Genomic DNA, 261,855 nt, shown 5'->3' with positions numbered 1-261,855 from the left:
AAGGATTTGCAAGGCATGGTCTCACAGGAAGTCAATGACTTAGCCAAAGATTTTTGCACTGAAATTCACAAAAAATTGAATATTATGAAAAACAGGTAAAGCATGAAGTACTTTATGAAGTAACACTAACATTACAAAGTTAAAACAGAAGATAGAGTCTTTTAATGACAATGATGATCGAGCAGAGCAACAGATAAGGAAAATCATAGACACAAACAAAAACACTGGAGGCACACAAAACCAGATGGTTTTGCCAGTAAAAAAGGTAACCAGCATCATTAACAAAATAAACAGAAACTATGATGGTGTACCTCTAACTGTAGAAGAGCTTAATTAAAGGATAGCAACATTAGAAGTTGACTCAGCATGTGCTAAGAAGGGGCGAGAGAGAGAGAAGATCAATGAAAATCTGAGTAATGTTATTAGTCAAGCTGAAGCATGTATTAAATAAGGGTAATACCATTGCAGAGAAGTTAGTAACTGATTGCAAGTTATACACAGATGTAGTAGAAAAGGCTATTCAGAAAATGTATTAAATAAGGGTAATACCATTGCAGAGAAGTTAGCAACTGATTGGAAGTTATACACAGATGTAGTAGAAAAGGCTATTCAGAAAAAAGAAGATGAAATAGTGAACAAGGTAAACATTAATCTACAAGCCACGGTAAATAGGATCTGCAAAATAGGATCCACAATGTTTTAAAGAAAATATTACCAGATCTCAAAATATGCATGTAAATAATACACCGGCCACAGTGAACAAACCACAACATGTTGGTATTCATCCACAAATTGTCATGAGTTCCATAGCAGGTACCCATGACAGTTGTAGAGTGCAAAATGTAAACATACCCACAACTCCAATACCTGAGCAATTACCAACCAGAATTAAAGGTAACTACAGTAACCACATAAATGCGACAGAAAATGTGCCTATCTATTATTTTTGCAGATAAAGGTTTGCTGGGACATCAATAGTTTCCTACATTCACTACTGAAGGTAAAAGAATGAATCCCATAGTATTTATCAGTGCTTTTCGTCATGTATTTCCACACAACTGGATGGAAGCACAGAAAATAAGATTTGTCATGGGATATATGCAAGGTGACGTTCCTTTATGGGCAACTGAAGTGGCCAAACTTGGCAGCACTTATATCCAATTTGAATGAACTTTCCTCGACAAGCACTGGTCTGGCAGTGCAAGAAAGACTCAGACATTAGGTTTTTAACCCCGCACTACTCAATAGCAAATGCGGTAACCTATGTGGATACTTTGAAAAATACCTGAACAAGACACACTACTGGACAAACCCAATATCACAGGTAGACGTGTTAAAGATTTTGAAAAGTTGTTTACCATCGCACATTAGAGAAAAATTAGTCACAATACCAGAGCATGGCACACAGTGCTTGATTCTATCGACTTAATCTATGAGGAAAGACCTGTACCCAATACAGCAACAGAAAGAACAACATAGTTATTTAAATCAGGCAGTGAAATGTGATCTAAACACACTGCAAGGATGGTACACAAAACAGCAAAGTTACATATCCAGAGGTAATGAGTACAGTAATGGCAACAAAAAAGCATACAATATAAAAGAAATTTTCAAAACAATAGGGGTGATTTCAATGCACAAGCGAATTACAATTCACCAACACAAGGCTCTATGCTGAACATGAATAGAAACAGTTAGCCGCAGCAGTGGCCGACGCACAGCAACAATGCCAGACCTTATGCTGTACTGCAGCTAATCTTTGGGCAGCAAAATAACTGAACAGTAGCTAACAACACAAATCGGTGAAGTACACACACAGTACAACTAACGGAAATTACTCCAAGTGAGGAATTAAGTCACACTACGCCGTCGGAAAATACCAACCAGTCATAGTTAAGCCTCAGACTATTGACCTCACAGGGAGTGGGAGCAAAACAAAACTACAAACATGTTTCGTAAATAGACGGGGCGTGAGTCTTGCTTGGGTAGCTCAGTCGGTAGAGCACTTGCCCGCGAAAGGCAGAGGTCCCGAGTTCGAGTCTTGGTCCGGCACACAGTTTTAATCTGCCAGGAAGTTTCATATCAGCACACACTCCGCTGTAGAGTGAAAATTTCATTCTAGAAACATCCCCGAGGCTGTGGCTAAGCCATGTCTCTGCAATATCCTTTCTTTCAGGAGTGCTAGTTCTGCAAGCTTCGCAGGAGAGCTTCTGTAAAGTTTGGAAGGTAGGAGACGAGGTACTGGCAGAAGTAAAGCTGTGAGGACAGGGCGTGAGTCGTGCTTGGGTAGCTCAGTTGGTAGAGCACTTGCCTGCGAAAGGCAAAGATCCCGAGTTCGAGTCTCGGTGCGGCACACAGTTTTAATCTGCCAGGAAGTTTCATATCAGCGCACACTCCGCTGCAGAGTGAAAATCTCATTCTGGAAACATCCCCCAGGCTGTGGATAAGCCATGTCTCCGTAATATCCATTCTTTCAGGAGTGCTAGTTCTGCAAGCTTCGCAGGAGAGCTTCTGTAAAGTTTGGAAGGTAGGAGACAAGGTACTGGCAGAAGTAAAGCTGTGAGGATGGGGAGTGAGTCATGCTTCGGTAGCTCAGTCGGTAGAGCACTTGCCCGTGAAAGGCAAAGGTCCCGAGTTCAAGTCTCGGTGTGGCACACAGTTTTAATCTGCCAGGAAGTTTCATGTTTCGTACGGTTTGACAAACAAGGTGACATCAGGGGTGATTTGTATCAGCATAAGTTAGATCTAGTAGATAAAGTTGAGGAAAAACGAATACAAGCAATCGTTAAGGTGAAAAGATTTAATATTGACACACAGTTAATTTTAGATACAGGTTCAACTACTAACCTAATGTCAAATGCTTCTTTTGTGAATTGAAGAAGAGAGTGAAATTCCCAACATTTCCTGTACAAAATTGCAAGGTGCAAACTGCTACAGGCAGCAAAACTAAGTTGGTTAAGCATCAAGCACTTATTACATTACAAACTGAACATTTTACAGTGAAGTGCAATTTTCTTATAATAGACAAACTTATAGTTAATTGTCTTATTGGTATGGACACGTTTAGAACATACAAAACACAGATTGACATAGATAATTGCAAATGCCACTTTTATGTAAAGAATCTGATTTTTTTCTATCAGTTTAGTCAAAATACATGATGATGAGGGGAAAAAAAAAATCCAGAGCCAAAAGTAATAGTACAATATTCCTTTCCAGCTGTTTATTTCACAAACAAATCTGATACTGAACAAGAGGCAAACTCTGAGGTAGTTATGAAATGGTAGAGCAAACAAAGTGAATCACAGATACTAAATGATATGCAAAGACAAGAACTTTCTAACTTGTTATTTAAGTATGGAAATGTTTTCAGTAAGGAGCCAGGAATAATCAAACACAATGAATATATATCTGAAGTCCATCCACACGAGGCATTTTGTGTAATGTCAGATCCTGTTCCATGGGCAAAACGAGAAGCAGTAAGGGAAGAGATCAATCATATGATTAAATGGGGAATTATACAACCTTCATTTCCACCCTATTGTAGTCCAATATTACCAGTAAGTAAACCAGATGGTTCTATAAGATTAGTTCTCAATGCTAGAGGTATTAATAAGATTACAGTGCCAGTACGCATAAGATCACTCAACTTGGACAAACAGCTTTTAAAGATTTACAAAACAAAATGTTTCAGTATTCTCAACCTCAAGATGTCCTGCTGGCAAATAAAGCTCCATGAAGAAAGTCGAAAATATACAGCAATTGTTTGTGGTGGTAGAAGTTCTAGATTCCGTGCTCTACCTTTCGGACTAAACATTAGCGAAGAAGTGTTTATATCTGCATTGAACAAGGTTTTGGGACAAGAATTGCTTTGCAAAGTCACTGTTTATGTAGATGGTATACTAATAGCCACGCCCACTTGGTTAGAACATATCAGACTCATTGCACAGGTGCTTCAATGATTTACAGATTATGGAGTAACAGCCAATTTAAAAAAGTATAGTTTTGGAAAGCATCAAGTCAAATTTTTATGACATGCTGTGACAGAACAAGGTATATTACTTGATCTGAAAAAACTTGATGTGATTCGCAATTGTTCAGCTCCAAGGAATAAAAAACAACTAAAAGCTTTTTAGGACTAGCATCCTTTTTTTGTAAATTTGTACCACAGCAACTGATGAATAGTGATGCATTGCTCAGCTTGTTACGAAAAAATATACTTTGGTTATGGGATGATATATGTCAATAGGACTTTAATAACATTAAGCAGGCATTATTCAATGCAAACATTCTTAGCCATGCTGACATGTGCAAGGATTTTTGTCTATGCAGAGATGCCTCATCTCAAGGGCTGGGGCATGGTTGTTTCAGATGAAAGAGGAAGAAGGTAAGGAAGTACCCAAGATCATCAGTTTTGCTAGTCATACATTGTCAGAAGCAGAAAGATCTTACTCTGTGTCAGAATTGGAAAGTTTAGTGGTTATATGGGTATTTAAGAAGTTTGAATACTTTTTGTGGGGCAAGAATACGAAAGTTTGCTGTGAGCATCAGTCACTGTCATTTCTTTAACATGTAAACTATTGTACAGTAGATTAGCTAGGTGGTGTCTACAGTTACAAGAATTCAATTTCGAAAGCATTTATGTTGAAGGAAGTCAAAATGTTATTGCAGATGCCTTGTCTAGGTTACCACAAGGTTTAGAGGAATTTGGTGAATTAACAAAGCAAGATTCAGAAATAAAAATGTTATTAATGCAAGGTATAACACAACAGTCTGATTACTATAAGTTTTGTACGCAAATGAAAATTATACAACAGCGAGATCGCAGATGCAGGAAAGTCATGCAATACCTTAGGCAGGATGAAGATGGAAAGATAAGTAAATGGTATCAGGAGTACAAGAGCATTTTGTTTCATAGGAAACATGAAAAATCTGATCTATGGTGTGTGTGCATTCCTGAAGATTATATCGCTTAATCTATAAGACAAGCACATGATGTATGGGGACATTATGGAGTACGCAAACATACTGCAAAAATTGCAACACTTTGTTACTTTCCAAATTTGAGAAGATGAGTCCTACAGGCATTAAAAAAGTGTGCAATATGTCAAAAGCCATAACAGTCCAATGTGTCAAAATATACTGAGCTACACCCAATATTCACAAAATACCCTCTAGATATAGTATCCCTGGACATAGCTGGTCCATATCCAATAAGTAAAGGAGGAGTAAAATACGTAGTAGCACTATATGATATTTTCTAGAAGCATATCAAAATGTATGCCATTAAAAATGCAACAGACAGAAATATCAGAAAAAGAATTGAGGGAGACTATTGGAGAAGAGTAGGTAAACCAAAGGTACTATTAACTGATAATGCTTCGTATTTCGTAGGGCAAAACTGGAAACAATTTATGATCTCACAGGGCATAAAGCATATACTGTTGTTGTTGTTATTGTTATTGTTGTGCTCTTCAGTCCGGAGACTGGTTTGATGCAGCTCTCCATGCTACTCTATCCTGTGCAAGTTTCTTCATCTCCCAGTACCTACTGCAACCTACATACTTCTTAATCTGCTTAGTGTATTCATCTCTTGGTCTCCCTCTACGATTTTTACCCTCCACGCTGCCCTCCAATACTAAATTGGTGATCCTTTGATGCCTCAGAATATGTCCTACCAACCGATCCCTTCTTATAGTAAAGTAGTGCCACAAATTTCTTTTCTCCCCAATTCTATTCTGTACCTCCTCATTAGTTGTGTGACCTATCCATCTAATCTTCAGCATTCTTCAGTTTCACGACATTTCAAAAACATCTATTCTCTTCTTCTCTAAGATATTTATCATCCATGTTTCACTTCCATACATGGCTACAATCCATACGAATACTTTCAGAAACGACTTCCTGACACTTAAATCTATACTCGATTTTAACAAATTTCTCTTCTTCAGAAATGCTTTCCTTGCCATTGCCACTCTACATTTTATATCCTTGCTACTTTGACCATCATCAGTTATTTTGCTCCCCAAATAGCAAAACTCATTTACTACTTTAAGTGTCTCATTTCCTAATCTAATTCCCTCAGCATCACCCGATTTAATTCGACTGCATTCCATTATCCTTATTTTGCTTTTGTTGATCTTTATCTTATATCCTCTTTACAAGACACTGTCTATTCTGTTCAACTGTTCTTCCAGGCCCTTTGCTGTCTCTGACAGAATTACAATGTCATCGGTGAACCTCGAAGTTTTTATTTCTTCTCCATGTATTTTAATTCCTAATCCAAAATTTTCTTTTGTTTCCTTTACTGCTTGCTCAATATACAGATTGAATAACATTGGGGATAGGCTACAACCGTGTCTCACTCCCTTCACAACCACTGCTTCCCTTTCATGCCCCTCAACTCTTATAACTGCCATCTGGTTTCTGTAAACATTGTAAATAGCCTTTTTCTGCCTATGTTCTATCCCTGCCACCTTCAGAATTTGAAAGAGAGTATTCCAGGCAACATTGTCAAAAGCTTTCTCTAAGTCTACAAATGCTAGAAATGTAGGTTTGCCTTTCCTGAATCTATCTTCTAAGATAAGTTGTAGGGTTAGTATTGCCTCAGGTGTTCCAACATTTCTACAGAATCCAAACTGATCTTCCCCAAGGTTGGCATCTACCAGTTTTTCCATTCATCTGTAAAGAATTTTTTTAGTATTTTGCAGCCGTGACTAATTAAACTGATAGTTCGGTAATTTTCACATCTGTCAACACCTGCTTTCTTTGGGATTGGAATTATTATATTCTTCTTGATGTTTGAGGGTATTTCGCCTGTCTCATACATCTTGCTCACCAGATGGTAGAGATTTGTCAGGAGTGGCTCTCCCAAGGCTATAAGTAGTTCTAATGGAATGCTGCCTACTCCCGGGGCCTTGTTTCAACTTGGGTCTTTCAGTACTGTCAAACTCTTCATGCAGTATCATGTCTCCCATTTCATCTACACCTACGTCCTCTTCCATTTCCATAATATTGTCCTCAAGTACATCACCCTTGTATAGACCCTCTACATCCTCCTTCCACCTTTCTGCTTTTCCTTCTTTGCTTAGAACTGGGTTTCCATCTCAACTCTTGATATTCATACAAGTGGTTCTCTTTTCCCCAAAGGTCTCTTTAATTTTCCTGTAGACAGTATCTATCTTACCCCTAGTGATATATGCCTCTACAGCCTTACATTTGTCCTCTAGCCATCCCTGCTTAGCCATTTTGCACTTCCTGTCGATCTCATTTTTGAGACGTTTGTATTCCTTTTTGCCTGCTTCATTTACTGCGTTTTTATATTTTCTCCTTCCATCCGTTAAATTCAATATATCTTCTGTTACCAAAGGATTTCTACTAGTCCTTGTCTTTTTACCTATTTGATCCTCTGCTGCCTTCACAATTTCATCTCTCAAAGCTACCCATTCTTCTTCTACTGTATTTATTTTCCTCTTTCTTGTCAATCATTCCCTAATGCTCTCCCTGAAACTCTCTAAAACCTCTGGTTCTGTCAATTTATCCATGCCCCATCTCCTTAAATTCCCATCTTTTTGCATTTTCTTCAGTTTTAACCTACAGTTCATAACCAATAGATTGTGGTCAGAGTCCACATCTGCCCCTGGAAATGTCTTACAATTTAAAACCTGGTCCCGAAATCTCTGTCTTACCATCATGTTGTTTGTTTTTGGTCATCAGTCCATTGACTGGTTTGATGCTGCCCACCACTAATTCCTTTCCTGTGCTAACCTCTTCATCTCAGAGTAGCACTTGCAACCTACGTCCTCAATTATTTGCTTGACATATTCCAATCTCTGTCTTCCTCTACAGTTTTTGCCCTCTACAGCTCCCTCTAGTACCATGGAAGTCATTCCCTCATGTCTTAGCAGATGTCCTATCATCCTGTCCCTTCTCCTTATCAGTGTTTTCCACATATTCCTTTCCTCTCCGATTCTGCGTAGAACCTCCTCATTCCTTACCTTATCAATCCACCTAATTTTCAACATTCGTCTATAGCACCACATCTCAAATGCTTCGATTCTCTTCTGTTCCGGTTTTCCCACAGTCCATGTTTCACTACCATACAATGCTGTACTCCAGACGTACATCCTCAGAAATTTCTTCCTCAAATTAAGGCCGGTATTTGATATTAGTAGACTTCTCTTGGCCAGAAATGCCTTTTTTGCCATAGTGAGTCTGCTTTTGATGTCCTCCTTGCTCCGTCCGTCATTGGTTATTTTACTGCCTAGGTAGCTGAATTCCTTAACTTTATTGACTTCGAGACCATCAATCATGATGTTAAGTTTCTCGCTGTTCTCATTTCTACTACTTCTCATTACCTTCGTCTTTCTCCGATTTACTCTCAAACCAAACTGTGTAGTCATTAGACTGTTCATTCCATTCAGCAGATCATTTAATTCTTCTTCACTTTCACTCAGGATAGCAATGTCATCAGCGAATCGTATCATTGATATCCTTTCACCTCGTATTTTAATTCCACTCCTGAACCTTTCTTTTATTTCCATCATTGCTTCCTCGATGTACAGATTGAAGAGTAGTGGCGAAAGGCTACAGCCTTGTCTTACACCCTTCTTAATATGAGCACTTCGTTCTTGGTTGTCCACTCTTATTATTCCCTCATGGTTGTTGTACATATTGTATATGACCCGTTTCTCCCTACAGCTTACCCCTACTTTTTTCAGAATATCGAACAGCTTGCACCATTTTATATTGTCAAACGCTTTTTCCAGGTCGACAAATCCTATGAAAGTGTCTTGATTTTTCTTTAGCCTTGCTTCCATTATTAGCCATAACGTCAGAATTACCTCGCTCGTCCCTTTAATTTTGCTAAAGCCAAACTGATCATCACCTAGCGCATTCTCAATCTTCTTTTCCATTCTTCTGTATATTATTCTTGTAAGCAGCTTCGATGCATGAGCTGTTAAGCTGATTGTGCGATAATTCTCGCACTTGTCAGCTCTTGCCATCTTCCGAATTGTGTGGATGATGCTTTTCCGAAAGTCAGATGGTATATTTCCAGACTCATATATTCTACACACCAACGTGAATAGTCGTTTTGTTGCCACTTCCCCCAATGATTTTAGAAATTCTGATGGAATGTTATCTGTCCCTTCTGCCTTATTTGACCGTAAGTCCTCCAAAGCTCTTTTAAATTCCGATTCTAATACTGAATCCCCTCTCTCTTCTAAATCAACTCTTGTTTCTTCTTCTATCATATCAGACAAATCTTCACCCTCATAGAGGCTTTCAATGTATTCTTTCCACCTATCTGCTCTCTCCTCTGCATTTAACAGTGGAATTCCCGTTGCACTCTTAATGTTACCTTTGTTGCTTTTAATGTCACCAAAGGTTGTTTTGACTTTCCTGTATGCTGAGTCTGTCCTTCCGACAATCATATCTTTTTCGATGTCTTCACATTTTTCCTGCAGCCATTTTGTCTTAGCTTCCCTGCACTTCCTATTTATTTAATTTTCCCGGAACATGTTTGTACTTCCTCCTTTCATCAATCAACTGAAGTATTTCTTCTGTTACCCATGGTTTCTTTGCAGCTACCTTCTTTGTACCGATGTTTTCCTTCCCAACTTCTGCGATGGCCCTTTTTAGAGATGTCCATTCCTCTTCAACTGTACTGCCTACTGCGCTATTCCTTATTGCTGTATCTATAGCGTTAGAGAACTTCAAACGTATCTCGTCATTCCTTAGTACTTCCGTATCCCACTTCTTTGCGTATTGATTCTTCCTGACTAATGTCTTGAACTTCAGCCTACTCTTCATCACTACTATATTGTGATCTGAGTCTATATCTGCTCCTGGGTACGCCTTACAATCCAGTATCTGATTTCGGAATCTCTGTCTGACCATGATGTAATCTAATTGAAATCTTCCCGTATCTCCCGGCCTTTTCCAAGTATACCTCCTCCTCTTGTGATTCTTGAACAGGGTATTCGCTATTACTAGCTGAAACTTGTTACAGAACTCAATTAGTCTTTCTCCTCTTTCATTCCTTGTCCCAAGCCCATATTCTCCTGTAACCTTTTCTTCTACTCCTTCCCCTACAACTGCATTCCAGTCGCCCATGACTATTAGATTTTCATCCCCCTTTACATACTGCATTACCCTTTCAATATCCTCATACACTTTCTCTATCTGTTCATCTTCAGCTTGCGACGTTGGCATGTATACCTGAACTATCATTGTCGGTGTTGGTCTGCTGTCAATTCTGATTAGAACAACCCGGTCACTGAACTGTTCACAGTAACACACCCTCTGCCCTACCTTCCTATTCATAATGAATCCTACACCCGTTATACTATTTTCTGCTGCTGTTGATATTACCCGATACTCATCTGACCAGAAATCCTTGTCTTCCTTCCACTTCACTTCACTGACCCCTACTATATCTAGATTGAGCCTTTGCATTTCCCTTTTCAGATTTTCTAGTTTCCCTATCACGTTCAAGCTTCTGACATTCCACGCCCCAACTCGTAGAATGTTATCCTTTCGTTGATTATTCAATCTTTTTCACATGGTAACCTCCCCCTTGGCAGTCCCCTGCCAGAGATCTGAATGGGGGACTATTCCGGAATCTTTTGCCAATGGAGAGATCATCATGACACTTCTTCAATTACAGGCCACATGTCCTGTGGATACACGTTACGTGTCTTTAATGCAGTGGTTTCCATTGCCTTCTGCATCCTCATGTCGTTGATCATTGCTGACTCTTCCACCTTTAGGGGCAATTTCCCACCCCTAGGACAAGAGAGTGCCCTGAACCTCTATCCACTCCTCTGCACTCTTTGACAAGGCCGTTGGCAGAATGAGGCTGACTTCTTATTCCGGAAGTCTTTGGCCGCCAATGCTGATTATTTATCAAAATTTAGGCAGTGGTGGGGATCGAACCCGGGACCGAAGACATTTTTGATTATGAATCAAAGACGCTACCCCTAGACCACGGGTCACCATTATGTAATCTATCTGAAACCTTCCAGTATCTCCAGGCCTCTTCCATGTATACAACCTTCTTTCGCGATTCTTGAAGCAAGTGTTAGCTATGATTTAGTTATGCTCTGTGCAAAATTCTACCACAGGCTTCCTCTTTCATTCGTTACCCCATTCCATATTCATCTACCCTTTTGCTTCTCTTCCTTTTCCTGTTATCGAATTCCAGTCCCTCATGACTATTAAATTTTCGTCTCTCTTCAGGATCTGAATAATTTCTTTTATCCCATCACACATTTCATCAGTCCCTTTGTCATCTGCGGACCTAGTTGGCATAAAACTTGTACTACTGTGGTAGGCATGGGCTTCATGTCTATCTAGGCCACAATAATGCATTCACTATGCTGTTTGTAGTAGCTTACCTGCACTCCTATTTTTTCATTCATTATTAAACCTACTCCTGCATTAGCCCTATTTGGTTTTGTATTTATAACCCTGTATTCACCGGACCAGAAACCTTGTTACTCCTGCCACTGAACTTCACTAATTCCCACTGTATCTAACTTTAACCTATCCATTTCCTTTTTTAAAGTTTCTAACCTACCTGCGCGATTAAGGGATCTGACATTCCACGCTCCAATCCGTAGAACGCCAGTTTTCTTTCTCCTGACAATGACATCCTACTGAGTAGTCCACGCTTGGAGATCCGAATGGGGGACTATTTTACCTCCGGAATATTTTACCCAAGACGACACCATCATCATATAACAATACAGTAAAGCTGCATGCCCTCGGGAAAAATTACAGCTATAGTTTCCCCTTGCTTTAAGCCGTTTGCAGTACCAGCACAGCAAGGCCGATTTGGTTATACTTCCCGACAGCGTTGATGGCCTCTCGGCTGATGATACGCAGTAGACAGCTGCGCAGCTGGGCAATGAGTGCTCATTCGGTTTTCGCGCCTCGTGCTGTCTGAAGCTCAATCATATTTCAGAGTTCTACCATGTTTTATGTGCGGAAAATAAGCTGTAAGAGATGAAATAATGGATTCGTTGATCACCAGCCTAGCTCTCACATCCAGCAACTCCAGTTCCGAAGGCAGCGACAATGAAAGCTCCGAGTAAAAAGGTATGTGAATGTAATGTAAACTTACTCTCTAATTATCATGAACATTTACTTTCTTCTCAAGCTGTCTGTGCCATAGAAAGTAGTTCAGTGGAATATCTATTCTGTAATGACAATTTCATTTTACTTCGTTTTTTCTTTAAATTAAACACTTTTTCATGCTGCAATCTGTTTTATTAATCCAGACACGTTTAGAATTTTATTTTAAGGTATCAGCGTTGGATATCATCTGATGTAGTACAATGTAGCTATTATATGCTGACATGTAGATTTGAAAACAGTTTACACCCTTATCTTTGCATAAGTAAATTATTACTTATGATTATATGCAAAAATAAGGGCATGAACTGTTCTTAAATCTACAATGACAGCATATAGCCACAGTGTACTATTTCAGATGATATCCACCGATAATGCCTTAAAATAAAATGTGGAACGCATCTGGATTAATAAAACAGATTGCAGCTAGAAAAGGCATTTACTTCAAAAAACGATTATTTATATACTTGCTGTTCGCCATGGGGACTGGGGTGGGTATTTTAGATTTGATTCTTTCATCTTTTTATTTATAAAGCAAGAGGAACAGAAGGTGTAATCTTTCTGTAATGTGCAATTTATTATAGAAGCCATTCTGCAGTGAGAGAGTATGTATCACTATTTCGTAATGTAGTTATGACTGGGAAAAGTTGAATAGACACTCCATTCTGTTATGTATATGTCGCAGTTATTAGGTACATTTAATAAATTTATCACGGAATGGGGAGTAGAACACCATGAATCTGACCGTAGCGAGACAGGTGAAACATCAGCTAAAGCAGCTGTCCGTAGCATAGCTGCCGTCAATTCGCCCAGTGCCCAGTTGACAATGCAGCACTCCACTCCTTGGAAGCTGCACGGCGCGACGACAGGCCATTAATGCTGTCGTGGACTATAGTGTTACAAGGCCAGATCTGTCAATCATCTAGACTTTTTCCCCTGCAACTACTGAAGAGGCTGCTGCCCCTCTTCAGGAACAACATATTTGTCTCGTCTCTCAACAGATACCCCTCCATTGTCATTACAGCTATGGTACGGCTATGTGTATTTCTGAGGCACGCTTGCCACCCCACCAATGGCAAGGGCCATGGTTCATGGGGGGAGAAAATATTAGTAAGCCTTTTTCGCCCAGAAGCAAGCCCAGTTGAATGAGTCTTTAAAGAATTTAACTGGTTTATTACGACGTACACCCCTCACAAACACGCACGATGGGTAGGGTACCTAACTCTCTTCATGCAACTTGTCAATATAATTCCACATTCTTCAACAGGTTTCACACCTAATGAAGTGATGTCCCAGGCAAAACAAATGAATGAGTGGGAGTCACCAATACCAAAGGTACCCACTACAGAAATGACACTACAAGACAAAATGAAACAAGCCATGCTTAGGGTAGAAAACAGGACTGAGTATAGGCAGAAACTTTATAATAAGAAACTTAAACATGTTACACAATTTTTTGAAGGGCAACGACTCCTCTTATGGACACACCCTAAATCCACAAAAATTGGCAAACTGAATAAGAAGTGGCAATTACTCTATTCAGGATCATATGTAATTTCCAAAATACCATACCCTGGGACGTACAGGTTAGTTTATGAGAAAATAGGAAGAGACAAGGGTCTCCACCCCCACAAAGACATAAAAGCTTTAATAGAATGATGAAGCTAGGTAGCATTTTTTCTTTCTGTCACTAGATAATTGTACATGGTGTACATAACTCTAAGTCTAATTTTTCTTCTGGAGAGTATTTTAAGATAAAGTAATGTGTACAGGCATATATAATTCTTCTGATTTGTACATGTAGGCATAAAATTAACAGCAATGAGAAGTAACACACCATGAAAGTATAAATGAAATTAGCTTATGGCTCATCTGTATGTGCTCAACAATACGCGCTGACATCAGTAGTACGAGAGGGGGCATTGACCTGAGTGCATGCGCGACAGGCTGACAGAAGGCGCAACCAAATAGGAATGTGATATATACAAGTATCTACTTTAAATACAAAGCAAACGGAAATACTATGCAATTACATATACTACCTAAGAACTAAGGAACCTATTGGTATATGTACACAGAGATTTAATTAAATACTAAGATATATACAGCATATTCACAGGCAAAAGGAAGCATTATGAAAAACTATGCGAGAACATGTAAGCTGAGGACTAAAGACAAAATACTGTGAGAAATGTCAAATAATTTTCTTTGCAGTGTAAATGACCATAACGGGTAACAGAATAGATGAATGTCTATGAATTTACACAAGGTATGGAAATATCTGCAGATGTATGCAATGAACTACCGTATCAGTGGCCACCAAGCTACAAATGCAATTAGTTTTAAGTTTTTTTTCTTTCAGTTGCCTGTGCATTATCATGGTGCAGAAGAAGAGTAGCGGGTACCAAATGAAGAAATGAGCCACACCTCGAGTAAATAATTTAGTTGTAAGGATATTTACACAAAGGTCTTAAGGCAAATGAAAAATGAAATACGCATCATCACAGTGTATCTCCTTGACAAATATCAGTATCACTGCAGAGTACACACAAAAATTGAAGAGTGCAATTTTACAAAAACCAATTAATTTTATCATGTCACATGGAAGCAAGATAATGACATTTCTAGGTATTCGAGAAAATACATCTACGATGGTTGAAATGTCATGTTTTGCACTAAGCTACACATGAATTGAAGTATACAGCACTAGCCTTGAAGAAACAACATGATACTACCTGAGTGATTAGTCAGTACACATTATTTCAATGAAACAAAAGTTCCTTGGCAACTAGTCTATCATTGTATGAGTAACATTTCCTCACAAATCCTTGAACCAGTAGATGAATATTTCCTTTCTTCCCCCCCCCCCCCCCCCCTCCCGAAACAATGAGGCAGTGCCAAGCATAGTTAGGACAGCAATGCATGATGTTTTGGTCCAATTTCAAAGGTTTTTCTCCCTCCTCAACCTAAATAAGAAATGATCTCCAATAAGTGATCAAAGCCTATCTTTAAAATGAAGCATATCTGTATCATATGCTTGTATTGTGTCATAATAATGTAATATGTAATTAATTTGTACATGTGATGTGAACGAAGAGAAGTTGAAACTAACAAACAAACTGTAGTAACAGAACGCAGTTAATGAAAATTTCATGACGTTTTAAAACTTAAAAATTTAAGTTCTTAGTATAAGTGATGGATGGAATGTTAGCCATAGGTATAAGCTATCATGTTATGTATATTGTTGTACCTCAATACTTGTATGAATTTTCATTGGAAACCAAACTCCATATTAAAAAACAAATTAACTTTAAGGACAAGCAATTTCTACTATGTTTTGGATGGCTATATGTGTCTTTCAACAAGTGGGTGGTTGAGTGTGGTGACAATAACACGTGTGTGCAAAATAATTTCTGAGTATTGTGGCTCACAATGCTCGACACTTTTACAAGTGAACTACAGTTGTTTGAGCAGGTACTCACCTCATCGACGTATGCTGTTGGTCAGGGTCCTCTCTGTAAATCAAGGCATTTTTCCAGAGATGTGAAGTGAAGTACACACAGCATAGGGAAATTTCTTATTCAAATCTTGGCATTAGTTACTTTCCAACTGCATTGTACTTATGCAGCATATATTCTAAGAAGAATTGGGATTGTTGCCATGAAAGTATTTTCTTGTTTGAAGTCAGTTTCTTTGTTGATAAATTACGCTTAAATACCTGACATTTTGGGGAAAACTATGTGATGAGACTGATCGATGTTTTCGTTTATTGAAAACAGCCCATGTTAAAAGCTGGCATATCTAATACCCAACATACTCTCTGACAAGTGCTTTAATGTGTTTCTAAATGAACAAGCTAGCAGATAGAGAACTCTTAATAATGGCCTACCTCAGAGATCGGTTCTGTCCCCAATCTCTTTAACCTGTATATCCATGACATGCCAGCCATGGACTCCACAAAAATCCAGTATGCATGTGCTCAAGGATTAGTTTTGCAGGGTAAAGATCTTATGCAATGTGAGAACATGCTGGCAAGTGATCTAACAAAATTGAGTGATTACTTCCACAAATGGAGATTTCAGCCTAATCCAAATAAAACTGAGGTAACTGCATTACAAGTGAATAAAGAAGAAACTCAAAGGAAGTTACAAGTGACGCTTGATGGAATCAAAATAACTCATAACTATAATACAGTATATCTAGGAATCACTTTGGATCAGTCCTTGACTTTCAAATGGCAGTGCTTCAGAATATCTCAGAAACTTGGATCAAGAGTGAATCTGCCAGAATCAGTTTTGGTGCAGAAGTGAGTACTCTATATGCTGTTGCACTCACTTTTGTGCATCCTGGAGAACATTGCTCTCCTTTCTGGGGAAAACAATACAAACACAACAAAACTGATGCACAGCTTAATGAAGTCTTGAGAGTTATCACCGGTACTATTAGATGTGCTCCCATTCACTTGCTACCTGCCCTAGTCAATATTGCTCCACAGTTTCTAAGGAGGAGTGCAACTATGCTGGTGCTCACCTGCTTTATTTAGTTCTTCATTTCTTGTCCTCGGTGTTGACGTACAGTCTGAAAAATGGGTTGTGGATGTGCAGTACTGCCTACTGTAAATGATGCAGCTGACAGAGGCACAGTTGCATGTTGCATTTCACAGTCTTTCACTTTCACTTTTCACAACGTCCCCCCCCCCCCCCCCTTCCCACCATATACACGTTTATACATGGCCAGTGCACTATTGTTTACCCTTTGGTAAGCCTCATTAATAGTTTGCAGTCGAACATACAATAGTTTACTGTTGTACACCTACTAGCAGTAAAAATCTAACCACAAAGTTCACAGTTATTGAAGAATAATTAGGTACATATGGTTTACCACATGGCCTACTAGTGTAACACTTATTTCACTGTTAATGCATTGTTGTCGTTCTAACCAACACAAGTTCCTCGTTGAAACTCGGCCATGGACTGACTGTCTTGGGACCAAAAACAGGGCCTTTATATATCCCCCACAATAATAGGTACTGAAACTTCACACTGTTCGATGTTTAATGTACAGAAATTACAATTAAAACTTAGCTCATTAAATTAACTGAATTCAAAGAAAAATTGGTTCTCTTTAACAGTTTCTTCTACTACAAGAGTTAGGCTGAATTATTTGTTTAAATCATGAAAGTAACAAATATAAGTATGCAAACAATACTTTTGACAAAACTGTTAATTACTTTGGAATTAATGAAGGGCTGGTTTTGCTAACATGTGTCTGAATAGAGCCAAATAGATACTTTAAGATTACTAGTATTTCGTCTTCCAAATGTTTATAATTAGTACAGAATTTATATTTGTTTATATGTCAACAATAGAATTCAAGTTACAAAACAATTACTGATTTCACCCTATAATGAAAGATACTAACTAGCAGTAGTCAAAATAAATTAGAAAATCAGTTACATGCATAAAATTAAGCACAAAATTAGATCTGGTGTTAAATTCTTTAAAACTGAGGGCCAACCTTTCTCTTACATGAAAATGATTATACTCATGGATGCTAATGGTAAATAATTAAAAGTAACAAAACAAATTTAAGGGGGCAGATGGCTAAACAAGAGGGGAAGTAAAATTATCCCAGCTTGCTTCGCCACACAACTAAGGTAACCTTGCTCAAGAAGATCACTTCTTATACAAAATCTCCATTGTAACTGAGTGGGGTAGCGCAGTGGATAACACACTGGACTTGCATTCAGGAGAATGACATTTCAAACCCATGCCTGGCCATCCTGATTTAGGTTTTCCATGATTTCCCTAAACTGCTTAAGGCAAATGCCTGTATGGTTCCTTCAAAAGGGCACAGCTGATTTCTTTCTCCATCCTTCCCTATTCCAAGCTTGTGCTCCATCCCTAATGACCTCATTGTTGACGGGACTTTAAATACCAATCTCCTCCCTTTCCTCCTTCTCCTCCTCTCCATTGTATCATACCCTACAAGGACTACCAACAACTCACCTGAATTCAGGCAAATTGCCCTGGGTTGATCCAGAATGTATCAGTTCTTTCAACTTGATGTCAAAGTAGTGACAATGCTAGAGCAAACATCCTCTCAACAATGCTCATTTGGTTCAGGATCAACTATGAATACATATTTATTTATTTGTTGTTAGGCAACAAATGTTAAAACAGATGATTTTATGTTTCAAGTTCAACACGACATTAAATATTTTCCTAACTTATTGCAAAAATGTTGATTTATAACTTTCAAATTGATGTGGTGCACTTGGAATTGGTAAGTAACACTATACACACTCTATGTCAAACAAATCTGAAGTTTTTGTGTACACTTTAACAGTTTGAGGAAAACACACTATTGAATTTTTATTTCCTTCTTAGCTTAATTTTTACAGTAAGTGGTGGGTCTGAACACTACCTGAGGATAAGGAAATTTACTATGTATATTCAAATGCTGTAACACTATAAACACTCTTATCAACCAACAATTTAAGAAGGTGATTCTTGAAAGTATCATTAGGTAAGTCTCTAATTGATGGTGGTAGCTTGTTATACAGCTTCATTCCTGTGTGTAAAAAGTATTTTGGATCTTGCACAGTATTGTAAATTCTACATATGGGTTATTTCTATCTCTAGTTTCATGGGAATGGATAGTTATTTGGCAAGGTAATGTTTTTTTTCATTTTTTTGTAGAAAGAAAACAAGTATTAATATGAAAAGAAGGTACAGTCAAAATGTTTGTACCTTTAAAGCACTTTTGACATGAATCTCAGCCTGTAATTCCTCTAACTGCCCTTATAATTTTATTCTGCCACATGAACACTGGTTGAACACTAGGAGAATTTCCCCATAGTTTTTTGCATATTGCTGTGCCATCTGCAACCCATGAGTCCACCAGGAGGAGGAAATTGAGTAACTAAAGCAATGATTTTTTATGGACAAGCATGAAAAAAAATCTGTCCTCCCAAAAAACTAGTAATCTCACATCAAAATATTCAGTCATTATGAAATAAATTGTTAAGTGTAGAGGTATTATTAAGCACTGGGCACAAATATCTCTTTTCAATCTGGAAGACTATACAGTAGTTTCACATTTTAGTAAAACAATCCATAAAAATGAAAGAACCTCCATCTATGTGCAAAATGGGCTACTGGGCATCGAAATTGTACTTGCTGATCTACGATATGTAATCATTAATGTCTATAGATTGCCTGTCAGTAAACTGATAATATTTCTCAATAGCTTAGATAAAGTATTAAACAAGGATATTAAAACAAAATGCAAATTATTGCTCTGTGGGGACTTCAGTGTTGATTACTTCAAGGATTGTGCAGAAAAACAACAACTTCAAGCAATATTCATCTCTTTCAATGTGTGCAATACAATCACAGTCCCTACAAGAGTTTCCGTAAACAGTGCCACTGCCATTGATTATATGTCACAAATATTCAGTCAGAGAATTATACAGTAAAAATGGCTGAAATCAATTTATCTGACCATACAGAACAAATAATTACTGTAAACCAAAACCTAAAGGACAGAAAGTTAATATTAAGTACCAACCACTACACAAAGAAAACATAAATAAGTTTGCTAACAATCTTGCTAAGGAAAGATGGATCAAACTACCAGATAAAAGCAATGGAAAAACTTCTAGTATCTTTATAACTAAGTACTGTGAATACATCAATGAGGCTTTCCCCTGCAAAAACAAATGTGCATCTACTAAAACAAATAAAAATAACTAGATAAGTACGGGCATTATGATATCCAGTAGTAAACTCAAACAGCTGATAGATTAGTTAAGTACAGAACAGAGTGCTGGAAGACATATTATACTAGGTATAAGAAAATATATCACAAAGTCATAAAATGTGCTGAGAAAAAGGCTACCGAGAAGGCTATGAACCTTTCAGGAAACAAGGCATGGACAGCACGGCAAATCGTAAATGAAGACACAGGTCATAAAAGGAATAAAAAGGACTGTCGCAAAGAAATTAGAAGGAATAACACCTCAATAAAAAGACCTTCAACATCCACTTTATTAATATCTGCAAACATATGACAGACAATATCACTGATGCTTTAAATGGTTTACAGCTGAAGAAACAACCATTAAGTAATTCAATTTACTTGTTTCCTACTAGTGAAGGAGAAGTAATTAGAGTTATAAACAATGTGGAAAACACTAAGACCAAAAACGCTAAGACACAGGATGTTCATGGGATATCAAATATGCTGTCTTCTGCCTTTATAGCTAAGGCACTGGGCAAAGTATTTAATGAGTCATTGGCAGAGGGAGTGGTTCCAGAAAGCCTAAAAATTACAGGATTAATATCTTTATTCAAAAAAAGGGTTATGCAAGAGAACCGGAAAATTACAGCCCTTTGAGTATTTTACCAACAATAGGAAAAATCTCTGGACATGTTCTGTACAACAGGTTGATAAAGTTTTTCACAACACACAAAATATTATCCAGAAGTCAACATGATTACCAGAAAAATAAGTCCACCACTACTGCTGCACAAGATCTAACTCAGTATGTGCTAGATGCTTCTTCCAAGGAAGGGCTACTTTGCAACCTATAAAAAGCATTTGACTTCATAAATCATGAATTACTTTTTAAAAATTAGAATTCTATGGGTTCAGAGGTACTGTGCTTGACTTGTTGACATCCTATTTGACAAACAGGTATCAGAAAGTGGAAATATTAGATGAAAAATGAAATAAATTTTATTCAGATGCAAAGAAAATTATACGTGATGTACCACAAGGAAACGTGCTTGGCCCATTACTCTACTTGATTTATGTAAATGATCTTCCCAATTGCATCCAAAATAAGACCATCCTTTATGCTGATGATACCAATATTGTGACAAAGGGTGCAAAGTTGGAGAATGTGCTCTAAATACTGAAGGGGTTCTTTGTTACCTTGATAAATGATTTTGCAATAATAGATTAGTACCAAATTACTAGAAAACCAATTTTTTCTGTTTTCAAAATAGCAAGACCAATGTAAAAAGCTCAACCTGTTTTTTTTTGTGTGTGTGTGTGAATAGTGGCATGTGGGGGGGGGCAGGGGAGGGGTAAATAATGGAAACTGTGTAATAACTGCTGCTTGAATAATTGACAAAAAACTGACTGGAAAGAATAGTTGAAAGAAATTGGAAGGTAATTTATAAATCTGTACACATATCCTGGGTGGACTTTAACTAGTATCAATATCAACAGACCTTCTGTGTCAATATATTTAAATCAATATTCATAATTTGAGTTATGTACTGCTTCACATTAATTCCATTGTGAGTAGTCCTGATTATAAGAATTCCAATGCACGATTGCTCTTCTGTTGCTCGCGCAAATTCCTCTTGTCTGCTCTGTACCTCCTGGTGCAGGATATCGATGCGGGCAAAATGATGAACAGACAGGTGTTGTTGTTTTGAATGTAGAAATAAATTTTGGTTTCCTAATAACTTTTTATAACACTTTTTAATGTATGGATGAAATATACATTTACAAACAATACTGATACGATGGATATAATCATACGTCCGCCCGCTACCACTTATAGAAACAAACAGTTGAAGATACAGGAATTAACCAATTGAAGAACATATTTCTTCTTCCTTTTTTTCATGCAGATGTATCAAAACATTATCCTTCCCACAAAACAACTCATTAATTTATCTGTGTCTGTATGTCATTCCATTTAGATATAGCTTACATGAAACAAAGAAAAGGAGGAAAAAAAGAAAAAAAATAATATGATTCAACATAATTGCCCCCCCCCCCCCCTCCCACTGTGCATTGACATCATATGGAGGTGCACAGTGTTTGAGTTTATCTCCCTTTTTGAGGGTTGATAATTCTGCTTGGTATGGGCATAGCCTTTATTTTTTGTCATTGGAGCTATCCTGAATGGTTATCAATTTATATGGGCATGTCAGCTTCTTTTAACACATACATACATAAGTTTTCTTTCCTACCAGAGTGCTTGCTGTGACTGCATGGTCCCATTGTAGTCAGTCAGCATCTGCACAGTGTTTAGCTTGCGAAGCACGTGCGCACAGCGCATCATCCGTTATCGTCCCAGTTCGTGTTCACATGTTTAGTACAAGGCCACAGTGTCTGTGTACTGCGTTTACATTAGCTTCCATTGAACGAATTCCTGAAGCCTGTGTTCAGTGGCGTGATCCTTTGTGAACTATTCCTGCAGTGACAACTGGTTTCCATATCAGCGACCCGAGGAACTTATTTCACTTCATTGCTCTCGCTTATTAGTGGAGACACCAGCTGTACATCTGACATGAATCGACAAGGTAAGTTCCTTGCCTCGTTTATGGCATTGTCGAGCACAGAAAATTCATGTTACACAAAGTATTGTCATGTTTAGTTTATCATGCACACGCCAACATGTATCACATGCACACTCAACACTTTGCAGACAGGTTTCATACGTTTTTGTGCTTTGTTTTTGAGCGTCTTTCATACAGTTGCATTACATGAAGTTTCTGTAATGTCCTTTCCACATACTATTCATTTGCCGACATGCCATTATCATCACTTATATACATTATAGTCTGTAACATATTCTCTACCCTTTTATATATATTTTCATTGTTTGTCATTTTGTTTTAGCACATTTTGTTAAATTACAATTTTGTTACATTATTCGGTTCCAATTATATGAGTACACTTTGTATGTTTATACATTCGTTATATAACATTCATACAATAATAGATTCTGTTTTCACTTAAGGCATAAATTGATATACATTTCATTTCAGTTTACAGTGACTTCTTGTTGAAGTCTATCTATCAATTCCAAAGAATTAAAGAAGTAACCACAGGTGCTTAAATAGATACTACGCGCCACTTAGATAACTATGCATGGCCTCTCCCCTCTAGCATTCTCTAGAAAGGATCTACACCCTAAAGGGTGCTCAGTTAATAGACTTAACTGTTATCTCAAGAACAAAATAGTTTGTTGTTTATAAACACAACTTAATTCTGACAATACCAATTGTATCAAAAATTTATTCAGTGTTTAAAAGTACAGCTCAATATTTATTTGTTATGTTCATTGCATAAAGGATAACCATTTCATGTGCTGAGGTATACAGAGTTGTATCACCAATGCAATATGTTATGTAATATGCATAAAACAATGTTTACATACATAACAAACATGCACAAAAATGCCAATGTAAACCAGGTGTTTGACGCTTTCATGGGTAATCAACACTCACAGTTGTTACGTTTCAACCCCTTGATTATTTGGTAGTATTCAGCCTTAGTTCAGCATCATGATATGTGATGTACTGCAACTGTTTTCTTCTTCACATACTTTCACACTATAACTGTCATAAGTATCATAAACTTATAACTACATTTATCTTGCGGTGGGGTCCTTTCTTATGTTTATATGGTACCTAGCACTCTACAAGCATTTATCGTTCTTCACTTTAGGACATGTTGATGCATCGTTCCCTGGTAGAAAAAAAAACTTAATACGAACTTAAAACTAAATCTTCTTAGGTAAGTGTATAGTGGCTCGATGGCCATGATGGCCTCTTTCATATATTCCACCTTGTATTCATTCACTTCAGTGTGAAGTCATGCTATCACAAAACTTATTTAATATTATGTGTGCATCTCTACTTACTTTATCTGTCTGAAAGATAATGTGTATTAAAGACATAGTGCAACCTCTTATTTAGGTTCATTATTGTACTCGCATGGTTACCTGCAGCAAGACTTTTCTGGTCCATCAAGTATAATTAGTACATGGACTTTCAATACTTAAATTTGTAAATATTGTACATGTATAGATATATGTACATAGTAGCACAGCTTAATTAAATATCTCATAGTTTAGCATCCCTTTCCTGTGCATATAATCCCTCAGCTTATCTTTGTATGTGTATACAGTGTGTAAAGAGTCTTAGTTGTAATATAGTCTCTCCCTTAATTTTTTATGTCCTTGTTTAGTCAATAGCCTTTACAAATGCTGGTGCACGCTGCAGCTCATCAGGTTCATTTGTTTTGGGCCCTCCAACACTCCCAGCTGTGCCTGTCTGGCATGCATGTGCTTGCAATTTGTTGACTAGCTTGCTCCTCAATGCGCACGCACTGCATCACTCTGATGCCTCTTACACCACAGCGAGTTGTGTATTGCATTGCATGCTACAATGTGTTTCACAAGTTCATTAATTTGTTTACAACTGGGCTATGTGCCAGGTGTAGCATTGTATTTCGAGTATCATCGTCTCTAGACACATAAAAGTAAAATTTTTCCTTGTTACAACCACTCATCGTTTACACATTTTACTTATAGGAAAAAAAATTCCTCATCAATTAACAACATAAATTCTGGAATGTGACTTTCCAGCATCCTAAATCTAACATTCTTATACACTTATACAACTTAGAGGGTATACAGCCCTTCTTCAATATATAAACATTCTCAAGTCTTTGTGTGGGAAAAGGACCTTGTCTTTACCCATGTTCGTGTGTACCAATCTGTATGCTCCGGGTAGGGGATTTTAGTAATTATGTATGGTCCGGTACATAGTAATTGCCACTTATGGCTCAGTTTTCCAATTTTTGTGGATTTGGGATGTGTTCTAAGTAACACCTTTTGTCCTATATAAAATTGTGTTATATGTTTCAGCATTCTGTCACAAATTCATTTCCTGTATTTAGTCCAGGTTTCAAGGTTGATTACTGCCTGTCATATTTTATCATCCAGTGATAATTCTGGTATTGGTATCTTGGGCAAAGGTTTCTCCCACTTGTCTACTTGTTTGCAATTGAAGATCAGCTCATTTGGTGTAAATCCAGTTGATATATGGGGAAGATTGTTAACAACTTGTAAGAAGGAAATGATAATCTTGAAATTCAAAGTTCCTGCCTTCACATACATGCTGCGCTGTCAGTGAAAGGTGTGTTTGTGTCCACATGTGGCATAGCGCATGGCAACTGCACTTGCTCGACAGATACAGCTGCCAGCAAATGTTGCTGCATTCTGCAACCTTCGCTATTTTCCTTTGATGGGCTAGCCATGTATTGTGGGTAACCAGTGAAAGTATCTAACTTCTCTAAAAGCCTGGGTTGGTTTTCTATCAAATGTTGTTTTGGAATATCAGTAGTTTTAGCAGTACTGCATTGTAACCTTTCATCTGCTTCCTTTAAACTTGAATCTATTTTAATTAGAAACTGACTTTCTTTCTCTTTTAGAGCTTCTTCTACTGTATCTACTGACACTACCTTTTCAGCAAGGGTGTTGCCCTTATCCAGCATCCCAGCTTCAGCTTTTTCAGTTATTTCCTTTAGATCTGCACATATCTTATTTCTATGTTTTTTGGCAAATTTTGACTCTTAACTCAACTGGTTTGCTCTTAGACTTAACATTTGTACTTCTGTAGATATGTTTTTGCACACATCTTGCAGCTCGCTGACTGCATCTGTCACAATTTTTGCCAATGCACTCACTTTGGATTGTCTCTCCTGAATATGAGAATATGCTTCACTAAGGTTTTGCAACTCACCTCAAAGTTGTTCCTACTTCTCGACTACAGATGATACTTTTTCCATTAATATATTTATATTGTGGGACATATTGGTAATTACTTAATGTTTTAGTTGTTTACCTAGCTTTGTCAACTTCCTGGATAGTTCATCAGATAATTCAGTGCATATGGCTTTGCTCACCTCACTGAACTGTTGACTAATACTATTCTTGAAGTCGTTAAATGCCTAATTTTGCTGTCTAAACTGTTGTCCTACATTATACTGATGTTTTGTGAACTGCTGTGTCATACCTTTAAATTGCTGTGTTACACATTCCTGAAATTCCTGTTGTTTTGTAAACTGTTTTATTATTTGTTGCAAGAGTTGTATCAAACTGTGTGTCTCACTTGTATTTACATTGTTTTTACAAATTGTTTCCTGTTATTGTATTTGGAACATCATGAGCAAGTAATGAAAGGACTTTTCACTGTAGCGCCCTTCAGTTTCACTATTTGAAAAAATGTTTCTCAGTGAGAACTGGGAAATTGTCTCCCTTAGTGTCATAAAAGTGACATCATGATTAGTTATATTACCAGTGTTGTCATTTTTTGGTAGTGGGATGTCAACCTCATTGTTTTGGTCGCCATTGGCCGGTTCACAAGTTGGCACATTACCTTCAACTGTTGCCAAGCTTGGATTTCTGACATCTTGAATTTTCTACAATCGCCTTTTCCTTTGACTCCACTGTGAATAGTTTTTAACAAAATTATGAATTTTTTTTTTTTCAAAATGATATTTTGTCTGTATTAGTATTTTTCAATTGAAGTAGATTTAGCTGCGTATTCACTAATGAACCTGATTTTTATCTGACACCACCTTATAGAATTTGAATGACTTTAATGATGACTATGTACAAATTTTTGTCTTTTCTGTAAAAGTGCACTTTCTGCAAAAGATATTAATTGGAAGGTAAAGAGAGATGTCACAAAGCACAGCCATATAAGCATATAGGATAGTAGCTTCCTAACTTTACCACTGAAATCAGCATTCCCGGCACATTTATTTATTTATTTATTTTTATTTATTTATTTTCTGTCCATATAACAAAAAGTTTTAGGATATTGTCAGGAAAATTTAGATTACATTACATACATACAGTAAAATATTTACATTCTTTCATAACAAAATATGGATCAGACACGTCTATGCACATTATTTTTCAAAAGGGCACTGCAAGAAGATTCATCTATAGTGTAACACAATTTAGTTTATATTTACAATAGTACTGTACACATAATACAGTGTATAATTACATGGTTTTATACCACTGATAGATCAGAGACATTGTCTATATACACTGTTTTCCAAGATGGCACTACAACTTAAAGTCCTCTATAGAGTAACAGGACTTCTCTATTAGTAATTGCTTCAGTCTACTCTTTAGCATATTTAGATTTACTTTCTTGAGTTCACAGGGTAGTGCATTGTAGAAAATTGCTCCCACTCTGTGTGGGCTATGGTCCATTGCCTTTTTATTGGTCACAATTCTATGGCAATTTTCCCTTCCCTGTGTATCATAGTTGTGTAAATTACTGTTTCTCATATTAAATTCAGGATTTTGTTTCACGAACATGACTGTCTGCAGTATATACATGGAGTACACCATAAGAATTTTATATTTTCTAAAGATGTCTCTACAAGGCTCTCTCTTCTTTACCTTGGCTACTATTCCTACTGCCTTTTTTTGTAATCTAAAAAGTCTATCTACATGAACTGCTGATGCCCCACGCCATATTTTAATACCATACTGAAGGTAGGCAAAATATAATTTTAATTTGCTTCTTCAATGTTTTTCTTATTACCAATCTCATGGACATGTAACAATTACATCAAAAGTTTCATTAGTTTCTTGTAACCATAAAATGAATCATTTGTCTCAAATTTTTTTTATCTCAATAATTGAAAGGTCGGTTCATATTTCGCTCACCGCTGAAAAAGAGTTGATAGGAAAGAATAATTGAAACAAATTGGAAGGTAATTTATAAATCTGATTTTAACTGGTATCAGTATCAACAGACCTTCAATGTCAATACATTCAAGATCAATATTCATAATTTGAGTTATGTACTGCATCACATCAATTCCATTGTGTGTAGTCCCAATTATAAAAATGCCCATGTAGGATTGCTCTTCCACTGCTTGCGGAAATTCCTCTTGTCTGCTCCGTACCTTCTGGTGCAGGATCTCGGTGCGGTGAAATGGTGTGGTCAACATGAATGTACGAATAATCTTTGTTTTCCTAATAACTTTTTATAACACTTTTTAATGTATGGTTGAAATACACATTTTTAAACATTACCGGTATGACAGATCTAATCAATGTCTGCCCACTACCACTTATAGAAACAAAGAGGTGAAGATAAAGGAATTAATCAATTTAAGAGCGTATTTCTTCTTCCTTTTTTTATGCAGATATATCAAAACATTATCCTTACTACAAAACAACTAGTTAATTTACCTTTGTTGTGCTCTATATGTAATTAATTTTACATATAGCTTACATGAATAAAAAGAAAAGACCGAAAAAAATAATATGATTCAAAATATTTGCTATCAAGAAGTTAAGTGAAATTGTCAACATGGAAATCCTGATAAAATATTACTATGCACAATTTTATTCCATTATGTCCTATGGGATTGAACCCTGGGGGAGTTCATTAAATAATAATAAGATTATCATTATACAGAAAAAGGCCACCCACACAATGACAAGGCCAAAGAAGTGTACCACTTGTAGACCAAAATTCAAGGAACTGAACATCCTAACAGCAGTAAATGTCTACATCTACAGAATCCTAACAAAAAAAACCACCCACAGTAATCTTTACCAAAAAAATTAACAGGTGCACCAATACGAAACAAGGGATTGCTGGAAACTAAGGGCATTTCAGCATCAAACCAACCGATATGAGAAAGGGATTACATACATAAAAATGGGCCACTATAACTGTCTTCCAAATGTCATTATGCAAATAGAGAACATAAATGAATTTTAAAAAAGTATTAGACAAATATTGACAGAAAATTCATTTTATTTATTAAAGGAATTTATGAAGAAATGAATTGATCATTGTAAACTTTTACGATCATAGACTAATGTGATTGTAAACCTGGGTGATTTTAGCATGTATGATTCTTAATCTGTATAAGAGTAGTATAAGAGTATTAATTCGTAACTATATATTAATTTTTAACTATATATGCTGCAAACTTTAATGTACTCTCAACTTTACTGTATACGACCTGACAATGCCTATATGTACAGATACAGCATGTATCAACTGTATCTGTATTATTAATCTGTGGTGATTTTTGTTAACTTCCTAAGCAATTCCAATAGGAAAAGTGAACGAGAAGTGTTATTAATGACATGCAACTTAGAATCAGTGATCAATTTCCCTACAGATATGGCTCAAGACAGTAGCACTCTAATAAATAATGTATTTGTACAGCAAGAGGATGTGAAACTAACTCATGCTTTCCCTGTAAGAAACGGATTGTCTGACCATGATACACCACAGTTGATTAACATACAATACCTAGCAGGGTGTACAGTTAAGAAACCATTAAGTAAAAGTGTACTTTTGCTCAACCTGGTATCTATAGAGAACTTCAGAGAAAGTTTAAGAAATGTTAACTGGGGAGATGTATATAATGAGCCAAATGCTAATGATAAAGGAAGAAAAGAGTTTTTTTTTAATATGGTTTAACTGATTTATGGAAGTTTCCCACTTCATCTAACTGGGGCGAAATTACATTAGGTGTTCCACAGGGTTCAATCATGGGTCCCTTTCTGTTTTTGATATATGTGAGTGACCTCCCTTCTTATCTGAAACAGGAAGCTAAACTGACACTGTTTGCTGACGATACAAGCACTATCATTAATCCAGGAAAAGAAACTCCAATAGAAATTGATACAAATAACATCTTTGGAAAAGTCATTGATTGGTTATCTGTGAATGGGCTTGCTTTGAGTTTTCAAAAACACAGTACATTTAATTTTCTACTGCAAGGAGTACAGTTCCTTCAATAAATATAACACATCAACAGATGTCCACAGCCACGGTACAGCATACTAAGTTTTTGGGTGTACATATAGATGAGAATCTTAATTGGAAAGTTCATACTTTGGATCTCCTAAAGCGACTAGTTTCAGCAGCTTTTGCAATCAGAATAATTGCCAATTTTGAAGATATAGAAATTAGTAAGCTAATATACTTTTCATACTTTCACTCTCTGGTGTCATATGGAATAATTTTTTGGGGTAACTCAACACTTAGGCAAATAGTATTCACTGCTCAAAAGAAAGTGATTAAGGTAATGTGTGGGACTCATAGTTGCATATCTCGTACGCATCTGTTTAAAAAAGTTAGAAATTCTTACAACAGCCTCACAGCACATTTACTTAGCAATGAAATTTGTTCTCAACAACATGGACCAGTTTAAAATAACTGTGAAATTCATGATTATAATAGCAGAAGAAAGAAGGACTTACACTATCTTCCACTTAAATAATCTTTGGTGTAGGAGAGTAAAATATGCTGCTGTTAAAATTTTTGATAAATTGCCAGATGAAATAAAATGTCTGACAGACAGCAGTAATAGTTTCAGAAATAAACTGAAATTATATCTCCTTGACAATTCTTGAATATGTATTAATAAATCTATAGGTATAATACATGCAAATTTACACCAAAAAGGCTGCTGAATAAATAACAATAATTAATGGTTATTAACCATAACAATCTGAGTTCTGTTAGTAAAGCATGATCTAAGTACTGCCAGCTCATTATCCCATATTATACCACAGCACTCTAGTTTATTTATGAGTATTTCGTGTTACACAGTGTCAAAAGCTTTGCTCAGATCTAGTAGTAAGACATGAGTGTAGGAATTTTTCTCAAAACAATCAAGAATATCAGTAACAAGATTTTCTGTTTCAATTAATTCAGACAAATCCAGCCTAAAATGAAACTGCAAAGAGGAAATCAGATTGTGATCCTCAAAATAGCTGCAAAGATGTAATTTAAGACAACATTATGTTGTCTTGGATTTTGTAGGTGTGAGGTATACTGGACATGACTTTCAGGTCTGTTTTTAGCCCATTTCTTATAAATTGGGATAACAATAATAGTGTTCAGGACCTTGGGAAATATTCCAGTCTTAAAACTATTGTTTGTTTGTTGTGGTCTTCAGTCCTGAGACTTGTTTGATGCAGCTCTCCATGCTACTCTATCCTGTGCAAGCTTCTTCATCTCCCAGTAACTACTGCAACCTACATCCTTCTGAATCTGCTTAGTGTATTCATCTCTTGGTCTCCCTCTACGATTTTTACCCTCCACGCTGCCCTCCAATACTAAGTTGGTGATCCCTTGATGCCTCAGAACTTGTCCTACCAAACGATCTCTTCTTCTAGTCAAGTTGTGCCACAAACTCCTCTTCTCCCCAATCCTATTAAGTACCTCCTCATTAGTTATGTCTTAAAACTATTATTGATCTACATCTACAGAATCCTAACAAAAAAAACATTACTGAAAATTGTTGTTCCAGGGTGGTGTCTGAGGTTCCATAGAGGTCTTCACTGTAAGAGTTACATAGGTCTGTCACAATTTTGTATACTGTCTGACAGGTAACATATTTCCATTTCAAAGATAAATTATTAGGTAGGTCAAGTACATTATGGAAAGTACTTCCAGAAGTAGTATCATCTTTTGTGGAGGTAGAAGGACTTCACAGCTAGTGCTGTTAACAAAGAATTCATTTAATATTTCTGGCAATATTGGAGTTTCTTGTCTATTTTTGTATTTCCCTGCTGCTGTGTCTACTATCTTCCAGATAGCTTTATATTTGTTGCTCTAATTTTGAATGAAAGCATTACTGGCCCTCTGCTTTTCTGTCTGTATTTCAGTTCTGGCTTCTTTGTAGCTATGCTTGGATTCTAGGTTACCAGTTTTAGCCATTCTATTTAGGGCAATAACAGTGTTTCTCAGGTTATGCAGTCATAATGTGAACCAGTTGTTTGGTGCACTACCCATTTTCACCTTTTTCATTACTAGTGGGCTATGGCTTGGGACTAAGCTCATTGGCATTTTAATAAATAAATGTCGGATTCAGACTCACTATTAGTCATTGACCACATTTAGTGAAATGGCCTTTATGGTAATGTACAATAGCAATCACTATACTAATTACTGTTCAAATTGCATGTTCAAATAACTTATCCTACATTTACCAATTGTACAGTTGTACCTTATATGCCATTTAAAGTGGATTCACACTTTTTAGAATATGTCCAGCATATGTAAACAGTTGTGCTATTGCCTACCATGGTCATATAATGCAATGAGCAACAGTGAGCAATATGTATATTGATGTAGTCTGTTGCACAAGTTGCTTTATGTTTTTTAAAATATTTTAGTGATGGCAAACCTATTATAATGTGCTATTTTTATCCACTTGACATCCTGTGTGTGAGGTCAGCATAAAATGAACAAGTTTTACAACAAGAGATTTTAAGACCTGAAGATGACAGCATAGTTTGTTGAAATTGGTTGTCTTAAATAAAAAAATATTTTATGCAGTTTTAGTTGTTGAATGGTTTTTAACAATTAAACAGATTGCTCTTCAGTTCTCTCAAAATGAGAAAATTCAAGATACACCAGCTATTTTCTAATTAGTTAGTTGCTTAGTCATCCACAGATATTTACAAAATGATATAATGTAATATGATATTCTAATAGAAAAACTTCACCACAGTGAATGAGACAATGTAAACAAAAAATGGAAAAAGGTTAGAATGTCCATCACAGATCCTGAGCATAGCATTTTACTGTAAGAAGTAGCAGTCTAACGTAAATGACAGTTGGCTATTGTTAAATAATGTTCATTTTTTATTGTATCTAAATAATCCTTGACTTTGTAATATGAATTATTTAAAATGTATGCTTTAATTGGTTGTTTTTTTATGTCCTTGGGCAATTTATTGAACAATGTTATTCCCTTGTACAAAATGCTGTTTTGTGTTTGTTTACTTTTGGTAATTATAATTTTAGTATGGCTCTTGTTCCATGACCATGTACGCTGCTGTTTGTGAGATAACTGCTGATGTTCTTCTTTATGTGCAAAACACATTGGTATACATACTTACTTGGTACAGTTAAGAGCTCCCGGCTGTTTGAACAGATTGTTCATGCGAAACCAGAGCTACAGCTGTGATGTGAGTTGAGTGACTGTGTGGTGACATATGAATGGCATCTCCACCAAGTTTATCACCTGCACAGAGACAAACACATAATGGTCATAATAGTGAATGGAAAACAGGCCACCATGTCTCTTAGCAGAGTGAAGGCCACTTACATTTTCCATTTTCGAGGAGGTATCACCCCCCCCCCCCCTTTCCCCTATCCACCAACCCAACAGTCAAGAGCTGCCACCAAAACAAGTTGATGCACACCACCTGCTCTGGACGACACGTCCACTTCCCAGCCTGGTTCAGAGAATGCATTCCATGTTCCACTTTCACCAACCAAGAGGGCTCCTGTAGCAACTGCTACACATGTTGACTACTGTGACTGTGTGTTTTAGCTCTATTTGTGTCATCCAAAGAAGCATTTGTGGTGCAAGTTGAGTGACTGTGCAGTGACAAATGAATGGTATCAACCACGAAGTTTGTATGTGCAGCTTGGCATGCTGTGTTAATGTCTATTACTTACTCCTTGGAGGAGTAACACTTTTGCTTTATAATGAAATAATGAAATAAATCTCAGGTGAACAACCTGGTATGAGTGTGCATAGGACACAATATTTCGGCAATCGTCCACATTGCCATCACCAGGGGGGGGGACAGCATTTTCTATAAGGGAATAACATTATACGGTAAATTATCCAAAAAGAGACTACTACAATCCAAATATGTGCACCTCCTGATAAATGCACATTTAGTTTGTATGTTGTTCCATGATCATGAATGCTACTGTTTCATAATTTATATAAATGATTTGTCCAACATGATGCCATGTAAGTCCATACTGGATGCTACCTTCGTTACAGTGATAGTGACTTGGACACACTCAAGCACAGAATTGCAGAACAATTCGGAATATCCAGTACATGGTTCAGAGTAAATGAATTGCAAATTAATCACTCTACAACTGTAAATATTCTTTTCAGCCCACATCACAACAAGGACTGTGGTGCCTCAGTTAATCATCTTGGCATTCATCTTGATACTAAATTAACTTGGGAAACTAACACTAACTATTTATGCATAAAGTTAGCCTGAGTCACCTACCTACTAACTAAACTTAAGATTTGTGCGATGAACAAGCAACTACTGAACTCCTATTATGTCATTTTTCACAGCCACCTGACATATGCAATGATGTTGTGGGGCAGCTCCTCTGGAGCAAAATGAATTTTTATTTGGCAGAAAAAGACCATTAGGTAAGTTGCTGGAGCAAGAAATAAGAAATCATGCAGAATACTTTACAAAGATCAAAATACTGACAGTCGCATCACTGCTTATTCTCAGTTGCTTGGTGCATATCAAGGAGAACTAAGACAGCCATAAACTATGAAAATTTTTATATAACCATAACACACCTCAAAGGCAAATGATGGACATCCAAGTTACTAGACTTAAAAAATAATAGTTAAACCTAGATAGAGATACAATTATTTAATATGTTACCACCTACAGCACACAATGTATCACTGAATGTCTTCAGAAATATTACAAAAAGGTGGCTTGAACAAAAATCCTTCTATATGATAGAAGGATTTAAGATACATAATAAAAATGATCTAACCTACTAAAGATGCTGCATGATATGACCACTTTATTTCTTGAGCTCTTCTGAAAATGATTCTGTATCACACTGTTGTGTTTTATTTTCATAATACATTTACACTTAATGATTAATATTAATAAGCATGTCCCATTTACATTTGTTAAAATATTTTTCTCAGCATGTGTATTGTGTTACACTTACTGTTTCTCCTTTTGTCATTCTGCACAACACATTTATATTTAATGATAACTGAATGTTTCCAATATAAACCATATATATTCCTTCAACTTTTTAAAAATGTATGGTTTATTATGTAGCTATACAATATATGCAAAATGACAATATCAATTGCATAGAAAATGCTTAAAGATCGATGAGTAAATCAAACCAAATCAATATTCATGATGTGCACATACATATAGGTATATATACTCATATGGGGTAGTTAGAATCCCCAGCTGCTTAAAGAGATCTCTGTACGGAGCTTGGTTATTATTTTTAGTTATTATTCAAAAGGCTCTTTTCTGTTGTATGAAGACTGTGTCCCTGTTGTGCATATGGGACCTCCAAACATTATACCTGCTAGTCTGTTTGTGTGTTTATTCCAATTCAGCTGACAATCAATTTTAAACTCCTGAAAATTTGGTGTTTGATACACAGTCAATGAAATTTGTATCCGCACTGAATTTTACAGATTTATTTTCTCTTTAAAAAGAAATTAATGCTATTTGTTTTTTTTTAGGAACAGTGCAAGTTTACTGCATTATGATCAAATATGAATATTCATGATGGTTTCATTTTCTTTCTCAAATATGAGTTTTAGTGTTTTATCTGTCATTAGTGTTACTGTCATCAGCAAAAAGAATTTTTCCCTATGATTAACATTGTCTGCAAGATCACTGATGAATGCTGAAAATAATATTGGTACTAAGATCCATGCACTCCTACAGTAATATTCTTGGGACATGATGACAGATTCACTAAAAATTTTGCTTCATTTGACATCTGTGATACCTCTACTGTTTTATTCTGTTTTTAAGATGTAATCAGAGCCAGTCATTGGCAATTTCTCTTATTCCCAACTACATTAGCTTTTTTAGTAGAGTTTTAGAGTTGACAGTGTCAAGAGCCCTGTTATAGATATAAAATATACATGGTACGCATTTATCCTTGTCTAGTGCATCACATGATTGATTCTGCACTTCTGTTACTCCACAAACTTAACTTTGTTTCACTGAGGAGATTATACGAGGGTTGGAACTTTAATAGTAGCAACTATTAATTTACAGCTCAAACAAAATAGATACTTGTTTCAAAGTTTTACAGACCTTCAAAGTAGTCACCAGCATTGTGTATAACCCATTGCCACTGATGTGGAAGTCTTAGGATACTCTTAGCAGTGCCAGTTGGGTTGACAGTTCGAATGGCGTGGTCATTTGCCTGACGAATTTGTAGCAGTTCTGAAGCAAATGCCACGAAGTGTTTCCTTCAGTTTAAAAATCGAGTTGACCTCACGAGGGCTTACGTCAGGGCAGTGCAGTAGGTGGTATAGCACTTAGCAGCCCCATCAGTCAAGCAAATCAGTAACAGCTTGCACTGTATGTGCTTGAGCACTGTCCTGCAAAATGATGGTCAGGTCCTGCAGAAAGTTTCATCACTTCTGTCTCTAAGCTGGTCATAGGTTATGTTTCAAAAATGAACAGCTTCGAGACAGAAGTGATGACACTTCCTGCAGGACCTGACCACCATTTTGCAGGACAATTTTCAAGCACGTACAGTGCAAGCTGTTACTGATTTGTTTGACTGATGGGGCTGCTAAGTGCTATACCACCTATTGCACCCCCCTGACCTAAGCCCTCGAAAGTTCAACTCAGTTTTTTGAAACACAATCTATGACTCTGTTTAAACTGTGATTTATCTGTAACCAAGTTTTTAATAGTTGCTGGCAGTTTATTGAAAATGTGTGTTCCTGAAAACTGGACTCCTTTTTTTGATCAAGGTAAGTGATTTTAGAACTTTATGTAGATTGTTCTTATTCCTAGTATTGAAACTATGTAGTGAGCTATTGGTTGGAAATAAAGATATCTTACTTGGAACAAATTTCATTAAGGAATAAATATACTGAGAAGCAGTGGTTAGAATACAAAGTTCCTTGAACAGGTTTCTACATGATGTTCTTCAATTTACACCACAAATGATTCTTATAACACTCTTTTGCATGCTACAAACTTTTGCTCGGTTTGATGAGTTACCCCAGAATATTATCCCTTATGACATAATAGAATGAAAGTAAGCAAATTATCCAAGGTCTTTTTTATGCCTCCTGACATGTGACATCATTCTCTCTGCAAATAGAGACTTGTTTATGTGCTTAAGCAATTATGTGGTGTGACTCTTCCAACTTAAGTTATTATCGAGTTGTAATCCCATAAATTTAACACTGTCAACCTCTTTGATCTGCATGTTTTCATATGTTATACAAATGCTGGAAGGAAATCTCTTACAGGTTCTGAACTGCATATAATGGGTCTTTTCAAAGTTTAATGACAGTGAATTAGACTTAAACCATTTATTAATGTCAGTGAAAATTTGATTAGCAGGTATTTCTAAATCTGTACTTGACTTGTTACTTATTGGAATGTTTGTATCATCTGCAAATAAAACAAACTTAGCATCTGGCAATGTAACAGACAAGAGGTCATTAATGTGCACAAGAAAAAGCAATTGACCAAGATGGAACCTTGAGAAACACCACATGTAATTAATTGTCAATCAGATGAAGACTGACTGCTTACTGCACAGGTACTTCACAGTGATACCCTTTGTTTTCTGTTTGTTAGATAAGACTCAAACCATTTCGCAGCACTGCTGGTGACACCCTAATATTCTAATTTACTTAAGAGAATCTTGTGTGGATCAGTCTTCATAGTGCTTGTGGGAGTTTGGCTGTCCAATCATTCACATTCCTGTTCTTATATTGGTTATGAAGGATTAGGTATCTACCACTACAATGCTAGGTAACAGATTTATACGTTCCTCTTATTTAAGATTTCAAAGGGAGTGTGAGTTAAATGGTTTTTCAAGGCAAGAAACTCTGCACCTGTCTGGCTGCCTCAATCCAAGGTTTTCAGGATGTCATGCAAGAAACGTTCAAGTTGAGTATCATATGGTCAATTTTTCTGGAAACCATGATGCAACGGCAATCATTCAGTTCGGGATACCTCATATGTTTGAGCTTGAAATATGTTCTAAGATTCTACAAAAAATTGATGTAAAGGATATTGGTTGGTAACTTAGTGGATAGCTTCTGCTGCCCCTATTATAGAAATATGTGACGTGTGCTTTCTTCCAATCACTTGGCATGGTTTTTTGTTTGAGGAATTTATTTGTACTGTGGTTAAAAAAAAGGCTAATTCTTCCACAAATTCAGTATAATATCTGATAGGGATTCCATCAACATATGGAGCTTTGTTGACTTTTAGTGATTTCAGTTGTTTCTATATGCCACTGACATTAATATCTGTTTGAATTGTTTCTACAGTGGTGCAAGAATTAAACTGGGGCAATACTGCTGGATTTTCTTTGAGAATGGACAGCAGAATTTCTGCTTTGCTGCCCACAGTTTTTGTTCCTGATTGGTCTATGAGTGTCTGGATACTAACTTTGGTTACCACTAAACAGCCTTTACACACAATCATAATTCCATTGCGTTTTGCAAGAAATATTTTGGCTGTGGTAGTCACTGAAGGCTTCACACATTGCCCTCTTGACAACCAAACGTATTTCATTCATTGTAAGTAAGGACCCAGTATCACTGCTTGAAACAATTATTGATTATTACAATAGCTGTTTTGGAAGATTTCCATTTTCAAGAACGTCTACATTGTCCTGACGTACATATAGCGAGCGCCTGGTGTGACTGTATCTGGTGACTGTTCTCATTATATTTCACGTGAAATTTTAAAATACTGATTTCATGCCAATTTTGCGCTGTTTCATACAGGTGGCATAAGGTTTTGATATAGTGTTGTAGATATCTCCTGTAATTTTCGACAGTTCACATCATAGATGCTTTATATTTACATTCACGATTATGTAAATATAAAACATCTATGGTGTTTTACAACTATGTAAAGTAAAACATCTATGGTGTGAACTGTCAAAAAATTGCAGGAAATATTTACAATATTATATCAAAATATTATAAAACAGTACAAAATTGACATGAAATCAATATTTCAGAATTTCACATGAAATATAATGAGAACAGTCACCAGATACAGACACACTAAATGTTATATATATGTCAGGACAATGTAGATGTATTTGAAAATGGAAATCTTCCAAAACAGCTGTTGTAATAATCAATAAATGTTTTAAGAAGTAATACTGGGCCCTTACTTACAATGGCCTTTTGAGACATATGGCTCACTGCAGGCCCCATCATAAAGAAAAAAAATATTTGATTCACCTTCTCTCTGTTTATAGCCATATGCTTCATTTTACACCTATTATGCAGTAGTCTCTGGTTATTAGAAATTTCTTTACAGTGACTGTATGCCATGGAGGTCCCTCCTTCATGAGTTGCTCTACTAGATACAATATATCCAAAAAAAATTTAAAACTTGAGCCACAGGTCTCCTACATGCTTCTATCCCAAGCTAAATGTTTCAAGTTCCTCATTGAGATATGACACTATTGCCACTTTATTTAGTTTGCTGAACTTTGTTTTGGTTGCCCTTTGTACTTTATTAATCCTTATTGTTACAACCGCCTCATTATCACTGATACCAACTTCAGTGTGGACCACCACAAAAATAGGTAAGTTCCATTTGTTCCCATAAAATCAACATATTTCCATCATTAATGGGCTTTTGAACTATCTGTTGCTGGTAGTTTTCAGAGAAGGCATCATGCTAGACATCTTGACACATCCATCACTAACACTGTAATTAAAAATATTTATTGTTGGATGCTTAAAGTATCCTCCAACAATTATAGTATCATTGAGGTACTTGCATTCTAGACAGACATTGAGATGGATGCAGATGAGCTAGTGTCTTTGTCATGGAGGGTACATGTTAAGATAGGTATGGGCAGAGACACAGATCCCATGTTTACTTGCTGGTGGCAATAGGCCTGCCCTGGCAGTTCTTACACAGACATCACGTACCTTGGACCTGGCCTTTGCCTTACTCTGTGCTGTTTTCTCTGTTCTTACTTAATTGCTCGCCACACTGTGTTTTCCACCATGCTTGTCCATACACAGTGTCTGGATTCTTGCGCTGCTGTAGATTGAATTCCATGTCCTGTGTTCAGTGCCCCAGTTCAATGTCAAACAACTGTCACCTACTCCAGTTAGATTTTCTGCCGAAAGTTACAGTTTTGTGGCACTGTCATCCATTCGCAGACACAAAAATTGTGATGTAGGGTGTTCTTAAGTATGAGATGGTATTTTTTATAGTGTTAAATTGCACCCAACATGGCCCTGGAAATTTTACAATGTCAGGAGGAGCAGCTGCACCTGGAGGAGCAGCAACAAAAGCTGCAGCAGGAGCAGATGAAAGAACTGCTCAAACAGAATCCAGCATTGCTCTCTAATCATGCTATGCTGGTGGTGACCAGACACCCACAGAGAAGCCTTCTCCCATGACGCTGGCTTCAATGAGTCTGCACGAAGGTGGGAGAATTACCGGGACTGGTTCTTGCTACACTGCGAGATGAGGCATATCGTTGATCCACTAAATGAGACTGCCTTGTTTTTGTCCTGCAACATGGGATTGCATGAAATTGTGCAGAATTTGCATCCCTCTACCAAGACTGAGATACTTAACTCTGAGGAACTTTGTCAGTTGCTCAATTAGTATTTTGTCATCAAACCCATTTGGTGGCAACATGGTTACAGTTTAACCAGCACTCCAAGCAGTCATATGCAGTGTGGACCTCCAACCTGTAAGGTCTCCCACACAAATGTAGATTTGAGTGTCCCCCAAAGTGCTATATGATATGCAGAGCCACTAATTATCCAGTTAACAGCTGACCTAGATGTCCAAACTAGGGTATTGGATTTGTACGACTCCTCTTTAGCCAAAGTTGTTAAGACTGTTGAGTTGCATGAACTTATAGCAGTGGCAAAGCACATCCCATCTGACAGTTGGGAGCTAGTGAAGTTAGATGTGCATGGTAACCAGCCCTTGGTGCCCTTTGGCATCAGCCAAGCAGCTTTACCTTCCATTGAGCCACTGTGTGTTGACACCATTGACAACTTGTGTGCAGTGGCATGGTGGTGCTTCCTGTCTTCACCCACATTGGGCTCAGTGGATATGAGTCAGTTGAGTATCATAATCCTCGCTTGCATCATTTTTTGTGTTCTCCACATTGCTACCCTTCTGCACTTGTCTCCACTCAATGGGCAAGCTGGCAGTCCTGCCCCAGTTGTCTTTCGGTGTATAACTGACAGGACTATCTGCACATGGATGCCTCGTACAGGTCATGTCACAAAGTAGGCCATTTGGCAACAGGTTGTGAAAGTTGGGGATCATGGGACAGTCATTAGAGACCCCACTGTATTCTCTGGACCTGGAGGCTGTCTCAGATGACCCACAAGCATAACCCCAGCATATTCTGTTAGCATTGGTACTGGGTGAGTGAATGATTGAATTTCAGGTAGACATGGCAGAAACTGTCGGCCTAATTAACTTAGAAACATACAGGCTCATGGGCTGCCCTGTGTTGCAATGGCACTACATCAAGTTTTGTCTTTTAATAAAGAGTGTATTCCTTTGAGGAACTAATTTCCATTTCTGCAGATTATAAGAATGTGGAATTATAAATTAGGTTGTCATTGGTTAATTCCCTGTTGGTGGAAAATATTTTTGGGTTATATTGCTTTCCTGTTTATGGTTTCCACACAGTTGACAAAGTACATTCAGTGTCTCAGTTGGTCCCCTCTCAAGATTTGGACTCTACTGTAGTCATATGACCAGTGTTTGAGAATACTTTGTGTCAGGCAGAAACTTGTGATGCACATGGCTCCCTTAAACCATTAGCGACACCAAAATTTTGACGCCCCCACCCCATTCTCTTTGTGGTGCATGTCAAGGCCAAGTTGCATCATTGGTAGCACCTCGGCAGTAATTCAGAAGCCAGGAAGCAACTATAAAGAGGTGGTCAATGCACAAGTGTCGTGGACTTGTATCCAACTCTTCAGCTGGAGGCATTGTTGGCGAAATTTTCAGAGGAGTCAATACTTTTCATGGACTGACTTGCTCAAAGCAATGCTACAGTTGCCATTGGACACCACTTCTCATAGTTTCTTAGTTGCCAACACCCTGTTTCCTCCTCACCAGTTTTATTATTTGCCTTTGGGAATTTTGTCTGCGGCAGAAATTTATCAATGATATTTAGAATAGTTGATTTAGCACATTACCTGTTGCATCAGCTCCCTCTAAGAGAGCTAGGTCACAGAATTCATGTGAGAGGAGCCTTTTCCAAATCTGCGTGCAGTTTTTCTACACATTCTAGGGAACAGCTTCATTGGAAACTGGAAAAATGTAACTTTTTCCCCCAAAGGTGCATTTTTTGGGACATGTCCTTCATTCTTAAGGATGAACACACCAAAGCCACCATAAATCTGTGAAAGGCCTAGAACTTGAAGGAGCTCCAGTCCTTTTTGGGCAAGATTTCTTATTATGCTAAGTTCATTTCTCAGGCCCTGCACAATGCCATTCTCTTAACCTTCAGCAACAGAGCATCAAATTTGTGTAGTCTGTCAATGGACTTTTCAGTCCCTCAAGCAATGTTGATGTTCTGCTCAATGTTTGGGTTTCTTTACGGAGGGTAAACTATTAACTCTGGTCACTGATGTGTACCAGTATGGGATTATTGCAGTCCTGTCACACTGAAACTCGGATGATGCTGAACAGTCCACCACTTATGCATCAAAGACACTTACTGTGGCGCAATGTAACTACCAGCATGTGGAAAAGTTACATGTTTGTTGTGTGAAGTTCCTATTTATTACTAACCACAAGTCCATAATTTCTTATTCTGCCCTCAGTCTAAGCTACCAGGTAGAACTGCTCATCAATGGGCGCTCTTTCCAATGAGTACTGGTATGAGATTCATTAATGGCACACTGTCAAGCATGCATGATTGTGGTTGCCAGTAGGAACCAAACCCGAGTTGAATTGACAGGAGGCTTCATTTTCGCAGTGGACAATACCTCGCATCAGATGTAGCTGGATTTTCCTTTGACAGTGTGGGAGGTCACAGCCACCATGGGCACCGACTATCTTTTCCAGAAAATTGTTTCAGCAATCCAGAAGAAGTGCCCTCCTTTGGAGCAGTTTCAGTGTGGTGTGTATCTTTTTCTGCTGCAGAATCAGCTCAAAGTTGTTCACGAGATCTTCATGCTTGACACGGTGGAGGAAAGCTGTTCAGTGGTTGGCTCTCCAAGTTGCATCCTCGTGTACACACACGTGCATTGCACTGGGGTATGACTCAAATGAAGACTTTGGCTTGATGGCCAGCAATCGATCACAATACTGAACATCTCATGCGAGCTTGCATTGTCTGTGCACAGAACCAGGCTGCACCACCATGTCAAGCGTCCTCTTCGCCAGTTCTGGAGCATGCTTGGGACAGAATGCATATAGACTTTGTAGGTCAATTTTTGGAAACACTTGATTGTGGTGGTTCATATGTTGTCAGATTTCCTGTATGCTGCCTGACTATCATCCATGATGCAGACAGCAACTATTTGTATGTTGTCAGTTATTTTTGTTATTGAGTGCACTCCCCAGTAATGGTCAACCAGATTGTGTCATGAGAGTTTGCACATATTTGCATTCACAGTGGTATCCACCATCTGTTTTCTTGCCATTCATCAGACAACATCAGTTAACGGGTGTAGTCTGGTGGAATGATTGCCATGGGTGCCAACCCAAGTCACATGCCCCAGACTGTTGCAGCCCACAGTGTCGAGGTGTCACATACCACTTCAATAAATGATGTGTTGCACAATGTTTATAACACTGATGTATGATGACCAGCAAACATGCAATTAATTTCCATTAGTTGGACACATGAATTGTGTGGAGATTTCAGATAATCTGTGCATGACACTAAATGCAGATAGACACAGCATTTCTGCAAGATGGCATGACACTGGCAGTATCGTCACACTCTGCAGACTCTGCTAACCACGTCAACTCATCTCAGTCCATCTCAGCATCCGATGTTAGGGATACTAAATCCCTCCTCCCTGAAAAGGTCACCTAGGGCTGAAAATGGTCTGGCTTCTGCCACGGCCTCACTCGCAGAACCGAACCCCAGCACCAGATTGTCCACTGAAGGAGACAATGCTGATGCAGCTGGCTCTGCAGGAGGGTAGAAAATTGCAGAGGCCAGAGTAACGATTGGTCCACCAGCATCACTTGGGACAAGAACTCGTCCACTGGCAAGTGGGGAAAGGAGAACTCCAGTGGAATTGGCAGCAAGTGGATGTGCTGTCTCATTTGGGGGCCTTCCACTGAAACAAATCCATGAATGACCCTGTCATCCGGATGGCTTGGAGGCAGTGGCATTGAGGGTCCAAAAGGTTGTGATGCATCTGATTGGAATGACGATTCACCAGCTACTGACCGATATCCACCACAAACAAATGCAGGTGTTTGCGGCTTACCACTATGCCCAGCAGCCCCTCCCCCTTCAACTGGTCAGTGGAATAGCACCTAATGCTGTCCTGGAGGTCACTTGCAGAGTACTGTATGACCCGAGCCATTGACACAGGTGTTTACATGCCAGCAGCAACAGGCATGTCCCAGCAGTTCATATGCAGATATCAATTACATTGGACCTGGCCTTTGCCTCATGTTGAGCTCTGTTATCCATGTGTTTAGTTTATTCAGTCACCCTTACTAGTCATATTGCCGTTTTGCTCTTTGCTCATCTATACATGGTGTATGTGCTCTGTTCCTCCTTCATAGACTGACTCACACGTCAAGTTTCATTCCCTCTTCCTGGGGTTTGTTTGTTGCCAAGCCATCATTGCCTAGTGTAGTCATATTTTGTGCTGACAGTGATGGTTTCACCATGGTGCCACACTTGTGCAGATACAAGACTAGTGAAATGAAGTTTTTTCTAAAGTTTTTGGTTACATATGGGGGTGAACTTGTGGTCCATAGAAAGAACCAATTTAAGTTTATGACCAACCAGATACTGAGTCCTGAAAAAACAATGTTAGATGCAGCTTCAAGTTACATCTCAATGGATTTGAGTTTCTTGTCTGCTGTGACAGATATATCACCTCCATAACCCATCAGCCTATCCTTTCCACATACAGTTAAATTTCCCAGAACCTCATCACTAAATTAATTTTGAGCCTTAATCAGCTTTCCATACTGTGTATTAAGTGAGCTCCACTGCCTTTTCTTTAGTTGCAATTCAAACTCAGGCGCTTTGTTGTGAGTATTTTGACAGTGAATCACTGGCATTTTACACCATTCAGCTCTAAATTATATTTGCTTGGTTCTTATACTGAGACAACTGGTTGTCTTACAGCTATCATCATTTCAACTGGCTGGAGAGTTGCCTAATCTAAGAAACACTTCTCTGCACCCTGCAAACAGCCAGCTAACCAGGTAACAGCCTCTGATATGTAGTGCACACCTGACCCATTTAGGATCAGAAACCTTTCTTTTGTTGACAAAAATGAGAGATGCTTTTAATAGCAGACACTTGTAACAGTCATTTCTTAGAAGAAGTAACTCAAAAGATTCACGCAATCACTTCACGAGATAAGCCAATTTAGAATGTAAATAAATCAGTGCCTTATCTTCACAACCAAAACACAGTTTATACGGTCTATTATTATTTCAACTTTTGCCAACATTCTCAAAAATTTTAGAAAAAGTAATGTACAGGCAGCTTCTCAACCATCTGACCACAAATAACATATTATCAAGAACACAGTTTGGATTTCTGAATGTTTCTGATATCGAGAAGGCTATTTACACCTACAGTGAAAATGTACTTAATTCATTAAATAACAAATTACAAGCAGCAGGTATTTTCTGTGATTTGTCAAAGGCATTTGACTGCGTGAACCACAACATCCTTTTAAATAAATTAGAATTCTATGGTGTTACGGGCAGTGCTGCAAAATGGTTCAAGTCATACCTTGCTAAAAGGAAACAAAGGGTGTCAGTGCATGGGACTAGTTAATTAAGTCATCAGTCATCATCAGAATTGGAAGAAATTACATGTGGTGTCCCACAAGGATCCATCTCAGGGCCATTGCTTTTTCTTGTGTACATAATGATCTCTCATCAGTTACACTGCCAGAAGCAGAGTTCGTTTTGTTTTCAGATGACACAAGTATTGCAATAAATAGTATGTCGAGTGTAGTTTTAGAAAGATCTGCTAATGATATTTTCATGGATATTAATAAATGGTTTAAAGCCAACTCGCTGACATTAAACTTCGAAAAGACTCCCTATATGCAATTCAGAACCTCTAAGAGGTTTCCACCCAGCATATGCATAAAGTATGAAGAAGAGCAGATAGAAGAGGTTGACAATCTTAAATTCCTGGGATTACAACTTGATAATAAATTCAGTTGGGAGGAGCACACCACAGAACTGCAGAAACACCTTGACAAATCTGTATTTGCAATTCGAGTGTTAGCTGACACAGGCGACATAAAAATGAAAAAGCTTGCATACTTTGCCTACTTTCATTCCATAATGTCATGTGGTATAATATTTTGGGGTAACTCTTCAAGTCAAACAAACGTTTTCAGAGTCCAGAAGCATGTAACATGTATTATTTGTGGAGTAAATTCATGGACGTCCTGTAGAAACCTCTTCAAAGAACTGGGTATACTAACTACTGTTTCTCAGTATATTTACTCCTTAATGAAATTTGTCCTAAATAATATATCTCTTTTTCCAACAAACAGCTCAGTTCATACATACAATACCAGGAACAGAAATGATCTGCACAAGGATTTAAAAGCACTTACTTTAGATCAAAAAGGGGTCCCCTACTCAGGAACAATCATCTTCAATAATTTGCCAGCAAACACAAAAAATTTAGTTACAAATAAAGATCAGTTTAAAAGGAGCCTGAAAGACTTCTACTCCAGTGACGAATTTTTTAATAGAAACAAATGATGTATTGTATATATTCATACTATTAGTATTGTTATTTCAGCTTTTTTTTTTTTTTTTTTTTTTTTTTTTTTTAAAAAAAAAAGGACATGTTCCACATCCATGAAGATCTCCTCAGCACGGACCTATGGAATGAAAAACCATTCTAATCTATCTAATCTCTAATCATTAAATATTAAATTGGAATGAAACTCACAGGCTCCTAGGGGAATATAAAAATTTAGTTGCACAGATTATACTTAAACAAACTGTCACTCACTGTCATTTAATGCCTCAGTACACCCAGTTTCAGCCTTATCATGAAACACTGTCGTGTCTTAGGCCACAGATTTAAGACCTCACTCAATAAATTGTACCATTTTCTTTCCCTTTTACCTATGAAAGAAAATCTACTGACAGACTTATTGTAGTGTAGCACATTTATTTTATGGGAATGGTCTTGCATCTGGCTTCTCCTCCATTCCTTCATATTCACATTTTTTAATGCTACTTCCTGTAAGGTAACTCACAACAGCCTATACATGTTGACTAATTAGTGAATTTTTCTCCAGATTTCCAATCAATTCCACTTCAGTTCCTTTATCATGACAGTGATACTACCGAACTGTTAAATATTTTCCTGGACAAATTCTTTTGTGCCTTCCAGGCCTAATATCAGAAATGATTGGTGTGGGTTCCATATGGAACTGAATCAATGCAGATGGGGCCTTACCAAGTAGTAGTTTGGCTCTTGCTTCCCCATCCTGGAACAGCCCTTAAGATTCTCATTACTTACAGGAGCATTCTGTTTACCTTGTGAAGTACCCCTCTCACATGAAGAGCCCAATGCAACTTGCAGCCGAATGTCACTCCTCGATACATAAAATTAATTGATACAGAGAGTATATCTCCTCCCAGCTTACCCCATCTGTCCAAAAAGTTCTGAGACTAGATTAATAAAAAAATAGAGGCAAGTTAAGAACACAGTTTTTAATGTTTCAGGTGTTCTACATACACACTCCCCAATCAAGTAAAATGCACAGAATATTCGTACAAACATATGCAACTGTCAGGCAAGTCCTTCTGTGAGATGTTGTTCAACTTGTGTAACACAATGGCCAGAGACAGTAGTCATGTTTGTACGAGTTGTGCTTGCATGAATGTGCGTGTTTTTTATTTCAAAAGGCTTTTTACCAAAAGCTTAAATGTATAGCAGTGTTGTTGCGCCTTTCTTCAACTCAGCATCACCTCTATATGGTGAGTAGCAATTTATCCTTTTCATTATCCCATCCTGGATGTTCCATTGTTTGACATTGGCTTGAATGTCAGTTATGTCATCAAAGCATTGAGCATTAATGTGAACGTCTGTGCGCTGTCATTTCGAGGTAAATTTTTATAGATAACACCAAGTCTCATCACCTGTGGTCATTTTTTTCCAGAAAAGAATTGTCCCTCTTTTGCATTTTAGTCAAGTTGCAGTAGGCATCCACATGTCATCATTTTTGTTTGGGAGTTGTGTCATGCTGGACAAACTTTGCGCATCCTTATCCCTTCTTCAAAACATTCTGGAGAATTTCTTGAACACTTCATTTAGAGATCGATTTGTGACACAACAATGTTTACACATTATGGATGCATGTCCACTAATTAACACTGCCTGATCACAACTGACTTGATGAATGTACATCTGTTGTTTATAGTTGGTAGTTCAAGTTTCCCCCATAATTACTGGGCTGATTTTGCTTATAAACCAAAAATAAAATCAGTCTTGGAACTTTTTTTTATGGACAGTGTATACTCTAATGTTGACCTTGATTTTCTGTAGCGGAGACTGACCAACTTGCTGTTGCTTACTACATTGACACTCATCCCATTTGTGTTTGCCCATCTCTATTGTTGCAAGATCATCCTGCAAAATCTCACAATCTCATAAATGCCTAATTCTCTAACATATTATCAGGTCATCTTGTAAAAAACTCTTTAGACAAAAGCTTGACATACTGACAGTGGCTTTATAGTACATTTATTTCTTCCTTAAGCTTGTGATCACCACTTCTGAGTTCAAAAACAAAAGTACTTTTTAGTAATAATGCACAAAATGTATCAGAAATAACAAATGATGCTAATTATCCTTTACTCAAATTTAACATGGCGAGTAAAGGAACAAAGCATGCATATGTAAATATTTTGGTCCATTTACCCACTAAATATATTTTTTCTGGAATTAAATTCATTTATCAGGTCCTCAGGAATAGGATTCTAAAGGAAAGCTATGTATATGGCCAGCATGTAGCTATAGATGCACTTGGAAAATGTAATGTATATGATTTATTGGTTAAGTAATCTTCATCACACACTGAGATAGTCCACAGAGTCTACATAATAATGAACTGTCATGCACATGATCCATGGAATGAACAACAAACCAAACTAATCTACCAACTTGGGATGTGACAATGTCTTGAATACTTGCAGAGTTAAGCATTTCTATGTCTTGATCTAATGCAACAAACTGAGTATGTTATCTGCAACTTCCATTTTCTCATGTGAAAGAAATGTAACTCATCTGTCAGACTATCCTTTACAATGAATGTCTGTTATTTTGTGGCAGTTACCTATGTAAAAGCAGCTGTCGAAAACCCAGTAACACTTTCAATTGCTTTGGCTTCCTCTGCACTTGTCATTGGTTTATAAGAGAAAAACTCCATACTGAAGGTTGCTGTCCCAGAAGTAATCGTTCTGAGATCTGTTGCATAGCCAAGCAGTTCGGAAAGTGGTACACAGCTAACCACAACCTTAAAATAAAAATACAAAATTACATAAAGCAGTTGTATTCTATTAAAACCCTTAAAATACCTTATTATTTTCCGAGTATGACTTATGACTTCAAACTTGCATGACTCCACACACGCGTGCTCACGCACACGTGCGCTCTCTCTCTCTCTCTCTCACACACACACACACACACACACACACACACACACACACACAGCTAACAGTATGCACATGTTGCACTTGGGGATACAGGACAGGTGTATTTTTGGGAGTGGGAGAGGGATAGAGGGACAATGAAATGATTGGAATGATTGTATGGCATTGCTGGCCATACAACCATTTCATTTTCACTTTGTCCATCTCCCACTCCCAGAAATACACCAACTGCTGATAACAGTGTGGAATGAGGTCCAATTAAATACACAGAAAGATGAAGCATGAGGAAAACACTGGGAAAATGGCAAAGATTGGTCTTAAAGATTGCACTGTTTACAGAATGGGAGTATTGTCTTATCTACATACGAAAGTGGACTTTATCAAAATTATTGTGAACAAGTGAAAGCAGCACATATGCCATTGAAAAATGTTTGCAATTGAATTCATTTCCTTGGTTTCATAGTGACAACCAACATCAGTGTGAGGAAAGAATAACTCTAGAAGACACCTAACTTGATGTTGACCAATCCATAACTATAGTTATCAACAAACAGTTTGTCTTCCAGTGGTCCATTATATTCTTTGTGAAATTCCTGTCTTTTTGCTGACACTGATGTCTTCCCAGACACTCTGAGACACAAGTGTGGGGCAGTGAAGGAATGGCATTTTTTGTAGTTGAGTCATGTCACATGTAGTTTGGTTTCTCAGCTTTCACAAGTCTCCAGACTTATTTTGTCAATCAGAAGCTGGTCCTTCATTCACCTCCATGTATTTTTGAATTCTGTCAACAATTATATTTAAGCGAGCTTGGCTTTTGAATGATTTCTACAACAGAGTGATCGCTCCACTACGCACTATGTGTTCACTGCAATTATACTTCCCCACAACTTGAACATAGTATTGCCCATTTTGCTGTTTTGCTGCATCTTGTATTGGGACTTAAGTTGGTTTACCTATATGGGTATATGTTTTATTTTTCTCTGTTTATTTTTATCCATTACTCGCTTTTGTAATTTACAGCAAAGATTAAAAAGCAATATACACACAGCAATTAAGCCTGTGTAGATAGCAAGAAAAATGAAGAGCATTAATTTTCTTATGTTTTGTAAAAGCTCTCATCGGATATTCCATTGATCTTGTACTGTCTGTCTTTATCTGTCTATGATAGCGAGATGGCGTGGATTTCTGTTCAGTTCACTAATAGTGTGAAATATTTTAATTGTTATAGTTCAAAGTCAATGTCACTTATTGGTTCCTTATTTCACCTGATCTGTCTAAATCTGTCACTGGTACCTGTAAAACTTCAGGGAAGCAATAAATTTAAGCAGAGCAAACTGGGCACCATAATATTGTCTTTTAAGAAGTGGAGGAGGTAAATGACTTCAAGGCTTGCACAACAATCAACTAATAATACAATATTATATGTCACAGATTTTACATGTATACGAAAAATCATGAGCCTGACTGTCTGGAGTGTGTGTTGCTGTGTGTAAATTAGCTGAGACACTCACTCCCAAGTGGACTCACTATTGTTGTACCACTTGTGCGACGCCAGAAAGTTTCCATCGTAATTACTGTTTCTAAAATTATTAATTAGTCAGAGAACTAGTGACCATTCCCTGGTCAGTCCAGATAGATTAAACAGGTGCAACAATTAAGTGATGTAAAACATATTGCGTAACATTCTATTGCCTTTTTATTTACTTTGTTTCATGATTGGAATAACAATGTGAAGAGGAAACCAAGGGAAAACACCACACGATATGCATAAGTTACAACTGATTAGCCAGAGGAATTGTACCAGCAACATTTAAGAAGATTGTCCATCAGGTAGGAAAGAACTCCAACTTATAGCTTGCATGGCTGCACTAGGTAAAGCCTCGATCAAAAGTAATACGAGTTCCTTAACCTACCCAATCAAATTTCTGAAGCATTTTTTAAAAAAAGCATTAGAGATTTGAGTTAAAATTATTCTGATTTTTGGAATGTTGATACATAAACTGTAATCAGCATCAATTAGCTGCAATAATGGTGTAGAGTACCTCATGTACTGATCAGGAAAATTCTCACAATCAGTTTTAAGATTAAAATTCAGTTCCATTTCACATTTATTATTTTAAAAAAAGATTTGCAAAATGGAACCAGTTAAAAAGGTTGTGCCAACTATGAAAATAGTGTAGAGATTCAAAATGTCACCACAGTTGGTGCGACGACAAATGATAGTGGCACCAAAAATATCAATCATATTGATGAGATCCGAGAATATTACTCAAATTCAATTTATGCTGCTGATAATAATGTCTTACCTTATGATGCTACCAGGCTCACTATAGACAAGACTAATCCCCAAATCTCACAAAGAACCATTTTGTTGTACAAAGCCTGCGAAAGACACACTAGTGCAGAATCAATAAATTTCAATTTCTCCATGTCACGAAAATTTGTTTCAAATTTGATGAAACAAGACACAATAGGTACACAAGGTGCTAATGTGTCATCAAGGCTTTCAATGCAGGACATATATAAAGGCCTCACTGACCTGATGAAGAATGTATTTAACAATTTTTCTACATAACAAACTAAAAAACTTGACAAAAAATTTTGTGATTTTAAAAATGAACAAAAGCAAACATTTATGGTTTTCCTAACATAGAGGTTCAATAATTCAGGTCAAAATCCACACAATGGCCTTTCTAATGATTCAACAAGCAAACTTGCAGATATGGGGAAGAAATCAAAGGTGGAATTATTCATTGATTTGTCTAAGGAGATAAACAACATAGATCAAAAAGTGTCATCTATAGATGAGGTGCAAGAGAAAATGGCATGTAAACTAAAGATTGTGAGTGATGTGCAGACTCAGATGCAACAGGCTCAGTAAGAAATTTGCTAAACTTTAGAGTTAGGTTAATGAGTTGCAATCTTTATATAAAGATTTATTGCAAGAAGTACAGGAGCTGTCAGTAAAATAGAGCAGTTTAGATTAAGGCACTATGTTCATAAAGAAAGCACATGAAAAAATCGAAAAGGAGGTAAAGAATTTAAAGGACAGAGTCAAAGTGCAAATGCCTAGATAAGGGTACAAACCTTGCACAGAAGGCCATACAACAGCATAAGATTTATGTTGAAGCAGTTGAAGAGGCAGTCAAGAAAACAGAAAACAAATTGTCTGCTAGGACTGAGCTAACCTTAAAGGCAGCAAAAGAGAAGTTGCAGAGCAGTCTAACTAATGTTGCAAATGTCACAAGACAGATTCCAATAGCAGGCACTCAGGTGCAGTTGGACAGGACAGATAGTAGTAATACTTATCAACCATTTGTTACCAACACTTTAAATGGAGAAGAAAGGAATTATAAAATGTAACAGGCATCACCAATGTCAATATCGGTTGCACAAATATATCCAAGAGTCTAATCAGAGGTATTTGAGCAGTGCCACACAGGCAACATGACAATACTGCACGTTTGTCTACTTTATTAGCAGACGAGGGTCTGCTCCGTCGTTGTCAATTTCCGATTTTTTCAACAGGGAGTAAGAGAATGAACCCCACAATGTTTATCAGAGCTTTTTGCAATGCGTTACGCTGGAACTGGAAAGAAGCACAGAAGATCTAGTTTGTTGTGGGGTATACACATGGTGATGTTTTATTGTGAGCAAAAGATATGGCTGGGAGAAGCCATACCTATGAGCAATTTGAACCAGCTTTCTTGGGCAAATATTGGTCCACAGCCAACCAATAGAGGCTGCATCGAGACGTTTTCAGCCCATCACCATTCAGTAGTAAACATGAGGGACTGAGGGAGTATTTTTAAAAATACTTGTACAAAACCAGGTATTGGACAAACCCAGTTTTCCATGTGGACATACTGAAAATACTGAAAAGTCACCTGTCCCTGCCAATATCAGGGATAAGCTGATCACTATATTTGAAAATGATAGCGAGTATTTCTTATCTGTACTTGACTTGATCGAACTAATATATGACAAGGAGCTGTCGCAACCACAAAACATTAATAAGCAGTGTGTGCCTCTGAAAAATATTCAACAGGAAACTGGCAACAGTGACAACATGCAGCATGGTTGGCACTTATATGTCCCATACAACAACAATAATATGGTAGCAGAGGAAACAAAAAGTCCAAATGAGGTTTCAAAGGAAATCACAAACAGAATTACAACAGACTGGTTTATACTAAACAGAGGGGCTGCTGATGCCAGCCAGAGACTGCAGTAATATTTGTGAGAGGTGTGTGTGTGTGTGTGTGTGTGTGTGTGTGTGTGTGTGTGTGTTTTCGATCTTTGATGATGGCCTTGTTGGCTGAAAGCTCATTTCCCGACAGTTTTTTCTTGTTGTGCCTACCTGTGAATCAGTATCTCTGCTATAGGGTGCGTAGCAACTATACTTTTCGTAATATTCCATCCTGGATTTTCAATTGTTTAAAAGGAGAGAAGTTGACAAATGGGAAAAACCATTGCCCTAGATACCTACAGCAGAGAAAAAAAAGTAAACCAGCCTTTGATTAATCTGGAGGAAAAGGCTGAATAGAGGAAAAAGTCATATAAGAAAAGATTAGGCACACTGTACAGTTTCAAGTAGGATAAGATGTATTACTACAGACGCACCCTACATCTACAAAATATGGGAAGCTCAATCGTAAATGGCAGCTTTTGAACACTGGGCCATTTGTAGTTACTGAAATTTCACATCCAGTTGCATACAGATCACCCTGCCCTAATAGTGGAAAGGACAAGGGATTTTATCCACACAAAGATTGAAGAGAATTTGTACACTAAAAGGATTGGACAAAGATCAAACCTCACTTGAAGCACTGTACAACAACAACTGAAATATTTCAATATAATAGGTATATAACAATTGTTTGCTTAGTTTTAAGAGAAAATTTTCATTTTATTTGTTTGTATGTTCTAATGGAAGCTAGGTAAGTGAAAGTAATTCAAGATTCTGTTTAATGTTGAAAGGCTATAAGAAGTCTGAAAATCAAGCACAATCGCAATGGTGCCAATTCATTCCACAATACGTACATTTTCCAAAGACAACATGACAATGCACTAGAGATGTAAATGTGTGAAGTAACATTACGAGAGAGAGAGAATGCACAGGTGTAGTAGGAGCTAACACATAGGTCAACAACCTCAGTGCATATGCAGAAATAGTTCAGTCCAATACACCATTTAGCATGCCGAATGCAATGCAAACTTGGCATCAAATAAACTATATTCTGGAGGTTTTAATATAAGTTAATTACTATAAAAATGAATGAGTCTACACTATAAGGATCAAACTAATACAGTAAGCAGGTTTAAAATAAAAGAAAATTTACAGAGGAAGAAAGAATGACTTACTACAGAAAGCAATTTACACACTGCACTGCTATTTACGGTGTACACAAATTTACATGGTAGTTATATACACAATGAATAAAATATTATAAGGAAAGTATCTATAAACAATGAAAGAAAGAATAATTGAAGGACTATGGTCACATTACGAACAAAGTAAGAAAGATAATGACGTTGTGTCCATCTACAACACCACTTATTAATTGCAGGTGTAATCATAGAATGAATATGGAAGGACTGGAAAAGATAAGTGGAAATGACAGGAACACACTGAATATCTCTTTTATAAAAGGAGGATTGGTTTTGAGAATTAAAAAGCTGTTGATGAATTTACACATACATGTACATAAACTAAAATGATATGTGTAAGAGGAGAAAAATGATACATTAGTTAGCCACAGAGCAACTACGTTCTTAGCTTATAAGTTATTATTAAGATGTGTGTATGAATGTGACAATGGCAATGAGTGATTACACTACATAGAATGTTGTTAAATGAAATTTAGGTCTAGCACTACCATGGCAAAAAGGCATCAGGTCACAGATTATAAAGCACAAGCTATTGAGATGAATGCCAAATATGACTATTTATGATGTAGTTACATGGGATCATGACTTGACTGAACATTCTTCTACAACATTTTCTTGACACAAACTTCATAGTGACATATTTAAGTATATTATATGCACAAGGGTGCTATCCTGAAGATATTGAATTACACTCAGTACAGATACTTTCAAACAAGTAATACTGATAACTTATATGACACTTCAGTGTCAGAATTCTGCAATTAGTTCAGCAAACACTAAGTAAGTTTCACAAAGATACGAAGAAGTGTGCACAAAGAGTCTACTCAATTATTCTACGGAGTGTAGATGATGGATTTTGGCAGCAGAGAAAAAAAATGCTTCTTTCAATTCCCTGTCACTTTCCCTTTTAGATCAGTAGAGGCTTCTCTAGTAGACTTGAGAGAGGCAAGGCTAAGCTTAGTTATGTTTGCTTGTGTTGGTTAATGTGTAATGAAGATTTCTTCTCTTTTGTTAGCAATCTCGGTTTACGGGAGCGTGAGTCAGACAAAATGTGAGGACAGTGGTTTATGCATATCATAAAACTGTAAAAATGTATATTGTCCTTTCAACCTTAAACTGGGGGGGGGGGATTTTAATTGTTATTTTATGTAAGTTAATACTATTCACTGAACTCAAAAATTATGCTCATGACGCACCTGTAAGAGACAAACAGCCTTTGAATGGGCAAAGAAAATATCAAGTATTGTGTATTTAAAGTGTCATAAGATGTTGTTATATGGGTCCTAATGGTGAAAGTAAAATCTTAAAGGACATATGGTGGTACTGCAATGTTGTTCCTGCACAAGTTATAAATATTTAATGAGCCTAGATGTGAATACGCATAAATTGTACCATATAGGTACTCGATATGATAGTAACATGTAGATATATGCGTATGTATGCCTAGATTAAATCATATCATATTAAACTGGAATGCATATTTTGAATATGTTATGTGAAACCATTTATGTATTGACAAATCAGACATCAAGAGTTACTTTTCATTTATCAAATGCTTGGCACATGCCATAAAAAAAGGTTACATTTATATATGTTTGCAATAGTGAGTGAAGGTGCAGCTGCTTACAATAACCCAAACACTTTCAGTTCATTTCTATCAGCAAGGGATGCTAGACTTTGCTATGAGGGACCATATAAGGTGACAAAATTTATGGACTTCTCTCAAGTTTGATGAGATCTTTGACGTGATGCTGAATGTATGGGTTCACCTTGGACATTGACATATGTGATGCACAATGTGGTTCCAGTACCATAGGTTGGAAATGATGAGCCTTTCTCTTGCAGCACTGGAAACTCTCAGTCATGCACACACCTACGCATACTATCCTATGGAGCAGCTCTATGGACAGCTTGATGGCATGAAATTCATCATTATCTAAAAACTGTGAAAACAAACTGTACTGTCCAGCCATGTTACACCAATGAGGTATGCATGAAATAAACATTGCTTAACGTATGTGAATTTAGACCTGCAAGAGGCATGTAGTGGTTACTCCACAATACTAGAGCCACAGAGTCTAACTTTAAACATGCCCTTTGTCATGGTATGGACTTGGAAAATTAAACTTTCAGAATATGTAAATAAAACTGTCAAATAAGGGCATACATTAAAATAAGTTTGTCCATCAATAAAGGTATTTTAAATCCCTGTCATGCCACAGATACAATATAAGTTATAACTGAAAATAAATTTTAATATGTTATGATTGTACGTAGAAAGGGCACCACTACTGCATAATGTTGTCTGGCAATCATAGACCATGCCAGTATAGAGCAGGGGGACAGTTATATTCAGACTTATGCTGGTCTACCTATATGGGTATATGTTTTATTTTTCTCTGTTTATTGTTATCCATTAATCAGCCTATGTAGGTTATGGCAAAGATTACAATGCAGTATGCCCACAGCAATCAAGCCTATGGAGATAGCAAGAAAAATGAAGAACATTAATTTTCTTATGTTTTGTAAAAACTCCTATCGGTTGTTTCATTAATGTTGTACTGTCTGTCTTTACCCGTCCATGATAGAGGATGTGGATATCTGTTTAGTTCACTAATAGAGTGAAATATATTAATTCATATGGTACACAGTCAATGTCACTTGTTAGTTCCTTATTTCACCTGACCTATCTATCTGTGTCACCGGTACCCGTAATCCTTTGGAGAAGTAGGAAATTTAAGCAGAGCAAGCTGGACACTGTAAAATTGCCTTTAAAGGAGAAGAGGAGGTGAATGACTTCAAGGTTCACACAACTTCCAATAAATAATACGTTATTATATGTTACAAATTTTTAATGTATACAAAAAAATCATAAGCCTGACTGCCTTGAGTGTGCATCACTATGCTAAACTAGTTGAGACGCACACTCCCAAGTGATTTCACTATTGCTGCATCTTTTATGCAACACCAGAACATATTTATTATAATTATTATTTTTAAAATTGTTAATTAATTAGTGGAACCCACCTGTATTAATAAAGTTCTCACAGTTGCTGTTTATTACACATCAATGATGAGCAGCCTAGCTAGAATATCAATAAAAAATCTACTCACCAAGCGGCAACAGAATACACACATAAAAGGAGATTATAATTAGGCAAGCTTTCAGAGTCAGTGGCTCCATTTTCAGGCAGAAAGAGAAGGAAGAGGGGTGAAGTTAAATACTGGAGAGGTCTAGGGAAAGGGGTAGATTTTGGGAAAGTCTCCCAGAACTGTGGGTCAGGGGAGACTTTCTGCACAGGATGAGAAGGAAAGACTCTGTGTCTAGGAGTCTTTCCCGAAATCTACCCCTTTTTGTAGGCCTCTCCAGTCCTTTCCTTTCACCCTTATTCCTTCTCAATAACCCTTCTGCCTGGAGTCTTGCCTAATTATAACCTCCTGTTTGTGAATTGCCTTTATTCCTCACTGTTGATGACTCAGACAGCTTATACTTTGTGCATATACTCCACTCTGTGAGAATTTTGGGTAAACAGTACTTGTACGTATGTGTGAGAGCCCAAATAAAATGTAGTTCTGTGCAAACACATCATCATTTTCTAGCAAATCATTGATGTTTCCTGTTTACAGTTTACTGAACAGATTTGCCATTTCCACTTGAGGCTGGTCAGGTATTTGAGCATAATCCATTCTGTTGATCACTGCCAGGAGATATCCAATCCTTAACTTTTTTGTAATCAGTTCAGGTGTTACCTTCAGCTGTTAATTTCATTCTTACAAAATTTCTTCTCCAAATTTTTACTCAATCTATCAGATTTGTTATAAACCTTTTCATTTTTCCAGATATCTCTCCAGAATTTGGTTGCTGTCTTTTTTCTGGTTTTCCAACTTTCGTGTTTATTTGCTGCTTCAAGTTATTACACTACATCTACACCCTGATGTCTTGCAGCATCTGCTAATGGTGTTGATTGAACATCTCCATGATGCTCTCATCTACACCTACCTCTATACTCTGCCGATGACAATGAGGTGCATGGCAGAGGGTACATCCCATTGTACCAGTTATTAGTGTTTCTTCCTGTTCCATTCACTTATGGAGCATGAGAGGAATGATTGTTTGAATGTCTCTGTGCATGCAGTAATTATTCTAATCTTATCCTCACAATCTTTGTGTGAACAATAGGTAGGAGGTTGTAGTATATCCCTAGAGTTATCATTAAAAGCCGATTCTTGAAACTTTGTTAATAGACTTTCTTGGGATAGTTTACATCTGTTTTCAAGAGTCTGCCATTTCAGTATTCCTGTGACACTTTACTACAGATCAGACAAGCCTGTGACTATTCATGAAGCCCTTCTCTGTATAGTTCAATATCCCTATCTGGTACAGGTCCCACACACTTGAGCAACATTCTAGGATGTGTCTCACAAGTGATCTGTAAGCAATCTCTTTAGTAGACTGATTGCACTTCCCCAGTATTCTACCAATAAACTGAAGTTTATCTCCTGCTTTACCCACAACTGAATCTATGTGATCATTCCATTTCTAATCCTCACAATGTGTTACACCCAGGTATTTGTAAGAGTTGGCCTATTCCACCAGTGACTCACTGAAATTATAGACATAAGATACTATATTTTTTTCATTTTGTGAACAACAACAACAACTACTACTACTACTACTACTACTACTACTACAACTATTAGGAAATAGTTAACTCACAAAGCTATATAATCATGACAAATTTGCACATGTGACAACTACATCACTAATTGCAATATTTATGTACTACAGTTCCTCATAGAACTTTACATGAAATAAATGTCTTGTTATGGAAATCTTCAAGCTGCTGATATCATAATTGCATCCTGTATTTGTCTATTGGTGCTGTTCAAAGAAGGAGAAAGAGTGAACAAAAGGAGTAGGAGCAGACAAAGGAGCAGCACTATGAACAACAGAAACAGATGGTATTGTTTAAAGAAACACAAATTTTGAGTAATTTTAACAAAATTAATATAACTAACGTACACATCAGACAACCGAAGTGAGTTTAACGTGAAATCAGCACCTCAACTTAACTAAAAGAAGGGACCAGTTGACAGAATATGTTTTGAGGCATCAGTGAGATGTCAGTGTGTGCGTGTGTGTGTGTGTGTGTTTTTGAGGGAGGGAGGGAGGCAGGGTGGGGGGGGGGGGAGGGAGGGAGAGAGAGAGAGAGAGAGAGAGAGAGAGAGAGAGAGAGAGAGAGAGATTTATTGCTGAGAAAGTGAACTCTAGTATGATCGTAACAGCAGGAGAGAAGTTTGAGCACCCAGTCATCAGATGAAACCTACCAATTCATAATCATAAGCTGGCAGTGAAGATAAAACAGATGTGGCAATTCCTTAACAACAACTCAGCAGGATTTTTAAGATCCAAGAAGATATTAACAATACAAATTTAATAAAATCATCTCATAATAAAGTATTTGCATCTGTTCAAAACACTCATTTAATTTCTGAAAAGAACATTACCAAATTCAAAGGTTTACCAAGTCACATATATTAAGTCACTGTCCATGGTTTCATCTGATATGTTACTGAAACATTTCTCTCCTGCAGCTGAACTGTCCTATTATCGATTCTGTAATTACTCTATTCAAACCCCTGTCTTCAATTTCTTGCGTTAATGGCCTCCTCCGTGAAAGATCAGCTAGAATTACTGACATAAATTCATTTGTTGTTACAACTTCCACCTTCATAACAGGTTCAAGTAAAATAGTAACAGATTCTGTCAACATCTGAAACACAAGAAAAAGAAACAAAATAATGAACAGAAAATGTGATATAAATATTTCGTCAATATAACATATAAATTTTGTGTGCATTAGGATGGAATAAATTCTTCTAACCTTTTTGATGCACTGAGTCATGGCTGCAGACACAAAAGTTTCAGATGTTCCTTTTCCAATTTCAATCCAGTGCAATATGATATGGATATTGATGACCTAAATAAAAATTGCAGAATGTATTAAACTATAGCAGAACAATGGGAAAGTAAACATATAAGCTTGGATAAACATATAAGCTTGGATACACATTTCAGCTTTCATGACACAAACTCTAACACACACACACACACACACACACACACACACACAAACCAAAGTGTTTAAAAAACTAAAAACAGTGAAGATAAGAGATGAATTAGTTGTTGATTTATAGCAACAGGAAGTGTGGCTAGAAGAAAAAATATAAGGGTTATTTGCAATTAGTTCCTCAATAATATCTCCACTGAGATACAATCAACTATCAGAGTTCTTGAACTTGCATCTTATTTTTGGATTAAGATGTCTGTGTTAGACTATTTTTATTGTTTATTCAGACAGATGATCGAGTGTGGGAGCTGACACAGTATTGTTACTAGACTATGCTAGCAGACAGAGCATAAACACTTAGTGTTTATAAAACCAAGGAATTCATCATCTGATGCAGAATATGCCATCAGCTGCCAGATAAGATCTCACAGACAAAGACGAAACCAGAATTAAAATAGCTGGGATACATATAAATAAACTTAGACAAGCAGATGATACCTTACTGATGGCAGAAGGTGAAGAAGAGTTAGAGATCCTCTTACAGATGATGAAAGAAGGAAGTGTAAAGGCTGGTATAATGTTGAATGCCAAGAAATTGAAAAATATGGCAACTACACCTATCACCTCGTGGAAAAAAGGAGGAGCAAAAATGGAGGTAATTTCTGTGTTCAATTTCTTGGCTCTTAGAGTTCTGCTGATGGTAACTGTAGCTGCAAAATCAAGAGCTGCTTGTTACTTGGTAGAAAGGCAATGTCCAACTTTGACAATGTTTTTAAGAGTAGAAGCACAACAACAAAGAGCTGTATAATAAGGGTCATGGTACACAGATGAGACCTGCACCATAAGAAAGGCTGAATGGGTAGAATAGACAACTTCAAACTGTCTTATTGGAGGGAACTCTTTGGAGTTCCATGGACCACAAAGAGAATGAATAGGTTGGTACTGCAGCAAATAGAACCTGATTATCCTTGGAAGGTCTCATACTAAAACAAAAACTGACCTCCTTTAGATGCATTATGAGAAGATATGATTCACTGGAAAAGACATCAATGCTGGGGAAGATCAAAGGCATGAGGAGGAGAGGGCAGCAAAGGTTGAGATGGATCAACAGTGTCACAGAAGTGATGGATTCCAACCTGGAAAGCTTGCGAGAACAGGACACAATAAATTGGCGCGCTTTAGTTCATGGCATCATGGAGAGTCAGAATCAACTAAATGAACACACACACACACACACACACACACACACACACACACACACAAACAGAGAGAGAGAGAGAGAGAGAGAGAGAGAGAGAGAATGTTTTTTCTATTCACTTTCCCACATTTTAAAAGTTCTAGCTATATGCTGCATTTTTTGTAATATCATAATATCATGCATGTACATTTCTTTAGATTGGTGTTTCAATCTTTTCTTATTAATTGGAATCTAATTCCTTAATTCATCTACCAGCCATTTACCTGTTTACATGTCCCACACACACCCCTTTCATTTTCATGACCATTAGAATTATGTCTATAACTGCAGTCTTGTTTCATGCTCCATTTATTTGTTTTCCCATCTCTCCTAGTTATTCCCAACATTCATCTCTCAATTGCATCCTGATCAATCTTCAGTTTTTGAATAAGTTTTTGCTTTTAAAATCCATGTCTCACTGCCATAAGCCAAAACTGGTAATACATATTGCTTATAAACTTTCCTTTCTGAGCAAGTGATAAGTGTACTTTAGAAAACACTAATTAATTTACAATAAGCACTCCAGGACAATGATATTGTTCTTGAATACTCAGTATAAGATGTGGCAATCATTACACTCAATAGGAGTTACCCCTTTATTATAAGAGTGAAGTCACTTGAAGAATCACTTGTACAACACACAGTATTAGAAAATTTTAAAAGAAATTCTGTTGTGAGACATGATACAGAAGTAAGTAAACAAAGTCCATATGAATAGAAGGGCATACAATATTACGTGAAACCAAAGCTGCTTATTATGAGAAAGATCACTGTATCATGCTTTTATATAAGTTTAGAACACTCTTTAGCATCAATAACTAGGTTGATACTGTTAGCCTGGTCATGACAAGACAGCTGGTTGGCCCATCCTACAGCAAGATAAAATTAAGCATACTACCATGTATGTGAGGCAATGCAAGCAGAAGTGAATATATGTAGTAGGTAATATGTATTAATGATACTGATCTCATCCAATACACTACATAAAGAATATTGTCATATTTGCAACTTGCAAATGCAGGCAAGAGGCATGCTGGACTATGTGAGAGCTGTCATTACATCTGCAGTTCTCAGAAAAAATTATCCACCACAGCCTGAACCAACGGGAACTTCATTTGCTTACAGTTTCATACCGCCATTCATCGGATCAAGAAGTTATATCATACATGCATGTAGGAGAGTGATGCAGTGTTTTTCTTTTTGCTGAGAAACACTTCACCTCAAATTTAAATGATGGTCAGAGAGCAGAGGATAGTACATTGATCATCAATTTTTGAATGTGTATACGCTGTATGTATCAAGTGCCAAGTGTTATTGGTGTGGTTTTCAGTCTCAAGACGGTTTTATGCAGCCCTTCAGGCTAGTCTACCATGCACAAGCTTCTTCATCTCCAAATAAATAATACAACCTACACCCAGTTGAACGTCTGTACTGTATTCAAACCTTGGTCTCCCAGCATTTTTTTTGCCTCCCGCACTTCGCTCTAACACTAAACTGACAATTCGTTGATGCCTCAGAATGTGTCCTGTTAACCCAGCCCTTCTGTTAGTGAAGTTGTGCCATAAATTTCCTTTCTTGCAAATTTAATTGAGTACTTCCCCATATTTTACCTGATCTATCAATCTAACCTTTAACATACTTCTTTAGCATCACTTTTCAAAAAATTCTATTCTCTTCTTGTCTGAACTGCTTATCATCCTTGTTTCTGTACTCCAGAACATCTGAAAAAACCTCATAACATTTAAATTTATATATGATGTTAACAAATTCCTCTTTTTCAGAAATGCTTTCCTTGCTATAGCCAGTCTGCACTGTATGCCCTTCCTACGTCAGCCATCATCAGCTACTTTGCTGCCCAAATAGCAAAACTTATCTATCACTTTTAGTGTCTCATTTCCTAATGTCATTCCCTCAGTATTGCCTGACTTACTGCAAATACATTCTATTACCCTAGTTTTACTTCTATTGATTTGCATCTTATAATCTCTTTTCAAGACATTTTCCATTCCTTTCGCCTGCTCATCCAAGTCCTTAGAGATCTGTGACAGACTTACACCATCAGCTAACAACAAAGTTTTTATTTCTTCTTCCCAAACTCCAGTCCCTTTTCCAAATTTCTCCTTTGACTCCTTCACAGCCTGCTTAGTGTATAGACAGAATGACTCCAAAGTAGACTGCAACCCTAGCTCTCTCCGTTTTCAACTACTGCTTGCCTTTCATGTTCTTTGACTCTTAGAAGTGCAGTCTGGTTTCTGTACAAGCTGTATATAACTTTTTGTTCCCTGAATTTTATCCTTGTTATTTTCAGAGTTTCCTCAAGTACATCCCAGTCAACATTGTGAAACGTTTTGTCTAAATCTACAAATGCTATAAATGTATGTTTGACTTTCTTTTTCTAAGATAAATCACAGAGTCTGTGTTCTTGTGTTCCTGAATTTCTCCTGCACCCAAAATGATCTTCCCTGCTGTTGGCTTCCACAAGCTTTTCAATATTTCTGTAAATAATTTGTGTCAGTATATTGCATCATGGTTTATTAAGCTCATCTTAACATGGTGATATTCACACCTGTCAGCATCTGACTTCTTTGGAAAGGAAACTACTACACTCTTCCTAAAGCCTGATAGTATTTTTTCTGTCTCGTATCTTGCACAACAGGTCAAATGGTTTTGTCATAGCTGGCTCTCCCAAGAATCTCAATAATTCTGAGGGAATACTGTCTACTTCAGAGGCCTTGTTTAAACTTAGACTTTTCAGTGCTCTGTCAAATTATTACAGCTCCTGTCTTGTCTTCAACTATGTGGTATGTCCGGAAAGTAAGTACTATTTTGAAAAAAAAACTCAAAACATTTTTTCAAACCAAAATTTATTTTTATAAGAAAGAGTATCTAACTATTTTTCCACATGGTTGCCACCATTCTTCAAACAATTATCAATGCAAGAAACCAACTTTTCTATGCCCTCTTCACAGAAAGACGCTGCCAGTGAAGACAGCCACTTCTGAACACCATTTTTTGCATTGTTTTCTGCTTGTTGAGTTTCTTGCCCGAGGTGAAACCATCAATGCAGTAACTTTGGTGCATGGCGTGTAGTGCTCAGTCAGGGCATTGTGGTGCTTCATGACAAGTGCAAATCCCCATTCTGCTGGTGTCACTCAAAAGCTTATTTAACAATTCCAATTAGTTGGGGCAGACTGATTTCCCAACATAAGGCCCCAACATTGCGCTAATAATCTCTGGTTATTTCAATTTACCTGGATCCCATCACATTAACTTCCAACCATTTCACAATTTCTTAAACTTTAATATACAATTCATAACTAACAAATCAAATAATGGAAAATCCAGGATGGAATGTAACAATTATGAGAAAGAAAGTTGCTACTCATCATATAGTGGAGGTGCTGGGCCGCAGATACGCACAACAAAAAGACTGTCACAAATGAAGTGTGGTTTCAGTTGCCCCAGTCTGCAGTCGTGTGTGTGTGTGTGTGTGTGTGTGTGTGTGTGTGTGTGTGTGTGTGTGTGTGTGTCTATTGTTGATGAAGGCCACTGGCCAAAAGCTTTAATTGTGAGAGTCTTTTCGTTCTACCTATCTGCGATTCAGCATCTCTATTATATGGTGAGTAGCAACTTTCCTTCTCATTATTCATAACTAACAAATTGGCATCAGAGTCCACAGTTGCCCCTAGAAATGACTTTCAGCTTAAAATCTGGTTTTGTAATTGCTGCCTTGCCGTTCTCCTGTTCATGTTCTCCCACTGGTTTCACTTCTTGTCTTTCTCCTACAGCCAAATCCCAGTCACCCAATGCAATTAAGCCCAATGCAAATAAGTTTTCCACTCTGTTAATTATCTGAATAATTTCCTTTACTGCATCATACATTCTTTCAGTTTTTTCATCATTTGTGGAGCTGGTTGGCAAATAAACTTGTACTATTGTGGTGGATGTTGGCTTCATGTATCTTGGCTGCAATAATGCATTCGCTTTACTCTTCATAACAGCTTAGCCATATTTCTACTTTCTCATTCATTATTACATCTCCTCCTGTATTACCCTTATTTGACTTTTAATTTATCACCCTTTACTCAGCTGATTAGAAGTCCTGGTTTTCTCACACTGAACTTCACTAATTCTCACTACATCTAACTTCAACCAAATCATTTCTCTTTTTAAATCCTCTACCTCCTTACCAAATTAAGGGATCTAACATTCGCCACTCCATCCTGTAGAATGTCAGTATTGGCTTTGGTTGGTTGATTCATGGGAGGGGGCCAAAAACCAAGGTTATCGGTTCCATTGGCTTAGGGAAGGATGGGGAAAGAACCGGCCATGCCCTTTCAAAGGAACCATCTTGGCATTTGTCTGAAGCAATTTAGGAAAATCATGCAAAAACCTAAATCATGATGGCTGGATGGGGGTTTGAACTGTCATCCTCCTGAATGTGAGTCCAGTGTGTTAACTACATCACCATCTCACTTGGGAGTTTTGGTTTTCCTTATGGCTTTGTTCAAATGAGTAGTTCCTGCTTGGAGATCCCAATAGGGGACTATTTTATCTCCAAAATATTTTACCCGTGAGGATACCATCAATATTTAACATACAGAAGAGTTGCACACCCTCTGGAGAAATGATGACCATAGTTTCCCCTTCCTTTCAGCTGTTCACAGTAATAAGCTCAGCAAGACCATGTTGGCTAATGTTACAAGACCAGATCAGTCAGTCATCCAGACTGTTGCCCCTGCAGCTAATAAAAAGGCTGCTGCTCCCTCTTCAGGAACCACATGTTTGTCTCATCACAGATACCCCTCCATTGTGGTTGCACCTGTAGCATGGTTATCTGTATTGTCAGGCCACTCAAGACCTAATGTGCAAGGCCAATGATTCATGGAGGTGTCAAGTGCTATAAAGCTAAAATCATATGTTATGAGCAAGTAAAGTAAAACACTGGTAAGACAATTGACTCACATTCAGGAGGAAGTAAGTTCAGACTCCCCTCTGGCCATACAGATTTACATTTTTTGTGGTTTCTCTAAATAATTTATGGCATAAATATAATAGAGGGAAACAATCCACGTGGGAAAAATTTATCAAAAAACAAAGATGATGTGACTTACCAAACGAAAGCACTGGTAGGTCGAAAGACACACAAACAAACACAAACATACACACAATTCAAGCTTTCGCAACAAACTGTTGCCTCATCCCTCTCCTTCCCTCTTTCCTGATGAGGCAACAGTTTGTTGCGAAAGCTTGAATTTTGGGTGTATGTTTGTGTTTGTTTGTGTGTCTTTCGACCTGCCAGCGCTTTCGTTTGGTAAGTCACATCATCTTTGTTTTTTGATTAATTTATGGCATATTATGAAAGGGATACATCTGCATTCCATCCCCATCCTTTCCAAAACCAAATTGCCTGTAATGACTTTATTTCATCAACAAGGTGTTGAAGCTTCTTTTGTTTCCTTTACATATATTATGATACCCAAGGTTACTAAATAAGAAGGTTGGGCAGTAAGCGCTCTGCTCTGCCATTGGCTGGCCTAGTGAGGTCAGCGTGGAAGCAAGCGCTCACAAGCAGATGACACGGCATGTGCGTTTACGTCAAGTTTTTGGCGGAAGATTTTGTTTATACCAGAAATGAGATGTCTAAACTGCTTTTCTGCTGCTAAAATATTACAGTTAAAACTGATGAGTTATATTCTTTCGCAGCTTATGCCTCACACATCGGTAAAATGTCAGATCACAACCACACTGACACACACTTGAAATTCGAAACCTCGGCTCAAATAAATCAGAAACTATTCATTTAATTGCATTGAAATAAATTTACTTAAGAGCTCGAAGTTGCACACACTTGTTTGTAAGAACAGCATTCCTTCTTTCTAAAGCCGCTATAGTATTCATCAAAGTAACTTTATCTGTGTCTCACAAAAAAAAACTGTCATCTGTACATGTGCTCTTATTATGACGTTTCTTATTTGGTGACAGCTTTTCCAGAGTTTCCAGAGATTTCTTATGTAGTCCTCGTTTCTTATACCATTTGGTTCTGTCTTCTGTTGCGGGTGACACATTAACAGTCGCACTACTGCACGGCACATTGCGCGAAGGAACTGCATCTGGCTTGAGCATTCTTTTTCGGGGCAAATTAAGCAATTCAGACTGTAAATCCCTTAAGTAATCTGTTTCTGCGAAATGGCGAGAACATATTCGTGCATGCGCCACATTTACACTGTCTTTCCTACAACATTTCGATAACCATAGTTTTTGTAATGTTTCATTACGCGGGAAACTGTGATACATTACGTCAGTTCCCTTTGTGCTCCGGTTGTAAGAAAAACAGCCTGTAACAGCACAGCCTGGCATTGTAAATATTAATTTTCTCACTCACTTGTAGATTCTCCAATAAGAATTTCACAGGACGAACCATAAACTATAGAGCTGGCGAACACAATGTTGATCCCGCTGTTCACTATCGCTAACTATTTCAGTTCCGAATCAAATATCAATTACAGCAAAAACCGTTAACACTCCCGAATTCTGACTGTTTCCGCTGTTGACTGAGTACATCAGAAGAAAGAACTCAATCAAAATACTCCTTCAAACACAAAACAACACAAGAAAAACAATCACACACAATTCGAACTGTGTACTGTTTGGCACAGCTGCTTCCACCGTGACGTCATGCGCACAACTGAGAAAACACGTTGCTTTCTGCGCCCCCCTGATGATACCCAGGCACTTTCAGTGTCAATTCAAAACACACAAATATGCTACACACACACACACACACACACACACACACACAGAGAGAGAGAGAGAGAGAGAGAGAGAGAGAGAGAGAGAGAGAGAGTACACAGATAATCAGTTATCTTCAACTATCCGAATCTCCCTACACTCCGCAGAGGATGAGATGGCCTCATGAAACGTAGAAGCATATATGAACTCCTTTTAGCCTGGAAGGCTACTGTCTACTTTGGTTATAGTATTTTTGGTAATGCTAAGATTGGACAACTTGGGTTCTGCATGTTCAGTCATTGGTAATTGTCTTTTACAGGTTGACTTAATGTTCTTTCACTGACCTTTCTGGAGGTATCATATTTTTTTACTGAAATACATGGAAAGCATTTCATGATGACAAATGTATTTTCTCTAATTGCCCTTCCCAATGCATGTGACCAACAGCTCTGACAACTGACATCATTGTTTACCAAATTCTGAGGGGTCACACTGATCATGATGACAAAAAACTCACTACAAATGATCTAAGTATTAGTAAGCACCTGACTGAGTCTCACTGGAAAGTATTTTGGACAGTAAATAAGACAACTACTGAGGAGTTTAAATATAAATATGTCCAAGAAGTAGATTGGAGATCTGTGTTTGATGAAGGCAATGCAAATTCCAAGTTCCAAGTATAATTTGTTCACTAGTGAAGTGGGATAAATAACTGAAAGTACTTTTCCAAAATTATTTTCCAGGGCTACAAGTAAGGAAGCCACTATTAAGCCACAAATAACCATTGGTGTAAATACTTCCTGCAAATGAAGGCAAGTATTATGTATCAGATCAAAAATTCCAACCCAGCCCAGCTAAATCAGTACAAAAATATTGCAAAATATTAAGTACAGTTATTAAGAAATCTTAAATTTTACATTCCAGCTCCAAAAGACTAACTCTAGTAAAAAAGCCAAAATTGTTTGGGGTAATAAGCAATGAGACTGTTGTTGCCCTTTCAGGTAGGACCCAAGGCAGTTTTATAAACACTGAAAACAACAATACACAGTATGTAATAAAAATACGGAGGCAGAAATCTTTAATGAGCATTTTTCAATTTTTGCTGAGAAAATAGGGTAAAATAAAAGGTCACTAAAATACTGAAAAAAAAAAAAACCAAAATATTTCTCTGATCCATTAGAACAGATAAGTACAATTCTCACAACAGTGTATTACAAGTTTGTTTGTTTGGGCATTTACAAAACAAATATAACAGTGTATGAAATAAGAAAGACAAAAACAAAATATCAATATATGTACACAATTAGTCAAGTACCCAGTTAAAAGTGTTCTGTAATCAGTTAACGAAAATTCTTGTTCATGTCTCCCTGAATTAAGCTCTCTCCCTCACTGATTGAAATTTGCAATCATGAAGCTCGTTTACAAAGGCAATGCTGCAGATGTTTCAAATTATTATCCTGCCTCCCTTCTGACAGCAATGTCTGAAGTACTTGAAAAAGTAACATATGGCAGGAATGTGAAGCATCTTGACAGCTTCACATTATGAGTAAAAACTAATTTGTATTTCGAAATGAAATCATATTTTCAATCACAAATGACACATAGGAACACCTAGACAAAAGACATTGCTGGTTTGTGTATCCTGTCATCTTTTGAAACCTTTCAACTGTGTCAATCACATGATACCTCTGGAGAAAGCAGGAGACAACTGAGTGACTGGCTATAATCTTCTCTACAGGACAGCCAGCCAAACATACTTATAAATGTAAACAACAAATGGGTAGAAGGAGTAGAGAGCGACTGGGAAAGGTATGATATGGGGTCTCAAAAGGATCTGTCCTCAGTCCCCAACTATTTCTCATATATACTAATGAGCTACCTTTGTACTACAACAAGGCAATGTTTGCTGACAATATGGGCAATGTGACTAAAACTAAATATCCACCTCTCTGTAGATTAATGCCAGCCAGTTGCAAGCAGATACTCAAAACTGAATCACAGTTAATGCAAAAGCAATAAACCCCATAAAAATTATTTCCATTTCCATCCTGACCACTAACACTCACAGTAGAATGTTATTGCACACAAAAGTTGGCAGATACCGAGAGCATACTACTCAAAATTCTTAAATGTTCAAATGGATAGCGGGCTTAGCTGGGAACATAATATCCTCCAAATCTCAAAAAGACTGTGCTGGTAACCTTAAAGTCTGACTATTTTAGTTATTTGTGGACTCCTTTCTTGGTCAATTCTACAGCATAAAAAAGCATTTACCCAAGATAAAAACATCGTCTGAATTGGGCGTGAAGTGCCTCTAAGAACATCTTGCCATAGTATATTTTGGACAATTGTTTATACCGATGTCCACCTCACAAAGCATGTATTCAATTATGACAGTCATAACTGACAATCCTCCTCACTACGAAGGACACAATACATACCACAGTCATAACACAAGAAGGAAATTCCACATGAAGAATTTGTTTGTACTTCAGACAGGTGCGAAATACTATTTCAACACAAAATTTAACTTGCTTCCAAATGATTTTAAGTCCCTATGAGGTCATAAATTATAAAAAATATGTTAAAACAATTTTTTCCAACTGCAATGTACATCCACGTACAAGCCCTACCACAGCGACCCCTTTCCAGAAATCTAGCAGGATCTCCAGACCCTATTTTGGCAAGTTACAGTGTTCCCACAGAGAAGGTCCCTGCTCTTGTGAATGAACACCTTCAGCCTATTACTCAAACCTACCCAACTATATACAAGACATCAGCCATTTCCTTCACTGACTCTCCATAGTTTCTGTTTCTTTACCATGCAGTGCTCTTCTCGTCACTGCTGGTGCCAGCCCCTCTACACTAACATACTAACATCCCCAGTGCCCATGGCCATGAGCTATTGAATACTATCTTTCCCAACACCTGACTGACTCCAAACTTACAACCTCCTTCCTGGTCACTATGATCAACTATATCCTCACCTACAATTACTTCTCCTTTGAAGATATCACCTACAAACAAATCTGTGGTACAGCAATGGGCACCTGCATGGCACCAGCATATGTTAACCTATTTATAGATCATCTAGAAGTATCTTTCATAAATATCCAGAATCTCAAACATTTCACTTGAAAATTGGAAATTTGTGGTAAGTCCTATGGGACCAAAGTGCTGAGGTCATTGGTTCCTAAGTTTACACACTACTTACTTCAACATACGCTAAAGACAACATGCCCGAGGGAGGACTCGAACCTTCGATGGGGGCAGCCGCATGAACCGTGACAAGATGTCTCAGACGGCATGGCTACCCCATGGACATTTCACTTGGTTCAGTTTCATTGCAGACCTCGTCATGACCTGGACTGACAGTGAGAACTCCCTATACACGTTCCTCCAGAACCTCAAATCATTCTCACCCCTTTGTCATCTAGATCAATGTCGCCCTCCACCTCAAGGTCTACTACATCAGAAACTCCATCCAAAATCAAACGTACCAACCACCAACAATATCTCTACTTCAAAGGCTGCCACCCATTCCACACCAAAAAGTCTCTGCCATAAAGCCTAGTTACTCACAGCTGTTGCATCTGTAATTATGAGGAGTCCCTTTCCAACTATGCCAACGGCCTCACTGAGGCCTTCACAGACTGAAATTACCTTTCCAGTCTTGTCCAGAACCAGATCTCCCATGCCTTGCCTCCCCAGTCACCTACTATGGTGTACAGGGTTATTACAAATGATTGAAGCGATTTCACAGCTCTACAATAACTTTATTATTTGAGATATTTTCACAATGCTTTTCACACACATACAAAAACTCAAAAAGTTTTTTTAGGCATTCATAAATGTTCGATATGTGCCCCTTTAGTGATTTGGCAGACATCAAGCCGATAATCAAGTTCTTCCCGCACTCGGCGCAACATGTCCCCATCAATGAGTTCGAAAGCATCGTTGATGCGGGCTCGCAGTTCTGGCACATTTCTTGGTAGAGGAGGTTTAAACACTGAATCTTTCACATAACCCCACAGAAAGAAATCGCATGGGGTTAAGTCGGGAGAGTGTGGAGGTCATGACATGAATTGCTGATCATGATCTCCACCACGACCGATCCATCGGTTTTCCAATCTCCTGTTTAAGAAATGACAAACATCATGATAAAAGTGCGGTGGAGCACCATCCTGTTGAAAGATGAAGTCGGCACTGTCGGTCTCCAGTTGTGGCATGAGCCAATTTTCCAGCATGTCCAGATACACGTGTCCTGTAACGTTTTTTTCGCAGAAGAAAAAGGGGCCGTAAACTTTAAACCGTGAGATTGCACAAAACACGTTAACTTTTGGTGAATTGCGAATTTGGTGCACGAATGCATGAGGATTCTCTACCGCCCAGATTCGCACATTGTGTCTGTTCACTTCACCATTAAGAAAAAATGTTGCTTCATCACTGAAAACAAGTTTCGCACTGAACGCATCCTCTTCCATGAGCTGTTGCAACCGCGCCGAAAATTCAAAGCATTTGACTTTGTCATCGGGTGTCAGGGCTTGTAGCAATTGTAAACGGTAAGGCTTCTGCTTTAGCCTTTTCCGTAAGATTTTCCAAACCGTTGGCTGTGGTACGTTTAGCTCCCTGCTTGCTTTATTCGTCGACTTCCGCGGGCTACGCGTGAAACTTGCCCGCACGCGTTCAACCGTTTCTTCGCTCACTGCAGGCCGACCCGTTGATTTCCCCTTACAGAGGCATCCAGAAGCTTTAAACTGCGCATACCATCGCCGAATGGAGTTAGCAGTTGGTGGATCTTTGTTGAACTTCGTCCTGAAGTGTCGTTGCACTGTTACGATTGACTGATGTGAGTGCATTTCAAGCACGACATACGCTTTCTCGGCTCCTGTCGCCATTTTGTCTCACTGCGCTCTTGAGTGCTCTGGCGGCAGAAACCTGAAGTGCAGCTTCAGCCGAACAAAACTTTATGAGTTTTTCTACGTATCTGTAGTGTGTCGTGACCATATCTCAATGAATGGAGCTACAGTGAATTTATGAAATCGCTTCAAGTCCTTGCAACGAACTGCGCCTGCCTTGGCTGCTGCAACTCCCACTGCCCACTGAATTGTTGTGCCATCTTCAGTGTGTGTCATATCTGCCACTACACTTTCAATAGCCACTCATGAGGCATCACTTCATCACAGTAGCCACTGGCTGCCTATGAGCTCCTTGTCTCATAGGATCATTCTGAACTTTCTTCCCTGCTCCTCAAAATACTGTTCAAGATAGACAGTTTGTTATCAAGTTGTGAAGATATTCTCCCTCAGAAGTGTACTTTGCTTAGTTACTGTAATAAACTGTTGTGTTGTAAAAGTGTGTTTTGTCACACCTCAGTAGGGGATAGAACACCCATCAGCCCCATAGCCGATACCTGTGCCGCCACAAAGGACACTCCTCTCATAAGAAGGTAAAGTTGGGCACATGACCTACTCTTGAAGTGCACCACAGCACAAATGTCCCCATTTGACACAGAGATAATAATCAACAATATTGCAAGCACTCATTTCATGAGACACTACACTGAGGTTTGTAATTTAATCCATAACATTGGCACAAAGAGTGGTGATCATGGACTTTATGCACCCACACTCTTGTCCCCTCTGGCATAAAGGCAAAGAGAAAATTACCAACAGTGCATGGTGTATTAGGACAGTCATTCATCGAAGTACCAGCCATTCCCAATGCCATATCCTTCTCCAAACATACTCCACCTCTGCTCTCATATCCTTGAAATAGATCTAGATGCAAGACCTATCTCATACATCCTCTCTCTATCACTTATTCCAGTCGTGCCACAGACATCTAATATAGGCAAAGCCACAAGTGAAAGCAGCAGTGAGATTTAAAAACTTCACTGCAACCACCTGGACCTGACTACTAACAAACTGTCTGTCTGTACGAATGGACACTGCCTAACTGTAGTCAAGGGACATATTGATTACCCAGTTGCTGAGCATTTTGCCCAACATGGTGTGTTTCACAGTAATGACTGCATCACAGCCTGTGCTATATGAATTCTTCCCACCAATACCAGTTTTTCAGAATTACACATGTGGAAACTCTCCCTATAACATAGCTTTTGTTACTGTAACCCTCCCCCCCGGAATCCACTTTTGATAGTCCTTGTGCTCCAACTGCATATTCCCTTCTCTGCTCCCATTCCAGTACTACACACATCTCCTGTCCTGCCAGTACTTAGTTCTTTCCCCTTCTCTACTTCACTCCTCCCCTCCTCTCCCTACATACAAAGAGCACAGCCTGATGCTGCATGTAGCAGCCCAGTCCTGTCCCCACATTGTCCCTGCATACTCCCAAAGCAGCACTGGCATCTTGCCCCAGCCATATCCTGCTATACCTCCACCTACCCACCCCACACCTCTTTAGTACTGCCACTACCCACCCCAGATAAATTGCTGCTCACTTCAGATGCAGTTGCAGTTGGGCCTTACTGCCCGGAAATGACAGTGGCCATGTATGTTAATTGTGCTTGTGTGAATGCGTGTGTTTTCCACTTCTTATGAAGGCCACAGCTTGAAAAAAATTCTGTGTGTGTGTGTGTGTGTGTGTGTGTGTGTGGAAAATGGAAATTTGTGGTAAGGACTATGGGGCCAAACTACTGAGGTTGTCAGTTCCTAGGTTTACACACTAATTAAACTAACTTATGCTAAGGGCAACACACACACCTATGCCCGAGGGAGGTCTCGAACCTGCGATGGGGGGAGTCGTATGAACTGTGACAAGATGCCTCAGACTGCACGGCTAACCTGTGTGTGTGTGTGTGTGTGTGTGTGTGTGTGTGTGTGTGTGTGTGTGTGTGTGAGTGCGCGCGTGCGTCTCAGTACGTCCCCTGTGTGATGAGTAGCTTTTTTAAAATCGTATATGAGTTTGTTCTCTAACTTTTTAAGTCAAGTTTGTGATGAAGCCTCTGTTGGCAAATAATTTAAATTTATTTATTTATGCATTTATTTTACCTGGCAAGATTACGGCCTTCAGGCCCACTCTTACACCTAAGCAGGCATACTCAGATTGAACGAATTTCAGTTTCTACAGAACATTAAGGACATATAACGTGTTATACAGTATTAATGTTAAAGAAAAAAAAGAGATTATAACAGTAGTACAATGATAATTATAACAATCAAAAAATAATTATAACAATCAAGAATAATAATAATAATAATAATAATAATAATAATAGTAATGACATATTTTTCTTTTATGAATGTCAGTCCTATTGCTAGTCGGGAATTTTCTCGTTATGTTCTTGCAGCTTGTGAGTTATCCTCATTGAGCAGAGACATAAGACGAGAGAATGGGGGTGAAAGAGATATAGAAGAGGTAGAAAGGTTAGAGGAAGAGAAATTGAATGGTAAAATTCGAAGCTATGATGGAGAGGAGAAAGAAAGAGATGAGAGGGGAGGGGCACAACAATGGAGGCTATACCGTCCCTAATATGTAAAATATGAGAGGGGCACATATGAGAGGGGCACAACAATGGTGGCTATACCATCCCTAATATGTAAGTTTTGAGTTCCGTCTTGAATGTTGAGTGGTTCTGGATAAGATGCAGATCACAGGGGAGCGCGTTCCATAGTCGTATGGCTGAGATGGAGAATGACATGGAGAAAGATTTTGTGTTATGTAAAGGTACAGCCAAGATTCTAGACGTATCCAATCTGGTATTGCGGTTGTGGAATGATGATAGGTGTTTAATGTGAGAAGATAAGTATTGGGGGCACCAGTGGCTAAGAAATCGATGAAGTTAGCACATCGTGTGGAGATCGCGTGCCTTATGTGAGCGTACCCAACCTAGCTGGGAGTATGAAGGACTGATATGATCATACAACTGTATATTGCATACGTATCTAACGCAAGCATTCATCACTAGCTCGAGACATCTCGAATTTTCACTATTTGTGCCGTGTTGAACTACATCACAGTAGTAAAAATTAGGCAAGACTAGTGTTTGGACTAATTTTTGTTTAACATGGGTTAGAAATATTTTTCAAAATTTTTTAATTGCACGTAGGGAGGAGAGTGATTTCCGGCAAGCTGTGACTGTTTGTTCTTCCCAGTTTAGGTGTTCATCCAAGATTATTCCAAGGTCTTTTACTGTTTTTTGGTATGGTAGTTGGGTACCATTGAGGAGTATTTGAGGGACTGTTTCGCGAAAGTACTGGCTGATTAACTTTGGATGAGATATAAGTATGACCTGAGATTTCTTAGGGTTTGGTTTCAGACCTAGGTTCTGTGCCCATCAAGAAACAGAGCAAAGATCTGCGTTCATACTCGCTACTGCATCAGTAATGTTCTTGGGGCTTGCACTTATGTACAGTTGGATGTCATTGGCATATAGATGGTAGTTGCAGGAGTGAGTCACTGAAGAAGTATCATTAATGTACAGTGAGAAGAGTAATGAACCAAGGACAGAGCCTTGGGGAACTCCAGAGTGCACGTTTTTCCATGATGACTTTTCCGACCCACAAATGACTTGTTGACTTCTGTTTTTGAGGTAGCTGTCGAACCAGTGTATTGTGCTGTTTGAGAAATTGAGCTGTTTCTTTTTAATTAGTAATATATCAAAGTAAACTGTATCAAAAGCCTTGCTAAAGTCAAGCAGTGTTAGTCTGTCCATAGCATGTTTAATGTCATCAGTTACTTTGATTAATGCAGTTGCTGTACTAAGGTGCTTTCGAAAGCCTGACTGATATTTGTCATGGATGTTATGAGTTTTCAGGTAATCCGTCAGCTGTTCATGGACGATGTATTCTAGGGCTTTAGATATTGCAGGTAGTATGCTGATCGGCCTGTAGTCACCTGGCGACTTAGGGTTGTCAGTCTTGGGTATAGGTTGAATTAAACTTTGCTTCCACTCAGTAGGATATGTACTACTGACAAGAGACTGGTTGAAGATGTCTGTGATAACTGGAATAATAGTGTCTACGAAGTCCTTAATCATGCCAATGCTCACTCCATCATCTCCTACTGCCTCGGAAGAGATTCTCATAATCGCCTTGTGTACTGTGCCGGTAGTGACATGTTTTAGGAAAACCTTGTCTCTCGAGAGATTGATATCTTGGGGCTGGTAATTTGTCGCTGTGTGGCAGTTTACAGCTGTTGAGAAGAAATCGTTTAATTCTTCTGCAGACGCTTGATAAACAGTGTCAGATCTTCGCTTCCCTATACCGAGACTGCGCAGCTTTTTCCACAGTGCAGCAGGTTTTGATATGCCACATACGACAGAGCGGGCATGTCTGATTTTGGCATTCCTCACACTTTGCTTGGTTCTGTTTCGGAGTTTCCTATAAGCTTCATACGCCTCGGGAGTTGGGTTACACTTGAAGGCCCTATGTGCAGCATCACATTTATTTGTTAACTGGTGTAATGCAGTGGTGAGCCACGGAGTGGGAGCTCTCTTTACCTTGACAGTGCATTGAGGAGCATGTTTGTCATACAGTGCAATAATTTTGCGGCATAATTCCTGATTTTTTTTTACTCACCTGTGCTCCACATATAATCAAGTTGTCTCTATGGAATTACTCAACATAATTTTTTTTGTGAGCAATCCTACACTTAACTTATACATGGACAGCTGTTCAATCTAAAATATTCAGTAAAAATATGTGAAAATCAATAAAATAAAATCTGAATTGACAGTTTGAAGTCTCACATGCTGTAGCATATCAGTCAGTCCACAAGAATGTGTTGTATTACTCAGATAAATATAAGCGATAAACTTACCTACAACAACCAAACAAATCTATGACAGAAAGTCACCATCACTTGCAGTATATCTCAACATAGAGGATTTCATCATTTCTTTATGATTTGGTCATTATTTCAAATGAGTACATTTTTTTAGAAGTAGCAGATAAGAGAAAAGAAGTAAATAAATTTCTAAAGAGAGTTACAGGTTCCCCTTAGTCCTGCATGTCACTGATTTGGTAAAATTTCCAGAGAGCTATAACAGCTAGGGAAACTCTCCCTACACTGGAAATATTACTGTGATAAAGACCATGACAAGGATCAACATCAGTTTTAAGTCTGTAACATTCACGTCTGTGGATGAAATTTACACATAAAGTGTATATCTTGCAGATGCTACTGAGAATGGCAGGCAACTTGGCTGCAGAAATATTGGTTGGTTGTGGATTACATCACAACCTGGTTACATTCCAGTGCTCTTTGTAACCTTATCATGTACCAGGAAAAGCTATGTTTGTATAGTAACTCTTATGTTGTTACATTTTATAGTTTATTTGATGCTCTTCTCATTAGTTTCCTCCCTTCCAATCTGCTTTTAAATTAATATTTCTGGTTTATTTTCCATTTATTAATTTTTTTCCTTTGATTTGGCAACTGCCTGAAGCTCAGTAACACTTCAGGATCTGAATTTCATCAGTCACAATTCACTGTTATTTTCAGTTCCTTTGTTATGCCTTCTACATCTCTTGTGATTTAACATTCTGAGTCACTTTGGCTTCTCAATGCCATTTTTATATCTTTCCTTAGCTCATCCCATCAAGAAAGTGAATGACAGCTTTGTGATAGGATAATTATAGGAACAAAATGCCAGATGGGAACTTTCTCTACAATATCTGCCTGTTCTCAATTTAAGGTAATTTTTGTCTTCTATTTCATTCTTCTTTCGCCAAAGCTTTTCCTTGTCTTTTCTGTTGATTTCCCTAATTTTTGTCCCTATTATCCAATTCCTCTAATATCTAGCTTTGTTCTCTTCTTTTATCTCATTTGATTCATATTAACATTCATATTGAGCTTGGCTACTACCCTCTTTGCCATTTCAGTACTCAGGTTTTCAAATTTCATCCATTGTCAATAATCCATTTTTGTTCTTGTGCAGCCTGGTAACTCTTCCTTGGAACAAAGTCCTGAGTGATGTTGTATTCTGTAACTCTTCCTGTATTTTTAAGCCTTACCAACCTATTTTCCTATAATCTTTACCTGCTGGAAGAAAGAGCTATAGGTTCTAAAAGACAGTAATTTTATGTCTTTATATGTGTTTGTCTTGTAGTTAGGTAGACGTTGGGAAATTTTACAGACATGCATTCAATTATTTTCCAAACATTAGAAAACAGGTAGAGAGACAAAGGAAGGACTTACTGGACAGTTTAACCTGGGTCCATGTGCCAATCCAGAAACTGCTCCTTGTTTGAGTGGCTGTATATATTTCGAAGGAATTGAATCTATATTTGCTGCACTATCAGGACTCCGGTCAAAAATCAATAAATCTTGGCTGTTTCCTTTTCTCTCAGCATCAGGGGTCAATGACAATGTAATTGTGACATTCTGCAGTTTGTTTCCTGAAATTATTAATTTTATGTAATTAGAAAATATAAATATGAACACATAACAAAATTTCCAGTTTCAAACAATGGAATATCCAGGATGGAAAGTAACAATATTATGAGATGGGAAGTTGTAACTCGCCATATAGGGGAGATGCTGAATCACAGATAGGCACAACAAAAAGACTCTCACAATTAAAGTTTTCAGTCATTGACCTTCGTCAACAATAGACACACATACACACACTCAGTGTGGTTTCAGCTGCCTGAGACTGCCGTCATGTGTGTGAGCTGCGTTTGTGTGTGTGTGTGTGTGTGTGTGTGTGTGTGTGTGTCTTTATTGTTGACAAAGGCCAATGGCCAAAAGCTTTAATCATGAGAGTCTTTTTGTTGTGCCTACCTGCGCGACTCAGCATCTCCACTATATGGTGAATAGCAACTTTCCTTCTTATAAAAACTCCAGTTTGGAATATAAAACCTAGTATGAGAAAAGTGAATCAGTTACTGTGTAGGGGAAGCAGTGAGCATTAGACAGAATTATAAACAAACATTATAGCTCAGATTTTAAACATGTATTGTCTTTGAGAGAACATACAAGCACATGAACACATGATTGCACACACAAATTAAGTTTTGCTGGGTAAGTGCTGCCAGCTGCTGTCTTTCTTTCACAAGATTGTAATTCAGCACAGTACCTGAAGGCAGTGTGAAGGTACTTAGTGAACTGGTCTGTTTGTATTTTTGTTGAGTGAGATGCAAAAGCTGCAGGGCAAAACCCAGTGTTAAATAGAGAACTCATTAATTGTATGGTGTTGCTAATAACCCCCCATCACGAAAAATTAATTAACCCCTTCACCCCATATCCTTACAACAGCCTCTTGTTCACAAACAGATCTCCCTTATTGTATCCTGTCATGATAATAATAATTCAACCAGACCTCACTGAACTGCCACAAAGGAACACTCTCTCACTTCAAATCATCATTCCTGATTAGAGCAACTTCATTGCATCCTTCACCATGATTCTGACTATCTCTTCTTGTGTACTGAAATGAGGAATAGGTTCCCAAAAATGAAACTTCCTGGCAGATTAAAATTGTGTGCCGGACCGAGACTCGAACTCGGGACCTTTGCCTTTTGCGGGCAAGTGCTCTACCATCTGAGCTACCCAAGCATCACTCACACTCCGTCCTCACAGCTTTACTTCTGCCAGTACCTCGTCTCCTAGTTTCCAAACTTTACAGAAGCCCTCCTGCGAACCTTGCAGAACTAGCAGTTCTGAAAGAAAGGATATTGCAGAGACATGGCTTAGCCACAGACTGGGGGATGTTTCCAGAATGAGATTTTCACTCTGCAGCGGAGTGTGCGCTGATATGAAAAGAAGACAAAGGTCCGGAGTTCGAGTCTCAGTCCGGCACACAGTTTTAATCTGCCAGGAAGTTTCATATCAGCGCAGACTCCGCTGCACAGTGAAAATCTCATTCAGGTTCCCAAAACTCCTCTTCCTAAAAGGTAGTCTACCTCCCAATCAACTTACAAAATATCTTAGTTTATTCTTATATATCTCTCGGGGTCAGACTGTCACTATACGGGTTATATTTTTGTTTACAACCCCCATTTTATTTATTTATTTGTATTTCTTTTTGATGTAGTTATCAAATTACGGGTTTTACAAATGTCATACTGTGACAAAGGTATATAGTACACATCATATTTGTGTACAAAGGTTTAATACATAACATACAGTGTATTCCCAATTATTTGTGTGTGGATTATCCTGTTTGAAGTTTATTTGGGAGTGGGGGAGATGTGCAATATTTTTCTCTACCAAACAATAAAAAACAACCCATCATATAACAATAAGGGCCATCTCTGTTGCTTAAACAACTGTCGCATGACAACAGCGTACCATTTATATTGTTACTGGCCAGCATATTCCATGTACAATGAAAACAAACTCAGTTTTCTGATGTTAATTGGCATTTAAGAGTCAAGAAAGCAAGTTAAAAGAAATTTGTAAAACATATGATGGAGAGCAAAAGAAACATGTGTTGACATTAAAACAGAAATTACTATAATCTGAAAGATTTGAGAAGGGGAAAATTGTTGCAAAAACTAAGTGCTGATTTGTGGTACTGGAATGCAGACTATTTGAGAAATCAGAAAGAATCTGCAGAAAATACAGTATTTTGTCAGGGAATTCAATTCTTGTTCTGGACCATCTGCATGATAAAGCATAATAAAGAATTAGATGCTGCTCTCTTACAATGGTTTAGCCAAAAATGATCAGAAGGTGTCATTGTTTCAGCCATGATGTGTGCCCAAAAAAAGTCAAGTTTTTCATGAAGCTCTATGGTTACAGGGAGATTTAATGGATGGCTAACCAATTTCAAACATCATGGGATTTATGAACTTACACTGCAAGGAGAGTGGCTTAATTCAAATCTTGTGACAACTAATTACTTCCAGGAAGAGTACCAGAAATTTGAGGAAGAAGACAATTTCACAACAGACAAAATTTACAATGCAGACAAAAATGGTCCATATAGGAAATATCTACCAACCAGAACCCTTGCTTTTAAGAGCAAAGTTCATGTTCCTAGATACAAGTGGTCTAAAGGATGCATTACAAATTTGTGAACCACTAATTCTTCTGGAAACAACAAAGTGAAACTATTTGAGACTAGAAAATCAACAAGCCCTCAGAGTTCAAGGACGTCACACCTACAGATCTCACTGTACATTATTACAGTCAAAAAGAAGTATGGATGGATAGTGAAAGTTACAAAAACTTGTTTCACACACATTTTATACCAGAGGTTTGACAGTTTCTAAAGGGAGGTGAAAGGATTGCCACAGAAAACTGTTCTATTGCTTGTTAACATCACAATGAAAGGATTCTATTATATGATGATGGTCTCATCATAACTACGTTTTTACCTCCTAACATGACTGCCATCATACAGCCAATGGATCAAAGCATAATTGCAACAATTAAACTGGGCTGATCGACTGTGAATGCTAATAGATGATGATTTGGTGGTATTATACAAGAAGCTGACAATTCCAGATTCCATACATGGGATTTCTGATGCCTGGTAGGAAGTCAAGCCACATACACTAGTTTGATCATGGAGGAAAATTCTTCTGGATATAGAAGAAAGTGATTTTCATGGTTTCAGTAATGAAGAAATATCAACTGCACAAATAATGAGCTGTTGACTGGTTTAAATGGTTTTGAGGATGTCGATGAAGAAAACTTGAATGACTGGCTGAGGACTGACACATCTAACTCTGGCTTCCAGCACACGTGTGTCACCAAAATTGTAACTGCTGTTTCACAACAAAACAAAGAAGGGGACAGTGAATATAAAAATGGTGATGAAGAGAAAGGCCCTGTCAGTCATTGTACCCCACTGTAATGTGTTAATACCTTTCTAGATTATATGGGGCAGACGGGGTTTCAGTATAATGACATTATTGCTACAAAAAAAATTGAAATTACATGCAAAAAAATGTCACCTACTCTCAGAAGCAAAGCAATATCATAGACTATTTTAAGAAATAAACAGGCCAACAGTATCTATGCACAGAACTTGGAGAAACTTTCAAACACAGAATACATGTTCGAAAATATCTCTATTACTATTGTTCTTTAATTATTTGTGCACCTTCCCCCCGGCATTGAGCCCAAATAATTGGGAGTCTACTGTATTACCTACAGAGGTTAATATGTAATATATACAGAATAGAATTATTTCAGTGAATAAAGACATTTATTTACAAGAAAAGTATTTAATTTTATTTTAAATGGGTTGCCTACATACACTATTATTTATTCTGTCAATTTGTTGCATCACATTGAGCCACTGATATATAAATTCTGGTATGGTATTTTTAATTTTTTCTTTTGTCTATGATAACCATGCTTATTTCTTATATTGTGATTATGTTCATCATAACATATGGGTATGTTGCCCCTATAGCTTACAAAAAATGTTATAAGTCAATATATAGACAATAATTATACAGTGATCTATTTATTTTTGATAAGGGCATCACAATAGGATTTCCTGTATCCCAGACCATGTATCAGCCTAACAGCTCTTTTTTCTAGTACCAGTATTCTGTTCAGCAGCACATACCCACAGTTCTATTCCATAATTTATAAATGGGAAAATTATCCCAAAGTAAACTATTTTTAGTGTTTTATTATATACAAGTGCAATGCACTGCTTATTTTCCTGCATATCTAGTTAACATGGTTTTCCCATGGAAGATTGCCATATGAGACCAGACCAAGGACTTTAGAATCTGTTGATTTCTCTTGCCCCATTTTGATAATTTATTTTTTTGCACTGTTAAGGTTTTTTAGGTAAACAGATAAGATTTTCCTCACCCCATGAACCATAGACCTTGCCATTGGTAGGGAGGCTTGCATGCCACAGCGATACAGATAGCCATACCAATGGTGCAAGCCCAATGGAGGGGCATCTGTTGATAGGTCAGACAAACTCATGGTTCCTGAAGAAGGGCAGCAACCTTTTCAGTAGTTGCAGGGGCAACAGTCTGGATTATTGACTGATCTGGCCAAGTAACATTAACCAATATGGCCTTGCTGTGCAGATACTGTGAAAGGCTGAAAGCAAGGGGAAACTACAGCCGTAATTTTTCCTGAGGGCATACAGCTTTGCTGTATGGTTAAATGATGATGGTGTCCTCTTGGGTAAAATATTCTGGAGGTAAAAGAGTCCCCCATTTAGATCTCCAGGCGGAGACTACTCAGGAAGATGTCATTATCAGGAGAAAGAAAACTGGCATTCTATGGATCAGAGCATGGAATGTCAGTTCCTTAATCAGGCAAGTAGGTCAGAAAATTTAAAGGGAAGTGGTTATGTTAAAGTTAGATACAGTGGGAATTAGTGAAGTTCGGTGGCAGGAGAAACAAAACTTCTGGTCAGGTGAATACAGGGTTATACATGCAAAATTAAATAGGGGTAATGCAGGAGTAGCTTTAATAATGAATAAAAAAAATAAGAGCATGGGTCAGCTACTACAAACATCATAGTGAACACATTATTGTAGCCAAGATTAACAAGCGGCCCACGCCTACCACAGTAGAACAAGTTTATATGCCAACTCGCACCACAGATGAAGAAGAGACTGATGAAATGTATCATGGGATAAAAGGAATAAAGATGGTCTTAAGTGAATATGGAATGGGGTAATGAATGAAAGAGGAAGCCCTTGGTAGAATTTTGCACAGAGCATAACTTAATCATAGCAAACACTTGGTTTAGGAATTATAAAAGAAGGTTGTATGCATGGAAGAGGCCTGGAGACATTAGAAGGTTTCTGATAGATTATATAATGGTAAAACAGAGATTTAGGAACCAGGTTTTAAATTCTACGACATTTCTAGGTGCAGACGTGGATTCTGGCCACAGTATATTGGTAATGAACTGTAGATTAAAACTGAAGAAACTGCAAAAAGGTTGGAATTTAAGGAGATGGGACCTGGATAAACTGAAAGAACCAGAGGTTGTAGAGAGTTTCAGAGACAGCATTAGGGAATGACTGACAGGAACAGGAAAAAGAAACACAGTAGAAGAAGAATGGGTAGCTTTGAGAGATGAAATAGTGAAGGCAGCAGAGGATCAAGTACGTAAAAAGACAAGGACTAGTAGAAACCCTTGGGTAACAGAATAGATATTGAATTTAAATGATGAAGGGAGAAAATACAAAAATGCAGTAAATGAAGCAGGCAGAAAGGAATACAAATGGATCAAAAATGAGATCAACAGGAAGTGCAAAATGGATAAGCAGGGATGGCTATAGGACAAATGTAAGGATGCAGAAGCATGTATCACTAGGGGTTAGATAGATACTGTCTACAGGAAAATTAAAGAGACTTTTGGAGAAAAGAGAATATCAAGAGCTCAGATGGAAACCCAGTTCTAAGCAAAGAAGGGGTATATAGAGCGTCTATACAAGGGTGGTGTACTTGGTTCAAATGGCTCTGAGCACTATGGGACTCAACTGCTGAGGTCATAAGTCCCCTAGAACTTAGAACTACTTAAACCGAACTAACCTAAGGACATCACACACGTCCATGGCCAAGGCAGGACTCGAACCTGCGACCGTAGTGGCTGTGCGGTTCCAGACTGTAGCACCTAGAACCGCTCGGCCACTCCGGCCGGCGGTGGTGTACTTGATGACAATATTATGGAAATGGAAGAGGATGTAGATGAAGATGAAATGGGAGATATGATAATGCGTGAAGAATTTGACAGAGCACTGAAAGACCTAAGTTGGAAAAATTCCCCAGGAGTAGACAACATTCCATTAGAACTATTGATAGCCTTGGGAGAGCCAGCCCTGACAAAACTCTACCGTCTGGTGAGCAAGATGCATGAGACAGGCAAAATACCCCCAGACTTCAAGAAGAATATAATAACTCCAATCCCAAAGAAAGCAGGTGTTGACAGATGTGAAAATTACTGAACTATCAGATTAATAAGTCACGGTTGCAAAATACTGACACGAATTCTTTACAGACGAAGGGAAAAACTGGTAGAAGCCAACCTCGGGGAAGATCAGTTTGGATCCCGTAAAAATGTTGAAACACCTGAGGCAATACTGACCCTACAACGTATCTTAGAAGATAGATTAAGGAAAGGCAAACCTATGTTTCTAGCATTTGAAGACTTAGTGAAAGCTTTGACAATGTTGACTGGAATACTTTCTTTCCAATTCTGAAGGTGACTGGTGTAAAATAAAGGGAGTGAAAGGCTCTCTACAATTTGTACAGAAACCAGATGGCAGTTATGAGAGTTGAGGGGCATGAAATGGAAGCAGTGGTTGGAAATGGAGTAAGACAGGGTTGTAGTCTATCCCCAAGGTTATTCAATCTGTATATTGAGCAAGCAGTAAAGGAAACAGAAGAAAAATTTGGAGTAGGAATTAAAATCCATGGAGAAGAAGTAAAAACTTTGAAGTTTGACGATGACAATGTAATTCTGTCAGAGACAGCAAAGGACCTGGAAGAGCAGTTGAATACAATGGACAGTGTCTTGAAAGGAGGATATAAGATGAGCATTAGCAAAAGCGAAGGATACTGGAATGCAGTCTAATTAAATCAGATAGTGCTGAGGGAATTAGATTAGGAAAAGAGCCACTTAAAGTAGTAGATGAGTTTTGCTATTTGGAGAGCAAAATAACTGATGATGGTTGAAGTAGAGAGGATATAAAATGTAGACTGGCAATGGCAAGAGAAGCATTTCTAAAGAGGAGAAATTTGTTGAAATCGAGTATAGATTTTAGTGTCAGGAAGTCTTATCTAAAAGTATTTGTATGGAGTGTAGCCATGCATGGGTATGAAACATGGACAATAAATAGTATAGAAAAGAAGGGAATAGAAGCTTTCAGAATGTGGTGCTACAGAAGAATGCTGAAGACTAGATGGGTAGATCACATAACTAATGAGGAGGTACTGGAAAGAATTGGGGAGAAGAGGAATTTGTGGCACAACTTGACTCGAAGAAACAATCAGTCAGTAGGACACATTCTGAGGCATCAAGGGATTACCCAATTTAGTATTGGAGGGCAATGTGGAGGGTAAAATCTTAGAGGGAGACCAAGAGGCGAATACACTAAGCACATTCAGAAGGATGTAGGTTGCAGTACTTACTTGGAGATGAAGAAGCTTGCACAGGATAGAGTAGGATGGAGAGCTGCATCAAACCAGTCTCTGGATTGAAAACCACAACATCAGGTAAGAATTTAACAAATATGTGCATGATATTGCATGCCCTCAGTTTCTGCAAGAGAACTGCATGCTTCACCAGGTCAAAGACCTTTTGAGAGAAAAAAATATGCCTACAGTATGCTTTCTTTCATCCAGATAGCTATAAATTTAATGCAGAAATCCTGTGACAGCTGTTACTGTGTTGCGATCTTTTGAAATTCATGTTGGTTTTCTGTGAGGAGACAATTTTTAGTGAAAAAGGCACTATGCTGTGCCAGCATCATTGATTCAAAAATCTTACTAAATGTAGGAATCAGTGATACTGATTTGTAGTTTGAGGCTTCATCCTCTGTTCCTTTTTTTATGTATTGCTCTGACAATGCTCCTTTTCAGGACCTTAGGACACATGCCTTCTTTCATGCTACAAGGGATGAGACATGTAACTGGTTTAACTAAAATATTTGTGAATTTTTAATTTCTGAGCTGGAGAGACTGTACCAATCACTTGTATGTGTGTTTTTAGCTGCAGAGTTATTTTACAACTTCTTGTTCTTTTACTTCCTCAAATTCAAAGCCCTTATTGTTGTGTAGCAGAGTATTGGGATGTTAAGTGGATATGTGTCTGGAATTATGGTGCCAGTTAGGAAGATAAAATATTTGTTAACGATATTATAAACAGTTTTTTAGTCTTGTATCAGTTGACCCACAAATCTGATATTTATTGCTTTCCAGGTGTGTTTCTAAATGTTTTACAGTCTTTGTTCATGAGATTCCAGGACAATGGCTTACATTTGCTACTGATTCACTGTGGACTTGTTACCCGAGATTTGGGAGTTCTGATTTGAAACTTTACTTAGCACTGATACATTTTTCATTGAAAATGAACAGCCCATATGATTTGCACATCGTACAGAGGTCGTGGATAGTCTCTCTAAGCACGACTAATCTAGCTGGTTGTTTTAATTTAACTTCTTTATCTCACTGATTGAGAAATGTTTTTGTTTTAACTGGACAAAAAGAGTTAAAATGACTCTCATTCCATTTATTATTATATCTTTCTAACTGACAGGCACTGTCACAACTGTCTCTAGCTAGTGTATTTTTGAATCTGATTATGTTGCAATATTCCAACACATGTATCAATTACCACCTCAGTTCCGAATGCTTCAACCGCCATTACTTCTAACATTCTGTGTTGTAATTAAATAAAAGTATATAAATATCACTAAATATTATTAAATATGAAAACACTTTTTAAAGTGATATAACATGATTGCATTATAAAATATGTTCTCTGCTTACATGAATTTTTAGGCTATCAGACTTCATTTCTACTTCTTCAATTGTAACTGCAGGAAGCGGCCTTCAAGTACACCAGCACTTGTCAGACTTAAGAAAATCCTCCTTACTTGGTTTCATGTCACTTGAATAATAAATACTTAATACTGGTATCAAATTTCTTTCTTATTTCAAACATGTGATACAAAATACTCGTAGCCCATCATCCTCCGCACAGCACTACTTAATAAAAATTTTAATTTTAGGTTATCCTACGGGTCTTTAACCATGTACTTATACAATTGCCCCCACACTGAACATTGACATGTTATGGAGATGTACAGTGTTTTTTTTAATTATATATTTACATTTGCTGATAGGGTCGATGCCCTTTATTTGTCGGCTTCCCTTTAATTTAATGGAATGGATATGTCAGCTTATCCTACGTATGTAAAATTTCTGCTAGAAATTAAAAGGTTATATACATAATATGACCGTCCATTACATATTTGAATTCAGTGCACTAACAATAATGTTCAGTTTGCTTCATTCTCGCTGCCGGGTTTCATGCTGGCACACTGGCCAATTTGGCGTCTTAAGAGCTAGACGCTAACAGTCAACATGCTAGATGCTACTGTTGCACATGCGTGCACTCGGTTTCTTAGTGTTGATTTCACATTGAGTGTCACACTTTCCCCTGAGTGTCACATATCAAAGAATTGCCGTGGCATTTGTCTTCACGTTCTGGGTGCAGTGGGTTTGCGCTTATTGTTCAAAAACTGATGCTGTGACAGAAGATCTCAATTTTTATGGCCCAGGCATCATTATTACCCATCGTACTCACATTTTCAGCGGAGAGAACCCTGACCAACAGCATCTGGCAATGAGGTAAGTACCTGCTCGAACAACTCTAGTTCACTTGTTGAAGTGTCAAGCATTGTGAGCCACAATACTCGTAAATTATTCCGTTGCCCACACATGGTAATGTCACCACACTTGACCATCCATTTGTTGAAAGACACATAAGCTGTCCAAAACGTAGTATAAATTGTTTGTCCTTAAAGTTCATTTCCTCATATGGAGTTTGGTTTCCAATGAAAATTCATACAAGTATTGAGTTACAACAGAATATAACTTGATAGATTATACCTATGGCTGACATTCCATCCATTGCTTATACTACAAACATGAATTTTTCAAGTTTTAAAATGTCACAAATTTTTCATTAACTGGGTTCTGTTACTATAGTTTGTTTGTTAGTTTCAATTTCTCTTCATTTACATCACATGTACAAATTAATTACATATCACATTATTATGACACAATACAAGCATATGATACATTTATGCTTCATTTTATATATAGGCTTTGATCACTTATGGGAGGTAGAGGAGGGAGAAAATCCTTTGAAATAGGACCAAAACATCGCACATTGCTGGCCTAACTACACTTGGCGCTGCCTCTTTGTTTGGGAGGGAATAAAGGAAATACTCATCTACTGGTTCAAGGATTTATGGGGAAATGTTACTCATACAATGATAGACTAGTTGCCAAGGAACTTTTGTTTCATTGAAATAATGTGTACTGACTAATCATTCATGTAGTATCAAGTTGTTTCTTCATGTGTTAGTGCTGTTTACTTCACTTCATGTGTAGCTTAGTGCAAAACATGATGTTTTAACCACTGAAGACTTATTTTTCTTGAATACCTAGAAATGTTATTCAAGCTTTCATGTGACATGATAAGATTAACTGGTTTTTGTAAAATCACACTCTTCAATGTTTGTGTGTACTCTGCAGTGATACTGATAACTGTCATGGAGATACACTGCGATGATGTATATTTCATTTTTCATTTGCCTTAAGACCTTTGTATAATTATCCTTATAACTAAATTGTTTGCTCAAGGTGTAACCCATTTCTTCATTTGGTACATGCTACTCTCGACATAATTCTCTTCTTCTGCGTCGTGACAATGCACTGGTCGCTGAAAAAGAAAAACTTAAAACGAACATGAAACTAATTGCATTTCATAGCTCAGTGGCCACTGATACATTTGGTCACTGTATACGTCCACAGATATTTCCATACTTTGTTTAAATTCATAGACATTCGTTTATTCTGCTACCCATTATGATCATTTATGCTACAAAGAAAATTATTTGACACTGCTCACAGTATTTTGCCATCAGTCCTTAGCTTACACATCTCATATAGTTTTTCATAATGCTTCCTTTTGCCTGTGAATATGTTGTATATAGTTTAGTATTTAATTAAATCTCAGTGTACATATATCAACAGGTTCCTTAGTTCTTAGATAGAAGCTGTAATTGTGCAGTATTTCCATTTACTTTGTGTTTAAGTTAAGTACTCGTATATATCACATTCCTATTTGGTTGTGCCTTCTGTCAGCTGTCACACACATGCACAGGTCAATGACTCCTCTCCTACTACTGATGTCAGTGCATATTGTTGAGCATAGACAGCTGAGCCATAAGCTAACTTCGTTTATACTTTCACTTCACATGAAGTGGAGTGTTACTTCTCATTGCTGTTAATTTTATGCCTACGTGTACACATCAGAAGAATTACTTAGGCCAATACAAATTACTTTAGCTTAAAATACTCTCCAGAAGAAATATTTGACTTAGAGTTATGTACACTATGTGCAATTATCTAGTGATAGAAAGGAAAAATACTACCTAGCTTCATCATTCTATTAAAGCTTTTATGTCTTTGTGGGGGTAGAGACCCTTGTCTCTTCCTATTTTCTCATAAACTAACCTGTACGTCCTGGGTATGGTATTTTGGAAATTACATATGGTCCTGAATAGAGTAACTGCCACTTCTTATTCAGTTTGCCAATTTTTGTGGATTTAGGGTGTACCCGTAAGAGGACTCACTGTCTTCAAAAAATCGTGTAACATGTTTCAGTTTCTTGTTATAAATTTTCTTTCTATACTTGGCCCTGTTTTCTAGTGTGACAATGGCTTGCTTCATTTTGTCTTTAAGAGTCATTTCTGTAGAGGGTATCTTTGGTATTGGTAACTCCCAATCATTCGTTTGTTTTGTCTGGAACATCAATTCATTTCACAAAACCTGTTGAAAAATGTGGAACATTATTGACAACTTGCATGAAGGAAGTTATGTACTCTACCCGTCGGGTGTGTTTGTAAGGGATGTACATCCTAATAAACCAGTTACATTCTTTATAAAGACTCATTCAATTGGGCTTGCTTCTGGGTGAAAAAGGCATACTAATATATGCTTTATGCGCTGTGGGATCATATCCTCCATCTGCGATCTTGCTGTTGTATAATTTTCTTTTGCTTACAAAACTTACAGTAATCAGGCTGTTGTGTTATACCTTGCATTAATAACATTTTGATTTCTGCATCTCGCTCTGTTAATTCATAATAGTTTACATGTTAAAAGAAATGGCAGTGACTGATGGTCACAGTAAACTTTGGTATTTGTGCCCCACAAAAAATAATGCCCGTATCACAGCTAAACTCTCCAATTCTGACATGCAGTAAGATCTTTCTGCTTCTGATAATGTATGACTAGCAAAACTGGTGATCCTGGGTACTTCTTTATCTTCTTCTTCTCGCATATGGAATAAGCATGCCCGCCCCTGAGATGAGGCTCCTGTGCACAGACAAAAATCCTTGGACATATCAGGGTGACTAAGAATGATTGCATTGACTAATAGCTGCTTAGTATTATTAAAGTCCTCTTGACACTTATCATCCCATAACCAAAGCCTATTTTTTCATAACAAGTTGAACAATGCATCACTGTTCATCACTTGCTGTGGTACAAATTTACGGCAAAAGGGTGCTAGTCCTAAAAAAGCTTTTAGTTGTTTTTTATTCCTTGGAGCTAGACAAGTTCACAAGGCATCAACTTTTTTCAGATCAGGTAATATACTTTGTTCTGATACAACATGTCCTAAAAATTTGACTTGCTCCTTTCCAAAAATAGATTTTTCTTAAACTGGCTGTAACTCCATAATCTGAAACTGTTGAAGCACCTGTGCAATGAGTCTGATATGTTCGAACCAAGTGGGTGTGGCTATTAGCATGTTGTCTACATAAACAGTGACTTTACTAAGCAATTCTGGTCCCAAAACCTTGTCCGATGCAGATATAAACACTCCAGCACTAATGTTCAGTCCAAAAGGTAGAACACGGAATTTGTAACTTCTGCCTTCACCATCAAATGCTGTTTATTTTTGGCATTCTTTGTGGAGCTTTATTTGCCAGTAGGATATCTTGAAATCGAGTATACTGAAATATTTTCTACTGCAAAACTTTAGAAGCTGTTCGACCAAGTTGTCTGGTCTTATGCATACTGGTACTATAATCTAGCATCGAGAACTGATCTTATGGAACCATCTGGTTTACCTACTGGTAATATAGGACTACAATTGGGTGGAAATGAAGGTTGTATAATTCCCCATTTAATCATGTGATTGATCTCTTCCCTTACTGCCTCTCGTTTTGCCCATGGAACAGGACATGTCTTACACAAAATATTTCATGTGGATAGACTTCACATTTATATTCATAGTCTTTGATTACTCCTGGCTCCTTACTGAAAACATCTGCATACTTAAATAACACGTTAGAAAGTTCTTGTTGTTGCATGTCATTTAGTACTTGTGATTCACTTAGTTTCTGCTCTACCATTTGGTAACTAACCTCAGTATTTGCTTCTTGTTCAGTATCAGATTTCTTTGTGAAATATACAGCTGGAAAGGAATATTATTCTACTACATTTGACTCTGGTTTGTTTTTGTTACTTTCATTAGGGGTTTTGACTAAATCAATAGAAAAAATCTGATTCTTTACATAAAAGTGGCATTTACCATTACCTCTGTCAATCTGTGTTTTGTATGTTCTAAATGTATTCATGCTAATAAGACAATTAACTATAAGTTTGTAAATTATAAGAAAGTTGCACTTCACTGTAAGTTGTTCAATTTGTAATGGAATAAATGACTGATTCTTAACCAATTTAGTCTTACTGCCTGTAGTACTTTGCACCTTGCAATTTTGTACAGAGAATGTTGCAATTTGCGTCCCTTCTTCAATTCACAAAGAATTGACATTAGATTCGTAGTTGAATCTGTATCTAAAATTAACTTTGTGTCAATATTAAATATTTTCACCTTAATGATTGCTTATATTTTTTGTTCTTGGATTCTACTGTATCTAACTCATACTGATACAAACCATCCTTGATGTCACCTTGTTTGTCAAACCTTATGAAACATGTTTGTAGTTTTGCTTTGCCCCCATTCCCTGAGAGGTCAATAGCCTGGGGCTTAACTATGACCGGTTGGTCTTTTCCAATGGCATAGTGTGACTTAATTCATTACTTGGAGTAATTTCAGTTAGTTGCATTGTGTATGTACTGTGCCAATTTGCGTCATTAGCTGCTGTGCAGTTATTTTGCTACCCAAAGGTTGGCTGCAGTACAGCGTAACACATGGAGGCATTGTTGCCGTGCATCAGCCACTGCAGTGGCTGACTGTTCCTGCTTATGTTCGGCATAGGACCATGTGATGATGAATTGTAATTTGCTTGTGTGTTGAAATTACCCCTGTTGTTCTGAAAATTTCTTTTAAATAATTTGTTTTTTCCGTTCCTGTTACCGTACTCATTACCTCTGGGTATGTGATTTCGCTCTTGTGTGTACCATCCTAGCTGTGTGTTTAGATCACGTTTTACTTACTGATTCACGTAACTATATTGTTGTTGTGCCTGATTTTCTGTTGCTCTAATGCATACAGGTCTTTCCTCATAGAAGTTGATAAAATCAAGCACTGACAGAAAATATTCAGTGTTATGCTCTGTCATTGTGACTAATTTTATCTAATGTGCAATGGTAAACAACTTTTCAAAATTTTTAACACATCTACCTGTGATATTGGGTTTGGCAGTAGTGTGTCTTGTTCAGGTATTTTTCAAAGAATCCACGTAGGCTACTATATTTGCCATTAAATGGTGTGGGCTTGAAAACCTTGTGTCCGAGTCTTTCTTGAACCACTTCAGACCAATATTTAAAAGCTTCTTCAAATTCGATATAAGTGCTGCAATGTTCAGCCACTTCAATTGTCCATAAAAGAATGTTACCTTGCATATATCCCATGATAAATCTGATTTCTTTGCTTCTGTCCAGTTGCATGGAAATACATGATGAAAATCACTGATAAATACTACGGGATTCATTTTTTTACCTTCGGTAGTGAATGTAGGAAAATGTCAATGTGCCAACAAACCTTTGTCTGGCATTTTTGGTCATATTTATGTGGTTATTGTAGTTACCAGTAATTCCATTTGGTAATTGCTCAGGTATTGGAGTAGTGGGTATGTTTACATTTTGCACTCTACAACTGTCACTAGCACCTGCTGTGGGACTCATGATGATTTGTGGATAAATAACAACAGGTTGTGCTTTGTTCACTGTAGCCTGTGTATTATTTATGTGCATATTTTGAGATCCGGTAACATCTTCTAAAAGATTGCGGGTCCTATTTTCCACAGCTTGTAGATTAAGGTTTACCTTGTTCACTATTTCATCTTTTTTCTGAATAGCCTTTCCCATCATATCTGTGTATATCGTGCAATCGGTTACTAACTTCACTGCAATGGTATTACCCTTATCTAACATACCTGCTTCAGGCTGACTAATGTCACTCAGGTTTTCATTGATCTTCTCTCTCTCCTTTTTAGCACATACTGAGTCAACTTCTAATGTTGCTACCCTTAAAGCAAGCTCTTCTAGAGTTAGAGGTACACCTTCATAGTCTCGATATAGTCTGGTAACGACAGTGGTTAGCTTTTTTACTGTTGAAACCAACTGGTTTTAAGTGGTTTCAATGTTTGTGTGTGTGTCTGTGATTTTCTTTATCTGTTGCTGTATTTGATTATGATGTCCATTAAAAGAATCTACTTTCTGTTTCAACTCTGTAATGTTAATGTTAACTCCAGAAAGTACTTCATGATTTACCCGTTTTTCATCTCATTCAATTTTTCGTCGATTTCAGTGCGAAAATTTATGGCTAAGTTATCGAATTTCTGTGAGACCATGTCTTGCAAATCCTTGAATACTTAGTTTTGTTCTTGCTTCACTGTATTTAGATCTTGTGTAACAGTGTTTTGATGCTGTTTTACTGTGTTTATATATTGTGTGACTGTTTTCAGATTCTGTGTCAAACTATCAATTTTGGTACTTATATCTTGTTTCATATCACTGAAATTGGTGTTCATATTGTGTTTCATATTATCAAATTTCATGTTTATATTATCAGATTTCAAGTTTATGTAAGATAATAGCTGCCACAGTAGTGCTTCAGTTGTTCTATTATGATTGCCATCAGCTGTACTTCCCAAGTTAATGTTTGTGTTGTGAACAAGTGGTTTTTGTAACGTGTTGTCAAAATTCATATTGGAATCACTCATCTATGAGTGGTACGTCGCTCTGGGAGATGCATGGCATTGTCTCATCAATTGTAAACATTGTATCATCAAGGTTATTCTGCTGTGGAGAGTCGCTATCATTTGTCACACCTGTGACACTCATCTCTGATGTACTTAAACTTTCTGCAGTAGGCATGGATGGCACCTGAACTTCAATTGTTCAATCATGCACTTCTACGCCATCTTGGCTGACTGCATTTTCGCTATCGCTATCCACAATGGGCATATAAAAGGCCATGTTACATGAATATGTGAAAAATAAAATTTTCACAAAAATGTTAAAATTTCATACGCTAATTATTACACTTGATAAATGTAATTTGTGTAATGTCAAAGCCTTTTTAATGTCTATTATGATGTGCAAACTATTGTATTGCTATTCTTTATGTTTTTTTCTGACAATATGTATCACACTGAAAAGTTCCTGTAGAAATTCCTGTAAATTTCTCGCAAATAAAATTCAAGGAAGGGAGTAATGAGGAAAAAGTTTCTGTCTACATCAGAAGAGGTGCTGCCAAGCGTAACCATGCAAGCAACTTGTGTAGCCTCCTACCTTTGCTGCATTGCACAAAATAGCTTACTATGGAAAATTTTACGTGACCTGGCTCCAATTCTTATTCTTTTCAAAAAATTTCTCAATTTTGCCTTTTTGCATTACTTGCTCTCCATTGTGATTCATGCAACAGAAATTACAGACAATTAGTTTTTATGACCAATAACAATATCACAGAAATTTCTTACTATAACAATAATTAACAAAGCCTGCTCACAACCGGTACCCTTAAGTCCTGGCACATAGGTTGACAGTTGTAATAAAAAAAATAATAAATATTACTAAGTATTATTAAACATACATATGAAAACACTTTTTAATTGATATAACATGATTGTGTTATTAAGTATTCTGTGCTTATATGAATTTTTAGGCGCTCGGACTTCGTTTCTTACTTCGTCAATCGTAGCTGCAGGCAGAGGACTCTCAGTACACTGGCATTTGTTTGGTTAAGAAAATCCTACTTACTTGGTTTCACTTCACTTGAATAACAAATACTTAATACTAGTATCAAATTTCTTTCTTATTTCAAACATGTGTGATACAAAATACTCGTAGCCATTCATTCTCCACACGGCACTACTTAAGAGAACTTCTACATACAAGAGAGTGTGTAAAAACAAAATCATGTACAAAAAATTGAATGAATGTTTTGTTTCATTTGTCTGCGCCTTACTGTGCATTCCTGATTAATGTCTTTGCCAATGCTTGCGATTGATCAGTGTTTCATTTTGTGGTTTTTAATAAATCTTAATTTTACGATATCCTGGGGGACTTTCACAATGTACTTAAACAATTCACTGAACATCTGTATGTGAGAGGTGTGTAGGACATTGCGGAGTGTTGTCGTACACATCTATATCGACATCTACATCTACACTACATACTCTGCAAATCACTGTGTGGCAGAGGGTACCCTGTGTCATTACTAGTCATTTCCTTTCCTATTCCACTCACAGATAAGGGTGAGGGAAAAACAACTGTCTGTATACCCCCTTATGTCCCCTAATTTCTTGTATCTTATCTCTGTGGTCCTTAAGCAAAATGTATGCAGGCAGCACTAGGATTGTTCTGCAGTCAATTTCAAGTGCCAGTTCCTCAAAAAGAATATCACCTTCCCTCCAGTGCTTCCCATTTGAGTTCCCGAAGCATTTCCATAACACTTGCGTGTTGTTCAAACTACTGGTAACAAACTAGCAGCCCACCTCTGTATTGCTCTGACATCTTCCTTCAATATGATATGGTGCAGATCCCATACAACTGAGCAATATTCAAGAACAAATAGCACTACCATTCCCAAAACATATATATTTCCAAAATTCTTACAATAAACTGAAGTTGACCATTCACCTACCCTATCGCAGTCCTCACTTGCTCGTTCCATTTCATATTGCTTTGCAACATTATGCCCATATATTTAAAAGATGTGACTGTGTCATGCAGGACATTACTAACGCTGCATCCAAACATTTTCCTACTCATCTGCATTAACTTACATTTTCTACATTTAATGCCAGCTGCCATTCATCACACCAACTAGAAATTTTGTCTAAATCGTCTTGTATCATCCTAGAGCCAATCATCTTTGACACCTTAATACACCACACAGTATCATCAGCAAACAACTGCAGACTGCTGGCCACCCTTTCTGTCAGTTCTTTTATGCATATATAAAATAATATCACACTTCCCTGCCACTCCTGATGATATCTTTGTCTCTGATGAACTCTTGCCATTAAGGACAACATGATGGATCCTATAACTTGAGAAGTCTTTGATTCATCATATACAGGTATCTGGGAACCTATTCTGTATGTTTATACCTTCTTTAACTGTCTGCAGTGGGGTAAGATGTCAAACGCTTTTTGGAAATCTAGAAATATGGAATCTAGCTTGTTCCCCTTCACCCATAGTTCACAGTATATCATACGAAGAAAGGGCAAGCTGAGTTTGACATTAGCAATGCTTTTTAAACCCATGCTGAATCATGACATAAGATTTTTAGTCTGTGTGAAATTTATTATATTCAAATTCAAAACATGTTCTACAATTCTGCAGCAAACTAATATTACAAATATTGGTCTGTAATTTTGGGGACCTGTTCTTTTACCCTTCTTATATACAAGAGTCACCTGCATTTTTTTCCAGTCACTTGGGACTTTGTGCTGGGTAAGAGATTTGCCATAAATGCAAACTAAATAAGGGGACAATACCGTAAAGTACTCTTTGTAAAACCAAATTGGGATTCCATCCGGACCTGGTGACTTATTTATTTTCAACTCTTTTAGTTGTTTCTCTACACCAATGATGCTTCTATAACATTCCTGCATTAATGATTGCTTAAATGCAGAATTTAAAATGTTGGCTTTCATTTTGCAATCTTAAAATGCCACAGCAGACTGGTCAAGGAGTGACTGGATGGAAGCCTTAGACCTGCGTTCACAGTTTTAGATAGGATCAGAATTTTCTTGGGTTCTTGGTCATATCATTGGCTAATAGTTTGATAATAGTTTCAGTTTACTGTGTACTAAGGCATTCACCAAGGTCCTAGGCACCTTTCACTTGAGGCTGTTCAATGAATGTGCCTCATAAATTAAGCACTTCTTAACAGTGGCTGATGTGGTATTCTACACATACCTTAAAACATCAGCCAGATCTCAACTGCCTTAAAAATTCACCACTGAACTGTGGTCAAGGCCAAGTTTGACCACCCAATGGTCAAAGTATGCTGTACTGTGCAACATGGTTGATTCTAAGGAATAATTTCCATGTTAATAGCCTTATTCATAAAAAGTGATGGTGAAAGGAAAAGCTTAATCCACTGAGATTCTACTCAGGAATTTCCATTGTTACATTGTTGTTTACAATTCATATGATGATATTGGTAACTGCCAATTATCTAAGTACTCCAAGAACAGGTGGCTGTTTACAACAAACATTCTTACTTGTGTTCGAGCTAACAGGCGTTACTAATAATTTTTATAGTTTTTTACTTTCTTACTAATGTTTGTCTGAAGAACTTATTTTGCACCAGAGTCACAACCTACACTTTAAACCCTAGAAAAGAACAGAAAATCTCATGGAAGTTATATCTGTTTATTTTATTTTGCTTGCGAATCCAGTTATTTTCTCCATACCTGCACATTTTAATCTCTGTCCTACAGATCAGATAATTTAAGTATCAAACCTGTAAGTCCATGTAACTATGATGCATTAGCATATTTAGGTAACTATATTTCAACATTCAGCATATATGTAAAGAAAATCTTTCGCACATTTATTCTGGAAAGATCCAAGTTCAGAAACAATTTCATTATTTAAACATTTTATTTGGCTCTGTGTCCTTCAGGATGGAAAAAATGACATTACACTTAACATAACATTAATTAATCGAGAAGAAAAGCTCTTACTAATATTAGGATAATAAAACCCAATAAATGAAGCAAAATCCGAATACTGTACCAAGTTTGTGCTGTATTGTGTGAGAATCTTGAATTCTGTTTGTTATTGTTTCTTTATAAGCAATTTGTAGTGGACCAAGTTCAACTGGTATTCTATAGTGGGTAATTATGCGATTTTTTATTACATCAAGATGAAGCTCTCCCATTCCTGAAACCAAAGTGCAGGTTATAATAACAATAACAATACAGTAGTAAAAAGAAATCATAGAAGTTATCAGTGAAGTTCATCAATCTGATAGCTGAAACATGTTTTGCTTCTATCACTATCTCCAAGTCCTTTCCATATTGTTCACCTGACTTTGAATCATGAAGTTATAATAAGTCATAATTACTATCCAGATGTGAAAGTGACATCAAGGCCTTTGGAAAAATACGAGGGTTGAATCTTTAATAACAGCAACTATTTATTTACAGCTTGTACAAAATAGATACGTGTTTCAAAGTTTTACTGACTTTCAAAGTAGTCACCAGCATTGTGAATAACATGTTGCCACTGATGTGGAAGTTGTTGGGTACTCTTAGCAGTGCCACTTGTGTTGACAATGTGAGTGGTGCGGTCTATTGCCAGACAAATTTGTAGCACTTCTGAAGCGAATGCTGTGAAGCGTTTCCTTCAGTTTAGAAATCGAGTTGAACTCACGAGGACTTAAGTCAAGGCAGTGCAGTAGGTGGTACAATACTTAGCAGCCCCATCAGTCAAACAAATCAGTAACAGCTTGCACTGTACATGCTTGAGCATCGTCCTGCAAAATGATGGTCAGGTCCTGCAGAAAGTGTCATCACTTCTGTCTCTAAGCTGGTCATAGGTTGTGTTCCAAAAATGAACAGCATAGAGACAGAAGTGATGACATTTTCTGCAGGTGATGACCATCATTTTGCAGGACAGTTCTCAAGCACGTACAGTGCAAGCTGTTACTGATTTGTTTGACTGATGGGGCTGCTAAGTGCTATACCACCTATTGCACCCCCCTGACATAAGCCCTCGTAAGTTCAACTCAGTTTCTAAACTGAAGGAAACACATCATGGCATCTGCTTCAGAGTTGCTACAGATTCATCGGGCAATAGCCCACGCTGCTTGAACTGTCAACACAACTTGCACTAATAAGATTATCCTACGACTTCCACATCACTGACAATGGGTTATACACAATGCTGGTGACTACTTTGAAGGTCAGTAAAACTTTGAAACACCTATCTATTTTGTACGAGCTGTAAATAAATAATTGCCACTATTAAAGTTCCAACCCTCATAATACATTGCAACAGCAGAGATAAGGTTGCAAATGATGAACACAAAAGAAATTCACGGCCAATTTTCTGAAAATTCTTAGAATATATGCATGTTCTTTCTAACAAAAGGCACACTGGTTTAATGAATGGAACAGTCAGAAACCAATATGCTTTATCATCTCCTCCTGAGCATTACTTTGAATTTTAAGCTTATAAGCAACTTTTTTTATGAATTTACTACATCTAGATTTCTTTGTATCATAAGAACCTGCTAATACTGTTTGCCCAGTTTCTTCATTGACTGAAACCCTTAAGCTGGGATCTTCTTTTTGCAGTTCCACAAGTGCAGTTTCAAGTTGCTGCTGGTAGGCCTATTTGTATTAAAAAGAAAGTAACAATTAACATATTAAAATGTAATAAATAAACTGTCAATGAATAAAAAGACATGCAGATATATAAAATACATATTCACAGATTTTGTTTAAACTCTGTGTGGTTGTGCAGGACTGACATGATCGTGAAAAGATGAAGTTGGTCATATATGATTTCAGAACAGTAGAGTACTTTGTTTCAATTTAAAAGTAAAGCTAAGAGTATTTTTTGCAAGAAAGTAAAAACAAAAACCAGCCATTTTTAATAATATTAAGATCAAATAGTGTCTTTATTGGTTTAAAACTGACAGGTTCATAGTCACATAGCTGCTTACATTTAAAACTAGATTTAGATTATGTATGTTTCAGAAATATGTGATAATTCACTCCAAGTTAAAATTATGGCTAAAAGTATTTCTTACAAGAAAGTAAGAAAGTAAACCAGCCACTAATAACAAAGCTATTTATTAAGATCAGATAGTGTCTTTACTGCTTTCAAACTGACAGGTCCATAATCAGATGGCTGTTCAAATTTAATATTACATTTGTCTTAGGCTGTACATGTGGTGTTGGCTGTTTTTCACTGTGGCAAAAGTTCCATGCGGCCATGGTGCCCTACAGCAAACACCATAAATGGACTTTCCAATGAACTAATTTTGTAAGATAAGGGCTATCCTGGCAGAAGCACAAAGCACTACTTCTATATCTACATCCATATTCTACTAATACTGCTAAGTGCATGGTGGAGTTTACTTCCAATAATGCCATGTATCAGGGCTTTTTTCCATTCCATTCAGAGTAGAATTGAGGGAAGAATAACTGTTAAAATGACTCTGTGTGTAATGTAATTAGTCTAATATTGTATTTGTGCCCTCTATGGCAGTTCCATACAGCTTGCTGAAGTATATTCATGGATACCTCACTTTATCTTAGTACTTAAAATTTTTAAGTAGGCTTTCATGAGATAATTGGTGCTTACCTTCAAGCTTCAGCCAGTTAAGGTTTTTCAGCAATTCTACTACATTCTCATATGGGCAAACATACCTGTGGCTATTCATGCTGCCCTTATTGGTATATATTCAATATTTTCTGTTGATTGTACTTAGTATAGATCCCGCCCACTTGAGCAGTATTCTAGGAAGGGTCAGGTGACCTTTTCAGTCTCCTCTGTAGACTGATAGTACTTTCTCTGTAGCATACTTATGAAGCAAAGTCTCTGCCACCAACTTTACTTATGACTGAACATATGTGATCATTAAACAACAGAAATGCTAGGTTGGAATATCAGCAACATTAAGAAACATTATTACAGACAGCAGCTTTCCTCAAAGCCTTCTTCAGCACATAAAACACAAACACATTTACACAGGCAAGCACACCTCACGCTCATATGACTGCTACCATTGGCAGCTCCAATCAGAATTCGATTGTTACATGAATAGCAATCAGGAGTAGAGCACAGAAGGGTGAAGGATAGCAGGGTATTGGGGGAGGGGTGGAGAAGTGCAGTTTCTGGCAGGGTATGCAGGGACTAGAGACTGCCAGGTGCAGCAACAGGAGGTGGGGCATGGGAGGAGTGGTGGGTCGGGTGGGGAGGAGGGGGGGGGGATGGGGAGTGGAAAAAGAGAGGAACAGGAAAGGAAAGGAGAGGAAAAGGAAAGGAGCAAAGAAGGAAAGGAGCTAAAAAGCATAGGAGCAGGGAAATGGAAAGGCCAGGTGCATTGGCAGAGGGCAGTGCACAAAGAGGGTGATAGATTGTGAAAAGAGATGAGATGATAGGATGAGGGAGCTGAAACAGTTGAGTATAAGGTGTGTGGGCAATGGGTGATCATACTTTAAGGCCAAGATTATTTTTGGGAGAGGAGAATGTGTAGTAAGGATAACTCCCATATGCACAGTTTAGAAAAGCTGGTGGTGAAGGGGAGGATCCAGATGGCCTGGGTTCTGAAGCAGCCAGTGAAATCAAGTATGTAGTGTTCAGCATCACGTTGTGCAGCAGGGTGCTCTACTTTGCTCTTGGCAACAGTTTAGTGGTGGCCATTCATCCTGGTGGACAGCTGGTTGGTAGTCATACCAATATTAAAGCTGTGCAACAGCTGCTGCAGAGCTTTTATACTTGAACAACATGGCTGCTCTCACATGTGGCATTAACTCTGATGGAGTAAGATAAGCTTGTGACAGAACTGGAATAGAAAGTGCTGGGTGGGTGGATTGGGCAGGTCTTGCACCTGTGTCTTCCGCAGGGATACGATACCTTGGCAAAGGATTGGGATTGGTAGTGGCATAGGGATGGACTAGGATCATGTAGACATTAGGTGGGTGGAAAAACCATCACTTTAGGAAGAGTGGGTAGGATCTTGGATAGGATATCCATCATTTCAGGGCACAATGATAGGTAATCAAAGCCCTGATGAAAGATGTGGTTCAGTTGTTCCAATCTGGAGTGGTATAGGGTGATTTGGGGGGGGGGGGGGGATTTTGTAGCTTGTACTTGGGGTTGGTGGGAGGCTAGAGGATGTGTGGGGAATGGCACGGGAAATCTGTTTGCAGACCAGGTCTGAGGGATAGTGCCTGTTCATGAAGGCCTTGGTAAGACCTGCATACTGAGAAAGGGGGGGTCCTTGTCACAGTAGTTATGATGTCCCTGGGTAGCAAGACTGTATGGCAGGAATTGTTTGATGTGGAAGGGATGGCAGTAGTCAAAATGTTTGTACTGTTCGTGGTTGGAGGGTTTGATATGGGCAGAGGAGTAGATGGAGCCTACCCTCTCCCCTCCCCTCTGCTTTCCCCCTCACCCCACCACACACACACACCACACCTCCTCTAGTCCCTGCATGCCCTGCCAAACAGTGCTCTTCTCTCCCCTCATCCATACCTTGCTATCCTGCCCCACTCTAAATTACTATTCACATGACAGTCGCATTCTCGCCAGAGCTACTGATAGTGAGGACGATTTTAGGTGAGGGTGCTGTAATGTAACGGACTACTGAAACTACCAATACCACCAGCTGGTGAGGTGTGCGGTGCCATCAATCAACTTGAAGGAGCAAGTGAACTTTAACTACGTAAAGATAAACATATTATTATTTTGTTACAAAACAGTTAATATGAGGACAATCATGAGGTATATTGCCACAGAACTATATTATAAACACTTTTCATTTTTCATACTATGTTTTTCATATATGTAAACATGCGATGTGTAAAATATCGATATACAACCAAGGTTGGCAGTACTGCACAGTTTGTAAGCTCTGTGAACAGGAGCCGGTGGTTGGAGGGTGTAGAGACAATGGGCAGTTGGTGTTGAGACATATTGTAATACGTTTGGCTTTGAGAAGGCCAAGGATAGAGGGAACAAAATGATGTATTGGAAGAGCTGTTACATTGAAAATTATTGAATATCATCACGATCAGCATTTATAAAATAAAAGTTGGAAGTTTAAATATGTGTCAGTTCTTACGCAGCAGAATACGCACCCTGGACCTCAAATTGATTTCACAAACAGCTGATGGTGAGATTCATCACTGGACCACGAGCGTGCAACTATGACCAATAAAGGTAAGAAAGTTATATTACTCTAAATTCAAATTGTGATGATACCTTTCTTTCTCCATGTCTTCAACCCTGTATGTACTCTGTTGTTAGAGTGAACAGCATGACAGGGACTTGTGGTCGACTAGGCACACCAGGGAGACCACACAGGTTTAAAATGATAATTTGTTGCTTAATATACTACTACTGATAATAATTAATATTTGTTCCCTGGAGAAAGAGGTGCATTACAGTGCTCAACATCATGGTCATCAGTGGCTAGCTGCCGATAGTAACAGTCATGCGTGCAAGAAGTGTACTTGCTTGTGTGTGTGTGTGTGTGTGTGTGTGTGTGTGTGTGTGTGTGTGTGTGTGTTTTCTTTGCTGAAGGAGGCTTTGACTGAAAGGTATAATGTGTGCCGTCTTTTCATGATGTCTGCCTGCAACTCAACAGGTCATCTTTAGAGTGAGTAACAATCTATCCTTCTCCTTATTAATCATAAGTGACATCTCATCTCATATCCCCCACCAGATACTACACCTAGATAGTTGAACATCTTGACTAATTCCAATGGAAGGCATTGCTGCAATAACCAGGTTAAGTCACATTTACGTATTTTCAAGTAAAACATAAGAAACTGGGCACAACTTGTAAAAATATTTTTATCAGTCTTGTCTTTGCCCAATGGGTCACCAGTACACTGTAATAGTTTATTACATAACTAAACCAAGCTTTGTTATCATATTTATTCACTTGGACTTGTCATTCTCTTTGCATTAAACAACCCTGTTCTGTGAAAATTATTTCAAATAAACAAGTAAATGAGGAAATAACTACTAGCACTTTACTAGTTACTGAATATTATGAGGAGTCTACAGAATTGCAATAAAATGGTTGCTCTGATATAAGTCATAGCTTTGGAAAATGAATAAGAAGTTCATTGTGTTTCTCCTTCTAATGTACTGGCTGTAGCATCCACAACAGTTCTGTCAAAGACCACCCTATTATAAAATTCCATGTCTGAGGCTGGTACATACATCTTGGCAAGCTTCATGACATCTTAATATTTTTCAGGAATAGCTGGTAAAGGTTTATAAAGTTTATTCTCAGAAAAAGTCAATGTAGTTTACGCTTTCTGAATGACAAAATCATGATAGATAAGTTGTCATAATTATGAATTACAGTGAACTATGTGCTTGTGTTCAGTGAAGTATTCAAAGAAACTCTACTATGAAAAAGTAAATTTCTCATTATCAGCAGTCTTAATGTTGGACCAAGACAGCTTTTTTAGGTGGAATGAGAAATGTGTATATTACATACAAGAGATACCACTGCAGATATATTTTGCACAAAGTTTTATTTCTTTTATATTCCAGAATATGACTACTGTTTGGTGCAATGACAAGTGTGATGCCCAAAGGACAGAAAACCCCAATTAACAAACTTTGTGAAAACTTAAAGTAGGGCATAGCATACAAAAAGGAGAGATAAAAGGAAAGGATTTTTATAGATTCTTTATCAAACATCTACAGAATAAATTCAAAATCATATGAATGAAGGTTAAATCCAAGAAAGTAGTTCAGTCAAAGATAACATTTACCATGGAAGAGAGTTTTAGCCACATCGGAAAGGAAATTCAATGCGCCTACAACGCAACACGGATATGTAAATGTTCAGTTAATTAGTTGCTCTTGAGTGACTCTAGAGCACTTTTGCAATAGTTGTCTGGACGCAAACACTATTAGATTGTTTCAGTTTTGGAAGTTTGATAATTCGTGAGGTAGAGACTGAAGTATTGCTCAGTCATTCAATTGATGAAAGTTAATCTTTACTGTTCTCAACACGACGATATAGTAAGACGAGTGTTAGACTTCAATTGAGTGATATTGGTTTATCGGACTTAGCCTTCATACTGATGAACAGTTACAAACCTTGAGAGCAATGGATCAATGACAGAAAAACAATACATAGTCTTGAGGAGGACACAATAAAACGAAGACACGAAGAAATAAAAGTCTGCCGATTAGTCAAAAGTTGTCATCAGTGTCACGATTACTGAACTGAGCGTAAGTTAATCTTGAATGATATATCGGTGTGCATGTGTTGTAGGGACAAACAATTAATTACAGAAAGAACAATAGAATCTGTGTCAAAAGATAAATCTTCTGTGTTGCCTAACTCATTAAACGGACAATACAATGTGTATTAATGCAAGCTGATTGACTCTTTAAGCATTTTAAGTGACTAAGTGAGTACATGAATAATGGACAGTGAAAAGTGATTAGTTTAAACCAGTATTATGGTGTATTAAAAAAACATTTACTCCAACATAAGTTATCTCTGGAGTTACATCAGACCATTGTTAATAACTTGACATAGCAACGGCATAGCAACGGAATAGTAGACAGCAAAATTTCATTCTCACTATGTATGATGTGAAAAATGACCGTAATGATGAAATCAAGAATCAAGATTTTATATCATCACGGATCTAACCAGGCATAAAAATAAACAATTGCACTTTACCAGTTTGCACAAGTTGAGAAGACCATTGTGGTCAGACAACAGAATATTTCTAAACCACGCAAGGAGTTGTGTTCTTACGAGAGTTACAGGTGCTGTTCCACGTCATACCGATGAAGATGAACATCGTTATGAGTCCCGTCTCCTCCCAGTGAGTGAAGAAGCAGGGAAGGTATGTCACACAAGGCAACTCAAGAGAATGTACAATTCTTACCAGAAGCAGCCAACATCAACAATTCCTCCGCTGGTGTTATTCTGAATTGGCCCCATGGACAAGTTTCATTCTTCCTCCATACGTTGAGTGATTTTCAAACTATTCAATAACTGTAAGATTAATTTTCAACCAAAAGTGGACATATCCAGTTACTGCAACACTGCCTTCAATTGTGACTCACTGATGTTGTCACCAGAAGATACTACGTTTTTCCATTTTATAGAGTTCACAATTTCACATTTCTGAACAATGAAAGCAAGTTGCTATTATTTGCAACTTTTTGAAATTCTATCAAGGTCTGACTGTTTATTTGCATAGCCTTTTTTGGACAGTGCTTCATCACAGATAACAGCATCATCTGCAAGAAGTCTGAGGTTACTATTAATGTTGTCTGCCTGATTATTAATACACAGCCAGAAAAAAATTAGTACAATCTTTTAGAGGTTTGACATTACCCTGTTGGAACAAAACATCAGCTTCCTGTTGTAATAATGGCAAAAGAATGTGACTAACAACATTCTACACATACTGAGTGCTGGTTACCATCCCTTCCAGAAACACCAAATGAGAGTTGTAGCTGATCGAACCCCACACTATAAGGCCTGGGATGGGGCTAGTGTGTCTTGGGTGAATGCACTCTATAAGATAGTGCTCACCAGGTCTACATCATATGCACAAACATCCATCACTTGCATGCTGGCAGAATCTGCTTTCATCACTGAAGACCACAGCACACCGTTCCACCTTCCAAGTGATCCTCTGATGGCACCAGTTGAGCAATAAATATTGATGTTGTGGCACGAGTGGAAGACAAGCTAGTGGTGTGTGTGCCCCTAGTCCCACTGCTAATAACCAGTTTTCAACAGTTCGTATTGCCATGTCTGAGCTCACAAGCCCTTTTATCTGTTCTGTAGTAGCTGTACGATCTGCCACTGTTGCCCTTACGATACGACAATCCTAGTGGTATTGCATAACTGACACAGCACTCGCAACTTCTGTGGCAATTCTCCAGAAGGACCATCCACCACTCACAAGGTTACAATTTAACCCTTTCATACTTGCTCAGCTGGCCACAGGAAGCACGAGTGCATCTCCATGGCATGGTGTCTGCTTGCTTCACAGGTTTACACCACCCTAAACCTTCTGTCTGTGAGCATTCCCTATTAAAGGGTGGATGCAGAAGGTGCCCTGGTAGCTATGCCTAGTGGTGTGAAATGCCTGGGCTTTTAAAATAGGTGCAAATGACCAGGTAAATGCCTGAACAAATGCAAAAAATTCATAAATGTCTGGGAATTTATGCATTTTAGAGATTAAGTGATAAGCGGCACTTATAAAAAAATTGAATCTAGTATTTTGTAGTGGAAAAGATGTTTTGCAGCACTGTTTCTGTACTGCTTGGGTAACCATGTTGAATGCTGGAATGTAGCTGTTTGTACTCCAAGATCCAGTTAGATTCTTTTTTCTTAACCATCTCGCAATTGTTCAAGAGCCTATTGTCTATAACACTTTAAATAACATAAAGATGAGGTTGTGTTGCTTCTCACTCAACCACATAAACTTGAATGGCTGTTAGACACTCAGACCACTGTTGCCAATTCCATTTAACTAAATAACCCACAGAATTGCAAGAATCACCTGAAATTATCGGCCACTCATGCAAAATTTCATCTACTATTTGCAATAATGGCACAGCATTAATATTTACTTAGAGTAACTGGAATTAGAGTAAAAACAATTATCCATAATGATTTTAATTGGCAGTGTTGCATGTGCCCAATTCCAATTCCATGATTCTGAGAATCGCTGAGGCTCTAGGAATCAAACAATTCCACTGTCTTGGGAATCAATTCTTTGTTATTAAATCTTTTTATGTTAGTTTTCTCATTTTATCACAACAATGAAGTCATACCAAAGTAAATAAAAAAATAGAGTGGAATAGAATTTTTTCCACTGAAAATAGTTTAACATTTAACATTTATCATAAAGAAATACATGCAAGCTGTTTAAACATTCAGTAATAATTTTATTATTAATAACCATTCTTCAATAATACTCAGAGATCTGATATGGATTATAAAGTGCACTACAGTACAAAGATCAATGGTGTGTGTGTGTGTGTGTGTGTGTGTGTGTGTGTGTGTGTGAGAGAGAGAGAGAGAGAGAGAGAGAGAGAGAGAGAGAGAGAGAGAGAGAGAGAGAGACCAACACTGGCAAAAAAAAAAAAAAAAAAAAAAAAAAAAAAAAAAAAAAAAAAAAAAAAAAAAAAAGCAGCAGCTATCAGCAACATGTGCCATTGCTTTGTACAGCAAGTTGGAATGCTAATTAAAAAAAAGAAGGAAGAATTATATACATAGGTTTAAGTGTAAGCATTTATTAACTTTTAGTATCGGGAGTATCATCCCATCCCTTATTTTAATTGCTAAATTATACATTCTAGCAGTAAATACTTTAAAAATTCCTTTTCTCCTCCATAAATACCCAGAGTGTGGGCACTTAAAACTGCTTTGGGCAAATTCCCAGGGAAACGTTCATTTATAAATGTTCTGCGCACTCGGCATTTTCCCGACCTAAATCACTAGCTATACCACTATGATATCTCAAAGTCTTTTGCAGTGGCATGACTGAATAAAATCATCTTGGATGTTGTGTACTTTTTTGAGGCTGCCATTACAAGAGGTGCTGGGTCTTTTGGCCCAACAGTTCCCACCTGGAACTGTCAAGTTGTTCTGCATGTAATGATGACAATATATATTGTATATTAATGACCTTGCAGACCACATTAATAGTAATAAATATTTAGTCAGATATTGATAAGATTTCAACATGGTGTAGATATCAGCAACTTAGTAATAAATATTCAGTCAGATATTGATAAGATTTCAACATTGTGCAGATATTGCCAACTTGGTCTAAATGTTCAGAAATGTAAAATTGTGCACTTCACAAAATGAAAAAACATAGTATCCTATGACTATAACATTAATCAGTCACTGCTATATGAAATGGAATGACCACACAGCACATAGGTTTAGTTGTGGGTAGAGCAGGTGGTAGACTTTGGTTTATTGGTGGAATACTGGGGAAGTGCAATTAATCTACAAAGGAGATTTCATAAAGATCACTCATGCGACTTGTTCTAGAATATTGCTCTAGTATGTGTGGGACTGTACCAGATAGGACTAACAACAGAAATTGAATCTATATGGAGAAGGAAAGAACAAATGGTCACCAGTTTGTTTAATCCATGGGAGAGTGCCACAGAGATACTGAGCGAACTGAACTGCAACACACTTGAGATAGACAGAAACTATCCCAAGAAATATCTATAAACAAATTTCAAGACCCAGCTTTAAATGATTGCTCTTTGAATATACTACAGCTCCCTGTGTATTGCTAACATACGGACTGTGAAGATAATATTAGAATAATTACTGCATGCACAGAGGCAGTCAAGCAATCATTCTTCCCACACTCCGTATGTGAATGGAACAAGAACAAACTCTAATAACTGTTACAATGGAATGTATCCTCCCCCATGCACCTCATGGTGGTTTGCAGAGAATAGATGTAGATGTAGATACTTCTTGTACTGCAATGAATATTATGAGATGATGGATGGCATAGTGATTGAGTCACCACTGTCACTAGCAGTTGAGAATTTCTTCATAGAGCACTTTGAGGAGCAGGCACTGAACTCTGCAACATTGTGTCCATCTTGCTTCCTATGGTACTTCAATGACACATTCCTGGTATCGCCTCACACTGAAAATGCAGTGCAGTAGTTTGTCAATCGCATGAATGGTGTCCATTGCAACATTAGTTTCACTACTGAAAAGGAAAAAGATCGCACGCCACCATTCTTACACTTTTTTGGTTGAGCGGAAACCAAGAGACTGGCTTGGTCATTCAGTGTACAGGATACCAATGCACACTATTTGATATTTCAATAGTTTTCACCACCATGTGCACCACAAAGTGATCCTGAATATTTTAGTACACAGAGCGAAGATTATTTCTTATGATGGCGGACAATGTTGAAACCATTAGCAGCACATCTACCCCAACTAGCACATGCAGTTATCAAATCAAAATCAACATTGACTTTCTAGGTGCACTAATTTTTTTTTCCAGTAATATATAAATCATGAACCACGGAACTTGCAGTTGGTGGGGAGGCTTGTGTGCCTCAGCGATACATATAGCCACACCGTAGGTGCAAGCACAACGGTGTTGAGAGGACAGACAAATGTGTGGTTCCTGAAGAGGGGCAGCAGCCTTTTCAGTAGTTGCAGGGGCAACAGTCTGGATGATTGACTGATCTGGCCATGTAACACTAACCGTAACACTAGCCGTAATTTTCCCTGAGGGCATGCAGCTTTACTGTATGGTTAAATGATGATGGAATCCTCTTGGGTAAAATATTCCGGAGGTAAAATAGTCCCCCATTTGAATCTCTGGGCAGGGACTACTCAGGAGGACGTCAGTTCTCCACGGACCTGTCTCGCTAAGTGGCGTCTTCAGTGATGTCTTGATTGTCTTTACTCCTGGAGCTTCAACAATGGCTATCACTTTTCCACTTACAAAACCGTCTGTGTGAATTTCTGGCTGGACAAATGGTTTCTCCCACCATCTTCACATCTTGGGCCTGTTGCCCTTGCATTCATTGAAACTACAAAATTCATGGAGCTCATGCTTGATAGGAAACTCTCTTGGTCCTCCCTATCTCTTACCTGGCAGCCCGCTGTACTCGGTTCCTCAGTGTCCCACGTGTCCTCAACAGTACTTCCTGGGGTGCTGATCAAACCACCCTCCTCCTTTTTTGTTCGAAACTTGACTATGGGTACTTTATTTATGCATCTGCATGTTCATCCCTCTTACGTTGTCTCAACACCATCGTGGCATCCGTTTGACCACAGGCACATTTTACACTAGCCCAGTTGAGAGTCGGTATGCTGTAGCTGCTGAACACCATCACTGTCCTACCACCGTGACTTTCTCCTCAGCAGGTATTCATGCCGTTTATCTGGCATGTGTTGTCACCCATCCTATGCCTCCTTCTTCGATAATACCTTTGATCGCCAGTATGGGTCGTGTCTCTCTTCTTTGTTACCTCCTGGAGACCACTTTCGGCTCCTGCTACGGCGGCTTAACTTCTTATTACCTGCAACTTTCCCAGTGGGTGTGAACCCTTCACCATCTTGGCCTTGTGAAGTGGCCCTTGTTAACATTGGCCTTCACTCTCTTCCTAAGAACACTACTCCAACCTCGGTGTATCACCTTCAGTTCCATGACCTTTGCATGGAGCTTTGCAACAGTACCTTTGTATGCACTGATGGCTCTTGGACTGAACGTGGGGTCGCATGTGCCTTCATCATTGGCACACGTGTCTTTTGATATTGGCTTCTGGCAAAGTGCTCAGTATTTACAGCCAAGCTGTTCGGCCTGTGTCAGGCCACAGAGTACATCTGGCAACACAGCCTTTTCAGTTGTGTCCTCTGCTCAGACTCACTCAGTGCCCTTCAAAGTCTATGTGCGCTGTACACCTCCCATCCCTTAGTGCAGCGGGTCCAGGAAAACTGTCACTTGTTCACTCTTGGTGGAGCCAGTGTGATGCCTCTATGGGTTCCTGGTCGTGTCAGGCAGCCACGAATGACGCTGCAGACGCTGCTGCCAAGGCTGCAGCCCTCATACCTCAGCCAGAAAGTTCCTGTGTTCCCTCTGACGATCTCTGTGTTGCTGTCCGTCAGGAGGTGGTGTCCCTTTGGCATCACCTATGGTCCTCCCTTTACAGGAAATAAGCTCCGGCTTATTAAGTCTCTCCCATTGGCTTGGATAGCCTCCTCTCAGTCCTCCCGCCGGGAGGAGGTCATTGTAACTAGTCTGTGCTTTGGGCACTGCCTTTTTAGTCATTGTCATTTGCTAAGTGGTGCTACCCCACCACTTTGTACACATTGCGCCCAAATTTTAATTGTCTGCCACTCCCTGATGGAATGCCCATTTTTTAACCATTTACATTCCTGTTTGAGTTTGCCGTCTGAATTGTTGTCCATTTTAGCAAATGATGTATGGGCTGTTGACCATGTTTTACTTTTTATTTGCCAAAGAAATATGGTGAATGCCATTTAATTTTTAGTTTTGGACCTCTGTTTCAGTTTGGTGTCTTTTTTTAGCCCTTTTTCCACATGCCTGTTTTTAATGGTCTTCTATTATGTCAATAGCGACTGACGTATAATCATTTTTTAACTTTTCTCTGTCTTCGTGTTCTATAGTTTTGACTTGAGTGCGTACCGGCCCTAGCTGTTTTTTGCGCCCCAAAGCAAAACAAAATCAAAATATCTCTCTCTCTCTCTCTCTCTCTCTCTCTCTCTCTCTCTCTCTGTGTGTGTGTGTGTGTGTGTGTGTGTGTGTGTGTGTGTGTGTGTGTGTGTGTTTACATGCATTTAAACTGCCTTTTTGTGTCTCTATATGCAGGAAATTACTGCATGGATTTTGATCTAGTTTGCAACAACAGATTAATTACCATTAACATATGTGAATATAATCTGTAATTTCATAAAAGAGAAAGGTTGGCCCTCAGTTTTAAACAATATAACACCAGATCTAATTTTGTGCTTGGTTTATGTATGTAACTGATTTTCTAATTTATTTTAACTATTCCTAGATAGTATCAGTAATTGTTTTGTAACTTGAATTCTATTGTTGACATATGAACAAATATAAATTCTGTACTAATTATAAATGTTAGTAATCTTAAAGTATTTATTTGGCTCTATTCAAAAACAAGTTAGCAAACCCAGCCCCTAATTAATTCCACAGTAATTAACAGTTTTGTCAAAAGTATTGTTTGCTTAACTATATTTGTTAATTTCACAATTTAAACAAATAATTCATCCTAATTCTTGCAGTAGAAGAAACTGTTAAAAAGAACCAATTTTTCGATGTATTCAGTTAATTTAACGACTTAAGTTTTATTGCAATTTCTGTAAATTTAACTTCAAACAATGTGTAGTTTCAGTATCTATTATTGTGAGGATATATAAGGGCCCAATTTCTGGTCACAAGACAGTCAGTCCACGACCAAGTTTCGAACAAGGAACCTGTGTTGGTTAGAACAACAACAACATTTCATCTTAACTGTGAAATAAGTGTTACACAATTAGGCTGTGTGTTAAAACAATGACAGTGGCTGCTCCATATATACCTTTCTATTCTTCAAGACTGTGAACTTTGTGGTTATGTTTTTTTTACTGCTCGTAGATGTTCAACAGTAAGCTATAGTAGCAACCCATTATGAGGCTTATTGAAAGTTAAACAATAGTGCACTGGCCTATAAATGTGTATGGGGGGGGGGGGGGGGGGGTTGAAAACTGAAAGTAAAAGCCAGTGAAACACAAATGTGCAACTGTCGGATATATAATTTACAGTAGACCGTACTGCACGTCCACTCCCTATTTTTTCAGCCAGTACATCGACTCTGAGGACAACAAACGAAGAAACAAAGTAGGTGAACCACTACACCGTGTAAAGCCAGGCTAGGTCACTAGTTATAAATATTTTAAGTGAAGTTCTGGCAGAATGTAAATAATTAAGGAGTAAAGGAGACAACTCTCTAAATAGCAGAAGCACTGAGTTACTGACAGGCACACAAAAAAGGATGAAAACTTCCCTAACTTTCAGACAAACCCTTTGACAAGCTATAGTAAACATACATACGTATACCTCCCTGTGCACCTTCTCCACCCCTCCCCCTCCTACACACACACACACACACACACACACACACCACTATGCAACTACATTGTGCCAGCTGAGCACACAATAGCAGGTGTGTGAGGTAGGAATGCATGAGGGAGAGGCAGTAGGTGCACACACAGGCCCCAGAGTCAGTGAGTTCATGCGACACACGACAATGATGATGAGCAGGCATGGATTGGAAGGAAGTAACATGCAAGAAGAAGGGGAAACTGTTGGGTGGGGTTGTGTGTGCAATGGTTCAGTGGAAATTGAGGCCAGGAGGAGAATGTGTTTTAAGGATAACTCTCATCTCATCTGTGCAGTTAAGAAAAGCTGGTGGTGAAGGGCAGGACCTAGATATCCCAGGTTGTGAAGCAGCCATTGAAATCAAGCACATTACACTCAGCAGCGTGTTGTGCCATTGATCCTGTTGGACAGCTGGTTGGCAGTCATGCCCACATAAAAAACTGTGCAGAAATTGCAGAAAAGCTGGTACATGACATGGCTGCTTTCACATATGGCCTGCCCTCTGATGGGGTAGGGTTAGCATGTGATATGACTGCAGTTGAATGTGCTGGACGGGTGAACTGAGCTGGTCTTGCACCTTGCTCTGCCACAGGAATATGGACCCGATCACGAGGAGATGGGAGTGGCATAGAGATTAACCATGAAGTTGTGTAGGTTGTGTGGCAGCAGAATACCACTTCAAAGAGGGGTGAAAAGGATCATAAGTAGGACATCCTAATTTCTGGGCATGATGATCAATAGTTGAAGCCCTGGTGAAGGACACAGTTGAGTTATCCTAGTCAAGGATGATATTGGTTGATGAGGGGTGGGGGTCGGGTGGTTGGGCACTCCTTTATACCTGCTTCTTGGGGATGGTGGGGCCATTAGAAGTGTGTGAGAATATGGCACAGGAAATCTATCTATGGACTAGATTCTGGGAATAGTGCCTGTCTGTGAAGACAGTGAGACCTTCAGCATAGTGAGCAAGGGAATTCTTGCCACTGTAGATATTCCATCAATGGCTAGCCAGGCTGAATGGGAGTGATTTTTTGGTGTGGAAGAGATGACAGCTGCTGAAATGTAGTGGTGGTTAGTGTGCCTGATATGGACAGATGTATCGATAGAGCCATCTCAAACACAAAATCTGAGACATTATTACTAATATGTGTTGAAAAGTAAATCTGAAAATCCTTGCAATGTTCTAATAGGTTTTGTGGGGACAAATGAGTTATCAAGTTATTTCCATATTAATGGGGGGGAAGGGGGGGGGGGGGCAGGCAGCTTTGTAATAGCATGGATTTTATTAGACTATGTAAATAAATATTTTTGGGCAAGATATTCTTTGTTTATGAATTTGTAAACAGACTGTGATACTTTGATATGATTTGTAACAATAAATGGACCAATTTCATATACAGTATGAGAAATTGTCAATTTATGTGCATACAATGTCTCAGAGTGAATGCCCTAGTCAATATAAGTTAAACACAATTTTATGCTGAATGTAGATTTGTAACTGTCAAACACACAAACACACACACAAACACACACACACACACACACACACAGCTGTACAGCTACACTGTGCAGGCTGAATACACTGTATTTGACTGTGGGTTGAATGGGGCTAGGGACTGTGTTTGATGGAGTGAAGATGGAGAAACGACACAGGGTATTGGAGGGAGAATTATGGAATGGTGGCTGACAGGTCAGAGGGAGGTGACAGGTGCACAGGATAGCAATTTGGAGGAGGAGGCAGCAGGTGAACGGGATAGAATGTGACACAGTAAACTACAAAACCACAACAAAGGATGAAAAACATGGCATTTTGGGTAGGAGGGATCCAGGTAACAATATAAATATGGTGTCACAGTCCAGTTAACTAAAAATATTGAAACAATATTCCAGATGAGGTATAGAGTTGCTGGTATCCAGCCCAGAGAGTCGGAAAGACCACCAGAGGGCATGTAACTTGAGGATGGCAGCTAGACGGCACTGCTATGTCTGTGAGTGCTGACACTTGCCAGCTTATCAATGCTTGTGGCCACCCTTTCATCCTCGAGCAGGTGTGCTATTTCTCATACCATAAGCAGGCGTGTAGCATTCATTGTACACGTGAAATGAATAGCTGTCTTTTTCTTACCAAGATAAACATGTATGAGAAGAGTCACAGTTTAGTCTTAGTTTAATTACACAATGATAAAATAAACTCACATTATACAGCTAGATCACTGTTTAATTGAACAATAATGAAATAAACTTTCATTATATCAGTCTGTTGCCCCATACTTTTCTCACTTAGCCCACTGTTTATTTTATATTACTGCTACTCACTTAAACATATGACAATACAACTTCTCATTGTGTTAGCTGAAGTTGTAATGGAGGATTCATTATGCCTTAGATTTTCATTCTTGGATTATGCTTTAAAGTTCTGATTCTGCCATGTCATCTCCATTATCTAGCTTTCTTTTGTTATTGTCCTTCTATTTACTCTTGGTGAATCGCTGTTGATTGCCTCCACCGCTAAGCTAGGTCCAGCAGGTTTCCCAGTTATTCCCAGTCTTGCCACATACTGGTCACTATAAATGGCAATGAGGAAAAATGTTAGCAGCCTCCCATGGCTGCAAAACTAGTGCAGCTCACAGAACAGTAACAGCACTCCTGCAGCAGCAATTGCAACAGCAGTTCCAAAAACAGCAGCAGCATACTGAATTGCTCCATCATGAAACTCAACTTCTGAGGGCTCGACTATGGGTTTGGGTACCTATCCTGTACAGGCAGTCATCATTCCCCAGACGGACAGCTGTACACTGTCCTCCTGTTAACAATACCAAAGAGTATTGGGACATATATCCGCAGCACTTCACCATCTTTTGGGTCTCTGATGGTGCTTTCCTATGGTCACTCTTCAATTCTTGGGCTCCCCTGAAGACTTTTTCTTATCAAAGAAATTCAGTCACAACCACTTTCAAAGAGATGTGACCACTGCTTTCAAATTATTATTCACAATGATTCCATGTAGCCGCATGCTGATTTGAGTTCCATCAATACCACAAGCAACCCGGTCAGTCGTATTGCTCATGGGTGACGGATTTGGAAGGTTTGAGTCCACCATCATGTGATTTCACTTGTGTGAACTCAGTTTGCAAAATCTTATGTTTACACTTCTTGATATGAGATGTGGTGGTCCAAGTGGCTCCCAATCCAGAAGTAACCACTGTAGCTCTCAAGCAGTACAACCCATCCTTGGCCAATATTTTGAAAACTGCACAATCATTCAAAATTGTACAGGAGGCAAATATCTCATGGCCCACTTACAATTAGCAGTGATCCAGCTGCCACAATGGAATTTCTTGTAAGTCTTCTCCCTGTTGGCTGTGTTGTGATTCATCAGTTTCAGATGTATCAATGGCCTTTGAACAGCCAGTAACACCCTGTCATTGGTGGCAGTGGGGTATTCTGTTATGTCCTAAGTGCTTCACAGCACACCTGCATGCAGACTGTCCAGAGCTCTGGATCCACTGCACCCATTGTGGGAAAGACAGATATCTCCAAACTGACTGTCATAAACCATCAAGACAATCGGACTCCTCTCCCCACATGCGTTAAGAGTGCATGTACTTCAGGCAGTTGTTCCCCTACAAAGTTGTTTATCAACCTCATAATTGTGAATAAAGACACTGGTTTGCAGGTGGACACAGTACCTACCATTTTCTTGGCAGACCTCCAAACATATGCTCATCAAGGTTTCCCAGAGTTGTTCCCACCATCCTGTACATTGATCACAATGGTGATGGTTTGATTCTGCTCTGGGGTCAATTCAAACTCACATCTGGCTACAAAATGGTCATGTGGATCATAACGCTATTTTTGGTCAATAGTCACTCATTCAGCAATATTTTTGGTCGGGATGCCTTGTTTGGGCTCTCCACCACTGATGAGGTTCTGGTTGTCTCTGACATGGTTCCCTTCCAAGAACTTGATGAACTTCGTGCTGCTTTTGCACCTACATTCAATCTCGGCCTGGGGTACACCTCAGATTTCCAGGCTCATATTTTCTTACATCCAGATGCAGAGACCAGTTTTTCCTGGCAAGGTCCATTCCCGTATCCCTCTGGATGGCTGTTAAGCAGAAACTCGATCACCTTCATGAGGCTGGGGTGACTGACACTATTAAAACCAGCACTTGTACCATACCTCTGGTGTTGGCAAAGAAACCCTTTAGTTCCCTCAGCTCTGTGGAGTCTTTAAATCTACTGTCAGTGCCCAGGCACAAGTGGAAACATATCCCATACTGTGTACAGAGGCCCTCCACACAAAGCTTGTGGAGCACGAATATTTTTTTTCATTGTTGATGCAAATTTCCGAAGTTCGCTGGATAAACAGTCACAATGCATAACATCTACATCTACATCTACATCTATACTCCGCGAGCCACCTTACGGTGTGTGGCGGAGGGTACTTATTGTACCACTATCTGATCCCCCCTTCCCTGTTCCATTCACGAATTGTGCGTGGGAAGAACGACTGCTTGTAAGTCTCCGTATTTGCTCTAATTTCTCGGATCTTTTCGTTGTGATCATTACGCGAGATATATGTGGGCGGTAGTAATATGTTGCCCATCTCTTCCCGGAATGTGCTCTCTCGTAATTTCGATAATAAACCTCTCCGTATTGCGTAACGCCTTTCTTGAAGTGTCCGCCACTGCAGCTTGTTCAGCATCTCCGTAACGCTCTCGCGCTGACTAAATGTCCCCATGACGAATCGCGCTGCTTTTCGCTGGATCATGTCTATCTCTTCTATTAATCCAACCTGGTAAGGGTCCCATACTGATGAGCAATACTCAAGAATCGGACGAACAAGCATTTTGTAAGCTACTTCTTTCAGTTATAAACACTCCCTTCAACTAAGACAAATACAAGGACTTGCTTCTGGGATCTCTTCCACTTCAGCAATCTCCCACAGATACCTAGAACAGTTAACCATGTCCATCCCTGCTTGCACTAACCATCTCAACAACTTAATTTTCATGGGCACTATGTGTCAGGACCACCTAGCGACCTTTGCACCTTCTTCACTACATTGTGTGATGCAGTTCTCAAGCGCTGCTTACACAAACACCAGTTTTTTTTCTGGAGCAGGTGGAATACCTTGAACACCTGTTCAACAAAGAAGAGCTCCAGCCCAATGATTGGAGAGCTATTGACTCTCTACTCCACCTCGAAAACTTACAGGAGCTGCAGGCATTTTTGAGAAAGGGGTATTATTATTCCAAGTTACACCCACAGGTGGTCCATATTATGTATCCATCAAACCAATTGCAAAATAAAGGTATTCAAAATAGACGCTGCCTGCAAGCATGTTTTTACACAGGTGAAGCATCTGGTGCACTTGGCACTTTACTTGACACACTTTTCTGCATCATGTCCACTGGTTGTGGCCGTGATGCCTCTCCATATGGCACAGGTGCAGTGCCAGTAGATGGGAATAAGGGCTGTACTGAGCAACCAACTGCCTATGCATAAAAGACAATGAGACCCACTCAAAAGGATTACTTGGAGATAGAGAAAGAAGCTTTCCCAATTATCTTTGCAATTAAGAAGTTCCATGTTTATCTAGGGGTGGGGCCAACTTTATACTCATTACAGATCACAAACCACTGTTAGCACTCTTCAGTCCATGTTCTCAGCTTCCAGAGTGGACAGCACAATGGATTCAGTGTTGGGCACTTTTCCACAGCTCCTACAATTATACCTCTAAGTACAAGTCCACAGCACAATATGCAAAAGTGGGTGCTCTAGCTTGCCTACCCATGGGGCCAGATCTGGCCTTTGGCCAACAGGAAATCTCCTATTTGCACACTGATGTGCCAGAATGGCACATGTCAGACGGGTTTGCCATTATGAGTTCTCAAATCACTGCTGACAAACACTGTAACCCTATCTGACAGTGCACCATACACTATATGTGCTCCATGAGTGGCCCACTTATTTTTCAAAGAAATCCAATCCAGAGCTCTAGGCCTGGGCTTGTCTCTCCAGCCATTTGTCAATCACCACTGATGTTCATCATCCCAACTACCTGGTGGCCTCAAGTTTTGTAACTCTTATGTCATAATGAAAGCCCTCATGAGACAATATGTTACTGTCCAGGCCTGAACATGGATTTGGAGGCCACAGTGCCAAGTTTTTCTGCTTGCACCTAGCATCACGCTGCCCTGCCTCAATCTTTCACACCCTGGGCCACCCCACATCACCCCTGGCTCTGCAAGCATCTGGACATTGCTGACCCCTTTCTTTGCTCTATGGAATTCATTGTCATGGATGGTCATTCTAACTACCCATATGTGAACGGCACAGTGTCCACCATCATTGATGCCACACTTAATGCACTGGTCCAGATTCTAGCCATTGAAGGGCTTCCCTGAAACATCATGTGGGACAATGGGCCCCAGTTCACGGCCACGGCTCTCAAATAATTTTTTGCCTGAAACAGCATCAAACGCCATTTTAGTCTTCCATTTCAACTGTCTTCCAATGACAAACCAAAGCATATCATGCAGGCATTTAAACAGTAAATATTACAAGTTGTGGGAACCACCATCAACACAACTGTATTCACAATGTTTCTAAGTAGACACAGGATTATTCCTGTGCACAACCATAGCCTAGCACAGCATCGCCATGGATGACAGCCATGTACTCTCCTCCATCTCCTGACCCCACATCCCCAGGGACCCCCAAACCAGGCATGCCAGGCATTATCTGCCAGTCAGAACAGCGTAGACATGATCATATGGGGAAAAGGATGTATGGATGCTGGCTAAGGGCGTTTGCCACTCACAGGTAGCATCTTACAGAAGTTGACACTTTGAAGGGTTTGGAACACCACCTCCATCCACACCTAATGACTGCACCAACTTTGATGGCTCAGTTGAACCTGGACTATCCACCCTTGTCGACCCCAGACCAGCAGAGGCATAGCTTATGCTCCAGGCCACCAGTGGCAGTTCTTGTGAATATGGGCATGAAGGAGGAGAGCCCACTGCAGCCTCCACACCCTTGGCCATTATCATCCAAACCGCTGCTCCTCAGCATGTTGCCAGAAACAGAGGACGCCTCCCACCAACCAGCAGGCTTCAGTGCCGGGGCACCAACTGTGTCACCAGTTTACTTTCCAAGGACCCATTCCAGCACCAGGTGTCAATTTCAGGTGGATGGGATCTGATATCTCCCACCTGAGAGTTTCACAGCCCATCAGAAAGCACTGAACTCAAGGACAATGGCTAGATGGTACTGCTAAATTTGCAACTGTTAGCATCACCACTGCAGCACTGGCTGTGGAGAAATGCTCATTTTGCCGGCCTATTAGTGCCTGCAGCCACCCTTTAAAGCCAGCAGCACAGCAATTAAGTCTTCAGTCATGATTCCACTGCACTCTTGTATTGTCATCATTATGCATCACTGTTTTGGCCACAGCATTCACTATGTTAGAGGATTACTTTTTGGATCTATTATTCTACCATCCCGTCTACATTGTTGACCTCTAATTTATTCTTGGCAACTTTGTGTTCACAGCCGCGGTTGGTCAACTAGGTTCTGTGGGTTCTTGAGTTGTTCCTGGTCTTGTCAAATTCCGGTCACTGTACAATTCATATATATTAAAACTGTGTTCAAGATTCAGACACAAAGATCTTTGCTTCCCAAATAACTTAGCCACCAGAATTCACCTCATAGTGAGACTCACAACTCCAGTTTTATTCGGATCTGACACAGTCCAGGGACTATATTGTCACCAAAAGTATCTGGACTCACAGTGAATATACTCTGTGTTATATCAAGCTATGCTTGGAGAGTACATAAAAGATAATGTAAGCATTGAATTTATAAACATGTTCCTGTCAGAACAAATTAAAAGGTAGAATTCAGTCTAAACAGGAAATGACTACAGTGGCCCAAAATTAATATATGAGAGCCTAAAAAAAAAACCTAGAATTACGCTGCCATGGGTGCAGCTTGCGTAGTATGCATTTCTGCCACTAAGTGTTATAGAGCAACACACTGGCAGTTCAGTGCAGCCTGTGTTGTCAACCTAGCTTGTTCTGTTCATTCATTTGGAGTGACTGTGTTTGCTACCTCTGTTTTGTTCTTGTCCTTTTTTTTTTTTTTTTTTTGGCTAGTTTAAGTGAACAATGTGCAGTTATGGAATTTTGTTTTATACACAGTAAAAATGTTGCTGAAACTGTTTTAATGTTCCAAACAGCTTACCAAGATGACGCTATGGGAAAAACTCAAGTGTATGAGTCGTTTGCTTGATTAAAAAATGGTGACATGTCGACATGACAAACCTTGTTCTTGACTTCCATCAGCTGCCCAAATCAATGAAAATATTGAAAAAAATTGAGAGCTTGTTCTCACAGACTGTCGATAGAGAATTGATAAACTGTCAGAGATTAGTGGGAGATCTTGAAGCTCGGATCAGTGAATTTTAATGGAAGATTTGGGAATGAAAAGAGTTACTGACAAGTTTGTTTCTTGGGTTCTGACTGACAATCAAAGGAAATGTTGAGTTGAAACACGATGTGCTTTGAAACAACAGTTTGAAACAGATCCAGATTTCCTGTCAAAGGTCATTTCTGGTGATGAGTCATGGTGCTATGGTTATGACCCAGAAACAAACCAACAATCAAGCCAATGGAAGACATCATTATCACCCCATTTAAAAAATGTCACAAGTCAAATCAAACATCAAAACAATGCTGATTTGCTTTTTTGATGCCAAGGGCATAGTTTATTCCGAGTTTGTTCCCCCAGGTCGGATCATCAGTCAAACATTTTATTTGGAGTTTTTAAGAAGACTGCACAACAGTGTTTGTCAAAAAAGACCCAATATGTGGCAGACAGGAGACTTGTTCTTCCACAATAACAATATATACACAGCCATCTCTGTTCGAGATTTGGCTAAAAATGGCATTATTACACTGTCCCATGGACCTTACTAACCTGACCTCACTCTGCGCAACTTTTCCTTATTTCCATGCATGAAAATGGGCATGAGAGGACACTGATTAAACAACACGAAAGAAGTCAAGACAAAAACAAGGGAGGAGCTGTCAGCCATTTCTAAAGATGACTACAAAAAATGTTTTGAACAGTGGAAGCACCAGCAGAAAAAATGTATTAGTTGTAATGGAGAGTATTTTGAAGTGAATAAGGTTGTTTTGTCAACAATTTAAAAACAGATAGCTTTTAAAAAATAGTTCCTTTTTTTTGGGAGGGGAGGGGGGACCCCCTCATATTGTGTTACCAGAGATTTTGCAGTAGTTCCATGTGCCTTAATCCAGCATTAGTTATATTACTGTGAAGCAGAAATATAAAGGAGGCAAAAACACAATAATTGTTCTGGTATACCTAAGAAAGCAGGTGATACGGCCTAGTGATATGGCCTATCAAACTATAAAATGTATTATGGGAGGCATCTGTGTGCTCTGTAAGTGGAGGACTTCCGTTTTAGTTCAGGTATGTAAATCAGTAAAATAAGCATCCATTGAGAAGTGATAGCATTCGTGTTTTATGATCATGCTGGAGCACAGAAGTCACTGATAATAAGAACACATGTACAATGTCACTTAGAGTGGTGCAGTCTATCCTATCACTGCCTTGTGAAGGATGTTTTATGGAATGACATGTGAGAACCTGAGAAAGTATTTTTTTTTTTACTGTGTTATAAAACAAAACAAACAAACTCCATCTGAACAGGCAATGAAGGCCTAACAGTACTGACCAGTCGCAGTGTCATCCTCTGCCCTTAGGTGTGACTGTATGCAGACATGGAAGGGCATGTGGTCATCATGCTGCTCTCCTAGACATAGTCAGTTTTTGTGACATGACTAGTGCTGCTTCTTCTCAATCAAGTAGCACCTCAATCGGCCTCACACTTGCCAACAACACTCAGCAGACACGGGTGGTGACCCATTCAAGTGCTAGCCAAGCGCGACAGTGCTTAACCTTCAGTGTGCTATTGTGACATGAAATTTGATAGAGGTAGTATGATGATTTGGGAACATTTAAAATAGTTTGATAAAGAAGGAATGAAGATTAAGGTTTAACATCCAGTCGACGGTGATGTCATTGCAGACAGAGCAAAAACTCAAATTCTTTCAAGGCTAGGACAGGCCATGCCCTTAGAAAGGAACCATACCAGCAATTGCTTGGAGTGAATTATGGAAATCACATAAAATCTAAATCACGATGGGCGGAAGTGGATTCAAACTGTCATCCTCCTGAATATGAGTCCAGAGTGCTAACCACTGCACCATGTCACTCTGTCTTAGTCTGGGCTCACAGCATTATATTAGGCATGCCCTACATCTGAAAAGGACTGGCAAGGGAAGGTTGGTGACACTATAGTAGGTGGACTTGAGCTTACTCATGGTCAAGTCCAGTGATAACATGGAGAAGGGCTACACCTTTCTTAAGATGAAGTCGGTAAGAGGTATCCCTGCTTGAGGACAGTTGCTTTACTGCTGAAAATTGATTCAATAAATGAGGAATGCAGATCACAGGTAGAGTACGCTTATTTCATCAAAATATTAAAGCAATTAAAAGTAAAGTAGATGAACCGCTGATAGTATTTGACACATTATTTGTACCTCAGAGTGTCATTCACTTAGCAAAAAAATACTAAGGCTTCCTTCAGAGGAATATGTCTCATCTGATTTCTCTGCAAGGAATTCATTGAAACAAGTAACAGTGGCAATTCATGCCAAAAGTAACGCTTCATTCGGAAGAGTGTACATATCAAAACATTGCAAAGCTCAAATATTTGAAGGTTGCACAGGAAAGTTAGAATTTTCAAGGGAAAAACTCTTCATTATGGGTCACTACAGATCCCCTTATTCAGACTACAGGGTTTTACTCTCCAGACTTGGTGTTGGGCTAGGTCTAGTTCCTACGAACAATATGAAGTTAATTTTGTGCTGGGATTTCAGCACAAACTTTCTGAATATTTCTCCAGATGAAATAATGTTAATGGAATTACTTTAATCTGATGACCTGTTGCAGACAGAATACGTTCCAGTTAGAAGGAAGGAAGTTAAGGTTTAATGTCCCATCACCACTGAGGTGAATGTTTCAAGGAAAGTGAAGGAAAATGGCCATGCTCTTTCAAAGAAATCATTTCAGCATTTGCTTGGAGAAATTTAGAAAAACCTTGGAAAACCTAAATCTGGATGGCCAGATGTGTATTTGAACCAACATCCTCCTGAATGCATGTAGAGTGTGCTAAAAACTGTGCCATCTTGCTTGGTTTCCATCTACGGTTCACAGAAACACTAGCATGATCATAGAGAGCATCTTCATAGATTGTTCTCTACATGACAGGCACAGTGGGGGAAAAATTAGTAATGGTCCCTCAGATCTTGATACACAGAGAGTAATGCTGAAAGGAATCAACTCCGAGTCAAATCCCAAAGTACCACATAGAAGATTTAGAGATAAGAGTCCACCCCAATCTCAAAGCAAAAACTTGGCAAGAAATACACAATGCAGATGACTTGAACAATAAATATATTACATTGCTTCAAACCTTTATCACTTTATTGGATAGCTCTCTCTCAGTAAAAATTTCATGCAGATATGCAGAATTAATAATCAATCTATACTAACTAACCCTACTTCATTTCTCTCTACTCATAATTATGTCATTCTCTTATTGTGTTTTCTTATGAGAATCTGGTCACGGCTGTTGAGTAGTGTAATCTTGCTAGAACCTTGGCTGTCTGCCCTAACATATCACTTCAGACTCACTACTAAAAACAATAACATTAACATTTTGAACACTATTTTAGAATAAATTGAACTCTGTTACTAATTTTATCTCCTTTTATTCCTGTCTGAACATTAATTAAGCTACTGTACTTCTTCCTGGGCATTTAGTGGGCAGACAAGAGGCTCGTTATTTCCAAAAACAAAGTATGCACTCCACTTCACTATTACCTTTAGTTACAAAGGGCGTTCAAAAAGTTTTTCATAGTAGTCTGTAACTTTTTTATTTTTTGCAGGAGGAGAATGAAATTTTTTGTGAACATACTTGGAACATTTAGCTATAAGTTGGTGTATAAAAGTATTTTCTTTTATTTACAGGTGAGCCATAATGGACCATGAAATAGATGTCAGCTTGCAACAACGGTCTGTAATGGAGTTCCTCTTCAATACCGGTGATGACTCTGTCACATCGATTCACAGGAAGTTGCTCCTGTTTACGGGGAGGACACTGTTGGAGTGCTGCAGTATCCAGCGGTGGTTGCAAAGGTTTAAAGAAGGTGATTTCTCTGTACTGGACAATCCATGTAGTGATATGGGGAGGACACAGTTGGATTGCTGCAGTATCCAGCGGTGGTTGCAGAGGTTTAAAGAAGGTGATTTCTCTCTACTGGACAATCCACGTTGCAGTAGGCCATTGATGGCAGTGAGTGATGTGAATAAGGAGACCATTGATCAAATAATCCAAAATGACAGATGTGTGATGACATGACAGCTTGCTGAAATGACTTGTTTGTCATTGGATAGTGTGGTATCACTGGTACAGTCACTAGGGTACAGAAAAATCTGTGCACGTTGGGTACCTAGATTACTGACATGAGAAATTAGAATGCTGAGGAAGGATGTGTGCGAGGGTATCATGAAGACCTTTACTGAAGAATGGAAACAGTGTTTCGATGGTGTCATTAAACAGGACGAAACATGGTTGTTTTTGTCCAAACCTGAGAGCAAAACCCAATCCATGGAGTGGCGTCATCCGGGTTCCCCTCGGAAGAAGAAACGAAGACTTTCACAAACAGCAGGCTGAAAGGTAATGGCCTCCTTCTTCTGGGATCAGTGTGGTGCCACATTTTCATTGACTTTTTGGAACCTGGCTACACAATTAACCAGGCCCATCTCTGTTTGTCATTGGACAAGCTGTGACATAACATCAAGACCCACAGACAACAGCTTCAGGGTCAGCTCATAAGACTACACCATGACAATGCCAAACCCACTACAACCCTTATGACGCAGGAGAAAATCAGGAAAATGTGTTGGAAAATCGTTCCTCATCCTCCCTACAGTCTGGACTTGGCTCTATCTGATTTTTACCTCTTTGGTCATTGAAGGCCCACCTGCGTGGTAAAACATTTGATAGTGAGAAAGACCTTATTGCCTGTGTCAAGCGATGGCGTAAAAGTCAATCCCCAGAATTTTACCAAAGTGCATTTACATCATGGAAAGAATGTTGGGCCAGATGTGTTACAGCTGATGGAGACTGCATTGAGTAGGCTCAATGTATAGCTAAATGTTCCAAGTATCCAGTTTCATGTTCCAAGTATGTTCACAAAAAATTTCATTCTCCTCCTGCAAAAAATAATAAAAATTAGAGATGACTGTGCAAAACTTTCTGAATGTACTTTGTGTAATTCTGATAGTTACTGTTTCCCACTAAAGTGCAGTCACAGCATTCATCTCTAGACCAGATACCAATACTATCTCAGCTTCAGAGTCTTCCTCCTGAAAATCAATTATCCTACTTGTTATACTGGTTGCCACATCCTGAAGGGATGAATTTTGAAAGTAGTGTTAGAACAGATATATTTAGTTGGAGATCACTGATAAGTGCCAAGAAACATAACACACATGAAATGTAACCCTGTGGCTACTCACCTGTTTACATGACACCCGTCACATTCAAAATTATGAAATTTTAGCAAGTACTGAAACAAAATGACTCAATAATGTTGTGTGTCCTTCAGTTTCTTAGTTTAATAAGCCATATAACCATAGCATTCACTATTGTAAATTTTCCATGCAGTAGATTGTAATTTTAAGGTAGGATTTAATTGAATTAATCATAGGTACTCGAAATAACAAGGTGACACTGGTTTGAAATAAGGTGGTGATACTGGTTAGCATTAACTGTCACTACATTGGACCAAAAGGACTTTTCAACACAACTTATGTTTAAAAATTCTGCTTTCATGTACATGAATAATGAAATCAGTTGTATGTAGCTTGCCTTGTCCTTGTGAGAAACAGTGAAGTTGAGAATGTGGTGCAAAAATACTGCTACAAATTCTCCATGTTTTTTTATTAATTAGAAAGAACAGACTGCAAAATGTCTACCTTTGAGAAGCATTCTTGAAGCAAGGTGGTGTAGTTCTTTCAACATCATGTTTAGCCTGAAGAAGTATTGGATCCACAACTGCAATTTGCAGGAGACAACTTAATGCAGAAGTGCTAATTACTAACTCCTTCCATAGATTGGATCATTGCTAGCACAAATATTTAATGTCTTGCAGAGCACATCAGTACATGACCTCATTCAAACACTGCTGGCAGGCTTCTTCCCTCTGTTCAGTCTGTCTGCGGTACACTTTGTTAGACATAAAAAGGTGTTCACAAAATGGAAACAACAAGGTACACCTGCCAACCCTATCTCAATGATGCACACTGGTTCAACTAACTATGCACATTTCCTTGTAGAAAAGACATTCACAAAACAGAACAAAAAGGAAAAAAAAAAAAACTTGGTCATACTCAGGTCTGTTCGCTTCTTAATTTCTTTAGCAGTAATCTTTTCATAATAATAAATATAACATGCTCAGCAAGTGCTCAGATTTCACAACAGTTGTATTAAATCCGCATATAACACAGAAATCAAAAGTTATTTCTCACAAATTCTTTTACAGTGGTTTAATAATATGTCTTTCCCCTATATGTATTTATAGCTACCATCACAACCACAAATGAGTGGTCATGGAGAAAAATGTGTCAGTGACGGACAGGGATGTATTCACAATTTTCTAGAAACTAGCTACTGAGCTGGATTTTTCCAGAAAGTTCCAAAATCTTTGAAGATAAATGTAGCAGATAATTATAATAACTTTATAGCACCATTCCAATAATGTGGTGTTAACTTAAATGAATCTTGATTTTCAAGTGCCAAGTTGTATGTCACATGCTAACAAGTTGGATCACCTCGAAATTTGCTCATATATAATCTGAACAATAAAACATTGTAACACAATATACAATAAAAATTAAATTTATTACTAAACTAAGTAACTTTTGGTTGTGAAATGTTCTATTTAAATAATACTATTTTATCACATCACTGATTAATTAATTTAGTATACACAACAATACACATTTAATGGAATATACATCTGTATATATCTGACAGGGAGAGTGGTCCTCATGTCACAATATGCGATATGTTCCAACCCAGGTAATGCCAGGTATTGCAGCTAGTTACCATGAAATAACCATCACTGTCCAAGATTGACAGCATACCACATGAATGTAACAGTAACACTGTTCCATTGAAAACCTACCTACATAACAAATGACATTTTAATATCATGTAGGAGGAAACATGACAATTACCTCCCAATTTCTTTACTGCCAGTGTTTCCAAAGGTTTCTGAGAAAGCAATGTATAGGGAAGTAGTAGAACATCTCAATGGACATTTGCTCTGAAACTCACAATGTGGTTTCAATAAAGGAGTATCCAGAGAAAAAACAATTTATTTCTTTATGTGTGAGGCACTATCATGGCTAAATGACAGACTGTGGACAGTAGATATTTTCTTGGATTTAACAAAAACTTTTGTATACTTTTGGATGATTTGAAGTATTATTGGATTAGGGGAAAATCCGAACAATGGCTCACTTCGTATCTGGAAAGTAGGAAGTGTAAACAAACAGATAAGTAGTTTGAACATGACTGGGACATAAAGTGGGGGTTTCCACAGGGTTATGTTCTGCATGTGTTGTGTTTCTTATACTTATCAATGCTCTGCAACTAAACATGATGGATGCCTAAAATTTTTTTTTCTTTGAAAATGATAAAAGTATTATTGTGAGATATATAAAATGTAAAATGAATGACGAGCTAATAGAATCGTCAGTAACATTAGCACATAGCATTTGCAGAGCTGATTAACACTTAATGACAACCAATTACAATGTGTACAGTTCCTGACATGGAACTCTTGTAAAAGCAAAATTTTATTGGTCTCAGGTCAAACTTCAGTGAAGTCAACCATTTCTAGTTCTTAGAACTGAGGGTTGATGGAAGGCTGTCTTGGAAGTATCACATTAAAGCTATTGTGCAGAGACTGAAGGCTGCTATCTTCACTATCGACATCCATGTCTATACTCACAAGCCACCTTATGGCATGTGGTGGAGGGTACTTTGTGTCCCTCTTTCCCTGTTCCAGTCACATAAGCATCAAGGAAAGAATGATTGCAGGTAAGCCTCGGTATGGACTCGTATCTGTCTAATTCTGTCTCCGTGGTCTTTTTGCAAGATATATGTAGGAGGAAGCATTATAAGGTTGACTCTTCTAGGAATGTACGTTCTTGGAACTGTAACAGTAGACCATAACGTAATGCAGAATGCTTCTCTTGCAACATCTGCCAATGGACTTGGCTGAGCATTCCCATGACAATTTTGCACATACTAAATGGTAATGAAAAATGTTTGGATCTTCTCTATTTCCTCTATCAGTCCTATCTGGTACGGACTCCACAGTGAGGAGCAATATTCAAATATTGGTCAAATGAGTGTTTTGAATGTTACTTCTATTGTTGATGAACTACATATCCTGAGGATTCTTCCAATGAATCTCAGCTCAGCATCTGACTTGCTTGTGATTGATTTTAAGTGTTTGTTCCACTTCAAATCGCTCCATATGCATATTCCTAGATATTTATGGAAATAACTGCTTCCAGTGATTGTCTTGTAATTTTATAATCATACAATAAAAGGTCTTGCTGTGTATGTACTCACAATATATTACATTTGTTTATGTTGAGGGTTAATTGCCACTCCCTGCACCAAGTGACTTCCTGCAATGCGATACAAGTTTATAGTGTCACAATTTTTCTGTATAGAACAGAATGGTCTCCACTGTCTCTGACACTTGAAGGCTTGTTTATTTTGCTTACTTTCACACTGTTGTCTCATATAGAGAGATTCTGAGGAAACTATGTGCACTTACCAAGGATGTTCTTGGTTGAGAAAAGGGCAATCAGACTGATCTGTGATGTCAGTTTCTGAGTTTCATGTAGGCCATTGTTCAGGTTTCTTGAAGTTATACTTCTTCCATCCCTATACATATATCGCACCATGGGCATTGTTATTCGAAATATTCACTCATTTACAAGAAACTGCAAGTTTCATTCAATGAACAATAGATGTAAAAATGATAAACACTTTGATAACACTTCCTTCAGCATTGTACAGAAAGGTGTGCACTTTTCAGCAGCTTTCATTGTCATTAGGCTTCCAGCAGAAGAGAAAAGATTGTGTGATAAATCACAATCACTCAAGCCCAAGCTGAAAGGTTTCCTTGAAGCACACTCATTTTATTCTATACAGGAATTTCTCACAATAATCAAGAACCTTTCTCCCGCAATGTGTTATCTGTTTGTATGCTCTCTCACAATTTCTTTTCATTTTTATTAATTCTGCTGTTTTTAAATTTTCTAGCCAGCATTCTGTAAACTATGTACTAACTCATACTATGACCAAGTAGCTGTCACTTGCTTGATCTTACAGAATCTGATAGATAAATGAAATAAATAAACAAAATATATTTAAAAAAAAGAAAACAGATGGATTTGGTGGACTGACAAACACAAAGTCCCAATATGAAAAGTAACAAAAATCAGTGTGATGGATTTGTCTGTTAGTCTCGTATTGGGCAATGATCCAAAACACATTTCTTTAAAAGGTGAAAGTCTGGAAGCAGTACATTCTCAAAGAAATAAAGATAATCAATTTCTCTCATTACAGATCTGCCCCATTCCTTTCAGTTTTTTTTTTTTTTTTTTTTGAGTAAGTATTCTGTTTCACAATAGACACACACTTTTCCAGTAAAACTATGTGGAAAACTTCTCAGTTTTACTTCTGTAAGGGCTCCTCTATAAGGAAGGCCATATAATTGCTTAAAAATGAAGTCCACACAGAACTAAAAATGAACAGAGATGTCCTATCATTACTTTCCTTGATCTAGCAAAACCATTTAGTTCGTGCTATTCATATAATCTATATGGGGGTGGGAATACTGGTATTTGTGCCACACTTCTTGAAAAACAGAAAATCCCCAATAAAACAACTATGACAATGTGAATTAGAATAGAGTGCTGAGTAACAGACAGATACTTTACAGCCTACTTTTAAGTGTGTTTGTCTTCCACTCAGTGCCTTCTCTATGTGGTGAGTAACACAGGGTCAATTATGAAAAGGATAGATTGCTACTCACCGTAAAGGTGAACACTTAGTTGCACATAGGTACAATGGAAAGAAGTTATACACAAAGCTTTTGGTCAAAACCTTGTTTAGAACAGAAAGAAAAACACACACACATCCACATTTCATCCATACATGACCATTACTTCCATCTGCTTTAGCTGGACTGAAACTGTTGCATTGAATGAATGCAACAATCATGAGTGGGACAGGGAAAGGCGACAGATAGCAGAATATGGTGGAGGGAGAGAAGAGTGCTGTCTACGGACAGCATGCAGGGACTACCAAACTCAGGCAGCATCTGGAGGTTGTGGGGTTGGGTCGTGGGGATGAGGGGGTGGGTGATGAGAAGGGGAAGTGGAAAAGAAGAGGAGCAGAGAAGGGTGCATTGCCAGACAGTGAGTACAATAAGCCTGAAGGGACCTGAACTGGGGGGATGTTAAAGGACAGGGGAGGCAGAAACTGTTGGGTGGAGGGTGTGGGAATGGCAGGTTATTGTAGTCGAAGCTGGGATAACTTTTGGAGTGGAGAATGTGTTGTAAGGATAACTCCCATCTGTGCAGCTCATACAAGGTAGCAGTGGAGGGGAGGACCAGATGGTCCAGGTTGTGAATCAGCCATTGAAATCAAGCAGGTTATATTCAGCTGCATGATGTGCCACTGGGGAGGGGGTCCACTTTGCTCTTGGTCAAAGTTTGATTGTGGTCATTCATCCTATTAGACAACTGTTTGATATTCAACCAATATAAAAAGTTGTGCAATGATTACCAGGACTGAGCAGGCCTTGCACTTGGGTCTTCCACAAGGAAATTTCTGAAACTGAATCCTTTGCTCTCCAGGATCTGGAAGAGCATTCCAGACACCACCTCCATAAGTTATTCAACTTGTTACCTTAGTGATGATGATGTTTGGTTTGAGACCTGACAGCCTTTGTTGGCAGGAGTAATTGGAGAACTATCTACCACCAAAGTATTATATACCGGGTGATTCCGTGGTTATGTTACAAACTTTCAGGGATGCTGGAGGAGGAGAAATGTATCAAATTGAGGTAAGAGACTCTGGTCTGGAAACAACTGCATCAAAAGTTATAAGCCAAAATTGTTCTGACAGGGGACCTCTTCTACTGCAAACTCTTTGCTTCCCATATTTTAAGGGCAGTACTATGAATCAAAACAACAAAAAAACTTCCAGGAAATACGAGCTCTAAAGTACATACCTTAAGAGCTATGAGGACTTGTTCATCTTTGCTACTGTGAAACACATCTCTTCTACTAAACAAGGTTCATAGTTCTTAAGGTACGCACTTAAGAGCCCACATTTAATGGACACTTTTTCTTGTTTTAGTTCATATTACCTCCTCCAAAAATAAGGAAAGCAAAGAGCTAGCAGTAGGAGAGGTTCACTATCAAGGCATTAGAACAATTTTTCCTTATAACTTTCGACTCTGTCGTTTCTGGACCAAAGTCCTTTACCTCGAATTGAAATATTTACCCGTCTCCAGCATTCCTGAGAGTTTATAACAACTTTATGGATCCACTCTATAGTGCAAAACAGCATAGTGTTGGTGGAAGTCATAGTTTGACAGTATTCTTTTAGTTATATATTTCCTCGTCGAGTGTGAATTCTGACTCGGAAATATGAGAACATTTCAGGTAGCCAAATGTATCATGCAGTGTCATTCACCATCAAGGATATTATCTTCCAGTACAATAACTACAATTCGAAGCAGTACTAAAATGACAAAAAGTTAAACAAAATCAACCAGAGAGGGAAAAGGTTAAGCTACTGTCAAGATATACTCATAAAGCAGAAATTGCTATCTGCATTAGACTCTTCATAACTCAATCATGTTTGCTCTCTCGTAATGAAGTAAGTGTAGTGTCTTGGAGAAGTTTATAATACAATGACACAAAAACAGCATTTTCACTATGTTTTGCTAAGTAGAACCCCAAGGCATCTTAAATTAGATCACATACAGAATGCAATCACAGCACCTACTAAATATCATTTCAAAGCTTTGGCTATAGTTCCAAGACACAGATAGTCATAGGTCAGTATAATATTGGCTAAGATCATGATTAATATTGTCATATAGAAGAAGGTGTAATTACATGAATGACGAATACTAATTTCACTTAACGAAAGTTTATTCAGCACTTGCGCATACAAGAGTGTGGAGCGAACTGACTCCAGCCAGAACACTTACAGTATATATACAGTTACAGAACATTCAGTACAATGATTCTTCACATTTGTGGATACTTCTAGAATGTACTCGAACTGAATACAGTTCAGGTGAGTTTTGAACTCACAACCCTCCATGCAACTGTCTAGTATCACAACCACTACACCACGGTGACTGTGCAACTCAGATTCTTCTGCGACATTGCTCCCTCCTTAAGAGAACAGCATCTCAGTGTTATGTCCTCTTAGTCCGGGATCAAGTCATCGGTCCTGCATATTCCAATTCCCTATGACTGATGTTCGCCCTGGCAGAACTTCCTTTGCCGCTATGCTCTTCATCACCTTTCTGCTTGTTGGCTGCCGCTGGAGCTTCAAATTTACCCTGGTTTGCAGAATCCTTATAGGGCTTCATTTGAAGGATGTGGACCGTATCTCTGATCTTTCGTCATCTTGCGTCAGGGTCGAAATCTTCAACTTCATAAGAACCAACAAACAACTGTTTTACAACCTCATAAGGTCCAAAGTAGCGCCTGAGGAGATTCTCAGAGAGACCAACCTTCCAAACAGGAGTGAAGATTCAAACGAGGTCACCAGGCTGGTAGACAACAGGGCGGTGGCTCGCGTCATACCTTTGGCGATCGTTTTCTTGAGCCTGCAGCATGCAGAGTCAAGCTAATTGCCAAGCTTCCTCACCTCTGGTTAACACCTGGCTGATGTAGTTATCATCCACATCATCAGGATATAACAGAAACACAGTGTCCATTGTTGTAGCCGCCTCACGATCATGCACCAGGAAAAATGGCGTAAATGCTGTGGTGTCTAGTTTGGTGGTGTTGTACGCAAATGTCATGAAAGGTAGCACCTCATCCCAGTTGCTCTGCTCAACATTAACAAACATTGATAGCACGTTGGCCAAGGTCTTATTAAGGCATTCAGTAAGCCCGTTAGTTTGTGGATGGTAGGCAGTTGCCACTTTATGGGTAATGTTGCACCGACAGTTTATCTCTGTCACAAGATTCGACTGAAAAACTTTCCCTCGATCCGTAATTAACAACCTTGGGGCACCGTGTTTTTAATACAATGTCTTTCATGATGAATTTGGCTAGATAGTCAGTGTAAACAATAATCCATCTATTGCCACTAGCAGACATTCGAAATCATCTAAGGAGGTCAATCCCAACACGCTGGAAAGGTGTTTTGGCTTGTGGAATTGGTATGAGTCAGCCAGGTGGTTTCTGAGGAACTGCCTTTATCCTCTGGCACTCTCGACAGTGCGACAGATAGTGATGGACACTCCTAAATAAACCTGGCCAGAAAAATCTCTTGCAGATCCTATCGTATGTCTCAATAAATCCTAAATGTTCAGCCTCAGGTGTGTCATGGAATTTCTGTAGAACATTTAAGCGCATGTGTTTAGGAATCACTGGTAGCCACCTCTTTCCAAATGGATCAAAGTTTTTCTTGCAAAGTAATCCATTAACTACCTCAAACTGTCCTTTCACATCCTCTGCCCGATTTAAGGCAAGCATAATTTGAGATATCTTGGCATCCTTTTTCTGCTCAGCAGAGAGATCGTGGAGTGCAGTGAGACAGTCACTATCTTCATCAAAGTCTTGATGGTTTTTCACAGGGTTTCTTTAGTGACAGGCGGCATCTTGGTGTTTTCTTCCATTTTTGTACATTATGGTAATGTCATACTCTTGAAGATGTAGTGCCCACCTGGCGAGTCATCCTGTTGGATCCTTAAGACCTGTCAACCAACAAAATGAATTATGGTCTGTAACAACTGTGAATGGCCTTCCATAGAGATACTGTCAACAGCTGCACATGGCCCAGACCACAGCAAGACATTCTCTTTCTGTAGGTGAGTAGTTTCTCCCAGCTTTTGTAAGTGTCCTCTTTTTCATCCGAAATTTGCACCACAACAGCACTGATCCCATACTCACTGGCATCTGTGTGTAGTTCTGTAGGTGCTCTCTCATCATACAGACCAAGTACAGGGTTAGTCGTCAGAGCTTTACACAGCACATCGAAAGAATCTTCTGGAGCACCACCCCAGATAAATTTAGCATCAGCTGTTAACAACTCTTGGAGTGGTCTGGCTTTGATATAAAAGTCATTGATAAAACGACAGTAATAAGAACATAATCCGAGGAAGCTTCTCACATCTCTAATACCTTTAGGAATAGGAAATTCCATTATAGATCTCACCTTTTCTGGTTCTGGCCGCACACCTTCATTTGACACAAGGTGTCCAAGTATTTCGATCTCTTTTGCTCCAAAAAGACACTTTCTTGGATTAAGTTTCAGGCGGCCTGGTTGGAGACACTTAAGTATGGCCCTCAATCTTTTTACGTGCTCATCAAATGTCTCTGACAACACTATAATGTCATCTAAATAAAAAAGACACATCATCCATTTCAGGTGCCTCAGAAGATTATCCCTCATCCATTCAAAAGCTGCTGGTGCATTACACAAACCAAACAGCATTACCTTAAACTCATACAGGCCCACAGGGGTGACGAATGCAGTTTCCTCACAATCAAGTATTTAAGAAGAAATTAAAAGAATTTCTGAATGACAACTCCTTCTACTCCATAGAGGAATTTTTAGATATAAATTAAAAAAAAAAAAAATATTAAAAAAAATAAAAAAAATAATGAAAACAAAAAAACACAAAAAAATAAAGTTGTTATATTAACTTAAGTATGTTGTTAAATTAACCTAATTATGTCATGTATTGGAAAATTCGACTCGTTCCACATCATTACGAAATATCGTATTCATGATCCATGGAACTAGTATTAATCTAATCTAATCTAATCTAATCAGCCTCATCTACTTCGGTTTGCCAGTATCCCAAGTACATGTACATGGTTGAGAAAAACTTAGCCCCCTTCAGACAATCTAGTGTATCGTAAATTTGTGGAAGGGGGTAAACGTCCTTTTCAGTTATCTTATTAGGCTTCCTGTAATCAACGCAAAAGTGCCACCTGCCATCCTTCTTCCTGACCAGAACCACTGGTGATGACCACGGGGTCTGTGAAGGCTGAATGATGACATTCTTCATCATTTTCTCTACCTCGTCACAAATTATTCAACGTTTGGTTGCTGACACACGGTATGCTCTCTGGCTTATTGGTTGATGATCTCCAGTGCTAATCCAGTGCTTCACCATCAGTTTGTTTAATTTGCTCTTCACCTGTGGATTGAAGCATTCAGAGAACTCTTGAAGAATGGCAAGTAGCTTCTTCTGTCATTCCTTATTGAGATCTGGTGATAATCAAGCTAGAAGATCTTGTCTCATAGTGGTAGTGCAAATTTGCCCACAGACTTGGCATGGGAGGTTTCTATGATGCTCAGCTGTTCGGCAATTAACGGCTCAGCGTGTGCTATGCACATGCATCTTAGAAGGATCTGTGGTTCTCAGCGACAGTTAACTATCCACAATTCTTAAACAAGATGACAGAGGCTGGAATGACCAAATTATTTTTCAGTGGTATGCTTCTCTTACATTCCACTACAAGATCCATGGGTTGATGCATTGCATGACACATGACAGTTACCTTTCTAGTGCTGACTGCAGGAATGATCACTTCGTGCAGTACACATAGTCTCCACACACACACATCTCCTGTCCACAGTATGTCATCTTGTCTAGCATAATCATCGAGTGACCACAATCTATAATCACCTGAGAAGCTTTCAAACAGTCCCATCCGAGAATGATGTCATGGCTACACTCTTGTAAGATGATGAATTTTAAGGGCTGTGTATGGCCACTTATATCCACACAAATTACACATCTTCCTGTAGGTTTTACATATTTCCCATTAGCCACCTTCAGCAGAGATGTTTTGTTGTCGATGAATACAGTTTTCTGCAACTGGTGATGCTACTTCTCCGAAATGACTGAATATGATGCTCCAGAGTCCACAAGAGCTTGGGCTGGTCAGCCACCCATGAGGATATCGACATAGTTTCCTATCATTTTTGTAGTGATCAACTGTGGAGGATTTTTCTCTTTGGTGGCGTCATCTCCAAGGAAGGTCACACCCTTTAGTTTTCCAGGTTGCGGCGGCTATGTGATCGGCTGGGGCTTCTAAACGGTGATGGAGACTTTGATCGGCGTCATGGGGAGTCTCCTCTCCAGCGGCTAGCTTGTGGCAGTGGTGACCTACATCGTCCTGCACCCACAAATTCTTGTTCATCTTCATCGTCCTGGAGTTGGCGTCGGCTAAGATCGATCTGCTGTCTTCTGGTGCGGGCGTCATCAAATACCTGCCACCTTTCTCAACAATAGTGAGCCACATGTCCCAGTCGTCCGCAATGGAAACATACTAGTTGGTTATCCTTGGTCCTCCAGACGTCAGTCTTCCTTGGTGCCCAAACAGGTTCTTCATGCGGCGATGTAGGAACATAATTTTGCCTGGGTCTCGACTTTTTCACCATTTTAAAGGGAAATGTAGGACAAGAGATTGGGTTCAATGTCTGTTCCACTTCCTCCCTTATGACCTCGTGGAGCATCTCGGTTTTTTGCTCGCCATGCAATCTAAATGCCTTCTGAACTTCCTCTCTCACCATCTGATGATGAACACTTTTGAAATCAGTTCCTTCCTCCAACACAGACAATGATACGATGTTTGGAAGCCATTCAAACTTCTTGCATGTAATTCTTTTTTGATGCATTGTCTCAATATGCTGTCACCTTTTTATGAAGTCATCTGTTGTCGAAACCTCCGTCAGGAGTAGGGCTTCATACATGTCCTCAGCAACACCCTTCATGAGATGTGCAACCTTGTCTTCCTCCTCCATCCTAGGATCCACTATTTTACACAGCTCCATGACGTCTTGAATGTAGGATGCTGTAGTTTCTCATGGACACTGTGCCCTACACTTTAATTTATCTTGCACTTCTGTCGTTGTGTGTCACTGAAATACTTGCGCATTTCCACCTGCAATACTTCCGAGCTTGTGAACTTCTCCTTGTTATTCTCATACGATTGCTTGGCAGTGCCCTCCAAGTAGAAAAATATGTTAGCCAAACACATGGTGTCATCCAATTTGTTAAATTTGGCTATACACTCATATACCTTCAGCCACTTGTTTGGACCTTGGCCATCATCAGCAGAGAACTTGGGAGGCTGTCTCATATGGTGGCACACAGTTGCTGTCATTGTAATGGCCTCTTCTTCTTCTGTCTCCATTAGAATGCAATCTGTTGAATATGGCTCAAACTTGGGTTTCTCGCTACGTAAACGGCAACTCTGCCGTGGCCTGATGGATGCCACTGTGTCGTCGATAATGTGCGCTATCACAAGTTCCAATACCCAGCGCCTCCACCAGAATAATGTCACATAGAAGGAGGTGTAATTAGATGAATGATGAACACTAACTTCACTTAACAAAGGTTTATTCAGCACTTGCACATACAAGAGCGCGGGGCGAACTGCCTCTGGCCAGAACACATACGGTATATACACAGTTACAGAACATTGCAGTACAACGACTCTTGACATTTGTCAATACTTCTAGAATGAACTCGAATCAAGTACAGAAATTAAAATTTTACAGTTTAGGTGAGTTTTGAACTCACAACCCTCTATGCAACAGTGTAGTATCATAATCATTAAACCACAATGACTGTGCTACTCAGCTTCATCTGCAACAATCTTTGATCTTAAACACATGAGAAAGCCAACAATGTCTGCAAGACATTTGTCTGCAGAGGTTGTAGCTTACAAAGGAGTTGCAGTTTCCCAGCAAACCACGTATCAAAGATTCAGAGCGCTTGGTTTCTCTCACTCAACACAGAGCAGAAATTAGCCCATTTATTTTGAAGTCAGAATAGTAAAGCTGACTCAAGCATAAGTGAATGAAGAAATGTGCTCTTCATAGAAAAATTCTACTTCAAGTTGCAATAATATTCACATCACACACCTGTCTGGGTCTTCATTTGTTGTTAGGCGTATTTTAACACCCACATGTATAAAGATGAAGCACTGCAACCACTTATGTGACATTTCATTTGTGCAGTTAGTTGGCAGTTCCTCTACATGGAAGACAATGCCCATTACCATTAAGCGGCTCTCATATACGAATTTCTCAATGGTCAATGATGCGCAAAAAGATAGTGTAAAGATGACACATTAAGTTCCAGACAGGCACAATTAAACATAACATAAGCTTTCAGCCACACCCTTCATCAGAAAAAGAAAGAGAAACATACACCATTCATTCACACAAGCAAACACACCTCACTCACACATGATCGCCAACTCTGGAAGCTCAGACCACAATGCAGCTATCATATGGAATGGAAGTAGCATTCTGGAGGGGCAGGGAAGGGGAAGGGATAGCAGTGTAAGGGTGGGGGGCGGGGGTGGGGTGGGGGGGTGGGGGAAGAGGACCACTGTCTGACGGAGTTTGCAGGGGTTAGACTGCCAACAGATGCAGCATCAGGAGGTGGTGCGGCAGGCAGGTGGGGAAAACAGAGCAAAAAAGGAGAGGAGCAAGGAAAGATGGGTGGGTGCATTGGCAGGGGGTAGCAAACAAACAATGTGGGAGACAAGAATGGGGAGGAAGTGACAGGACGTAAGGGATGGAAACAGTTGGATGGGGGGTATGGGGACAGTATGTTACCATAGGTTGAGGCTGGAATAATTCGGGAGCAGAGAATGTGTTGTAAGGGTAATGCCCATCTGCACGGTAACATGTCCAAATCTTAATTCTATAGGATACTAGTGGGTTGCTTTCAGGAGCTGAACAACAGCCGAGTAGCCACAATTAAGACCTTTTTCAGATATTTACACAGCTTTTTCTCATGAATGGCATTCTCAACATAACTCTTGAACCATTCCAGAACACATATCACATCAATACAAACCACAAGTGTTCTTTCTTTCTCTCTTATTTAAATTAGTGTTTTCTCATAGAGAAACAAATAGCAATGTTTTTAACACTTTGGCATGCCAAATGCCTGTTTCTTGTTTTGCAACACTTCAAAATTATGCTTGAATCTCTCAGTTATGCTTAAATTTGGACACTGTAGCTTCACCAAATCGAAAGACATAAATACTGACTTCAGTGAGTCTAGTATTCTCACAGTCACTTGTCTTGAATATTAGCCAATTATTTTTATCAGTTTTAAAATTGTTTTTCTGACTGGATTATTCATTGTATACTTTCTAATCCTAAGCTATGACAAATTGCTTTCTGAACAGATTATTCATCGTATACTTTCTATCCCTAAGCAATGACATAACTAAGTGCTGTTTTATGATGAATATTACAAAACTCCTTTGTAAACCATTCAAAAATAGTATACACAGTCATTTACAATGAACAAAAGCTCTACACTTGGTTAAATGACACAGTCTTTCAGGTGATCTTTTACAGCCATCTGTGTACTTCCAATCACCAGTATTCATATTGTGGACTTTAAATAAAATTGGTGTTCTTTTGAGAGACATTAGTATTAGTATTGAGAAAACACAGAAAAACAGCATATTTTGAAGATGTTTTCTATGTTTGAGGTTCATTCAAAAATAAGAATCATATGAAACTAAAACAATGAAACAAACAGTAGAAAGTAATCAAATGATGCCAAGACAGGGTGTATACGTGGACAAGGAAAAAAAATTCCCGGGTTTCCCGATTAAAAAAATACACTTTTTTCCACGTAAAGTGATAGTATTCTCTCCCACGGCAAATTAACAACTCATCAATCCTTTGAATGGTTAACATTTCATACACTGGCGTAGACCTTCCAGCCGCCACTTTAGAAAACAAAACCCAGCAAAAAAGAAAAGGTCCTGGAAAGATCTCTGATGTGCAGCAACATGTACACTGAATATTTTCATAATTACGAAAGTATAAATTCGAATTTCACCAAATACAGCACGATAGTTTCCAAAGCACTGAAATAGAGATTGCGATGCCCTTTTGTAAGCGAATCATTGCTCATGCCACGTCATCTCGCCTGCCATGACAGCAGATATTCAGAGGATAGGAAATACGATGTTGTCAGCCACTAGCAACATCACTTACGAAGAGTGGACCCACAAATGAGAAAAGTTAAGGGTTTAAATTAATAAATATAGTGTGGCTACAAGAAAAGCTAAGCTTTCACATACAACTTTGATCTCAAATATTAATGCGCTACAACAGAAGCTACGCTTTCACATGTGATATTGGTCTTTTTTTTTTTTGCGTGTTTTACACTTTAAAATACTTCACACAAATGTGCCAGTAAAATATAAATATCTAGTCTTCTGGGCTCCCTACTCCTCAAAGTGTTAAGTTTCAAATGAGATACAAACGATCTGTAATTTAAAAAATTCATTGCACATTCTCACACGTAACATAATTCATCTTGCATAAAAGGAAATTTACTTTGAAAGTAATGCTATTCAAATCACCATTCACCATATTTTCCCAACACCTGTCACAGATAGGTTCATTTCGGTTGTTGCCAGAGAGAGCCCGAAAACAAGCCTTATTGCACATGCGCAGCTATGATGGCGTAGAAAACCCGTATGTTCATATGTATAAAGCATTAAATGATCTTACATTACTTCATAAAAGAAACAGAACATCAGAGGATATTCCAACAGCTTTGGAATTTTGTAAACCATACTAAAATGTATAATTCAGCTTGAAGTGCACATTCGTATGTCCACATTCACAATGAAGTAGGTCCAAACCTCATATTAAGCTTTTCAGTGTGGTTTTCGGGATGTAAATGTCTTGAAGCACCAGAACTGTACTATCTCATGTATGGTTCTTTATTATGGTAAAATTCCAAACATGCCAGAAGATGAAAACGTGGAAATTCAGCGAACAATGGGAAATTTCTTTAGCAAACTGATGAAAGAAACTTCATTGTTCTGGAAGGCGATTATTGCTTGATTTCCCAAAACGTGAAAATAAAATAAAATCAGGAAACTGAAACTGACAATATATTTCAGCCTTCCATAACTATGTGAATGTATTTTAACTCACTTGATTGATAGCTCCAGAAAATTTTTAACTCACTTGATTGATAGCTCCAGAAAATTTTTTCCAGTTAGCATCTGGGTTCAAGTAGCCAGAAGCAAGAGAAGGTACTGCTCACATGTGACTGAACTGTGCATGCGCATAAGCCCACTGGCCTCTGCTCAAATGAATCTAATGTAAACAGATGTGACATCACACTCAGCAGAAGTAGTTTGCTGTTACAAAGTATAGCATAGTATTTCCCTAAGGCCTTTGACGTATTTTGCTATCGGCAGATGCTTGTGTGTGCATGGTACTTTGTTGTTGTAAACGGTGTATTTCTTTTGCAACTAAAGTTTTATATTGTTTTTTTTTTCTAGTTTACATTTTATTGCTCCAGTATTATTTTGCAGTAGTGGGATACAATATTGTTCTTTATTAGAGTATCAGTTTTTACCAGTCAAAATTACAAAAATTTAACTGAAAATTAAAACCATGAAAAATTCCCGGGTTTTTCCCAGTTTTCTCCCAGATAAAAAATTTCCCAATTTTTCCCAGATTTCCCTGCAAGACCACAAATGATAAGAGACACTATGTACAGAGCTACTTCCAGGAGTATAATTATGACAGCGAAACACAGAACAGGAAAGGAGTTAAAAGTAAAACAAACAAATGAGCAAAATCTAGGACAAGCAGATGCAACCTGTAGATGGACACTGAAGAAAGAAAAAGGAAGAACAGAGAAAGATCAAGGAGAATCAACAGCAAACAATGATATAATGAAAAGTGATGAATAATGTACACTTCTCCCATCATGTTTTAAACTATCGTATTTCCACATTTTCTTATTAGAGTCAAAAGGCAAAACTTATTTTCCAAACGAATAAATATCGGCTCCTAATATACTATCAATGTTAGGTACCTGTGATGGAGGCTCTATTGAGCAAAAAAAGACAGGGTCCGGCACAATGGTGTCTATTCCAAAGCTTTCATTCACAGTGACTTTATTCCTTAAAGACAGAGCCTTTCTAGCTCTTTCAGCAATGGCATGTGATGATGTCAGAAAATCTCCTGTTACTGTACTCTGAAGAAACAGAAAAATTAATGTTAAACTAAATAAATAAGACCTAAATATGTCACACAGCATATTCCAACACTATTAAAACTTTAATCTCACCTTCAGACCTGAAACAGCAGCAATATTTCCATTTGTTACTTCATTAACTTCAGTAGTTTCATCTGCATAGACAACCATTAGTTTCCCAGTATTCTCCGTCAGTTTTTGCTGAATATTATAAATCTTTTGATTCTGAAGAGACAAGAATAATTGTGGTCATCAATGTGAACAGAAATTCACTCACCTCTAGAACAACTAAAATTGTTTCTTATGCATTTCAGGAGGAAGGAGAAATGTTTAAACCACTCCCTGTGCTTACTGCACTTAATTGTGTAGCCAAAGGTCTCTTGTGGGGGAAAAAAAAGAAAACAGTGGCATCTGAGATTTGGGAGGTCAATGGTCAATGTCACTGATTAGCTGTATCTTTGCCATCACACATTATATAAAACTAGCTATTATCCATAGCTGCACTCGCATGTCAGTAGTTTTGTTACGATGAGTAAATGGTGAGTAAGTAAGCTACTGTATGAGAAATAACATCAGCTGCCCTCATGTGTGTACCCGTTTGGCTAAGTACAACTCATGGTGTGTTGACCTCCCCTCTCCCCCAAAATGCATGATAACATAGTATGCACAGTGTCACAACTGAGCAATGCATGCAGAAGGGTAGTGTACATTATGCAACAAATTTACATGATTTATATTTCCTAATGAATATTTTTAATCTCCACATCAAATTTCATCAGAATTGGTTCAGCAACTAAGTCATGAATACATAGCTGACAGTTAGTTTCCAGTTAATAATATTAATATGGAAGTATGGGTTAAACATGTTGAGGATTGTATAACCATTGTAACCACAACATCGAATTGTATTGCATGGAACATATAAACCAATAAAAGCATTTGCACAAATATGATAAAGTTCGCAAGTCACAGAGTAAATATTTGTAACCTAATTCACATCACATTCTTCCAGTCAGTAAATGTCTTGTACGACACACTTTCATAAGTAGCCTATACTCTTCTTCATTTATCAACCTATCTCCAAACCAAATTTCATCTAAAACAGTTCAGTGGATTTGTCAAGAGAAGGTAACAGGCAAACACATTTTCGCACTTACAATACAGTACTAGTATGGATATGGATTTTTATCCCAAAATTGTTGATATAACTGCTTACTGACATTTATCAGTTCTGAAATGCCTCACATGAAAATTCTGGAGGACTGCCGATCAATGTAGCTGATATGGCATACTGTATGAATAAAATGCCTGATACGTGAATATAATTACATATTTAAAACCTACCAGGTAAAACTGGCCTATATACCTCTGAAAGCAAAAACAGTTACACAATTACAAATTCACTGTCCAGCACTAAGATTCAGGCAGCAATCGATTCTCTTATTTTAGATACTAAATAAAGATGGCAAGAAAAAAAGCTTACTAAAATCATTTACAACAAATGTATTCTTTTCAGCAAGTAGCAGGGGCAGTAACCCATCAGAAAGCAACATTACACCAGCATGCCACATTCATAGGCTACATTTTTTCTCCTGATCATGTCCACTAGGACCCCAGTGGTGATAAATAAACTCCTGCAGAACCAGTACTTCAATGTCCAGTTTTCATTTCAACCAGCTACCATTGACTTACTGGACAGATCATCTACTGATAAATATCATGCTGCCTTTCCACAACTGGACTCACTTCAGACTGTCTGTGCATATGCTGTTTACCATCCTCTGCTGTGGATTAGATTTTATATATTACTTGAATTGCACAGACTTGTACATTGCTGCCTGCTATCAGATGATGCACTGTTACTGCTTGTATTTGCATTTTGTGTGACATCAAGCAGATCATTAAACAGTAGCAGAGTATTAACACAGCAGTCAGATAACTCTGGACACAAATATCATTGCAGCAAGTTATTGACATCTAACAGCTCTCCCAAAATTTTATGGCGCTATTTCTATCCTTCTTGATTATGTCCCTGCAATTACTCAATAGGACTGTAGTTATGTGACCACCAGAGCCAGGTGAACATCTTCACACGCAGTAACTGTGCCTAAAACCAGTCTTACGCATTCAGGAAATAATGAGCTGGTGCACTGTCTAATCAAATATATTGATTTGCAACTTGTATTGTGTGTGAAAGAAATGAGTGCACATGACATGCTGGTAGGTTTCAGAATCACATGAAGAATGGTGGCATGAACACCAATCCACAGCTGATCTCAAATAAACTTTCCCCACTCTTGGTCTGAAGTGCATCTTGGGTTATGATGCCGCCATCAACTTGCAACAACACTAAACACAGCTCACCGGTCCAGGTACAGTTTCTCACAACTCAAAATTCCAATGGTTAAGTTTCTTCATTGATGGTAATGTCGACTTCACTAACCCACAGTGAAACAGTGGCTCTAGAAAGTGCAATTGCTTGTACGTTGTTGTCTTGAATACATTTGACGCATTTTGGACTGTCTGATGGGACTGAAGCTCCAGCCAGTGACTTATCCTATGATATTCCACCAGAGACAGGACTAACCAGCTGTCCACACAAATGAATGTTCACTTCCAGACTGTGGTCAAGACTGCCCAGTGGAAGTACACATTTCATTTCACTCAGTTCAATGGCTGCTTCACAACGAGTGCCATCTTGCTGGCCCCTCCTCTCTTTGAATTATGTAGATGGGAGTTTTCCTTGCAATGCATCCTTAGGTCCCATAATCTCTCTGGCCTCATCTTCCAATAGCCACTGCCCCACACCAACTTCCACCTCTGCCCATCACCCCTAACTTCACCATCCTGCTCCCACACTTCCTCCTTCTGCCTCTGTTCTGTCTCCTCCACCCAATCCATTCCCCCACAACACCATGTGCTGTTTACAGCTACCCTCTCCCCCCAAACTGTGTGTGTGTGTGTGTGTGTGTGTGTGTGTGTGTGTGAGTGAGTGAGTGAGTGAGTGAGAGAGAGAGAGAGAGAGAGAGGGGGGGAGGGAGGGAGGGAGAGAGTTTTGTTCATCTTATGTTATGTTTACTGCAGAAGAGCTTACAGCATGATCAACAACAAAGCTATTATAATCAAGATGGCATAAGAAGATCCCCAACAGCTTGCAGCACCGTTGACAGCTTTGAACTACAAAGCACTAGCAACTGCAGATGAAAACAGTAGCCATCTACAGAGCTATGACAACTCTGAAGCATTGCCACAGAGACATTTACAGAATAGTATCATTTATCTGGTTGAGATACGCATACGAAGCAAGCGTGCCCAGCATACTGCAACTGTCAAGGATCAACTTTGCTGACTCAACTATAGTGATATGGCACAGGAAATTCTCTCAGGTTTCATTGCGAAAGCAGTTCTGCCAAGCAACAGCAATTATTCATGAAACTGTTTCCTAAAATTCATAATCCAGTCTTAGACTAAGAAGCTGTTTCTCATTATTGGTACTAGAGATAACAATACAGAAAACCTGAAATCCAGAAGATGTAAGTTTATAATTTTATAACTGAAAGTGGTTTATCTTTACACCACATACCTTGGATATTTTTCCTGAATATATTCGAGCAAAGGTTAATGTCTTTTTTTGATCATTGTGGACAATTTTGAATACTCTTGCACATAAATTGTCTTGGAAAGCTTTGGCTAAATGAGTATTTCGTTTCTCAGGTGATGGAAGAAAATTAATAACTGCATTCATCAGAGGTTGAACACCCATGTTTTTGTATGCACTTCCACATAAAATGGGTACTCCTTTCTGCAACAATAATTCAAAGTTGAAATAGTTGTGAAATAAAGAGAAAAACAAAAATGTTTATTTAATAGTTAAAAATTAACGTCTGTGACTATATTACTGTACTTGCCGTGGCACTAGGAGTGGAAGGGTGGTGGGCCCATCATGCTCGCTGCCTTTTACCTCTGCAAAAGATCCCCTGTACTTACTTGATAGCAGGCCAAGGAGACGTAAGGCCATATTGGAGGGACAGTAAGGAGGAAAATTACCCACCCTATCTAGCAATGAATTAGGAATCCCCCTGGGTGAAGATTAGTGCTCTACCCACTAGACCACCAGGGCCACGAAAGTCTACTTACCATATATCACTGGACTATTTAAACACAGAAAAATAAGAGTGAGTACGTACTTTCGGAATATTGGATTCCTGAGATTTCACCAAAGAGAGAGGAAACGTATACAGTAAACGGAATTGTGGAAGGATAATGCAGAAAAATCAGTTAGTGAGTTTGAAGATGACTCAGCAGAAGAAGAGGAGAAAGAAATTCATAATGAAACACAAAATAGAAGAAGACTTCTGAAAATGTAAGAAGTCAGATGTAGGAGACAGACCAATCAACAAGTAAGAGGTTATGCAAATGGAGATTCACAATACAAATGTTTGCAAGGTAAAAAAGTAAGAAAAGGATACCTAAAAGCCCATATTGTTGGCACACGCATAAATTATTGTGTTGCAGAGCACGGTGAGTGGAAAGTTACTGTGTGTTGCCAGCATAGACACTTGTATATATTCATTAAACCCTCCTGCTAAAATAGTACTCATCATGCTGGCACATAAATCTGAGCAAACTGGTTGAGAAGCGAAACCTTATTCACTTGCTGCAGAACATGTACAAAACAACAGATGTAGTGTCTGCTGTTACTGCTTTGGGCCCTGGCTATCCCCTACACCACAGCCACCAACCATACAGTCATGTACCACATGCTGCCTGCTTATAACTCATTCTCTGGAGATCACACAAACACAATCTCCATTAAATATGTTGGGTTGCTTACAATTGAACCTCTAGCAGCTGCTATAGTACCCAGTGGCACCAACATCACTGCCAGATGTGCAAGCTTTGCCGCAGATGACGTCATGGCTCTGCACTTAATCACATCCACGAGTCATAGGCCTCCGCTGACATCCCTCTGCTGGGAGAGTATTTCTGCCCAACTGCTCTGCAGCCAGTCTTAGCTCATGACGTGCCTAGTAGTTCCTCGATTCCAGTTACCTCACTGAGCAGTCTTCACTTCCGGCTTACATCAACCACATCTAGAGGCTCCTCATTTGGAGTTCTCATCACCGAGCCAATGAGGAGTCTCTCACTGCAACATCCACAGACTATGGCCCCCACAGACCAAACCACCCTTGAGCACCATACACTCAGTGTCACCAACAGCTTCACAGGATTTGGCTCACCATGGCCAACAGCCTCACAGAGTTTGGCTCTGCATCACCAACAGTTTCCCAGATTTTGGACTTCGCCATCCTAGAGCACTCTATGCTTGCCACCTCACTCAAGGACTCTCAGCCCACATAAAGCAGTGCAACTCATGTCTCTAGAAATGGTGCTGTAATAGTCTGACCATTGGAGTTTGAATCAGTTAATACAATTCATGTCTCTAGAAACCATGCAATTATATTCTGTTTGTTGAACTTAATAAACATACAACTATTCCTTGTAACCTGGGCACTTCAATTGTAGCATATTCCTTCCTCTCAGTCATGAACACTAAAAATGACAGTGAGCATAACTGGCTTCAGGATTACGTCCAATAAGTGACTGGTGTCCAAATCATCAAATCCTTTGTGCTTGCCCAGAGTAGTCGTCCATAGGTACACACTGATAAGGAGTTTTGCTGAGTTCTGCTGTATACATGTGCTCTTCTTAATGCCTGCTGTCATCTTTCAGTATGGCACTACAGCCCTTAGACATACCAATGCAGCTCCTGCTTCACTTCCAGTATTTACAAAATGGCACTGAGCTATGAGGGATGCAAACCCACCCGGATGTTGCCCTCAGCCCAGCAGTGATGCTACCTTGGGAATCCAACAAGATTTGGAATCACAGCCTGTCTCTTTCATATGGGTGAAACTGTATTTCAGTGCCTCTATAATTCACAATGATGCTCAGCAACAAGCTTTGCTTCTCACTTACTCTGTCGTCCTACCTATAATGCTCTTTAGTTCCTCAATCCTGGTAAAGACCTTGTTACACTGTTCCACGGGTATTTAAGGTACCAATTCACTGTCAATTATGATACTTTTCATGCTCCTGCATTACACTCTCCTTTCTGAGGCACCTCCCTTGACGCCACTGGACTCGTTCCTCATCATGCCTGTGTGTTCACTTTTCTATGCCCAGGTGCACACTTCATAAAGCACATTGTCTGCAGCACCATTTCCTGGCTTCCTGTCAAGTCTGACTTCTTAGCCATATACCACCAGCACATCCACCACTAAAGCATCTGTCACCAGCCTACTTCCACCCGCCCTTCCATCACCAGCACCAGTGATGCCGGCAGCAGCACTACTGGCACGAGCGCCACTAACACCACTGCCACTGTCTCCAGTACCTGCAACTCCAGCAATTCTGGCTCCATTGCCTCCAGACCTATTGCTGATACCCTGTTCACATCTCTAGCACCTTCATCACTCTCCCAGGGATCTTCCCTTCTGAATGTGGGTCATGAACCACCTGAGTATAGCACATTCGGCACTCCTGGTCTCTTTGTGCTGGATACTTCTCCAGGGCCTCGTGGTATGGATAGTGAGGATGATGGTTCTGTGATAGTAGTCTCCAACCATCCCACCGCATTCCAGAAATGGCACCATGTACCTTCTCTCACTCCTTCAGCTGCTGTCTCCAGTATCTCATGGCACACTTTGCTCCTTTCCACATTGCGGAACCCACATACTTCTGGTCTGGCTTCCACAAGCCTTTAGCCCCTGGTTACATCTGCCTGTGGCTCGTCCCACCAATGGCACTGGGTGCAGCCACAGGGACCTCTTGCTGTGTGCAGTGCTCTGCAAGCCCTCCACAGGCCCCCAGCTGGACTTTCCTCACCCTTCAGTTGTGCAGTCTTGGAAATTTTAATGCAGACCCAGGTCACAGAAGGTCCTGCCTCCATTGCTGCCTTCAATGGTCAAAACAATCTTCCACAACAATGAAATATCACGTTTATCACTGCTCCAGCAGCCAAGTCAAAACACCCAGATGAGAACACTGTACGTCACTCTTTTCCAGGTTCAGTCTTCCCAGTTCTTATCTGAGCCAGACTCATCAGTCATGGCCGCAACCAAGCTTCCTGCCTTTAACCAATGCTCCCTTGGCCCAGGGCTCCACCATCACCAGCAGCCATCCCAGGGACTGCCTTCCCAACCCTGGGGCACCTCTGAAGTCAAGTCTTCTTCAACATGGTTACACCATCTCTCTCTTAGGGGAGCAGGGGTGCTGTGGCCCCTTGTTATTGCCTATAACACAGCCACCGACCATACAGACATGTTCTGTGGGCTGCCGCAACTCCAGCCCCCTTATATCTCTTCCCCTGGAGATCGCGTGAAAGCTCTTGAGGTTACATGAAAACAATATGCACCAACAGACACACACTGGGTCGCTGACAATCAAACCCCCAGCAGCTGCCACAATACCCAGTGATGCCAACATCATCCACAGACCCAAGCATTGTTGCCATCTCGTCCATCCTCAAGCACCCTACCCTCACCAATGTCTAGGGCCTTCATGGACTATATCCATACTCAAGCGCCCTATCCTCACTGATGCCTACAGCCTTCATGGCTACATCCATCCTCTAGTACCCTACACTCACCCAGCGTATGGCCACCATGGACTGTATCCATCCTCAGCAACACCATACTCCCTGTTGCTGACGACTTCACAGACTTTGGTTTACTGATGCCGATGGCTCCAAGGGTTTCAGACTTTGTCATTCCCAAGCACACTATTCTCACCATTGTCAGACTGAACCAAGTAGCACATCTCACATCTGTACAAATCATGTTATTGTATTCTGTTAACTGGACTTAATAGACATATAACTGTTCTTTGCTAGCTGGGAATTTCCGCTGTAATGTGTCTGTCCTTCTCACTCAAAAACCTAAAGTTATGACACTACATAATATCACTATATACAAGATGGTCCAGTGTAGTAAACCGATCCTTAAACATTCCATATTCACACAGACTCCTTTTTATTGCACAGTTTATACAATAAGCATTTTTAAAAAGTGTTAAGTGTGATTTGAAAGAATGGAAAATCTGGCATGGAATTACAACAGTATGAATTTATAGAGGAGGTGCTGAACAGCAGACAGGCACATTTCCAGGCAGTTAGATATTATTTAGCTTTCAAACTCAGTAAGTCATTTGTCAGCCACACACACACACACACACACACACACACACACACACACACAAACGGCGCATGCACGCACTCACGTCTCTGGGCACAGTGGCCCAACAGATGAGTAGCAATCTTGGCTGTGGTGTGTAGTACGGGTACGAAAGAGGTGTGGGTAAGGAGGGGGAGGCATACAATGGTAGGGATTGGGGAAGAAGCTGTAGTGCTGCCTGTAGAAGTGTGCAGTTATAAGGCAGGCCAGGATGGTAGGCTGCTAGGTTCAGCACAGCCCCCCCAACCCTACCTCACTATCTATCCCTCTCTCAACCTCACACCTCTTCTGCACCCCCACTACCTGCCCCAGCCATGATCATCACATCACTCAGTCAGGCCACAGTGCCTAGAGTGTTGTGTGTGTGTGTGTGTGTGTGTGTGTGTGTGTGTGTGTGTGTGTGTGTAGTGGGGGCAGGGGGGGGGGGGGTTACATCTGACGAAGGACTTAGTCCAATAGTTAAATAACATCCAAAAGGCTGCTTTCAAGTGTGCCCATCTGGCATTTAACACTGCCTTTAAGTCTGACTTCATAGAAATGACTGTGCACAACAAACAGCAAACATATTTCATGAGTTGCTCTGGAGTTCTTTCTGAGATACAATGTTTGGATGTTGTATTTAGTGACTGGCTCTCTAACTCCAAAGTTAAATACAATTCTTTTTATATGGATATAATAGAGGGAAACATTCCATGTGGGAAAAATATATCTAAAAACAAAGATGATGAGACTTACCAAACAAAAGCACTGGCAGGTCGATAGACACACAAACACAAACATACACACCAAATTCAAGCTTTCGCAACAAACGGTTGCTTCATCAGGAAAGAGGGAAGGAGAGGGAAAGGCGAAAGGATGTGGGTTTCAAGGGAGAGGGTAAGGAGTCACTCCAATCCCGGGAGCAGAAAGACTTACCTTAGGGGGAAAAAAGGACAGGTATACACTCGCGCGCACACACACACACACACACACATATCCATCCGCACTTGCACAGACTATATATTATCCATTATAGTTGGAAACTATTATAGTTAGAAATTTTCATCTTTACCCCCCCTCCCCCTCTGAAGCAGTTCTCCACTTTGAGAAATACTTCTCTTCACTTGATGTTATGACAACCTTTTTCTTCCTCTTTACCAAATATGACACACCTCTATAATGCACTACCCAGGAGACAACTTACATTCAAAATGGAATATAAGTACTTTATCTTTAAAAATAAGAAAATGAATGAAAAGTTTTACATTATTTTACACACATTATTGCAACAGCCCCCTATGTTTGTGGTCAGAACTCATATTTACACAACCGATTAACTCCCTTTCCTAACCACATTTCACGTAGTTCTTCTCTGAACCCCAAGCAGTTTTCTCCTATATTAATTTCCATCTTACGGCGGCATTAAACTTTGAGCAAAAACTGTGGGCAACATCCAACCAACCATCCCCATCTCCACTTCCACAATTGTCACACCTTTCATGTATTATGGAGCCATCCCTACAGCTGAGGTATCTGCAATAATTGTGATTGCTCTCAAATCAAATCCCTCAACACCTATACCAGTACCCCCCCCCCCCCCCCCCCATAGTTTCTCTTCTCCTGCAATTACTCTGTTGACTTGGTCCACAAACAAATTTCCCAGGCAGTCTCCATGTTTTTGACCATCATAGCTGTTACTTCCAAACAAGTCCACTACCACTCAGCATCTGAACGCTTTAGTAGATTACTCAGATGGGGCTGTAACATCCTCAAACCAAGCCCTTAAATGAGACAATCTCTCTCTGACATCTTGTCTATAGCAACTATCATTGCCTTCAGTTGACCTTCTAACCTTATCGACATCTTTATCAAACTGAATGACATTCCCAGACCACCATCTCTACTCCACAACCCATCACCACTTTTTCAATGTGGAGTGGCTAACATTTAAGATAATTCAATATTTAATCACCTTTTCTGCACTTCCCCCTCCTCCCACTCCTTTTGCATAATCTTCTTCTCTTCTTTTTCTCTCCCTCTCTCTATTGCTTCCTTATTCTCTTTCTGTACATTCTCTAATTGCATTCTTCTTTTCATTTTCTTTCATTTCTCTTCAACTTTTAACCCACAGTTGACACAATGTGTACTAAAATACAATCTGTAACCTCCTACTCCCTCTGAGAGCTTCTTTTCTCCTCATGTTATGTATCTCACCCCTCCACACTACCTATCTTGCAATCTCTCCCAACCATTTCCTATTCCCTTCATGAGAAAGAAACCTAGGGCACAGAAATTGAGGAATACCAGCAGTATTTACTAGGAGAGGCAGAACACGAAGTCAAGTACCGGACAGCCTTAACGTCATTTTTAGCAATGTAATATGCATGAGATATACCATATCCATATTGAAGAACTAATACTTGTTACAAAAGAAATAAACGGTGAAGGTTTACACATATTACTTAATTATAGTTTAAGATACAGAAAAAAGTACAATGTGGAAAAAAACTGGGCTAAAATATTTAAAGGACTGACACAAAATGAAGTATTCCAAATTTAATGAACAGGAGAACTGTTCTTAATAGAAAAAGCTGTGAATGGAAACTGTTCATGTGATCAACAAATCTCCGTGCTCTTTGGAATCTACTCTCACAGAATGCCAAAAAAATGCTTTTTGGATTAGTTCTATATTGGTTATTTTGTACATGTATCCTTTTCAGATTATAAAATGGCCTCAGTGGTTTATTTCATGAAGTAGTAGCACTTCTTGCCTTAAAATGTTGTGGATAGAACATGTGTGAACATATGACACTAAGAGAAATGTTGCACTATTACAAAACTGGCATCTAACTGGAAAAGTGAAAGCTTGCTTTTTTTCCTCAGACCAAGCTCCATGTTAAACATGTTCCTATCCTTTAAATTATTATACGTTTTTAATCCCACATAACAATGTATCTAAGCACAAAGCTTTAATGGTGTGTAGTAATACTGAAACTTTCTATTTGAGGATGGTATAATGTTGCTTGAAATTTAAGTTTTCAAGTTTATAGCAGTTATCTTGTCAAAAAACAAAACTTTTCAAAACTTTACAGTGAAGTAACGGTTACTTTCACGCAGTATTATGGCTGCAAATGTCCAATCTTAGGCTCCAGCTAATTTAACGATTTTTTTTTGCTGGTACAGTACTTGACATGGATATCAAGCTATTTACATCTGTTGTTGATGTGTTTTTCAATCCGAAAACTGGTTTGATGCAGATCTCCATGCTACTCTATCCTGTGCAAGTCTCTTCATCTCCGAGTAACTGCTGCAAACCACAAGCCACATCCTTCTGAATCTGCTTACTGTATTCATCTCTCAGTCTCCCTTCATGAATCTCCTGCCTCCCCCCCCCCCCCCCCCCCAAATTACTAAACTGGTGATCCCTTTATGTCTCAGAATGTGTTCTACCAACCGATCCCTTCTTCTAGTCAGGTTACACCACAAATTTCTCTTCTCCTCAATTCTGTTCAGTACCTCCTCATTAGGTATGTGATCTACACATCTAATCTTCAGCATTATTCTGTAGCACCAAATTTCAAAAGCATTTACATCTACACTTTCCAAATCATGCTAAAGACCATGACATGATGTGCCCAGAGAAACTATTGTTTTCTGTTTTCTACGTAGTTCTCCTAAAATATCCTTTATGCAGGGTGTAGTAAACATTTAAAGAGATGATTCAATAAAATATATCCGACATTTGCAAACTACACTCCTGGAAATTGAAATAAGAACACCGTGAATTCATTGTCCCAGGAAGGGGAAACTTTATTGACACATTCCTGGGGTCAGATACATCACATGATCACACTAACAGAACCACAGGCACATAGACACAGGCAACAGAGCATGCACAATGTCGGCACTAGTACAGTGTATATCCACCTTTCGCAGTAATGCAGGCTGCTATTCTCCCATGGAGACGATCGTAGAGATGCTGGATGTAGTCCTGTTGAACGGCTTGCCATGCCATTTCCACCTGGCGCCTCAGTTGGACCAGCGTTCGTGCTGGACGTGCAGACCGCGTGAGACGACGCTTCATCCAGTCCCAAACATGCTCCATGGGGGACAGATCCAGAGATCTTGCTGGCCAGGGTAGTTGACTTACACCTTCTAGAGCACGTTGGGTGGCACGGGATACATGCAGACGTGCATTGTCCTGTTGGAACAGCAAGTTCCCTTGCCGGTCTAGGAATGGTAGAACGATGGGTTCGATGACGGTTTAGATGTACCGTGCACTATTCAGTGTCCCCTCGACGATCACCAGTGGTGTACGGCCGGTGTAGGAGATTGCTCCCCACACCATGATGCCGGGTGTTGGCCCTGTGTGCCTCGGTCGTATGCAGTCCTGATTGTGCCGCTCACCTGCACGGCGCCAAACACGCATACGACCATCATTGGCACCACGGCAGAAGCGACTCTCATCGCTGAAGACGACACGTCTCCATTCGTCCCTCCATTCACGCCTGTCGCGACACCACTGGAGGCGGGCTGCACGATGTTGGGGTGTGAGCGGAAGACGGCCTAACGGTGTGCGGGACCGTAGCCCAGCTTCATGGAGACGGTTGCGAATGGTCCTCGCCGATACCCCAGGAGCAACAGTGTCCCTAATTTGCTGGGAAGTGGCGGTGCGGTCCCCTATGGCACTGCGTAGGATCCTTTGGTCTTGGCGTGCATCCGTGCGTCGCTGCGGTCCGGTCCCAGGTCGACGGGCACGTGCACCTTCCGCCGACCACTGGCGACAACATCGATGTACTGTGGAGACCTCACGCCCCACGTGTTGAGCAATTCGGCGGTACGTCCACCCGGCCTCCCGCATGCCCACTATATGCCCTCGCTCAAAGTCCGTCAACTGCACATACGGTTCACGTCCACGCTGTCACGGCATGCTACCAGTGTTAAAGACTGGAGCTCCGTATGCCACGGCGAACTGGCTGACACTGACGGCGGCGGTGCACAAATGCTGCACAGCTAGCGCCATTCGACGGCCAACACCGTGGTTCCTGGTGTGTCCGCTGTGCCGTGCGTGTGATCATTGCTTGTACAGCCCTCTCGCAGTGTCCGGAGCAAGTATAGTGGGTCTGACACACCGGTGTCAATGTGTTCTTTTTTCCATTTCCAGGAGTGTATTTCAAAAGATGCTTCTTGATATACCAGGAATGTTCAGAAAGTAAGTGTACTGTGACCTTAATGGGCTACGTTTTTTTGAGTGTTGGCAACAATGAGTGGTTGAGGGGTGAGATCCCTGACCAAAGTGTGCACCATTGGAACACAGTAGTACGTAAAAGCACATTTAGCATCCAGTTATATGAAAGGTGTCAGTACGAAATCATGTCAAGTGTGGGCCATTTATTGTGATCCACTTCCTACTCATGGAAGGAATCTACATCTACATCTACATCTACTTGATTACTCTACTGTTCACAATAAAGTGCCTGGCAGAAGGCTCAATGAACCACCTTCAAGCTGTCTCTCTATCGTTCCCCTCTTGAACAGTGTGCGGGAAAAACAAGCATTTAAATTTATCTGTGTGAGCCCTGATTTCTCGTATTTTATCGTGAGTATCATTTCTCCCTATGTAGGTGGATGCCAACAGAATGTTTTCGCAATCAGAGGAGAAAACTGGTGATTGAAATTTCATGAGAAGATCCCATCACAACAAACAATGCCTTTCTTTTAATGATTGTCACCCCAACTCACCTGTCATGCCTGTGGCACTATCTCCTCTATTTCATGATACTACAAAATGAGCTGCCCTTCTTTGAACTTTTTCGATGTCATTCTTCAGTCCCACCTGATGCGGATCCCACACCGCACAGCAATACTCCAGAATAGGGCATACAAGCATGATGTAAGCAGTCTCTTTAGTTGACCCGTTGCACCTTCTAGGTGTTCTAACAATGAACTGTGGTTTTTGGTTTGCTTTACGCACAATATTATTTATGTGATCATTCCAATTTAGGTTATTTGTAATTGTTATCCCTAAGTATTTAGTTGAATTTACAGCCTTAAGATTTGTATGACTTATTGTGTAATTGAAATTTAGCAGATTTCTTTTAGTACTAATGTGGATAACTTCAACTTCACACTTTTCTTTATTCAGGGTCAATTGCCACTTTTCGCACCATACAGATATCTTATCTAAATCATTTTGCAAGTTGTTTTGATCATCTGATGACTTTAAAAGACAGTAAGTGATAGCATCATTTGCAAACAAGCTAATAGGGCTACTCAGATTGTCTCCTATGTCGTTAATAGAGATCAGGAGCAATAGATGGCCTATAAAACTTCCTTGGGGAACACATGATATTACTTCTGTGTTACTCGATGACTTTCTGTCTATTACTATGAACTGTGACCTTTCTGACAGGAAATCACGAATCCATTCGCACAACTGAGGTGATATTCCATAGGCACGCAGATCAGTTAGAAGATGCTTGTGAGGAATGGTGTTGAAAGCCTTCTGGAAATCTAAAAATATGGAATCAATTTGACATTCCCTGTCAATAGCACTCATTACTTCATGAGTATAAAGAGCTAGTTGTGTTTCACAATAATGATGTTTTCTGAATCTGTGCTATGTGTCAATAAATCATTTTCTTCAAAGTAACTCATAATGTTCAAACACAGTATATGTTCTAAAACCCTAAAGCAAAACGATGTTAGTGATATGGGGCTGTAATTCAGTGGATCACTCCTATTCCCTTTTTAGGAATTGGTGTTACTTGAGCTATTTTCCATTCTTTAGGTACAGAACTTTCTGTGAGCGATCGGTTGTATATAATTGCTAAATATGCAACATTTGTATCAGCATAACACATACTGAAATTTTTTCACCAAAAATAGTTTACAGTGAAGGTGCTATTACCAGAACGAGATGTGTTTAAGTGGTGTACAGAGTTTAGGGGAGCCAGAACAAATGTTCGTGGTGAACAGAGTAGTGGCAGACTTTTGATTTTGACTCATGAGTAGAGGCACTTGTTTCTCGTGAAGCACAAAATGAAGAAATTTTTATGAAATTTTACTAATTTTTCTCAAAACACCAAACTATTTACCTTTAAGCAAAATCGTGAAGTAATTGATGAAATTGTGTGCAGTCACACCATTTGAAGTTAACAGCAGAAATTCAATTCAAGTTTTGGCAATGAAATCAAAATATCAGTGACAATCAATTCTACACCACTTCAACATATATCAATTTCTTGTATTACATCAAGTATTGCTAACTTAATTTCCTGTGCAGGGAAATATGACATTCAACCATGTCCGGCACATTCTTTGATCTGCTGGTGTACTGCATGTTGAAAATTTTTGCTGATCGCCTGTGCAGTCAGTCTTACATTTTCTAATTTGTTTTTGTGCTGCAATTTGTTAAAATGATGGTGATAGTTATTGTTCAAGAAAAATAATTTCCATGAGAAGGACTTCATGTGTTTGAGAAAACTAGTTAGATACTTATGTGCAAATACCACAATGAGTGAAATGAGTGCCAGAGAAAGGACACATGCCTAAAATATACAACAATTCTTCCCATAAGAAGAAAAAGGAGGAGGCACTAAAGATGACAGGTGTCAAAAGACAAGTTACTCTCACAGATATGATTGCAGTGGCAAAACGAGTGAAAACCAACCAAAGAGATCATTTTAAAAAACAACTCGAGCTTTCATCGAGATCAATATTTCACTGGAAATGTTGATTATCCAAAGCTGAGAGTGTGGATGAACCAATACATATTACATTTGTGTAATATGGAGGGGAGTAAATAAGAGTTTGACTTATAATGGTGACAGTTTGATTGTGAGGCTTCAGAGCATCAATTCCCCTAGTGTTATTAAAAATAGACACACATGGTTTTATGTAAAGAAATATTACTGGGAAGGAAGATAATTCCATCATACTTGCTATAATCCACAATTCTGCCCCAAAAACTATTCTTACTTTCACAGCAAGAACGAGACACAGACGTGGTGAATCATCAGAATTCAGGCTTTTCTGTGTTACCAACTGTCATGTGTCAAGATTTTTAAAATGTGGAAACAGAATGATCTACACAACCTAACCAAACTGCCATGCATCAGGATTTTATAATGTTCACAGCATGAAGTTTTGGGATGATGTATCGATGACGACAACCCTCTATTTACATGTCGATGAGTCAGCTGCAATGAAGCACAAATGCTGCATAGTCACTGTGTTGGCTGTCAAAAGCCCCACAATTGAACAATTATCCATATTACTTCATTGTATCCCTTAAGACATTTACATGGTTTTTAGAATCGAACTGAATATACTTCGCATACACAGTATGTTAATTATTACTCTGCTATTAGACATGGCAAAATATGAAGACTGGTGAGCTGAAACCATTGAACACAAATGTAATCGCAGGCACAATACATGCAGCACAAATGATGGCTGAACATCCACAGGAGCATTTTAAGATCTGATTTCAGTATTCCATGGAAAATTAGGAACTATATGGTCATGCTACTTTTCTCGTCCACTGACAATTAGGCTTTGGTAATGCATGCTAGCCCCTCATTTTCATTTCAAAGACAAAGAAATTAATAATTTAAATCCTTAAACAGTGTTACATAGTTCTCTAATATCAGATCTATTGAAATTTGAAGGTGCTGGAGACTTGCCCTCAGCTGGAAGACTGCAGGAAGTTTCTGCACCTCACATCATCAAAGAGGAGGAGGAAAGATAAAAAGAAGCTATGAAAGATGAGAGAGTTTCAGTTCTTTGTGGTGACATGACAGGCAGAAAAGGGCAGTGTATGTTCACAGTACAACTTAGAATTAGTTTGGTGGGGGAGTGAAAGTTATTGCAAATGCTACAGAAGGTTCACAAGCAATTATGGGTGCAATTCAGAAACTTGAAATTCACTACCAAACTGTAGTTTCTATAACTTCAGATTCAGCTTGTTATATGGGCAAGTATATAAACACAACTAGGGTTTTAGTTTCAGAAGGGTTAGTACATACATGGTATTAGGCTCATATAAACATCTCCCATAATACCCAGAAGAGAAAGCACGCATACATTCAATTCTCATATCAGAAATATGTAGGTGAATCCACAGGAGCTAAATTTTTCCCTATTTCTTCCACACGCTGATGAGATTCATGGTTTAAAAGTGTTGAGTATCTTGGAAAATTTCTCAATGACATACAGTATAACCCTGCTTTTAAATTCCCAGAATTAATGTTTCCCGCCATTTACGACATTTTTTATCATTACCATCAAACTTCCTGTGCCCACAATGTTAATTTGCACCCAATTTTGTGTCAACATACTTATGATTTTCCCGCAATTTATGCATTACGAAAAAATGTTTATGGAGAAAAACTGATATTGGCATGATGTTGATCGTCCAGTAGTGTTTACAAATATCACATGGTTAAGTTTCTTTACACCAGAGCACTCTACTAAGCGGATTTCAACCAATAATCATGTAAAAGTTGGAACAACTCATGCCATATTTCCCACCACTGCCAAGTTCTACTTGGTGTGATGGCTGATGGGAGTAATTAGGTTCGTTCAAATGAAGGTATCATGACCAATAACAACCATTTCCAAACTGTCTGTATGTGCAAATGCCATTTCGTGACTGTTGTGATCATAGTGACACTTTTGTTGAATCATAATTAGCATGTTTCGATATTTGGCCACTTGGAGCATTAGTTGATACTGTCATTCAGTTTACATTGCTCAAATGTTTTTAGCTGAAACACAGCTCTGATTATGTATCTTTTTCATGCTGAGCAAAATATGTTTCGAGAATTTATTCTCATTGTCACGAGCAGCATTTACATGTGTATTTTAGTGATATAACACAAACAAACAATATGAGTAATAGTTTGCATGTGTGTGAATTGCTACATAACTTAGAAGGCACAGTACCTGATAACCTCAAAAAGACAATTACAGTGCAAGAAATGCAGAATAACACATATTCAAGCACCACACACAATACTTATGTACACATTTACACTTGACATCAAGAAAAAACTTCTCAAAATATGTCATGTTAAGCATGAAAAAATATGCAACTAGCGCAGTATTTCAAACAATGGAAAATCCAGGATGGAATGTAACAATACGAGAGAAGGAAAGTTGCTACTCACCATATAGCGGAGATGCTGAGCCGCAATAGGCACAATAAAAAGATTCATACAAACATAGCTTTCGGTCATTAAGGCCTTTGTCAGCAGTAGACACACATACACGCATGCACAGACACACACACTCACGCAAGCGCAAGCGCAAGCGCAACTTGCACACACATCTGCAGTCTCAGAGAGCTGAAACTACACTGCAAGCAGCAGCACCAGTGGATGATGGGAGTGGTGACAGGGTGGTGGGTAACGAGGAGGCTGGGGCGGGCAGGGGGAGGGATAGTATGGTGGGAGTGGCGGACAGTGAAGTGTTGCAGTTTAAACGGAGGGTAGGAGAGAAGGTGTGGAGGGGGGAGGGGGTAAGTGGCGTAAAGGAGAGGAATAAAAATAATAATAAAAATAAAATAAATTAAAAGACTGGTTGTGGTGGTCGAAATGACAGCTTTGTAGTACTGGAATGGGAACAGGACTAACGAAGGTTGAGGCCAGGAGGGTTACGGGAACGTAGGATGTATTGCAGGGAAAGTTCCCACCTGCACAACTCAGAAAAGTTGGTGGTGGTGGGAAGGATCCGTTTGGCACAGGCTGTGAAGCAGTCATTGAGATGAGGGGTATCATGTTTGGCAGCGTGTTCAGCTACAAGGTGGTTCACTTGTTTTTTGGCCACAGTTTGTCGGTGTCCATTCATGTGGACAGACAGCTTGTTGGTTGTCATGCCTACATAGAATGCAGCACAGTGGATCCAGATTAGCTTGTAGATCACATGACTGGTTTCACATGTAGCCCTGTCTTTGATGTGATAGGTAATGTTAGTGACCAGATTGGAGTAGGCGGTGGTAGGAGGATGTGTGGGACAGGTCTTCAATGCAGGTATATTACAGAGGTGTGAGCCATGAGGTACTGAGGTACGGGATTCGGAGCAGGGGTTGTGTAAAGATGGACGAGTATATTGTGTAGGTTCGGTGGACTGTGGAATACCATGGTAGGAGGGGTGGGAAAGATAGTGGGTAGGATATTTCTCATTTCAGGGCACGACGAGAGGTAATCGAAACCCTGGAGGAGAATGTAATTCAGTTGCTCTAGTCCCAGATGTTACTGAGTTACGAGGGGAATGCTCCTCTGTGGTCGGACTGTGGGACTTTGGGAAGTGGTGGGAGACAGGAAAGATAAGGCACAGGAGATTTGTTTTTGTACAAGGATGGGAGGATAATTACGATCAGTGAAGGCTTCAGTGAGACCCTCGGTATATTTAGAAAGGGACTGCTCATCACTGCATATGCGACGACCATGGGTGGCTAGGCTGTATGGAAGGGACTTCTTGGTATGAAATGGGTGGCAGCTGTCGAAATGGAAGTATTGCTGGTGGTTAGTAGGTTTGATATGGACGGAGGCACTGATGTAGCCATCTCTGAGGTGGAGGTCAACATCTAAGAAGGTGGCTTGTTGGGTTGAGTAGGACCAGGTGAAGCAAATGGGGGAGAAGTTGTTGAGGTTCTGGAGGAATGTGAATAAGGTGTCCTCACCTTCAATCCAGATAGCAAAGATGTCATCAATGAATCTGAACCAGGTGAACGGTTTAGGATTCTGGGTTTTTAGGGAGGATTCCTCTAGATGGCCCATGGAAAGGTTAGCATAGGATGGTGCCATGCGGGTACCCATAGCCGTACCACGGATTTATTTGTAAGTAATGCCTTCAAAGGAGAAGTAATTGTGGGTGAGGATATAGTTGGTCATGGAGACTAGGAAGGAAGTTGTTGGTTTGGAATCCATAGGGCATCTAGAAAGGTAGTGTTTGATAGCAGTAAGGCCATGGGCATTAGGAATGTTAGTGTACAGGAAGGTGGCATCAATAGCGTGGTAAAGGGAGAGGAACTGTGGAGAGTTGATCAAGGAAATGGTTGGTATCTTTTATATAGGAGGATAGGTTCCGGGTAATAGGTATGTATGTGTGTCTACTGCTGACAAAGCCCTTAATGGCTGAAAGCTATGTTTGTGTGAATCTTTTTATTGTGCCAATCATGGCTCAGCATCTCCGCTATATGGTGAGTAGCATCTTTCCTTCTCTCGTATTGTTACATTCCATCCTGGATTTTCCATTGTTTGATTTTTCCCTGATGGCTTTTCTTCGATCCTAACCCTGTGCTGTTTTCCTTTGTAACTACTTTGTTTTGCGTCGCTATACTCAATGTCCATCCTTCTTTCTTTTCTTTCCTGTGTTTCCATTATTGCCTTACGAACCGCACTGGACGCACTACTTATGAGCCACACTGTATCAACGGACTCGGCCGCGCGCAACAGTCAGCATCAAGAACACGCTGATTGTTGGTCCAGCATCTTATGTCCCACATTACTCTCCCAAATATAATTAAGCTTATACCTTCAAACTGATCATGCTCCCTGTGTCAGTTCCAGTATTTTTGCGTGTTATCTCCCACACTTTTACCGTGCCACATGATCTTACATTTCTAATTACGAATCCCTCCCCACACCCCTGCACTTTCTCCATTCTATCCCTGATCGCACCCACTAAATCCACCTTATCCAGTCACATCTGCCGTCTCCATTCTCTATGCTTATCAACCCTGAAACCTGCTACCCATAGTAATACACTTATATTTATTAATGATAAGTTATTCTCTACTTTAACCTTTGTGACTTCTCACCAATTTTAGTGCGTTTTTGCCTTCCACTATCGTTGTCTTCCTCAGATTTTATCTCTTTTTTCCCCCTGTGCATCCATTTTGTACTTTTCACACATATTTGGGTGTATTTTTGCATAATTTTTCGGACGTAATTCTACTTTCTTACGTATTTTTTCACATTTTTGCACCACCATGGATCCTTGCTCCTTCCATCTGCGTCAATACAGTAAAGTTTCCTTATCCCTAGCCAGATCCCAGTCCCACATTCTTTTCCTGCGTGGTTGCTTGGCTCATGAAATCCCCCCTAATGGCCTTACCATCAAAATATCCATCTCTGGTTGCCACCCCTCCTTCCACAATGACCTCCACCTGTTCAGATTCCGCCAATCCTTAACCCTCACCAACTTAGTCCTGCAAAACCATATAAACCAAGCCCAATCCTCCTTGCAGTACCTTCTCTCCATCCGCAAAATTCTCCTGCTATGTAATCCCAGATTCCTGGAACCCATAACACACATTGAAACTCTTGCCCTGCAGGAACTTGAGCAACATGCACAATGCCACCTCAAAAAGCTCTGCATCCTGCTCACTTCCTACTCCCACCTCGGAGTACCACTGTCCACCACTTCTACAACAACATCCAAACCTCCCCCACGCCCCCTCATAGCTGACAAACCTTGTCTCGCAGACCTACTACACTTACCCCACCCTCCGAAACTCCGTCCTACCACCACACAGAACTCAAATCCCAAACAGACCTGCAACACAGTCATGAACCTTTCCTCCAGAAGCCTTAGTCCTACAGAAATATCAGTCCTTTCCAAAGGCCTCACCTTTTGCCCCACTCCCAAATTCAACCATGCAGGACCAGTCACAGACCTTCTTACCTTCTCCTGGTCCCTACAGTGGAAACACTTTTTCGCCACCAACACGACCAATCAGACTAACCAAGGACCAACATTGAACCTTGCCTAACTCAGATCACTCCTCCATCCAACCACAATCTACCCCCACCGCCTCCAAACCACTCCGTGTTAACTTTCCAGAATTACTTATCCTTGAACCTTGCCTCACCATCATTCCCCAAATCCCTCAACATGCATACCAACCTTACATCTGCAGAAAGAACCGCAGCCCACCATCTAAAAACTGATCTCAATCTTATAATCCTTCCTACAGACAAAGGCTCCACCACCGTAGTTTTGAACCACAGGGATTACATGGCAGAAGGACTCCATCAGCTGCCAGGTACTTCCACCTGTGAACCAAGCCACAGTGATCCCATTCCAGCAATCCAGCACGATCTCCAGTCACTACTCAAATCCTTAGGCCCATCCCAGAACCTCCCCCCAGAGTCCATCTCTCTACTTACCCCTACCACTCCCCGCACTCCCACCTTCTACATGCTTCCTAAAGTCCATAAACCCAACCACCCAGGACGCCCCATTGTGGCCGGTTACTGTGCCCCCACTGAGAGACTCTCTGCTCTTGTAGACCAACACCTCCAACCTATTACCCGGAACCTATCCTCCTGTATAAAAGATACCAACCATTTCCTCGACTGACTCTCCGCAGTTCCTCTCCCTTTACCACACACTTCCCTGCTCATCACTATTGATACCACCTCCCTGTATACTAACATTCCTAATACCCATGGCCTTATTGCTATCAAACACTACCTTTCCAGATGCCCTATGGATTCCAAACCAACAACCTCTTTCCGAGTCTCCATGACCAACTATGTCCTCGCCCACAATTACTTCTCCTTTGAAGGCATTACGTACAAATAAAACTGCAGTACGACTATGGGCATCCACAAGGTACCATCCTATGCTAACCTTTCCATGGGCCATCTAGAGGAAACCTCCCTAAAAACCCAGAATCCTAAACTGCTCACCTGGTTCAGATTCAATGATGAAATCTTTGCTACCTGGATTGAAGGTAAGAACACCTTATTCACATTCCTCCAGAACCTCAACAACTTCTCCCCCATTCGCTTCACCTGGTCCTACTCAACCCAACAAGCCACCTTCCTAGATGTTGACCTCCACCTCAGAGATGGCTACATCAGTACCTCCGTCCATATCAAACATACCAACCACCAGCAATACCTCCACTTCGACAGCTGCCACCCGTTTTGTACCAAGAAGTCCCTTCCATACAGCCTAGCCACCCGTGGTCATCGCATATGCAGTGACAAGCAGTCCCTCTCTAAATATACCGAGGGTCTCACTAATGCCTTCACTGACCGTAATCATCCTCCCATCCTTGTACGAAAACAAATCTCCCGTGCCTTATCTTTCCAGTCTCCCACCACCTCCCAAAGTCCCACAGTCCAGCCACAGAGGAGCATTCCCCTCATAACTCAGTACCATCCGGGACTGCAGCAACTGAATTACATTCCCCGCCAGGGTTTTGATTAGCTCTTGTCGTGCCCTGAAATGAGAAATGTCCTATCCACTATCCTTCCCACCCCTCCTACCGTGGTATTCCACAGTCCACCAAACCTACACAATATACTCGTCCATCTTTACACAACCCCTCCTCCGGATCCCTTACCTCATGGCTCATACCCCTGTAGTTGACCTAGATGCAAGACCTGTCCCATACATCCACCACCCACTCCAGTCCGGTCACTAACATTACCTATCACATCAAAGGCAGGGCTACCTGTGAAACCAGTCATGTGATCTACACGCTAAGCTGCAACCACTGTGCTGCTTTCTATGTAGGCATGACAACCAACAAGCTGTCCTCATTTCAATGACTGCTTCACAGCCTGTGCCATATGGATCCTTCCCACCAACACCAGATTTTCTGAATTGCGCAGGTGGGAACTTTCCCTGCAATACATCCTACGTTCCCGTAACCCTCCTGGCCTCAACCTTCGTTAGTCACTGTCCTCACCCATCCAGCCCCCTCCCTGTTCCCATTCCAGTACTACACAGCCATCATTTCGACCACCACATCATTTCGACCACCACAACCAGTCTTTTAATTTCTTTTATTTTTATTTTTATTATTATTTCTCTCCTTTACGCCACTTACCCCCTCCCCCCTCCACACCTTCTCTCCTAACCTACGTCTAAACTGCAACACTTCACTGTCCGCCACTCCCACCATACTATCCCTCCCCCTCCCCACCCCAGCCTCCTCGTTACCCCCACCCAGTCGCCACTCCCATCATCCACTGGTGCTGCTGCTTGCAGTGTAGTTTCAGCTCTCTGAGACTGCAGATGTGTGTGCAAGTTGCGCTTGCGTGAGTGTGTGTGTGTGTGTGTGTGTGTGTGTGTGTGTGTCTACTGCTGACAAAGGCCTTAATGGCCGAAAGCTATGTCTGTGTGAATCTTTTTATTGTGCCTATCGCAGCTCAGCATCTCCGCTATATGGTGAGTAGCAACTTTCCTTCTCTTGTATTAGTGCATTATTTCATTATTTATGTAATGAATGACAGTTGCAGGCTTTCAAAAACATCGATTATGTTAAATGAGATTGAGTCAAATGTTACTACTTCCCAGAAAGTTATTAATTCCGGTTACATCAGTGGTTTTTATTAGATAATAAACCTTTATTAGATAATAAACAAACCCTGACAAGTCTTTGATGACTGTTATGTACATATATCATACATTAAGTGGGAAAACGCAAGGAGGTATCCTATACATAACTTTTACAGTTTTCCCACATTTTACATTTTCCTGCATCTTACACCATCTTTTTTGAAGTCCCTTGAAAAGTGTAAAAGTGGGGTTTCACCATAATAGAATTTGTCAAACTGTTGAAGATGAGAGTGTTGCTGTGAACTAATTTAAAGCCTCAACCTCTAATGAAGTGAAAACAGTGCCTAGCTATTTTCTTGCTGGCCATTGCTCAGAATTTTTCAATTTGATGCTGACATTATAGAGCTCCAGGGTACCATTAATTTATGTTCCACAATCTAAGCTTAGTCACCTTCCAAAGAGCTTTAAATGAACAGAGGATGCAACTAACTACCTCCTCCTCCATGATACGTCCTCAGATAAACTTCATGAACTTCCAAACCAAATGCAAGCACATTTAACATCTCTGTTTCAAGGTGTAGGTAGAGCAAGTCTGATAAAATTGAACAACTTAATGGAGTGTGACATAGAAAAGATTGTTATTTCTTCTATCATATTGTCCCTGATCCTAGAAACATAATGGAAGGCGATCCAGATAGTGTTAAAGTCTCTCAGCTAAAGAAGCAAATGCCCATTCTACAAGAACTTTAGGGATTTAGTTGCTAGTTCTTGTAGGGAAAATAAGATGTAGATGTCTCTGCATCAGAGTATAAGCATCTTGTGGAAGCTGCAGTGATGGTTTAGCAGATTGCAGGGAGTAGTGTCGATAGAAGACATTTTCAACATATTGTAATACAATGTCTGACAGGAGAACAGCTCTGACCCCCAGTAATATGGAAGTCATGGTATCAATGTCTTTTTCAGACTGATTTGTGGATTATGTACATAGGCTAGGCCCTACTAACTTAAATGACAAGATACATGTTTTCCAAACATTCATGCTTGATTTATGTTTTCATCAGATGTATAATTTTCATGCTTCTTGAATTTATATAAAAATAAAAGATGCTGCAAATATGCTAGCAATGATTTTTTCTTCAGCTTTTATTGCTGAAAAGTGTAAATAAAATTTAGGGAAATTATTGACAAAAAGATATAAAAATAGCAAAAAACATACTGAAACAGCTTTTTAGAAATGGAGAAATCAGGCAAAAATTTTCTCTGCAAATGGATGCCTCCACTGATGAGTGGGTGCACAAAATTGAGGAAGTGTTTGTAAAGACTGCCAATCATCAGTGGATGAAATTCCTGCTATGTTTCCACAACTCTAAGGAAATCTCTTCTGCAAGACACACAAACAAACCATATGCAAGATGAGTCCCAAAACAACTAACTGAGCAGCACAAGAAAAATCAGGTCAATGGCACCCGCAAGTTTCTTGAGCAACTTCACTTGGAAGATAAGGATTTCCTGAGCTCTATTGTGACCAGAGATGAAGCATGGGTGGTTTGCTACATGCCTGAGACAAAAACACAGTGGTTTCACATGAATTCCCCACCTGCCAAAAAATTCAGAACCACCATTTCAGGCAAAACAATCATGACCTCAGTGTCTTTTGACCAAAAAGGCATCATTTTGGCTGAATTTTTGCCTCAGGGGGGAACCATCAATGCACAATGATATTATGAGACCCTTATCTTGTATTTTTTCAAAAATACTTGTTTCAAAAAATAAAAATATAATACACTTAATTTCTGAACATGCCTCATACTTATATGTCCCAGTGGAACATGCCAAAAGATATGACAATGATAATGTAGAAAATAAATAATACTAAATTGTTTTTACTATAGTTTCTGTTTTATCTTTAACCACACTGTGCATGTATGTATCAAGTGTGAATCAAAGAAGGAATACGACTGAAATCCAGTAATGACATTTCTTTCCCTCTGCTAACAGACAATCACATTATTTCATAAGATGACATTTTAAATCAACTTTATTTTCCTTATCACTTGTAATTGTTAATATCTCAGTCTGGACTAGGAATGATGATAATGTAATAAGGCTTAAAATACAAAGGAATCACATTCTCAAATGAATATATTATGTGAATCATACTTCATGGATCTAATAACAGATTACAATAAAGAAAATGTTCAGTTTTGTCTCACCTGAGATGATGAAACATTTCTCAGTGATTTTAAAAGTGGCTCTGATGAAATGCTCTCCATACTGTCATGCTGAATAACAAGGTCTGCTAACTCATCATCTAAGGTGGTCAGCTGGTCAATAAGTGAATTTCTTGATTCAGTTGCTCTTTCCCAAAGCTTACCATGTCGTTGCTGACAAACTGGTGTTCGGGTGTAAGTCTTCCCTTGGTCCTTTTCACTCCATGACAGAATATTTAGTGAAACAAGATCAATAATGCCTGAAAACTTTTTCTCCTCATCATAGACTGGCAGTTGAATGAGCAATGGATTTAAATCCAGCTTGTATTTTAAAGATTCTACAGATAAGTTCAGACTTGCATCTCTACGATCCATTTTATTAACAAAAATAATACGTGGAATACCATAGCGGTCTGCCTGCCTCCATACCGTCAGTGTCTGAGCCTCAACACCTGTAGATAAGAAGTTAAATTTTAGTGATAAAAAAATAAAAGAATATAAATTATAAGAAGTCTAAATTATTCACTGTATGTAAAAACAAAGACGAGGTGACTTACCGAACGAAAGCGCTGGCAGGTCGATAGACACACAAACAAACAAACACAAACATACACACAAAATTCAAGCTTTCGCAACAAACTGTTGCCTCATCAGGAAAGAGAGAAGGAGAGAGAAAGACGAAAGGATGTGGGTTTTAAGGGAGAGGGTAAGGAGTCATTCCAATCCCGGGAGCGGAAAGACTTACCTTAGGGGGAAAAAAGGACGGGTATGCACTCGCGCGCACACACACATATCCATCCATCACTGTATGATTATAGGAAGTAAAATCTTAATTTTGATCCATAAACATTAAGAACAATGAGAACAAATAAAAAAATAAAATTAACACAAGACTGAATATATAAAGTGTGGTGCTGGTTGGGAATGGTATTTGATTAGAATTTTAATACGTGTGGGCTTCTGACCAAATGCTTTGGTTTACTAACAACACTTTACAATGCCAGAACAAATACATAAATAAACAAGGAAAACACTCACACTTAATCATCAAATCAGTTCACTTCAAATGTAACAATAATAAAAAACTAAACAAAGAGAATCAGATACTTATCTCTCAGTAATAAAATAATAAAAGCTTAAAAGATGGCACAAAGAATTTCACCTAAGATAAATGTAAATATCATTTTTAAGAAATATGACTTTGGCCCAAAAAAACTAACCCTACAAGAGAAACAAAAATAATACTGCACAACTCTGCTCGCATATCAGAAAATGTGAAGAACATCTGACCCACACACAGTGGAAAGTCGAGGATGGAATAACAACAATCCTTTGAAAAAGATAGATTGCTACTCACCACATAAAGGAGATGTTGAGTCGCGGACAGGCACAATGGAAAGACTTCTGTATATTTCAGCTTTTGGCCAAAAGGACTACTTCTGCAGTAAGGAGGCATGGGGCAGTGAAAGAGATCGGGGGGAGGGGGGGAGGGGCGTTGCAGGGTGGGGTAGGGGAAGACACAGTGCTGCTTGAGGAGTGTGCAGGGGTGTGTTCGGGACAGGGTAGGGGCTAATAGGTCCAATCAGGAAGTTGAGGGGGGTGGGGGTGGGAAAAAGGAGAGACGTAAAGAAGAAAAGCACTAGTATATGAATTGATGGAATAGAAGGCAGTGGAATAGAAGGCAGTGGAATAGAAGGCAGTGGAATAGAAGGCAGTGGAATAAAAGGCAGTGGAATAAAAGGCAGTGGAATAAAAGGCAGTGGAATAAAAGGCAGTGGAATAAAAGGCAGTGTTGTGCTGTAGTGGGATCAGACAAGGGGATAGGTAAGTGGAGGACAGGGACTAGTAAAAGTTGAGGTCAGAGGGGTTATGGGAATGTAGCATATACTGCAGGTAGAGTTCCCACCTGCGCAGTTCACAAAATATGGAGTTGGTAGGAAGGATACAGGTGGTACAGGCTGTGAAGCAGTCATTGGGCAACATGTTCAGCAACTGGCTGGTCCAGGTGTCTCTTGGCCACAGTTTGTTGATGGCCATTCACGCAGTCAGACAACTTGTTAGTCATCATTCCCATGTACAAAGCAGCACAGTGATTTCAGCTTAATTTGTAGATGACATGACTGCTTTAACAGATAGCTCTGCCTTTGTGCCTTTGATAGGACAGGAAATGGCTGTGTCAAGGCTGGAGGATCAGATTCAGTTGCTCTGGTCCTGAGTGGTACTGAGTCATGAGGGGATTGCTCCTTTGTGGCTGCACAATGGGTATGTGGGAGGTGATAGGTGACTGGAGAGACAATGTCTGGGAGATCTGTTTTTGTGCAAAGTTGGGTGGCTAATTTTGGCCTTTGAAGGCCTCACTGAGACCTTTGGTATATTTGGAGAGCGGTTGCCCGTCATTGCAGATATGACAACCACAAGTGGTTAGGCTGTTAAGAAGGGACTTCTTGCTATGGAATGAGTGGCAGCTGTCGAAGAAGATGATTTGCCCATGGTTGATAGGTTTGATACAGATAGAGGTACCAATGTAGCCACCCTTGAAGTGGGTGTCAGGTGAAGCAAATGGTGGAGAAGATGTTGAGGTTCTGGAGGAATGTGGTTGGGGTGTCCACACCCTGAATCCAGATCACGAAGATGTCATCAATGAATCAGAAATAGGTGAGGGGTTTGGGATTCTGGGTGATTAGGAAGGATTCCTCTAGATGGTGTATGAATACGATGGTGTAGGATGGTGCCATCCAGGTGCTCTCTGCTGCACCACAGATTTTTTACAGGTGATGCCTTCAAAGGACAAGTAGCCGTGTATGAGGATGTAGTTGAAAATGGTGACCAAGAAGGAGGTTACATTTTTGAAGTCAGTTGGGCACTGGCAAAGCTAGTGTTCAATAGTGGCAAAGCCATGGACCTTAGAGATTTTAGTGAAGAGGGAGGTAGCTGCAACAGTGATGAACAGGACAAAATGTGGTAAAGGAATAGGATCTGTGAAGAGTCATCAGATGAAACAGTTGGTGTCTTTTATGTATGAAGGTAGGTCACATGTAATAGGCTACAGGTGTTGGTCCATCAGAGCAACAATGGGGTGTTCTAAGTAGTTGGGTTTATGGACTTTCTAGACATGTAGAAAGTAGGAGTTGGGATTGATACAGCTGAGGAGAGGGATAGACTCATGGGAGAGGTTCTGGGATGGGCCTAAGGATTTAAGCAGGGACTGGATATCTTGTTGGATTTCTCAAATGGGTCACTGTGGAAAATCCAACACCTTGCAGAATCCCTCTGCCAGGTAATCTAAGTGGTTCAAAACTCCAATGGTGGAGCCTTTATTGGCAGGTAGGATTATAAGGGCAGCATCAAAGCGTATGTCATGGACTGCAATTCTTTCTGCAGACAAAAGGTTGGTTCCGATGTTGAGGAATTTAGGAATTAATTGTGAGGCAAGGACTGAAGCTAAGAAATTCTGGAATGTTAATAACAAGGGATGATTAGGGGGCAGTAGGGGTGGATCATGGTTGGATGGAGGAGTAAACTGAGTCAGGCAGGGTTCAGTATTGCTTTTGCATTGAGTCTGATTTGTAGGGTTGGTGGCAAAAAATTGTTTCCACTGTAGGGAGTGGAAAAAGGAAAGAAGGTCTTTAAGAAGCCCAGAATGACTGAATTTGGAGTGGGACAAAAGATATGGTGTTGGAAAGAACTGATGCTTTTGTGGGACTAAGCTTTTGGAAGATAGGTTCATGATTATGTTTTGGGTCTGTTAGGTGCTGAGTTCTATATGGTGGGAGGGAGCTTTTGAAGGTGCAGTAAATGTAGTAGATGTGCAAGGCACCATTTGTTGGCTATGATGGAGTGTGGAGCAAATCAGGAGGCTCTTGTAGAGGTGGCAGGGATAGTTGTGAACAGTTTGGAGGGTTTTTTTGAGGTGATGCTGCGAATGCTGCTCTAGTTCCTGCGGGGCAAGGGCTTCAGTGTGAAAGATGGGATGAAGGAATTTGGCACTGCAGAGTTGATGAAGTTTATGGATAGACAGGTAGTGTTGCAAAAAGGTTTGGGCCTGATTTACTTGGTTTTACAGTACTAGGTTGGTGAGGGCTATGGACTGACAGAATGTGAACAGGTAGAGGTCACCATGGAATGGAGGTAGCAGCCAGAAATGGATAATTTGATGGTCAGGCTATTTGGGGGAGGGATTTCGAGAGCTTGGAAACAACTCAGGAACAGCATATGGGACTCACTTCTCAACAGGAACTGGAAAATTTTTCTATATTGGTGTAGATGGAAGGAGCAAGGATACGTAGTGGGAGATAAAAAAAATGCACAAAAATATGAAAAAGCTCATAAAAATATGTAAGATATGCTAAATTACCCAGAAAAAGCTCACAAAAAGGACAGTACAGATGAAGTATGGGCACGAGAGGTGAAACCTGAAGGAGTAGGGCCGAAAGTGAAAGGTAAAAACAAATGATAAATGATGTAAAAATACAATATGAAAGTAAAAAATACATTAAAAAATGATGATAGTAGGATGGAGGTTGGTGGGTGTACATGCCTAAAGAATGGGGACAGCAGGTGTAAATGGATTTGGTAAGATTGGTATCTGCATGATGAAGTAAGGGAAGAGAGGGGGAGGGGGGGGTGGCAGGAGGGGTAGACTGGTAAGATCGAAGTTCAACAAGTTTGTGCAGGACAGGAAGGTATGGAAAATACATGCAAAAGTATGTGAGAATGAGGGTGGGAGTGTTATCAATTCGAAGGTCTAGGATTAATTTATTCGGGGGGGGGGGGGGGGGAGGAAATATGGGACATGAGATGCTGCACTAACAATTCATGCAGTCACATAGCCAGACCCTCCAACACCACAGCACAATCTGTCTGTCAAGGGACCATCTCATTCTGGTAATTTAAACTCATTGCCCACTGCAGCACCCTCAGTTGATGACAGCAGTCAACCCCTTGGGCAGCCACACCAATAAGAAAGTGCCACAGCACACCTGGCATCGAACCCAAGGCTTGTCTGCCACTGCCCACACCAGCTCATGGCACTACCTCATGTTTATGCAGCCAACTTGGCTTCATATTTCTGATACCAAGTTCCACACCCCAGCTCCAATGTCTGGTGACAGTCTCTCAGAGCCAGAGACTCTGAGACAAAAATGAGACCTTGACCTAGTCCCATACTTAAAGTATTGCATGTGCTGTTGCTCACTTGACCCAAAGTTGGCTTCAGATTGATGCTGCTTTCAAATTGCACCCCCAGGCTCTCAAATGCTGTGTTGCACCACCGCAGCAAGGCTCGGCATGGTGCCATCTCCACCAAACACTGGCACCAGAACTCATAAAACCCAAACCATGCTAGCGTGACCAGCTGGGGGGAAGGCGGGGGGAATATGATCGTGCCACAATATTTCAATTTCAAGGCAAAAAGTGAAATTATTGGTAACAAAATATTTGAAATAACAGCTCAGTGATTTTGCGCAACTTTCAAAAGTCTTATTGGCTTTGCAGAAAATACCTTGAAGTGATTCTCTTGAATGAGTGTTTATTATCATCATAACCATCAATTGTAGTAACAAACTCAAAACAAAAACAAAAATTACACGTACAGCTATTTACACTATACAGACATTAAATGGGCCAGACTAAACACAAATGCCATAAGACTCAACATAGTGGAGCACCTAATTTTCTGATTCATGTAGACTCTAGATACCACCAGGAAAACATCTATTTAGGCACTCACTCACAATGTGGCTCAATGTCCGAATATCACCACAGTCACACTAGTGTCAGTGCAACAACTCCACTTGTGTATGTTGTACTTGCACTTACCTTCCATAGTTCAGTATTTGTTAAGCTATACCCAAACATCCCTAGAACTATTAGAACCTGAAACTCCAACAATTGGATTGTGTGGCACTGTGCCTTTGACCCAAAGAACTGTATTTAGTCTGGCGACTATTAGTCAATCAATTCATCTACACTCAGACTTCATGTAACCAGGGTATAAGTTACATTCATGTCTTGCAGTACAATGGTGAAATATTTCTTTGTTAAACTTGTAGATCCTTTGTATCAGAATGATGCTTGACTAGGAAAACAAACCTGTTCACTTGTTCTTTAGAACCTGCAGTTTAGTTGACAACATGTCAAAGATGCTGTATATTGGTGAAATTCACATCAAAATTTAATTATCTCAGACTGTGATCATAATCTTAAACTACTAGTATGTCTTAAAAACTTCTTCTATTGCTTCAGTATACAAAAAGCATATAAACTGTTAATTAATCTTTCTTTGCAAAGAAAATAACTTTTCCTCTTTTATGTCATTTGTTATGGTCAACACAATAATTTTTATATTTCCAAAAGTCTATAATATTTGCACGAATAAATAGTAATTTATCTAAATTCATAAATAATTTTAGTTTTCATAAAAGAGCCAAACTTTATGTAAATTTTGCAAATATATCATAAGCAATGAAGTACACCATATTTCCAGATTTTTAATCTGAAATTTATATTTACAAAAAATAATTTTAGAGAAAAGCAGAACCTCATAACAGCATCCAGAAATGTTAACTTTCTACTCAAAATCATATGACAATGCCAAAAACCCAAACAGATAAGCATTAATTGGGAAATGTGCATGTATTTGGTGCTTCACTAAATCTTCATAACAAATACTACAATATTTTCCAGCAGGGGTAGTTACATTTACCCCAGTATATGGCATTCTCCTTCTAGAAGTTTGATTTTCTTTTATTTTCATTCTTTGTTCCCTTACACATCATTCCAGCTCCTAACTCATATACCCTCATTATGCATCCACACTCACCCTCTCCCTCTCACTTCTGGCTTTTCTACAGTTTAAACTATTCTCGGATTTCCAAGCAGCTCTTAAGCTACATGTGCTACAAAGAGTGTGTGTGTGTGTGTGTGTGTGTGTGTGTGTGTGTGTGCTGGGGGGGGGGGGGGGGGGGATGGGAGGGCACACATGTGTATATGATACAAAACAGAGAGAGAGAGAGAGAGAGAGAGAGAGAGAGAGAGAGAGAGAGAGAGAGAGAAAGTGGCTTTCTCATATATTTTAAGCTATATATTTGGGCAAATTTTAATATGATTTTACTTGGGAGTAAATTAGATATTACTTACCAGCAGAGCCATCCAAAATAACAATAGCGCCATCCAGCACATTTAGAGTGCGCTCCACTTCAATAGTAAAGTCAATATGACCAGGGGTGTCAATTAGGTTGAATTTGTGTTCATCCCAATAAAAGGTAACAGCAGCAGAAGTAATAGTGATACCTACAAAACAATAATTCACAAAGTATTCTTCAAACATGTAAAACTGCTATGTTCAATAAATTGATTAGAAGTGGAATTTGGAAGTTTGCAAACACTTCCATTTTTCCCCATCAAAACCAAATTTGTTGTTTTTAGACACCCTCCCCCCTTCCTCACAAACTCACAGACAAGTAAACAAACAAAAAGACATAATTAAATGCAATATTGCTCAGTGCATCACATCTAAATCAATTTATGATGCTTGATACACATTTATTTTGTAGAAGTGCACCATATTGTCAGAAGTTCATCTTCATATCGTAAAGGTAGTATTGTTTACGTTATTGTTATTTATTATGATGCAATTGTAATTACACAGTCGGTCACTACCACACTTGTTTCATTTCATTAGGTCTTGGCAACTTTTACCAAGTTTTTGCGGAATGAAATCGTTCAGGTTTTCATTCAAGAGTCATGTAGTCATGTATGGCAGGTATGATATTAATGATGGTACAAAAAATGCAGTAAGCATAATAAAGATGAAGCTTCCAGTTTTGTAGTGATAACCATGTCTCTTTTAGGTGGTATTAAAATGACAGGTAACTTTCATCTTTCCCATTATCCTCACAATGGTTTTTAATTTTGCATCACATACATTAAACTCACAGCAGGAAAATATCAGAGGCATGGCCACTGAAAGCAGCAGAACTTGTCTGTGTAGAGGACATCAATATAAACTGAAATTAGAAAAGAACACTGACCTACAATAGATACAAACTGTGAATTAAAAGTGTGCTAATGGACATTCTGTTATCTCAAAATCAGCTGAGGTAATCCATTTTCATTTTTTGTTTAAAAAGATCCCATAGGGATGACTTTAGGTACATATTAATTAATTCACGTAGCTGTTAGAAACTGCATTAAAAATTACTGTTTTTTTGTTACAAAAACTGAAATAAATAGTATAAAAGCAGTGAAGTCACTACTTCAAAAAAAAAAAAAAACTGCTGCTTCTTCATTTACATTCAACAGTTGTAGTTTTACCATGCACTTACAGTGGTTTGCAGAGTACAGATGTAGATGTACATGTATATATAAAATGCCTGATCCTATCTGTTATTGTGTAACTTGGCATGTTGGATGTCATTGATGGTTCTCCTTTACAATGAGATTTATAGGAAACAATTTGTGAATGACTGAGCTGTTAATTATTTCAAAGCCTGTAATACCATGAGAAGTTGGCACACTGGGTTGATATGCAGCTTGATAGCCACCTAGGTAAAACTTATTTCCAAGAGAAATGATAGCACATGAAATCATAGCATTTTAGGTTCCTTATTGTGTTTCAAAGTCACTCCATCTCAGTGCCAGGTATAAGAAGATTACAGCCTCAATTGCTATACAAACATCCCTTCTGATGATCTAATTCTATACAGTGCAATATGATATATGAAGAAAAAGGGTATCCTGTATGTGTTCACTATAGTCAAGTAGGAAATTTTTGTTTGACACATTTCACTCACACCTTGCTCTACAATGAAATGATATTTAAATGGAGATACATTCGTAAACAATCAATACATTGATTTACAAGAACAGATATTAGAAAACATTGGGAATATTACCTCGATTTCTTTCCTCGACCATATAATCTGTAACTGTGTTGCCGCGATGAACTTCACCCATACTGTGAATTGTTCCAGAATAGTAAAGCATTCTCTCTGTTGTTGTTGTCTTTCCTTAATAACACCAAAAGAATGAAGAAGGTAATTCATTATAAATAAATAGGTAAGGGTAAAATTAATAATAATTAACAATATTAAATGCTTTCTATACTCTGAACTAGTACAAAAGTATCTACATACCAGCATCAATGTGGGCCAAAATGCCAACGTTCCTTATGAGAGATATTTCCGAAGAAACATGTGTGCTCTGTTTTCCTACTTCCCTGCTAAAATATCTGAGAAACCTCAGACCACCAAGGGCTTTTATATGGCTGTAGTGCTTTGACATAGCAACAACATATCCTACAACATTAATAAAAAAAATATGTATCAGTAATTTTTTCTACTGAAGAACAACATCAAGCAACTCCAACATCTTTAATACAGGGCTACAATGAAGTCTTGTATTATGCCAATTGTTATAAGAACACCTTTAGCATGAGAGGAAATTAGTAATGTTACGACTCAGTTCTACAGACATAATTTAAATGTGTCAAACAAAACTCACTGACTCACATACAGCTGTTATCTTGAATCTATTCCCTGTTTACTTGTATCTGAAGAACACACAGCAACAGTGAAGCAGGAGCTTGCAACATTCAGCAAATTGGTGGAATTGTAATGACAACAAAAACTACATGAAATTGATTTGGAGCTTTGAGCTTAACAGAATTCATGTTTCTTGTATGAGATAAAAAAAGGAATGGGCAGGGAGGTCATCCAAAACCCAGAACCACTGGAGAAATACAGAATATATAAATGCAGGGAAATGACAAAAGATGGGGTGTGAAGATATGAGAAGTAGCAGAGGAGTGAGTGTGATCAACAAGTAAAGGATGAGAGTAAGAGAAGCTGAGGATGTGACTATACATGAGGCAAAGATGGATGACATGAGGGATAGATGAAAATGTTGCAAAAGGAGAAAGTAGATCAAACAATACAACTGCACTTGCTAGAGGACAGCATAATCTCAGTACATACTTATAATATGCAGAAAGCTCTCCCTCCTGTGATGAAAAGAGAGGGGAATTCCATTTCACCCCACTTCAACTTACTGAGAAGTAATGAAGTAAAAACAGCACCTCTATATGACTGTAAAATAGTTTTGTGAAACCTGTGTTCAAGCAACATGAGCAGATATTGAACGTTCACTTACATTACAAAAAGACATGAGCTATTATTTCAGTCAAAAAATCAACGGTTCAACATTATCAGCATGCTCCCTCATATTTTCAATTATAAATGAAGTTTCTTATATTCAGTATTACACTTCTCTCAAAGTATCATATCAGAAATAATATCAACAACTCAAAACTTTTTCAGTGAATACTTACTCAGAATGTCAGTTGTTGCACAGTCCAGTATTTTTAGTGTAGTATATTATTGCAACTGTTTTATAACGATTTATAGTTTAGTTCAAATTTACACATCTTACTATAACATAAAACAAATAAAAGAGAATTTACTTATTTTAGTTCCAGAGCAACCCTTCAGTTATATGTGCTGTGCTAGTCCTCCATACGCCACTGATGAACATACTGCAATATTGTGCCCTGCCCACGAAGTAATAACATACTATTTTCCTTTCCTATTGAAATATCAAGAGTTAAAGATATAATTTAACCACTGAGTCAATGAACTGCACTGCAACTCAAGCAAATATGTACGCCTAGGATAATGAAAGTGCCATAGCATTATCATCTGTATTTTGTTCTATATAAGAATACGTGCTCATCTTTTCTTTCTCTTTTTTTAGTCGCATCCCTTTCCAACGGCATCTTACTCTATCAGACACTTATTTCCTTCCATTTTGTTCAAATGAACTGAAATTGTGTTCCTGTTAGGAATTTGTTTAATTGTGCTTTCATTATTGCCAATTGCGATTACTGATATGACTTTACTATGAATACTTTTTGCATTTGCTCCAGAGTCAGGCTAAGATTATTGTAATTTTTTATGCAGATGATATGACTGTACTAAATGTTTCCAACAATTTGGAGGCACTTGAGCAAAATACATTCATATCAGTCAGTAGCACAGCACAATGGCTCTCTGAAAATGGGTTAATTATTAATCTGAAAAAAAAAAAAAAAACTATGTACATGGTCTTCAAAAATAAACAAAAAGAAGAAGAGATGGATGTTTTCTTAGATGAAAATGGACTGGAAGAAGTAGCCTCAGTTAAGTTTTTGGGCATTACAATAGACAGTGAGCTAAATTGGAAACAGAAGATAAATACTGTTTCCAGTAAGCTAAGCTCAGTGATATTTATAATGAAACAACTGGCTCAGTATACTTACCAAGACCTCTTGTACACTGTCTATTATGGACTTTTTGAACCATACATGTGATATGGGATCACAGTATGGGGGAACTCAACTACCACAGGAATGAAGAGAATATTCACATTACAGAAGCAAGCCATTCAAATTATATAGAAAAAGAAGCAAAAAGAATAGTGTAAAAGTTGTTTCAAAGAACTAAACATTCTAATATTTCCATCATTGTATATATTCAAGAGCATTGTGAGTGCATTACGTGATCACACAAAACTGGAGACTAATGAGACTGTTCATACACACAACACAAGGAACAGGAAACAACTGTGCTGCATTCAACATAGACTTAAGATTTTTGAAAAAGGACCCAAATACTCTGGCATTAAGTTAATACAAGCAATGCCAACGGAATTACAAGACCTCAAAACTGAGAAAGTGTTCCCCAAAACTCTAAAAAAAGTTTCTGATGCAAGGTGTATATTATAGTGTAGCTGACTACACTAGCAAACAGTGATCAAAAGTTCATCCTGTGAGCGATAAATCTCATGCATCATAAAAAGACCCAGCAACAGAAATCAGTGTTAAAGAAATTAACTATAATTAGGAACCACTGATGTATAATATAAGCTAATTACATCTCACAAAATTATTATTATTTTTGTATGTATCATAATAAGTCATTTTGTACCGTGTAATATTATGAATATACTGCATCATAAGTCATTGTGTACGATGTAATAATATATACACTCATGTTCATAAATTAAGGATAATGCTGATACATGGTGAAACAATGCTCTGATGGGCGGTTTGCAGGTTTAAATCACCTCAGGGTATGACGATGCAGTGCATTTGACCTGCGGTCGTCACATAGTGGCTCTGGTAGCAGTCCACATACATAGAGGTGTGTTGGTGCATGTCAGAGTACAGTGCAGCAAGTAAATGTGCAGATGATTTCAGATGTGCTAATGGTGACTGTGTGTTGAAAATGGCTCAAAGAATACATATTGATGACGTTATGAGGGGTAGAATACTAGGGCAACAGGAAGCTGGTCAAACACAGCAGGTCATAGCACGGGCCCTCCGTGTGCCACAAAGTGTGATCTCAAGATGATGGCAACAATTCCAGCAAACAGGAAACATGTCCAGGCGCTACAGTAAGGGACGTTCACGGTGTACAACACCACAAGTAGACCAATATCTCACCATTAGTGCCCGCAGATGGCCACGGAGTACTGCAGGTAGCCTTGCTTGGGACCTTGTCACAGCCACTGGAACAGATGTCTCCAGACACACAACCTACAGATGACTGAACAGACATGGTTTATTCGCCCGGAGACCTGCAAGGTGCATTCCATTGACCCCTGGTCACAAGACAGCCCATAAAGCCTGGTGTCAAGAACACAGTACATGGTCACTGGAACAGTGGTCACAGGTTATGTTCACAGACGAGTCCAGGTATAGTCTGAGCAGTGATTCTCACCGGGTTTTCATCTGGTGTGAACCACGAACCAAATACCAACCCCTTAATGTCCTTGAAAGGGACCTGTATGGAGGTCGTGTTTGATGGTGTAGGGTGGGATTATGATTGAGGCACGTACACCCCTGCATGTCTTTGACAGAGGAACTGTAACAGGTCAGGTGTATCGGGACATCATTTTGCACCAGTATGTCTGCCTTTTCAGGGGTGCAGTGGGTCCCACATTCCTCCTGATGGATGATAACACATGACCCCACTGAGCTGCCATCTTAGAGTACCACCTTAAAACATAAGATATCAGGTGAATGGAGTGGCCTGCCTTTTCTCCAGACCTAAACCCCATCAAGCACATCTGGGATGCTCTTGGTCAACATATGTCTTCAAACACCTAGGACACTTCAGTAGCTCCAATGGGCACTGGTGCAAGAAGGGAGGCTATACCCCAGCAGCTGCTTGACCACCTGATCCAGAGAATGCCAACCCGTTGTGCGGCCTGTGTACATGCGCATGGTGATCATATGCCATATTGATGTCGGTGTACATGCTCAGGAAACAGCGGCGTTTTGTAGTACATGTGTTTTGGGTTGGTTTTCTCAACTTTTCACCAATACCATGGACTTACAGATCTGTGTCATGTGTGTTCCCTATGTGCCTATGCTATTAGCACCAGTTTTATGTAGTGCCACATTGTGTGGCACCACATTCTGCAATTACCTTTAATTTATGAGCATGAGTGTAAATACTGTGAAAGCTCCTACACATTTTTAATGTGTAGGCTATTTTATATACTTTTATCTTTCATATTATCTAGATTGTAAGCCTAATGACATGTCCTATGTTACAAGTACATATCTGTACAAAAGGTAATTTACGGGACCAATAAAAATCACAATCATAATCACATATTTCGCTGGAATATGGCAAAAATTCTTTGTTATTTATTTATTTATTCATCCGTGGACATTTTAAAATGTATGGATTTTGTCAGTTTGTGTACATTCATATATTTATACAGCTTGTTGTTACATGTAGTTAAACATTGTGACACATAAGTTATTGTCCAAAACTGTGAAATTAATGAATGAGATGCCAGACGTCTGTATAAAAAGCTTCTTTTGTTAAATAATAATTGTTTAATTTGGCATTTCTGCTTTCATTTCATAGTAACTATCACCAATCCCCAATTTATAAATGTTACAGATTTTGCTTTACTACATTTTTTTTCCTTACATTGCCAAAGCAATATCCACGAAATTAAATTAAACTATTCTGAATTTTCTCACGAGGTGAGAAGACAGTTAGTAATATCTCTGAGATTATAGAAACCCAAATTAAATGTTTTTCAGCACACCACAAGTCTACTGACCTTCACTTCGAACAATAAAAAAAGGCAAAAAAGAGTGGAATTAACTAAGGAGTGAAGTGACCTTTTTTATGTAGTCGATAATATCATGTGCATTTTCAGACAAAAAATAATATTCATTACAGGGCCTAAGAAAGTTGTGTGTGTGTGTGTGTGTGTGTGTGTGTGTGTGTGTGTGTGTGTGTGTGTGTGAAATATTTAGGTTCATTTTACTCTTCAGTTAGTAGATTTCCTTTTAACAGTCGCACAATGTCCAATGCAATAATAGAAAACTTCCACATTCTTTACATTTAGAAGAATCCTTCTGGTTGACTCCCTAGTACAACTCTGATCTAACTCCAAGATAATTACCACATATCAACTCTCCCTCTTTCTCTCCTGTTTCTACCTTCATTTCCCTCTTCTCCACAGTATGGTACTTCCTGCATTGCTTAATTTATCATTCTTTTTGCATAAATTTACAATCTTGTTCTTACATCTTCTAAAACACTAAAATTATTATTAACATTCTTGCCCTCATCAACACCATGACTACAATAATGACAAAAGTTTATCTCTTTTTTTACACATACTCATATAAAACAAACAAGGAAATCTGATCGTTACAATATTTTATTTGTAGTTTCCAGTTTAATGGAAGAGAGGAGCAGAAGTCTATTACCTAAACAATAAAATATATTAGAAAAATATTGTTCTGATGTCACACACTGTGCTCCTGCTTCTTACTGTAATGACCTTACACCACCCTTTCTTTCTTTCTTTCTTTTTCTCATTCTTTTTGTGTGTTATATGGAAGCAGTGCAGAGGTGTAGATTAATACAAACAATTCGTAGTTGTAGACAAAATTTTATTCTTATTCACTGGCATTCACTTGGAAGCATCAATGACTTCATTATCAAAAGAATTATTGAATGCACTTCCAGATATGACTATTTATTCTAGGTCATGTTACTAGAGTTTCCATTGGCCCAAGGCCTGCAAACAGATTTTTTTTTCCATGGTGGAGAAAAATGATATTGCAGGCAATAGAATAATGTGCTGTGTTATGCACAGTCGTAGTGAAACATGTTCCATGAACACCAAAATAATTCTCATTCAAGTCTCTTTGCAATGAGCGAGAGCTGATGGTAAAATGACTGGTAACTATGGCTTGCATATAAATATTAAAAACTTTTTACATAAAAATTATGTAGAACATATTCAAGCAATAATGAAATCAAACAATGGAAAATCCAGGATAGAATAATGACGATATTATGAAAAGGATAGATTACTGCTCACCATATAGTGGAGATGTTAGTTTGCAGACAGGCACAACAAAAAGGCTGCTAAACGAGTAAGCTTTCAGCCAAAAGCCCTTCTTCTGAAATACTGAAAACACACACATTTCACACAAATGCAATTCACACACACACATGACCACTGTCTCTGGTCATTGAGGCCAGACTGCAAACAACAGTATATGATGGGAGAGACAATCTGGGTGGTGGGGGTCAGGAAGAGACTGTGGCAGGGAGGGGGAGGGCCAGCAAGGTAGGGGTGGGGGATGAAGAGTTGTGTTGGGGGATGATGAAGTGTTGCCTGTGGGAGCATACAGGGACATAGTGGGGAGAGCGTAGAGCAGCTAGCTGCAGATGGGAGGTTAGACAGAGAGTGGTGGGGGAGGGGGGCAAGAGAAGTAAAAACACTGTGAGTTTATTGCTGAGAAAGAAGGTTGTGTAGTGCTGGATTTCAACAGGGAAGGGGACAGGTGGGTGAAGGACAGTGACTAATGAAGGATGAGGCCAGGAGGGTTATGGGGATGTATGATATATTGCAGGGAGTGTTCCCACCTGTGCAAGGCAGAAAAGCTGGTGTTGGCAGGAAGAACCCAGATGGTGCAGGCTGTGAAACAGTAATTGAAATGAAGAATGTTGTGTGGCAGCATGCTCAGCAACTGGGTCGCCCAGCTGTTTCTTGGTCATAGTTTGTCGGTGGTCATTCATGTGGACAGACAGCTTGTTGGTTGTCATGCCCATGTAGAATACAGCACAGTGGCTGCAGCGTATCTTGTAGATCACTTGACAGATTTCACAGGTAGCCCTGCCTTTGGTGGGACAGGTGATTTTGTGACTGGACTGGAGTAGGTGGTGGTGGGACAGGTCTTGCATCTAGGTTTCTGTACAAGGTTGGGAGAGTAATTTTGGTCTGTGGAGGCTTCAGTGAGACCCTTGGTATATTTTGAGAGGGACTGCTTGTCATTATATATGCAACAACCAAGGGTGGCTAGGCTATACAGAAGAGACTTCTTGGTATGGAATGGGTGGCATCTATTCAGGTGGAGGTATTGCTGGTGTCGATAGGTTTGACATGGACAGAGGTGGAGGTCAACATTAAGGATGGTGGCCTGTTACATTGAGGGCCAGGTGAAGTGAATGGGAGAGTAAGTGTTGAGGTTCTGGAGGACTGTGAATAGGGTGGCCGCATCCTCAATCCAGATTATGAAGAGATCATCAATAAATATGAAACAGGTCAGGGGTTTGAGGTTCTGGTTGGTTAGGAAGGATTCCCTCTAGATGGCCCATGAATAGTTTGGCATAGACTGGAGCTATGCAGGTGCCCATTGCCATACCACAGATTTGTTTGTAGGTGATGACTTCGAAGGTGAAATATTTGTGATTGAGGATATTGTTGGTGATAGTAACCAGGAAGGAGTTTGTAGGTTTGGAATCCATTGGGCATTGAGAACGATAGCACTCATAAGTGGAAAGGACAGTGGCATTAAAGATCTTAGTATAAAGTGATGTGGCATCAACAGTGGTGAGAAGGGTGTGATGTGGTAAAGGAACAGGAACTGTGGACAGTCAGTGGAGGAAATAGTTGGTGTCTTTCATAAAGGAGAGTAGGTTATGGATAATAGGCTGAAGATGTGGTCTACAAGTGCAGAGATTCTCTCTGTGGGGGTACAGAAACCGGCCACAATGGGACATCCTGGATGGTTGGATTTATGGACTTTGGGAAACATGGATAAGGTAGAAATGTGGGGAGTGGTACGGTTGATGAGAGAGATAGACTCAAGGGAGAGGTTCTGGGATGGGTATAAGGATTTGAGGAGAGACTGGATTTCCAGAATGGGATCAATGTGACAAGGTTTGTAGGTGAACGAATCTGAGATTCCTTTGATGAGGTAATCTTTACGGATCAAAATCAGCAGTTGAGCCTTTGACAGTGTGCAGGACTATAAGGTCAGGATCAGGTTTTCCGGTTTTAGGTTGCTAATTGTGGTTCTTTCTATGGATGTAATGTTCACTCACATGTTGAGGAATTTGGGGAGTGATTGTGAGACAAGGTTCAAGGTTAAGAAATACTAGAACTGTAACAGAGGGTGATCTGGAGCAGTGGGGTTGGATCACGGTTGAACGTAGGAGTGAACTGGGGAAGGCAGGGTTTAGTATTGCTTTTGCATTGCCAGCATGATTGAATTTGGGAGCAGGGTGAAAGGTAAGGCCTTTGGAAAGGGCCGATACTTCTGTGGTACTAGGGTTTTTGGAGAAAAGGTTCATGGCTGTGTTTCAGATCTAGTAAGGTTCAGAGTGCTGTATGGTGGTGGGAGGGAGGTTTTTTGAGTATGGTAAATATAGCAGATATGCAAGGCAGGGTTTGTCAGCTATGAGGGTATGTGGGGGAGGGATGGAGGCTGTTGGATGAGGTAGTGTATAATGGTAATCCAAGGTGGTAGTAGTAGGTGAATAGGTCGGAGAGCGATGGCATTATGCATGCTGCTTTAGTTCCTGGAGGACAAGAGTTTCACTGTGAGAGATGGGATACAGGAATTTGGAATTGTAGAGCAGAAAAATTTTTCCAGCAGGAAGGAGGTATTGTAAGAAGATTTGGGCCTGATTTACAAGGTTTTGCAAAACTAGTTTGGTGAGGGCTAGTGACTGATGGAATTTAAACAGATGGAGGTCATTGTGGAAGGAGGGGTTCCAACTGGTGATGGGTAATTTGATGGTAAGGCCCTCTGGAGGGATTCCATGAGGCAGGCAAAAATGCAGCAACAGTATGTGGGTCTGGGTACTGGTTAGGGATAAGGAAACTTTTCTGTATTGGCACCTACGGAAGGTGCAAGGATCCATAGTGGAGGATAGAAACAAGTAAAGTGTGTAAATAACTTAGAAATACTTGTGAAAAAATTCGCAAAAATATATGGCAAAAATCACAAAATGGGCAGGATGCATGAAGTGTGGGGAAACTAGATGAAACCTGAGGAAGTTGAGCTGATAGTGAAAGCTGAAAACAAATTGAAATCGATATGACAACACAAAGAGATCCAAGATAAAAGTAAGGTTGGTGGGTGGATATGTATGACGAAAGGGGACATCAAATGTGACTAGATTAGGTGAGGTTAATAAGTGCGCACTGGAACAATGTGATTTTGTGTTCCTTTGCTGCATAGCAACTGAAGAGTTCTCAAGAGTCAGGATGACCAACAATCAGAGAGTCTCCAGCCAAAACTGCCATCAATTTGTCCAGTGGCATTTATAGCATGAAGACCAATCAGATGAAGACGATGTATCAGGTCATCAGGCATACCACACTACTGCTCTGGATACTGATAGTGAAATGGAGGAGCAGCCTGTGGTGTGCTTGTCGTTCTCGAGAGTGGTGCTGCACCATCAGTGCCAAAGCCAATGGGGCTACCTCTCACAGTTTACTTCCCATCAAAGATGCAGCACAAACCAATCACAGTCACTGGTATCACCTAAGCTGTATTGACTGGTCTGCCGTCTGCCACCCAGAACTCTACATGAAGAACTGCACTGTTTGCAGCCTTTGTGTGTGAGTAGTCCACAGATTTGTATTTGTCTCACTGGTGATGTATTTCTGTGATCTACTTAGTCTCTCACTTGGTTCCACATCAACTTGTGACTGTGACGTTGTGCAATCATCATGTGCATAGATCACTTTCTGTGCTATCGTTTGTGTGTAAAAAATAGATATTGCCGATAAAAATACAAAATACTGTATACTACTGCAATAATACGAGATCATAACAATGTAGGGTGAGCTAATGGAAGTTTACCCTATAACATTACATGTCTCAAAGGATGACTTCATGGATCATTTGTGGTTTGATGGGAAAGAGAGCAGCCCAATAAACATATAACGTCACAGGAAAGAGAAAAAAATATACTGATGAACAAAAAAGTTTTTGTTAGAGGTATGAAAAAAGTAATGGATTTAGTGGATAATGTACCAAGACAATTCATTTGGAGCTTGTGGATTCCAAGGTCAACAACAATTGCCAAGACATCGTATAAGAACAGATATAAGAGGAGATGGTATTGTTACAGCATTGCCCAAACTGAGGTGCATGTTCAATGTCGATAATGGCAATCATGTAACAGTAGTACCACATATTCTTATATCTCTTCTTATATGATGCCTTGGGAATTCTTGTTAACCATGCAATCCACAACTTCAAAAAGAATTATCCTGGTACCCATGCCTGTGCGTTGTCCCAGTACTTTCAACTGAGAGTACACCATTTCTTTTTATTACTAGAATTTGTGTACATGTGGCATACTAAATGCAGTTTAGGAGTAGCATCTTTAACTACTATTGCAAAATTCATAGATCATGTGTTACTGCTTATGTTGTGGTAAAAGTGATCAGTAACTGTACCCGAAGACTCTCTGTATATGAGTCAGCCTCAATTTTTGCTAACGGCCTTAGTAAAAAGGCAGAAAAGTGAATAGAGCTTCCCCTTTGGATCCCTAGGAAGGGACTGCCAATGAGGGGCACCATGAAATAACATTTAAGAAAGTAAAGAAAGGGTAACGTTTTGTAAGACAGAGCACATATCAGAAGTTTATGTAAGAGAGATTAAAACTCAACAGTCATGGGAGATTGCAACACTGTGTTACTGGGGAATACATACTCAGCAATAGGAATGAGAGAGGAAAAAGGATCCTCGAGTTCAGGGATAAATTTCAGTTAATAACAGCAAATACATTGTTCAAAAAGGACCTGAGACAGGAGATTCCGAAATGAAGTATTGGATTGTAAGGCATATCCCACAACAGGTACAGTCCCAGATAACAATTTAGTGATGATCATCTGTACACTGCAGTTTAAGAGGTTTATCAGGCAGAATCAAATGTGTCAGGAGGCAGAATATTGAAGTATTGATAAATGATGAGCTGAATTTACACTCTCTGAGTCTGTAGATACTGTGATAATGAGTATCACATATGTGGTTCAGTTGAAGAATAAAGCATATCCATAAAAAATGCAATCATAGAAGCTGGAGGGACAAATATGCATATAATAAAGATGACTACAAAGAAATTCTGAATAACAGAGCAAATGCTTCAACTGAACAATTCAACTGAGAGAAGAAAATACAGAAATATTCAGGAAAAAGTAAATACAGCAATATAGTTACTACCAATGAAATCAGGATGAACTGCAAAAAAAGCTAGAATGAAAATCAAAAGCATCAAAGAATGCAAAAGAAATTTCACTTATAAATACAGAGGAGAAAGGAGATAGGTGTAAATTATGCACTGAGGAACTTGATTGGAGGAACAATCTGCTGGTGTGATATAAAATAAGTGTGTGCTGATTTGGCAGACAGGGATCTAGTGGAAGAATCATAATTTCACAGAGCTTTGGTAGAATTGTGATCAAACAGGGCAGAAAGGGTAGATAACACTGATTCAGCATTTCTAAAAAACATTAGGGGAGGTGGGACCCAAATGATTATTCATGTTAGTGAGTAGACTCAACATGACCAGAGGAAAACCACCAGGATTTTGGGAGAATATCATCTATCATATCACAGAATGCATAAATGTGAGAACTTCTGCACACTCAGCTTGAATTGGAGACAATGAAAATTATTTACGAATACAAAAGTATATCAGATTAAAGTTCTGCACCCTACAGAATGAAGGCTACATAAGCATATGTGAAACAGGCAATTATTTAACAAATGTACTGCAAATATGAAAAGATGTCACAAGAACAAAGGAAACCATCTGAAATGGAAAGAGGCAGTTATTAATGATAGGATAAGAGTTTTTAGTAAATGATAAGGGGAACATGATAGAATATGCAGATTTAAAAAAAATCAAAAAGATCTTTGGGAGAATGTGAGAAGAAACAACTAAAACAATAAAAGTATAAAAAAGAGAAAACTGACTTATGTTGCATAGACACCACATCAAAATACACATTGCACAATTATTAACAACAGAGAAAACTGTACAGACATTCCAAGATTTCTTTATATAGTTGCGTAGTTTAGCAGATTAATTACAAACAGTGATAATTAGTAATGAAAATCATACTCTGGAAGTAATGCCAGACAAGACACACTAAGACAAGTGTCATATTACACTGTCCTCTGTTGTGACCTAAATTAATCCTTTTAGCTATGCAATTCATTATAGCATTTGTGTTGTTTGTTTTTGCAGTTGATTACCTGCTCACTTAGGTGTTTATATCTTTGTTGCTGCCTCAGACTGGATTATTATTCAAGATGAAAAAGAAAACACAAGAAAGCTATCAGAAACAGAATCAATAATAAAGAGACTACTGTCACCTGAATAATAATGCAACTGACACTTTCATTCAGTAATAAAATCAGCACCAGGAGAGTTGTAGACTTTGAGAGTTTTTGACTGATTAGGTGTGATTACACAATGCTTTTCAGTTAATAGCAGCAGCTGTACTGTGCTTGTTCCAAGTTAGTGCACTATGCTATGGCATACATGAAAAATTAATTTATGTGGTTATGTTGTAACTGTGTCTAGTGAAATAAATTATTTCTTGTTGTGAATTAAGCAATAATGTGCAAATTGGGATCCAGTTGAGCAAATAAATGAAGTCACAGAAAAATTTAATAGTCCAACTGCATCTATGACCACTATGGTAGTCACAAAGGAATTGCCACAGAGAGAAGTTAGTACGAGAGTCTCGAGAGCATTGGTAACAAAAGTAGGTGCTATACCTAACCAAGCTGAGGCTATTTCAGACCATAACATACAGACCAATAAAATCAATTCTTGTGACAAACATAAGCAAGATTTGAGCAAAAAATTTCAGAAGCAGGACCAACAATTAAGGAAGAAGTTTCTTGTGATGGAAATTGCATTATGGAAGGAATTTGATTAGGAGTTCAAATGAAATTACAAGAACTTTAGGCAACAGTTCAACATAAAATTCAGGGAATGGCATGAAGTACAGGTTAGAAAATTCTCAGAATGGAGAGGGGTACAGGCCAAGAAGGTACACAGTTTTAGCAGGCCTTTGAAGCCCTATGGTGAAAATGAATTTGCATGTTGCTGAAGGCACTCAAATGCAGGCAGACTCACTCAAAACTGAGAAAGAAGAGCAGATGCATGAAACATCTGAAAAAAGAAGTAAGAGTCAAAAAGCCATTGGCAGAGTTAAAAACTGTCAATCACATGCAGTCAGAAGCTAACATAGACAACGTAAAACAAGATGCCAATGAAATTAACACCTTAACTTAAGACTCTGAGTTTTGATGGAGAAATAACATAGCCATTCAGTTGCAAGTAATTATTTAATACTGATCTAAGTTTTGACACCTCTAAGGATGTCTTCATCACAGTTCTGTGGTACATGATAAAAACATCCACTGTGCTGCAGCCAGCTCCTCGAAGATTTATGTTCACAGGAAACCACTGTGAAACATATGATTAGACTTTGTAGCTTTAAGTTTCAGGATAACTTAGTCGAAGTCCAGTGCGTGAGTATACTCGGGATTTTATTATTGGTAACTTTCAAAATTTTGTAGCTCACTAAAAGCTATCTTTGTATGTCTGTTTGTAATGTCATTTATAAGAGGATGTTTTCCATTAATAAATGAATAATTAATTATTTTTGCAACACAATTTGAAACAAATTGTGAAGTTAATGGATTAAAGCTCACGTTAAGAAACAGGGGCCATACCCCCAAAGTTTGAGTATTCAATAACACAGAATATGGATAGTAGGAAGAAAGTAAAGTACTCATGCATTAATTATGTATCGCATGTGCCCCACATTTTTTGTTTCAAATCTTACAAGTATTAGCTATCAAAACTTCACAGTCATACATTTTCAGTACTTTCTGTATGGGGTAAGGAGAAATTATTTTATGCTTTTCACGCCGATTTAAAATGTGGTAAGTTGAAATTTTTATTTTTATTTAAATATTCATTTTCTGCTCTTTAGTCTTGTGCTTGTGTAATTTTTCAATGCATTTTAAACATACTGATGAGACTGTAAGAGTCATGTCTTAAATTTCAGGTTATTTCAGTGCCTTTTCATGTGAAAATATAAGGAACAGAATGGTGTTATATCTACTTACTAATAATATATCAATTCGTTTGTTACCTTCCAACAAAATAAAATAAAGAAGCAAGCAAAATAAACTGAATATGACTTTTTGCAAGATTTTTATTTCAATCCTAGCTTCGTAGCTGTAGCTTCGCCCTTGTACACATATGTTAATATACTGCACACATCTCCTCCTCCTCCTCCTCCCCCTAACTCTGGATATCTGCTGTTCATGCCTCTCTCTGTCCACCTCTTCATATCCCCTGTCTCTGTCCATTTTCTTCTCTATCTTCCCTCCATCCATCTCCTCCTCACCCCTCTCTCTCTGTCCACCTCCTCCTTCCCTTTCTCTCTCTGTCCATCTCCTTCCCCCCACATCCATCTGTCCATCTCCTCTTCCCTCCTGTCTGTGTCCATCTCATACCTCATACTACCCACTATTGTTATCCATCTCCTCCTCACCCCTCTCTGTGCTCAGCAGTACCCATCTGCCATATAAGTCCTGAAACATTCAGATACTACCCACACAACACACCTCTCATGAAGGGCGCCCTAGATGTCAGGCATTACCAGTCTTTTTCAGCCAGCCCCCCCCCCCCCCCTCCCCTACCAAACACACCAACAGAAAGTGTGTTAATAGTGCACTGACATCCAGTTCTGAGGTATAGTTAAAATGTCAAGTCTCCAGTTTACTGGCAAGTTATATTAAAATCAACTGAAAAATTTGTACCAAAAAGACATACAGGCAAGGAAATAAGTTAATAAAAATGTGGTAATATACAGCAAATGGAGTACATGTTGCAAGGTTCATGATAAGCAAGAGTCCAGAACCATTTAGAACGACATATGTACTGAAGAGCAGTACATTACAGCTTCATCAATTTTGATTGTTCTTATCTGGAAAGCATAATGTTCACCCAATGATTTTCATCAAATCTTTCCGTGTTATATTGCTGCAGTACTGATGCAAGAATCAAAGGAATGGATTTGTCAGAGGGTATATATAGGGAGATGCCACACAGTGCAGTGACAGAAATACTAACACATGCCAAAATTTTGCTGAATTTGAGTGCACAATTTCTATCAAAGTATTGGTCACACAGAGTGCAGGTGAAACTCTGCCCAAAGGTTTTACACATGATAGAGGAGGACCACATACAAGCATGTGGACAGAATTTGTGAGTGACACAAAATGACATCAGGAATGACAAAAACAGTAGAGGCTTAGGAACTCTGATGACAAATGGCAGAGGAACACAGAACAATAAAACTGAAAATCAAAGAAACAGATGTGAGTCAAATGGCCATACCCACAGGGTAAAGCCCCTGTTGTGCAATGGACTTAAAAGTATGCACCTCTAAAGCAGCACCCCATGGGTACATGTTTGGATCTGCAGAGTGGTTCGTATTGTCTGATTACACAATAAATGTGGGATAATCCTGGCACAAATTTACATGCATGCAGACTAGATCTCAATAATGCACCTTCATTCAAATTGAATATTTCTGGAAGTCAAAGTCTCTTATTTATTAAGTAATTGTTTCATTTTCTATTGTTATTACTATTTACTAGTGGGCAATGTTTCACAATTGCTAAATATGCATGGGGATTGGGTATATATCCTCATCTGCTTCTCCCTACCCTCTCTGTTCATCTCATCCTCCCTTGCTCTTTGTCCGTTCCCTCTCCCTCTCTCCATCTCCTCCTCTCTCCAGCCAATAAGACATAAACACAACCATGCTGTTTTCTCAGAAAACAGACCAAATAGATGAAAGTAAAACAACACATATGATTGTTCCATATAATTATTTTTGGGTATGCAGCTGCGTAAATTTCACTTCCTCTGATATTTCAGCTGTATACCATCCAGCTATCTACTGAGTGAGCAAGGCGACTGATGGTCCAGCACTTGCTCCATCTTTTCAAATGCGTGGACCACGCCACTGCGCATACAGCCACAGGTACACAAGGTGCCAGAGATGCTGACTGACAACAAAGAGGTACAACACATGCATGAAATTAGATCTATGGCAGCAAGATAAATCCACACAGTGATAGCGATATATCTCTGTGAGCTGCAAATATTGTGACATCTTTGTAAGTTTATTAAAGAAACTGCTGGATTCCATGATTTGTCCAAGCTGATGCCACTATCTCTGTTAATTAAATTTGTCACCAAACAAATTTCAATTGTGTCTTTCACACTGAGTCCCAGAAAGATGAAGTAGAGGCTAAAATTTCAGCATCATCATACACTATAGTGTGCCCAGCATCAATAATGCAAATTTATTAGGTTTGAAGGGCCAGGTGTACCTGCAATGCTCTGTATGCCTATCATGGACTGTATGTGTTGGTTGTCCAATGTTTGAACAGCCACACCCACAGGGGATCTTGTAAACACCAGGCTTCTGAAGTACCAAATTGTTTTCAATGGAACACAGGAGTGCTGCTGTCTTTGGTGGAGGATGAAACATCATTTTCTCTTTGTGTTTGCTAAGGATCCATCCTATTTTTGATAACAGGCTCTCCACATATGGCAGAAAAGCCATGCATTTAAAACTTGCTGCGTCTTCTTCTACATTCCTTATGCTCACTGTTGGTTTCATTCATAGAGCCTTAAGTAACTACTATGGAGAATACCATTGTTTTAACAAACTCTTCTCAAGTGTAGAAGCTTGTCCTCCAGACTGCTCTCATCAGCAATGACATGTGCTCTGTGTACAAGAGTTCTGAGAACATTCATTGTCTGTTTAGGATTGTGGCAGCTATTTGCATGTAAATATAAACCCATATGGGTCAGTTTCTGATATACTTCATGTTCCTAAGTGGCATCATCTTTGTGTCATACCAAAACTTTCAAAATTGAAGGCATCCATGTTTCTCAATTTCCACTGTGAACTGCATTTGTCTATGGGTGGAATTCAGGTGATTTAAAAATTCTTTTACTTTAGCTTCCCCATGGGGCCATACTACAAACATGTCATCAACATACCCTCAAAATATTGTGGGCTTCAAGCTATCAGATTCCAGCTCCTTTTCCTTGAAGTCCTCCATAAAGAAGTTGGCCACCAATGGTGATGAAGGACTACCAATGGTGACACCGTCAGTCGGTTCATAAAATTTGTTACTGAATAAAAAATATGGCAAGGTAAAGACATGTTTAAACAATTATGTAACCTCTTTATCAAAGGTTTTGACAATGAGAAATAATTATTCCAGAAGAGGAACCTTTCTGAATGAAGACACTACATCAAAACTGACTAATATATCAGAAAAGTTCAATTTGAGTGCTTTTAGTTTGCCGTGGAAGTCTGCCTAGTTATGCATGCAATGAGTGCATTTTTCCATAAGAGGCCTTAATAATGGCGCTAAGTGTTTAGCACAGTCACAGGTTGGAGAGCCAATGCTACTCACTATCAGATGTAGAGGAATATATTTCTTGTGGATCTCTGGAAGTCCATAAAGCATCAGAGGAACTGTACCACTTAATTTCAATCTTCGCACAACTTATGGTGCAAAAGTGGAGGCATTCAGAAGTGAAGTAGCTTCCTTACCACCTGGTTGGTGGGTCTTTAGTGGTCATCTGGTATCTGCTATCACTCAACAAACAATTCATTTTATTCTGATAGTTGTCATGAGACTTTAAAACAGTGGCATTACCTTTATTAGCCAGAACAACCACCATCTCAGTATCCTGGTGACGCTTACATAGTGCATCACTCTCTGCCACAGAAATGTTACTCCTTTGTAGGTGAGCCTTCATAGCTGCTCAACAAGTTTCGTGCCTTATTTCTCTTGCTGAATCTGTGAAAAAATGTCGAACAGCTTCTACAATAGCACTGGTAAATGCAGGTATTGGTAAAATTTTTAGTGTGGATGCAAACTTCAGTCCTTTCATAAAACCATCATTGTAGTGTCATCAAAACCTTTATCCATCATATCAATTGAAGCATTGAATAACACTTTCTTACTGCGAAGATATCACAAGCTGGCTGAACTTTGGTGCTGTCTGTCTCGAAGTGGATACCTCACAAATTCAGTCTGACTTGACCCACATTATACCATCTATCCAGTTCCATGAATAGATACCTACAGATGCAAGTACTAAAGTTTTTCAGAAACCAGGTACAATTCTCAACAGGTAAAGTAGAGCCACTCCTTAATGATAGCAGCACCAGTTTTCTTAAAATCTTATTCATTGCAGTTGATTTTATAAAATATACTAAGATGGCAAACTTTGAAATTATGCCATGGTCAAGGGACTTTAATAAAAAAAACTTAAAGAGCTCAGTAACATCACTCTCAAATGTTGTACCTTATCTAGCCATTGAACACTTAAAACTAGCTCCTCCCTGAAGAGGTATTTGATGTGCATCTTCTTATTTTTGTGGCACGATAGTTGATCCATAATACTTCAGGCATGCAGCTCCATAAATTTCACTTCTTCTTCTGATATCGTGGCTGTATATTGTCCAGCCATCTTCAGAGTGAGCTGGGTGACATGCTCCAAGTCTGCAGATTGTGTCACTGGACATTCAGCCACAAACACACAAAGTGCTAAAGACATTGATTGGCAGCAGAAAGCTAAAACATATGCACGAAATTAGATCTACGGCAGCACGGTCAATCGGCACGGTCATATCGATGCATCGCCGTGAGCTGCACCATTGCAACACCTTTGTGAGTTTATTAAAGAAAGTGACAGATTTCATGATTTTTACAAGCTGAAGCCGCTATCTCTATTAATTTCATTCATCACCAACTGAATTTCAGTAGCTTGTTTCACTACTGAGTCCCATAAAAATGAAGTTGAGGTTAAAATTTCAGCATTATCATGCAACATAGAGTGCCCAGTGTCAATACCGCCACTTTATTAGTTTGTAAGATCTGATTGTACCTGCGGTGCACTGAGCATCTTTCACGGACTGTACGTATTGTCTGTTTGATGTATGAACAGGCATACTCACGGGGGATCTTGTAAACACCATGCTTCCAAAGCACCAAATCATCTTTAACGAAACCCAGGAGTGCTGCTTTCTTTGATGGAGGGTGAAAAATCACTTTCACTTTGTGTTTCCTGAAAATCTGTCCTATTTTTGAGACTAGGCTTCCCACATACGACAGAAAAGCAATTCATTTAAAACTTCCCATTTCTTCTTCCGAATTCTTTATACCCAGTGTTGGTTTCATTTGTAGTGCCTTACATATTTGCTGAGGAGAATACCTGTTGGCTTCAAAAGCCCTTCTCAAATGTAGAAGCTCTTCCTCCAGATTGCTCTCATCAGCAACAACGTGTGCTCTGTCTACTACAGTTCTGAGAACACTCACTGTCTGTATAGGATGGTGGGAGCTTTTTGCATGTATATATAAATCCATATGGGTCAGTTTCCCATATACTGCATGTTGCAAAGTGCCATCATCTTTTTGTCACACCAAAACTTTCGAAATGGAAGGCATCCATCAAGCTGTGGTGCACCTTTTCTGGCACACCAGCTCTTTGGCACGTCACTATCGATTACCCGGCTGTACTACGATCTTTGCCCCTGTTGTGATCTGGGGGCTGTTTTGCAGTCACGGCAGTTGGGGTCAGACTAGCTATGAGGAGGAAGGATGTGCTCGTGGGGACAAAGGAGGAAAAGACGCAGGCTCGGCCAGCAGCAGTGCAGCTGGACTACCTTGCAACATAGTTGCCTGATGTCAACTCCGGGCCCTGTTCGTCGCATTGCCTTGGTGCCCGTTCTCTCAGAGAGACCCATCCCTCGAGACCATCTCAAGCAACGCTCTCCATCAAAGGTGTAAGTGATTTTGGTGTCTCCGTTTTGTTGAACGATTTGCGTTGCAGCGATTGTTCTTGTTGGTTGGTTGCCCTAACGTACATGTTGCTGAGGGAAGAGCAGCTGGCAAGGTGTGAGACCACATGGAGAGCAGCAGTCACTACTTCCTTTAAAAAATCAGTGTTCCCACATGAGGTAGTAACTGTAAGGTATTTAAGATATTAAGTCATAGTCTAGTTGTAATTTTCTGCATACCAAGCTTACACAATTGGCAGCTACACTGCAGACCTATGCAACCAAATTATAGTGCACAAAACCTAGTATCATTGTGAAGTTGTGCATTTGAATAATGTGATATTATCTTGAAATTTTTTCCATTTCGTCTTTGTGCACATCGTCGGCCTTAATCATATGTGGAAATATTGTTGTTTGGCAAACTATGAGAGTGTAAAAGTCTGACACTGTATTTTCAGCATTGGATTTGTGAACAGTTCTTAGTTTAAATGTTTCACAGCATTGATATTGTTGTAAAACTTGTCACTTCTATTGAAAGCATTTATTGGTTCTTCATTTATATTGTTGTTTATTGACCTCTTAACTTTTATTAATTGATGTTTGCTTGGCCTTTGCCGTGTTTTCTGCGGTCTGTATGTGTTCAAGTTTTCTGCGTGTTAGGGTGTGTGGGAGCGGCACCATGTACTGCTTCGGTGCACAGAAGCTATGACATGTCGTCTAATGGGAAGTGACTCCCGGTTGGGTCCCAGTGTTTAGGTGTTGCTTTGGACGGCTGGTCTGCTGCTTCCGGCATTTTAAGTTAAGTCACCTTTTGCTCAGGGCAGCCTGGCATCACTGCCCATTTGGTAGACATTTAACCTTATCTGTTTTATAAAAGCTTGTTTTGAATAAATTGTCAATTATTGATTTGCTAGTTGTTGTGTTAAGGGGTGACATAGTAGGGGCCTTGACCTTCCTTGCTAAGTGTACCCCTCATCCCAGCTTTTCCATTGTGAACTGCATTTGTCTCTGGATGGAATTCAGATGATTTAAAAAATATTTTAATTTATCTTCACCATAGGGCCACACTAAAACCGTATCATCAACGTATCTCCAAACTGCTGTTGGCTTCAAGCTGGCAGATTCCAGTGCCTTTTCCTTGAAGTCCTCACGTAATTCATCAGACTTCAATGGAAAACTAAAATCACTCAAACTGAACATTTCTAATATATTAGTTTGAATGTCATGTTGCTGTTCACAAAGGTTCCTCTTTCAGAATCATTATTCATAATTGGAAAAACTTTGATAAAGAGATTTCAGCATTGTTTAAACATGTCTTGACCTCACCATATTTTTTATTCAATAACAAAATTAATTAACTGACTAATGGTGTCATTATTGGTAGTCCTTTGTCACAATTGGTAGCCATCTTCTTTATGGAGGACTTCAAGGAAAAGGAGCTGGAATCTGCTAGCTTGAAGCTCACAGTAGTTTGAAGTTATGTTGATGATATGTTTGTAGTATGGCCCTATGGGGAAGATAAAGTATAAAATTTAATTCCACCCACAGACAAATGCAGTTCACAATGGAAATCGAGAAATGTGGATGCCTTCAATTTTGAAAGTTTTGGTATGACACAAAGATGATGCCACTTAGGAACATGCAGTGTATCAGAAACTGACCCATATGGGTTTATATTTACAAGCAAATAGCTGCCACAATCCTACACAGACAATGAGTGTTCTCAGAACTCTGGTACACAGAGCACATGTCATTGCTGATGAGAGCAGTCTGAAGGACGAGCTTCTACACTTGAGAAGGGTTTTAGCAAACAATGGGTATTCTCCACAGTAATTACATAAGGCACTATGAATGAAACCAACAGTGGGCATACGAAATGTAGAAGAAGACACAGCAAGTTTTAAATGCATGGTTGTTCTGTTGTATGTGGGAACACTGTTGTCAAAATTAGGATGGACCCTCAGCAAATACAAAGTGAAAGTGAATTTTCACCCTCAACCAAAGACAGCAGCACTTCTGGGTTCTGTTACATATGATTTGGTGCCAGTGTGTGTGGTTGTTTCCAACCTGAACAGACAATACATACAGTCCTTGAGAGACGCACAGAGCACCACTTGTATAACCAGCTCTTACAACTTAATAAATAAGTGGTATTGACATTTGGTGCTCTACAGTGCACAATAACATCAAAATTTTAGCCTCGACTTCATCTTTCTGAGACTTAGTAGTGAAAGAAGCAACTGAAATTCGTTTGGCAACAAATGTTATTGTCAGAGATAGTGGCCTCAGCTTGCACTAATCATGGAATCCAGCACTTTCTTTAACAAACTGACAAAGACATCATCACAACAGTGCAGCTTACAGTGATACATCAATATCATCTTGTGGGTCAGTCATGCAGACATAGATCTAACTTCATGAGTATGTTGTACCTCTTTGCCACCAATGAACATATATAATGAGAAAGGACATATATGGGGGCAACAATCTGTCTGACTGTGAGAAAGAAAATAAAGCTATGCATTTTCACAGGAGAGCACAGCATTTTCTTTCTCATAGTTTGTTTTAACAAGAAACCTGTACATTGCTGGTTTAAGAAATTGCAGCTTATGCCCATCTGAATGTCTATTAGTGTGTCATGTGAAAATCTGAATTAACTGGTAAAAAAAAATTTTGAAATTTTTGCTAACAACAATTACCTTTACATTACAGGCATTTTCACATATTAAAAAAAATATATAGCTTATGTCTGTTCATTAGAGTATCGTCTAAAAATTTGAAATAAATTAGTCAAGCACTTATTGAGATTTTTGGTAACAGCTTTTCCCCTTTGTATATTACATATATACTTATATATTGTATATATTAATAATTATATAATCTGTGTCCATCCAAGCATTCATTAGATTATCATCTAAAAATTTGAAGTAAATTGGCCAAGAATATTGGATATTTCCCCTTTGTACATTATATATACATTCATATATTTAAAAAAAAAACATGTAACTTATGTCCATCCAACTGACCATTAGAATATTGTGTAAAAATTTGAAGTAAATCTGTCAGCTACTATTCAAGAATTTTGGAAACAACTTTAAACAATGACTTGTCTTTATACTGTTGCACAGATTATACATATAAATTTTGAAACAATACTCTATTAAATGTCTGGATGGACATAGTTGCTATATATATTACCACATTTACGAAAATTTACAATCTGTTGGCTATGTTCGTTTGAATGTTTATTAGAGCATCATGTTAAAATTTGAAGTAAATTGGTCACGTACTTTTTGGTATTTGTGGTGAAAACTTTAAACAGTGACTCCTCTTTATATAGTAGTATATATTACATAATTGTTGATCTCTTATGTAGTTATCCCGGATTTATGTTATTACTGTTCTTAATTGTGGACTCAACTGTTCATTTTATACTATGAAACTTGTCTGCACAACACTATATTTATCTAAATTTCTGTTTATACAGCATTTTGCACATGTAGGACACAGTACCCCCCCCCCCCCTTCCCCCCCCCCCCCCCCCCCCACCCTCCCACCCCCCCCGGAGTTATTGCCCTGGCAGTGCCTTTAACCTTTAGGATTAGGGTAGGATGATGACACCAATGAAAAGCCAGATGTTGCTGAATTTGATGCTGGCTGGGAAGAAGGGATGAAGGGAGGGGTGTATGTTCCCTACAAAAGAAGGTCTGCTGGAAAAACTATAGCTTTTGTTTGATTACTGCATTTATGAAAATTTACCAATTGAAAATTGCACAAAACATCCAGTATGGAACCATGTGGAGCTATTGAAAGGATGCCTTTGGATTGGAACCTTCAAGGAGTTAGAAAACGTGGTCGTCCCAAACAAACGTGGAAAAGGACAATCGAGAGAGAAGCTGCAGAGGATGGGAAAACCTGGAGTGAAGTGAAGAGACTCGTACCAGGTGGAGGAATTTCGTCATGGCCCTATGTTCCAGAGGGAATGACAGGAACTAAGCATAAGCATCCAATATGAAAACCTAAAACCAGCTAGCCACATATGTCACTGCACCTGTGCTGTTCATGTGGATCTTTGTCTAATGCCCCCTTAAGTTAAAATAACAAGTACTGATAGTAACACCATGAGAACATACTGAAATGGAAATCACTGGAAGAGTTGATAGAGGAGACAGCCATGGAAAAACAATAATAACCACGAGTTGGAATTTAAAAAATGCCAACAGAAACATGAATGGATGAATACAGTTGGAACTGGACAAGTAGCTTGTCAGTCTTCATCTCGAAACACAGGCTGGAAATAAGAGAAGAGGGAAACGAAGCACAATACAAGTACTGCATTACAACACTGTAGGGGAGTTAGAAGGTGTACTTAGAAATGATACAAAATTATGTAATCAGGCAAAAATGTTTGCATAAATGGAATAATAGTCAATAGTTGTGATTCACACAAGAGCTGTACTGAGGTGTATTTTGTAAAATACAGAAGGAGGAGGAAGTATCAACATCAGCAGCATGTGGTGTGAAATTAATAGTAGTTAGTGGAAATAGGACAAAGTTAGTCAAGTTGCAAGCTTTTGTAGAATTGGAACTGAATAGCAAAATAATGGGACATTACTTTTTGGTTGTTGGCGAATTACTGGTGGACTGTTTTGGGATTTGATTTTTTATGGGAGAAATACATACGAACCAACTTCTTGATGTAAATTTAAAGATATGTGTCTGGGAGGAAGTAAATAAATCACAGAATGCAATACCACACTTAGAAGATTCAGTGAACAGATTAAGAGTGCATAGTTGCTACTGAACATAGTTCATTATAAGAAGTACTTACAGAAGAAAGTGTCAAACTGAATGTGAAAGAGGTGATTCAAGGTAAAGCAGACAAATCATGTTATTTAAATGTGAGATTGAAGCAAGAGTTAGAAGATACACTAGTCTGATGTGTTTGAGAAATGAGCAGACACAGTCAAAGTATCACCTTGATGTGGAATCCCAAAAACCCTTTTGTCTCCTCACTTGCACTACACCCTATGCTAAGAGATCAGATTTAAATTTTGAAACTGATTGGCAGATAGTTGATGATTTGAAAAGCCCGTATTGTAGTCCTCTTCTAATTTTGTTAAAATCAAGAGGGGGAGCAGGTCTAGTCGGGCTGCTACAACCATTTACAAAATTTTGGTACCAGTCATGATACAGCCAATACATTTGGGAGAGCAGTTTCGAAAGTTCCATGGAGGTCAGTATCTGTCAGGTTTGACTTGAAATAATTATACTGCAAAATTCTCTTGACAAAAGAACTGCACAGATATATGACTAGATTTGTCAGGAAAAGTTACAATTTCAGAGTACTACACTTCGGAATAATTTGAGTGTTGGTGTACTTACAGTAGCCTTAGACAAAGAGTTAGGACTGATATTGTTGGACACAGAGATTTGCATGTACAGTCTTTGACATAAAACATGGCCACTGCTGAGCCGAAGTTCGATCGGATTGTAAGTTGAGACAAATAATCTGGCCACGCTGATAAATATTTGAAGTCCCGCCCTCTGTACAATCTGGAAACACTGTATGCTGCAGCACTTCCTGGAGGAAGTCTTGGCTCCAGTTCAAGTGAGTTTGGTCTGGCTGTGGCCATGGTCTAGCAGTAAAATGCTTGACGTCTGAATGTGAGGTCTCACAATTGAGACTCTTCTTTGGCTAAATTTTTGTAGCATCTTTCGTCTGAATGTTGAAGTCATGAGTGAAGTGATAGCAGAGCTACAATTTGTTTCAGTTTCTGACACACACTGGTAATAATAGTTTCACCCAGTAGCAGTAACCAATTGCTTGGCAGACTGTTTGCTTCCAACTCAATTTTGATTTCAGGCGAGACGGCTGACCTGTGACATACTGCGCGTGGAGGCCCACATCGAAATTTTGTTTCGTTCTTACGGCACTTCTGCCTTTGTTCTTCGACATTTCCGGTCGAAAAAATTCCAGTTTGTAGAGGAAATATCAACAAGTATTTTAACCAAATTTGACATTGATATCTATAACTCATCCTGAGAAAAAAATTCTCAAAGAACATGCTTTTTCTGGCCAAAGATAGTAAACATCCCCTTAATGCCAGGCATTCTGGCTTCACTACTGTGTTGTAATGACTTATTTTTGCTTTTTCGAAAGGCAGATTTTACTGTAGAAGTCTATGGTGATACCATATGTTCTCCCCATTTTATGCAACTTTTCCTCTATTGCAGATTTTTCCAAAGCATTTTCTTGGATTATCTCCCCTAGATATTTGAATTTTTTTTTTTTTACCCTCTCTACTTGGCCAACATCTGTTTTCAGGAATATTGTAGTGCCCTCAATGTTTGTATAAATTTTGTTTTTTTTTTTCTGCAGAAGTTCTTAAGCCAGTTATGCTGGCTGTTTCTTCCAGGAGATTTATTTGTTACAGGAGACACTACATTTTCGCAAAGTATAGAAAAATCATCTGCAAATGCAAGACAGTTGACTTTGATCAATTTTCCTCCTCTTCATAACCATATAGGTGAGGTGTCGAGTCCAATAAATTTTTCATCCCATATTCTCGGCGTTTTTCTCAACACACTATTAAATAGAATTAGAGGCCTGTCACCTTGCCGTACACCTGTTTTTACTGTGAAAGGCTGTGAAATCTCTCCCATCAATTTTACTTTATAGAATGTATATGTAAGTGTTTTGCAGATTAGGTTTGCCAGTTTCAACTTTATGCCAAATTCTCAGGTTATTTTACTTACAGCTTCTCTATCAACAGAATCAAAAGGCTTTGAAAACCACAAACATAACTACAACGTCCTTTGAATTAAGTAATCTGTGGTGATTTACTGACTTGAGATTAAATATTTGTTCTGAACATGACCTTCCTTTCCTAAAACCACCTTGATATTCACCTAAATGATTGTTTAGTGTTGTTTCTATTCTTGGAACATACTTCATATGTTGTTGGCAGTAAAGAGATTCCTCTGTAGTTGTTTACATCCTGTTTATTACCTTTTTCGTGGAGTGGATGTATCAAGGCAACTTTCTACTCCTCTGGCCTTTTTTTTTCTTTTTTTTTTTTTTCTTTTTTTTTCCAGATTTATTGAAGAGTAAATTTAGCTCCTTTGCTATATTTGGCAAAGATCACTTTAAAAGTTCAGCTTTAATAGAACCGTCTCCACTAACTCTGTTGTTTTTGAGGGTTTTAATTACTTCTTCAATTTCTTCTATAGTTGGTGAATATTCTTCAATTAATAACTGAGAATTTCAAATTATGACTTGGCTCAGAACAATTCAGAAGATGATTGAAAAAAGACGAGTATTATATTTTACAAAATTTTTGTCTATTTTGAAAAGTTTCTTCTTTTCAAAGGCTGATTTGGCATTTCTGATTAATCTGGCTGTTTCCTTTCTTTGCAGTTTAAATTGATGATAATCTTCAATTTTCTTTGAGTATTTCCATTTTTCCCACTTTTTAGCCCTCTCCACTGTGGCTCCTTTGCATCTTTCACTCCATCATATTTTCCTTTTATTTTTTATTGACCCAAATGTTTCCCGTGCAGCATTATTAATTGTTTTGGATGTTTCTTGCCAGTGATATGTTTAGCCACTTTAATTTTGTATTGATAGTTTTTAATTGATTCTTTTGTTACAGTAAGTCTGTCTGTATTATATTTTATTAACCTTTAGACTTTATTTGTTTTTTATTAGGTAGGAGTTTGACTTTAATTTTATTTAGGTAATGATTCACTACTTCTTACTACTTTCACATTCATAATTTCCATTGCATTTTTTTTGCAAAACAGCTATATGACCTAACTGAAATTCTCCTAACATTGGGTTGGGAGATATCCACATTTTAGCTTTTTTGGGCGTTTCCCAAAGAACGTTGACATTAGTTTCAGGTGAGAGCTCAGACACAAATTCATTAGCCTCATACTATCTCCGTTGGTTCTTCTATGAGCAAGGTATTGTCCTACTACATTTCTAAATTTCTTTTCTCTGCCTATTTGTGCACTGAAGTCACCTAATAGTAATACAGTGATCATCTTCGGAATTTCAGATAGTTCAGTTTCCAAAAGATCCCATAATTCTTATGTTTTTCTGAATTTTTCCCATTCTCATTTATTGGTGCATGGCAATTAACAAATATGTACAATATATCTTGTTCTTGCATTTAACTGATAGGTAAAATATTCTCTCTGAGAGGGATTTAAATTATGTTACGTTTCCTATTATACTTTTATGAACATAGAAAGCTTTACCCAATAATGGCACTTAATTCAAAATTTTGATTGCTGGTTTGCCTTTGAAGATTCTGTAGTTACAAGTATCAACTACATTTTCATCTAGGAACTGCTAAAATTGTATTTCTCTAAAAGTATTTCTAGTCTTCCTGTATTTAATTCAAAAAAATTGCGTTTAACAAGAATTCCTCATTTTCTAACCTTTCTGACACGAAAGAAGACTGTTAAGCACAGTGTTATACAATAACAATGTAGGGATATCAAAGGTAGTGATATTAGTTTCGTTCATGCAGGATATGACTGAAGTATTGAGATACATAATTTTCCATCACTGATAAAATTCCCCCAAAATATAAAGGAATAATTTGCAACAAATCTTATTTCAGTGAAGTAAAAAAATATTTGAATTCAACCTTGTCCCACACATCACAAAACAGTAACAAACCAAACACTTTATACCTCACAATTGACTATCTGTGTGCACTCTTGTGTATATCGGCAGGATGGAAGCAAGAATAAAAACAGTTAACTAATTATTCAATGTCATGCAGTAATCAGTTCATTTGAGGATGTAAAAGAGAAGAAACTGGAAATATGTTGATTAAAATGGAAACTAATCTGTTAATGTGGGCAAAATGAGATTCAGTGCCTTCACATATTTTTCATCTCTGTGTGTGTGTGTGTGTGTGTGTGTGTGTGTGTGTGTGAGAGAGAGAGAGAGAGAGAGAGAGAGAGAGAGAGAGAGACGGTCTGCTGACTGATTTCTTAATGAGAGAGATGCCAGTTTATACTGTCAGAGAGCAGCTATGAAACAACCTTTGGCCGACCATCAGAAAACTGACCTCTTCACTTTTAGGGCACAATACATCAACTTTGATTGGAGCAAAGTAATCTTCTCCCATGAAAAAGTATTTTCTTCTTGTAGTGATGCCCCTGCTTGGGTGAGATACGAGAATTAATGTATAAAATTATTTCAGAAGCAACTGTTTCGTGCCTAAATGGCTTTAGTTTTCTAGTAGTAGGTTAAAAATAATTGAAATAAGCAGTTTCCTATATGTTGACTTCATTAGTCTCATCCATTATCTGTTAAGTAAATGTAATCACTGAATGTGTGCATAACCATTTTAACAAGCAAAAATTTGGGAGCTTTAAGTGTACCACCCACAGGAACAACACTTCCAACCAGGCTATGTTCATGAAAGACAAAGAAGTGGATGGTTCTCTGTTGCAATATGGAGCTATATCTCGGTTCATGGAGCAGGCCCTCTGTGAAGAATAGATATAATTCTCAATGGAAACACGCATACTAATTTGTTCGATTGAGGTCAATTGAGAAGTAGCAGCTCCTGTCACAAAAACTGACAATGGCTGGGAAAGCGGTATGCTGACCATATGCCCCTCCATATCCGCATCCAGAGATGCCGGTCGGCTGAAGATGAGATGGCAATCAGCTGGTACCATTGGGCCTTCTGAGGCCTGTTCAAACAGAATTTAGTTTAGTTTAGTTTTCCATCATGAAACCATGCGCAGAAATGTTGCACCCACAGGATGAAATATATTTTCTGCAGGTATTAACAATGGAAACTGTAGAGTTATGAATACTTCCAGTTTTTCTGAAAATTTATTCATTACTTTCATGAACTATACTCCTTGCTGAAGCAACTGTTCGACTCTCATTTCTATTCTTTCGATCTCTCCGTAATAACTGGATTTCTTGGACATCATCTTAGTTTCTTTTTTAGTAGTACATTTCATAATTATATTTGGAAGAAAGAATTTGTATGTAAGACTATGACCTATGAATTGATTCTCGTCCTTTCTTTTTCTCTTCTTAATCTTTTATCCTAGCCTCATACAGATTCCCATCCCCATACGAACAGGCTTGAAAATTTGTGTTTCTCAGTTTCTAAAAGCTATGACAACACTTATAAAATTTAAAACCAAAATATTGTTGTGCATCGAACAGATAATAGTAAGGAGTGTAAAGAGTAACTGTCATTGAGTAAAATCATTTAGCAGTTCATATCATATGCAGTGTAATAAAACTGTTAGTGACTTAGGAGAACTAATTATGCACTAATAATTGATTGCATGTGCCCAACATTTTTCATTTTAAATTTTGGCAAGTATTGTCATAGGTACTGAAAATTCATAAGCTCAAAGTTTCTGAACTACCTGTACTGGGTAAGGATTTTGTATGGGACTAGGAGTAATTATTTTATATGTTTTATTTTACTCTAAAAAGTATTACATTAAAAACTGTTTTGTTTAAATAATTATTTACTATGTTCGTATGTTTCTTCTAGCCATGGAAGCCTGGGTAGTGGCCTGAATTGTGTACTGTTAACAACCTTATCAGATTTTGATATAGCCTATCTCAGGTCATTCGTACTCACTTCTGCCCGCCTGCCTGACAAGGGAAGAGTGCAAGGTTGTGGATAACGACCAGAGTGGAGTGAATGGTGATCAAGTTTCAGTTGCCAGAAATCTTGCCATAAAGCTGTTTACCCAGGTGGGCCTTTCGTAAGCGGATATTGCTTTCGGAAAGAGCTGAGATAGCAGTAGCAGTAGCAGTAGCGTCTTACATTAGCACACTGTGGTGTGTGGGTTCGATTCTAGTCCTATGGGAGATTTGTTTTTCATTTATCTCTCTCTTTACTCTTCTTCTATTTTCACTTTTGATACCAGGTGCCAACTACTTTCGTTATGTTGATTACAAAACAGATGACGAAGTGATCAAACAAAACCAATTTCAGATTTAATATTCTGTAGTTGCATGCAGATGTATTTACTATGATACAGTTTACACATTTCATGCTGTTTGTCATCATATCAACACTGGAAACATCAGTTGTTTCATGGGTAAGCCTCACCATGGCATTTAGTTGTCACTAATTGGAAGGGGAAACTTATTTCATTAGCATTCTGAAATCAGTTATTTACCTAAACTTTAGGCACTTGTTCCAAGCCCTGAGCAGTGAGTAACAATGTTGACATGAGACACGAAGAGTCAATGGTGGCAACCACCATCATCTTTGGTAAATGCTGCACATTGTGCGAGCAGCCACTTGTAATGTCCACAGGGCATAGCCCCCAATAAAAATGGATCTGTATCATTAATTGTATAATTATGAGTGGAAAGAGAGAGAAAAGAATACTAAAGTAGAGGGTAGCTGTCATTTTGAACAGACAAAGCCATGAAACAGAGTCTAAGAAAAGGTCAGCTGAGTACTCCACTATTTGCAGTAACATACACTAACACATTTCTACTCTAACAAAAATAAAAAAGTAAACTTTTACATGACTTGTATCGAATCCGTGATTTCAAATAGTCTAGCCTAGCAACAGGCATTCTAATCTACCTGTTACAATTGCATATGCCATTTTAATGGAGGAAGATACATCCTGAATGGAAACCTATGCTTCTGTGTTCTAATCTCCATCACTGCACCCTCCCCTTATAAGTCCCCCCCCCCCCTCCCCCCACACACACTACGCTCATCCAAGTTTCATGGAATATGAAACCCTTTCTCTTACTGTGACTTTTAAATCTCTAGCTTAAGATGCCACAGCTATTGCACGGTCGAATTTGTTCACAGCATTAAAATTAAAAATTCTCACTATTAATCAGTAATGTACTTCAAACCTAATAGGTGATAATTTTTTTACAGGGCCACAGCCCCTTTCACAACAGCAGAATCATCTAGAACTGGTTCGAACAACAGAGAAGGATAAAACTTCTTCCTTTCGTGTCGAGACCACCAGACCTCAAACCAATAGAAAATATGTGGGTGGAAGCTGAGAGGTTGCTACCACTTCAAGTAATGCATGCAGAATGCCTAAGATCCAACACAGAGACTATGTGGTGGCAGATTAATAGTCAGGAAAATCTCTGTACACATTTAGCATTGTCAGTGCTTGGACACCTTCAAGCTATCATAGAAAATGACGGAGGATGGGTAGGGCACTAAAATCAAAATAAAGGCTAAATAAGCCAGTCAGTATAGGCTTAATCTCCCACAGGATTGACATCCTTCAGCCGCCTTTTGCAAAAAGTTTTTTATTTACAGGACATTGAAAGCAGCATATTACTTCATGCCAGCAAATTATCATAATGTCCAACATCAAATGTATGTCTGTGCAGCAACTGATGGTTGGATTGGTGCACATATTGTCCAAGAACCATAGATAATCTGTTTCACTGGATATATGAGGACAGACACATCAACACATCTATATGATATAGCGGGCAGACTCTACACATAGCTTAAACATTCTCCTCACCCAAAAGAGAGCAAAGCCGACTGATAGCTGCAGACCTCTCTTCCAAAAGTTGCTCATCCTACCCCTTGGCAGCCTGCATATACTAGAACTATGCAAATTTGTAAAAAGTAATATTACAAAATTTAATAAAAATGTAAATGTCCATGACTATGGTACTAGACAGAAAATGAAACTCCATGTTAAAGAAATGAGCACCTCTGCCTTTAAAAACTCTCCCTTCAACAAAGGCATTAAAATATACAATAGCCTGCCATCAGAAATAAAAACAGTAAGTCTCTGACTGTATTTAATAAAAAAAATTAAAATCATTCCTACTTGATCATTGTTTCTACAGTGCAAGTGAATTTCTGCTCCACATGGGTGGAAAGAAACATGAAACAAATTGCAGCAAAGAACTTTGTAAAGAGTAAAACATTAATGCAAGTATGTGCAAAAATCTTGCATCTATATCATCTGCTACTAAGCAAATTAAGTGCAGAAAGGATATCCAACCAGGTACTGTTGTGTATGTGTGTGAGAGGAATACAACACTAAAATACAAATGTGTAACTAAGTATTTAATTTGTGTGTTCATAACTTCTCAGAAAATATGTATGTAAGCTCATGTTTGTGTAAACTTTTGGCATATTACTTCATGCCAGCAAATTATCATAATGTCCAACATCAAATGTATGTCTGTGCATCACCATGTGCATGTCATGTACAGTATTGATTCAGAGGACAATAAATAAAATAAATGGTGGGGACACTAGCCACCTTTTCGTAAAGGCTCATTTTTTGACATTGCGACTGAAATGAGTAAATGAACAACTTTGTTTTACCGTTTTTCAGGATCTAAGAGAATTCCTGGTGACTACTTTGAAGGACAGTAACAGGTGCAAACATGTAACTCTTTCGTATCAGTTGCGAGTAAATAGTTGCCATTATTTAAGTTCCAACCCTCGTATTCAGTCTTCTCGCACTCTTGTCTACGTAAGCTGTTTTAATGACCACAAATGTCCCTTTTGTTAATATCTGGTTCCATCAGTACATAAACATCTCTAAATAGGTGCAAGTCAACTGTCAGCAATCCTTATTTGAGGTTTGTTCATGATGTAGAACCCACATGTCAAGGGGAATAGTTATAAAGTGAACGTACTGATTAACATAGTTACTCTGTGTTAAGTTTCTATAGTAGCAGTTAGGCACCCTCTGTAGACATTTTCTGACATTGGCATTAGCAACATCCTTTCATTCAGGGTGGCTCTGAATGCGGGCAGATTTGTTCGTTTAAATCTAACTGAATAGCTTAAATATAATTTTCGATTAGCATCAAGTTCTCCATGAGTCCATATGTGGTCCTCAAAATGTGCAGTGTACCTGTGTTGCTATAAATCATGCACTGCAAAGCTTTAGCAGAGTTTATCACATACATTTACTGGACAAATTCCTGAAGAAATAATCACATGAAGGATCACCTCCAAAAGAAAAAATGTGACTTGTAAAGCATTAATAGCATTAAACAACATAGAGCGATATTTTAATTGAATCACAAACTATAAAAATGATTCTGTGCCATAGTTATGTCTTGCATATTAGTGTAATAGAAAAGTCATCCTATTAAAATGGGTCATCTGCCTACATTGGTATTGAGTATCAAATGCTAATTGTAGACTTTTATGTGGAGCATCATTCAACAACAATAAAGCATTTTATACTCTCCAAAGCAATGAACGATAGCAGGTGCCTTGGACAAGGGGTGAGGCAGTACAGTACTGCTGCTGCAATCAGTGGTGGTAGCTAACAAATGGGTCCCAGATGGTACTGGCACATGTAATGTTCAGAGACTAACAGTCCACAAAGCAATCTGGCACAAAACTGTTATTACTGATGTGTGAGGAGGTGCAATACATTGTAGCTGCATTATGCTTTCATTCATGACATCAACATTCAGACAAAAACTGCTATAAAATTTTAAGCAGCAAGTGGTCTTGATCACAAGACCTGACATTCAGGCATCATGTGTTTTACCGCTAGACCACAGCTACAACTAGAACAAATTTACATGAATTGGAGGCAAGACTTAAATTGGAAAGACCACACAGATAATATTGTGGGGAGGGTGAAACAAAGACTGCGCTTTGTTGGTGGAACACTTAGAAGATGTGACAAACACACTAAAGAGACAACCTACATTACACTTGTCCATCCTCTGATGGAATATTGCTGTGCGGTATGGGATTCTTACCAGGTGGGATTGACGGAGGACATCGAAAAAGTGCAAAGGAGGGCATCTCGTTTTGTGTTATCGTGCAATAGGGGTGAGAGTGTCACTGATATGATACACCAGTTGGGGTGCCAGTCAATGAAACAAAGGCGGTTTTCTTTGCGGTGAGATGTATTTACGAAATTTCAATCACCAGCTTTCTCTTCCGAGTGCGAAAATATTTTGTTGACACCCACCTACATAGGGAGAAGTGATGATCACAATAAAAAAAGAGAAATCAGAGCTCGAACGGTAAGATTTAGGTGTTCTTTTCTCCCACAAGCCATTCAATAGTGGAATGGTAGAGAAGTAGTACGAAAATGATTCGATGAACCCTCTGCCAGGCACTTAAGTGTGAATTGCAAAGTAACCACATAGATGTAGATGTAGACTTCCTCCAGAAAGTGCCACAGCATACTGTGTCGCCTGATTCTGAAGATGGCTGGACTTGGAATATTTATCAGTGTGGCCATGTGATTTGTCCCATCTCACGATTGGTGCAAACTTACACTTTGCGGCGGCCAACTGCTAGCCATGTTTTGTGTCAAAGAACATATGTGGCATATTAATAGCTATCCCAACCTGGGGCTGGGACATACTGAACTGATATGGGAAGTTCAGTAAGCATTTTGGAAGGCTGCACTTACAGCAAATCTGCAAAAGTCCAAATCTGGTAGAAGAGAAATAAAATTTTTTGGTCACATGTTATCCAAACGATTAGCACCACAGAGAGTAAGAAAGCAACCACAGAAAATTATCCAACACCACATAATAAGAAGCAAATAATATTATTCATGGGGTTATGTAGCTTCCACTGAAGATTTTTTGTAAAACAGGTACCAAATAGTGAAGTGCTCCACAGACTGTTGAAAAAATATGCAACATGAGTGTGGTCATTTTTCAAATTTGGCCATGTCATTATGAAACACTAAAACAACTAAAGTAGTGACATTTCAATCAACTCTCCCATGGTCCTCTTCAGGACAAATAACTGCTGCACTCTATCTATTTCAGTTGTTTGATAATACACAGCCTAATACCCAATTCAGTTGTTTGATAATACACAGCCTAATACCCAAAATAATTTTATTCAAATTGACAGTGCCTGTGGTAGTAATGAACTTAACATTTCCTTAACTGTTCATTTAATTGATCATGGAAAATAGCCTTCCTTGAGTACAATATTTCATTCTTGTTTTTACTGCTCAATTACATGTAATGTTAGAGGTTATTTGGCATCCAAGTTACCTGAAGTTATAAACATGTTCCATTCTACTCATCACAAATTTTCACTTTTATATTCCTTGATTACCCTGTAAAATGCATTGCTTTAGTTTCCTTCGCATTTGTCTTTATTCCATTTTCCGCAAAGCTGGTGGTCAGTTCTTTAATTTTCATTTTGTCTTAGCAATATCATGTCCTCAGCCAATATTACACATATGATTATCACTCCTCTATTGTCACACCCCAGTTTTGTGGAAGCAATTTTTAAGTAAATCATCTAAACACATATTAAACTGATAAGTGAAGCATGCAGCTTTACTGTATGGTTAATGATGATGACGTCCTCTTGGGTAAAATATTCCGGAGGTAAAATAGTCCCCCATTCGGATCTCCAGGCGGGGACTACTCAAGAGGACATCGTTATCAGGAGAAAGAAAACTGGCGTTCTACGGATCGGAGTGTGGAATGTCAGATCCCTTAATCGGGCAGGTAGGTTAGAAAATTTAAAAAGGGAAATGGATAGGTTAAAGTTAGATCTAGTGGGAATTAGTGAAGTTCGGTGGCAGGAGCAACAAGACTTTTGGTCAGGTGAATACAGGGTTATAAATACAAAGTCAAATAGGGGTAAAGCAGGAGTAGGTTTAATAATGAATAAAAAAATAGGAATGCGGGTAAGCTACTACAAACAGCATAGTGAATGCATTATTGTGGCCAAGATAGATATGAAGCCCACGCCTACTACAGTAGTACAAGTTTATATGCCAACTAGCTCTGCAGATGACGAAGAAATCGAAGAAATGTATGACGAAATAAAAGAAATTATTCAGATAGTGCAGGGAGACGAAAATTTAATAGTCATGGGTGACTGGAATTCGGTAGTAGGAAAAGGGAGAGAAGGAAACGTAGTAGGTGACTATGGATTGTGACTAAGAAATGAAAGATGAAGCCGCCTGGTAGAATTCTGCACAGAGCACAACTTAATCATAGCTAACACTTGGTTCAAGAATCATAAAAGAAGGTTGTATACATGGAAGAAGCCTGGAGATACTGACAGATTTAAGATAGATTATATAATGGTAAGACAGAGACTTAGGAACCAGGTTTTAAATTGTAAGACATTTCCAGGGGCAGATGTGGACACTGACCACAATCTATTGGTTATGAACTGTAGATTAAAACTGAAGAAACTGCAAAAAGGTGGGAATTTAAGGAGATGGGATCTGGATAAACTGACTAAACCAGAGGTTGGACAGAGTTTCAGGGAGAGCGTAAGGGAACAAATGGCAGGACTGGGGGAAAGAAATACAGTAGAAGAAGAATGGGTAGCTTTGAGAGATGAAGTAGTGAAGGCAGCAGAGGATCAAGTAGGTAAAAAGATGAGGGCTAGTAGAAATCCTTGGGTAACAGAAGAAATATTGAATTTAATTGATGAAAGGAGAAAATATAAAAATGCAGTAAATGAAGCAGGCAAAAAGGAATACAAACGTCTCAAAAATGAGATCGACAGGAAGTGCAAAATGGCTAAGCAGGGATGGCTAGAGGATAAATGTAAGGATGTAGAGGCTTATCTGACTAGGGGTAAGATAGATACTGCCTATAGGAAAATTAAAGAAACCTTTGGAGAAAAGAGAACCACTTGTATGAATATTAAGAGCTCATATGGAAACCCAGTTCTAAGCAAAGAAGGGAAACCAGAAAGGTGGAAGGAGTATATAGAGGGTCTATACAAGGGCGATGTACTTGAGGACAATATTATGGAAATGGAACAGGATGTAGATGAAATGGGAGATATGATACTGCGTGAAGAGTTTGACAGAACACTGAAACTCCTGAGTCGAAACAAGGCCCCGGGAGTTGACAACATTCCATTAGAACTAGTGACGGCCTTGGGAGAGCCAGTCCTGACAAAACTCTACCATCTGGTGAGGAAGATGTATGAGACAGGCGAAATACCCTCAGACTTCAAGAAGAATATAATAATTCCAATCCCAAAGAAAGCAGGTGTTGACAGATGTGAAAATTACCGAACTATCGCTTTAATAAGTCACTGCTGCAAAATACTAACGCGAATTCTTTACAGACGAATGGAAAAACTAGTAGAAGCTGACCTCGGGGAAGATCAGTTTGGATTCCGTATAAATATTGGAACACGTGAGGCAATACTGACCCTACGACTTATCTTAGAAGCTAGATTAAGGAAAGGCAAGACTACATTTCTAGCATTTGTAGACTTAGAGAAAGCTTTTGACAATGTTGACGGGAATACTCTCTTTCAAATTCTGAAGGTGGTAGGGGTAAAATATAGGAAGCGAAAGGCTATTTACAATTTCTATAGAAACCAAATGGCAGTTATAAGAGTTGAGGGGCACGAAAGGGAAGCAGTGGTTGGGAAGGGAGTGAGACAGGGTTGTAGCCTCTCCCCGATGTTATTCAATCTGTATATTGAGCAAGCAGTGAAGGAAACAAAAGAAAAATTTGGAGTAGGTATTAAAATCCATGGAGAAGAAACAAAAACTTTGAGGTTCGCCGATGACATTGTAATTCTGTCAGAGACAGCAAAGGACTTGGAAGAGCAGTTGAATAGAATGGATAGTGTCTTGAAAGGAGGATATAAGATGAACATCAACAAAATCAAAACGAGGATAATGGAATGTAGTCGAATTAAGTCGGGTGATGCTGAGGGAATTAGATTAGGAAATGAGACACTTAAAGTAGTAAAGGAGTTTTGCTATTTGGGGAGCAAAATAACTGATGATGGTCGAAATAGAGAGAATATAAAATGTAGACTGGCAATGGCAAGGAAAGCGTTTCTGAAGAAGAGAAATTTGTTAACATCGAGTATAGATTTAAGTGTCAGGAAGTCGTTTCTGAAAGTATTTGTATGGAGTGTAGCCATGTATGGAAGTGAAACATGGGCAATAAATAGTTTAGACAAGAAGAGAATAGAAGCTTTCGAAATGTGGTGCTACAGAAGATTGCTGAAGATTAGATGGGTAGATCACATAACTAATGAGGAGGTGTTGAATAGGATTGGGGAGAAGAGAAGTTTGTGGCACAACTTGACTAGAAGAGCTTAGGAATGGTACCAGGGAGGAGTGGGATCATGTGCTCTTCTCAGACAAGAGTACACATTCACCTGAGTAGTGATTCTGTATGTACCCTCATATGGTGAAAGGAGGGAACATGCACTGGACCCAGGAACATTGCCGAACATGATAGTTTTGGTGGTTCAGGTGTTATGGTGTGGGGAGGCACAATTTTACATGGATGTACTGATCACCAAATCTTTGAACATGGTACACTCAACAGTCAGTGTTACTATGACACTGTACTTCTTCCCCATGTCTGTCATTTCTGGGGCACATTTGGCCCCGACTTCATTTTTATGGATGACAATGTGCAGTCACACCAAAGAGTGTAGGTCACCCCCCCTCTCCATCTTAAATCCTACTTAGGTTGTGTGGGATGCATTGGGGACATGTACTGGAACATGTCCACATGTACCAATGATCATCCAGCAGACATCAACTGAGCTGGTGAAAAAATGGGATACCCTATTGCAAGAACTCCTAACTAGCCAGCACAGGAGTACATTGCAGAGCATGTCTTTCTGTCTGTGGTGATCACATACTCTATTAAGAACCATGTCAAGCCTTTTGTAATGTCCAAAGAACCACCATAAATCACCATGATTTCAGTGTAATTATTGCCTTTGAATAACAGGATCATTTCTGTTCATCTCAACATATATGCCTTTCAGTTATCTTATGCACTACACCATTGCATTTCTTTCTATGTACTGTCAAAGTTTCATTGAGCTATGTTACTTGGAAATCGCACATCAAGCTAAAGTTACTTTGTTTCTTAAGTTTTGCATACCAATTTACTACTCCTGAGTGTGTTATAATTTGCATATGTTTACTTCTTGAAATATCTTGTGTTTAGAAGAGGAACATACAAGTATGTCTACAGAGAGAATTTTCAGTGATTTGTGGTTGTTGAAGTCATCAGTCCAGAGGCTGGTTTGAAGCAGCTCTCCAGACTAGTCTATCCTGTGCAAGCCTCTTTGTCTTAGCTGGACTACTGTGACTTATATCCATCTGAACTTGCTCACTACAGTCAAACCTTGGTCTGCCTATACAATTTTTGTCCTTCACATTTAATTCGATTTTAAAAAATCAACTATTCTTTGATACCTCAGGATGTGTAACATCAACATATTCCTTTGTTTAGTCAAATTGTGCCACAAAGATCCACTGCCATTTTTAAAAGTTTTGTTCATTCTGCTCAATTGATGTTCCAGGTCCTTTGATGCCTCCGAGAATGACACAAGCAAATCTCAGAAGTTTCTACTGCTTCTGCCAGAAAAATTCTCTTTCCAAATGTATTCTTACTGGTTGTTCAATATACAGATTGCATAAAATCTGAGATATGCTACACCTCTGTCTCAGTCCCCTCTCAACAACTGCTTCCCTTACACAGATGCAGTCTAGTTTCTGTAAAAGTTACATGTAACATTTCACTCCCTGCACTTTATTGCTACTGACTTCAGAATTTCAAAATGTGTATTCTAGTGAACACTGCCAGAGGCTTTCCTAGCACTACAAATGCTACCAAAATAGGTTTGTCTTTCTCCAGTTCATCTTGTAAGTCAAGTCATAGGTACAGTATTCCCTCTAGTGTTCCTACAGTTCCCCACAGCCCAAAGTGATCTTCTCCAAGGTTGGATTTTACCAGTTTTTCTATTCTTCTGTATATAATTTATGTCAGTATTCTGCATCTGTGACCTGCTAAAATCATAGTTCGAATATGTATTCAGAGCCGTCAGCACTTGCCTTCTTTGAAATTGGAATTTCTGCATTATTATCAAAGTATGAGTATATTTCACTTGTGTCATAGGCCAATACCTTGCATACCATATGGGATGTTTTTGTCACGACAAGTTCCCACAAGAATCTCAATAATTCTAAGGGACTGATTTCTACCGCAGCTCCATTTTTTTCAACTTAGCTCTTTCACTGCTCTATCAAACTCTTCTCACAATATCATATATCCCACCTTATCACCGTCTACTTTCTTTTCCTTTTTCATAACAATGTCTTCAAGTTCCAGGGTTCACTTTTCCCCGTTTTGCTTTGCTTGGTGCTGGCTTGACCATCAGTGTATTCCTTCCAGCTTCCCATCTCTACAGTTACTTCTCTTTGACTGAAAGTTCTCCCCTGACTCTACAGTCTGCATCTCACTTTCCAATAGTCGTGCTTGCTCGAACAGCTCTGCCATTTTGCATTTCCCTCTCTGTCTGTATTTCTCTCTGTCTGTATTTCCTTTTGGGTATTTAATTCTTTTGTTTTCTCCTTTCACAAATTAAATTCGGTATCTAATGTGTTATCCAAATTTCCTATAGGGTGGGGCAACTAAAGGTAGCTTGGCCAAGTGGATATGATTGGACATGAATGTATGCATATAACTACACCCCATGACGCACAAACCACATTATCCATACTGGTTACACAGCTTTCATGTCTGACGGAGTTGTCAGCAGAGGTCAGTCTGCTCATAGGCCTAGGTGGATCACCCAGATCCCTTGATCTGTCAGTGTGCAATTACTTTATGTGGGGAGGGCCCAAAAGTGCCAAGAGATGAATGATTGTCAGTTCCAACATCTGCCATAATCTGGTTGGTACTGTATTTCCTGTCCTCTGCTGTGTTTATTTGTACCCTGGAACTTTGTTCTCCAGGCCACTTTTATTTGCCCCTCTCTGTACTGGACTTTTTGATCATCTGCTTCCTTCCTAATTCACCTCTCAAAGCTACCCATTTATCTTCTGTTGTATTCTGTCCCCCGTCTCAGTTAACTGTCCCACAATGCTGCCTTTGAACCTTTCAACAACCAGTGATTCTTTCAATTTACTTACATCCATTTCCTTTGTATCCCGCCTTTTTGCATTTTTAACACTAGAATAGTGGAGTTTCTAACATTCCTAAAACAGCAGAAAAGGGTCATTTTGATCCCACATAAAATATTTTCATATTTGACTTAAAACAAGTACTTTTTTTAGTGTTTGTTAATCCATATTTTATTTCTTGTAATCACAATTATTATTTACAATTATAAATAATGATTACTAATTTATTTGATCAATAATATATCATACAAATTTATTGTTGCTACTGTTAACAAGTTTCTTAACTATAGATTTTAATTTATTAACTATTCACACAAACTTCTACACACATTTTAATATATTTGGTCCATTTTACTCTAATGCCTGATGTTCTTGCTCTTTCGTTTAACTGAGTTCATTTGCCAGTTGAAGTATGAACTACATCCTTTACATTTTCTTGTTCAATACTATGTTATAGATGACCCATGCATTTATTGCCGCCACGTCTACTAATATGTTGTAGAAGACATGCATTGGCCATCTCCTACATGCAACCTTCATAGTATATTTATGGGTAATTTGGTCAACCACATCCACCCCATAGTTTGTTGCATTGTAGAACATTATGGTTTCAGGTTTTTTCTTTCCTTCCTTGCTTATTGCTACTTCAACATGCAGAGTACTCAGAGGAATGACATTTTTATTCTTCTTTCCCTGGTATACAGTCAAGGTGCAGTCTGTATTGCCTCTATTGTGCAATATTGTGGTGGAGCGTATTTCAGCAGTCGGCTTCCTTACTTCACCGGGATTTCATGGTGGATCCTGTTCATTGTATGGACTACTGAAGTTCTCTTTTCTTTGAGTTTTTTAGCAAGTTGAAGAGCCTTAAAGAAATTGTCTATGGTCACATTTCTTCCTTGATTTATAAATGGCTCCATTAGACACAGAACGACATACACTCCAAATGGTTGTTTCCCTCTATGCGTGTCCTCTTTGCCGAGGTATGGGTAAGCATTACATATATACTTTGTTGTTACATCAATACCCAACCAGAATTTGAGACCATATTTGTGTGGTGTGTTAGACATGAACTGAGTAAACCTGGATCTTGCTTTGCTTGGTAACAGTTGCTCATCAATGGTTATATTTTCTCCAGGGCGGTAGGCATGAATACTAATTTGTTGGCTGCCAGACATTCAGCCCGGGATGATTTTTCATCAAAACAGAGAAATCTGAGAATCTCCTGAAATATGTCCCTTGGCATAATGTCCTTGATAAAAACAGGCCCCCAAGAGTGTGACTAGAGATCATCCACACACATACCTTTTGTGCACAATACACCCATAACATACATGATGGCTATCAGTTTCTCCAGTTCCTCAAGCGACACAGTCCAGTCATTGTTTTTTAGTATTTTTTGAGCATTTGATTCTGTGTAGTTCTTCATGAGACGTAGCATTGCATCGTCAAAAATACAACAGAAGGTGCTGGTGACAGACCTGTCTACTTGTTGGCAAGTGTAAGCAGTGGGCTCTCCTCTCTCCTTCAAAACATTAACAGCTGACTGCCTTCCAGAAGATGAATAATTTCCAATCTCCCACTTGGTTCCATCCCTTGCAACCATCTTTGTAGACGCTTCCAACTGCACCTGCTAAGGTGAAAGAGGTGATGATTGACGTATATCAGCATCTGAATCCTCTTCTACTAATCGCCCGTCATTCACAATGCTTTCATCTTCACTTGTGTCAGGTACATAATCGTCATCTTCATCAGTGAAGTGAATTTCCGATTCAACTTCAGAAATCTCTTCATTATCAGAAAGTCCACACTGATGATACATGTTCGAAAACAAGGGCTGCCTGAGTGTCACAACATAAGCTGTGGCAGACTGGAATATACACATGCCAAGTTGCAACAATGAGGAGCAACTGCTCTGCATTACTGCTTATTGTTGCCACTGTACTGTCGGATAACTTACTTATATTCAGAAGAGAAATTACAGTGGGGTCAAACTGACCCCTTCGCCGTTCTAGGTATATGATTGAAATGGTGAAAAAAATTAAAATATTTTGTAAATACTAAAACATCTTCGGAAAGAGGAGAAGAAATTAGAAAAAGTCATATAATTTCGTTAATGGAGTAAATAAACTGGACATGACAATGAACAAAAAAGTATGACAATGGTAATTTTAACCCCTTCCACCGTTCTAGCATTAATCTACATCTCACAACCAATAAATTATGATCAGTGTCCACATATGTCTCTGAAAATGGTTTGCAGTTTAAAATTTCTGTCTAGAATTACATAATTTACATGAAATCTGATATATTTAGGTCTTTTCCACATATACAACCTTGTTTCAAGATTCCTTAACCAAGTGTGTTAGCAATGATTAAATTTTGCTATGTGCAAAATTCTACCAGGTAGGTTACCTTTCAGCCCTTTCCCCCAGTTAATGTCCTAATTTTCCTTTTCTATTACTGAATTTCAGTCCCCCTCCACAGTACATTTTTGTCTCCCTTAACTGTCTGAATAATTTCTTTTATCTTTTCATACATTGTTTTAGTACCTTCATCATCGGCGGAACTAATAACTTTGGTGGGTGTTGGCTTCATATCTGTCTTGGCTATGATAATATTTGCTCTATATTGTTCATAGTAGCTCACCCGCCATATTCTCTTATTATTAGACACACTACTGCATTACACATTTCTTTTTATCTTGTAATCATAATGCTGTACTCACCTGCACAGAATTCTTGCTACTGCTCTTCACCAATCTCAATATACTTAACATGAATCTAGGCATTTCTTTTTTTAAACTCTTTAACTTACCTACCTAATTAAGGGTGTAATATTTCTTGTTTCGTCCCACAGAATGCCTGATAAGTTTTTGCTGGCAACATTCTCCTGATTAGTCCCAGTTCAGAAATTCAAATGAGAAACTATTTTACATTGTAATAGAACTGCTCAACATATCCCTTCATTTTGCAAAGTATAGAACAAGATACACAATAAGTTTGATTTGGTTTTGTAATTACACTTTTGTTTCGCATAATCTTTAAAAAAATTAAAATTGATAAAAAATGTTTTAGTTTATGAAATATTAGTTGACTGTATCCCTTTGATTACGAAACATTGATTATTGTATTTGAATTTTGAATATTGTTGGAACAGTAAACAAGTATTTGTATCGAGTGTAGCCATGACTGGAAATGAAACATGGACAATAAATAGTTTAAACAAGAAAGGAATAGAAGCTTTTGAAATGCGGTGCTACAGAAGAATTCTGAAGATTAGATGGGTAGATCACATAACTAATGAGGAGGTACTGAACAGAATTGGGCAGAAGAGGAATTTGTGGCACAACTTGACTAAAAGAAGGGATCAGTAGGTAGGACATGTTATGAGGGGTCAAGGGATCACCAATTTAGTATTGGAGGGCAGCGTGGAGGGTAAAAATCATAGGAGGATGCCCAGAGATAAATACACTAAGCAGATTCAGAAGTATGTAGCTTGCAGTAGTTACTTGGAGATGAAGAAGCTCGCACAGGATAGAGTAGCATGGAGAGCTGCATGAAACCAATCTCTGGACTGAAGACAACAACGACAACAGTAAACAAGTTGTTGGACTCTGTTGGTAGTGCACTGGCCAGTTACAGAGTAACATGTAATACATAGCTGTAATTGGTCTGATACCAAGCAGCAAGTGGGCATGAGGTGCTAGACTGTAAATTTGTTTTGCAAATGATTTTCTCAAATTATAGACAAATACTCTGTGTGAGGGATTTGACATTAATTACAAAGTTGACATGACGAAAGAAACCTGCATCATTATACTATATCAATGAACATATTTCCAAAGAAACAACCCAACCATCTTGCAGCAAGCAGAATCTACCATCAAGATGAACAGCCAGACATGAATTTTAACATCAACAAGCACAAAGTCACATAGAAAAAATAAACGTTATTCACTCAACATTCATTTGCTCTTACAAATATGTACTAACTTTTGCAAATGCTTGCAAAATGAGAAAAGTGTGAAACATGTTAATTTCTTTAGTACTTTAATTATTGAACTCAGTCTGTGCCAAGCGGATACCATCATCATTAAACCATATAGGAGAGTTGCATATGCTCACAAAATAAAATGGCTGTAGTTTCCCCTTGCTTCCATCCATTCTTAAAATCAACACAGCATGTCCATGTTGGTTAATGTTACAAGCCCAGATAAGCCAATCATCCAAACTAATGAACCTGCATTTATTGAAAAATCTGCAGCCCCTCTTCAGGAATCATACATCAGTCTGAGCCTTTCAAAAGATACCTGTTCCATGTGGTTGCATCTATGCGGTACGCTCTTTGTGTCACTGAGGCACACAAGCTAACCCCACACTGATAAGGTCTGTGATTCATGGAGTGCAATTATTTGCAATGTTTATGAAGCTGACTTGTGTGACTGAATTTTGATTAGGGTTCTCTAGTGGCAGGAAAGCAGTGGGATTAGGGTCATGCAGGAAATGTTACATTTGTGGATTTGCGTGGTTTGATACATTCTGGTAGCTGATTTTATTCATTTTCTGAGAATTTTCTGAGACAGACTGAAACTGCCCCGAATAATCATTGACCGTAATTGGGATGCTTATGCGAAATTAGCAACACAATAATCAGTGAGAACATGAATCTAAATTTCATTGAAATTGTAACATGCAGCAGGAAGTGCAATTATGTCAGAAAGTTATTACTTTAGTAATGTATTATTTTAATTTATTATTGTATGTCTAGTGTTCATTAAGAAGTACATTATCAAACATTTTGCAAGCCCAGAAAACTTACACAATACAAAGCACATAGCTAAATAAGCAGCAGTGGTACAGGAGTGATGAAAGACATTTGAGGCAAGGTGCTGTGGAGCTCCACGAGCTTTGGTAGTGAGAGGCACTAGTGTAGTTTTAACACTGAAAATAGTAATGTTCGAAACTAGATGACAACAATTACTGTGTATGACACAATGAGTGAACCAGTTATCAGTTGAACTGTAGTAAACCAACTGTTGTGGACTGAGACAATGTTCACAGCCAGCCCTATGGACATGCTGCATGTACTGCTAGTGCAATGTAAGATTAAATTACCATATGACAGGGGTCTGTACTAATGGAAACAAATTACTGTTGGTCAGACAGTGTGCCTGACATGCAAATGAATGGTGCTTTTCTAGTTTCACATTATGTGGCACAGACTTTTATTTATGTTGTGGAAGTGCATTTGTTTACATCCTTACATAAACTGAGATACACTGCATGCTGTGAGCATACCAGTCTATGACAGAATTTCTTCATTGTTTCATTTACTTCTTTTATTTAACTATTGCTGTGCACACTTTATAGTTGCTCAGCCAAAATATTAGAACAGCAGTGTGCCAGCAAAACTCACTGTTGACTATTTCAGCTTTTTATTTATTTTTATTTTTTTAATACTAAAAATGCTGGCTGCACAGTGGGCACACTGGTGCAGCGCAGAAAGTACTTGTCTGTGCCTAGGTAACTTACAATGAGTCACATACATTCAACAGATACACTTAAGAGATGCCTCTAACACTCACAAAAGGAAGGTGCTATTGTGCCCAAAAGAACCTTTCCAATTAGGTAGCTAAACTTACCTCTCAAGGTCACCCTGCCAACCAAGACATTACTTTACTTTAGTTTTATGTTATTTAACAGAACTGTGAAATAATGTGCTAGGGAACCATGAGATAATCTACATGTAGAACAATAAATATTTGTTTTCTGCATCATTAATCTGACAGTCAGACATGTGGTGACACATTTCAAACCGTCATCATCTAAACACTTTGATACTGTACAAGCACATATGACAAAAGCCAGTTAGCTATGTGATGCAGGTAAGGAGCCATTAAAGATAAGTGTGCAGTGTGACATGTTAGTTATATAACTAACATGTTTGAGAAATAATAACTCTCTCTCTCTCTCTCTCTCTCTCTCTCTCTCTCTCTCTCTCTCTCTCTGTGTGTGTGTGTGTGTGTGTGTGTGTGTGTGTGTGTGTGTGTGTGTGTGTTTCAACATACACACGACGTGTGTGTTTCATGGTAGCTGATAAGCTCCTGGAGTCAAACTTGTTGTCACAGTTATGTCACCTGTCTCTTGCAGCAGCTCCTACTGGATCAGTGATGGCTTGTAGGCCAACTTAATGAAGGTGATGTTTTTGGTCATCAGGAAATAAATAGTCATTAACAACCATCCAGTTGTCAAACAATCAAGAACATTGAATCCTTTTGTTTAAAATATTATACTGTTTGTGTCCATGTCTTAAACATTCATCTTGAATCCATACTTTATGATACAGATGCACATTACATTAAGAGTCAAACTATGTGAAATACTTTATCATACAGTCAATGAAAAAAAGGCATTCACAAATTTTTACATTAGTGGTTTGATGTATTTTATTTCTCATGTTTTTGTAGCAAATTACACTCAAATGTTGACTAATGAACAATTAATGTTCACAATTTATAGTGAGAAATGTAACTGTAATTGATGACAGATAAGTAATAAAAGTTTCATGGCAAAGAATGTATACAATAATTTATGTGGAATCAAATTCCAGAAGTAAATACATAAAGAAATTTTCAAGATTTGTAGAGTTTATCTTCGGCACAAGAAAAATTGTTTGAAACACTGGTAGCATAGCTCAATGCCTGCTACACAATCAATATTAACTGATGGAGTAATAGAGAGAGAAAAGAATTGCAAACTTCATGGGCCCATCATGTGTCCCCAAACAGAAAGCAGCAAATTAAGCAATTTGAAAAAGTGAATGATAGAAGCTGACTTATGAATTTAACTAGCTCAAGATCCAGGAACTGATTTGACATGAGTTTAGATGATGCAGCAGAAATATTATATCATTGCATATGTGGCAGTAGTGTAACTTGAAATATATGCTACACAGCATTCAGACCCAGCAAGAAAGAGATACATACAGTGTGTTCTTTCAATTGCTTTGGTTAGTGCTGTCAGCTTCCTGGAATAAATAAAGGAAAATTAAATTACTGCAAGATTTATGAAAAGATATGTAGTACTGTAAGCAACTGAAGCATCAGATCTGTGCAGGACATGCAAATTGTGAATGAGCTATTTTTTATAGTTCCGAATCTGGGAAATTTCAGCCTCTGAAAGAGCAGCCTATAGTCATATTTTCATAAATATTTGAACTAGGTAAAACATAGGGACAGACACATATCAGAAACCAAAAAAACTGAGAATACTAAAAAATAAATTCCCCTTAGGCAGTTAGGAAAAGTTGCTGAGGTTTCTTGTTGAGAGCATAAAAAACATTTTTCATAGTCATTCATAGTTTCAATCAAATGAAGGAAATCAGAAAGAATTCAGAAGCAGATAACACAGACAAGAACACACTATTGCAAATTGGCACAATCTGCTACCTATATGCAACAGTATGATGTGATTCACAAAGGTGTGTGAGATTTGAGAACACAAAAAACAGATTCAAATGAGAACATAAAAAGAAATGCATTTATGAACAAATTACAAGTGATATGATATGAGACAAAACCAGAACAGAAATGGGAGCTCAATGTAGAGTAGTCAGCAAATAATTTTCTTGCCAATATAATCATTTTGGGTTACAAGTCATACCACTTGGTAACATTAAAAACAAATATGAAGAACAAGATTATTTTGGGTATCTTTGCAGAGGTTCTTTCCTGGATGACAAAACTGCAGTATTATAAAGCTTTCTTATAGGTACCATCACTGTATGATTTCCAGTACTATTATTGGGGAAAATAAAAGGCGCACAGTAACCGTACTGCACAGAAGAAGGTGTAAATGTACAGACAAAGTATCACAAACAGACTATATCTCAAAGTAACACAAATGTGAACAAAAAAAACTTCATTTGCCATGTTGCACACCAGAGCAGCATATAGATAGTTGAAGCAATGTAACACCAATAGGCTTAATGTTCTATTCACAGTTACAATGATGCAAACTTCACAAGGACACTGTGCATTATTAAATGTACGAAGATGCTAGTGATGTAATGCAACAATGAATGAGGCAGCACAGGAATGCAGCTCTGACAGGGAACAGAACTAGCATAGCCACTGCGAGTATTTTTAAACAGAACCATCAAGATGAATTTGCAGCATGCTGGACTGGTTTTTCGTTGTACTGACACCCATCAGTGTCATCCAGTTCTCAGATATTAACTTTCTTTTTGTTATGCTGGGACTGGTGATCTACATTTAAAGTCACAGCTTTGAAAAAAATTGTTTCATATTATCATACACTGCCTGACAAAATAAGAGAAGCATCCAGATGGAGGGGTGGGGGGTGGGGGCAAAATGCAAGTTCACAGACTGAAAGGTTATGTGATTTTATTTCAGTGATTACAAAATTGCATCAAATTTATGAAGAAATTGGCAGTATGAGCCCAGTTATCAGTATGATGTTGCACCCCTTCCTGCCTGGATGTATGCACTGATTTGGTTGGGAAAGGTGTCATCAACTAGTTATATCCTCTTGAGGCACAATGGCCCACAAATGTAATTGATTCTTGATATTCTGGATACCGGTACTGGGGCAGAGTTGGCATCCATACTGGACCCAAATTTTTTCTATTGGTGACAGATATAAGGACCATGCTGGCCATGACAGTACCTCAACATCAGGAAGCACTTCATACAGACATGTGCCTTGTGTGGATGACCATTGTCTTGTTGAGAAATGGCACCATGATATTGCTGCATGAAAGCTAAACATGAGGATTTAGGATGTCTGTGACATACAATTATGATGCCCAAGTACCCTTAAATCACTACCAGCAGTAATCTGCAATTGTACTCGATGGTTTCCACCACTAAGAAGCCATAAGTAACACTGCTGTACCTCTCCAAAATACTGGAAGAATGAGACTTCCTTTTAGGTCACCACAATCATTTGCATCTACGGTCATCTGGGGAGTACAAAAGCACGTTCATCATTGAACACGATGTGGTACCGTTCATCAACAGTCCGTATCTCCCAGTCACGACACAACCTCAAACCAGCATTTGTGTTACAGTTTAATGTCAGCCTACACATTTAATTGTAATTCATTAATCTACTTCTGCTAGCCTCCGACCAATGGTGCAGTGTAGTGTGACACAGAATGGTGCAGGGACTCCATTAATTATTCTCAGATGGTAGGTGTAAATGTGAGAGGACTACAATGCGCTTGGTGCACAACACAGTGATCTTCCCTTGTTGTGGCCAGATGTGGTTGACCAGGAGCTTGACAACATGTATGCCTACCCTCACATTCCAGTGCAGTCCACCACTGAGCCATGTCATATCCAAATGACCCACAAACCTGGATACTGAACAATTCAACCAGCCGACCAAAAGGTGATCCAAAATGATGCTCCTTTTAGACACTGTTAGGTGCATCAACTCTGTGTCCTTCACATTGATCACTCAATGTCTGATACTGCTCACAACCCCTATATATCCTACCAGGCAGAGTAATAATACCAATGCACACTAGTGACTGTTCTATTTGTCGCAGAGAATTTACAAATCCACAAATGCTGAGTATGCATACAAAAAAATGTTGACATTTGAGCATGTTTTCCGGGTGCCTCACATTTTTTGTCACGAAGTGTATATCAATTGCTTCTGGTTTCAGCATTTGCCTTATGTTCTTTCTTGATGTGAAAAAAGGGATTTTCTCAATGTCTCTTCCTGTTCTTTAATTGCACAGAGTATCTTCTACAACAATGAATATGACATGGTACTTATTTGTTAACAAGTTTCACTTTAATGAATGTTTGTTTATCATTAGCTGTAAGATAGTGTGAATCGTGAATGGCAAGCCTGATGCAGTGGTGCAGGTAAGTGGACAGAGGCGTGGCTGGGACAGGTGAGGAGGAGGCAGCCTCATGTAAACCTGCAGCGGATGAAAAAAAGTTGAACAGGTAGCTCAGGGAGATAACTGTAATGGTTTTCCCAGCACTGTAAATGTCCAATGGTTGTGATTCCAGCCAGCTAAGTAAACAATGTGTCATATACTGTGACACGGTGAAATAAATGAGTTATGAGAATTCCAAGCACATCAAAATGAGCATCACGCCAAGAAAATTAAGATAATCTAATGCAACAATGCCTGTGATAAGAATTCAGTGAACAGCTATCATTTTAATTATGTTCATTTTTCATCAAACATGATAATTTATTATTGAATGCTTGACGACATAAGAGCACTCTAACACTTATGCATGACAACATATCAAATCTGAATGTTGATCATCAATATGGTGTTGCTGTGTCTGCAATAAATATGACTGAATATGTCAATTAAGTCATATCTTGGTCAATGCAACACACAATGTTGTGACTAAATGGCAGTCAATAATCATACAAATTCAGTGATTTCTTTGTCATCTGAATGTTAGATGTAAGATATTTCTTATAAGAGAACTTAATCTTTTCTAAAACACATATTAATGAAGATGATTGAAATGTAAGATTGGTGCATGCAACAATAAAACTGAGAGCAGCACTGGAAGAAGCAAGAAAAACCATATGTTTTATCTGTCCATTTTTTTATTGTTTAGGACATTTCACACACACACACACACACACACACACACACACACAAATTCAGTCTTTCCTTATCTACTTAAATATTACTGAAAAGAGAATATCATGTATAACATCAAAATGATTAGTGCAATAGTACTCTTCTGTAAGTGTATATACTGTAAGTTTATGGTTAATGTTGTAATATTTGAATGATTAGCCACTTTGCACTTTAAAGGAAATTCAACTGCCATTCTTTAGTAGAGGGCGTAACATGGCACAATAGGACCTCACAATCTGAACCTTGTGATACTACGATTATTTTGTTTCAACCACATATTACAGTACTAATGGACAGTATTTAACCTAATTTATTTATGTATTTAGTTCAGTGTTAACCACAGGTGTCACCAGCATTAAATTGTTGTTGTTGTTGTTGTTGTTGTTGTTGTTGGTGGTGGTGGTGGTGGTGAGGGTGGGATGGAGGGGGAGGGGGAGGGGGGGGGGGGGGGGTGAATAGACATGGTAGAGCATTTGCCCATTAAAGGTAGTCCTAAGTTTGAGTCTCAGTCCAGCACACAGTTTTAATCTGTCAGGAAGTTTCATATCCACACACAATCTGCTGCAGAGTGAAAAATTTCATTCTATATAGTATTAACATTTAAATTTATCGAAACTTTGTTTATGATTATTATGTCCTAAATAACCATGATAATTATTTCAAACTTAAGTTTTTCTAACTAGCTTCTGCTTGATTTTTATTGGAAATGTAAATAAGTTGCCTATTACATACGTAATTTTATTTAGTTTATTTTTCAAACATTAAAATACATTTAAAAACACAAAAAGAAAATAAAAATGTAAGTAATTACAATGTCAGAAATGATAAATACAGTATCAACAGCATAAGGTAAAATAATCTTACAAAGTTCATTCTATAGTGATCAGAAAGTATTTATCAGATAAAAATATTCTAGCAATTTTTCTTTAGTCTATCTGATCTAACAACAATTTGTGAACACTGCAGCCTGCTGAATGATTGAGCCTCTGCTGTGTCACTGCAGAACACAAGTAACTCTCTAGCCATAGTAAAGCAGTAAAAATGCATACTGCTTCAAGCTTGAAGCTTGGCACATAAGGATAGCTCTTACCAGTGCTTCAACATAACTAAATAATAATTCAACTTCTTTTCTCACAGAAACCAAAAGCTCTTTTGCGTCTTTCAGGCATTTTACTTTGTATCGTAATTGAAAGTGTTCAAGTTCTATTTTCAGAGTTTGAACATCAATTTCTGGTCTGGAGACACTAAATCATGTCCTTTTTTCTCCAACAATACTTTTTCCATGGTACCCTGTTTCTTCATGCTAGGTTGGCCAAGTATTCAATATCTAAGCCCTTGGGCAGCCATTTCAATAATTTGAAATTATTCCTGGCAGTAAAATTCTTCCAGCAATAGAAATTCATGTGGATCCATGCCCTTGGACAACTGCTTAGGAACTCCTTTTTTCCTTGGAAGTTGCAGCAGTTCTAAGCCAAGTTCAGATATCTTTACATTCTTTGCATAAGGAAGAAAATCTATCTTTCAACCTGAGTTTGTTAAGGCCCTCAATTATAAATTCAACTGATGAATGAAGTCCTGAGACTTCTTTTTCTCCTTGGAAACACTTGTCCAAGATGTTTAGAAGCTCAATTACTTCTTCCCCATTATGAAATCAAGGTATATTTTTCCAGCCTCAAAAGCACTATGTTGACCAATGGCTCCTTCATATCCCTGTTCTGGTAGTTCATTCAGTGTTTTGAGAACCAAGGATATTTTTTCAAAAATTGGCTATATAAAAAGCATTTTATGTAAAAATATCTAAAACATGTTAGGATCATTCAGCTTGCTGTAATTTGTATGTTAATTGGAAACATAGTTGTTGAATTTAATGCAACTAATGTATTTGTAATGTTGTTATCAAAATCATAACTTTGCTATATATTGATCCTTTTATATCATATTCAGATTCATTATTGTAGCTTTGTAAAAAACATTTATACAACAATACAGGATTATGTTAAGCATTACTGTAATAATATATATATGATGTGGGAGAAGCAATGCTTTTTCAGTTCTAGCTCACTTTTTCTCAGTTCTCAGCAAGCTTTCTTGGTACAAAATCTGTACCAGTTAAAGGCGTAAATTTCATCTTTTTTTAATATATGGAAAAGTTTCATCAAACTGCTGTGTTTTCTACTTCATTTGGTAGTTAGCACACCATAAACATTTCAATATGCCCACTGAACCACAGGCAGTAACACTTTCAAAAAATATTAATTTATTTGAATAGTCCGGCACACCCTTCACTGCAGGACCAGTACTTCAAAAGTAAGTGTGCTGCAGGTGCAGTTCAAGGGGATGCAAGCAGTGTACATATACAAAACAGCTACTGTGAATTGAATATTACTGTTTTGTATGTCTTTGGAAGTTAAATAAATCTGTGTCAGCCTGCTCAAAGTTTTTGATTTAGTTTCTTAGTGGCAAGGTGGCTGCACATTCTCAGGACTTGGTAAACTTTGTGGGTAGTGCATGTAACAGTTAAGACTTTGTCTGTGCACAATGCTGACACAGTTGCATTTCAGTGTGGAGGTAACACTTAAACTTTTTTTTAGACTTTGCTGAACTTTTAGCACTCATGCACTGATTATTGATTTTATGCTGATTTATGCAGCTAGAGCTTTTGTTTAGCAGTTCAACAGAGTTATAACATTAAATGAACTTTATAAGTTCAACATTCAGTTTATTTATGACAAACTAAGTTAACAAGTAAATCACAATTTATTTGAAGCCTATAATTTGGTGACTTGCATCATATATATTTTATTTATTTGTATTGCCGAAACTGAACTTCATTTATTTAACATTTTCATGTACTGCTCGGACTGAGGCTGTAGAGTTTGTTAGTTCAAGTAATTTTACGGATATGTGGTCAACTCCCCCCCGATTTCCCTTCCATCTACACCCACAACTGTAGAAGTGAGCAGAGCCGCAATAGTTGTAGGGACACCCATTTGTCCTACACCCGAAAACATTTATACAGACTTTGATATTGCCGTAGATAGCAGAGTGACTTATTAAATTTTAAATTTGGAAGCCAGAGACTACACATGATAATTTTATTTTCCATTAAAATAATTATTTCTGAGATAACATACAGCAGAAGACAGGATTACAAAGTCTAGATCAGTTACTACATACTGTGCTTCATTGAATAACTCACACTTTTATTTCGAACAGTTCACTCAGTGACACACACACACACACACACACACACACACACACACATCAAGGTTGAACGTAAACAAAATTCATGGGTAATGCCAACAAAGGCAAACAGAAGTAAAGCCCTGACATCAACTTATAATAATGACAGTCCTGGCTGATGAACACAGCTTACATCTATTCACAAAGTGTGTAGCACTACACAGGATGCCGTATGAACTGCTTGCTTCAGAATGCAAAGAACAATAGAAGAGGTTCCTGTAATGAGTTTTCAGTGGGGTTAATTGCATTTCAGACCAAATTAATTACAAATGAATCAATCTCTAATGAAGCAGGTATCTATTAACAATAGCTGAAACTGCTGTGTACCAATTAATCAGGCAATGACCATGCTTAATTAGATGCGATCCCTCTGGAGGTATACACTTACTTTCCTTCAATGTAAGAACCCATTTATCCAGTGAGTGTTAATATGATATTGAAATCAAGTTGTAATTTTGCACTTTTCACATATGCCAAGCTATGTCCAAAGGAATATTTAGCAGAAGAGAACATACATCCAAAAGCTGCCACACCACAAACTACACAAAAATGACTAACACAAAAACCCATGAGACGAAATTAATATAAAACTAAATTTAAAAAACGAATCCCAACATACCTTAAACTCTCAACACCAAAGAATCTTTCAGTCAGTTTCTTCCCATTGCAAATCTTTTCATTTAGTTGCCCAGCAGAGGCAATCCTATCAACATTTTGACCCTCTGGAATAAAATTTATTAATAATTAGCACATGCCTCTTCATCTGCTTACGTGTTTTATTCATTCATTTCATCATCCTACACATTCTGTACATCCCATAATGAAAGGGAGCCTTCATTAATGCTGGATGACTTAAGTTACACATTAACAGGCAGAAGCTGCCACCAAAAGCGGCTTATGTGAATGTTTCTATTCATCTTAAATGGTCTATTAACAGTAAAATTTCCCTCACGGAATAAATTGTATGTACAACTATGGCTATTCGCAATAATTTATCATAAATTTACACTCTAGAATGCTCATATGACACAGGTTTTTAGCTTTTTCCATTATGTAGGCAGCCAATAGTGGTCCCTGATATCAGTAATGTTTCTTTTCCCTAAAAATAATCTGCACTACCTGCTTCCACACCTATCATTAGCACAGAAGTAAGTGAAATTTTTGGCAGTGAAAGTCTTTCACAATGTAGATAACTGTTTTGCTCTATGGTCAATGTCAATGTGATCATACAAATATTCTGCAAGCAACAAGACATATCAACAGATTTTTAATAAAACAGAGGGAACAGCAGCTTTCCTGAAGTAGAAATGTTTCTGCTAACTTTATTGCATGAAATTTCGGCATGAGGAGGACAAATATTTTATAGCACTTTAAAAACAGTTAATTGTTAATGTGATTTCTTAGAGCTGTTTCCCTTTTTGAGTTTCTTTGCTTTGATAGTGCACGTAATTTCAGTTCATTAGCATCCAGGGATCTGTGGAGATCAATAAATGGGTGGATTACTCTACCTATAGAAATAAAGTGTCTAGTAGACAGTAGCAGTGTTTTCAAATGCAGATTAATTTTGTTTCTCCTAGACAATTTCTCCCACAATACTGAGGAATTCTTAAAAGCGATTAATTAGTCAATTACAAACCTTTGAACAGTCATCATGTTACCACATGAAACAGTAATTTCAGAATGAGAATAATAATTACAGATGTATCACAAGGACCAACACTGGGTATGCTGTTGTTCTTGTAATACATAAATAATCTTCCAACATATATTCAAGAAGTAGAAGTAGTTCCTTTTGCTGATAAGTATTATAATGAACACTAATGGAGGAACTTCCACACTTGCAAACATAAATAATATTTTTTTTTAATATTAATAAATGGTTCTCTGAAAATCGACTGTCACCGTATTTGGATAAAACACAGTACGAGCAATTCAGTGCTGCACAAGACCTGACCACACCATTACAAATAATGAATGATGGTAAATCAATAAACAAAACATAATATTTGAAATTCTTAGATGTTTACATTGATAAGAATCTGCACTGTAAATAAAATGTTATAAGGCTTGTTAAGTATCAAATCTGTGCAACTTTTGAATTTCAGTTACCAGATTTTGGAGATGAAAATTTCAAAAAGTTGTGTATTTTTTTTTCTATTTTCATTCATTAATATCATATGGAGTAATATTCTGGGATAACATATCATTGAGGAAACAATGTGTTTGTTGTGCAGAAGTATGTAATAAGGATTGTAAGCAATGCCCCTTCTAGAACGTCTTGGAGACCGCTCTTTAAACAGTTTAGCATACTTCTGAAGCTTGTTGTCAACAGTAAACCACAGTTTGAAATCAACAGTAAAATTCAAACATACAAAATCAGAAGGAGAAATGGTTTACACTGTTCATCAGCCAGTCTTAGTATGGCATGTAAACAAGTGAGGTATCTGGAGACGAAAATATTCAATGTAAAACCCAAGTCATATATACTTGCCAACTCCTCCTACTCCATAGGATTTCTGTATGTTTAGTAGTGTGTGTGTGTGTGTGGGGGGGGGGGGGGGGCGCATGCGCATGCATGGATGTGTGTGTGTGTGTGTGTGTGTGTGTGTGTGTGTGTGTGTCAAGAACCTAAAAGAACAATGCTGGAAACAGAATTCAGCAAAATGGACTCTAGCATTGGGCAGGTTAGGCAATAATTATAAGGCCTATACAGAGGTATGTGTGGTTTTAAGAGAGAGAGAGAGAACATAGTTAAATACAAATCACTGTAAAAAACTAACCTTAAGAAATCGTGGAAATGGTCAGCAAGTTGACTTATCTCATGTTGCTGAAAAGATGTACAATAACTGTATAAGTGACTCATACCACCTCATACGAAAAGGCTGCAGTTATAATCCCAGGACATACAAATAACTGACTAATATATTTAGCAGATATGTTGCTTATGAAATGTGGGCAATATTTGTTCATTTTACACACTTGTCAGATTCAGATTGAATGTGTTTAATGGTAGTACACATAACTAACTAAAACAAAAACAAAGAAAGCAAATAAAACTACAGGTACAAGTTTCTTTCTTAAGAAACATGTCTTTAAGGTACTCAATTCATTTTTGTTTATCAGCTCCAGGAAACCAATTAAATAAATCTAAATTCATTTTTTAATATTTTCTTGTTTTCTGGTGTTATTTACACACAATTAGATGAAATAACAACTTTGCTGCAGTGTTTTACACAACATCAACAAAGTAGATGTACCATTTGGTGTCCCATTTCGTTTGGCTGTTGATCTAATTCGTAAGTCCTTTTGGCACTTACTATTTCTTCCTTGGACAGGAGTTCAAGCCTTCGCCTCGTTGAATGAAGATGAAACATTCTTTCACTTTAACCACTCCATAATATCTGCCTTGCGCCAATTTGAACATGGCAGCTTTTCTATCTGCATGGAGTGGTAGCTGGTGTTATCCATCACGATAATTGACCCTTCTTCCAGTGCAGACAACAATCGAATAAACTAATTCTTAAAAACTTCTCCATTCATTTCTGAATGGTAATCGTATTGGCAAGAACTTTTCCCACCACGAAAACAAGTTTGGCCTCTGGTATGTAGCATGTGGTTAATGAACCATCGTGGGCGATGATTAATCGGCCACCTCTAAAAATAGGCACTTTCAAACCGCCGTTTCCTTTGGAGTCATGCCATATATACTTATTGGCGTGGTTCTGTGAAACCTGAGTTTCATGCAAGGACTCTACCGGCCTGGTGTCTTCAGCACGCAAGAAGTGCACTGTAGGCAAAAACTTCGCTCTTGCTGCTGCAATGTCTCTGTGTTCCATTAAGAATTTCCTTGTCCGCCATTACACTTCTTGAATCAGAAACCAAGCGAGTGGAGAAGAAAAAAATCAGAGGTCTCTGAGCCCGAGTAATTAATTTTTTCATGGAGGTCAGACTGTATTTTTTTATCCGTTGGATACTCTCCTCTGTCGTAATATCCAAGTACAGTTCTATGCACAAGCTCTTTGTTAAAATTGTCAAAGTCGGTTGATTTCTGTTCACGTTCATATCCCTTTCTTGGAGAATCGAAATACTCATTCATGTCTGGACTCTACTTCTGTGCCAGCCACTATAGTGTACTATTTTGTAGTAAGGACCAACGAAAGGCACCTGTTACAACGGGGTGTTAATAAGTTGTTGGCTTTTCCTAGTTAAAATTGATGTACATTAATTCTGATGTTTTGTTTTTGCATTAAACTTTATTCTTTACATAATGGGTGATAGTACTTGTATAGCAGTAACATTGATTTTTATTTCTTGGGTGTATGTTTGAAACGAACATGGCACAAGAAAACAGAGAATTCACAGTGAGAGAGAATTTAGCTGTAAGGGAACACAACCAAACAAATTTATGACGGTATGTCTGGTACACTGGGCGATAACTGCCACTCCTATTCCACTACCAAGAAATGAGTTGCTGCATTTAAAACAGGGCATTATGGCACTGAAGATGAAGAGCATACTGAAAGGCCATATTAAGTCACGGTTCTGGAAACAGTGTGTGCTGTTCATTCCATGATTCTGGATAGTGTAAGGATAACTGCTAAAAATATAACAGAGACCCAAAGCATATCCCAAGAACATGTGGTCATATTGTTCACAAAGTTTTGGACATGAGGAAGCTCTCAGCCACATGGATTCCTAAATGTGTCAAGGCAGACCGAAAGTGTGAATGAGTGGTTGCTTTACAGTTAATTTGGGTCGAGTTTCCCTAGTATTCTGTAGGATTTTTGGATCATCTCATCAACATAGTTGAAACCTGGACACACACTTATGATCTAGAGCCCAAATAATAGTCCAAAGAATACACACACATTGATTAAAGAAGTTCAAAACAAAGCTCAGCTGAAAGTAACTGGCATCCATCTTTTGTGATAAAGATGGAATCCTGTTTACAGACTACTAAGAACATGGTAAACCATCATGTCAAAGTACTATGTTGAACTTCTCAACAAACTGAAGCAACAATTGGTCTCCAAATGTTGTGGAAAGCTGAGAGAAGGAATGTTGTCTCTGCAAGACAATGCCCCTCCTCACAAGGCACCCATCACACAGCAACAATTGGCAGACCTTCACTTTGAAATCCTCAAACTTCCACCATATCCATCTGACTTGGTTCCCTCAGACCTATCTTTTCCCAAATATCAAGAAACATCTCACGAGAAAATGATTGCTGAACACTGAGGAAACCAAAAAGGCTGTGGATCAGAGGTTTGCAGCACAACTGAAATCTTTTATTTGGATGGGTTAAAGACTCTGGAGCAAAGATGCCAGAAAGGAGTTGAGCTCGAAGGCGAATATGTTGAGCAAATCAATAATTCATACTCATACAAATAACTTTCTTTATAAAGCCAGGGTCTTATCAGCACTCCCTCATAAGTGTTGGAGAGCACCAAAACTCATGGTCCCTTAGTGAGAACAAGAAAGAAAACAATGTAAGGACACACTTTCATTCAGCTTAAAATATGGGATTTTGATAACTACTCCTCACTGTGGCATTTTTGAAAAGATATCAGATTCATCTGTTGAAACAGCTTCAAGCAGCTCCTCAAAATGCTAACAGCCTGGAGATGCAGGTATCCTTTTACACCATCAGCTTTATCAAAATTGTACAACTGATCATTCTATCAAACAGAGGGCTATTACTAGACTACAGCTTCAATGATTTATTGACTTCATAGTACACAGTTGCCTTCTCTAAGACTTTAAGCAGTATTATACATGAACAATGAACTCTAGTCTGATAGTGGTTGCACACTTTCATGAAATTATGTATGACAGAACACAAGTATCAAGATACTAGCCAATGAAACATAAAACATGAGAGCAGGACTGCAAAGAGAATGGTTACACCCATATTAAATTAGTTCCAGAAATTATAATTTCTTTGTGTGAACTGAGAAACCAATGCTTAAGTCCTGAATGGACAGCTAAGTTGGTAAAAGCATTGGCCATGATTCTGATTTTGAGTCATGGTTTGGTACACATTTTAATGTGCTAGTATGTTTTATGTTTACTTTCCATTTCATTTTTTTCTCTTCTCTGTGTTTTTTCCTTTCCTTTTTCTTTCATCTCAACCCCTGTTCCTGACTCAAGTCTTCCAGCTTTCATCCCACATTCTTTCTTTGTTCTCTTATCTCCTGTACCTACCCTTTTTCTTGCAGATTTCTTTTCACTAGCAATTTCAGTTTAGTTTTATTTTTTTGTCTTTAACTCTCATTTATTACTTATTAACTACCTACAGCTCATAATTGTGCACTGTGGAATTTGAATCTAGTCTGTTGCTCCAGAGGTACAGCCCAATCATTTCCTACACCCAGTTTTTGGAAGGACCTTTTTTCATTCCTTTGGCTTTTTTTCTGGGTGAATGAGTTTAAAATCTGAATACTTTAAAATTCACTACATTTTTAAATATCTGTTTGTGGCAGCCCTATTTCTGTTAGCAATTCATTCACTCCTCCACCATGATCTGGAGCCCCACTTTTGTCAATGTAGTAATGGTAGAGTTATTAAATAAGAAAATGAAGCAGCAACTAGAAACTGATTGTGCACACTGCACTAACAAAACACTATCATTCTAATGCAATATGCTGTTTCTTCAGTAACAAGCCAAAACGAATCAGTGAAATTAGCAGAAAAGCTGTTTTTTCTTAGCTGCACTAAAATTGCTGCTGTTTATCTTCTATTATCTGTGTTACTATACTGAAGAATAACAGTCACCAACATGTTCAAAGGACATGGGTCAGTATACAATAGGTATTATGACTCAACATGATGTTTTCTATATTCCAGTGAATCTGCAGTGTGTCTCAATTTCTTGTTTCTAGTTTTTGCAGCAGTGTCCTTTTTTTACCTGTATTAATTACACTTCATATAAAAATTATGTTTTTACTAGCAACAGATACCGTAAAGAAGAACAAGCAGAAGGATTGTGACATCCTGAAAGATGACTGTAAAATGTGAAGCTGTCAGCCTCAGGCAATATTCTTACAGCTAACTTTCATCCAATAAATACTTGATTTATTTCAGTGGCATTTGTTCCAGAAACTAATTCTCAAAGACATTATGGGATGAAAGAATGGAAAAATTAGTTAGCATTTTTCTCTACAAGTGAATACTCAATGTTTCATTTAGTCACACACCATCAATGTCTGTCTCTGGCACCAACAAGCCATTTTTATTTGTTTGAAATTGAATAATATGAATTTTAATTACTTGTTAAGAATTAGATTAGTGTGTAACATCCCACAGAGATGTAGAGATGGCTCGGGGAAGGAAAGACACCACACCATTTCGAGAGGAGCAACCCCTATAACAGAATCAAGTGATCTACAATAGTCACAGAAAACCTAACTCTAGAAGGGCAGGCAATTGTACACACAGTATATTAAATTCCAACTTTCTTAGATAATTTTCAGAAAATAAAACAGCAAGAAAACAGCCTAAAATGCCAAGCAGTTCCAGAAAATTACAACTCATGATCCACTGATTTCATTAAAGGCTGCATTTTTTTTTTATTTTTATATAACACTGCTGGTCGGTTGCATACATAGTGCCTGTTGCAGAAAATCTGTGTATATGAGTCTCGTTACTTCTTGGTAAATACAATGTTCATTGTCACTGTGGGGCAGTGACCAATGATCTGAATCAATTATCATTTCTACCACTGAATTTTGGTATCTGAGTTTCATTTTCTTCAATGTTTTATTTGTTTTTTCTTTAATAAAGCTCATCAGATACATTACTTTTTGCTTTATTCTCAGAGTAGTTTCATCTTGTGTGCATAGAATGTGTCCTGGATTGATGCTTCATCTACTATATTTTGAACAAAGCATACACCACACTGTCATATTAGGCAAGATCCAAAAGATCAAGCTTTTTCTTACACTATTCATTCATCCAATCATTTATTACGTTCCATAGATACCATCATGAAGGAGAACCTTCACAGATAAACAAGTCAAGATATACAATAATAAAACACAAGTACACCAAGAAGCTTACTCTGTACACTGCATTAACAGAAAACTTACCACCATACTGCTTAGTACTATTCATGCTTATGACAGCTAAATTTAATTGACTAAATTAGAAAGGACACTGCCACTTTGAAATAGCTACTGCCATCTCAGTTATACTATATAGCTGCTGGAAATTGCTATTGGTAGTTTAATATTATCTTATTACAATGGGATTTTTTGAAGAAAAGAGTAAATTAAAAATTGTACAACAGCTTTACAGCAAACACTAAAGATGCACACCACCTATTCTGTCTGTAGGATAAGATTTTCATTTACTAATCGTACAAACCTGAAAACAAAAATCAGTAACATAGATCAGATTGTTAATTAATTCCACATTCCACACATCATTTGCATTATTTCTTTAAAAAATATACAAAATAAATTAGTTTTCTGACTGTGCACCCATGATTTGTAAATAAACACACTAAAATTCATCAACAAAGTAAACATTTTTGTCTTTCTTATTACACATTCTTTTAGTTTTTAATTATTTGCTTTTAAAGAATAAAATGAGTTGTCCAGCAAAAACAATTTGAGATTAGATTTAAAACTTGCTACCTGTCATATACATTATGTCATTTGGCGTATAACAAAATGATTTTATGGCTGCAGACTAAACAGCTTTTTGAGATGCTTTACTAATGAGTAATGAAGAAAATTTGGGTAATAATCAGCAACTTCTTTCTTATCATGTTGTTCTCATAATATGAAGGATTTTTAAGATGAATTTTGTTAGAGAAGATATACACAGTGAAAGTGTGGTTGTCAAACCTAATTCCTTGAAAATATCACTACAATATAAATACGGATGAACATTGGTTCCGAAAGCTTGCATATTTCCTGAGCTTCTATTTATGCATTTTCTCCTGCCTTTGCACAGTGAGTAGATTTTTTTATCTATTCAATTATATTTTCAAAAGCAAGAATTTCATTATTTATTAATATAAATGATTCATGTATGTTAAGAGGTAGGTAATATTCATGCGTAAAGAATCAGACTGAATTTAAAATTGAACCCTATAGGACTTCATTCATGGTTAATTTCTAGCCCTTAAGACTGTCTATACTTATAATATTGTTTGCATCATTCACCACCACATTTTACATTCTTTTTTTTTTTTTTTTTTAAAAAAAAGTATGTTTCAAATCAAGTTGTTTGTAACACAATTTAGTCTATAAAATGTAAGCTTTTCTAAGAAGGTGTATTTATCCACCAAATAAGATGCATTATAACATTAAAAATAATTAATTTTTGAAAATATTTTGTGATTTGATATTGTGTAATTTTCTTCTCATCCATCAGTTAAGCCTCCCCTGTCCAGCTGAGCAACCCTTCTTTCTGATTGTTGGGAACTGCTCTGGATGAGATTGGAAATGTGAGAGCTTAGTGGCTGAAGTGGTAATAAGCAAGATCTAGATTACCGATAAAACATTGCGCAAGAGTTAGTAAGTGTGGAAAGGTAAGGGCATTATATGTGGCAGGCAGGGGGAGGGGGATAAACAGGTCTAAAAATAAAAGATATACGAAACTGCAAGGGAGAGAAGCAAGGAGTAGTTACTGAAAAGAAATGCTGAGATCAAAGAAATTGACGTAAATTAGGGGCAGGTGGGTAGTAAGAACCAGGGACACATTGTAACGCCAGGTCCCACAGAATTGTATCTTGAATAATTTTGTCCTGTGATCCCACACAACTTTACTAAGTAATTCCCTGTCTGCCTTTAAGGGCAGCCATTACTCTCTACCCATTCACAGATTAAAATTTCAACAATTTCATTTTATATGCTCACTGAATGCCACTACGACCCTGCAGTTAACATTCAGTAAAACTGGGCTGCAACAGTTGTGGTAAAGAGGCTTCATCAACAGTCTCACATCACTACATTCAAAATATGCCTCCACAATCCTACATCAGGACTCCAGTTAGCTTCATACTCAAGCTGAAAATACCATAACATTTCAATCATCATTCCGTTAAGCCTCTCTCTCATCAAGATCCATTGACTCCAAGCTTCTACTCATTTCTCTCAATTAGACACACAAGATTTATCTGCATCACCATCTTATCACACCCGACTTCAAGTATCCACCTGAATGCATATCTGCCTTAGATGACCGATCTAAAACACTTTTACCACAAACTCCCCTTGTTTATCTAGGATAAACTTACATCCTTGGATGCATGAAATGCATTCCTACATGGATCCCCACCCTATTCGCAACAAATGCCATTCTTATTGCTTGTTAGTGCAATATGACTCTGAATCTTGCATGCGGCCAAACCCTTATTCTTCAGTGTACATACTCTTACTGTAACACCAAGAAAACATATCTTTTCACTATCAAAAACTTCATTTTGACAATCAATCATTTTCCTTTTGAGGATAAGAGTTACAAACAAATCAGAACATCTCTCTCCTGCACACACGCACATAACAACTGCTGTATGGAGTCACAATGAGCCTGCAGTTTGTAATTTTCTGGAAAAACGGTGTAACCTGATCCAAATTACTTACTCCTGTATCAATAGAATCTAAGAACAGTATTGTGTAAAGGATAGACAATATTCTGAAAAGCATAGATGATATTGTGCAATATCACGAAAAGGATAGATTGCCGCTCACCGAATAGAGGAGACATTGAGTTGCAGATGGGCGCAACGAAAACACGGCTATAAAATTAAGCTTTTGGTTAGAAGCTTTTCTTCCGAAATAGAAAAAAACATATACACACAAAAACCACTGTCCCCATGACCGGACTGTGGACTGTAACTGTGCCAGACAGGAGCAGCAATTTGGTGTGGGTTGCTAGCGGGGTGGAGGAGGCTTCTGTATTTCTGATTGTGGGAGCGTGAAGGGACATGATGGGGGAATAGTAGCTAGGTGCAGTGGAGAGGTTTTGAGGGGCAGCAGGGGCAGGGATTGGAAAAGGACAACTGTGGAGAAGGGAAAATAGTTGGTGGTGTGTAGGCAGAGCAGAAGGCTGTTTAGTGCTAGAGTGGGAGCAGGGATGGGGATGGGTTAGGATATATTGCAGGGAGAGTTCGCCTCAATGCAGTTTGAAAAAGCTGGTGTCAGTAGGAAGAATCCAGATGGTGCAGGCTCTGAAGCAGTAATTGAAGTGATGGCTTGTTAGCTGTCATGCCCACATAAAAGCAGCACAGTGGTTGCAGCTTAGTTTGTACATCACATAAACACTTTCACAGTCAATCCTGCCTTTTATGGGACAGGAGATATCTGTGACCAGCCTGGAGTAGGTGGTGGTGGGGGGATGTATGGGACAGGTCTTCCATGTACATCTATTGCACATAAACAGGCTAGGTGGCAAGGGGCCAGGAGCAGGGTTCGAGCAGAGGTGGACTATGATATCGTATAGGCTCGGTGGATGTTTGGTTGGTTGGTGCTTTAGAGCACAAAACTGCTAGGGCCATAAGCACCCGTATCATAATGTTAGGAAAACGAAGTACTAAATAAAAACCTGAAGCAAAAAAGGCAAAAACCCGATCAAGCATCTTTAAAAGAGGAGCAGATAAGGACAAGGACAACCCTAATGAAAATTCCTCAAAGCATCATTGAGATGGTGGAAGCCCCAGGGAGCGTGGGATCAAATTTGCTTCACCATGCTGCTGTAGCGAATAAAAAGTAAGACACGATTGACACAATGCGTGTCATCCGCTAAAACATCTGACAAAGTAGATGGCAAACATAGACGTAAAAAGCTAAAAAATGGGGACTGGATCAGAAAGTGGCACACTGTTAAGAATGAGAGCAGCAGAAACAGAGTGGGGCAGGGCGCCACTTAATAAATGGCAGTTCTAAAATGACAGTGTCCTATACACAGCCGGGCTAAAATGACCTCATGATGTGACAGCCAGGAGGAAGTCGACCATGCTATTGGGAGAGGTTCAATGTCCTGATATTTGTTCCCCTGAAGAGAAGACCATTGTGTACTCCAGAGTGACACTACATGGTAACAGACAGTGGCACGAAGATCATCCGAGGAACACAATGACTAGTAAGCGAGGGAGGAGAGAGCTGCACCCTATGCAGCAGCATCAGCGTTCTCATTCCCTGGCATGCCGACGTGACCAGGAACCCACAGGAACACGAGGTATTCTTGGATCCGTTGTATTAATGGGTGGACTGAGTACAGTACACGAAGGATCTGGAGAGCACAGAGAGAATCTGAGCAGACAACACGGTTCGGAAATCTGTGTCACTGGATGTACTGGGAGGTCTGATAAAGAGTGTAGAGCTCCGTGGTAAAAATCTAGCACTGGTCAAGAAGCCAATATTGATAAGGATCATTGGCAAGTACAAAGGGACACCCAAAACTATGGCCAGTCCTGGACCGTTGTAGTAGATGTAGTCACTGTTTCCAAGCCATGCACGAAGTGTGAGAAACTTGCTATGGTACACCAGGCCAGGAATAGTGCCCACAGGAAGCGAACGGAGTCCGAAATGAACGAGTATCTCAGCACAAAGCCAGACTGACGAAGGGCTCGCATCCGTGGGGAACGCGGCAGGGAATGTAAAACAAAGCAGTCAAAGCAGCAAACGAAATTGAACTCCAGGAGGCAACAGAGAAGAAAGGTGCAGTCCATACTGGCAGTCAAGGGAAACGTCAAAAAAGGGAGCATAGGATGGGTGACCCAGCTCACCTAAAGACTGAGGAGAACATTCCGCAAGTAGGACCCTGGTAAGTCAACAGCCTCAGCAGAGAGACTCTCAAGGGGACTAGCGTAGAAGGCACCAGTGGCTAAAGGAATCCCGCAATCGTGGACATTGTTAAGACGGCGTAAGATAGTCAGAGGGGTGGATGAATATACGATACATCCATAGTCCCATTTCGAACAGACGAGGAACCGGTATAAAGAGAGGAGGATAGTCCAGTCTGCTCCCCACGAGGTATCGCATAAAACACGTAGATCACTGAGAAAGCGAGTACAACGAGCTGCCAGGTAAGAGACACGGGAAGACCAAAAAAATTTCCTATCAAACATCAAGTGCGAAGAGTTTCATCGTGTCAATGAACGAAAGAAGGAATAGGCCGAGACATTGAGACATGGAAAGAAACTCCTGATGCCGCCAGTTCGTACAGACAGTCTTGTCTGTGGAACAGTGGACGACACTGTTGATGCCCCATGAGTAAAGATGATCAAGACATTGCTGAAGATGCTGCTCAAGTAGAAAAGAGAGCGCAACATACCTGGCAGGAGACAATCCATAATACGGTTAATTACTACGGCACATAAGATGACGCTGAACAGTGAACCCTGAAGCAACCCATTTTCTTGAATGAAAGTGTCAGACAGAGCCAAGCCCACACATAACCTTTAAAAATTCCTGGAAAAAAAGGGGCAGGCAACACACGAAGCCTCACTCATACACAATACAGAGGACCCCCATCTTCCAGCAGGTGCCATACGCCTTCTCCAAAAAGAACACGGCCACAGTTTGGTACTTCTGCAAAAAATTGTTCCCAGTATGAGTTGAAAAGGTGTGCCAAGATGATCAACTGCATAGCAGTGCCTACGGAATCCACATTGGGCATTACAGAGTAGATTCCGAGAATTGAGTCACCACATCAACCTACCATTAATCATACATTCCATCACCTTGCAGATGCTATTGGTGAGGGAAATTGGGCAGCAGCTGGAAGGAAGATGTTTGTCTTCCCAGGCTTAGGTATGGGAATGACAACTGCCTCATGCCAGTGACTGGGAAATGTGTCATCTGTACAGATGTGGTTATATGTGTGGAGGAGAAAGCATAGGCCCTCAGGAGATAGATGTTGAAACACCAGAGTGTGAATGCTGTCCGGTCCTGAAGCAGATGACCAGGATGAAGAGAATGCATGTTTAAACTCCCTCATAGTAAAAGCAGTACTGCAACATTCACAATTCTAGGAGGAGAGAGATCATCTTTGCCTCCGGCGGCCATTTCAGAGGGAGGAAGGCAGGATGGTAGTAGGTGAAACTCGAAATGTCTGTAAAATATTGGGCCAAGGTGTTGGAGATATCAAGGGGATCTACAATAACATTGTTTGCTATGGTCAGACCAGGAACAGGTCAATGAACCACAGTTCCTGAAAGCCAATAGAGATTACACCAAACAACAGAAGAGGGATTAAAACTGTTAAAAGAGTTTTGAAAAGAAAGCCAGCTACCTTTTTTTTGGTATCCCTTCTCCGTTCGCATATTGCGTCGTGGCATGCCTCAATCCACCAGGGAACGGGAGCATGTCACAGTGAGGAAGAGGTGGCAGGTATGGAACATTCTGCAGCAGTAAAGATAGTGTTACTAAGGTATTCTACCTGGTCATCAACGCAGGGAAAATAGTATTTATCGGAAGTGGCCAGTGAGGAGTAGAGCTGCCAGTCAGCTTTGGAAAGCTGCCAGTTGGTTGGATGCACAGATGGGATAGGCATTACCAAACGAATGACACAGGGGAAATGGCCACTTGAACGTGTGTCAGAGAGAACAGACCACTCGAGACAACAAGCAGGCTGAGAAGTACACATTGGAAGCTCCAAGTGCGAAAAGGAATGTACGGAATTGGAAAGAAATGTGGGTGTACCTGTATTCAAACAGATTAGATTCAGCTGGTTGAGCCCTAAAGTGGATGGTGGGCACTGAAGTTGCCAAGCAGCAAAAATGGAGGAGGAAGTCGAGAAGTAAGTTGCAAAATGTCTGTCCTGGTGGCAGCAGAAGACAAGGGTGAGTAGACAAAGCAAAGAGAGGAGGTGAAACTGGGAAAGGAAAGACAGACAGCAACAACTTGAAGTTGGGTGTGCAAGGAAATGGTGTGACTAGATATTGTCTCAAATGAGCCAAAGCCCCCATTACAGGGTGACGGTCAAAACGGACTTAAGTGAAGTGTGGGAGGTGAGAGTGATTGTGAGGGCATAGTTTTGTTTTCTGGAGGCAGAAAACAACGGGACAGAAGGGTCACAATAGAATCTGTAATTCAACCCTATTGGATCTGATGCTGCAAATGTTCCACATCCCATGACAGGCAGAAATGGGTCAACTAAGGGGTTGACCTGAATGGCTCTCTCATTGAGGTAGATTGGACAGTCACAGGAGGAAGCAGCTTGATCAGCTCTGCAGCTGATACAGTGAGGTGAAGGAGGTGGTCATTCATTCTCATGAGCTTCCATGCCACAGGTTTATATTCAGCTGTATTTTCACAAGATTAATGGGCCTGGCTGTGGTGCTCACATTTATACCAATGCATGTGATATATGGTCTGACCACAATAGCTCCATAGCCAGCCTTCATTTTCGATGGAAGTAGCTCACAGTCAAATGTGAGGAATAGAGTGTGAGTAGGCACTAATTCTTTATCAACCCTTTTCATGACATGGTGACCTGCAGTCACTCTCTGGTCAGTGAGATAGGCTGTTATTTCAGCCTCGGTCAGACAATCATGAAGCCAAGTGTATCTGACACCACGGGAGAAATTCAGAGTGCGGTGTGCCTCTACTTTAACAGGATGGCTGTGGAGAAGTGTTGCCCTAAGCAGGTTCTGTGCTTGAAATCTATCACCAAAAGTAAGGTCCCATTACGCAACCAGGAGCAGGACTTCATATGGCCGGCAATGGCACCCACACCATTCTGTACAACAAATAGACTAACTTTCATTAAATTGCGACCATCTTCCATGCGTGATGTCATGAGGTATATGGGTATAGCCAGGAGAGGCATCAATTCTATCATCTAAACCCATTTACATTTCTGAGATGAGGAACTCAACATGGAGGAATCCCCCATGATTCTCAGTGACTCTGTGGCATGCTCCTTCCCACTTGGGGGGGGGGGGGGGGGCGGGGGGGGGGGGGGGGGGTTAGGCCTCATCCGCCTTACGTGATTGTCCACACCTCAGGTCACAACTCCCAGAATCTGGACAGAGGGACCATTCAGCATAGAGGAAGGCACCAGCTCAGGCAATCATCCCTCCCTGGGCCTGGCCTTTACAAGGGGGTATGTAGGAGACCTACTTGTCAACCTGGGGCTGGGAATTATTCATTACCCAGTCACCTTTTATGTGTCAAACACATGGGATGGCCTTCAGGAACACACAGGGAAGAAGAAAAAGGAAAGGAAAAAGAGAGATCTCTAACACCAAAGTGGAGGAAGGGAAAGAAAAGGAAGGACAGAGAAAGAAAGATGGGTGCACAAGATGAATCCATACACAGTTTTACCAAGAACTTTGGTTTCCCGAAGATGACATACAACTAAGTCCCAAAGGGAGGGGAAAGGAAGAGCAGCTGAGGCTAGACATGCAGCTTGGAAAAGGAAATAGTGCTGCAAAAGCTGGGGACCCATTGTAGCCAAGCATGTACTCATCAAGTAGTGCTGAGCCCCCTGGGAGTGGTTCGGTGGACGATTGAATACCACTGTGAGAGGTGTTACCCTCCCAGTTCACCCTTGCATTCTCTCTCCCATCACCTATCACCTCCCACAAACACACCTTCTGGCAACAAAAGCGAACCTCTCTCTCTCATGACTCAGTATCACCCAAGACTGGAGCAACTGAATCACATTCTCCACCAGGTTTTCGACTACCTCTCGTCATGACCTGAAATGACGAATATCGTAGCCACTGTACTGCCCAACCCTCCCACACTAGTATTCCACTGCTCACTGAACCTATGCCATATCCTTGTCCATCCCTACTTCCAACCTTTTGCTTCATATCCTTGCAAACTGACCTAGGTGCAACACCTGCCCCTTACTTCCTCCCACCACCATCTACTCCATTCTGGTCATAAGCATCCCATCAAAGGCAAGGCAATCTGTGAAACCAACGATGCGATCTACAAATTACGCTACAACCACTGTGCTCCTTTCTATGTGGACACGGCAGATCACAAGCTGTCTGACCACATGAATGACCACTGACAAACTGTGCCCAAGAAACAGCTTCCCAACATGACTTCAACAATTGCTTCACAGCCTTTGCCACATGGAACATTCTCACCAACACTAATTTTCCTGAGTTGTACAGGTGACAACTGTTCCTGAGGTATACCCTATGTTCCCATAATCCCACCCACCCTGGTCTCAACCTTCACTAGCCTGTCATAAACCCACCTATCCCTTTCACTGCTCCCACTCCAGCACTCAACAGCCTTCTATTCCACCAATGCACCCACAAGTCTTTTCCCCTTCTCTGCCTCACTACCTTTCACCAAACCTCCTAACTGACCTAACAGCCCTATCCTGTTCCTGGCACATTTTTAAATGGATTTTGTCAAACTGTTGTTCACTTACAAATATGTGATAACTGAGTAGCTTTCTATATAGCGATCACCACCATCAACTTGATGTACATAAGAATGCACACAAAATAACTGTTTGTCTTGGAAATATGTGTAACAAGTTCTGATCATGCTGCACAACACAATCCAAGAGATCAGGATGAAGGAGCTTACGGACACTCAACAGCAAGGTTATCTGTGACACAGAGCACCTACCATATCACAACTTACGTACCGCCAGATGTCATATAGCTCTGCCCTAGTGTAAGTTCCCTTGAAGTTTAAAGACGGGAATTCATTCTCAAAAATATTCTCTCACCACAAAGTGTTCCTCAACGTAATATTCATTCACCTTAACCCCCTCTTACTGAACTTTAGACCTACTTTAGTACTTTACCTTATTTTCTACCAAGCCAAATTTATATTCATCTCAGCTTAATCTAAACGATTATAGAGAGGATTACGATCAATTTCAGAATCTTAATATTCCATTCTCAAGCATCTATAGAGCACACTAAAACCACTAGTTAAAACTCCCTCAAGAAATCAAATTAGATGAAAGCACCCATGTGTTTTGACATGTAAAAGGATCACCACCATCTCCTATAACTAGTGGCCACCAAGATCACTTTTTGACCATCAATAATAACAATGCTTATGAGCAAACCTGACTCTTTACAGAAAGAGAATATGTAGAGAAATAAATAGCATTTAAGTAAGAAACATTTGTATCAGCTATGTCAACTTCATGCCAATAGCTCCCATAAGATACTGTGCTGTGTCATTAAAACTCAAAGAAATGCTGAATAATTAATAATTTGAGAAGTGTCTTGAATAACACAGTGCTATTGTTACAACAATATATGAATTTGTTCTTATTAATAACAAAAAAATTGAAAGGATAGTGACATTACAATGCCACAATTCAGCTGACTAGTCTAGCAGTTACACTTCCAATATGTACATCGACTCTAGAAAAAGTAGTTACATTTAATGGCCAATCTGCAGTTATTTTAAATTTGTAGCTGGCAGGAAATATCTTTACAATGTTCCTGGAAAAGGCTGGATCCACTGGCAGTGGTTTGTTAGGTAAAGGACTTTATTTTTTGTCTGCCTACAGAAACCTCATTTGTCTAGTAACACAGCAGTTCAGGTAATTTTGAACTTCTGTTTTGACAGAGGAATGTGAAAGTTATTCTACATATTAACAATACATAGCTTCTTATTAAGCCCATTTTTATATCTATTTTAGACAGCACCTTCACTATAGTTAGGCCCAAGTGTTTTTAACCTAATCGTTTATTTCAAGCACACAGGAGTAATTAATACTAAAAAATCTATAAAAATTGACTCCAATAGGATGAATCACAAACAGAACAGATGGGTAAATGAAAGTTAAAGTTACTTCTCACACAGTTACATTTCCTAGAACGAGGTTCCCAATGCCAGTTAGCTAGCTGAACCTATAATTTACATTTAGGAGCAAGTAACGTATTAATGAAATATATAGATTGCATGGACGCAAAAAATATTGATATGACCAACAGAAGCTGCTGCTTTAACGTCATGCAAATTCAAACGTCTTTTTTGTTTTTAATTTCAATAAAATGTTTTCTGTTGCAAGAAACGAGGGAACAGGTTCGTATGCTATAATTTACGACAACAAGCTTTCTCTCTTTCCGTTGAATCATTTTATTTTTTATTCATTATTTCTTACTCCTCAGCATGACTATCTAAATCCTCTTATCTTAAGTGCGTCGATTACACTGCAAGGCTCTCAAAAACCATCGTTGTAATGACAATTTGCGTGCCTTCAAGGAAACCAGTAATTGAGCGATTCTAGTGAAAATCCACTTAATTGAAACGGTGGCAGAGCATTTACGTCCCTTGTTCCCTGTAACAGCGTTCTTGCAGATGTATGGATGTGTGCGGATAAGTACGGGTTATTAACATACCTAATAACAAACAGCCGTCACACATATATACAAAAATCCCTGATTGCCAATTTAGGTAACCACAACTTCATCCCAACATAACCGCTAATTACAAATAGTTTAACGCTCAGATTCCTCATGCATTAACTGTGACTCAACAGTAAATAATTTGTTATTTGTGTACTACTGTAATTGGGTTGGGATATCGCACAGCGATATGTCGACTTCACGATATATTAGACATATTTAATCGATACTAATCCGGGCGATAGATAGTCAACATCGATATTCTATGGCGATGTACTTCACACATCCAACAAAACTGTCGCCACCGCTAGTGGTATACTGTGATGTGGTTGCCGTTTTTGTGGCCCTCGATTTACACCTGTGTGAAATCTATTTTCGGAACCAGCATTAGGGTTTCGTCTTCCTTGCATTTAATTCTCGTCACAGCTCTAATGATGCAATCTGCTCTATAAAATTCTTACCTGCCCATATATTTTCAATTGACACCATACTGAAAGCTGTCCAAACACAGAAATTGTGGCGTCTGTGTGAACAGAACCTCACAGTGCAATTACAATAAGCCACAAGTTGTGGCTACACATTAGTTGTTTGTATGATCTCATAGACATCATGCCTCCGTCAAGTAATAGTGTGATATACAGGACATAAAATCCCATCTGTAGCCTGGGATCATTTTTATGTTAATAATTGGCATCCAGTGCTCTACAATCGCAATGCAGTCATGAGATGTTCAATTGACTCTTTTATTAGAATATGTGAAGGAGTCAATTGAAAATCTCATGACTTTATTGCGATTGTACAGCATTGGTTCCCAATTATTTAGTAATAGTTTGTTCACATTGTCCCTCACATCATATCACATCAGGTCAATTTAAGTCCTTGATATCAACTAGCATGGCTGCCCTCAGCTGTTTTCAGTCTATAACAACAACGAGCAACAAAGATGTAGAATAACAACTGAAACCAGCCCCAAAAATAATTGGGGTAGCATTCTTTTTTTATTTTTTTATTGGCTCCTAGCATACAAACATTTTAGCCATCACAAATATATGTACTGACACATATAACAAGGTAACATTTTTTCCTCTTCATCATACATACTGTTTAGGGCATACATTCATATGTTTTTAGATCAAAATTATTGTAATTAGATTACAAAAGACAGTTGAGTGCTAAAAATGTATTTGTTAATTAAGTTCAATTCATTTTAGATTGTTATGTCTTCTTTCGCTAGAAACGGAGCTATGGCATCATATGTATTCCTGGTTGTGTCTCCGAGAATTGGGATCATGCAAAGTAGCTGGCAGTGACCAACTCTTTAAGAGCTCCTTTAAAAAGTCTACTCTGCCTTTCTCATGGAGTCTACACTGAAATAAGATATGATTGACATCACCAGTTGTTTCCTCTTCACATTGACAGTAGGGTCTAGGGTGTCTCCGATATTCCGATTCTATGTAAGTGGGCAGGGAAAGATCCATGATTGAGACGCATTCTCACAATGGACGTTATAATTTTCCTTGAATGTTTGAAGTTTGGAAACCATGTCTGTATACGTGCATAGCTTTTACCTCTTGTTTGTTGGCTTTCATTCCATTCTTAATGCCATGAGAGAATCGCTTGTTGTTTTACTTTTAGGAGGTATTCTGAGTATGGGTATTTTAATGTCCATAGGTCTTCCAATGCTAATCTATCTCTCGCTAGTTGATCTACTTTGTCATTGTATAGAATGCCGGAATGTGATTTGACCCATGCAAATAGGGGTAGCATTCATCCCATGCGAAATGAGGCGAACCCTACGTCACAGTGACATAACGCTACGTCATCGTGACGTAAATAACCTAAATTGACTACATCAGTACGTGTATCGATCTTTGCAGTTGTACCACAGAGGATGCACCGATAATGTGGAAGCTAAATGTAAATAGACGTGAAAAACGAAATAACAGCAGTTGTGTGATATGCTCATCCCATATGAATTACTTATTAAGTTGTAATCTCAACAATTTTGTATGTTATTGTGTGTTTCTTGATGAAGTGAATGTCTGAACGAAGGAACCATAACAATAACGAAAGTCTAAAATAGCGTCTAGTCATTGTTTGAAAAAATCTGTGAAGATTGCAATTTTAATGATTCTCTGTGTGACCATCAAAGAGTAAAACAGGTGTTTTTTGTTTAGTTGTTCTGTTACGCCTTTCAGTTTAATAAATATAGTTTTTAACCTTATGTGTGTTATTTTTATCTTAAGAAACTAAATGACATCAGGTTATGGGCCCAGGTTGGTTTTAAATAAACAGAATCTGCGATAAATACCTGGCCCCAAGTGTTCTCTCACGTAAAGTGAATCCGAGATGGAAACTGAATCGTAAAAATACCGTATTCCTTTATTCGACAGAACGAATTTCAACAACTGGAAATTCAGGATGGAAATTCTCCTTGGGGAACTGGAACTATTACCATTTGTGCAAGCGAATTATCTCACAAAGGTGGAATTTGTCGATGGAGAGGAGAACACACAGCTTGATGCAAAGGAAACACGATTGGCTGAAAAGGCTAAACAAGATCTTAAATGTAAGTCTCATCTTGTTCAACGCAATGCCGACAGTCACTTGGAATACGCGTAAGGTAAGGTAACTTCTTTTGATTTATGGACCTCTCTGTGCAATATGTTCGAGGAAAGGAATTGCTGGTCAACTTCTGTTGAGAAAACAAATGTTAACCATGAAATTCAACGCAACAAATGATTTGCTAGTTAACCTCTTTCTGAAGTTTGATAAACTGATTCGTGATTGTAGTTCGACTGGAGCTACTGTCGAAGAAACGGACATAGTGTGCCATTTGCTTTTAACGATGCCTGCAGAATACAACGTAGTGGTCACTGCAATCGAAACACTCTCAATGAAAGACTTGACGCTGAGCTTCGTGAAAAATAGGTTACTGCATGAAGAATCGAAGTGGAAGGGAGTCGTTGAGAAAAACAAAAATGATGAAACACCGCCTCCTACAGCTTTTCAGACTCAATGGTCAGACACCAGTAAAACAAGAAGTCAACAAGGAACTTCTTTCAACTTGTCACCATTGCGGCAAGCCTGGGCACAAAAGGGCTAATTGCAGAGTTAAGGTACCAAACAAGAACTTCGGAATCAGCAACTGTGTGGTTGTAGCTAACGTCAAAGAGGAAGATGGGTTTGTTTTTTTGCAGTGTCAAATGAAGCTGTCTCGTGGGCCCCTACCACCACAGCACAGCACGTCCCCAGGTTGCGGATAGGGGATATGGCCTTCAGATATGAGGGGTAGCTGCGAATACAAAAAATAAGCAGTTGTGGACAGCCGGTGGGGAGCAAGCGATGGCATGATGAACCATCCCTGTTTCTTCTTCTCTTCCTATCAAATCTATTCATCAAGAATCAGCACCATTAATGGGCATGGGTCCCTTTGAAGTAAAATATTCCGGAGGTAAACTAGGTTCCCATTCGGATCTCCGGGCGGAACCTACTTCGAAGAGATTCACGCCGAAATGAACTTTCAGGTTGAGAACATGGAACATTAAAAGTTTGAACAGGCCAGGAACGTTCCAGACATTATTAGACGAATTAGATAGATACAATGTAGACATTACAGCTATTCAAGGAACTCGGTGGCAGGGGGAGGGTAGCATAAAGAGGGGTAACCATACATTTTTCTATGGAGGTGCGGAAGCTCACAGTTTCGGAACAGGTTTCGCCGTTCAGAGAAAAGTGCTTCACGCA

The 261,855-nt window shown here is 38.7% G+C and overlaps 1 protein-coding gene across 6 annotated transcripts; it reads right to left on the bottom strand.

The window, feature by feature from the left end:
• Positions 1-32,654: 32,654 nt before the first annotated feature.
• Positions 32,655-258,294, bottom strand: LOC124601449 (ribosome-releasing factor 2, mitochondrial). Of its 6 annotated transcripts, XM_047136248.1 has the most exons (16): positions 258,103-258,294; positions 241,589-241,635; positions 239,428-239,530; positions 182,912-183,073; positions 182,672-182,785; positions 180,915-181,067; positions 173,781-174,229; positions 150,633-150,851; positions 147,143-147,274; positions 146,888-147,049; positions 102,396-102,498; positions 100,898-101,044; positions 80,186-80,385; positions 60,868-60,963; positions 60,610-60,756; positions 48,974-49,455 (listed from the first exon to the last, which is right to left on the bottom strand). In XM_047136248.1, the coding sequence occupies exons 4-16, from the start codon at positions 183,057-183,059 to the stop codon at positions 49,276-49,278; spliced, it is 2,250 nt and encodes a 749-aa protein (XP_046992204.1). In that variant the 5' UTR covers positions 183,060-183,073; positions 239,428-239,530; positions 241,589-241,635; positions 258,103-258,294; the 3' UTR covers positions 48,974-49,275. The 6 variants fall into 6 exon arrangements, with proteins under 6 accessions (XP_046992202.1, XP_046992204.1, XP_046992205.1 ...); XM_047136246.1 differs by lacking the exons at positions 239,428-239,530; positions 241,589-241,635 and adding an exon at positions 32,655-32,991 and having other exon boundaries at positions 49,276-49,455; XM_047136249.1 differs by lacking the exon at positions 239,428-239,530.
• Between the last annotated feature and the right edge of the window lie 3,561 nt (positions 258,295-261,855).

This window comes from Schistocerca americana, chromosome 1, assembly GCF_021461395.2.
Source record: "Schistocerca americana isolate TAMUIC-IGC-003095 chromosome 1, iqSchAmer2.1, whole genome shotgun sequence".
Classification (NCBI taxonomy): domain Eukaryota; kingdom Metazoa; phylum Arthropoda; class Insecta; order Orthoptera; family Acrididae; genus Schistocerca; species Schistocerca americana.
The sequence above is the reverse complement of the archived record's forward strand: the minus strand, read 5'-3'. Positions and strand labels throughout refer to the sequence as shown.

What these genes read in the sequence shown, in the direction of transcription:
- LOC124601449 (XM_047136246.1), bottom strand. Translation starts at nt 258,127, where the DNA reads ATGTGTGACGGCTGTTTGTTATTAG. An exon ending in ATTCAGGAAAAATATCCAAG is followed by an intron (nt 147,275 to 150,632) that starts GTATGTGGTGTA and finishes TTGTCTCTTCAG; the next exon opens with AATCAAAAGATTTATAATAT. An exon ending in AAGACAGGGGTTTGAATAGA is followed by an intron (nt 49,456 to 60,609) that starts GTAATTACAGAA and finishes TTTTATTTTAAG; the next exon opens with GTTGTGGTTAGCTGTGTACC.